The sequence below is a fragment of the Sphaeramia orbicularis genome, chromosome 4 (genome assembly GCF_902148855.1).
Source record: "Sphaeramia orbicularis chromosome 4, fSphaOr1.1, whole genome shotgun sequence".
Lineage (NCBI taxonomy): Eukaryota > Metazoa > Chordata > Actinopteri > Kurtiformes > Apogonidae > Sphaeramia > Sphaeramia orbicularis.
Window position 1 is genome coordinate 33989845 of NC_043960.1, and position 264926 is coordinate 34254770.

Consider the following 264926-nt stretch of genomic DNA (forward strand, 5'->3'; position numbering starts at 1 on the left):
TCCCTCTGGGAGTCGCTTCCTCCACACATCTGGACCACAGCTTTTTTCCTCCCCCGTCCCTACAGCTCTCGTATTATTAGCATTAATCTGCAATGCAACATCTGTAGATCTCTCTTTATTCATCCATATTTTTACCCTCCCTCGCTTCTCAGAGTCTGGGTCTGTGCTCACTGGGCTTACACCACGCAGCCAAATCTCTCCAGGGTACAGATGGTTTTCCTGCTCTGGAAGGAAGAACAGGTGGCTGCAGGGCCGGACAGGAGGCGGACTGTGGTGTCCAGAAGCAGAGGAGTCTGGGAAAATGCCATGTACTGTTTGAATGCTGTGAGATATTACAGGTATAAAGATGTAAACTTATGCCCGGACATACTTTCAGCAGGTGTTTTTATATTGGAAATACTGTTTGGACTCTCCCAGGTAAGAAAAGAATTCAATGAAAAAGGATAATTATTCCATTTTGTGTACCCCATGGCTGTTTAAATAATTTGTTACAGTCTTGCGCGGTTTCCTGTTTACTGGTCTGAATGCGAGGATACATGTGACAGTAGCCTGTCTGAGTAACTAAATACAGCTGATGTCATTTCCTTAACTTAACACCCTTGAAGTCACATGTCCTTAAAACGGAGTCGGCCTCAACCTGGAAACATCTGGCTCAGATAAGATGGCCTGCACAATTAAACCAGAGCATGCAAAGAAACTCAACAAAAACTGCACAATTTACAGCGTGCAAGTGTTCATTCCCTGCATAGATCTGCACTGAATCAACATAATAACAGATATTAACCCATAAAGACCCAGTGCTGCTTCTGTGGTTGTTCCCAGATGAATTTTCTCTAAAATTAATCTTTCTTAAAGGAGTGATATTTTGCTGTTTTAAATGGAATTATGCATTTTAAAACATGTCCCTGTGCTCTACATAAACTGTAAATGCTCTGCTTGGGTCTGAATTCTTCATTAATTCAACTCCACAGGTCCATCTTCAACCCTATTTCTGAGTAATGACAACAGAAAGGTCATTTTGAGCGCTGGCCCTTTAAATGCACATGAGCCACTTCACACCCCACCCCCTCCAGGTTATTGGCTGTGCTGCTCTGTCCCGTTCAAGCAACGACTGAACATTTTAGGTAATCGGCTCAAAATTTGGACATATTTTCAGTATGGACTACAGCATAAACAATTATGTCGTACTCGGAGAAATGTTCATCGAAAGTCTTGACCTTATATGTGCAAATGTCGTGACGTAACTAATTATAGACACAACAAATTAAGCAGGAATTAAAATAGGTTGTAGAAATCCACTCGATTTTTGCCAAAATGAATATAAAGATAGCTGTGCAGCACCTGGGGGGTTCAAATTCAAATTTTTTGAACTATTAGGGTCCAAAGACTAATAAAAGTGGGCTTAGCAAAATATGATCCTTTTAATGGATTTATCATCATTTATTATAATATTGTCCTCTGTATTTTGTTATTTTTCAGTGAAAATCATCCATTTTCCCATACTGAATTCACTGATTATGTAGATTTTCATAAAAAGCTCAGATTAACGTTGAGGGTTATTATATCAAAAACAGAGAAAACTGAGGAAAAAGTGATTTTTACAGCAAGGATTCATTAATTAGATGTAAAACCAAGTGTGTCCATCCACTGTCATTTATCAAACTCCATGGGTTTTACTGGTGAATCAATGTTTTAGAAAATGATGTTTCCACGTTCACTACGGAGCCTCTGAACGTCCAAATGGGTCATATGTAATGATCATGAAAGGATGACAAACTGCATTTACACCAATTATTTACATGTATTGATAGGATTAGTGGAGCAGGTACATATTAAACATTTTAGATCAGTAGATGCTTTTGGTTGCCAGTGGAGGTTTGGATCTTTGTGGCTTAAGGCGACCCAATCATCATGCTGTGCTAAGACTGTGTGTAAAAACTTGAACCACGCTCAGGAAACTGTTTATGGGAACGGCAGCCAACAGCCTAATTGTCAGTTGTGGCTAATGTAATGGTCTAAAAATGCTTTATATTAGAGCTGGGGGAGCTTTATGTGTGCACGCCACAGTTTTGATCACAACAGAGCCTGAATCTTAATGATTACCCACGTGATGACATTTACCGCTGGGAATGGGGATTTGGTGTGGACCTGCTACCACACAAGCGACGCTGGCATCATTAAGCATGCAGTTTATAGCAAAGACGGTCCCTATCCACTTTGAGCCCGCCATAAGCATGCAGCCTGCATTTTTATACAAGATTCATTTCCCTGGCACCGCAGCGTATAACATGCTGTAATCAGGTCCCAGTCTGTGATGCAGATCTGGACTAAACTGGCATAATGTGAGGGCTTCACGCTAAATCCTGTTAACAGTCATGAATATATTTTATCAGCATCACAGCCGCTTAAACACATAAACTAAAAGCCTATTTATTTCAGAATCTGACTGCCATATTCAGATGTAATCTTTCCACTCTTTTCTTTTCCTAGATTAGTCCCCTGCAGGCATGCAAGTAACACAGAGTGTGCACAAAAACGATTGTCATTAAAAGAAAAATATTTAGTTAGTTGTTTTTTATTTCCTTCAGGCACTCTTGGATTCAGGAGAAACGTCAGTCAAATGAAAAAGTCCAAAAATGTTATTTTTCCAGTGAAAATCATCTATTTTCCCATATTTAATTTACTGATCATGTAGATTTTCATAAAAGCTCAGATTAAAGTTGAGGGTTATTATATCGGAGACAGAGAAAACTGAAGAAAAGTTAATTTTACAACAAAGATTCAGTAACTGAGTGTAAAACCAAGTGTGTCCATCCACTGTCATTGATCCAACTCCATGGGTTTTACTGGTGAATCAATGTTGTAGAAGATGACGGTGTTTCCACGTTCACTACGGAGCCTCTGAACGTCCAGATGGGTCATATCTGATGACCATGAAAAGACGACAAACTGTATTTTACACCAATTATTTACATGTATTGATAGGATTAGTGGATCAGCAGGTATGTAGCATTTTACATCAGTAGGTTCTTTTGGTTGACACTTTGCTTTTTCTAGGATTCAGGAGAAACATCAGTCAAATGAAAAACTCCAAAAATCTACTGTTTGGGTATTTAAACCCATAAAGACCCAGTGTGACTTTTATGGCAGTTCCCAAATGAAGTTTTCTCTGTATGTAACCTTTCTTATGTGATTTGTCACCGTTTACTGTAATATTATCCTCTGTATTTTGCAAATTTACAGTTAAAATCAAGTATTTTCTCATATTTAATTTACTGTTCATGTGGATGTTCATAAAAGTACAGACTGAAGTTGTGGGTTGTTGTATCTGAAACAGAGAAAAAGTGAAGAAAAACTGACTTTTTCAGTGAAGATATCATTAATTGAACATAAACCAAGTGTGTCCATCCACTATCATTGATCCAAGTCCATGGGTTTTACTGGTGAATCAATGCTGTAGAAGATGACGGTGTTTCTACGTTCACTACAGAGCCTCTGAACGTCCAAATGGGTCATATCTGATGCAAGGTTATTATCGTTAACGAAAACTAATGAAATGACAAAAACTAGAATTGAAAAAACATTTTCGTTAACTGAAATAAATAAAAACTAAAATTAAAAGAAAAAACGTTGGATTGATACGAAAGCGATTTATTTCCCTCAAGCAATTTTAGCTGCTGGCACCATATGATATTTAATGGTCCGTCACTTGTCGACACTTGTCATTTAGAGTCGTCTTCTGGTCCCCACTCTACCTGGAAACATGGAGACTAAAGTTGGGAGAAAGCAGCAGAGTCCTGTCTGGGATTTATTTGAATACAACGGCGAAGAAGATAAAAGATACGACAAACCTGAAATGAATGCTAAAACTAAACTGAAACTAAGCATTTAGAAAAAAATGAAAACTAATAAAAACTAGCAAACCTGCTCTAAAAACGAATTAAAACTAACTGAATTAGAGAAAAAAAAAGTCAAAACTAAATAAAAGTAAACTATAATGAAAAATCCAAAACTATTATAACCTTGATCTGATGACCATGAAAAGATGACAAACTGTATTTTATACCAATTACAATTACAATTTACATGGGTTGGTAGGATTAGTAGATCAACAGGTATTAAACGTTTGATACCAGTAGAGGGCTTTGGTCAATATTAGATATTTGGGTCTTTATGAGTTAAGCTACACAGTTAACCCTTTAAACCCTAAGCCTAAAATGGTCCGTCTGGACTTTTTGTCTTATTTTGACTATAAAAAGGTTAGAAAATATGCTGTGAGTGAGTCCTTTTGCCCATTTTTCCAGAGCACTTAGAACTTTCAAAATCTAGCAGTCATTTACAATTTACTGCATGTTATAATACTGCTAAAATGGCTTCTTCTCCAGTTCCTAGTACAGGCGTGAGTGAAATGACCCTAATGATCCAACAAAGCCTATAAAGTGCAATGTCTCAGATTTCAGAACCAATGGAATTTTTCCAGTTGTACGATCTGTGCAAGAGTTACAGCCATCCCAACTGTATATGTGCAGGGTGTCAGTGATGACATGTCAGGTTTTAAAGAGTTAATAGAAATTCGGGTATTGATGCAAATTTGCAACAACAGGCGTAATAGTCAATAGTAATGAAATCGTAATAAAACAGATTTACCTTCTCAGGAGATGGAGATGGTTCTACTGATGCCACCAAATTATTTTTAGTGTCTTGACTAGGTACGTATTGAACATGCCCGAACCAACACTAGGGGTTATCTCAACTGACTGTGTAATGGAAACAGTGTGACGCAAATTGGCGACAGTCGACATTAAAGAGTTGGAAGTGCATACGATTTGACTTGGCTCTTGACTGACTCGAGCAATGACTTGGTTTGTCTCGCTTCATTTTCACAGTAGAAACCTTGGACTTCCTTGAGGTTCAGACTTGAGACTTACGTGTTACTTGTTTATGTGTGAAGTATTTCCAGAGCACTCTTGATTGAGTGAACATCTGGAGATAATTACATTTTAGCAAATCTAGCCCACAAATGAATGAAATTAATTGAACACAGGTTTACAAGAACAAAAGATCATCAGTGCACATTGTGTATCTGCAATGAAGTTGAGATAATGTTACAAAAGTGGTATTTATATGATCAATAAATTGTCTTAAGTTGAGGGGGAAGAGAAAACTGTGACTATGGGTGATGTAGGACTACTACTTTTTTTTTTTTTTTTTTTAATAAAATATCTGAGCTTGTTTATATACTGGAAAAATATCAAAGAAGAAATTGAAAGAATTGTAAAAAGAGAAGTCCCTTCAAATGTTTTGTTCTATTTACTTGGAGTCATACGGGTCAATGATTTTAATGCAGAGCAGAGATATATTTTACATATTTTACTATTGATTGCTAAAAAAAATAGTAACAGTAAATTGGAAGAGTGTCAGATCACCAACGGTAATAGAATGGAAACAAAGACTGAAACAAGTGTACACTATGGAAAGAATGACCGCATCATTACAAATGAAAATGGATCTTTTTAAGCGGAGATGGCACATGGTCGAAGACTATTTGTATAATTAAACTTTTTGGGTTGTTGATGAGAATTGCTCTTATAAGCCCTGACATGAGGTGTTTTGTATTTATATAGATGTGTGCATATGTATACAAATATATGAATATTTCGATATTTGGCAATGTATCTATAGATGTAGTATAATATTTGTAACAATAATAATACTATGTGGTATAATTTTTTTTTTAATTTATGTCTTGTCTCAGATGTTTTGTTCTGTTTTATATTGTGCAAAAATCTAAATAAAAAGTAAAAAAAAAATAAAAAAATTAAATATTAAAAGATATCCCCATGTTTTGTCATATGTGGTCTGGAATGGCCCACGGTGTACTGTATACTTGGTCTTTTCTCCACACTCTGATGTGTGTTTTTTCTTTTGATTGTATGTAGTGGTCACTTCTGCATTATTTAAAGGATTTGAAGTCATGTTGCCACAAGTTCATATGTGTTAGATGTACTGATGAGTGTTTGATATTGTCCATGAAAGATAGTGTGCTTTGCATCTGTGAGTAACTGGCCACTGAAGGCCAGCAGCCCAGCGAGCGTTGAGGAGCAGGGGTGATGCACGCAGCTCCTGGAGGGCACTGGAGGAGCTTTTGAAGGGCTACAGACATTCCAGTCCTTCAAATCAAAGTGGACAGTGCGTGTCCCCGATGACACGGACCACGGAGCGCTCTGCTCTAAAGTTACCAATTTGCAGCTCTGTGTGCTGCCTCAAAGGGCTGCTTTGAATTCTCAAGTACACATCATACATACAGTAGATCAAACTGCTAACAAGAAAGACCCCCACCATGTGATACGATACTTCATATAGGTACTACAAAAAAAAAAAACACACACATGGAGGTAGACATAAAAGACAGCCTGCCAGTTTTCAGTGGTGGAAGAAGTATTTCAGAAGTAAAAGTAAATACCAGAGAGTGAGAATATTCATTAGAAGTAAAAAAAAATCTTCTTACTTAAGTAAATGTACATATGCATTATCAGTCAACAACAAAAATAGACACTGTGTGGTAAAACGGTCCTTGTGAAAATTTTATTATTTTGTACATAATGTTTTTGGAGTTGTGATCTTGTTGCATTAACACATAAAGACCCAAACAGCCACCGACGACCAAAACCATCCACTGATCTAAAATGTTTAATAACTTCTGAACTGCTAATCCTATCAATACATGTAAATAATTGGTATAAAATGCAGTTTGTCATCTTTTCATGGTCATCAGATATGTTTATGTTTATGTTTACGCATTTGGCAGACGCTTTTTTCCAAAGCGACTTACAGGGGAAAACCAATTAAATCACTAAATCAATCAAATTTTATTTATATAGCGCCAGATCACAAAAAAGTTATCTCTTGACATTTTATATATAGAGTTGGTCAAAACCAGACTCTAAGCCAATTTACTGAAACCCAACAGAATCCTAGATATGACCCATCTGGATGTTCAGAGGCTCCGTAGTGAATGTAGAGACTCCGTCATCTTTTACAACATTGATTCACCAGCAAAACCCATGAAATTGGATCAATGACAGTGGATGGAGACGCTTGGTTTATGTTCAATTAATGATATATTTTACGGAAAAAGTCCCTTTTTCTGCAGTTTTCTGTTTTTGATATAATAACCCTCAACTTTAATTTGAGCTTTTATGAACATCTACATAGTCAGTACATTAACCCTTTCATGCACAGTGGTCACTACAGTGGACAGCTATTCTACAGCTGTTCTCTTGTACATTCATGGGTTTAGTTGTTTTAGTTCCACATCAGCCAACACAGTGGACACTTATGCATCATCTCATAAACTGCACTTCATACCATTACTGCAACTTTGCTGTTCTTGATTGGTTCTTGAGTGGAAATCAGTTGTTAATTGTTATTTTTTGCATATTATCTCCATGAAGTGAGTAATAACTAGTATTAGAATATGTTAAAATGTGACAAAACATCAGATTAGCTGCATTAAACATGGTTTCACTTCACAGTTTTCATATCACTTCATGATATTGGGTTTTAAATACATGTTTCTTTGCTTCAAGAATAAAATTCATGGTGTAGCTGAGTGAACATTTTTGTAAATCTAGGAAAAAAAAAACCCCTCAGTCTCATTGTTTTTTCATGCCTGAGGAGGAATAAAAACACTCAAAAAAAAAAAAAAAAAAAACCTCAACTAAGGTTCTCACAATTCATGCATGAAAGGGTTAAACACAGGGAAATACCTGATTTATACTGATAAAATGCAAATATCAAAAGATAATATTGTAATAAATGGTGATAAATCACCTAAGAAAGGTTAAATATAGAAGAGATTTCATTTGGGAACTGACACAAAAGTAGCACTGGGTCTTTCTGGGTTAATGTGTGTGTTATGTTTTACTGCTGCAGAAATAGTAATGGATCAATCACGTGGAGCCTCATCTGCATCTGTATCTGATCCATCACAGTCTGGGTCCATGTCCAGGTAAAAAGTCTCACACAGTACAAACTATATTTGATTCTCATGACATTCACATTACAGAAATTCCTACCCCAATTGTTTAGTTTGTCGATGCTGCGCCACATGTTGCCCATCACTTCATTGTCTTTATCATTTTTGTCTTTCGCATTAAACTATGTGAGACTAGAAATCAACAGTTCCATCATTGTTGTCGTCACATGTCGGGTTGATGTTTTTATTTGCACTGCCAAAGCTTGGAAAAAACTCAATCTTGCTGTGAAAAAATAAATATCTCTTCTTTGTTGTAAAATATTCACAACTTGTGTGAGAGTGTACAGGATATAAAGTTGTGGGCAAAAATTTGGGGAAGTTTTGTTGGAAGTAAAATACGGTCAAATTTGCTGCTCTTTTTTCGTTATGTGTTTCTGAGGTACATTTAACAATTAGAAGCATTATAGAGGTTTCAAAGACTTTTATTCACAAGTAAATCACATTTAAGGATTACGTGCATTCCATGTCATTCACAAAACTTTTGGCAGATAAAAAACACACTGGTGTAAGAGTTCATTTTAACATTTAACAACAGCTAACTTTAGCAAATGCTGCTGCTGTAGAGGAGCAGAAGAGAAACACTGAAGATTTTAACAGAATAAAACAACCTATTTACAGACTGTTTTCATGTATAAAACTGACACAGTTATTTAGTTAGAAATGAAATTATGTAAAGTCCACAAAAAAAAAACAGCTCATACAACACAAACTTCCATACACACATTAGCACACACACTGACATACTGAACCTAAAAGTCATAGTGCTGCTAAACCCACCACTGCCCGTTAAGATAAAAATACTTAGCTTTTTAGCCAACAGGAAGTCAAAGATGGCATCATTCATTTGGGTGATAGCGGTACAAAGGGACAGCTGGAGGAGACGCTGACAGAGTCAAGAGATTTAACCTTGATGAGTTCAGTCCTACAATAGCAACAGGACACAAATGGAGCTCCAGAGACCCCAGTCAGTCATCACTCACATACTAAGGACAGTAGGGATACGTAGAAATAAAGGTTTGCAGCCAGTCTTCATACGGGACGGCTGCTCCGTCAAGGTTGTAGAGTAAATACATTGTTGGGAGGAAGGGCCCAAGTATGTCAAGGCTATTTCTCTGACAAATACAGGGTAAGTGCATGAAGACGTAGAATGAATGAAACCTGGCTGGAAGCAGCTCTGAGTTATGGTATACCCAGTCCTTTTTCATTAAAGATGTAATCAGTCAACTGCTATTCTATCCTCCATATCCCAAAAACTAATAAGGTGAACTCTGCTTGTGACATATTGTACACTCAAGGCATTTGACTTTAAGGAAGAAAGAAGAAGCCGCTGGAGGATAAAGACAGGCAGGAGGAGGAGGATCTGGGATGTTTCTCTATGATCAACATTGCGTATATATATCATTTCTGTTACTTCTGTTTGCACTCTTCCATGTATCACAGTGTTTCCATAATATGCCTGTTTGTGTTCATTTGTTCAGGCATGTGCCTCAAATCCCCTTCACCACAGAGTTTTATCACCAACATTTTTATCATGATTTACATCCACAAAAATACCCACTGGCTTGTTTCTCACTCAAGCCCCATGTGCATAGGACTAGTGTTACCTGGTGAACTCTGGTAATTTGTAATAATTGCAGAAATTATCTCTGATCTTAATCCTTTTGGGTCCCTCTAAATTACTACCCTCCAGGGACCCTTAAGCCAAAAATGTACATGTAAAAAAAACAGCTAAAAAAAATTCATCATATATCAGTGTATATTTCAACTTTTTCCTTCGTAAATGTCTTAAATTACTTCAGCTCTGCTTAAAACGACCACATATTTGATCATTTTCAGGATATTAACCCATTAAATTCCCGGTTTGAATACATGACACGACTGATTTAATGCATTAACATTTTTTATGAGATTAAAAAATGAGACCTGCACTGAAAAAAACACTACGAATGCAATGAAATCAGTGTCATTGCTGGTATTTGACATATCCAAGACTCTGAACAAAACAACATCACATACCTGCATCAGGTTTTATATGGAAAATACCTCGTATTTTGTGTTTTTTTAATGAAACATGTGACATCACATAATCAAACTGACATTTAAGGGATTAAAATAATGACAGTTATTGAACTTTTGGTAGTTCTGAGCAGAGCTGAAGTGGTTCAAGAGATTTTTCAAAAAAGAAAAACTGAAAAAACAGAGAAGATATTGGTATATGATGATTTTAAAGCAGGTTTTTTGCATGTACATTTTTGGTATAAGAGTCCATAGTGCACAATACACCAGTAAGTAACTGACATTAAATTCAATAAAGATGTTAAAGGAAAAAAAAAGACAAAGAAAAATGACAAAAACATAATAAATAAATAAATAAATAAATAAATAAATCAAGTAACAATTCTACTGCAAATTCCTTACTAGCCTGTATTTCAGCAAATACAGTGTTATACCATTAGTTTGATGCAAATCTATGTTTGTGTGATTTGGTGGCATTTGCAGCATCTATTGTTTCCCTTGTACATTTATACAGCTGTTTTTACTGGTCAAGGACTATGTAAGATTTTGACTGGTGGAAATCCAGGAAGTTCTTGCAGTAATATAGCATTAGAAAAAACTGAAATCCTTCAGAAAAGTGAAATCTCAGAAGATGAGATGGATGACATACATGACAGCTACAGTCCGGAAACCCTTTTCTGGTTTTCAACAGTTATCTGCAAGTGATGGGGCTTGACATCAGAACTGGGAATAATGTCAGTAAATTGAATTAAAAATTGCATATCCTGTCTGAATGCATGAAACACAGATGTGGACGGTTTGTCTCTGAGTCACTGGAGGTCCTCAGGCTCTACTAGTCCTGTATGTGAACTAACTTCAGTTCATTTCTAATGAAAATAAGTACAAATGGGCACACTTAGTTTTACTTGCTTACATATGCTCCCTGCTTCCAGAGAACTGTCATTGCTATTAATATTTTAGCTGTAACATTTAAAGAACACAATATCCTTGGCTGCCATTTTCATATGTTTGGTGGTCCTGCACCTTCTACTTCATACAGGACTGTGGAAAAGTCTTAGATCACCTCTACTGTTGTTGTTTTTACTGGGTTGAAATGAGCAGACATATTTATTTCTTAGTCTCTTTTCTTCAGATACAACAAGAAAATACAGGAAATATGTGCACAGCCTTAAAAGACACAAAAAATGGAACTAAATGTGTTCTAAAGGATAATGGTACTATTTATTCTGAGCATGACAAGAAACAGTACCAACAGTTTGAAATATCTGAATGTGTTGAATGAAACTTGGTGTAAAACATCAGAAAATTGAATGAATGAATGAATGAATGAATGTTTTATTTCTGACATAAACAGCACAATACAACCACCAACAAAAGCAAAAGCCTGAAGCAAATTAGCAACACAAGACAATCAAAAAATAAGTTTATGCTATTACACAAAAGAACACTTAATGTTATTCTTAATCTATTACATGTATTTAACTTAATTTTAGTGTTATTTACACATCTGAAAAGGAGTGGGAAGAAGTTAATGTATCCAATCCCTTTATTACAATACAACATGTAACCCAGGTGACTAGGCCTTAAACAGGAAAGCAGTGAAATTAATTGTGATCAGATTAATATTTACATTATAGGAAATAAATTAGCAAATTAAAAAAAAGTGTTGAAAGAAATCTACAAAAAAAAACCAAACACAAACTATGTCAGTCTACATTAATACAACATGTCCACTGGCCTCCGTCCGTCTGAGTGGATGATAGGTTGGATCCACAGTGGACTTGGTGACTGAAGAACCCGGTTCTGGACTGGCAGACCCAGCTACAGTCAGTGCAACTGAATACAGGGTCAGTATCAGAGCCTGGCGATGTCTCCTTTCTCCTTTCTTATCATAAGATTCACAACCTGCCTCCAACCAGACTGATCTTCAGCCAGCGTTTCCCAGGTGTCAGTGGAAATCATGGCCGACTACAGATCTGTTTTGCACAAATCCTTAAATCTGAGGCAGGGGCGGCCCCTAGGACATGAACCTTGGTCCAGCTGGCCTTACAGGAGGTCTTTTGGAATTCTTCAGCTTCCATACAGTTAACTATAATTTATAAACATATACAATTTTCCTTATAATTTATAATATATGATTATCTCCATTTTGTATTTATATTACCCACAAATATATTAGTTTATGTAGATACAATATAGAAAGTGTATAATATCTGCAGTTGTATCATTTAATAGAATAAATTTCATATTGTCTGAACAAAAGGGTTAAAGACTTGTGAAGTGCAAAGGGAGGTCACATTAAATACTTCATCTTTAGTTTATCCCTTTAATGCGTCGTGGTCCCTACAGTCTCTTGTATATTCATGGGTTTTGTTGTTTTAGTTACGTAACAGCCAACACTGTGGACACTTATCCCATACAGTGCAATTCATACCGTTACTGTATCTTTGCTGTTCTTGATAAACCCGATCTCCAGTGACATGTTTTAGTGTAAATCAGTTGTTAATTGTTATTAGACTGTAATTAACAGGTTTTGTTTTGTTTTGTTTGTTTGTTTTTTTACAAAAGTTTTTTTTTTGCATATTATCTCCATAAACTGAATAATAATTAGTATCAGGGTATGTTAAAATGTGAGAAAACATCAGGTTAGCAGCATTAAAAATGCTTTTATTGCACAGTTTTCCATATTACTTCATGATATTTGGATTTAAATACATGCTTCTTTGCTTCAAAATTAAATGCATGGTGTCCGGCTGAGTGGAGATTTTTGTAAATCCTTTAAAAAAAAAAAAAAAAATCTTGATCGCATTGTTTTTTTTTCATGCCTAGAGAGGAATAAAAACACTCAGGAAAAATATCTTGACTAAGATTCTCATAATTTATGCATGACAGGGTTATACAATCTGTTTTTACCCTGAAATGTATGTTTTTACTGCTGAACATTAATACAAAGACTGAGAAATGCATATGTGTGGTCATTAGAGCTTTACTAAACCAACACAACTAATGTTAAACTAGGACTTTTTCATGGTAAAGAAGGTTTTATTCTATTTGACTAAAATAGAATAAAACCTTCTTTTTAGACACAAACAGAAGTTACATATTGAAGGCCAAATGCTACAGTAAAAAAGGAGCAATATTTCATTCTTTTCCATGGAACTGTAATGTTCAGTCGCTGTACTTTAGACACAAACAGAATCACACATCATGGATCAACATTTAAACAGGCAGTAAAAACGTCTGGGAGTCAGTAAGTGGCTCTGGCTAAGAGCAGAGGTGTCAGCACAGAGACCCAAATATGTAAATCTTATGACCAGGACAACAGTTTTATGGTTTGGCCTGGATGGGCAAACATGGAGTGTTCTCAGCTGTAAGTATCATTCAGTTACATAAGGAAACTTCACTTCTTGGACTGTTAACGTCACTAATATTTGCTTTATTTGGTGTTGAGATCCTGGTTATCCCTCTGTTCAGTGAAAAGCTGCAAGTTCAATGACATAATAAACCTCTGAATAATAAACAACAAATAGAGGATATGCATTTTAATATTCATAATTGTATAGACAGTGTGTTTCCAGTATAAACATTTCTTAATTCAGCTTATGCATGGACTGGATATAAGGAGTGGGCATGTCATTATTCATTGGTTTGATATCCTATTTAAAGCCAGATGTGACCATATTCATAAGAGGTGAATGGATGAAACTTGCCAAGCTAATATGCATGTCTCAGCTAACAGACACCAATAACATGTTACATATAAACACATACAGCGGTATTTAGTAGCAGTAACAAAAACTTTTTACTTTTACGAACTTAAATTAACAGGATAGGTGACAGACCATATGTTCCTGAGAAAGTCTTATGTATTGTTTTTAGATTAAATAATGATTGGAAACAGCATTTTTTTATGGAAAGTTTTTTGCAGTGGACAGGATTTTTTTTAAGTAAAGCTATGAAACCCTTTTCCCCTACAGAGGACAAAAATGCATTGCTGGGTCTCAAGAGAATAAAGAGAGCTGAAATCCTGGAGCCTAAATGTTATATCATTTTTGATCTCGTTGGAATTGTGATACCATTTACAAGCCAAGGAATTTGCAATTTGTGGCAAAGATTGTAAACAAACGTCTACTTTTGTGTTAAACAGTTCAATATAGTAAAGTTCTCTGGAGATCATTTTTAATCAGTTGTTTTTCCATAATAAGGATCCATTAAAGTGTGATAATTTACATTAATTGTAGAGAAATAAACCTCTTCATGGTGATTTCAACCTCTTTGTCTTGTATTCCCCTGTTGGAGTTTATTTCACCATAATGACCCGCTCAGTGCATATTATGCCTCACTGATGAACTAACACTCATGAATTAATTCCCACATAAAATTATCATGAACAAGGAGAAGAATTGTAAAAAAAAAAAAAAAAAAAAAAGGTACCAGACTGTAAACATACACATTTCTGCACATTTTAACATGGAAGTCAGTGGGGAAAGCCTCACTTGTGGAGGCAGCCTCTGGTGGCTGTTACAGGAACTGCAGGTGGAAGCACATGAGTGTTGGTTCAGGATGTTGATGCTTTGTGTCATGTACAGTATCATCAAAAATAATGTGGTACAAAGACCATACAGTTGTAAGAAGGATTGTCTCATTTTTTACTGAACATTTGTCATAACCAGGCCATCCATAAACTGTATATAAGTATAGATTTATTCAGCTCAGTGTCCTGTGCTTCTCTGGGACTGCCCTTCATTTACACATTTGCTATTTATTTACACACAAAATTACACACAAATTGCATTCAAACTGCATATACAGTTTTACTGCCCTGTAAATACTGTGTTTTTATTTTTCTTTTCTATATATGATATACATAGTCTTGATTTACATGTTCTTGAGTGTTTTTTTTTTTTTTTTTTATCGGCCGAGAACTAACTATAAGCAAAATTTTGTTATGTGCACCTAATGGCAATAAACATTCTTCATTCATTCATCATCTGAACCTGCTTTATCCTCACTAGGGTTGTGGGGGGTTGCTGGAGCCTATCCCAGATACTTATGGGCGAAGGTGGGTACACCCTGGATGAGCTGCCAGTTCATCACAGGGCTCACATACAGAAACAAACAAACAGTCGCTTTTCCATTGACCCTCAAATTGCGCAAATATAACTTGCGCATAAAAATTTACCTAATGGAAAAATGACAATTTCGCCAAAAGTCTCATTTTTCAATCAAAAGTTTTTGCACTGGCAAGAGGTTGTTTTTTCGGGCATAGCGAAAAATGGTATATCACACAAAACTGCAATGGAAAGACCTTTTTTTGCAACTAGAGTCAGGTGAATTAAAAAAACTGATGTTGACGGACGTTACAACTAGTGAAGAAGAAGAAGAAACACGTCGCGGTATGTGTGGACACACCAGGAAACCCGATCATTTTTTAATTTAGTACGAGACAAAGGGGTAATATATAATAATAATGAATATATCTGTAAATCAACACCATATTTACGTTTGTTGCCATGTTTATGGAATGACTTCTCGTGTCATCTTGCGATAATAAATAAACAAATGATCGCATTTGTGATTTAATGGAAAAACCGACATTACGACATTCTGTTTTTTTGACATTTAGTAAATATCGGTAAAGTTTTGCGCAGACGTCCAATGGAAAAGCGACTACTGTCACATTCACACATATGGGCAATTTAGATTAACCAATTAACCTATCTGTGCATGTTTTTGGATGGTGGGAGGAAGCCTGAGTACCCAGAGAGAACCCACGCAGACATGGGAAGAACATGCAAACTCCACAGAGAAAGGTCCCACCCCAGTAAACATTCTTGAATTTAAAAGAATATGTAGAGAAAGATGGTGATTGATGGTTTTCAATAAGAACAATTTACCCTAGAAGCTCCTTTGCAATGTGAGAGTGGAGGCTGGTGCAGCTGGGTAATACATTAGCAAATCAGCCCAAACGCTGTCTGCATGTGCACTAGCTCTCACTACTGCTCTGAAAGGTCATAACACTCTGCTCTGCATCACATCCACAGCTGATTTATACCAGCGCTGAGCTGTTAGCAGCCCAGTAAATTTCACTCATTACTGGAAAATGCTGAACAAATGATACACATGTGCACGCTTAATAAACTGAAGACTTGATGTCATCTGATGGTGGGCCACATCTGCCGGCACGAGGAGGTTTTGCAGGTGCTGAAGAGCGCGTGGCGTTTTCACGGATGTCGACTGTAATCCTGCTCGTGTGACGTAGCGATCATAAGGGATTCGTGACATTGTGATGAGTTGCTAAATCTGAACACATGCATCCTACGGAGGTTAATGTTTCACTTTCCTGCGTGGCTGGCGGGAGGAATTGTGTACAGCTGGGCTCAAGCAGAGGACGAGAGGCTTCGCAAAAATGTGAAACCTTAAGATAGTGACACTTGCATAAACAGAGGTCCCTATGAATCATTAGTTTTGGGTCCTAAGGCTGAGTGTTTTTACTACGCTGACCATATAGGGTGTGGACTGTGTCCTCTGTGTGCAGGGCAGTGGAGCATGGCTGCAGAGCCGGGACAGGACTGTTTACACCACAGCAATCAGACCAGCAGGACTTTTACAACAATCACTGGGCTTCTTTTAATAAATTAGCATGAACGCTGCCCCTCTCCTGGCAGCTTTCAGAGTAGAAGGAGCAGATTTCAGAATGTGAAAGGTGCTCTGTGTCCAAACCCTACTGAGGCATGATCTATCTATGGTCTATGTGGCCCTCAACCTTTTTTTTTTTTTTTTAAACTATTTATTTATCAAAGATTTTTAACAGATGCAAAAACAAAAAACAGAACATGCAGGTCGTGAGGTAAAGGGGTTACAAAGATTGCATTGTTTGGACAATCAAACAGCACAATTTTTACACAAGTTTGTCTCGCAGGTTATGTAAACGTGTCATTTTTCTGAACGTTCTTCACCCAAGTTTTTCTGCAGTCGTATTGTTTTAGTAAATGGAGATGTTTTATAATATTGGTAAAGACAGTCATTGGACATTCTCTCTTAGGCCAGTATTGTTTAATGGTCTTTTTACTCACTGACAGCAACGTGACCCTCATCCTTTTTCTTTTTTTTTTTTTGTTGTTGTTCAAAGTGTTTTTATTGCATATTGAGTCATTCAGAAAAGCATAATACAGTCATTGTTTTTTGTTGTTTTGTTTTTTTTTACACCCAAACCCATGAACTTTCCCACCCTGTTGCACCATAAAAAAGATAATTGACAATAAATAGATAAATAGATAAATAGATAAATAAATAAATAAATAAATAAATAAGGAACACATATATTAGTCACAGACTTGTCTTAATAATACTACTGTGGAATAAGTGAGGGATCTACCTCTTGTATGTGATTCAGAACAGGTTGCCAGGTACTGAAAAACTTCTTGGCACATTCTCTTATAAAATATCTGATTTTTTCCAATGTTAAATGATGTAAAAGATCCAGAAACCAAGATGTAAATGTTGGAGGTTGTTTATCTTTCCATTTAAGTAGTATTAGTCTACGAGCTAGAAGAGTGGTGAGGGCAATTCGATTTTTAGATTTTTGGTTAAAATGAAAAGAATATGATGTCTTTTTTTTTTTTAACTTTTCATTTATTAAAGTTTTTTTTTTAACAGATACAAAAACAAAAAACAGAACAAACAGGTCGTGAGGTAAAGGGGTTACAAAGATTGCATTGTTTGGACAATCAAACAGCACAATTTTTACACAAATTTGTCTCACAGGTTATGTAAACATGTCATTTTTCTGAACGTTCTTCACCCAATTCTTTCTGTAGCTGTATTGTTCTATTAAATGGAGATGTTTTATCATATTGGTAAAGACGGTCATTGGACATTCTCCCCTAAGCCAGTTTTTGTAATGGTCTTTTTACTCGCTGACAGCAGCGTGGCCCTCATCCTTATGTAATCCAACCACCACTGTTTGCAGGACACTACTGATCTTCAGGGGAAGCTGTTGGACTGGCTAAAACAGCAGATTCATAATAAATATTCCCTCTCACTTTCGTCAAAACACTATGAACCTTTGCACCAGTGATGGAAGACAAATTGCAGCAGGACGGGTAGAAAAGGAATCATACTGTTTTTGTCGTAGAGTGGGAGGGCTTATAATAGAACAGATGGATGAGGAGGAGGGAAGAAGACACAAACCATGGCCAGGTCTGACCTAACTCTGACTGGGCTGCATGGAAGAGTCTGTTATGAAGATTGAGAGATGAAATGAAAACTCCTCGGGGAGCCTTCAGGGTTACGTGTCTGTGGAATTCAGCTCAGACCAGCCAACACTCAGGGCCCCTTTAAGGGATACCTTGACTATTTTATTCTGATGTTTTCCTTTGCCAGTAACGTGACCTATCTTAGAAAAATATTCCACATTTATCCTTAAAAACAGTCATCCACCTCCCCTGTGAAATGATTGGTAACACTTGCTACAGATTTATCAGACTTATTGTATTCAGTATTTTTTCATTTTTGTATTTTTTTCTGTGTCATATTATCTTATTTCATTTTTTTTTTTTTTTTTTTTTACAGTCATCACTACTAACTGTCTTTTTACTTAATATGTGTCCAGTGATTTTGGATTAAATATCACTAGAATTTATGTGAATGTTCACCTGAATTATGTCAAATAACTCAGTTCTGTTATGTTGACCTGTGCTTTAGATCATTTGGTTTTTATTTCCTGTGTCTAAATAATCCATCTTGGCCCTCGATGAAGTTCAGTGCAGATGCAGGATCAGTGTAATTAATGAAAACTAAGACTAAAACTCAAGCTAATAGTGAAACATCAACCCCGTCTCAAGATCATGAACACAAAATAATATCAAGAACCACACTGAACAATTCAACGCACACTAAAGCAAATAAAGTTCCAAGTAAAATGTTTTTTTTTTTGTTTTTTTTTTTACTGTATTAGTGGTTCATGATGGACAAGAATAAAATGGTTTTGTGCAAAATGGGACTTCTTTTGTCCTGCCTCAGTGAGACTAATGGCAAAAACAAAATGTAAATAGTCTGTGCAATAACCCCTCATTACCTCACTTAACCTCTCGTGCAATATTATGAGCAATACTGGCAATTTCATATGTAGTATATAATGTTTTTCAGGTATGTATGTTACCAGTTCCCTGTTTATAAAATTCACACCTCAGTTGCAACATTCACAATTTATTTTATGAATTTTATGAGTTTTATTTTTATTTTACATATATTTTTCTCTTCTTTTTATTATTCTTGTACAGTGTTTTAAGGACTTTATTTATAAGGCAAGGTGTTTTTTTCTTTGGCTTTTAACATTTTTTACTGGACTCCAGTACAGCCCCGTGTGGCATTGACTGTTTATTTTTGCACAAATGGCAAATAAAAATCTTGAATCTAATAAACAATCGATGAGTGAATCATGAATTGATGCCATGCATTCTTAAATCCTGCATTTTTCAGCTGTTTTAAATCAAGACTTTCCTTAACTCAAATTAATCCATAAAAACCTAGTGCTACTTATGTGTCAATTCCAAAACATTTTTTTCTCTATATTTCACTTTTCTTAAGTCAGGGTGTTCCCAAAGTGGGGGTTGGGACTCCCTAGGGGGTTGTGAGATGCCAAGAGGGGGTCATGAAATGGTTTTCAGAGTCCTCTTGATGTGGTCTCTGAGGTGATTATGACAGATCAATGACAGTGTTATAGCACTGGAAAGTTGTATGGTGTAAGGAGCACAGGAGGTGCTTTAGCTTTACAAGTAAGGCTCCCAGTAAAAGGCATTAAGGCAACAACTTGTCAGTGACAAACAGGTAAGGTATTGTTCTGCCTACAGGTTTGACTAATGGTGTCACATTAATAAAAATGAACATAAAAAGTCCAATAAATGTTGTAAAACAGACACATTAACCTCAGTTAACACAAAACCCCCTTGAACCCCCACACATAAAACAGAACACAATGAGTAAAATGTCCAGTACCCACAATGCAATGCAGCAAATATGCCACAGAATCATTTAAACCATGTCATGGTTGTCAGGCTGTTCTGTTCTTTTGTGTTGTTATGCCCGTGTTTGGATAAGCTTTTTAGCCTTTGAGTTCTGTGCACACGTTATTTTTTTATGTTTCAGTCACTTCGGGGACAGTGGGGGTCACCAGGCTCTGGCACCGTTATTTTGGGGATTGTGACTTTAAAAGTTTGGTAACCCCTGTCTTAAGTGATTTATCATCATTTATTATAATATTATTCTCCGTATTTTGTGATTTTTCTGTGAAAATCAGATGTTTTCCTATATTTAATTCACTGATCATGTAGATGTTCATAAAATCTCAGATTAAATTTGAGGGTTATTATATCAGAAACAGACAAAACTCAAGAAAAAGTGACTTTTTTTTAAGCAAAGATATCAATAACTGAACATAAACCCAGTGTCTCCATCCAGTTATTAATCCAATGTCATGGGTTTTACTGGTGAATCAATATTGTAGAAGATGACTGTTTCCATGTTCACTACGGAGCCTCTGAACATCCAAATGAGTCATATCTGATGACCATGAAAAGATGACAAATTGCATTTTACACCAATTATTTACATGGATTGATAGGATTAATGGATCAACAGGTATTAAACAGTTTAGATCAGTAGATGGTTTTGGGTACCAGTGGCTGTTTAGGTCTTTATGGGTTAATACAAAGCAAAAACTAAATGAACTGATACATTTCTTACAATAAATACAACAAAAAAAAGGAATTGAACCCAAAAACCTATAAGGGATATCTTCAAAAGTTCAATAGAACCATCAAGCTCCCTGCATTACTATGGATCTGAACCAAACACTATTCACTGGAGTTATTTTCTACCATAAATAAACGTTTTCAGGGGAGAATAAGTATATTGCACACTATAAAGTTCTGGCACAGCGCGGTGCAGTCAGACAGGTATAAATACTGATGGAGCAGGGGAGGTAATAAAGAGCAGGTGTGGATGCAGGTGTGGCGGATGATGGAGGACGTTAAGGTCGGAAAATATATGAATTTAGAACTACTGTAGAATCCGTCCTGGTCCTTACCGTTCAGCGTTAGATGCAGATACTGTGGTCGTCCCTGTTCGTCCTGGTAGGACTCTGTAAATGATCATAAGTTAACACCTGTTAACATCATAACAACACGCTGAAAGACACACACTGTGTCAGAGAGCCCTGGGGCCGCCTCGGGCTTTATGGGCCACTTTGTGAAATTTGCTTTAAATTTTTATTTGATTGCTACCATCTGCTCTGTCTCATCAGCCTGAATATCACACAGACAGTTTATTCACTCAGACATATCCATTAGGATGTGACACTGGTTATACAGACTTGTCCATGAAGTTGGAATCATTTTGTTTTCAGGCACATTCCTTTTCTAATCCTATTTATACACATCACCAAGTGCAAAGTTTTACCCGACTGTAAAAACCATGAAGGGTGATACTGAAGGGCTGATTTTTGATGGAATAATTAAAAGTTCTGCATTGGCATACAGTTAGATATGAAACTGGTCAGGGATTCTGTTTATGCTTTTATTTTCTCTTCAGGCAGAATAATTACAGGTGGAATGGCGCAGATGATGACATGGATAGGATGATTTTAGTTTAGATATGCATCTATCCAGTCAATGCATTTAAGTCTTTGTCTGTTCTTCAGGCTGAATGCTCCCAGTCAAACAAAGGAAAAAGGATGGGCTGGGGCTGGGCCTGATCCTTCGTCTTAAATGGTTGGGTGTGGCCTGATAGGTGAGGCGAGGTCCTGCCCCTCCCCAACCAGGAAGTGGAGTTTTTAACACCAATAATTAAATTAAAGCACACGATTTTTTGATTCTAAAGCTTGATTTGTGAAGTGTTAGACTAATAAGATGCATTCTCATAACCATTGTATTCTAAATAATGTGAAATATTCCACTAATTAACCAAATTTATATGAGGTTTCAATTAAATTTGACTTTTCTATCTCCTATTTTTCCGGAGAGAATGCTTCAAATACCCTTTGTATTCAGTGTAACAGCGCCTTCCTGAATGCTGTGAGTCTGTCTGCTCATCTGCAGATGTATGCACGAAGAAGGAGGAATGGCATTTTGGAAAAAACGTGAAGGTCTAACAGTATAAGCAGGATATGTGTTGTGAAATACAAGGTTTACATTCATTCATTCATTCATTATCTAAACCCGCTTTATCCTCACTAGGGTTGTTGGAGCCTATCCCAGCTCCTGATGGGTGAAGGTGGGGTACACCCTGGACGAGTCGCCAGTTCATCAGTTTTCCAAAAAAATGTAAAAATAAAAAAAAAAAAAAAAGAAAGTCTTAATATACATTATTGCCCATAAAGTTGGAATCATTTGTTTTCACTCATAGTCTTCTTTTTAATCCTACTTATGCACGTCAATAATCACCTTTGACCATGTTATACTTTATCGATTAAGAATAAATCACATTGTCACAAACATTTCATGAGAAGTGGTAAACAATTTTTATTATTATTTATGTATTATAGGAAAAACAAATGGTGTCATGAAAATTTGGAGACCCTTCATTAACTACGTCAAAGAGTTAGACCTAATAGGCAATTCAGTTGACTGTTAACATTATATGTATTGCAGTTGCTGGTTTTATATGGTCAAATACACTTGTATACCCTGGACTCGGAGGATTCCAATGGACTCTGATTTTTGTTTAGCTGAACTACCACTGTCAGAAGAGAAGCTCCGTTTGGTGTTTTGTATGCTGTTTTTGTTTTGAATTAAAATGGTACAGACACGTAAAGGAGGGTAAATTGTGATTGAAGTGAATGTTGTGCTTTCATGATTGTAAACCTCAATAAAAATATTCTGGCAAAAAAAAAAGTAGTGTAATGGGTTAAAATATTCCATCCTTTATATTATAGACAGAAAGTGGAAACCATCAGCCTTTGTGGTAGTTTTAACAGATGATTAAAATGTATAAATAAGGCCATTGAATGCAATCTGATGTGTTCTGCTACTAAACTTCTACATGTCCTGATCACTTACAAAGACATTTTGCTAGTGTTGTGTATTTTATAAATATGTTTTTCATTGTGTCAACCCCCAGAAGAGAAGCTGCTCCAAATAAAGAATACAATGAAGAATGAAGTCTATGTCAGAATTCCAGATCTGCAAACCATTTTGTGCTAGAAAAAGCTGAGACCCCCCCTGTCTGTGTCAGTATCTGCTGCAGATTTCCTCTTTTTTTTTTTTTTTGCTACACTTCTTGAACTACACCTCTGCTCCGTTCACCTACCAGTGGAACCCCGGGGGCTCCGAGCGTAAGTTCTACACACAGTCAGCACATCTGTTTTGGGGATGACAGCTTTCACTGATCAGCTGGGGCCTTCACCCGACCAATCGTAGCAAAGGTGTGTATTTTCTCTGGTTATTAGTTGAGGGCAGACATCTGGTTGCATTTAGGAGCGGGTACTTGGACCTGGCTTATTTGGTTTGGTTGCAGTGCAGATCTGAACTCTAGAGGCCTGGCGAGGAGGTTTCTCTCTGCGCAGGATCCTGGATGGAAAAACAAATCTTAATGAAGTCTGGCCGTCCCTCCTGCAACTTCTGCAGGAGTATCGCTTGTGGGCCCTGGCAGCGACGAGGGCTGTGTTTTCATCAAAACGGTCTGAGGCAAATTTACCAGAAATCAAACCTTATGCACAGCAAGTTTGTCCCATGTGTCAAGGCTTATTTCATAGGGTATATTTATGGCTACACTACCATTTTAAAGGCTCAGTATTTAAGATTTTAGAGCATTTAAGACGATACAATGGCAGAAACAAAATATTCATTATGATGTCATTGATGTTTGATCACCTGAAAATAACTCAGTGTGCTTTAATAACCTTAGAATGAACTGTATATATCCACAGGGACTCCACCATGGTCCTCTTCTTCTTCTCTTTCTTCTTCTTCTCCTTCTTCTTTTTTGTTTCATGGCAGGTCACATCCAGTGTTAAGATCTATTACCATCCCAGACTATGTTTGAGTGTGGACCAGAGTTAATGTCCTTTTAACTAAGCGCAGAACAAATAAACTGGCTTTAATGTGAAGCGTCTGTTTTTTTGCAGCCACTGTAGAGGTTTCCAATTTCTTATTATCTAAAATTTCACCATTAGATGTGACTGAACAGTATTCCAAGAGCCATTAGAAGTTCAGAGTGTGATGTTTCTGTGCTCTTGAGTGGTTACATGAAATTCAGATCGTGTAGCGTGAATGTTAAGTGTTTGAAGTAACTGAGAGAAGGTAATGTGTAAGAGATGGACTTAAGAGAGTGACGACACTTTGCGTCCAGTGGTAGTTAATGAGCTGGTGTGGGCTTTTCTGTGGAGTTTGCATGTTCTCCCCATGTCTGCGTAATAGCTTCGTAGTTTAACTGGTCAGTGTAAATCAGCTGTAGGTGTAAATGTGAGAGTGAATGGTTGTTTGTCTGTATATTCAGCCCTGTGATTTACCCCACCTTCACCCATTGATGGGATCTGCTCCATCACCCCCAACCATCTCTCAAAAAATGAATGAACAAGTGGTGCCAGGCACAATAAACCCCGCCCCTCACATGCATTTCACCCATTATGAATAAATGGGAATATTTTTAAAAATCATAACAAATTTGAACGTTGACCTATCTTTCCCAAAATGTAATAACATCCATTCTGGGTCACTGGCAATCTATAAACCCAATTTGGTGTAAATTAAACCAATAGTTTTGCTGCTAAAGTGTTAAGAAACAAAACAAACAAAACAAACTTGTGCAATAACTTTTTATTTGTGCAATAACTACTTATTTATTCTCTCGTTTTACACTTATTTATTTCATCCACTGCACATTCGTGTGTTTTTATTGCTCACCCTGCATCGTCATTTCATTCTGCATTGCATCTCTGATATAATTTGCCTGAATGACAATAAAAGTAATCTGAATCTGAATCAAAAACAATACCCCTTGCCACCTCTTTGGGGGCGGGGTAATAAATGACAGTCAGTGTAGAGATTTTTGTGCAAAAACTGATTCAAGTCCTCGACATAGAAATCAACTAGTACGTTCACATGCACAGCTTAGTTGAGCCACAACTCAACTAAGCCATTTAACTGGACTGCATGAGAGTGTAATCAATTTATTGTTGAAATCATGTTGCCTTCATTACTTCAGGTGGCACTATACACTCTTTCAGCGTGTTACCCTACCTGTCACAAACCACAACAATAGTTAATAGCAAGTTAGCAAGTCAGCAACCCAGACGTATTCTAGAATGACAATGGAAGTTATTGTCAGTTCGTACATACGTTCTTTCTACTATTTTGCTGTACTTTTTTTTTACAGATGAGATTCATGCTGCTTGACTTCCAGATCCGGATTCGCTGCACAGTTCTAGCCCATACACAGAACACCTGGTCCCGTTCCAGTCCAACTGGTCTGTTTACATGCAGGAGATCGACTTTCAATCATATTATCTAGGTGTGTTAGTCTGACTATTAGAACTCCAATTTCAGTTGAACTAACATGTATACAAGTCCAGTTTTAGTTGGACTAAGGCAATAATTCTTTTTTTTTTTCAGTGTAATGTAAACCCACTGAGTGATCATGCTTTTATCAACCAAGACCCTCATGGAGTTAGCAAATGTCAACACATGGCCGATTTCCAGCACAAACTTCAAGTACAGATACAGATAAAGTTTAATACTCCTCAGGGGGACATGCATGAATGTTACACATTTAACCTTTATTAGATTTATTCTGGGGACATTTTGTAAATGCATTAAAGAAAATATATTAAAGAAAGAAACAGGAAACAGAATGCAACATAGAGAGGAGAAAGACACCCCGACTAATCAGATGCTGTGATTCAAGGTCTGTATCTTTAGGCACTAGACTCCAGGCCACCCCGCATTGTCAAATATTTTTTTGCAAAACTAAGATTTGTTTGGTACAACAACTGTAAACACTAATTATGGAAAAAGAAGGTTGTTTTTAAAGTAAAAGTAGCATATTTTTTGTAAATTATGGATGGTAACTGGCAAACCAAGCAGCATGAAAAGTGTATTTTAAACCAATCAGCAGTCATACATTCAGACCATGTCTGCTGCATAAATGTCATCTGCTCCACAGATGATATGCTTGTTTGGGCATGAAGCCAAATGAGCACAGCTAAAGTGCCTTGGATTGAAAATAAACAGCACTCAACTGTTTCTTTGTGACAGTTAGATCATCAGTCATATTTTGCCTGTAGATCAGTACCATGAACATTCACAGAATCAGCCTATTTATGTTTGTCCATCTCTAGGCATAAATGCTCCCATGAACATTTGCATTCCAATCTGTTTATTTGTCACATATATATTAAAAACCACCTCCCAAAGTGGTTTTCAAACACTTTGGGGTTGAGGCCACAAGTTGGTCAAGTGTAAATGAATGATGTGTCTGCATAAGCCACGTGCGCTGCTATGCTCCTCCTAAAAAGTTATGACTTCTACCGCAGCAGAGGAAACATAAACTCCCCAGCACCTCAGATGAAAAAAGGTTATTTTTGCAGGAAACTGTCGGGTCGATGCAATCAGACCTCTGCTGTGAGAGGGAAGATGTGGCCAAGGGTAAATATGAGGTGGATACGAGACATCAGGGTTAAATATGTAGTAAATAAGGACTATGAGGTCTAATCATCAGTTTTTGACAGATTACAGAATAACAGACAACTGGAAAGGAGATGAATTTTATACAGCAGGAAAACTGTCATGTCCATTGCCTCACTGATTTTCTTAAAAACCAGTTTGTCTAAACAGAGACAAACTGGCAGAGGGAGCGCTGGATCATTTTTTCCAGTTTGTTTTGTTCTCCTTTTGTGGCTTGGACAGTAAATCAGTGGGTAAAGCTGAAAGCACGGAGGAAGGAGTGTGTGTGGACATGGACATGCTTATTGTACATGTGCACGAATGGGTCCAGCACTTACAGATGAAGAGGAAGTAGAGGGAGAAATGTTAACATTAATTGATCGGGAGATGTTTATGGTACAGTAGTTGTGATTGAGCGTTTTTCATTAGGGACAGTGTAATTTTAGGCTACAGATTTTTTTTCTTTCCCTCCAACTGGGAACACTCTGGTGTTTTCCAGCAATAAGCACAAGGGCCTCAAATCTCTAAAAAAAAATATACACATGCAGTACCCATGTGCCACAATCAAAACACAGTTTGCAATTCAGCAAAATGAAACTGTTTTATGGATTCTGGCAGCAGTATGAAAAGTAGAGTAGTTATATTTCGGTGCAGCATAAGATCCAGCTGTGAAGTGAGGCTAAAGTTAGCACGCCTGTCAGGGCTACAGTTTCAGAGTTCAGCTTTCCCTAACAGGAAAAGAATGCAAACCAGAGCAGATAAGAACTGTTCAGTATCAGGATCTTCATTTCTTTGAAACCTAACTTTGAGAACTCCCTCACTGCACACTGGCTGCACTGATTTTAATAATTTAGATAGCATATGTACACCAGCTTTAAATGTGTGTCTGGTGGAAACCCATTGTCAGATGTCATATAAAAACTTCATATGTTTTGTATTATTAAAAAAAAATCTAATTATGATGAAGGTTTTTGTGACAAACCCCAAAAGTGAATTTTCCTATTCTGCAGTTTCCATAAGGCCTGTTTAGCTATTTTAGATAAGTGGTTTTGAACATACTGTGAGATAAAGTTTGGCCACATACTCAGCCAAGACCATATAAAAGTCTCCTCCTTGGTTTCTTTAAGCCAAACTGATGCAGTGAGGAGCTTCTCAACAACTTAAACAACCACCAGTTTGATATAGAGCAGAAAGATCGGACTGTGTTTCAATGGAAAACCATCATGTGGTCTGATGAGTCCAGGCTGACCCTGTTCCAGAGTGATGGGTGCATCAGGATGAGGGGAGAGGTGGATGAAGTAATTACCCATAATGCATAGTGCCTGCAGTACAAGCCTGTAGAGGCTGTGTTATAATCTGAGGTTGGTTCAGTGGGTCAGGTCTATGTTCAGTAATGTAATGTGTCCATGAATGAGGTTACCATACTATACTGAATGTCCAGGTTCGCTGATGACACAGGCATATTATTATATTAGTAAAATAGTTTCATCCTCTTTAAGATGTAAAATCAAAAAGGCTAAAACTACAATAACTTGATCTTTATATAGCATTTAGTTATTGTGGTCAGTTAAAGGTTAACACTTTATCAAGCAAGTGACTATTTTTGGTCATTTCCACATATATTACAAGACAGCAACAGTTACAGTGAGGGCAGTGAGGCAACTATCTCAGGTCCAGTGTGGTCTACAGGGTCTGTAACGTCCACCTCTGCATAAACAGTGAGTGTACCTGCTTTGTTAGGTACCATGAAGTAATGGTACTAATGTAAGGAATGATGTTCAAAGGGATAATGTGGATGTGGACAGGTGTGTGGATCAGCACTTATGTTGGTCTAATGTTCTAAAAGTGATGTTCTAATGTTCTAAAATACATGTTTCTTATATCTTACATGCATTTTTTGGTATTTTTTGTATTTATTCTATGCAACTTATGGCTAAGGAACCAAATATGGTAACTTCATTGACCTTAATTTTCTACAGAACAATAAAAAAAATGTAAATTTCACAAAAGTAATAAAGTCTTGTTATGTCCTCTGATAACAAACTAAGGTTTACTTACTTTATATTTCAGATTATTTCTATGAGTGCCCTATAAAGGGTTAAAGGCTAACACACTTTATTATCTCCGTAGGGAAATTTGGTTGGTGCATTTTACTCATCCTAATATATGCACAACAACTTACATTAACATTAGCATTAGCGATTAGCATATTAGGAGCAGTGAGCTGTCATTAAAGGTGTTCATGGACCAACTCCAGATCTCCATCAGCATCATGGTCAAGGGCACCGACAGGAGGATTAATCTATATAAACTATTCTAATATATTAACCATAATTATTACTTCTGCCAGGAGGTATTGTGATCATTTTGCTTTGTGTGTTTGCGTGTTTGTTTGTTTGTTTGTTTGTTTGTTTTAGCAACATAACTCAAAAATTTATGGACGGATTTTCATGAAATTTTCAGGAAATGTTGATACTGGCACAAGGAAGAAATGATAAAATTTTGGTGGTGCTCGGGGGGGGGGGGGGGGGGGGGGCAGATTTGTCTTGGCGGAGGTCTGCGCTCTCCGAGTGCTTTTCTTGTTTAGAAGCTGTTTTTGATCATCAGTAGCATCACATTAAATGCATTTTCTGTACTGTTTGACCTTTTCCTGATTTGAATCTTTTTTTTCTTTTTTTTAACATCATTTTGACACTTTTCAGTCTTTCACACAACAGTCTAGAAAAACAATAACTAGAGAATTGTTGTCTGTTCGCGCTTGACTTCCTCAGCTGCCATCAGAACTAAGAAAAGACTAGTGCTGTATCCTTCAAACATAATATGGAGGATTTTCTATGTTGAAATTATAGAGCCAGACAGTAAAGTGAGGTCTTGTTCAGTGTGTTTGGTTCCTCCACTTCATTGCAGGATGTGCTGTTATTGTTCCAAACTCTGTACAGTTTTTTACCACGGGACAGGAAGAGGTGCTGTGTGGGAAGGTAGACTGTTAATCTGGTCTCATCCCCCTCTGATGTTGTAAATTAACCCAAAGTTCCAAAACATCTTACTTTAATTCGACTAATCATGTTTGGGAGTAAAGGTCTGGTCTATATTAGATGAGCCTCCCCAGCGCCAGTGTTTGGAGCCCTGTCAAGTAAAGAAAAAAAAAACAAAAAAACAGAAAGCCGCCCTTAACTCAAATCTGTACTTGTCATACACTATTGTCTGGGGCACATGCAATCAATGATTAAATGGATTAGCTGCAGAGTGTAACGGCACAACAACAGTTTTAAGCTCCAGGTACCCAAAGGGGAAAGTTGGAAATGAAAATAATTACATCACAATGGATGGATGAGCAGATTTTGAAGAGTCCAATACATTAGTCATCAGTTGGACAACAGCATGAGGATCTCTCAGCGACTGAAGGAAGACGTACAGATATGACATCACGGCGGCCTTAGATGGGTCAGGAGGTATTTGGGACGTGTGGATCAGTCAACAAAAACCTGAGCTGGCATGACTGGAGGCTGTTTTCTCATTTGCCCTTGGCCTCTTTCTCTTGTATATAATCACAGCACTTACAATCGACTCCAAGGCATGCTGCTTACTGCCGTCTCCAGGGAGCTCTAATCAAAAGCAAAGATGGAATGATGCCTGTGGGGAGGAGGGAGAGGTACGGAGCGAGTGTGCGGCACACATTTCAGAAAGCCAGAGGTCCACATGGTCTGTATCATGTTATGAGCTCACCAGAGACGAGTCATGACTTCACCGCAGCAGAGCCAAGCCTAACACATCATTATTGCAGCTCATTGTTCGGAGCCAATTCCACCCAGATATCCACATTGTGCCCTTATGTACAAGTGGCACCCCATCAAGCTGTAAACAATCCCCAGAAGGACCGGAAGATCATCAAAGTACAACGACATGCTTGTGAATTACTCTGTTAAGAAAATTTCAGTGGTATAATTGGTACACGCATACAGCATCAAAAAAGAAAAGTAGAACAAGTTTTGCTCATTTACAGCTCTTCATAAGTTCATAAGAGCTTGGCCTCATGGGAGATCTTCAAGGTTTGCATGAGAATAAAATTTAAAATAAGATTTGAATAAAACTGGACGGAGTATTTAAAGGGTCAATATGGAAGATTCACATGTGTTTATGTGACGTATGTGCTGAAGAGTTAGTTTTGCTTTGAGAGTTTGTTGACATTAGTTAACCCTATAAAACCATTTGTATCATATTTGCTACGCCAGGTTCTGAGACCTCTATCTTATCAACAGGATTAATATTTAACTTAAAAACCTGTTGCATGTGACCGAATACGTGTTTTCTGTTCCCTGGTGTATTATCATCCCACTGCAGCAGGTGGAAGGGCTTTTTATGCTGCTATCGTTAAATCATCTACGCATCCAGGAAAGTCTTTGGTAATTTTCAAAAAGTTACATTAAGAAGAACATTTATTACAGTTACAGTTATTCATTCATTTTAGTAATTGATTCTTTATAGTATACTTAAATTGAGTTGTAATGTATTACACTGTCTTGCTCTGTACTGCACTTATTCCACTGTATTGCTTTGCATTGCACAGATCACTTTATTTATTTATTAAGTGGGGACTGCGGATGAAAATTAGCACTGACGCGAACTCTGGCATATTTACATGTTCATACTGAAATGGAATGTATAAATATGTTCATTAATGTGCAGTGTCCTACCTAAATAAAGATATATAATTATAAAAACAAAACAAAACAAAAAACACATGCATCAAATTTGATACTGCATGTGTATAAGATGCTAAATAAAAACACCCAGTGTGTCAAATGTGATACAAAAACATTTCATCAACAAAATGATACCGCAAAATGTTTGGTTTGGATATTGTTAAAAGGTCTAATAAAGATCTCCGTCCAAAAAAAATGTTATTTTGTGGCTAGTTTTTGATGGGTCAGGTTTCACAGGGTTAAGTCCATTCATATGCTAACTGTTGTCTTGGTTACCGACAGGAGAAGTGGTAATAATATTCATTATTTCATTACAATGGTTCCTTTCACTGGGTTGGATATATTAGGCAGCAAGTGAACATTTACTCCATGAAGCTGATGTTTTGGAAGGAGCAAAATGAGCAACATAATGAACTGAGTGACTTTGACCAGGTCCATATTGTAACATTGATGACTGGGTCAGAACATCTCCACAACTGCAGGTCTTGTTGTTTGTTCCTGGTCTGCAGTGGTTAGTACCGACCACAAATGGACTAAGGAAGGACATCCCAGTCTCAGGACAGTTGATCATCTGTGGGAGGTGTTGGACAAATAAATCTGATCCATGGAGGTCCACCTCTACTTCCAGGACTTCATGGATCTGCTGCTGAGGTCTTGGTCCAGATACCACAGCACACCTTCAGAGGTCTGGTGGAGTCTAGGCCTCGGGTCAGAGCTGGTTTAGTGGAAAAAGGGGAACCTACTCCATATTAGATGTTCTGATCCTATAGATCACAGGTGTCAAACATGTGGCCTGGGGGCCAAAACCAGCCCGCCAAAGGGTCCAATCCGGCCCGTGGGGTGAATTTGTGAAATGCAAAAATTACACTGAAGATATTAACAATCAAGGATGTTAAAATCATTTTAGGTCAATTCAATCTAAAGGGGGTCAGACCAGTAAAAATACTATCATAATAACCTATAAATAATGAAAACTGTAAATTTGTCACTTTGTTTTAGTTTTAAAAAAAGTTAAATTACACAAAAATGTTAACATTTACAGACTAGCCTTTTGCAAAAAAAAAAATGTGAATCACCTGAAATTTCTGAAGAGAAGTATGTGGAATTTTAACAGTATTCTGCCTCTTACTAAATGTTTTGTGTATTTGTAGATCTACTGTGATTTGTAAGTTGTGATGCACATGTGTAAATGATAAACTGAGATGTAATATTGTTAAAATTGCACTTATTTTTCTTAAGAATTTTCAGGTTCATATTTGTTCATGTTATGTTCAAGTACAGTTTGTAGATGTAAACATTTTCATTACAGAATTTGACTTTTTTCACTCAAAAACAGAAAAAATCTTTGGAGTTGACATTATTTATAAGTTCTCATACTATTATTTATATTATTTTACTGGTCCGGCCCACTTTATATTATATTAGGCTGTATATGGCCCCTGAACAAAATTGAGTTTGACACCCCTGCTATAGATGCTGGTCTGGTTAAGATCTGGTTGTTGTTCTTTGGATACTTCTGGTTCTAACCCATTGTACACTAGGAATGAACAAGAAGATCTGGAGATGTTCTGACCCAGTGATCATAATTTGGCCTTAACAAAGTTGCTCAGATCCATACTTTTGCCCATTTTACTGTTTCTAACACATCAACTTCAAGGGCTAAGTGTTCCCTCACTGCCGAATATTTCCCAATAACAGGTCCCACTAAAATGATATCATGAAATTTGACACCTCTTTGTCGGTGATTATAATATTGTCACTGATATAGCGTTTAAAAATATTATGAATAACAGTCAGTGGTGAGAGGCTGGGAATTTTTTTAAAATCCCAATTTAATTATGCAGTATGAAATTGGCCTGTTCAAAATAGACATCAAAAAAGTTCCCAGTTTGTTTTAAAACTTCTGAACTATAACACTGAGAAAATAAATAATAAATGACTTTCTCTCTCCACAGTTTGTTCCGAGTCATTGAAGACATCTCTACAGGTTCAACATGAGCAGAGTTCTAATGATATCTGCTTTGTTTAACTCCCTCTTGAAGAACAAGGCAAAAAAAAAAAAAAATGCTGAAATAATGGCTGTTTTAGTCCACTGAGCCATTTCCCCCTAAAGGAGATGTTTCTGTAGTATCTTCACTATGAACTGTGACTTTCTTGGCTCATAAAATTGTGTTTTAAACCCACAAACATAATCTGTGTGAATGGTGACACAATTCAAACAGGATCACCATTTCTCTCTCTCCCCATTGATCATTGTATATATTTTTTCTAATGTTAGACCACATGTGGCACAGTGGAAGGGGTGGACCTTGGGTTTCTATATGAGGAGTGGATGGAGTTACCATGAAATAACCCATCTTTACTTCAGGAATTTGTGTGTGGGCCAGTGCCATGTTGGGTTCATGAAGTTTTATTTATTTTTTTATGGGCAAGGTCAAGGGCATCACTACTTTTTGATTCATAACTTTCGAACCAGACAAGTTTAAGACAAATATTACACATCACTGGAAAGGTCTAAATGCCATCTTAAACACACTCAAAGGGCAAAATTTAGTTACAAATATTTTGAAATGAAAAATATCAAAAACTACTGCGTCATAGATGGACAAAAAATTAACGTCTATTTTTTGCAAGAATTATAAAGTTCTCAAAAGTGAAGTTCCTATGACATTTTCATCCTAATATTTATTCAGTTTATACCTTAAACCCTGTTTTTTTACAACCTAATAATTGGTTAGAGGAAAAAAATATTTCATCATACCTAAATAGCAACAGTTTTGACAAATGGCAGTGTCACGGATGGACAAAGCCACAAACGTCACATGGACAACAAAAGTAAATATGAAATTAAACATTTTTTTTAAAAATTTCAATTATCAATATCATATGCTTTTAAAAAAAAATGATATTTACAACATACAAATAATATTAACATGACATTCAAATGTGTTTTGCATTGATATATGCATTTATTAATTTTAAACACTGTGTTTAGAATATGACATAAATAATATAATAATCAAATATCAATGTATTTGGAATAAATGTAGTTTATTTATGAGTTTATACAATGAACCCAGAATGACGGCAGAAAACTTTGTCACTTTCCAAACATTCACACTCATAAAATTCCTTACATTTTTTTTCACTAATTTTTTCTCATTTCAAAATAATTTCCTGAAAATATAAGCAATAATTACCTACCCAAAAATATAAGTTTGGTGTAGATTATTGTGATTACATTTTTTTTGACCAGATGTTAACCTTCCCTTGACTTTGTCCTTATTTTAACAGAAGCTCCAGTTGAGCAGTAATGTGCAGATGGATCACCAGATCACTTATTAGAGGGTCCAAATAAAATGAATGTAACTAGATCTTATAGAAATTATTATAGTTTTCATAGAGAGAAGTTCAGTGTAAATCAATGGGAACTAGAGTTTTTTTAGAGTCAGGATTTGGTGGCCATCTGCAGTATTACACTTCAACATTCTTCCATATTCTGGCTTCATTTTGGAGCAGTTACACATTGCACATCGCTCTTACAGCTCATTATTCATCCACATATCTACACTGTACCCTTACATACATTGAACTGCCAACAGTGCCCTGAAGAAGTGAAAAACCATCAAACTACCTTAATGATTTTGTGAATTATGGACTTTTATTGGGCATAATGGGTATACAAATACAGTATATTTATGTACAGCATTAAAAAAGAAAACAGAACAAAAACAAGACTTTACACATTTACAACACCCCCCTAAAGGGTCATCTTGGCATCATGGGAACTCTTCAAAGACAATAAAAGCAAAATCTGAATAAAACCATGTAGGGGCATAATGGTTATATGCATGTAAATGTGGACTTTTCTTTAGACACAAACAAAACTCACTCAGACACACAAAAAACACATTCGTAGAAAACATGAGGTAGTCAAATGGTTTTTAAAAAATGCTGTTAATAACTAGTTAGATGGATTTGTGCTCCAATACAGCTGTTTCAGTTCAGCATTAAGTATGAGTCATACTGTGACAGGCACACTAAGTGTAATAACGCTCCTTTAACATTACACAGCAACATTAGTTTATATGGAAAACATACTGGGAAATCATAGGGAAGTGGTCTTTCCCAGCATGCACTGGGAGGACACTGACAACTTGAAAAATGTGATCCCAAATCTTAAAGGAGGAATGTTGATATTTGAAGATGTATTGGGTATTGAGCGAAATAGTATCCTCCAATTATCGCAAATGAGAAGATTAGATCCAGAATATAAGTGGAGGTTGAACCGATTAACAGCGCAACACACGAGGGGGGCGGAGAGGATAATTACATAGCAGAGATGGATTTGCCACAGTTGATAAGAGAAATCGCAATACTACAGGAATGTTAGAAAACCATAATTCCACAGTGGCCCCTGATTATAGGCTGCAGCAGATCTTGACTGTGCAACACAAGTCTTTTCAGTATCGAGTGCTGTTGTTGTTCCCAGTAACGGTGCTTGATAACAGCAGCGCTACACTGTCTATCACTGCTGTATGAAGGGGTGCTTTACTAAACAAAGGGCTCCGATGGGTTTTGGCTGAAGCCATCTGGCAAGAGGCCTGATCAAACAAACAAGTTCTAATGTTGCTCTCAAACCAAGTGCTTCTAATGCAGCTCAATAAAAAATGTTTCCAATGAGTTTCCAGCAAGACAGTAAACACACAGCTGGATTTCCTCCATCTTCTTTTCATGCTAAATAGTAACAAACTTATCATATATTCCATTTGCAAATTTTGTGTAACCGCTGTCGACAACAGTCAAACATGACCGCTCATTACTTTATGGGGCAAATGTTGTCATGACGACAGACGGACAACATGATCAGGTTGATGGGAAGTGGCAGATAATTGAGCCAGAAGACTGAGCTCATGTGGAATTAAATCTAGCTGCAACAATCTAATCCAAGATATAGTTCATATTCACTGCTATAGCTTATCATCAGTACTATAAAATGTGTATTTTAGATGTGTATTCAAATATATTACTTCTACATGGTCATACGCCATCAAAAACAGTTTAGTAAAGACATTCTTTAAGCAAAATAGTGACTGATCTTCAATACTGAGGCAGAGGAATCATGAATTCCACCCAAATATTAGGTAGAGGTAATGCTTATGACACATTCTTAAGCCACTGACACATAAAACTACATTACATTACACACTACATTACATTTAAGATTAATACAAACCAGCGGAATCCTTAAAATTCTATTGTAAAAATTTTTGTAGAAACATTTTTGTGTGATTCAGTATAGCAGAAAAAATATGATATGATGCATATTTATCTTTCACTTGTGACTCAAATTTAGAAATCCCCAACAACCATGTGTTTTGTATATGAGCACATCCAGAATTCACAGTAATAACACACAACAAAAAGCAATAAAGTTCTCTGGGTAGATATATTCCAAAATATATTTTTTATACACAAATATATATAATTATACTCTGTTCCCTCTGTAAAAGCTTTATACATGTGTACATGAGGAAAGGAAGGCAAAAGCTTTGAGATAATGTACATTCTATTCTGTTTCTCTTGTTTCTTCTTACGAAACATGTGGTTACCATGGTAACAGGGAAACAAACCCAGTCGGATTAAGAACGCACAGGGCGCTACAGCAAACATTCATATTATTCTAAAATGGTGGGGTGCAGTTTGAAGTACACACTGGCAAACAGTTTCTATACTGTATGTCCCTGACAATGAGCTTCACGTTTCATCACTAGGAAAATCAGTAACCGGAAAAAAATATATATATATGTTGAATCTGTAATCCACAAGTACAAAAGCAGAATCTCAACACATATTGCCTCATAGCATATCTGGCTATTTACAATATTCACAAAAAATATACACGTCTGAAGGGACTGGTTCAACATTTTGGGAATTATGTTCACTTGTTGGTCTTTTTGCAAGTCAGATGAATGAGGTTGTTAGCCTAGCTTAGCATAAAGACTAGAAATTACATTATTACTAGATGCCTTTGTTTTTACCTGTACACATAAAGAAAAAAAAAAGATGGTTTGTGACTTTTCAGTTGACAAATGTTGAACTGTTCTTCTGAATGAACACCATTCCCAAAATGTTAAACAATTCCTTGTACAAAATCTGTCTATTTATTAAAAGGGGACCATAATGCCCCTTTAAAGTTGTATAACATTTAAGAAAATAGTCGTACTGAAATGCACTACTATATTATTATGGAAAATATGTTTGCCAACATGTGTATTAATTCATTATGAAGTTATGACTGAAATGATATTATAAAATGTGGCATTTTATCACCATATATTTCACATTTATCTTTCACATTTTTTGGCATATTTTCTTCTGTATACATTCAATACCTACACTGGTTTTCATCTTTAAAGTCTGTATGTCACAGACAATGACCTCCACTCCTCACACTTCTGTCCGATTGTTAGTGGTTGTTTTGCTCCTTTGCCACCATGAGGGTTGCATGTCTTAAAGTAACATGATACAGTCCATGTCGAAGCAGCGCATGGACACACATCAACACGTTGCTGATTTGTACTGACATCACTGTGGTAAAGAGCCGTACTGCCTCTCTTTGCTGGACCTACATGTTGTTGATTACAGCCTAAATCAAACCTTTTAAGGTCAAAACAAAAGACTGTGTTGTGATCAGTGAAAGCAGCATTTGGATTTGAGAAAAAAACTGTAATAAGCTCACATGTGTTTCTTGTAGTTGTGTCAGATACTAGAAATGAAGTGAGGCTGCCAGGCTGGAGCACACAAACACCGGTAACACCAGACACAATATATGTCTGTTGCACACAAGGACTAAAGGTGTTTTTCTTCTTCTTCTTTTTTTTTTTTTTAAATCTTTTCCTCTTTTTCGTATCCTGACAGTCCCCTTCACTGAAGGGAACTAGAGTCAACAAATGGCCCCTGTGAACCGGCGGGGCCCGTGAAGTGCCACTGCAGGGCTGTGGCGCCCTGGGCTACGCTGTGCTGCTGCTGGAACATGGCGTGCTTTGCGTGCTGCCGATGCTGTGTGCTGCGCTGCTGTTTTCAGAGGCAGGCTGGGACTTCTGGACCTGCTGTGTGCCAGCTGTCTCACCTAGACACAGAGCAGGAGGGGGTGGGGACCAGGGGAGACCAGATTGGACCAAAGGGAGACAAAAAAAAAGTCATTCAAGTTAGAAAATGCCAAAAAATAGGCAGCAACATGACAAATGGACTTAGTTAAAGCTACAAATTGCACCGGGCTTCGATTCTGCAGACTCCATTGCTCATTTTCAATCTCCTGCACTTTACTACGACTGTCGCAGCTTGACACGATCCATTTTTTTGCAAAGTCTTTGTTGCATTGTGCTGTGCATGACCTTGCACACATTAACTCTGTGTGTAACCCAAGGACAAAACAATGGCAGCTCATTTGAGCATAATACACTGCAGAAAAGAAATTACAAGTATCAAAGGCTTCTTCCTGGGAAATGACTCATCAATCAAATCTCAGCAATTGTCCAGTCTGAGTTTTCTACCATTAATGGGCCTGGCAAGTTTTAGTGCATTTAAAGTCTCCTCCACATAAGACAGACTTTTTCTTTTCTTTTTTCATTAGAAATGTTCTTAACATAATAAAATATATCTAACTGTTGTAGTAAGATAACAAACTGAAACAGTCATTTGCATAATATCCCAGCACTTACTTTAAGAGTGTCTTCTCAGATTGAGAATATTATGTCTACTGTATATTAATGACATTGCCTTTCGGTAGCTAGACTTTTATTCTCGTTATAAGAATCTGGCCAAGCAAAATCTTCTAACTCCCTTGGCAGGTTGTTGTATTTTTTTTTTTAAATGTTTGGCTCAATACAAGTCAATTTGCTATGATATAACAGCCATCACCTCACAAAGCCCAAAAACAACCATCCACATCCTTTCTGACAGACGATACGAGTAAACCCAAAGAGACGAGGTGGACACTTCTCGTTCATGGAGTTCATTTCTTTTGATATCTGGATTCAATCAGGCTGGCTTTAGTAGATAAAGCAGAACAAACACGAGACAGGACCTTCAGACTGCAGCTCAAACCACTGACTGGTTTATTGTTCTATGTCTAAATAAGCATTTCATTTTGGGGACTCACGGGACCCAAAGTTTAACATCAAGTGTCGAAGACACCGCTTATAAAAAACATCTGTCTGACAATGAACAGCTTCAGAAAAGCCAGGTCTGTGTTTTAATTACTGTTTGACACAATTAAAACTGTTGCTTAATGCACGTTGTTTCATAGTTATTCTTGGCTTCATTTCACCAACAAAAGTAGAGAGCATGACTAGAAACTATTTTCGCCTAAGTTTCGCGTGTGTTTATAAGTGGTTGCTTGCATACAATCTATGTCAAGCATATGTGCATGTGTCCTGCATCCCACTCCCTCTCTGAGGCCTCTCGGTTCTGCTAATGTTTACCAGAGCAAAGCTGCCAGCAGTCGTTCCCTCACAAGAGCTCAACAAAACAAAGGGGACGTGGATTCACCTCATCTGTCTGAGGGGATATACATTCCCAAGTCCAATATTATCTTTTCAGATCGAGATAAAGGCTGTTTTTATGTGACAGAAACACACTGTGAAAGAAAAGATTACACTATCTCTCGTACAGGCAGCACACTAAACTTAACATTTCCTTAACAAAAAGTGAAAACAATAACCCTGAAAGCCCCTTTTTGGCTGATTCCTTTTGTGAAGTTTTTCACAATCTCACTGAGCATATCTGAGTTTAGAGTAAGCTGATATCTAGTTTCCGGTGTTATTTTCCACAGTCCTTGCTTAAATCTGGAGCAGATAACCCATGAAATTTCTCCTCATGTGTTTGATTACGATTTCACAACTGGTTGGGATGTTTTAGCCATATTTTGGTTCAATAATTGAACTGAGTAAAGTGGAGATCTCTTGGCAAGTGACTGCATATTTGGCAGAATCCAGACCAGTTAAATGTGCCAAGACAATGAGCAAAATGCCAAATCATATATAGTGGAGGTGCCTATTAAATTATTTATTCTTCCAATTGCCTTATTGGGAATTAAACTGTAAAGATACCAAGCCCTAAGATACAATTCCAATGAGTATTATGTAATGAAAAAAATGTACTTTTCAAAAGGCCAGAAACACTGTCCTCAGACCATGCAGAGACACGGCTCTGTTTTCATATTTCATCTCCTATTTTAAAATATCATGTCATCAAATATGATATTTCTGGTGGGTGTTTTTGAGGATCTGTAATCATTGGGTTTAGGTGGACCCACCAGTGTTGTCATGTAAGGTCATTACATCTAAAGGAGATTTACAAGATGAGTTAAGATTTTTGGAAAGGCATGTTTTCGTAACATCATCGGATAACAATCAGTCACATCAGCCGCAAAGTGTCTCTCAGTTATCTAGTTTGATGATGTTGGGAACTAACCCAGGGTTGTGGGAATTGTTCCAGCACCATGGACACTTTCTAGATTAGTGATGTATTTTCCAGGGCTGTCAAAATTAACACATTAATGCAAATTAATCCATCATCATGATTAATCTGATTAAAAATTTGAACGCAATTAACCCATCTGCAGTGGAGAATGACTCTGAACGTCGCTGGCAACGCATTTCGGGCAATTTGTTCAAGTAGACTTAGCGTCGCACATGAACAAATGGGCAGTTGATCCAGCAGTGACAGGCAGCAGAACCAACCGATAAAGATGGAGGATGCTAACCAGCAAGTTGGCCCTCTGGATGGAAATATGAGTACATAAAAACCAAGAGGGAAGAGCTGTTTCAAGTTGTTTTAGTGAAACTGTTGAAGGTGTTAATAAAGACGTTAAGTGCCTATATATTCCCTTCTGTCTTGAGTCTGTTTGCTCATGCAAAATGAAACAATTAATATAGATTAAAAATTAATGATATTTAATCATGATTAATCAAAATTAATCCACCGCAACCCTGAGATTAATCAGATTAAACCTTGAGTATATTTTGTTATTGCTTGTTGGAGTTCTGTTGTGACTTCTTTAATGCAACTGTTTTTATGTTAGCTGTGAGTAAATTACAACACAGAAAGAATATATGATATACCAAGAACATATTCAGTGGTTTATGGTTGATTTACAGGAAACTACAGTTTTCTCAGGTGGAAATATCCGTTTCAATGAATGCGCACAAGTCAACAAAATGTGTGACACAAGCTGAGGTTTTTTGGGGTTTTTTTTCCAGGTATTTGGCTGTACATATATTACATATTGTACCTTAAAATTCTAAAAGTCTAGGCCAATAGCTGTATCCTCACACCTGTTTTTATTTATATTCATTACTAATGTCTTTGCAAAATCACTGTTGGTCACACTAGGGAGGCCATGAAGTGGGTTTGTAAAGTGGAGCCAATACCAATATTGTGTTAAAGATAAGGGTCTGACAGCCGATCCTGTTAAAGCTGCTCTGTAAATGATGATGATAAATGTCGTGATCGAGCCATCAAACCATGAGCGGGTTTTTAAACAAAATGTTAACTGTTACTTGTATTTAAAGCCTTGACATTTCCACTCAAACATCTTGACCCTTTTTATGACTTTAGCCGAGATCACATCGACCAGGGACTGACAGGTCAGCGCCGTGGCAGATCACCAGTCAACAGTGAGGGCAGGGAGAACAGGGTTGCTCTGTGTGATGGTGAACTCAGGGGGCTGCTGGGAACGTGCTTCCTCTCAGGGGTCGGCTGGGGTCGGCGGGCTGGGGACGACGGGGGAAGGTCTTTGGCATCTAATGGACAGATTGTGTGTCTTTTCCTGTGAGCACCCGCTAAACCCAACAAGGGGAATTTCCAATTCGTCTCGAGGCATTGTACTGAGAATATTCACTGACCACCCTGCAGGCCTCCGAAACATTCAAAGGCAGGAAAGAGAAGAGCTCTCGCTGCTGACCAACAGGATATATTTACAGTTGAGGAGTCATTATGTTATTGTGAACTGGCCTCTGTCAGCAGCAGGATGTTTGGCCATCCCAGCGGCACATTTCTGGCACTGAACCCCTCGGACATTCCTTCTCATCTTATCTTTTCATTAATACAGAATGGAGTAGGGTGAAGAGGGGTGGTGCAGCAGCAGGTACAGGACCTACCTGTGTGAGAGTAGATAAACCACAGGGCTCCGGTCAACAGGGCCCCAATCACAAAGGCTGCAAAGGCAATGCCCACCACGGTTGGAGTGTCTAGCACATACAGAGGGGCTGGAAAACAAAGCAGCACACAGTTCATACTGGAGGACTTGACAGCTTTGAAAAAGGAATAGACCCACTGAGATACCCACAGTAATACATAAAGATTATATATACAGTAGATAAGATACTGACACTATGGTAACACTTTGTTTAGCTGTTTAAAACACTAGATATTACTAGCATATTGGCTCTTTATTCATCTAAAGTAAGGCCTTTTTCTAGAAGTTTGACACTCATGAACTGATGGTGAATTAGGAGCAAAAGCTCAGTTGAGCATGGTGAGCATACTCTGAATAACAAAGATTTACAGAAGTATTTCACATATTAAAAGTTGTAGCTGTGTGTCTTGTGCAGCTGATGTGTTTTGTTACATAAGAGGCTACATACTGAGTGCTATTTATATAACAATGACTATTATTGAAGTGTTGGCAATTATTTTCAGTGGAAAGTAACTAAGGCCTGCTATAAAGGTGTTAGATGACCCTAGATTATATGGTAATCCATGGTCATTTACACATTTATCATCATTTATATATAGCAGATTTTGCAAACACATTTCTGTGGAAAGTGGCAGTAAATTAATCCAGGTCTCTAATGGTAGCTGGGGGTGAGGTCGACAGATAATAAAATAAAGACATTCTTGTAGTGTTTGTCATATTATGTGCTGCCAGTTAAACACGGCATTTACTGCAAGTTTAAGTGAATACAATCCAAGCACTTCAACAATTTATTGTTCTAGTTTACACATTTAAAGTGATATGATCTGATTTTGGTCACTGCAGGTGTGTGTCTTCAAGTTGTTAATTGAAGAAAATTACATAAGAGGAAGATGAAGTTTACACAGTACAAACTCTGTTAAGCAATGATTGGATTCTATCCAATGAAATGCTAGAGGGCTTTTATTTGGATATCTACTGTAGTTGTTGCAGTGTTATCAAGTTTCAGGAAGTGCTGACTTTGTATTTCCTTGCAGCACTTCAAACATCACAAATGGGAGTGGCTCAAAATGAGATTGCATTAATTAGAACCATTTCTACCTATTAAACAGAACAGACTGCCTCTAAAACAGACCTCAAATAAAGGTCTGGTTCCTTCTGTAACTTAGGTAAAGGTAAATGGCGGAGCTGTGTTTTTATAAATGAAAAGCACTTTTTATCTTCCTTTATATCTTCTTTATATTTCTGAAACAATTTCTGAGTCATTCATATTCAGAGGTTAATGATTACATGGGGTTATCTTTTTTTTCTATTCTTTCTTTGTTTTACGCCAGATAGATCATATATATTTGAATTTTGAAACAGCAACAGGTTAAAGTGACCCTAGATGTTGTCTATGCATAAATGTCTGTGGTTTGGTACATGACCTATACCAAACTTTTATTCAACAGGGTTGGTTGAATAAATGAGTGGCTGCTCTCCCCATGTCTGAGAGTCTACACAAAATATTCAGTGCAAAGAGCCAGAAATTCACTGAGAAATATTTGTTACCCTTTGAAATCTGCCCAAAAATGTTCTAGATTTGTTGCGAGGTAAATAAAGGGGGCTGAAAAGTTACCAAATCCAGTCAAAAAATTGGTAAGTTGGCAGCACTGTATTCTCAGGTCCATACCGAGCAAAGCATATTAAAGTAATAATTCATGCACATTAACTTCCTTATTATCAATAGGCAGAAATTAATAGGGAAAGAATATGATCATGAAGAAGACATTAATAAATCCTTTATAATGACTCATGAAAAGCCAATATGTAACTAATATGTGTGTTACGTCTGTTAAATAACTTACTGTCATTGGGTGAGTGCGGTGGGCTTGGAGGCAGTGTACGTTCAGGAGTAACTGCAAAATAGAAAAAAAAAACATTTTAATCTGTGCTGACTATCATTTATACTTTAGTACTGCATATATTATGAATTTCCTTACATTAAAAAATAGTACAATACATGCTCTGAGTCAGCCCGTCAGCCAGAGGCCAGAGGATCAGCAGATTGCTGATATTGCAGTGTGTTGATAAGCAATTCTCTGTGGAATGTGATACAGCAACCTGAATCAGGAAAACGCTGAAAGAGCAGCTATTCTGTAAGCTGACAGCGTCCTAAAGGATGAACCCGCTGCCTCGGACCACTTCTGCTTACCCGTTTATTTCAAGCCATCTGGAAGGCTTTCAAAAGTCAAATTAGCTGTAATGATGCCTTAACAAACAATACAAAGGAGCTTGTGTATGGGGTGTACTCAAGTGTGAGCCTGGTACACGTCCAAGACTTGGGCACAATGGGTGCTATTCTTGGAAAGAACACCTTAGAGTTTTTCATCTCGCATAAAGGACGATGACAGGCCATCAGAGAAGACTTTAATTTCAGAGGGGACGATGGCCAGAGGACGTCCTCTCTGCCACCCTTGGCTCCCCCCTGTCCACCCCACTGTTATCTGTCTCATGTGGTCTGCTCTGCTGAGAACACAGATAGTGGACATGAATGCTCCCAGGAGAAAAGGAACTTAACAATGGACAGTAAACGATAGTATGTAGCTTTGTAAACTTAATCCTTAAATGATCATTCATGTGAAGTCACCTCCTATAGAGCACGTACAAGTCATTATTATTATGAAGCTGAAATCGCACTGGGCTTTGTTTGATAAATACTTTGATGACTGTGGGGAACAATGCATCACTGGGCGTCTGTCAGCTCTTAACTTTTGTTCAGCATTTAATAGAGCTGGACACAAACTCCAGAGCTGGAACAATTCTGATATCTATGAACGTCATTTGTTTATTTAAGTTGCTTATAATGGAATGACAGAGCACTCCTACGTAATGACATGTTTTTGTTCAACTCTGACCTTTCCCCATAGTTTGTAGAAACCACTGATATAGCCTCTGCAGTGCCGCTGACACTCAGTACTTACAAAGCCAATTACACATGATATGCTCACTTTAATCGTCTACTCACACACTTTTCACACACAATCTTTCATTGATTTATACTTTTTTAATAGTCAGTCTGCTGAACCACGAGCAAGAAAGAACATCCCTATTTTTCAGACTATTTAATTCATTTGTTTATGTCATCCTTCTACTGTATTGATAAAGTGGGGTACTTGACTTGTGATTATTGCAGCACATGTTGAGAAAATCACTCTTATTCAGCAGGTTCTTCACCTAGATCTCAGCCAGTGATCACAAGATTCAGCAAAAGTAATGGTCATCACATTCACCTACAGAGAATACATTTTTAGACTGTCACAACATATCTGATAATAATGTAACTGCATTAACTTTTTTCATAGATTTTGTAGATTCTACCTGTTAATTGAAGTAGCACTATTTGTACTAGACTAAATTATATAATCTATACTGCCTAAAAAGATTTTTAACTTCCTTGACTGTTACCAGATGTATAAAAGGGATAAAATTTATTGATGTTGTGAAGCAGTAAATCTACTTTTGATGGCATGGCTTTGAGGCTGTTATGTTTTTCCATGTACCAAGTTGGCCACAAGTGGCTCTCTTTGATTTGTAGATCAAGCTCAGCTTGGGATGCTGTCCAGTGCTTAACTGTGGCCCTTGAAAGGCTGCTTGTTTTGTTTGCCATCCTAGCATAAGAGATGCCTTTGTGTTAGAAAACATGGCCTTTGAAATTGAGCTTTTTTTCACTGTGTTTATGGCATATCTGTGTTTACTTAATGTGCTCCATGGAAAATAAACCCGCTGCACTGGCACACTGGTGTGGGCCGCGCATGCTTTTGCCTGTTTCAGACTTGCTCAGCTCACATGCTCATTCATTACAGTACATAGTTTAGTGTCTCAATTCACCAGTATCTTCTAATTCTCTAACACCAGCACTAGCACTTCTGTCGCTGACTGTATTCATACTTCTGCCAGGGGTGAAGCCCCAAGGTTAGGAGTATCCAATTAAAAAGTAAAAAATCCACCCATTCTTTACACATGAGGCTGCTCTTACTAGAGCTTGACTCATACTACACTGTTGAGGCTGATACTAGAGCTAATACACATTCTGTAAGATCCTATGCACTGAAAAGTTGAAAAACAAATGTTTCATTGCCATATTTTCTGTTGACACCTTGTTTTTTCCATTTTCTTTGTATGAATGCACTGTATGAACACTTGTAGAAATTAAAAGATACAGAGATGTGTGGAGTCACTACTACTTTTGGCACAGCAAACATCTGTTAAAGATTCCTGTATTAGACTTTGTCATCATTGATACTAGGGATCAACTTATTGGTTTCTTTGAGAGCCAATACCGATTATAATTAGAGCCCGACCAATATGGGAATTTTGGGGCCCATGCCGATATTGGGGGCTAAAAAAAGCCGATATTTGACATATCGGCCGATATCCAATATATTGGCCGATAACCGATATAGTGGCAAAGATAATTTACACAAGTTTAAAAGGCTGTATAATAGTCTTACATTAGGCTAGTATGTAACCCGTGGGGAACCATGGGTTGTAGATGTGGTCGTTTTTATGCTTTATAAGTAGTGACATAAAAACTGTTTGGTAAATCATTCTTCAAAATGTATGTGACAATTAATATACAGTATTAATACCCAGATACACCTGTAGAATGAAACTGTGAGGTACACAGGCAGTGCACAGACAGGGGGTCCATGATTGTCAGAGTGGGGGGTGGAGATAGTGGTCTGTGATTGTGTGTGTGGAGTAGCTCTCCGGGCAGCACAGACACAGGAGAAGAGCGACAGAATCTCCGCACAGCAAAAAAGTTAATACATCAGTTACATATTGACCGATGTTGATTAATCTGTGATACGCTATACTCGTCCCTAATTATAATATAGTATAGTATTAATATAATTACAATATAGTATAGTAAATAAGGAGATGGTGTTGAAATGTCTTTAAAGATTTCACATGAAATATAATTGTGCACCTTGAACAGTAGGGATTATAAATAATAAGTACTACTAGTAAAGAAATGAAAATACTTTACTCATTTCAGTGTTCATGATATTTAACTAATCAGACTCAGACCAAAAACTAGTAATGACTGAGAAGGCCAGCCAGTGTACTGCACTTTTTAACGCATCTATTTGACCAGATATCAGATAAAGAATCTGCAACACCAGTACATGTATGAACACTGAACTGGCCGGGTCAGTTGTCTACTCCAGTCTATACTGTACTGTACACATGTACTACATACACTTATGCAGTACATGGGTTACATACTTTTCTGCAATGATCTTAAACTGGCCAATAATAATGTTGATGCTGATATATAGGTTGTGTTCTGGCTCACACGTTGAGGTGGTGTGATTTTATATTACACTTATGAGTCAATAAAGTTGACTCAAACTGACCACAGGTCTCTGTTGATGTCATTTCTCAGAGGGGATACTGTTGATTTGAAAAGTTCTGGGAGTCCACCAGAAATTGGGCACTCATGATATCATCCCATCTCAGTTTAGGTCATGATTAGTCAAATGCAACAGAAGTGACCTCAGGCCCCTAAGCCCCCCAACAGGCTGCTCAGTCCTGTTCTGACCACAGTCATAGCCACAGAGATACAGTCTGTGGATGAATGAACGGCCAAACAAGCGCAGATTGAGGGGCCTTTACGTTCTGGCTGAACTCCCAACGCCAACGAGAGGACCACCACTCCCCTCACACACACGCACACACACACGCACACACACACACACACACACACACACACACCTCCCTGCTCCCCCGCTCTAGTGGAAAGGGGAGGCCACAATAAGGTCCTAAGTGAAAACAACTGGAACTGGAGCTGTGTGACTCTTCTTTTTCCACCCTTCCCTCAGCGAGGACTGGTCCAGAACTGGGCCTCCGCGCGAGCAAACTCCCCTCTAATGCACTCAACCACATGCTAGTATGTACACACACCCATAAAAAACACGGTATTGTGTACAGACATTAATGTAAACAGACACATGCATATACACGCCAAACGTGCATATGCGCGCACCTGCGTACACAATCACAAAACCTCACACAGCACACACACACACACACACACACACACCACAGTTAATGTCCACCAGATGTGGAGAAGTGATGTGCAGTATTTTGTGGTTTGGTCTAATCGCTGCGTACCGGACCAAGCTTCCTCTGGCTCCTTCAATGTCGGAGTGGCCTCTCATTTTACTGCAGGTTACTAATCACATTCCATGTACTAACACAATGATATCAGAGCTTAATTTATAACTAACCTGTTATGCCTAGTTGATTGGTTCCATCCACCACAACCAGGGGTTTTGTAGATGTCTTGGTGTTCATCATCATTGCCAGGATTATATCCACAGATGGAGAATCACATTTCTCACTAGGTTTTAAGCACTGTGTGGACAAAAATTGAGAAAATAAGATCAAACTTATGAAAACACCATCATATAGAAGCCAGCTGTAAAATCCATTTACGACCTGTATTTTATAGGAAAAAAAGCTGAGTACCAGTAGAAGTAATCATGCAAAATGGACTGTGACACACCTGACCAAAAGTAAAAAAACATGGCAATCAAATCTATGACAAACTCATGAAACTCAATCAGAATTAAACAGTTACCCTCTTAACCCTGTACTTTGTTAATGCTTTGGCACATTTTTCACATATAAACACAGAAAGAGCAAAGTTCTTGGAAAAGACTGAGTGAGCTGGACAAATAACACAGAGTGAGAAAAACCAAATTGATGGATAACACTTATGCATGTTCTGTTCTGCAGCCAGGATTGTTATAGTTAATTGAGATTTAGACTCAAACAAGCAGTAAAAAAAGATAATGATAAATAAAAAACAGAAATGGTAAAGAAACAGGAACTACAATGAAAAATGCAACACAAGCTAAAAAAAAACCCAAAAACAACAGAACTACAAATAAAATAAGCTTTTTTTCACTTACTTGATTTGCAGTGTGGTTGCTAAACCACTGTGGTTCATGGTGTACAGAAGTAACATAGTTTTGCACAATATGGGACCTTTTGTAAACAATAGTTTTCTAAACATATTTGATACCATACATTGTTTTTTTTTATCCCACCCTTTTTTCAGCTTCTACAATTTGAGGTTTTCCTAAAAACCACGCTAAAACTCTTCAGTTAGTATTCATGCACTTATAAAACTAACAAATACTAAAAATTACATCAAAACAAAACTGAAAGATTAACTAAAAATAAAATTAACTATAATAACCTATGACTATAATAATAATAATAATAATAATAATAATAACAATAATAATAATAATAATGATGACTCTGCAGCTGGAGATGAACTGTGCATTGATTCATTTGTCCTGCTCTGATTTTGGTGCAAACTGATACTGAAAAGCTCAGGTCAGCCAGAGTAAAGATATTCTAATACAAAAAGTTTTGGAGAAAAGGCAGATAGTTTGTGCAGTAAATTAATAAATTACACAGAAGAATAAAAGTCGTTTGGAAAACACTAAACTCCATACCGCAGGGAGTCTGCTTGGAGATCTTTTGGAGCACAGAGATATCTCACAGTGCAGGAAAAGAAGGGACATGTTGTACTTTGAGTTGAAGGTGAAGCTGAAAGTCTTCTTGTCCAACTGCGTGTGAGGGATAGGGAGGTCCCTCTGAGGATAGTACTCGATGGAGTCGTCTGTGGGGCAGACCGTCTCAATGAGAGTGTAGTCGGAGGGAATGCTGGGGTTGGGGTCAGGAGAGATGAAGCATGACACCACTGTGAACCCCAGATCCGGATCCGATGTGGTTGATGTGACCTGAAGTACATAAGAGAGTGGAAAAGATGTTTATTCTATAAAGGCATGGAACAGTTATCTTTCTTTAGTGCCATCTTTTTGTTTAGCTAAAGGTAAAAGCAGGATTAAGTGAAATTGTTATTGATAATAGAGGAGGAACACAGTGTGACACTAACCATCTTTTATCACACCACAATCACTCAAACTGTTCTATACTTAACTCCTTCAGTTTTCTTGTGTATTAGCACTGGTTAGTGGTAAAAATGGAAGAGTTCAACATTTTGGAAAACTGCTTTGCTTTGATTCCATTTAATTTGATGTAAATTGTTTGATTTATTTCTGGATCACACGCAAAACTAAGTCTAAGGGATAACATATTAAAATACAAACACTTTCCAACATGACCCCAAAACAGATGCATAATGAAATACACATAAAAAACTAAATCACATAAAACTAAGAAAAAAGTGAACTCCAGAAATTAAAACCCTATCATCACAAATTTAATGACAGCATCTTTATAGCATCTAAAATACAACATAGACCATGCTGGTTTTTAACACTTTGGCTTTTGTGTGCAGATAAAACAAACTCAATGTGACGGGATAATTACAGAGGTGTAGTGGCTCTGGTTGTGCTTGAGTAGCTGTTTCCCACTGTGTGAAGTCTTCATACTAAGTTATGCTAGCTACAGGAATGACAGCGGGAAAGCAGCAGGCAAGAAAACAGGTGTATTATGTCCAACTACTTATTTAAAGTATAATTATGTCAGTCTATGACATGCTAAAATGCATTTTTCTAGATAAAACAGCTTCAAAGCTCATTGTTTGTCCTTATAGGTTTAGTGTTAAGCTGGATTGCAATGCCCTCATTGAAAACATTTCAAAGCTCAGCAGTTAAATCTAATGATTATCATCTCAACACAATGCAACAGGAATAACACAGTCAGTTTCTAGCTTTTCAACTCAATGCAACAACTTGTTCCTACCAAGGTACAGAGTCAAATGTTTAGCTTTGCAGTTGAATAGTGGAGTGAATACTCAACAGTCATCACACACTGAACAAACGCCAAATGGGCAAAGACTTTAACATTACATCGCTGTTGGAGGACAGTTATAGTACATATGTAACTAAGGGAAAAACTCTCGCACCTCCATGTGCCAGAATCTAGCAGCTAATGTCAAAAGGTGTAGAAACCACAGTGAGGACCACCACCTTGATACTGACACAAGACAGAAACTCCAACAAATTTCTTAAAGTAGCATTTCAGTTCCAGTTAGGATGGCAGTAATATCTTTCCACCCATAACCACAAGACAGTCCCCTGAGCTATCATTCCTCCTCTTTCCCCCTTTTGATTGTCAGTGTGCTTGTTTTCTAATGATGGTATTACCATTAAAAAGATATTGGCCAGACACACAGACACATAAAAAGGAATATGTAAAAGCCAGTTGAAAAGGTTAAATGACGCATGTTAAAACTTATACCAGAGACGTTGGGAAATGCATTCTTACAAACAACAATATATCATGTGTGCACAGCTGATGGTGGGGAAAGTTTTGAATGAACAAAAAGCCACTTTCTGTGCATCAAAGTGTACTCATGCACCTCTTGGCTCCAGCTTCAGGTCAGGTCTCAGCACAGTGTGAGTTCTGAGGAGTGGGTTGCGCCAAAGGCTCATACACAGAAAACCCTTTGTAACCTGCTGGCTCTGTGTCCACACTGTCAGAGAAGCATCTCCCACTGATATCATCATAAATCATCCCTTCAAAGGACATCAGAGTACGAGCCTGTGCAATCTTTTACCTGACCTCCATAATTACTGTTGCGAAACATGTGTTCAGAGCCAGTCAAATGGGCCACAAAGATACACAGAGGGGCGGGAGGGTGAGTGTGAGGGGTGTTAGCTTTTTAAGCCCTAACTAGACAAAACACAAATTGATCTTCTGGGTAACACGCCAAGAGATCAAAGTAGAAAGAATTGAAAACCCAGACAACAACAAACTAAGAGCTTCTCTGACCTTCATTGAGCGACAAAGACACACTAACTGAATTTTGTTTCATTAGACAAAAGTGTATTGGTCTGGAAAGAATGGATGATAAGGACTATTCTAAAATGAGAAAAAAATAGAAATGCAAAGGCTACCTGTACAAAGACTTGCTGATTTTGTGAAACAGTATAGAAAGCCTGCCGTGAAGGGTTGTCGAACGGCATTGTACTATACAGCTCCATGTTAAACGTCATATTGTCGCCTGGCTGCCTGGCTGGTCCCGGTACAATCCTGGGAACTGGTTCTGAGGTTTCCTCGTTCTTTTGGTAAGTGCAGTTGAACTAGGAGGGGAACAAAACAAAGCCAACATAAATATCAGCAGGGATCTGACATTGGATTCCACTGCTAAGCAATATCACCCTACATGACTGTGTGTCTGTGTCTGACCACATTAAGACAGACTAGCAAACAGGGAAAGAACCTAAGAGATACTGTATAAATAAGAACAATAAGCGGGTTACAAGGAATGGATGAGATAAAGGAAAGTCAGTCAGCAGAGAAATGAAAGTGGAGACACTTCAAAATGGAAAATGTCAGGTCAAGTTCATAAAACAGACATCATGGAAAGATGAAGAGATTGCAGGAGCCAGAGGAGGCTTTACTAGCAACAAGGGACTCTGGGAAATGAAGTTTCTTCCAGTTGCGCGTGATTTACATTCAGATGTAGCTGATCATAGTCTTGACTCGTCAACTTTGACCCTGCTCTCAGAGAAAAGAAGAGCTCGGTGTCTTACCATGATGACAGACTGGTGCTCTGTGGGCGGCCTCTCTAAATCCACTGGTTCCCTTGGGAACAGCACATCTCCAGATTCTAGGTCCTCATCATCCACAGGCCCACCACTCCCATCTTTGGTCTCAGCATGACTTACCAAGACCTGGGATCCACAGAGGAGAGCCACATCAATAAGCATGCAAAAGGAAAACTTGGATAAAAAACAGTCTTTTTTTTCTTCAAAAGATCTGTATTTGAGAAGTGTTGCTTAATTTGCAGCATTTGAGAAGCCAAATATGTAGAGATCTCAATCTGTGAGAGCCAAACATTCTATAACCAATGAGTTGGATTTAAAATATGGGAATGTCTTGTGGCTTCAGCAGTGGGACTCACCCTGCACAAAAACATGAAACATGGTTCTAATTTCTCAGCAGAGTAGAGGCATGTCAGAGGTCTGAGATGAGTACAGGGTGCTTTGAGAAAATTCTCATTTAATGAGGTGAAAGGAAAATGTCAGTGACAATTCATGTTTATTTAAGTCTTTGGTAAAAGTTAGCTGACCTGCTGTTAGTACTGCTGCTGAATTTTCAAAAAGCATATCACAAGGAACAAGCAAAACAGATGATCTCTGATGTGAAGAAAAGGAGAGAATGAAAATAAATCTCTTCTGGCCAAAGGTGAGAGGTTATCCCTGCTTCCGAGTGCTAACACAAAAGGCGACCTTGGACATGTGCCTAGCTTTCAATCTAGACGAGACCGGAAAATGTGTTGTTTTAAATTTTTCCCCGCATAAGTTTTCAATAGGTCAGTGAGGAAGTGATTCCTTTCTGCTTGTTAGAACAAACACACCAAATGCATTCCATAATAATGAAGTTAAGTGGGGATGTCAGATGTGAATGCTGAATCCATAAAAGCATTTGGGTGTAAACCAGTACAAGAAAAGTGTGATGCTTAGATAGTTTTTATGATTCCAGCTACACAGGATTTACGCAGGACATGTTTCTACTTAAGTGTAAGATAATGCATAATACTCACAGAGTTGAGGGCCACTGAGCTACCCTGCATGGGATATATGGTAGTCTGACAACCAGTCAGAGGAGTCTCCAGTGTGTAGTGGGTGGCATTGGCTGTTGCTTTGCATTCTGGGTCTTGGAGCGTAAGGCTGGCATTAGAAAACCCATTTGCCTGAGGAAACATGAAAAAAAATTGCAACATTGAATACAGATCAAAAAGTTTCTTTATTAACTCATTTTAAGAATTGTTAAAGGAAAGGAAAAAAGTCAAAGCGGTTTGTGAGACGTCAAGTTCCCAGGAATAAACAAATCCCACAAGGTGGTCTAGCTCCAGTCCAAACTTCTCCTAATTACAGCCTCTGCCAGTTTCCATTCTGTGATGTGGGCTAACTGCGCTGCCCCCACATTCACACGCCAAATGTTGGGAAGCATCCTACTTCCATCAGTGTCAGACTGTATAACAGGGACTCTTGTGTTTAAAAAAATAATGACCACATTTTGTATTTTATTTACTATACTTTTAATTTGACTTCGTTGTCCTTAAATCAGATTTGTGAGTTTGGACAGTTTCTCCATGTGTTGTCATAATACAACTGTGAACATTGGTTGTCTTTTTGATATCAAGAACTTGGAAACACAGAGGTTCAACTTTAGGTTACTAATCAGGAGAGAATCATTCAGTCTGTTAATTGGTCCAAACATTGGCATCCTCTTCCTGGGTGTACTTTTCTATTCTTACGCTTGTCACATCAAGCCTGTGTGGCATGAGCAGCATTGTAAGATTCATATTCAGTCATTTTCTGAACCTGCTTTATCCTCACTAAGGTCACGGGGGTCGCTGGAGCCTATCCCAGCTAACTATGGGCAAAGGCGGGGTACATATGTTGTGAGTTCATTGCAGGGCTGACATATAGAGACAAACAATCACTCTCACATTCACACCTATGGGCAATTTAGATGAACCCCATCGACTAGTGCTGGAATCGAACCCTGGACCTTCTTGCTGTGAGGCACAAGTGCTATCCACTGCCCCCACTGTAAGAAGGAAATACCCAAAAACATGTCTGACTTATCAGCACAGTTTTCAAATGTGTGAATCCAATTCTAAACTCTTGATGTCACAAAATTAAGTCTGACCTTGTTGTTGGTTTTATTACTAATATAATATATAACAAAACTTCCTTGCTCTTCCCATGCTCTTGTCATGTACAATAAACTTTTTTGCTTTTTCTGACTAAGCACCTGACTAGAACTGTCTACATTATCCCCACCCTAATTTGTGGCTCTGTTTTTCCTCACTCGAACTGAGGGTTTAGAGACAGAGTGTGCTGTAATTTGGACAGATTGTAAAGCCCATTGAGGAGAATCTCTCATTTGTGATATTGGGTTATATAAATACAACAGAATTGAATTGATTAAGTGAAGCCATGCATTCTTACTCACTTTCAGGCTCTCTTTGTCGATGCTGACCACCATCTTTGTGTCTTCACACTGCACATTGAGGCCGACACTGAGAACCCCCTGTACTTCCTCGGGCCCATCATTTTCCCAGGGTCGGTCATCGAGGGCAGAGGGCAGTGGCAGGTGGGGTAGGTCCTGAGGCCCAGATGGAAGAAAGGGGAAGGGCAGACTCGAGCGCCGTGAAGCTGTGCCAGGTCTTGGATGGGGACCAGACTCACGAAGGATAGACAGCTCAGGAGGTAACATACTCTCCAGAGGATCCACTACATCTGGAAATCACACAGTGTTAGACCCTCAGGAGATGAAATAAACTACCTGAAACTTGATTGCACACTAATTTCAATGCATAAAGAGTGAAAAACTTTCAGTACTGGTACAATAAAAACTGTAGCAGCTGTAGGAATGGTTTTTTTCATGCAACTATCCCTCTACACCTTCTTTTTAGACCATTATTTCTCATACAAATGTCTCGGGACCCCTGGGGGTCTGTAAAATAAATTGCAATAAATTACTATGTAAAATTGTGCTGTATCATTACAAGTGCATTTCTATAGACGGGGGCTATTTATACTATGCCTAGCATTTCCACAAATGTTAGCTTTGGGTTGAGAGAAACTCCAAAATGTTTGTGACACATCAATCTGTCATGAATCTCTCACTTGACTTATTAGCCAGCCAGCTAGAGAGCATGGAGAAATATTTTCTGAAATAAAGTTTAATGACTCTGATGTGTTCTGTAACTGTTATGATAATCTTCCGTTCTGATTTATTCAGAACATTCTGTCAGTGATTGAATAAGGAGTAATAGGTTCATTATTTTAAAGTTGCAGAACTTATTGAAAGTCAGTAGACTGCCCATTTTAAATGTCTGGGCTTATTAGGACTATGCCAGTTTTACTACTATTTGTTTTCTGATAGCTTTTAAGATAAATTGCATACTTAAAGTGTAAATGGTGCTAAGTTGAATCTAAATGTATTATGAGTAAAATAAAATTGTGTTTAAAGTATTTTTAAAGTAACATGATCCAAATTAAAATGGGTTTGTTTTACTTAACAAAGTTAGCAAAGGGATCGAATACAAATACTTCCAATTGTGTAAGTGTTCATGTGACAGCAAGTTTTGGTTTAATCAGTAAATGGGAGTTCCTGCCATGGCCCGAGACTTTGAGAACCCCTGATTTTAGATTACCTTGTTCCCTCAGTCGGAGGTTGAATAGGTTGGCCACAGCAGTACTGGTGTAAGAAGTGACTGGGCTATAGCCATGCTCTTCAGCCCACTTGATCAGAGCTTGTGACCCCAGCGGCAAGGGCTGCTTGGGTGACTTTGACACTTGCATCAGTCTCTCCGTATTTGCACTAACACTCACGGTATCAGAGGCCTGTGGGCGAAAAAGAACAAGTTCCATTTGTTTCATTATATAGGACTCAATGTTTTCATTCAGGATTTAATGTCTGAGTCAGCAACTTTATGATCATCAGCACCAAAAGACATGATTAATGTTCAGGTATTATCAGACATATTCAACTTCATGTACAGTCTTGCAGTCATTCTGTGTAAAGTGTGCATCACACAAATGTGCATGAGGTAATGAACATGTCATAGCTGGAGAAATGCTTTTAGTTTTTGCCGAAGATTCGTGTCCTACCCTGCTACATACCCTCCCAGTGTGAGAGGACTGATTCTTTCTCACAGCTATTTCCCACACATTCAACTCTCTTGAGCAAGTCGGAGGAGAACCCGCTCTCTGACAGAAGTGAGCCTTCACTTTTATGAGGCTATCATATCACAAAAATAGTTGACACTGTTCCAAATGCACATTGCACAAGTACAGCATCCTGCGCACCACTGATGTCAAATAAAAGTTGAAACTGTCAGCTGCTTCAGAAACTGTAATGGCCTTAAGACTGTCCTTCAGTGCTTTAACATAGATGACAATGTGGACTGACACCTGACAGTAGTTTTGTCTGTATCAGGCCATGGTTTGACAAGGGCAAAAGTGGCTATCAATTCAGCTAGTTAGCCTGTGAAACAGACCTTCCTCTTGGTTACTTAAAGTTGGTCATGTACAAGTCAACAGTACTGCACGACTAGTCCAGGCATGTTTAAAGGCATCATGATCTATGTAGTATCTAAACTGGGTATGGTAATCTAAAAGGCAAAAGAGATTTCTGAACTAAAATAATCAGAAAATGGATTGCTAGATTGAATGAAAATATTCCTCAGATTCATCAAGAACTGAAACTTACTTCCTAAACAGAATATATGACCCACACATATCTGCAGCTCAAGAAAACAATGTTAACGGTTGAACAATCTGTTGAATCACATTTTCACCACGGGCAACTCCATTTGTGCTACTGCACGTACCACAGACTTCAACCTGGCATTACACTCATACAACCTGACTGACTGTACAGCAGTGACCAGGCAGCTGTACAAACAAACGGCGCCGGGCAAAAATGCAGTGTCATGTATGCAGCAGCCCTGTAGGAGTATCAGCATTACACAGTGATGAAACCCAGAACCTCTACACACCTCCACTGAAAACAGCACCCGAGCTGAGAGGTGCATACATGACAAAAGCCCACTACCGGGATGATGAGAGTCAGGCTGAGAGTGATTTATAGATGTCATCAGCACAAATCAAACAGTTGCAGTGTTTCTTTCACTCTCATAGTTTAGAGAAGGACAGGGTTTAAAATTCCATCCCTGGAGCTAATATGTGGTTGGACAGCTGCCCATTCACTGTCTACATGTTTTACAGTTAAACTGTTCTTCCAAAGTTTACATAGGTGTCATATTCCTGAGGGTCCTCAGAGAATGAAGCAACACTAATGAAGATTTCATCAAAACTGTATATTGATTCTCAGTGACAGGAACCTCATACAGCAACATAACTGAATTTTCTGTTAGCAGAAAAGACAAGTTGACTGCAGATGCATTAGAGCTGCACAATTAGTTACAATCAACCCGTGCAATTATATAATTACAAAACACTGCAATTTAATTAAATAAAAATATGCATGTGTGGATGTGACAACCAATTTTCTGTGTGCAGTTTGCTTGTTATCTGCACCTAAAATAAAGAAATGACTCATTCACTTAAGTAGAGAAGCTTGAGCAGCATATAGTCACATGTTTTTTTAACATTTAAGAATTATGAGTAATGTGTGGTTTTGCCTTATTCTGCCACACACCCAAATAATGGAGAGGCCAACAAAAATTGTATTAAGAAGAATTTTAACAGTTGTGAAATAAACATCCATCCATTTATGTATACTGATATTGCAAAAAAAAAAAAAAAAAAAATCAACAGTGGAGACAGATTTGTGATGCTGTAAATGTGGTGTCAGCAGAGGGATGCACAGAGGTGAAATACAAAGAGCTGGACATGAAAATGGACTGGAGGGGGACCAGAGGAGGCAGCAGTCTCACTAGTGTAAAGCTCGAGACATTAATTGGAGAAGTTGCACTGACAAGTTGACAGTCAGAAAATCAACCTGACAGTAAAGTCTCTCCAGGGGTGTCAGTCTCAGGTAGTTTTAGATTCATTCAGGGGTTGGGGACTTAATAGTTTTAATTTGGATCAATGGACAAATAGTATTTCTACTGTCCATAAATTGGAACAACCTAATCATTAGTTTTACTGTAAACGTTAAATTAATTTGTTAAATGTTATTCATGATAACATAATCTAGGACCAAATCATGGCTTAAAAAAAAAAAAGAACAGGAAGAATTTTGTTCCTACACTGCTTCCTGCAATTGGCTCAACATGTGTTATATCACATTTCTATGTAAAGGCCTCTGATATATAGCAGTCATTATCCAGTGTTTGTCTTTTGTGTGTAGTAAGGCGGTCCTAACAACTCGCAGCTTTGAAAAAAAAGAGCCTGAAGCAAGTGCCACCCATAATTCACGTTGTGACTGATAAGAAGCAGCTCAGGCTCTATGTGCAGCAGTGGTAGCCCTGGCTTTGGAAATATGTGATACCCCCACTGCTCTCCTGCCACTGGCTCTTTGAATGCGATGACAATCCCTGGAGCTGCCACAATGAAATTTCACAGTCCCTTCTAACCTGCTATCCCCACCCTCTCTTACAGCAAAGGCCCAGGCGCCAGTTCCACACACATATCCTGATGTGACAAATTCTTCAGTCGATGGTGCAAAGTGATGACATTTCTGTCTGTGACATTGACTTGTAAGTCGCTGTGATGTGTGATAAGACTATAAAAAATTTGGAAGTGTTGAAATTCGTAGATGGAAAAAGACATCTTTGGATGGAGAGCTTTTGTCTGTTGTCATGCTGATAGCTTACCACTATATCCAGCTTGCCAATCACTTTGTGGGCCTTGATGACCCAGTTGACAGACTTAACACACTTGAGCAGCAAGACAACATCACGATGAAGGGGGGCATCGTCCTCCAGAGGCCGCAGATCCACTATGACATCCACCTGGAAAGCACTACAAAAAGAAGAGGGAAAAAAATTTTTGGATGGTTAGGAGTCTGGCCAACTAATTAAAAAGCTGGATGTGTTTCCAGGAAAAAAGCAGACATATGCACTACAGACCAGATAGTGCTGCAGTGAGATAAAGCATTGCTACCACCACATTCTGAGATTTGGCCTTTGGGTGGACAAAATAATCACTCCACAGGGGGAGTGAGGAGATTTTTTGGCATCCTGGACTTAGAGACCCAGTTTTGAAAAATGCTTCTCAGAAAAGCACCACTAACTGAACACTAAACTCTCCCCCCTGCCTTTACTGCTGTTTCAGTCCAAAACAAACTCCACAGAGATTAGTGAGAGCATCTTGACCTCAAAAATAAACTATGACAACATGTACTGTTGACTTTGGCTGCCTCACTAGCTCACCTGCTGGAGTTTGGAGCTTGAAGTTCAATGATGTGGACATCTCGATCTTTGTCAGGACCAGAGAGAACACAACCTTTTGATGACTGTGGCTCCACGTAGCCACCCAGGTAGTTCAGAGACAGAAACTTGGTGTCTATCTTGCAGGTGTCAGAAAACACTGGATCTGAAAGTGGAGAGATGTTTGTGTTAGTGGCAGAGGTGTTACTATTTGAGTTCTGGAAGTCAAACCGTCTTTTTTTTTTATTCCTCCACCACAGGAGGAGGTCAGAGTCTGAGGTTCGTGCAACTAGTGGCCCATTGCCTAAGTTCTCTAATAATGTATTGAAACAAGTTGTTTTAACACTAAAGCAATGCCAATATTATGCCATGCAGTCATAAGGCTAATCTTAACTATGCTACTGAACAGGCTAAACTAGAAATGCTACAGTAATTGTACTGTAAATGCCAAAATGTTGTCAGCGAAAAATATTTATCACAAAACACCAACTAAACAACTACAATATAAGGTAATACAACAGTACCCAACTGTTGGGAAAATAAAACTGTGACTATCAGCTTTGCATATAACATAATAACACTATGTTAGCATTAGTTTCTTCACAGATACGTGGAATGTTGTAATGTAATGAAATCCAATGTATGATAACCCATTTAATTCTCTCATGCTATATCTTTCAAAAATTTTGCACGAAATAGGTACCATAGGCCTTTGTCTAAATAAAGACCTAAGCATAAGATTGAAATTGTCACCATGGGTACCAGTGACCCATTTGAAGGTTAGGGTTACATTTCAGTCATGTCTGAACAGATTGTGGTTTAAGCTGTTTTAGTCACAAGTCTAAGCTTAACCCTATGTGAAAGTTTCATGAAGACAAACAATATTAGAAGAAAATATTAGTAACATGGAAACTTTATCATATGATAATATTTACATTCAGTCTATGCTGTGTTTGAAGTGAATCCGGTACAGCACATGATGCCTCTTGTAGGAATTCAGTGCTTACAGATATTTCAGCAACATGTGTAATCACTTTGCTCAGCTTTAAGAACAGTTTCCCAGGTCACTTCACTTCACCTCCTTGCATCTGTCTTGCATCCAACTCTGTATTAACAAAGCCCTGCCCTGTATGAAACAAGATTGAGCTTGGTCTGGTTGGCATAATTGGATTTCCCGTCAACAAGGAAAATTCTCTTTTCATTTTACGTGGGAGAAAAAGATAGATATTTTTCTCACAACAACAGAACAATAATATTCATAAACATACATTCACTCAAATGTACTTGTAGAGTTATTTCCTCTGCAATCACATCTCTCTGACTTCCTACATTATTTAATGAAATATTCGTTAACAGCAAAGAAAGTACTGTGTATTGGACACAACATGAAAACTAAAGCCCCTTCTCAGCACTCAGAGAAAACACAAGACAGATGCTTCCTTATTTGGCAAACAGAGCCCTGGACAAAGTGTAAACTGAAGGTTGGCACCTTCCTCTCCGGAACCCTTGTGGCACTTTAAAGAGCTGAGGAGAGACCTTGAGTATGGGAAGCAAAGTGAGAATCTGTCTACTTTCATGAAACACTACCAAAGATGTGAAGGAGAGGAAATCTACAGCTCTCTCCTTGAAGTAAACATCATGGCACTCTGGGCTTTTGCCAAACCACAGACCCTAATGACACAGGCCTGACGCTTAGAGGCAGAGCAACCACTCTGTTCTCCACAGCAAGAAACAACACAATGATCACTAGCAGCAGTGAAATAATCGGATTTTCCAGACACAACTTTGTTTTATTTCCATCTCGTGAAGGATGCTCATTAAAAACAAGATATCCTGTCTGGGAGCTGACGTATTGCAAAGCTGGACGTGTTGTCTGTTCACTGTACGGAGCGGCCAGTGCAGAAGAAAAAATTGAAAACAGTCAAAACGTGTGTGAGGATTAATCATAGTCGGATTCTCCTGAGAATCCCCAAGTGCTCCTTCACGTCAGACACACTCCTCCTCTTATCATACTCAAACTGGAAAAGAATAATCTATCTCCTTTCTGCTTACCACTCAGATTTTTTTCCCACTAAACCTACATATGCCCTCCACCTGACTTTTACATTTTTTTGGGTTTAATGCTGCCTTACAAGGGTATAAAGGCTTAGGAAGTAATGGCTCATAATTTGTGTGCAAACCAAGGGAGTAACACCACCTCTGGATCTTAGGATAACATGTTGTCTGTTAGCGCCTGTAACTTGTCTTGAAAATATACTCCCTTTTCCAAAACATCACATTACCCATTTTTCAGTTTTTCATGACACACACTAGAAATTTCAAAATCTGAAGCTCAATAATCATAGTATTGGTGTTACTGTTATGAAATGACATTAGTTACATTGCCAAAGCACAGACAGTGGATGTGCTTTAGATTCCACAACACATCAATCAACAGGATCAAATCTGGATGTGATCAGTATTCATCAAAGACTATAATCACTGGAAACAAACTTAAAAAATGAAAAATTCTCAACAGCCATTGAATCTGTATTCTGTTTAATGTGCAGATTTTAAACAAAGATGATTTAGATATGACCAGAATGTTTTACAGTATCAGTTCATAGTCATCCAATAATTTAGTAAAACATTCTTTTCCTAATAATGTACTGTCAAATGAGTAAAGTCTGTCATAAGTAGTTTGTTGTGTCTGTATACAAATATCACAGGTTATTTGACAATATGAAATATGAGGACACAATAGAAAATTCTATTTTACTCATACAATTGTAAGGTGTAATGTGTGTGTAATATTTCTGAATTAAAATATCTAAAAATATCCACGACCTGTATTTTGTAGTTTGTTCACTTGTGTACTTAATTTGCATGAAATGTTTCAATATTGTTCAAGTTCAGAGAAATCTGTGGCTTTACTCAGTGTAACAGCCCATTTCATTCAGTCACCAGAAAAGGGATATCAAATAAAACATACAACATTTTTGATTATTAGAAGGAAAAAATAACATGGATATATACCACTAAATATAATATAAACCAAACTTTAACACATTATCTCATCTCTATACAGGATATCTAATTAGGTCATGGCAGATACATTTTAGTCTCTAATAGTGATGAAAACAGAAATTACACAAAATGTGACAAGTAAAACTGGCCACATTTTTCTGATATTTGTTTGAGAATATCGGAAGATTCTGTGAATGGAAAATACATGGTACTTGTTACCTAAAAATGATATCCTAAGATCAGAATTTCTCCACTCTACATGTGAATGTGAAAAACAGGCTGACTGTGTCAAACTCTGCACATACAGCACATCCATGTGTCCAGGAAAGTTCAAGTATCCAAAGAAGCTACAAAATGCAAACAGTTTTTTGAGTAGGTGCTCAACTACTGCACTGATATGACTTTACTCCTCTATTTCTTGCTGCTGTAAACAACCACAATAAGGCAGCCTCTAACAGTGTGAAGAGGAGAATGGCTGATGGGGGAAGAAGGAGTACATGGAAACCTCTAGCTAATGCTCAAACACCAAAGCTAAGTTAAGTTCTGTGGGTTGAAGGGGAATGGGGAGATGTGGCTTGGGGCTTTGGAGCTATGTTTGGGAATTTTGAGAATCCAGTACTAACCTTCTCCTACTTTGATGTAGATGTCTTGAGTCATCCTGAGCACAGAGAAAGAGGTGACTGCCCCGTACTTCTTCTGGGCCCAGTTAAGGAGGTGCTCGTTGCCATGGGGAAGGGTCTCCGTTTGGATTTGACAGGAGAGGGGGAAGTGAACTTCTGATCCTTCGGATACCTTCAGGTGGAGAAAATGCAGGAGAGTTAGAGGGCTAAAGAGCTACTTCAGTGTTGGCTCAGTTCTATGCATTGTGATATAACTGCCTTCACATTATTTTAAAGGGAGAGATGCATCATTTTGTCTGGATTCTGAAGAAAATACGTTGGAAAAAAAGAGGAGAGAAGTAGTTATGGAAGACTGCATTTTGAAGATATCAAAGCTCTGAGTACACCCTCTTTTGAGAAAAATACACAGATGGAGGCCAAATAAACTTTACTCATCCTTACAGTATTTTACCAAAAAGTTTGTTAAAACACAGAAGCTGCAAGAAGACTGAAAAAAGATCTAGGCCTTTCCAAAATTAAACCCACTCTCTAAACATCGGTGAAACCCATCCTTCACACTCCATCCCAACCCTTATTTCAAAACTTGTACAAATATGCCCTGCGTATTTTTACACATGTTCCTCTACACAATAAGGGTGTCTGGTTTCCAATGTTTACACAGTGTACTGCGTTGTAGTGCGTCATCACAAATGTCTAGGTTGACTTTGAAACAGCCACAAGGGGTAAAAGAGAAGACAGACAGTTGGTAGACACTGGGTACAAATGCAACAGGTAAAAAATACAATCAAGCACATGATCAAAAAAACATGCTAGGACCCCTAAGGAATAAACTAGTATAAAAGCACTTCTACATCTACACGTTTGCACTCTTTAGATTAACAAAAGACTGCAGCAATACCAGTTGTAGCTGCTCTATAGAATCCAGATTTTAAAGGCAGTCAGTAATAAAAAAAAAAAAAGAGATGAAAAATGAACATGTAATAAATAATACAAAAGGCAAAGAAGTGTTGATGTGTGTTTGTCAGGGAAACTGGTCTTGCCATTTTTGGGAGAGACCACCCCTTTGGCACTTAATGGAGCTCAGCCCATATGCTTCATTTCAGAGAGATAAACATTCACATGTGCTGAAAAACCTACCCAGCAACCAAATCAGTCCAAGCAAACGGTCTAGACAGCCTACCTCATTTTATTTCCAGGCTTGTTTTTCGAACTCCCAAGGTATCTGTATGCTGGAGCATTCAGCTAAGATGCTGCTGGCAGTCTCACAATTAAAATATTAAACTGACAAATCCATGTGAATCCCAGAGGAATATGTAAGACCTATTCTTTGTGATGTCATAAAGCAGAAGAAGTAAATTGCAATCACATTTTAATGATAACAGAATAGTATCCCGTAGGGTGTTTAAGGTTTTTAGACATAACTATTTGAATCTCTTCATGCGCAACATCTGTCTGACCTCTGGACGCTCCACTCAGTGTTCCTGGCATTGTCACCAGAGGCAGTAAATACTGGAGCCTAGGATACAGACTCTGTCAAAGAATTCAAATGCATGTCCATTTTTATTTTTAGTGTGTTTACTATGACGAAAAGGAACTGACAGAAAGATGGTGGGTAGGGCTTAGTAGCTATAGCTATGACCGAAGAGAGTAGAGAGGTAGTGCCCTGAGTTGGTGAGGTGGTGGTGTGGGGGGTGGAGGGGTTCTGTGCTAACCTTGCCAAGCTCAGCACAGTTTATCAGTTTAATTGCGGGAATACGACTGTAATTAGTCGCAAAGAATTACAGGGGGAAAGCCTGAAAGCCAAATTAGCTCCAGGCCTTCCAGAGCTCTGAAAAACCTCAGGAATTTGAATCGGGGAAGTGAGGGACCCACTCTGGGCTTTAACAAACTCTCTCTCTTTCTGCCCTGTCGCATACCAAGTTGACAGACCGAGAAGACTCAAACTGCTGACAAACGAAGCGCTACGGTTATAGGGATATGATGCCTTTACAAGAAAGACAATCTCTAAGTACCCTTCTTCATTGTGAAAATTACATAAGCTGTCATGTAGTATTTGTTACAAGATGCTACTCTCTATTGGTTACAGACAACTAAGACTATTACAAGACTATTAATATTACATTTAATAGATTAATTTGAAATATAACTATGTAACCAACACAGGCATTCAGTGAATGTTAGACTGTAGAACAGATCTAACAATTCTCCCTGTTGATTTCATGCTGGCCTCCTGAAATGTCTATCTAATGTTGAACTGCAAGCAGCAGTTGATTGCCAAGCAAAGCATAACATCAATATATGAAAATAGAGTTGACCTCTTTTTTTTTAAGCAATCTGTTGCCATTACTGCCAAAACTGTCTTAAAGGTAAATTTTGTTTGGTGTAAAGACCTTGTAATGTGTTTGGAGTTTGAACTAGATGAAAAGTGAATATTACCTCAACTTAAGAGGAATTCTTCAGACTTGGCAGCTGAGAGCAAACAAAGAATGTAGAAGTTAGCTAAAGCATACCATGGGGATTGCAACCCATGCTTTCATGTTTGTAATGGTAGAAACTCCTGTACTTTCACTGACAATGATGTTCGCAAGCAGGCATTTTACAGACAGCACAATTTTAATCCACTGTCTTTTATATAGTTAGATGGTGGTTTTCTTTATTATCTTGTGTTTAAAGCACATCTGCCAGCGCTGCTGAAACATTTAAAAAAAGTTTATTTCCTGCCCTCTGCCTATAAGCATTAACATATCATGGCCATATGTGCAGTAAAAGGGAGAAGGCATGCCAAATGTTTGAGATCAATTATCATAGAGCTGTAATTCTCCACTGCATTCGCACTGAGCAATCCCCGAAGCCTGGGAAATAGCAAAAGGCTGTTTGGCAATCAGGAGGTGTTGCAAACAGAGGAGGGTGATGGAAGGTGCAGAAAAGCCTGATGGATAATATGAACATGCAATAACTCTCTGGTGTAATTAATGTGAGAAATGCTTTTGAGGCTGATTTGATCTTCCCTGTCTTAATGAGATATGGAGACCTAATGACGATACTTGCTACAGATGTGCCTGTGTTCATGTGAACTGGCAAGCTCTGTTGTGGAGAAAACAATACCATATGTCTCAGCGCCACTCTGGAGCGTTCCTCTGCCGTTTCTGTCTCCAAATAAAAACCAATAGTGGTTTCCATTAACAATTACAGTGAGGAGACCGCTCAAGTGTGTGAAGGGATGGATCTCATACTACATGCTTTCATGTAATGAAAGAAAAAAAGGAAAAAGGCACAGCTTGGCAAACAAACAACAGGGAGCACAAGCCAACAGCAAAACTTTACAGTGCTCTTCCATCAAGACTTATAAAACATTTGCTCTAGATCAGCCTTTTCAGAGATGCAACACAGCCATTTTCTCTTCCCTCAAAAATATATGTATTTGAACATAGAGTAAACACAGCACACTCTGAACAAAGGCCATATTTCAACCCCCTACTGTCCCTTGGTAAAATAAAATTTGGCCTGATTTCAGTGTTCATATTTCATGTCGTTTCAGACCCATGATGATTCTTGCCTGCTGCAGATTGACAAACTGTACAGCAGAGAGCATGTTTTACAACAAAAGTCTGGATTCTGGTATTTTAAAAGCCAGCAAGGTCCAGTGGCCAACAGCAACAGTGTGCTCAACATCTCTGAAGCTTTTCCAGGCAGCCCATCTGCGTCCACAGAGCCCAGAGCACTGGGACCAGGAAACAAGGACTGGCAGGCCTGATTCAGAGTCCAATTAGCCCCAGGAAACAGCTTCTCCAATGGAAAGGCAGAGTGAGGGAGGTCTGGCAGAGGGTTTCTGTTCTGAAGTGTTAGGTCCCAAAGCTCGTTCCTCTTGACTCTGTTACTCTACACCAGCGGTTCTCAACCTGTTTTGTACCAATGCCCCCTTAACCATAAAGCAGGTGCCTTAACACCACTCATAAAATAGCGTATAATTTAATTGATTATCATCATTGTTGTTATTGTTGTGTAAAAATCATATCCTTGAGTATCAGTGTTGAGTTTCCCCCAAAATGCATGCAACCCATATCTTAATATTGTTGGAGGTATTCCACTTGCTGTACTGCAGTTCAATAGTTGACTGTCTGGTTAGTAGAAGTTGGCTAGCAGCAACAACAACAGGCTAGCAGCTGGACTCATGCATGTAGACTACTCAGGAAACTGCTACACATATAGGTTCAAGCTCATGAGATTACAAAACTGTATCTGATTGTGGAACCATAAAACCCATTAAAAAAGCATCATTCCCTGCCCACATACGTCTGTAAGGTTAAAACATATGTTGAAAACAGCTCTATTTCCTATCATCTCACACCATCATGGCCGTCATCATATACTATAAAACGTAATATTGGTTAAAAGGTTTCACAAGTTTACACTCTCATTATCCTACAATTTCATCTAATTTTAAGTTAATAAATATCAGCAAAATTTTTTTTTAAATCATCAAATGAGGAACTCTCAGTCTTATAGCACTAGTATTAAATGCATGTGAATTGAATTAAGTATTACATAAAATAAGCAGTAAATACAAAATGGCTCATCAGAGATGACATTAGCCGAGTTTGTGTTATTTTATAGTTTCCAGCTAGAAATAAGAAAGGTGCTTTTCTCTATTTATATTAAAAGCTCTGTTTTATATATAATACTATATATAGTATGTGGTGTTCAAAAACAGAAAGCTATAAAAACTTGGTGCAGTGACACTGTGTTAAGTGAACAGTCAGCTGATTTGTTGGAATTCATAAAAATGGGTTTTTTTCTTAACACAGGGTGTTTTATGGCATGTTAAGCAGGTGTCACTGTGACGAGAACCTGAGAAGACAAGTGTCATCAGGGCAACTCCTCTGGATTACAGCCAAGTATAGTCAGGCTGGTGGATAAGATACCAACAGCTTACACTGCTAGAGGGCTCTGTGCTGTCACTCAAACACCACATACTTAACACCTAATTCAGTGGGGGCCCCTGCACTCAGTCAAAGCCATTACCTGGGCATTGTCTGACTCCAGGGACCTCATCTTTCACTGTTAAGATTCCCGACATCTTTCCTCGCCCCACTTGAAAAACTGCAATTATATGTCAGATAAGTATCAAACTGAAAGGTGAAGAGACAATACTGTTATCTCCACTTCTGTTATTGTAGAGTCAATCTGAATAATACACATGCCTTTAATACAGAGATTTATCTTATCATTTCATGTTGCATATGACATAATAAAGAGCTGAAAACCCCTTGTTCTGCAAAAGCACTGATATCCAACATCATTAGACACACAGCAACAGCTCTGCTAGTACTGCAGGCTTTAATGATGGTTGTCAGCTGCTTTCTGTCTGCCACCACTGACAAGGGGAGACATTTACTGTGATACTGACCTGCTGGTCTGCACAGAAAAACACTCATCTTGCCGGCCACACATTATCACAGCTTAAGAAAACACAGGCAAGCCAGATGCACATCCATCTGTATGAAATGCATTAGTTTAATTTGACATGAGAACATTCTCATTACTACAGGAAATAATAATAAAAAGATGCATTTGGCATTTTGCACTTGGATTTTACTTTGTCAAGTTCTTTGTATGAAATCTACAAGTGAGATTTTTTTAAGTGACCAATATACAGTAATCACACTTAATACAGATGATAATATGTCTTTTTAATGAAAGCCATATGTCAGAAATGTCTAAAAAAAGATGCCATTTAAAAAGACCTTGAAGTGGCATATTAATACTCTGGCTGCTCTAAATGTCAAAGGGGCTGGGCTGCAGAGAATATACCGTATGAGAAGAACACTGAGCTCTTTCTATAAAATGCACTCTATGTGTATGTGTGTGTGTGTGTGCGTGCGTGTGTGTGTGAGTGTGTGTGTGCGTGTGTGTGTGTGTGTGTGTGTGTGTGTGTGTGTGTATGAGCCTGTGCATAATGCAAGGATTTCGCAATTCAAATATGTTATTCTCCATGTCACACTGGCTTTCACAGCAGGATGTTTTGCGTATGAGAAGCAAGAAAATACTAGGCCACATATGGTAATAATATATATACCTGATAGGGCATTATTTCAGAATGTTGTGGTGTTAACATACAATTGAAAATGATTACCTCTGGGAAGCCAAAAATTCAGAAAAGCCTTCAGCGGAGAAAAGAAGAAAAAGCAAGAAAAAGGTTTTCCTAGCAATATAGCATGGTTAAGCCATGGGTAGGGTTTGTGGGTCTGAGTTTGCTATGATTTTCTCATGTGATTCACAGCCTTTGAACAAGAAAACCAAGGCAGTCCATTTTTACATTTTTTATTAAGTTTCCCAGCGAGGCCCCCTGGTACCCTCTACTAAATATGGCTGGCTCTCCAGGGGACCTGGCTCCCACTGCACTACAATACCCCTCACCAAAACATCTTCTCTTTCCCCTCTTTGTACCCTGGTCTTAAACTGAATCTCCGTCAGCTATTTTAATAGTGCAGCCAACTTTAAGCCAGTAATGAGTTATTCTTATCTGAAGATGTGTCTGTGTATCTCGAACACGCCCCTTCCCTGAAACATCTGTCGCCAAAAACAACAGTGAATATTTAAATTCCTTTGAAACTAATTAGCCATGTATTTTAGTACTTTAACAAATATCCACAGGTGTAAGGACAATCAACCCCTGCCTCTGCAGAGATTTAGTACTTGCTACGTCACACTCTGTCTTTGAGTTTGGTAATGTCTGATTTGAACATCTGCCAGTCTATCAACAGAACTGTTTATAACAGACAGGGAGTAGGGATACAGTCCTGTGGTTTTGAACAGCAACACAGAAAAGCATTTTTTTTTTTTGTCAGGTACTGGAGTGAATAAAGCTGAACAAGCACATTTTACACTTTTAATGAATATGTTTTTCAACATGCTGAATGAGAGTGATACGGGTCTATAATTGCCCAAAACACTATGAAACACTGCTTTTACTATTATTGTTTTGAAAGGAAAAATGGAAAGAATTCATCTGCAGTAGATTCATAACCATGCACAGATTTCCCATAATGCTTGAGTATACAGAGAATAATGCCTCACTTAACAATGGCTGCTGTAGATGTATTACACACTGTGTTTGCATGCAAAGCATCATCATGGGAAACCTCTGTTGGAGCTAAAAAGGCCTCCTGAGCAAATTAACATCACTTTAATATTTCACTCTGAGCATAAGGGAGCTGAAACAAGGATACAGTTTAGCCTGTAAGGAAATGAATACATGGTTTTAGGAAGCAGGATTTGAAGGCTTTTACTGATGCTGGACTCACATGAAAGGTACGTTTGATGCCTGGGGCCAGGTTCTCTGTCTTGATCTTCCAGATCAGTGGTTGGGGGGAGTTGAGCACGAAGACCAGGGGTTTATGGTGGCGCAGCAGAGACTGGATGGGTTTCAGATGCAGCTCAACCTGGTAAAGGCAAAAGAAATTATAGCATCATAAAACTAGAATACACTGGTACAACAGCATTAATGTGCGATGTAAGAGTCAATACAAGATCAGTCAGTGTACATGACATGAATCCATTTTACACAGCTACACTGTGTTAATGTCAACGCTTTGATTTTCTCATGTTCCCTTAACATTACAATAAAAACAGTGATATACAGTTACTATCCCTGTGTAATTGCAGCACTATAATGTTGTAGACTGTCTTTATCAGGCTTTGTGTTTGTTTATGTACTCGCTCCCTGATAAACTCACAAAGACGGCATGCTGTGTTCTCCCTAAAAGGCACTTGCTTTGCTCTGATATGTAGCCTCAGTGGGATCTGAACTTTCACACAGTGGAGTCTTTGTTAACAGTGAAAAAAATAGTAAGTGGCGGACCGCTGTTACCATCTCTACAGCATGCAACTATGCCTTTGGTTCTCAGACTGCCATTAAAATAGATTTTCACAGTCTGTTAGTAAGACAGGGAAAACAAACTCTATGTTTTGGGACTTAAACTGTTGTTTTCTTGTTTCGACTGCTCGGATCACTTGGACCAAATTTAGTCAGGTGGCAAAAATCTGAGCTATTAAATCCAACAAGGATCTTAAATAGTACTCTACAACTGGTAAACACTGCTATTACCAAAGCTTTCTGAAAAGCTGTTAAACATTCAATTCAATTGTTCTGTCACCTTTGAAGAGAGCTGCCAGTCTGTCTGACACTTATTCAGACTTCCACCCATCTGTATTCCCAGACTAATCACATTAGCCCCATTCTGCGTGTCAGCTGTAAAAGCCTGTAAATCACTAATTCAGCCCACAAGGATCCACATTAAATGATAATAGACCCCTACAGTAACATAACCACTCACAGCTTGCAAAATATTGGCTTTTCTTTATTACAATAAATATAGTCGTTGTGCTTTCATTTAAGATAATAATAAGACAAGCCCTCAATAATCACAACAATTGCAAGTGAAAAATGAGTTGACAGTTTCTAGTTGAATTAGTTGAATTAAAACACTGAAAAATTGTAAGGGATTTTGGAAACACTGATTTTCTTGGTATGGGATTACAGTGAGTATAAAATCATGACTGAAGTGATAAATGGAAGCTCTTACAGTTTATCGAGTGAATGGCATTTGCACTTGCTCTATAATTTAGTTTATTAACAAAGGACTCACTGATAGTTGTAGAACAGCTGAACCATCTTTTGGTTTCTAAATTGAACTAAATCCTGGCCAAATATGTTGTATGCACAAAGCAAAATCATAATGTAAGAGTCCAACTCAAATTAAAAGGAAAAAAAATTGTCAGAGATAAAGGCATCATTTTGCAGCTCATTATTCTTAAATCTGAGATGACAAATGAAAATCAAATTTGTGGCTTCTGGTACAGGGTTAATACTACCATACATCTGTATTGTAGTTGAATGCAAGAGTAAAATATAAACCAGTATTCACCATTATGATGCCTAGAAAAGTAGTTTTTTCTCCCCTTTGTGTTTCGAAATATAAAAAAACTTAATTTGTTTATCAGACAAAATTAAGTTGTACAGCAGTAAGTTTGCGTTAAAAACCAACCAGTCCTATTTAATGTCTTTAGGTTGGAAAATTAGCAGCAAATGCTTTCGTCACACTTTACCTCTATGTACTGTATGTCTTCTAGACACACAAACACTTCTTCACCAAACTCTCCAATATGTCCTGGCAGAGATTCAACACAGGGAAGTGAGATTTTTATCTTCTGACAGCTACTTTGGCTTCAAAGGCTTGTCACTGTGATGCTACATGAAGCCATTTAAAAAGAAAAAGATGCTGACAGCATCTACAGAGTGAAGATGAGGCATCAAAGTCTAATTATCAGTCCTCCACAGATGTAAGCCCTGAGGGAGAGTAACACAAATGGAGTGTTTAGTGATGGTGTCCATGAAAGTGCTGCTAAAATCATTAAAAAGTCCCTCTGAGAGAAGGAGATGGAAGAAATTACTGAACACTTATCTATGAAGTAAATTGGATGGTGATCCAAACAAACAGATCAGTGAGAGTAACTGCTTTCTTTTTTGATTCCAGACTCTGGAAAAAGCTGTGCATCGCTCCTATGAGAATAACAACAACCCAGATATAATCATACCTGGCCTGGCTTTGAGGTCTTGGCTCTGAGAGATGGAAGGAGAGATGGAAGAGAAAGGTGGACAACAAATGAAGGAGAGGGAGAGAGTTGTTAAAGACGAAGAATTTTTAAACCCAGACAGAAACATTTCCAGAAGACGTGAGTCACCTGAAAACACAGGCATAAACAGAGCACTAAGGAGACAAAATGCCAAGAGGCACGGAGAGGAAAAAAGGGAAAAGTGTGGTAACTATCTCCTGTTATTCAAGATTTAAAAGTAAACAGTGATAATGCCAGTCTCTATCAGGCTAGAGCTGTATTGCACAACGTAAGTGGTGCTGAGGACTCGTCAGCAGCTGCTGTGCATCTCTGCTCAGAGGTTTTTTAAGACTAGTGTGTGAATCAACAGACCTCCTCACACAGCCAGGGTGTGGAGAGAAGAGGTGCAGAAACACTATGCATCAAAGTACCTTTAATGTGTTTGCAAGGATCAGGTGGCGCTGAATTGTCCCTGGTGCAGCTACCTTCAGAGGTCCAAGCAGAGAAATGACTGCTGAGGGGCGGGAGGCCACGCCTGATTGATTATCAGAAGGTTGGCACAGGGATTTGGTGGTCCAGTGTCCATTACAGTTACAGGGCGCATTTACCAGCAGTCAAGGATGGAAGCTTGTCTAGACCTATCCAGTTACTGAAATAAAACTCTACACAAGGGACGACAGCTGTAGCAGGATAAGCTAGGCCTGTCACAGAGCATACCATTAGTGTTGGTAGCATGTGTAAACAATGGAAACGTATAAAGAAAAAACAATAGAGCTTCAACTTTAAGCTCTCAATCACCTCCAACAACAAACATAGCACCAACTGGAACGAATCCCTAAATGATAAATCATTCTCAAGCCTTTATTGTATAACAAGTCCACATGGTTAGATTTAGAGCCTACTGCTAGTTGTGACACTGTAATTGTTAGGGGTGATTTGTTTGCACTGTCTTGACCATGTGGTTGCAATTTCATGACTTTTCAGGCCAACCAAACTACACTTAGGCTCAAGTGTGCTTCATAAACACTTTAGATCAACACTGTAATGTGATACCTGCAGTAGAATATTATGTGTAACCAGTATTTGCCCTGCTGTCACAGCTCAGGATTTGTGAGGCTCAGTGTCCTTGCAGGAAAAGGGAGTTTCCTCTATTGACTGAGCTAATTAAGTGCTTGATGATTCGTAGTGATTCAGAGAAAACCCACAACATCCTTTAATTAGCCAAAAAGTAAGACTAATCTAGGAAAACACTCTACCTCTCAGGAAATAATAATCAGCTTGAGAAAGAAAGACAACACACTGTACTCCAAGACATGAAACAGAAAAATACAATACAGAGTCAGGGAAAAAAAAGAAAGTTGTTTTCCTGGTTTAAAAAGAAGGGTTAAAATATATCCCAGATACTAAAAAAAAAAAAACAACACTAAAGTGAATGGAGGAAAGCTGCATGTTTAACCCTGGAACATTTTTAAAACAAAAGTTGAAAACAGAGAGGACTGGTTACATAAGGAGAGAGGCACACTGCCTGGGACCAATCATACTGCGTTATCTGATGTGTGCATGTATGTGCGTGTGTCTTGTCTGTCTGGATCTTGGTTCTTTCTGGATCACTGAGGGTGTACAGAGGGAAACAGAGGCCAGGGCAAAAAAGTGGAAGAGGACCTTAACTTGTTGACCGCTCTTATCAGCCGCCACCCACATTTTTGAGTGCGATGGGGATGCTACCTGGAGCCTTTCCCCCTGAACTGTGATGCTAATCAGTCTGCACTCAGCTCAATGGCAAACAGCAAGAAAAAAGCCAGAACACACGTCAAAGGGAGACGGGACCGCTGGATAACAATCTTGGAGTGATACGGCAGAATGGCAGGACATGCTAAAATAAAATAAAATGAGGTAGGGAAAAGAAGTGGGGAGGGTAGTACAAGGTTAGCCTCTGTGAAGTAAGATAGTCCTCCCCAAAACTGAAAATGTTCTTACGTCCTACATTGTTCCAAGTTGTAAGTCAAACTACAGGTTATCATAAGGATTACTACAGTATAAAGCCGCTGCAGGGTTTTGATCACTTACATAGTACATTTGTGATAACTGTACCTGTTTAAGATTGCTCATGCTAAACTTTCTGTTCGCTGTCATATGGAATGAACAAATGGAAAGACAAAAAATTGGGAAAAAGTAAACAACAAAAATGTAATTCAACAGGTAGCATTATGAGATTTTAAAGTTCTGGTGTGTAGAATTTAGTAGCCTCTAGTGGTGAGGATGCAAAATGCAAATGATTAACCCTAAATAACCTCCTTCAGTGTCCATGAAAAGCATGGATAGCCTTTTCTAGAACTGACATTTGAGCATCAGAGGAACCACTCTCTCTGTATATATAATAGGACTCATTCTAGCATAATGAAAACACAATGATTTGAGTATTGAAGTACTGAAACTCTAATGAAAAGAAAATTGTAAATATTAGATCACATAGTTCTAATGACCCAAATCTGTGTAACATTTGGTAAAAGTGGCGGAACATAGAAAAGCACAAAGTTTAAATATAAAAGCTGCTGTCTCTATGTGAGCACTTGGTGTTGTAGTTTGCCTCATATCTGACAGTGTGCTTTCATCAGCTGTTTGTGCTTGGTGAGCACCTCTAGTGAATCACGCAGTTGGAGATATCTACGAATTCCAGCTGATAAAACAATCATCTGCTCTGCCTCACCCTCATTCAGAGCCAATGCGTGTGTTTGATGTTTGCTTTTGGTAAACTGATTAGAGAAAGCTGGCTGATTTGAGATATCACTGCCCCGTTTTGTTTATTTTTTACTCGACTATATGCCCAGACAGGCCCCTTTTTTGAGTTGCTTATTTTTGCACAGCAGTTCTTAGCGACAATGAAAGGACGACAACAACGGCAGGACTTTGCCATAATGCCAACGTGATGAACGTGTGGCTTGTTAGCAGGGTGCAAAGGCCACTTGGGCAGGTGACAGAGGCATATGGAAAAATGTTCAAACCTGATACCTACACCGCCGAAAAAGAGTAGGGGTAGCAGCAATAAGCACTTCAGGATGAGGTCATTGTTTTGGTAGAGCTTAAGTGGCAAAACACCAACACCTTCAGGTCAGTAGTCAACCCAAGAAAACACTTTTTTTTCAGATCCCAAGAGATTTAAACTTGGATGATATATGAGCCCAAGGCTGAAACACAACTCACTCTGACCGTAACTTTCATCTGTTCTACTATTTTGGAAAATTAGATCCTTCATATACTATGTAATAGCTGGTTAGAATATAAAAAATCATTCTGCCATTATCTGAGGAAATCATTAGTGTCTGACACACACAGTCTGGGACTTGCATATTGGCACAGAAAAGTAACTTTACTAGTCCTACTCAAGGCCGTTCCAGTCTTGCCTCATGTCTCTCCTCGGGAGGTTGACACGGGCAAAGAGGCTTCTGTTACTCTGATGTGAAAAACTGGAGCTGAAGAAATCATCACTCTTTACATCAGTCCAAGTGAATGATACTTTAAAAGACATAAGTGAGCGTCTAGACAAGCTAGTGTCAGAACTGCTCATTTTATGGACAGAAAGATATATTATTCCATAAAACCAACAGTCTACTTTGTAATAGAAACTTTGAGCAACAGTAGGGTACGATTTAACAAAAAAAAACGTGAAACTACGAACTGGCCGTTTATATGGTATAGTAAGTTGTCTTTTAAAAGTTGCAGTGTAACTTTGCAATGATTAAAGAAAGGAAATAAGTAACTTCTCTTTCTTAGTTTAAGTGACTTAAGTGACCCAAAATATCCATCACTCACTGATTCAGCTGTGATTTCTGACAAAACAAGTGAGTATTCTTAGTAAACCAAATGATTAATTAACTAAATTCACTATCATCATTGCATGAAACAATTAGAAAGCAAATCTTCCAAATCTACGAGGTTCATTTTAAGTTCCTTTTCAGCTTCAATCATGCTGCAAAAACTTTAAATCATGTATAAAACTGTTGGTTGGCTTAGAAATCTCTAGAAGGATTTCCAAAATATTATTGTGGTGTTTCTACATTAACACTTCTTTAATGAATGAGTGACATATTTCCTCCTCTTGATCCCTTATGGTATGGTTACTGTGTATGATTATATCCCTGACAAAGCACTATGCACAGTCACTACTGAGGTGTTCTGTTGCACTTAATAAGTCAGTTTTGGTGTAGAGACTGGCCAGAAGCCAAACTGTGTATTTTGAGTCAGGTCCAGCTGTGCATTTCTTTCTCTGAGTAACAGTTCATACCCTCCAGTTAATACCCATACGAAATGGGTTCACTGGTTCAGGCAGGAAACAATTCATTGCTCTCACGTCTTTACTGAAAATGTGGATAAACTTCGAGCTGCGACTTTCACACATGGATGTGAAAGAGATGTGAAGCAGGCCTCACACGCTGCAGCTGCAGGATGTGTGTGGCTGTTTGTGTATAAAAGTGACTCAAAACTGACCGTGTGACCTCCCAACGTCTGGTTTACAGACTTTGTGCAAAAGCAGATTTGTCTCTACCTGGTCAAAGCCCTGGTTTGCAGTCACTTAGTAAAGTGTTACTTGGGCACACTGTGTTCTCCAGCAGCCCCTCGACCCAGACAGTCAGCCCCGCAAGGCCAAATCTCAGCCACAGGCACCTCTTTTACTGCAGGCCATCATTCAAAACATCCAAATACTGTCTGTTCTGTGGCCCAGACACCACTTCCTCCCCCATCAGGAGAGGTGAAGAGCGAGAACTCCATGTGATTTACATAATCACAGACTGACCAGGCACCTTACCGCTGACTTAGAAAATAAGCAAAGGATACTCATGCCAAAGCAAACACAGGAAAAGACCAATTTCTCAGAGTGAATTTACACACATCCAAATGAGATGATTAAAAAGAACAAAACACCAATGTTGAGTTAAAATTAGGGCTGGGCAATATGGCCAAAAATGATAAAAATCAGTTGATATTGATATTTAACACAATGTGATGGCTGATTTTTGGTCCTAGTGAAACCTGAAGAAAACAGATGGTTGTTTGTGGTTTTAAATGGCTGTGTATGTACAGAACATGGCAAACATTTGCCAAGAATTAGAAAATGTCATGAATATAAAAGTGGAACATTCAAAAACCATGAAGATTGTTTGAAGTTTGATCATCAAAATATGCATTAGCAAAGTAACAAAATGCTAAAAAGTTTTGTGTTTTAGCAATGGCCCTTTATCTTTGGTGGTATTGTAGTTTTACTCTACCATTGTTGGTATGTAATTATTATAATGTAAGTTGATGGTTAACTGTTACCCCTGGTAACACCACCAGGAATTTATTTTGTTTCTATTTTTCACACACATTTTGGTTATATAATGTAAATACTGTCGAATGAGTTTATTAAATCTGGTATAGGCCTATTTTGTTCATTGTTCTGGCTCAAAGTCTAAGGACAGGAGTGAGTATTTAAAATGTTATTATGTTAAGTTATTTGATGATGAGATTGGGGGTGGGAGTAAATAAGTTTTTCTGCTTCCCACTCCTTTTCATCTGTAAATTAATGATTTTGGAATTTTGAACTTGCATATATCCTGTAAATGCTTTAAATAAACAATAAATTAATGAATGAATGTAAACAAAATAAAGACATAAGAAAAATGTATTGGTATAATGCTAAGTATAACATCATAAAATCATATTGTGACAAATGTCATTATTGTTACTGTATTGCATTACTGTTATTGTATAATCACTGGAGCTAATTTTACTGATTCAGACTTAAAATAACAGATGCATACTGAACTATTGAGTTTAATTAAAAGTAAAATGACATGTTTAGCCACCTTTCATATCACATGTGGATGTGTTGATGTATCCAGAGTTCACCAGTGGTTCAAGTTTTAATTTCAAACATAGTACATACAGTTTATCACACATGGATTATCACTGTCTGTGTTCCTAAAAGATCAGGGTCAGACTGCTTCAATGAGGCCACAATCTGATGCCCTTTTAGCCCTCCCACACAGTCCTCATGAAGGCCAAACCTTATGCAGAAAAAAGGGGAACAATTTGTGCCAATGTCACATGTTGTGAAGCCCATCAAGAACCAGAGTAAGCACTGTGTCCCTCTGTCCTTTACAGGATCTTATCTAATCATAAGCAGCAACCTCGAGTCATGCAAGGAGCTTCTGTAGGGATACCTAATCTTAATATGAGCTGGGCTGACCTTCTGCAGCCAAGGCTGTAGGCAGGGAGACAGACAGCTGGATGTCTGCCTCCTCCGCATAAATCCTCACTTGACCATGGAGGTGATGGGATACCAAAAGCAAGATAAATCGATGTGGGGAGATGGATTTTACAGATCCAACACTAGAGACTTCACGAGGCTATCCATAATAAAAATACCGTGAGAGGTCATCTGCACACCAAATTATTTTACACACAAAGAAAGAATTAAGAAAAAATATGTGCCATTTTGTGAAACAATAAAGGTATAGAAAGAGCACAAATGTTTGGACTGTAAAACATGCATAGGTCAGTAGAGCTTTACATTATTTAATTTCAGTCAACCTATTTAGTCATGATTATATGGATTTGTTTGCTTTAAATCACAACAAATAGTGTGGAAAACAAAGAAACTAATGCCTGATAAAAAAAAAGTGTCACTTGAATATATTAATGAACATTACTTTTCTCATCAGTACCAGCAGCAGAGACTCTAGAAAGTAAGTAAAGATTCTGACAGTGAATCTCAAAGGCTGTATGAAGCTTTAACAGGACCCCATATGGTTGATTGTTGTAGCATTCAATACTTCCTTCTGGGTTTGAGAAATTCCTGAAATTTGAACCTTATCCTATGAAACCAACTTGTGAAAATCTGTGTCTAATCACAATTCACTTTGACACAGGTACATTTGTATATAGACGAAACACTTCTACCGACAGTCCACTAAGAGGCAATCATGTTTTGAATTCTAACAACTTATGGTAACTACATCCCCCGAAGGTCCTACTGTATCTTTTAAACTAGATACTTTATTGAAAAACTTATCCAATAATTACACTGAATATTTTTGAGACCACTTGCCCTAATGCACCTGTATTCTTGCAAGTAAATGAAAACTACAGGGTTTATACTACTTAGCTACTCAACTTTTACAACAAATGAAGTCCAACTGAAGTTCCCCCTAAAATGGACAAAAACAGACACTATGGCAGACTACAACAAAAGATGAATCCTGTTGTTTGTTTTGACAACAGATGTCTTATTCATGTTATTGTAGTAAACCTTCAGCACAAAGCCAGCGGCTGATGCAGAGTAGTCATACTGACTGTGTGTCTGTATATTTGGCCTTAGCAACCTTTAAACCTGAGCAGCATCAGTGGCAAAATTGCGATGGCAAGTCCATACATGCAGCTTTTCACACTGCTGTGACTGAGGGGGATGGGAACGTGGGACACAGTGTAAAATCCAGACGCAGCGATTTTTGAAGGCTCTGGGCCCATGATTCATCTTAAAACTATGGCAAGTGGTGACGAGACTTACCATGTTATAGATGGGGAGTGGTTTTAACACTGACAATCCACAAAACACTATTAGAAGGTTTCAGAAAAGGTCCAAGTTTATTTAAAGGAGAGAGACAAAGAGATTTGCTGAAAACAAAAAGGAAGATGGAATATAGTACTACTTTAATGACTGCTACTACTTGCCTGAAGAGAGCTATGTGTCATTAGTCATGACATAGTTTTTTTAGGGTAGGTTATCTTTCACACTATTTTGATGGATTAATTGAAAATAACTGAATATGCGAGTTCATAACATTGAAATTCTTGTCTAATCTAGCATATATAGAGTTGAAAAATATGCTGTTTTTGAGTGTGACTCACCTCTGCTGGGGTGTTGTCTGGAGTCTCAGGGGCATGTCCTCTCAGGTTGATGATGTGGACCTCCTGGGGGAGGCTGGTGGTGCCCCTGCTTGAACAACCTGCCTGAACGGTGAAGCTCTTCAACATGGCCTGCACTGGGTGTCCCACTCCCACCGGCAGCAACTCACATGGGCTGCGGAACAAGGGCCCTGTGAAAAGTGAAAAAGAGCAATGATAAATGAAAAAAATAGACATAGAGTATGTAATAGCATTATTGCGAAAATCAGGTATGAATATTTACTTTTTATTCACAGTCTGAACATCTTGTAGACTGAGTATTTTGAGATATGTAACCATCATACATTGTTCTATTTTCATAATACTCTTACTTTTATTCAAAGTATACTGTCACTTGTTTTATCTTTTCTGCATGGTCAGAGTTGACCTTTTCTAAGTGCATAATGAGTTGTAAATTGTGTGAGTAGTCGTTTATACACGTTGTCTTGGCGATGGGGCAAGACCCTGGCTGTTTTTAACATAACAGTATAACAGTACTGTGTGCCACTGTGTGTCATGATCCAATTCATACTGTATACCGTCACTACTTAAAATTCATTTAAAATGTCTGAAACTGCAATGAGCAAATCACAAAGGTTTCTAAAAGGTCACATGCCACCAGTGGGTATTTTTACATTTCCTCTTTGCATTCTTTCCATTCAGATTTAATTTTATTGACTATCACAGTTGTCAGAGCTCTATGCCCTTTTTGTTTTTCCAGTGTTAGCTATTTCACAAGCATCCTACTGTTATTAGAGATATCAGCTCAAAATAAATTCTGTTAATTTTACATTTATTTCTTTTTATGCAATATCAGATAAAATAGATGAAATCTGATTCTTATGAAGCCACCTCAAGCTATCTGTAGTCTCTGCTTTGTGGTTTCAAGTGACGTCACATCAACAGCACCATCTGACTGGATATATGTCATAAGCAATAAGTGAGAATAGAAGATTTATTTACCTACAGCACTTATTATACATAAGCCTGTTATGAAAACTGATTATCAAATGTAATTTTAGTTTGATACTTCAGTCAGCATTCAAATTTGACACAAGGTTTTTTACATTTACATAAAAAAGTATAACAGTTCTAAATATCAGTTATCAGTCTCCTTCATTACTAACATTTGCTATTCCTGATTTCCTCCCCGTAATCCATAGCATTAATAAATATTTTAGTCAAGATTACCTTGAATAGTTTTTAATAACTGTGCACACTCATTTCTGGCATGGTGTTACTACAAATATACAGCATCTACAGTTTACGGATTTTAGCCAAAACACTGGTTCAGTTGATCAGTTTGGTTCTAATACAAACTACAAATAAAGGTCTGGAGTAAATTCATCCACATGTAATCTATGTGCTGATGAAAGTTCAACTAATGTAACTAAAAAAAAAAATTGGTTTTCATTAGCACGGCATCAAATCTACAAAGAGCCAAGAGCTAAAGTAGTAGTAGTCACTGGCTAAAGAATTTCAATTCAAGGGAAAATCAGAAAAACAAATTTGCTCTGACAGCTACCAATAACAAACAAATCAAAATGTTCTGTTGTCATAGCAGATGCTCTCCTTTAGTCTCAACACAGCAGTCACCACTGCACAGACTGTGAGTCTGGTCACTCACATAGAGCAGCACTCAGCAGGATTTAAGGACACTCTGTGGTATTTCCAACTTCATTTGTCTGCTGGCCTGTTGGACAGCGCAGTAAGCAGCAATAAACAGCTCAGCAATCTGTGCACATCTGGACTACTTGGCTAAAACACTTTTACTTATGTTCACAGGTCTGCCCTCACCATCTATACTTGCTGTTGTGTTATAGATGTGTGATGCTTCTTTTGTTAACCATGGACTCTCAGGTGGTTAAGAAGCATGACCACATCCTGACGCTTCTCATCCTGTAAACATTTTTTGTGTTTCACATCAGTATGACCCATTTAAACACATTCACGGAGGGACTTTACACCCAAATATCACTGAAAAACACAGGTCAAAGGTTTAATGAAGGCTCCAAACAGCTCCTTTCCTTTCCAAAGTAATGTATACTACATGAGTTAGATGTGGCCAGCGTTTTTGTTAGAGGTCAGACCTTGTATATTACCCCATAGGTCTGTGCCAGCCAAGGCCTGCTCACATTTCAAACACATCATGCCTAAACACGCAAAGGTTGCCAATAGCAATCAGATGGAACATTTGGAAATAATTAAAGGCTAAGTGAAAGACAGCTAGATAACAATGTTAAATTCTCCCCAAATGACTCCAAAAACACTGTGTCTCAGCAGCGGGGTACAGCAAAGGGGAAAGATTTCTTTTTTTTTTGCTCAGAACACATAGCTATTGTTTTCCCTTTCTGTACCGTGCAATAAGCTTATGTTAGATCAGCATAAACCCAGAGATCATGTATGGCAAACCTCCCTTCTCCTTGTTGTGAGAAAAACACAGATGCTTTATTGTTACCATATTTGTCTCTTGAGACAAACCCTGAACCCTCAACAGATGTCTCGACCTGGACTCTGTGCCGTCTTCTGCTGCTTATGAAGTCACTCCGAGACCACAGACATTATTCTTTGCAGCGCTTATTCGGAGCATACATATAAAACATGGTAAGCTCTGGCTATAGTGATAAAAGGACCAGGCTTAATGGCAAAAACCTGTGGTGCATCAGTATTTCAACCCCCGCCTACCCCACACCCCCTCCCTTTTCCTCCCAGAGGACAAGAGCCTATTCCCTCTCTAGCCATGTCATCACACCTCACTCCCACAAACACGTCTGAGGGCAACTCACTTTTTCCCCTCACACATGGAGAATAACAAACAACTGCCAGACAAACAAAGAAAAACGCAGTCATTTCTGGGAGACTGCCAAAAGATTACAATACGTATTGGGCAACAACCTGATATTTTTTCATTGCTTAAAATATAACAGCATAGAGGCACCAAAGGAAAAAAAAAACTACCACAAAAGCAAAGAGAGCCTTAGATGGTAAAATGGTCTATCTGAAATTTTGATCCGGAGCACGTAACTTGACAAATACTTGCTCGAGTTTGATGGAATTTGATACAGAAAATCAGTTCGCCCTGAAGATAATTGGACATTTCTTGTGAATTAATTGCCTTTCACCTTGCCCCACCATCAAATGATCAATGGTCAAATGAATCCCTGAGACCAGGGCCTAATTTGCGCTGGATTTTTCCACACAGGAGCTTCAAGGTTTGATCCAGCACCTCCTTTGTCTCTATCAAAATCAGAAGTTTGTGTACTATTTAATGTTCTCATTTATTACCAACTGTTACTCTTATATCACTTGACTATTGGTAGATAGACAGAAGACATCAAAACTTGGTCTTGGACTAATAGCTAATATTCTATTTATCTTCACACTTCACACTTACGTCACACTTTTCACAAGGAATCTTCAGGTTTCCTTTTGTTGCATTAAGTTAGCAATGACATCAACCACATAGTTGGGTCATTTCTGTATGTTAGGGCTTGCTATCATATAACATCCATAATCAACTGGTCTTTGGCATGGAAACAGCATCCAGTAAAGCACGGCTGACACTGTGCAACAATAGTAGATTTGTGGAATGCCTCCATAGATGTCTGTCTTCATTAGGGGGCCTCACCAGGAGATGTTTTGTCCTCTCATAAGAACTCTGGTCTAGATACCAATGAGTCACATCCAGGTTTCAGCTCTGTATAAAAGTGTATACTTTCTATGCTAGCTTTAAAGACAGACAATATGGTAGTATTGGATTTCTATTAAAGACAAAGATAATTTCTGGAACTGTCAGATATATGGCAAATCAGTGGGGCATTGTGGAATAGCCATACAGTTCCAAACAAACCAAACACTGAAGATAATGCTATGACTGGTGAAAAGGCATACTCATAGCATGTGAATGAATTATCACAACTTTACTTTGGTTCCCAGAGAACCCTTATTTTTTTGCCACTATCATTAAAAATAATAATAAAATAATGTAGTTATATTCAGGAAGTAAGGAAATATAACATACAAATAGAGCTAAGAAATACGCTGTGTACATAGATGGTCTTAAAATAAACCCTTCCCATTTTGGAAAACATGTGACATCTAGTACCTTCAGTAGGATAAAATGACTGTGACATTCATGTCCGTCATAGACAAACCAGTTTGTCTCACAGAAATCCTTAATTGTAAATATGTTAAGCATGTAAATAATTTATAGTGTGTCTTCAAATAATTTCTTAACAAAAGACAATAGACCTTCAGCAGTCATTTAGTTTTAATCCCATCACACATGCTATTATCATCAGCATAGAACCTCCAAGGACAGAAGTTATAGAGGCGGAAAAAAACCTCTGCATCTGTTGGCCTTGCCACAGCCAGCTTTGTGTCTTCTGTCACCTTGTCTGCCTGCCTTTCTCCCCCGCTTTCCTCCACTAAGCTTCTGTCTCCCCTCCTCTCCAGTCATCTTTTAGTTTCCCTGGTCATCGATGGAGCACAGAGTACGTCCTGTCCAGCTGCTACTAGTGCCTTTTCGCTGGCCAGGCTGAACGCCCACAGCCAAGTAATGAGAGAAGCTGTTGTTCACCCTGAAAAACGCCTGAAAAACAAGTCCAGCCTGAGCCCACCAGACACTATGCAGGCTATACCATGAATACCTCCTTAACACAACATGTACAGCTACATGTAATGGTAAATCATATACATCACCAGTAAATGTAATCTCTAAAATGTAGTAGTGGTTTGTCAGATTAATTTTGAAAACAGTGAAGAGATGCGTACAATTGATCTCTTTAAGTCATATGTGAAATAATGTTTATTACTGTTTATATTATCATTTCTACATAGGTAGATTTTATATTCTGTCTTTCAAAGAACACCTTGATAACAGTTGGTCATCACTACACTTCTTGCACAACAGATTCCCATGTACCGCTGTCATAATTTTCACTTCACTGCAGAATTTGTAACAGGCCTGATTAAATAATAAAATCTTACCATTTTAGCAAGAATATAGATGTTTATCCAGTGGTCTTTTACGCTGAACAGCAAATGTTATTGGTAGAAAGCCCTACCTACTAATGCCTATATCTTAACTGAATCCTAGGGGTGTGACGATACACTCAGCTCACGAGATGGGACGATACATGATATTGGGCTCATGAGAATGACACAATATTTTATATTACTTTCAAGAAAGCTAAAATTACAAATTATATGACTGGACAAACATAATTTTTTATTTAACAGAGTTACACAACAATGTAGGTGCATTTTGAAATGTTTTATAACTTGCATTCATGCATGACCTAAGCATGCCCTTTTAACCGTTGAACTTCTTTCCATCAGTAAAATTAAATATTTCTTTTTTTTTTAAGTGCAAACAATATGTGCAAAATTGTAAAATGGCCTCATATCAGCTGCAATAAAAATGCTGATGTCTCTCGTTATTGCTGTGGCTCTGGCGCTTGACTCTGGGAGTTTAGGTGCAAAGGCATCTTGTCTGGCCTTTAGCTGTTTTAATCACAGGTAGAAAGGATTTTAGAAGCGAGCTGTGAATATTCTGTATGTGTCTTTGCATAGTGCTCATGTTAGCCGCAGTGTACGGTACTATTTTCTTACAGTGCTTACATATTGTCTATTTATTATTTCCAGGCGCGCCTACAAAGTGAAATTGTGAGGTACACATGGACCGCACGGGAAGGGTACCTTACCTACGTACCTCACCTACCTCCTACCTAGAAGTTTGGATAGCTCACAGTCTGACAGGTGTCTGCCCTGCACCCACGAGACAGCTTTTCTCTAAACTGAGAAACATCGTCACGATTTAATCTCGAATCCCCACTAAATTCTAAGGAATAATTTTTCTTGGGAAGTGAGTCTGGTTTATACAGACCTCACTGTCTCACACCCTCACCTGATCTGGTCTAACAGACTCAACATCCACTCATCCTCTGAATCCCACCCAAGTTTATGAAGGAAGTCCTGCTGTGGGTTGAAGTATGTTCATAATTCATAAAATTAATATACAGGAAACCCTGCTCAGTCTCAGAAAAAAGCGTTAAGGAGAACACCCATACTATGTTTAGAGATTCACATTTGCTATTTGTTTTTCTGATTATCTAAAATACATCAAACTAAAATCAGACTGGTTGGTGACAGTGTTTGTTTGACAATGCAGCTGTTGTGCCTCCACAAACTAACTGTACACTATGTGTTTCACGTACACACAAACACATCTTAGGAGATATTTATAATAGGCCTCAGTATTTTTAACAACTGGTATATCTGAAGCAAACAAATGATCAGAAGTAGATCAGGCTTTATATAGCTAGTTACAGAAAAAGAAAAGGCATCATTAAGGTTTTCAGTACCAATACAATACTTAGATGCAGCATCTCAATGTTTTTTCCCTGCACCTTAGCTGAAGAAAACACAAAAGAGAAAGGCACCATATCAGCCCAGAGGTTTTCTGTATAGCAGGAAGCATGTTAGACTTGCAATTCTTTAGGCTATTTTCAAAATGCTGTAATGATATAGGTCCAAAATTGTGCAGTTTACTTGGTCAAACCACAACATCAAAAAGTCAAACAGCATCTAAGTCCTCCAAAAATCCTGATCATGCCCTTAACATTAGCTTTGCCCTTTACAAAAAGAAATATGTAAGACACAGGGCAAAGCGGCAGATATAAAAATGAAGAACTATGATGAATGCCACAGGTGTAAAAAACCACATGTACCAGTGGTTGAAGTGAGATGTGAGTGGGAGTTTATTAGGCAGGAGAAATGTCAGACATACTCATGTCAGAATGTTTCATCAGTACTTCTAACAACTCAGACTGTAGGTGGGCATGGTTTCAGGAAGGCAGTAAGACTGTGCCCATGTCAATTTTACTTGTTACACATAAACTAAATCAAATAAAAAGTAGGTTGTGGGTTAGTGGTTCGATTCCTGACACCTGTTCATGTGTCACAACGTCCCTGAGTAAGAAACTGAACTCTGTGTGACTGTTTCACCAGTGTGTGAATGTGTGAGTGTTTGTGTGTGCAAATGGGTAAATGTGGCACATTGTAAAAGGCTTTATGGACCCTCAAGGTCAAAAGGCCCTAAGTGCAAGATTATTTGCCATTTGGAATATTATGAATTATTAGAAATATACTGACAGTCAATAGAAACTTTGAGGTAGAAATGTATACATATTTCTACTTGTAGGGGGGTTGTAATTATTCATTGTGGATTTATTGATGACTTAGTGCTCGGGTAGTTGAGATAATGATGAGTTGTCATGTTGTCACGGTTCATTGCACATGGGTTGGTCTCTTTGCAAAAGTGGACCAAATACACATTGAGCAATACTCAGTGGGTATCTGCACAATTTGAGGATTGGTTTTGAAGGCCTTTATAAAGGCCCAAAAAAGGCCACCATTGTTAGTCCAGTGAACGGCATCATGCCACGTCTATCAAATGAACAACGTCTCCGGGCACGGGTTTGAGCTACAATGATACAGCCAGGCGTATGGGCTGTTCCCAACCCACAATCAGAAACCTGGTTGAACACCACAACACGACAGGCTCTGTTGACCATAGACCGTGTCCAGGGTGAGAGAGAGTGACAACCAGGACCACTACTGTTGTGACTGTGTTTGGCAGGTGCCATTTTCTTTTGTAAAGTTTTTTTGTTTTGAAATTATTCTTGAAACTTTAGATTTTTGTTTCTGTATGCCAATATCCTAAACAAATGATTCATATGAAAAAATTCCTGTTTAGGGTTTCAAAATAAAAATTATGTCGAAAAATATGGTCTCAAAGTTTTCATTGACTGTGAGTGTATATTCAGAATATTGCAAAGTTCACTTTTCAGCTCTTGCATGAAAAGACTAATCTTTTCTATTCAGTAGATTTAATTTCAAAGGTTTCATTTAGTGTTTAAACAGGGTCCCTGCACCATGCAGTTACCTTTATTTAACAGAAGTCTATTTGTACACATTTCATGACTGGGGTTTCCAACAGTGTGACTCATTCTACACATCCAGTAAAGGAACATGAAAGATTAACAAAGGTGAGTGATATACACCGTGACCCACTTCCATTTCTCCCCAGTTAAATGTTTATTTTTTCAGTTATGCCTTTTTTGGGGATTAGCACATAATATAGCCAGACTGATTATAAAAGTAACACTGGATGTGGCAGGACAGAAGTCCATGTGCAGGAGGAATTTGTTTTCTGTAAAAATATATTAATCATCCCATTTTATTATTATACATTACATTATATACATTATATGATGAAATTTCATTTAGGCTTAAATGTCATAGTGTATGAGGAAAGACAAAGAGTAAAAATAGTTCATCTGAAATTGAGGAGGACTCAACTGTATAAATAGTCAGTTTTGACATACTTAAACAGACCCACGCTACAGTGTCACCAGACACTTTTGATAGTTTTCAACAGGAGAAACTATATTTCTTTCAGATATGTTTTAAGAGTCCAGCAGATTGTCATTCTAAAAATTATTGATTATTATACTGCAGATTGTTACAGCTGCCACAGACTTAAAGCTACGCCATGTGCAGTGATGATATATGTGAAGGGAAGAACCCAATCTCATTATATTATGTAACTGCACAGACTATTGCTGTCTTGCACTTCTTAAAAAGGATCTAAATGAACTAGTTATTCAGTAACCTGTCATTTTCAGATATAATTGAAAAGATTAGTTTTAATGCCAGATCATACTTGGTGTCTTTGATTAATACAACCATGAGAAAACGTCAGAGGAGATGAAATGACCTAAACTTTTTACTGAACAAAATTTCATCTTGTACAAGAAAGCAATATGAAGATAGATTTAACAAACCTCTTTGGGTGCAAATCTTTCATCTGCCTAAAAATATTCACGCTGGAAATCACGACAGTTAAAACCGTATGTGTATGAACCAGTTCCTGAATATGAATATGCATCTGTTCCAGTCAAAAGGTTGGCAGTTGGCAGGTGGGCTGTGTGTATTCAACTTCCAATGAAGACAGACTTCATAAATAGAATCAGCTTGTTATCAGTGTGGTCCTTTCCTATCTCACTAGAGATAAATGCCTCTGTTTCCAAAGAATGCTTTTTGTTGCCTTCCAAACTTTGGTACCACGCCAAGGTTTGGGTACAGGAAGTGATGTCAGTCTGTGTGCCAGTTCGGGACAAATCTGATATTCCCACAAAGCCATTTCCGAAGATAAACAAACAGAACCTCCCCCTTGTGTGTGCTTGTACATACCCTCGCATGTCTCGTTCCCAGTATCCTCCAGTAAGACGCTTATTGTGTTTCTTAAGATGTATAGGAAAGGTGATGCAGGGGACATAAGTTTGTCAATGAACTGGTCCCATACACAAAAATACAAACACTGAAAAATATACTACCATTTCATCCATTTTTCAGAAGATTTGTTCAATAATGCCAAGATATATTAAGGCAAATTCTATTGTAATACATTGAAAGTAGCACAAAGAGGCCTCTTTGTTTCAATATCTGCACCTACCTAAGATATCTCCGTTCCCATATGAACCACAGGATTAAATGAATCCTCTGGTCTCCTTTCTATTCTACTGCAGGGCATGATTCCCATGAACAAGCGAGTTTAGGAAACGTAATATTCTGCCCGCTCTTGTTTTCCTAAGGGGCTTTGGTCTAAAGAATGACTAGCTCTGCACTGTTGACACTACTACAGCCCACTCACCCCCTGAACCTTGAGCCACTACTACAGGAAGTGAGGAAAGCCTTTCATAAGGGGAGTGTAAGTTCACTTCTCTGGCCTGCCTATGAAAAGGATTTATCTGTCGACTGTAAAATTGGAGGCATAAGAGGAGGAAGCTGGAATGGGATGAAGGGAGGAGGGAAGGGGCGAGCCGAACTCCATTAGGGAAGTCGTAAACTCCTCCATCAAAGTCTGAAATCTGAAGTCAGAAATCCTATCCATCTGCAATTCAATATCACACAAAAACACTCTTTATTGGTAGATTCATCTAGCATTGAGTTGTCAGATGGATAACTGAGGGAACAGTTGAAGGACTGTAGTTTCAGTGGATTACATTTTATCTACGTACTATTAATATGAAGGTCAAGCTTCTTTCACTTTTTAAGTGTGTTAACAGGTGTTCGCATAATAAATTATATTCAAATGGCTGTAGAGACATCAGCAACAATGAAAGCATTGAAGTCAAGAGACAGAGATAGTGCCAAGTCTTAGTGAAATTAATCTTATTTCCTTCATTTATGTAGACTCTATGTAGCCTCTGGAAACCTCCGAACACAGGACCTTCTAACTAACGTGGACAATTATAGAATATTAGACCATGATTGATCTTAATTTGGTATGTCATCTACTTTTCAGACAGATTGTACAGGTTCTTGTTCCAAAAGAATAAATAAAACAGCTCAGTAAAAACTGTTCTACTCTACTAACATTTGTTTTAAATGGTTAGGTTAAGTGTAATTATGATGTAGAAAAAACTAACCTATTGGTTTGAAGCATTAATGTCCATAGCACAGGTCACTAGACTAGTTAGTAAATTTCAATGTGTTTATTGAAATATTTTAACATCTGTCTGCACTGTTGGGTTTAGTCAACAATAACTTACAGTAAGTTACAGCGTCTATATAACCCCATGTTTTGTTACCATTTGGTTATAACTTAAGTACATTTTACAGGAAGTAAAAAAATTATGATTCAAACTACGGATTCTGATTCGACATCAAAAGATTGATGAAAAAGCGACCTTTTGGCCCCACTTGCAAAAATTTTGGGTCTTAGGCACATTATAATAAATCCAAAGAATATTACAAATTCATTCAAAATTCAGTGACTGTGAAATCAGAAATAAGTAGCTATTCACAGATATAATGTAGATAAGGTATGCCTTATATATACTATGACTATGTTTAAGTCTTTCTTAAGTTTAACATGTTAAGTGATGGTGCTGCTAAATGTTGCTAGCTTTCAAGATGTCAATCAAAACATGATCAGCTACGCAATTTTTACTTTCAACAGCAGAATTAGCTCTTTTTCATTTAGATACTGAACACTGATATCATAAATGGAGTTTTATTATTTCAAAACAAGTTAGTTATTTTCTTGTGATTATTAATCATATTATAGCATCTTCTTAGGAGAATATAACATAACACAGATGAAAACTTTATCCAGAAAAGAAAGGTATAACAGACATTAGAGTATGACTTGTGTCTGCAGCCTGAGAAGTAAAACACAGGGCAAAAACATCTGCATGACACTTGCTGCTGTTCATAAAACTTGACAGTCATGAGCACACTGTAGCAGCTAAAGGTTACCCAGATGAATGCATTAACTCCAGGCTTCTCTCAGTTTTCTTTTGATGGGACATATTTGAAGCATATTTTAGTTAGTAAATCAAAGTGACACATAAAAGCGCGGGATAACTAAACTGGAAAGAGCTGAAGTAAAAGCAGATAAAAAAGTTTTTTAAAATAAACATGTTAAATATATTGTATAAATGTGGGTTTAATCTATTAAGATCTGTTACTGACAGATGATGCTGACACCTGTTGGTAAACCATCACTGTTGGTTGAAAAAACAAGTTGTGCGATTATCAGCATCATAGTAAGTCACAGACCAGGAGAGATGATGGAAGTGGGCACATTTCTCTCTACCTCCAAATGCAGACATAAATCAGAGGGCTTTGCGGAGATGGACGACATGGCTAATTCCCAGAGGAACTCAGGAGCCACTGTGTAAAGTGAGACAGCTGGGAGTGACCGAGCATGTGTTCAAACGACTAAAGACTTCACTGGCTGTGTTACCACAGTATGTCTTTAGTGATGGGTGCTGACATGTGCTGTCTGGACCAATAATATCAAAGAACAAAAGAGTTGTCAACACAGTGATGACACAAGAACAGCCTTAAATCTTAATCTTAAAACTGACCAAGAACCATTTGCACAAACCGGTCTGGTTCAACAGCGCAGAAGCAACAACAATGTAGCAGCATTTTTATAAAGTGACAGTGTGAGATGTTTTTAAGCAGACAGCCACATGACTCTGGTGATAAGTGAAGTGCAGGAGCCAACAGTTCGCCCTGCACGATGTGGTACTTAACAGGGCTTACAGTATCCTAGCAGAAGTGTCCTTACTCGTTCTACAGGGTGACGGAGAGTAATGTCTGTCCTGCTGCTTCAAGGGCATCTCACTCATCAATCATAAATGCCTGCAAAAGCCATGTTCTTTCCCGGCAGCTCCAGGGGTTCTTTATCCACATTCACAGAGATTCAAACCCAGTAGGGGGAGCTGAGGTGGAGAGCAGGGAGATTGCCCTAGAGCCACTTGTCTTGTCCTACTTAATATAGGTTTCATTTTGTTTCTTCTGGATCCATCAGCATCACACAACAGCTGAAAGTTTAGATAACATCTGTTCATGTTCTGTCATTATGTATGGCTAACCCAATAGCTCATACAGATAGTGGCAGTTTTATTTCTTTTAATTCTGTTTCAGCCATGTAGGAACCAAGACCTCTACAGTGTGACATATTACTGTAAGATATAAACACATTATGCCAAATTTAGCTTTTTTTTACACTGGCTCCCTGTTTTAGGATTGATTTTAAGATTTCATTGATTACTTTTAAAGCTCTTCAAGCCCTGGCTCCTCACTACATCTTAAACATTTAAATCCCCATATCAGTGTGTAATCTGTAATCCTTTGGGAGTGGTCTATTATCTGTACCAGTGTCCAGGATGAAAACTAAAGGGGACCAAGTGTCAGACTTGAATCAGTGTCCACTTTTAAGTCTCTTCTTAAGACATACTATCATTGTTAGTATTATTATACATTGTTAATATGTCTGTTCATCATGTGTCGGCAGCTGTTGAGAAACAAATCTCACTGGTAACATGCTGAATGTATGTATGATAATGTTTCTGAGGATTAAGAGAAATGGAAATATCTGTCAAACATCTGCTTTAATGCCAAAACTGAAAAACACATCCTTATATACCCACACAAAAATCACCAAAAAAGTTTCAGGTTCTTTCTGGGTATGAGGAAGGTCTCAAGCTAAATCAATCACACAAATGCACTCAGAGCACTAACTTGAGTTCAAAAGTTGTCTTTGTTATTAAGATATTTTACAAAACCTCACTCAGATGTGATACCAGGGGTCTTTAAGAATCAGCAGGTTGCCGTCAACAGAAAGCAAAGGGTAAAACAATGGCAGGCCTTTGTGCCAGAGTAAGAGCCCAGTGTGAAGGAGCCACAGAGGTGAAAAAGGGCAGGGCACACAGCGTTTTCACATGAACTACAAGGAACCACATTCCGCTGGGGTTCTTCATCTTCACGAAAAGGGAGGGCGAAGAAGAATGACTTGTCAAATGCCATGCCGCCTTGTGTATTAACACATACAAAAGGATGCTGGGAAGGCCTCTTTACTAGACAGTTAACTAATGGAAGAAGTCTGAATAGCAACGAGACAATAAACAAGTCACGAGTGGATTTTAGTATTATAATATGAAGACGACAGTTAGAGTTTCGTTAGAAATATTTTAAAACCTCATCTGGATGTTTGTGATGGGATGGAAATAGTGTTTTGGGGCTCAATGAAGTCATACTGTCATTTTTCTGGATGAAAGCTTTTATTTTCCAAAGGACCGTTCCAAATTTGGGACATGATCTTTCAGTGGGACTCGTCTGGTGGAAATGGAGTGGAGAAGGTGAGGCCCCTGGAGGGGACGGTCTGACGAAAGACACCACCTGGAAATCTTCAGCCCGAATCCCATATTAGGACACATTTGCAGAAAAAGAGTCTGGCACCTACGTAAGGAGATTAAGCACCTAAAGTTCAGACAAACTCACACTGGTAACAGTCAAGAAATAAAAACTACAAATCTCTATTAAAACTTTATAGTGCATATTTTTTTCTCACTGCCTCCAAAGGCCATCTGAACAGAGGGAGTTCATTCTTTTACTATTACTCTCTCTTTCTTCAATGAAGTCACATTCCTCGTAACTCCCCTACTCTAACTCCAGTGGCATTTTCTTCATAGTGCTGTGAAACACAATGGAAAATGCACAATCACCACAGCTGTCTCTCATTACTGGCTCTGACCGAAATTATTTACACGCCTGCTTACTGGAACTATGGAGAAAGAGAGCAGAGAGAGAGTAAAGAGGGCGGGATTCATCTTACTCCTGTAGACTTACGCAAGTGTCCTCTTAACTCAGACTGACAGCCAACCTGGACCAAGACACTGCAGACTGCACTTCACTCAGTCATGCTTTTTACGTGTGTGTAAAAGTCTTCGTGTCATTGTGTGGACAAATGTTAGTATTTAGCTATATTTGAGAGGACTACGTAGCATTGTGAGGGCATTGCAGTTGGTTCTTAAAACATTGTGAGAATTAAGAGTAGGTTTAAGGTTTAGAATTAGACTAGGGTTAAGAATTAGCAATAGGCTTGTGATTAGAGGTAGTTTCATCAATGTGAAATTTAAAACGCATTTGTGAAAGCAGCAAAATTCAACAAAACTTCCTCAATTAAAAAAAGTTTTTATGTGTATTTGAGGTGGTTTTTATATTAATACAGTCAACATGACATTAAAACATCTCTTTAAAATACAGTGAACATATAATTCACATGAAGAATCAGCTGGTCGCCCACCATTTTCTAAAATATCCCCATAATGTATGAAGACGATCAGTAGTCACATATATGTAGGAAAAAAAAGTGTTAATTGACCATAAATGTGAGTCAAAATTAAGACCCATTTTGATTAAAAAGATCAACAGAATGCTGCACTTTTGTTTATTAGAGCCATGTGTACTGTAACGTAAACCACCATCCTCTAATGACTCTACATAGCCTTGTTCATTTGGTCTAAAAACAGTTCTTGGGAAACCATCAAATTCACAAGTTCACATGAAATTGGCTTGACAGTCATGGAAACAGTAATATTTAAGGTTAAGGTAAGAGTCCATATATGTTACCCCTTTTTCCACCAGGCTAGATCCAGTGCCTAATCTTGAACTGGTTCTCACTTTGCTGGGTCATAACCAAGAATTACTTATGTCGGTGGATCGCAGATGGATTATTGTGGCCAACAAGGTCAACTACAATTTTGTGACCTTCATTTTTGAGAGAAACAGAGCTGAGTAGTGTCTGGTCTGCCTAATCCCAATATGGACATGGAGTCAAGGAACCAGGGAACTATGGAGACCATAACCTGTCCCTTTAAATTGTAGTAGAACAAACTTCAAAAGGACTTACCAAGAAAAGGCTGTTAAAACAATACCACAAGGCCTCACCGCTAAGTCTTAAATGTTGATAGCTGATCAGGCATGTTAAATGTGCCGCTAGCTAGTCACTAATCAGAGCTTACAGCAAGACCACACATTTTCAAGTACCTTCTATCTCGATAAATTTACCACAGTTTTGATGTTTTCTTGACTTATAAATGTTGAAACTATACTATAATTAAATAGAATTATACAGCAACCAAAAAAAATTGTGATTCAAAAATTACAACTTACATCTCTGTAACTTGTTAACATTAGCTTGTTTCTCTCTCACACTATGGTTGGCTCACCTATACTGTGACATGACGATACAATGACATGACTCAATGGTGGCTCTCAGCCCATGGAAAAGCAAACCAGATGGTGTGCATATTAAAAAGAACCAAGTAAGATGTTCACACAGTGACAGAGATACAAAGAGTGTGTGCATCCATGTTTCTTAAATTATTCACTGCTGTTATTTAAACTGGGTAATGGTTGTGAGCTTTTTGCAATTAGTAGAAAATATGAGCAGACAGGGCCAGAGTGGCTGCCTCCTCTTTGACAGTTCAGTTAAGATAAAGGCCTCACCATGTGGGGAGAACAGACCTGTAATTAGAGACACACGGGACTCCCGTTGCTATGTAAACATCCCAACCACTCTGCCTAGCAGCACACTGCCTATGTGCTGTGCTGCTCTGACTCCTCGTATGAATCACAGGGCAACATCTGGTTTAGCGTGCTGGAAGGGACTTTGTCGGTTTGGCACGCTGTACGTGTGTGGAGTGTGTCGATTTGGACCAGACAACCCACGCCTGCGCCTGCGCCTGCCTCTCTCCTCCCCCTGGCTACCCCACCTCTCAGATTACAGCGGTTGCACAATGCATTTTGGCAGTCCCCCTCTTGCTGGTCCTGTGAAGGCATTGTGGATATAAAGACAAACCTTTTGCTCAACTGCGGGAGGAAAAAAACATTACAACCACTTTTGGCCTCACAATGACTACTGTCTGCCAAGAGTACACAAAAATGCAGACAGAGGGAAAGTTGTTTACTTTACCGTAAAACTTTACAGTTAGAAATCTTCAAGTTGAATGTATGGACTGTAACTATAAGCGCCACTCTTTTTCCAGTTATTGTTTTGTTTCACAATGCTTAAGACTATGTACTTCTACAATGAATGGCTGGAGACAGATTCACACTAATTGCCTCATCATTCATCAAGCTGCCCCATAAGTAGAATCAGGAAAAGCTATGAAAGGAGGAGAAAGTACTTGTACACTTAATAATGATGGTGTGTGTTTCAGTGAGCCACCATCCCGGCGGTGCGCCTCCAGTGTAACCAGCATCCTGCCCAAGTAATTTCTGGCGAGTGCCTCAAATTAATATCTGGCATGGCTTCTGCATGACTTAAATGTCACAGAAAAACCGAAAGTCTGCCCAAATGTCCACAATACATCCTTCACTAAATAACCCGTTTGGCAAAATGAGCAGAGGTGACCACAAAATGGTAGTAAAGATGTGGAAAAAAAGTTGTAAACAGAAAAAAGTCTAGTGCAGAGAGTTGAAATATGAATGTCAAGGTGCTTTCAGTCTGACTTTTAAGAGTAATGGGAGGCCCAGATCCTGGATTGCATTACGCTGAGAGAAGACTCATTGCAGACTAATCTAAACATTACGTAAGAGCTCTCCTGAAAAGTTTAGAGGGCAGATGTGACTGTTTACACAGATGCTGTGAGATGATGGACAGAAAAAGAGAGAGAGATGAAGTGGTGGTGATAAAAAGATAACGAAAAAATTGATAACGTTTCCTGTAACAGCTGTAATGAAAAATTATTTGAGAAAATGTAGATGGTGGGGATGTCTTTAGCCTTGATAACAGATCATAATGTGTTAAGTGGATTACATTTCACCTGTTCAACCGCTTGGATAAAAAAAGAGCATCTGAATTTTTCTGCTTGAATCATTTCTCGCTGCCAGTGCACTTTGGAGGAAAGGGCACTTGGCTGACCAACTGTAAATATCTGTCCCTTGTGACACAGCACAACAATGCATCTTGCCGTACAAGGAAGAATTTAGAGGAAAACTTCATACGTGACTGCATTGTGTCCAAGATCCTGGCATTGTGGGAGAAATGATGTTTGCTCTACCCACAGCACTTACTGACTACACTGCTATTGTGTTAGGAAAAGTCAGCTCTCTTGAGTGTGGTTCAAACCTCAAGAGAATGGAGAAGAACTTTTGAAATAATGACCCATGGCGGCAATCAGACTGAAAGCATGAAAAACACGAACCGCACTTTTCTGGATGCTAGCTAGCATGACTCCCACCGGGTAATTATTGCTGTGCTACCGCAGAAAAACAACATGGGATGTTGCAGATTAAAGCTGGAGTTAGTTCAATTCCAATGATGTACATGGTGAAACCAAGCTTTACAAACAGGACATCTCACAATCTGAAAAATTAAAAAAGGAATGTACACTAGATTCTTAGTCAGTGCCAGACTGTTGCCAACTTGACAGATTTTCCATGAGGCTGTGGCGTAGTATGTCAGGCTTCAGTCCACAATTTTAATATTTTGTCCAAGTTACCAAGCGACTCAAACCGCTGCTGGTTCTCAAAGCCAATGTGGATATCAATGTGCTGACACTTCCTCTAATTACATGTAATGGCCATCGCAAACTCCACCCACTTCTGGCCAACACACATATGACTACAATCTAACATCCAACACAAACAGAGGATCAACATTTACTTTTAAAAATGAGTAAGAGATGAAATCAAATCATGAATATGCATTTTTAAACAACTGTGTCACCCCTGTTTTAAATCACAGCATGGCTAGATGATGGCTATTGTGGCAAATGTCAACTTCAGCAACAAATTTAAGAGATTTATGGTCCTCAGAGGATGACTCTAAGTGACTGTTCATGTCATTATCAGGTTGACATTTCATTTACCAGATTTGATTTAGAACCAAACATCTAAAAGCACATGATAAATCCCGTCAGCCTTAGCTATAGTTTGTGTTTAGTGCTAATGTCACCAAGTTATCATAACTGCTCTATGCTAAACATCAGTGTGTGAACATTGTCATTATCAGTTAATATATACACAACGTTGTACACTTTTACAAACTATGCATATGTCTAACATCCTATAACAAGAAGGAACCGTGATTTTAAGTCACATACAGGTGTTTGACATACAGCAACAGGAATTAGGACTTCATGTTGCATTCAGGTGTATCTTGTATCTTCATAATTCTATACATAAATAACCAAGAAGGCTGATAAAAATGGGCAATTTTATAATGGTGGCTGTGGCTGAGGAGGTAAAATAAGGTTTGATCCAAGATGTGAAGGTCAGTGCATAGATGCCTGTGTGTCCTTGTGCAAGATACTGAACTAATACTGAAGTTGCTTCCAGAGGCTGGATATGTATATGAGATTTTGTGTGTGTGAATGGGTGAATTGGAAATATTGTAAAGTACTTTGAGTTTCAATTTAGTGGAAAAGTGCAACATAAATGCAAGACTGTTTAGTTGCTTTCTGAGATGAAATTCAAATATATTGGCCTACATCTGTTATTACACCTAAGAGTATGAAAATGAAGGCCCATGTTAATATTTTGAACCCTTTTTTCAGGCCCCCAGTGTAACTACGACAGTTCTCCAACTGGTATCATTATCAACGTATATGTCATAATACACAATCATCTGTATGAGACAAAATATGACCATACTTGTGCTATATTGTCCAGGGCAAACATGAAGTTATTTTACAAGCTTTATATAGTGATGAGAGCTGAATCTTTTATAAGTTAGCTTTAATTAACACTTAAAGGTGTAGTGTATAAGATTTAGTTAAATCTATATGTAGAAATGTGATATTTAATATTTCCAATTATGTTTTCATTTATGTATAATCACATGAAAATAAGAATTGTCGAGTTTTCATTACTTTAGAATGAGCATATGTATACAGTGGGTTGATTTCCACATATTGACCATGTTTCTACGGTAGCCCAGAAAGAACAAACCAAACACTAGCCCAAGAGAGGGCCTTTTGTGTTTTTAGCAGCCACTATAGGTCACAAATAAGTTGTAATAGATGCATGTAAAAGGAGTGGGTGAAAAAGCAAAAGCACCTTTAAAACTTGACAGCCAGTAATGAAAACGTTTAAGATTGACATCATTTTTGTCTGAGAACATCACTTACATGGTCAGTGTTTTTGATAGCTTCTGACAGTCACAGGTTAAGTAGGTAGGTTAAGTATTTAAGTAGCAGTAAGGTCCTATGTTATTCACACATGTTTTGCTGAACTATAAAAGCCATGAATTATTTGTCAGATTCATAAAAGTTAAAAAAAAAAGGGGAGGTTCAAGACTGTATTTCAGTGAGAATGGGCTGAAGTCGTAAACACGTCATCCTTGGCCTTACATAAATTAATTACTGGCTTGTGTATTCTTTTTGGTTAGTGTCCCTTCTGTTCTTTCTTTGTTGTCTGTTTAACTGTAAATTATTGAGTATTTGGCGAGTATTTATGTGAGTCTCATTCAAATCAATCAGACAGTGACATGAAGGCCTGCTGACTGTTTGTTTTGTAGACTGAACTTGTCAGCACTTTCTTAAATGTAAATCCCCCTTACTCAGTAGTCTTAAAAGTGGTGCATTAGAAAGGCATACTGGGAGAAACTGGAAAATCCCAAACCATGGGCCAATTCTTGACTGTCTGATAACAGCTACACAAAGCTTAGTGTATTGTTGTTGCATACATTTGTTGACGCAAAGGTCAGCTTTAACTTCCAAAAAGAATACTGAATTTTGGTGTTTTTTTGTACTGAAACAAACAAAGTTACTTTCAGTCTGTTAATTTTGAGATACACACAACAGAAAAAACTTACCTGCAGATACTAAGCAACATATTGCAAGAAGTAACACGACAATGATGGATCTTCTAGCCATCATGTTATTTTCATGCAGCCTCCAATAAGGTCGTTGAACAGGCCTCTGCGCTGCTTTTCACAAAGGTTCCCTCTCTATGGGGCAGTTTTCAGGAAGTCAGCTCCAAGCTCCAACTGTAAACTGAACAAATGTAGAGAAAGTCAACCAGAAGAAGCAGGTTGGATATTGGACATTGTATTGTAGGATGGACAAACAGCTGGGTACTGGGCTCTGCTTAATATACTCTGAAGGTGTGATGAGATGAGACAAGAGAAGCAGTAGTTTAGTGAGTAGGGGATTAATCTTGGAGGGTTAATTTGAGGTCATGCATGCTTCAAAGGCCTTTGCAGCACACACCTTCCTGTGCCCAGTCTGAGAGTGTAAAGAGTCTATGACGGCTGACTGGCTCACTGGGTGTGAAAACACTGTGGAACATGCCACAGGTTATTAACACACTTTAATTGAGAGCATCAGGGAACACTGGTGGGGTCCTCAGTAAGCTGCTTAGTACCACGACACTAACCAGCATGACTTCATCTCAAGACTTAACTTTAGTAACCTAACCCTAAACACTAACATGACTATGACACTGTGACAAATCCATGTATGTAAATCCCGGTGCATCAACTTTTCTCATAACTCACCACAAGAAAAAGTAAAAGTCACAAAAGAATTGGTTTTAATTGGTACTAGTAATAGTTGACAGTTAATTAATTTAATCTCATGTAATTAAATATTAATTGAGATTAATCAAATCAAATAGTAACACATAGTAACACATAGCTAAACAATACACTCTTCTAAGTGTTTAATAAGGAAAAAATAATAGTTAACCATTTTGTAGAATGTCCATGCATCTCTATAACCCAATCTAATCACAGCCAGGTTGTCCATTTGATTATCTTCACAATCAGTTTTCACAAACGATAATGTCAAGATAATTGTAGTTCTAGTGATCTTGCAGCTCACAAGAAAATTTTTATATAGGTACTGTAAGATAGGTAATGTAAATAATGTCAAATAATACATGGACGCATCATTGAATTTAAACCAGTGATTAAACTTCTCTTTTATGAAAAAAGGCTAATTGTTCCTGGTTATGCCTTCTAACATGTTAAGAGTTGCTACTTTCTTGTCTCAGTCAAGAATGTAACTTAAAAATAAGAATTACAATTTCTGTTTTTAACTTTAATTGTAACATCATCCTGATTAAAGAATGAATGGTAGGAAATTGAGCACAAATAAATAAACAAGTCTTTTCAGGTATTTCAGTGATCTATGGTCAGAAATCACAAAACATAGATTGCATTTATATACATAAATAAAGACTTACTCCTCAGATTAAAGTGGTTTGATTATAAGATGACACCTAACAAGGAGTGCTTCCTGAATAAATAACGGAATAATCTACCATAAACTTTTACCTGGTGACAGATGAACCCTGACAAAGTACTGCCCTTGCTCTACTTTAACAACAGGCTTTTCATTAGAACAACCTGATTAGTTGACAAGCCTTGTTTTTGTTATAGGACCAGTTGAAGGGAATAATAATCATGAGAGATCATATAATGTTTTAATCTCATCACATGCACTTATACATCCTAAATTAAACCTGCTCTTCAGTTAATTTTCTTAGCAACTACACCTCAGAAAGCTTAGCAACAAGTAGTAAGATATCAGATATCAAGATATCGACGCACCGAAGCAGTGAGATGTAGAGATCAGAATACAAACGAGTACATCTTTTATATTTCAGAGAAGAAAACCAGATGAGACTTTTGATATTCTGAATGGAGCTTATCTGGTTTATTGTACAACAACATAGGAACAGCACAGATGTTTTAAGACTAAATCAAGCCTCAAAATCTGATTATACAACATTCAACATGGTAACAGTTAATACCAGAGAACTACAGCTGAGTTTTGCAGCTACAGCCAGAGAACTGTTATAAAAAAAAAAAAAAAGATCTGGTCCACAGACCAAGTTATGTAAACTGCTTCTTTAAGTGATATGTAAAACTGTAACTGTAACTTTCATTGAATGTCATGTAGTGTGACAGGAATTGCATTTGTTGAAGGAGTAGATGCAGCCCGGTAGCAAGTACAGTAGAGTGTGGAAGAAGCAGATGTGCCCCTATTTCACTTGAGGTGAACCACAGACTGTATGGGAAGTGATGCACACATTGCTAAGGTGCATCGCTCTGCAGTGCAAACAGCTGCACAGGACAAAAGAGGCTTTCACTATTTGGCAGCTGCCCGGGTTGGGAAGTCTTTTTGGATGATTGTGACAAATATTACACTTTCAACTAGTGAAAGAGAAGCAGTACCTTCTGTTTGATTTATGCTCCTCCTTGACCTTCCCATTCTCACTGACTAAGGTAAACTGTGTTGCAATACCTTCAATGAGGCAAATCAAAGGGAAGTGACTTCCCAGAGCAAAAAAACCCATCTTACTCCTGTGTAGAATTTCAGCCTGGAACAAGGTTTAGAGTGTGATGGATGACTCAAAGAACGTCTGACGCGGTATTTTTAATGAGTTTGACATAAAACCCTTATCAAGGTAACTTGTTTTGGGTTCAGAGTATAGGTCTTACTCCAAATACTTTATGCCACGGTGCTGGTTTTGTTGCAGCAACACTCAAATCACCTCATGTGACTTCTCTTCAACCCTGACCGTCTAAGCCGAGCAGCTATTTCACCCCAAAGAAGATCTGCAAAATACATCAAAACATGAAGACCCCAGACTGAACGTACTGCGCATTACTGAAACCAAGCTACATACTTGTGGTCAATTCAATGTTAAAAGGCCCGGGTTATATCTGTTTCATCACATATGCCTTACGTGCAGAACACAAAAGGCTGCGGTGTTGTCTGTCTGTCTTGTGTGGTACATGATTAAGTTGTTAACACTTACTACTTTGAGAATCCGCTTCATATGATCATATGCATGTGGTTCTATGTCATGGCGAATTAGTTTAGACAAGCTCTTGCTTCAGTAACAAGGTGTGAAGGCTCACAACTGTCAAACCACCAAACTTCCTACTCCTTCCAAAAATGCAGATCTCATTCACTGATTAAATCCATTGTGTGCATTTGTTACAGAGCTAGAAGCCCTCAGTATGCAGCAACACCTTGAGGTGCTGCAAATATCCTGACTGTGACACCTGAATGTGATGCACTTTGCAAACAGTCCATGGAGAAGGTTTTTTTTTTTTTTTTTGTATTTGCAGTATATCTGAGATAAACATTTAACAGGTTATCCATATATTTGTACTATGTGACTTTGAGATCCTGGTGTGTGTAACAAAAAGTAAGTTTCAGAATTAAATTATTACAAAAGCAAATAGCTATAGATAAAGCATTGAAATCTTTTACAACAATCCATGTCTTGGACTGGATAGAATTTCATGCAATGTTATCAAGTTAGTAATAAGAAAATGCTGCTATCCAAAATATTAGTTAAACTACACCTAACAGACAGATATTTGGTGGAGTTCCAATGACCTACAGACTCAATTCTATCTATCTATCTATCTATCTATCTATCTATCTATCTATCTATCTATCTATCTATCTATCTATCATTGTTGTAATAATCAATTTACATGGTGACAATACAGAACATACCACCCTCACAATCCATTTTTTAAAAACACATGCACATTGTTACCAATAAAGTTGCAATAAAATAGTTTTACCCCTTCTCATGAAATTATTGTGACAGTGTGATTTATTCTTGTTAGATAAAGTATAACTGGGTCTCAGTATGTAATCACTGTACCTGGTCAAAGATGATTTCTAATTAAAAAAACAAAAAAAGGAACGTGTCTGATAAAACTATTCCAACTTAAAGGGCAACAGTGTACATTATTTGGTTATGTCTGTGACCACTAACAGAAAGAGTCATTCCTTATCCTTACACTTCAAGTATTCATTAGTAATAATTTTCTTAGTAACAATTTATGTGACTTATTGGTTAAACATCTATGTGTAGGATATGTATAACACCTCATCTCCTCATCAGATCAAGTGATGTGTTGACAAAAAAAAGTAACATATACTAGCATGTGCAACCAGCAGGCAATATTAAACCTTGATCAACAACAGTTTGTGTCTGAGTTTAGTGGAAAGGCATAAAACTGTTGCTGTTTATAACAAGAGAGAATCTAAACTCTGATAGTTCAATCTGTCGCAAAACAATAACAATCAAATAAAGATTTAAAAGTGCAAAAAGATGCACTTCTGACAGAACATCCAGTTCGATAACTGCATAAAAACAACATTAGGATTGTTTTCTTGAAGTTGCCTTTAGTTTTACTGTCAGTCACGTTTCATCCCACAGTTGCAACTACTGAGGCTGTTCTCTGTGAAGGAACCACCTCTGTGTATACTATTAGTCAAAGTGTGTTTACCTGTCATTTTTTTGCTTCCTGTTTTCGTATTAACCCGTATTAAAAGCGATGGGAATGTGGACTTAAACGTGTGTAGCTAAAGTGTCAGTTAGCTAGCTTAACCAACTGTTGCTTCAGGAGAGAAAAGACGGAGCTGCATGTCAACGCATTCAACAGACAGATGTTCAGCTGTGGATTTATGGGCGGTTAAGTTAACACAGCATGCCCAAGGAAAGATTATCGTTACAGTTTTCAAGGACATTGAAGTGCAATGACATGCCCTTTGACAAAAAACCCTAACGGCTAAAAACAAGCTGAGCGCGAGGTGTAGTTCTTTAGTCCGTTAGCTGCTGAAAATGAGCGGACGTACCATGAAGAGTCTCCAGAAAATGCCCAAGTCAACTTAGTAGAAGTTGCCGATGCGGATATCAAATTCCTTTCTGTCTTCTTCTGGGTATTCACTCTATTTCCCTGTTTGGAAAGAGCAGTTGGGGTGTTGTTTTACCAAAAAGTGTACAGACAGTCCCTCTTGCTGAAAGTTGTAAGTGTTTGATATCTGCCGTTTGACTAAGTGGTTCATCTGTGGGCGGGGCTTGTGGAAGGAGGCTGAGCTGAGCGTGTGATGGGCTGACGGAGAGACACCATCAATCACCCCTCTAAGACATTCTGTGCAGATGGGTGTCCAGCCTTCACAACCCTAAACCTGAAAATCAAAAGTAGGGCAGCACACCAGTCTATCTATATTATACACAAATATCTGGAGAAGTCGCTGGTAACAATGATGAGCTCCATAACAAAGTAGTGCTTAGTAAATTACAACAATTTAACCCCTTTCTGCTCATATTTCTTTACTAGTGATGGGACTTTTGGTTCTTTTATATTATTATTATCATTATTATTATTATTATTATTATTATTATTATTATTATTATTATTATTATCATTCCACCATGTCTCAAATCTATTTCTATATTTCTCTTTTGTAATGTTCATCCCATTCTTGTTCTGTAAATTTGCTTTGTGCCAATAAAAAAATAAAAAAAAAAAAAGGAACTTTTGGCTCTTTGAAGGGAGCCACTCACTAAAAAGAACCATTCAAAAGACTGGCTCTTTTATGTTTTTTGCATTATTTTGAAACACCAATGTTTTAATGACTAAATAGGCTGCATGTGATGATTGACATTACATTTTAAAGGTGTTTAATTGGTGCGGCAGTAAATATTATCTTACCCTAAAAAAGAATATTAGTTCAAATGTGTGGGCTAAATACATGACATGAGAGGTGACATTAGGCAAATGCTGGAATTTGACCAAAAACATCAAGGTACATTATGTGGACTAGTCTGCAGCCTAAAAATGAAGAAGAAAATAACATATTTTCTTATGAAATAACATTTTATTCTCCTCAAAACAAGAACAATAATTGTGTGTAAACATACGGAAAAAATTGCACAAAACACAACAGTGATTAATCACTGCAGTTACTTAAATACCTGAACTGTAGTGCAATTCTCAGAACGAGAACAGTATGTTGGTAAATTGACAGGCAATCGGACACTCCCTCCTAACAAAAAAATAAATAAATAAAAATGAACGGCTCTTTACAAAGACTTGGTTCCCATCGTTCATTTCAAAGAGCCGTTCAAAAGATTCGATTTGTTCGTGAACGTCACGTCACTATTATTTACAAAATATATTTAAAAATGTTGTGTTGATGCTATCAAGCAGAAGCAGCTTTTTAACAAATTAAGTGGAGATTGTTAAGTTGAACAGAGAACATACAATAACTATAATGTTAATGAGTGACATTAGGCATAATTGGCAGTAAGTATGGTACAAATGCCGCCTACTGGTGTATGAGTGTGTGTGTGTGTGAATGGGTGAATGTGAGGCCTTGTAAAGCGCTTTAGGCACCATGAAGGTGTATAAAATGTGCTATATAAGTGCAGTCCATTTATCATTTACCATTTATAAATATTGTACAGTCCAAGTCAATATAACACAGTATAGCTGAGATCTACTCAGCATATTGCATGTATGTATTTATTTGATAATTATGTGATTATATGTGTCCGAATGTGAATGAAGCAACATGTAGCACAGTTGTCCAAAACAAATTTCCCATATGGGACAATAAAGTTTATCCTGATCCTGATCCTGATTTAATTCTAATATTATATGTGTGTTTGATTTCTGATGTTTTTTCAGTCCTGTCCTGGAACCTCACTGTTTGATCAGTTCCTCCAGTCAACAATCCAACCAAAATAAAAATGATCCAAAAACAGTAGAATGTCCTGAAATGAATAAAACCATCATCAAAACAGGCTGTTGAAATGGATCCATGAACATCAGGGATCATAGAGAACCAGGTAACATACCTGAACAGATAACCTGAACAAATATGAACAACCTGTAATATCTTAAGAAAAATAAGAGCAATTTTAACAATATCATGCCTGTTGCTAAATGTTTTGTGCATTTGTGTCACCTTCCTAAAATAATTGCCTAAGTCAATATTTTACAAAAGTTATGTTTTTAATACTTTAATACTCAATTCCTAGTTAAGTTGTTTTGAGTTTCTTTAAAAACCTAGAGGAAAAAAAGTAATTAGGAAATTATTTTAGGAAAGTGACAATATACATTCACAAATAGTGTTGAGCAGCACCTCATTACAAAAACAATGTAACACTGAGGCAAACTTACATCAATAGTCTACAAGTGGTTAACACTGTCGCTGGATTCAAATATTTCCCAGGCCTTGAATGTGCTGAGGTGAATCAGTTCCCAACCTCAATAAAAACAATTCAAACTTTAGAATGCATTTTGGTGTGCACATGTTTAAGTACCTACTCCTGACATAAAGACTGACAAAGGTGGAAGCATATATTCAGTACTTCAGCCATCATTGTTAGATTGCTGCAGATCACTTAAAATCAGGAAGTCATCCCTATTCATACAGGTGTCAATATCAATATTTAGAACATGTGATTACCTCCCCCTTCCAACAAAAATACAAACTTCGCAGTGGTCCCATTCATTAATCTATTAGATTTCATTGTGTGTAAAATGCAGTGTTGATGTTCGGTCCAGTATTCCTAAAATCATCCCTTAACATGGGTATGTGTGAAAACAAGTTCTGAATATGAACAAAAATTGTTTCTGTGCACATAGAATAGAATAGAATAGAATAGAATAGAATAGAATAGAATAGAATAGAATAGAATAGAATAGAATAGAATAGATATTAGGTCTAAGTTGATCTACAAAGGAATAAATGATTGAAAATTAAATAGATTGCCTGAGAATTTGTCATATTTTACCAAATGTTTGCTTTCATTCACATAGATAAAGACTTTCCCACTATACTAAGATGGGATAGATTAATGCATGAAATTTTGCCAGAATGTGGGCTATAAGGTGTCTATGTTCAACCAAAATCCATGGCCATATCCCTATCTGTGTCTGGTCCTTGATGATGAGGATGTCAGGCCAAATAATCAGTCTAACCCAAACCCTAACCCTAACCCACAAAGGCATCATATTATTATTATTATCATTATTATCATTATTATTAGTAGTAGTAGTAGTACCACCAGTAGTAGTAGAAGTAGTATTAACAGTATTATTATTATTACTACTATTAACATCCCTCTGCTTACACATTATATGAATGTTTGAACCTTTACATATACATTTTCAGTCTCTCCCCAAAAAGTCATCAGGTGTAAGACAGTTGTATATTCTTGATGATGCTTCTCATTGGTCATACTATTTGTGATGTTTCAAGAAACTATTCAGTAAAAATTAACTACATTTAACAATATGCACATTTTAAAACTGATAGTTAGGGATAATTAAGCCTTGTACTGAGAAAAAACAATTCTGATTTTTAGAGCATGAAAGGCATACTTAATTTGGGCATGAACTGCTGATCAAACGGAGGCTGAAAAATGGGTAAAAGATGTGGAAGCTTTCAAACAAACTCAGATCAGAACAAACACCAAAATGGTGCAAGTTTAAAGGGCATCAGATATGTTCAGAATCTGGGTCTTTATTTATGATTTGTGCATGTGAAATATTGCCTTATAATTGAAATGTGTCAGTATGACCTGATCAAGTGGACCTGTAAAATTATATCTTTTATAGTATGTTAACATTTTAAGCATCAAAGTCACAATATACAACAAGCAATGTAACTAAATGAAAAAAACAACAACAACAACAACAACTGCTTGAAGGGTGTCTAAAGGGTCAACAGAGTCCACCATCCCAAATATTTTGATCCTACAGCAATGGCATATTTGCAAATGGAAATTTTAGAAAGCAGTTACGCCTGTTGTTGTGCCAGTTCTTTTACTGCATATCCTGTAAATCATCACATCCCTTGCGGCGCTTTGATCCTCCTGCATCCCACTGAGTAACATTTTTTGAATTAAGAAATAGCAAAGTCTTTTGTCACTTATTCTTTAAACCAACTGGATCAAGTTACCACTTGATCTCAGGGGCTAAAACAGACAGCTAATTATGCAGAGTGCAAATTTTTAAATGTCATCTATAAATGTCTTTGGAGCTGTTAGAGAAACAAATCTGAGCATGTAGACATGCAAACACAATGCATCAACCTTTGAGACTTACTGTACAGTAGCGCTGAAGTAACAGAACCATATAACATGTATTTACAACTTCGAGGTTTAAATGTCTGCATGCTTCTTTACATTCACATTTTTCATTACAGAGAGAAGACATGTTTTTAATTCACAGTCATTCACACAGATAAAATTAAGTTTGCATTTTAATATCAGGGTGTAAAATTATTTCCCAGTTTTTTCAGTTCCAGAAACCCCAAAGTTTTAAACTATATGAGACAGATTTTTGTGTGTATAATCTCCCATGCATCTCTAAATACTACACTGCTTTGCTATGATATCCAACTTCCAGTGAAAGAGAGATGCTCTGTGACTGGGTACAACACAAATGTCAGCTTAGTGATTTAGTGCTAATGAGATGGCACCTGTGACAAGAGGGAAGGAAACTTTTGTTGTGGAAAACACACAAAAATACTGATGTGCTGCTTTTGAGAGTCGACAAGGAAGTGCTCAAAGGGATCAAATTATTTTACATCTCATACATATGCATGTCTCTGTTAAAGTGTTCCACTTTGTTTATTTACACTGTGTTAGGGTTGTGAATACAGCTGAGATGAAGGGGAGAAGAAAGCGTAACAGTGCATCAAAGATACGTGCAATCAGTAGCATCTTCACATTCCATTAATGTAACTCAGCTGTCGGAGCTGGTGTTGACCTAGCTGATTGTCAGGGCTGTCAGGGCCAACAATGCTGTGACAGATATAACATGCTATACTCAATGCAAATGCAGCAGTGTGTTACTGCATTTAATAACAAATTAACTCAGTAGCTGGTTGATTTCTATTACAACACACATTTGCGTTTGCATTTCAACTAACATACACATTATAATCCAATAACCTGGATCACATTTATCAATTTTATATTGTTTTAGCCCATAAAGACCCAGAGCTACATTTATGTCAGTTCCCAAATGAATTTTTCTCTCTATTTAACCATTCTTAAGTAATTTATCACCATTTATGATAATATTACCCCCTGTGTCTTGCATTTTATCAGTGAAAATCCCATATTTTCCTATATTCAATTTACTGATCATGCAGATGTTCATAAAAACTCAGATTACAATTGAGGATTCTTAAATCAAAAACAGAGAAAACTAAAGACAAAGTGACTTTTTCAGTGAAATATATCATTAACTGAACATAAACCAAATGTGTCCATCCACTGTCATTGAGCCAACTCCATGGGTTTTACTGGTGAATCAATGTTATAGAAGATGACAGTGTTTCCACGTTCATTACAGAGTCTCTGAACATCCAAATGGGTCACATCTGATGACCATGAAAAAATGATAAATTGCATTTTACACCAATTGTTTACATGGATTGATAGGATTAGTGGATCAAAAGTCATGAAACATTTTAGATCAGTGGCTGTTTGGGTCTGTATTAGTTAAAGGGACAGCTGTTTTTTCTAATTCTATGCAGTTTGTATGATGTTGATTGAGGCACATATATCTGTCATATTGCTACATTAAATAATTCTGCAATTGTATGGTCCATTCAGTGAAGTAAGTCAGAAATAAATGATGCGGGGCAACAAGTTAGATGAACTGAATAGTATTTCCACAAACACAGAATACACAGAAACAAGTCAGGTATTAAGCATAGAAATACATTTTAAGTCCAGACTCTACAAGGAAAGAAGAGAGCTCATATATAATTAAAGTAGTGAAATTAGATAAAAATGAAATTTAAAAAAAAGTTGCACTGATTTATTATGGAAATTATATAAAGGTGTCAGAGTATAGTTTAGTGGTAGAAGTTGTATCTAGCTTTATTGTACAGTTACAGCTGTAGTTCTTTGGTAAAACTCTTTACTAAAAAATACAGACAACAAAGTGTTCATCATACTTAACATGATCAATACAGAATATTTCAATAGAGTCTATAATACTACGGTTTCAGGCAGAAAGATAAATAAAGCTTAAAGCTGAATTAATTCAAGCACCCATGTTTTACATTGTGCTCAGAAAGTGGGCACAGTGTGTTAGTTCTTAGAGACAGTTTCAGTTTTTCTAAAACTGTTCAGGACCATTTCATTAAATCCAAACCAGAAAGAACTGACAGCTCTGTAGATTTGTAAATCAAGGAGAGGTGGGTGCAGTCACTGTAATGAATGACTGATTACTTGTGGGAGACATAAATCTCAGTGAATTCCTACTTTCTCCTCAGGCACTACCGCTGTAAATTCCAAATATGATATTTAAGGTATGAAAAGACAAAATCACTGGAAAAAACAATAACAAATGTGATTAAATGCAGTGATTTATAAAAGGTGATCAGTCATTTGTAGGAATAAACGTGCTCTCTGTCCACATGATTTGTAGATTCTTGTTGGAACTAACAACTACTACAGTCAGGTGGCAATGATTTGTCTTCATGGATGGAAAAACTCCTTATCACTGTGAGTGTCCCTTTTCCTTTGTACCTTTTCCAGGACAGTCTTGAAGACACTGAAAATGATTGAATTGGACTGAATTGTTCTTTGATCATTTTTTTGGCCACTTCATACTTTCTCAAACACAGAAGAATCACCAAAACAGTAAAACTCGCAGTATAACAATGTCTTCGTCCTTTACAGAGGCTGGCTGCTGGCTCTACATCCTGATTTAGGACAGTTTCTCACATGTTCTGACTATATATTCAAATACCTATATCAGTAGCAGGAAAGATGAGATAATTTTTTATTGATGTATAGCTCTTTTTTTTTTGTAATTTTGGGCTTTACGGTCAAAAAAAACATCTGAATTGTATAAAAATGTCGATTTGACTTTTGACTCATTTAAAACCAAACCACATGTCACTGAACCACTCCAAACATCTTGAGCCATTTCAGACTCCCCATATTTTACTCATAAAAAATCCTCAGAGCTGAAGAGTTGATAACAGATTTCTGTACATCTCCACCACAGCCTATGTCTATTTATGTTTTCCACTAAAAAACACTAGATTTTGCAAAACACATTTTAGTTACTCGTAAAATCATGTATGTAATCTTTATCGCCTCTCTGGGCTGACCCATCAGATATGCGATTTGAAACTCTGAAGAAAATAAATCAAGTAATAAAAATGTGATATACTCACTCTACACTACCACAGCGTTGTGATTTGGTAAACAAAAATATTTGGATTCTGTTGCCCCCTAATGGATGATATAAGATAAGACAAGTCCAACAAAAACAAGATGCTGTGTTCTGTATTTTTAGTACTAAAAGAGTAAGACACATTTGAAAAAAAAATTATTAATGCATATTTATTTATGTAAGACGGAGTAGCACAGTACTGAGATACCTTACACTGTATTGCTCACAATATACAAAACAACCATGTGACAGTAAACACCATCAAATCATTTAAAGAACTAAATGTTAGCCTTGCTGCTTCACTCACTGTTTTCATGAGTATATATTTATTCATTGAAAAACAAATATTCCTTGTTACTCCTCACATTTGAGCCATCAGGGGGCGGAGCCTTTTCCTTTATGACCTCCTCCCTTCTGAATAAGCTTCCTGTTATTGTCAGGGGAACAGACACTACCTTAGTATTTATGTTCACATTCAAAACTCATTTAGGACATCTGAGGGTCTGACTGACTGACTCCTTTCCCTTTCTAAAGTTCCCTGCATTCACTGAACTCAAAATGTACTTAACCTGTAGTGAATAGGTTAAACAATTTACAAAGGAAAATGTATAAGTATTGGAATTGTTAGAGGTTTTGATATACAATCCAAACCAAATTATTCACACAATCCTCAAGAAAAATGTGATGAAATTAAAATAATTGTGCAAAACTGCAAACATTTTAATCACTTTGAGGAAGCTTATCAAGGACATCAACCACAACAGCATTCTTCCAGCTTCCAACAAATCTCTGTTTCTTTTTAAGGATTTCAATAACTACACATTTTTGCCTATAGCTCCACCTTGAGGACATAATGTGTTTATGTTTATGATTCTTATTTATGTCTTAACATACTGCTATGATATTAGACCTGTAAAAAAAAAAAAAAAAAAAAAAAAGTTAATTTATGTTTTTATTAAATAATTTTCCAGTTTTTTTCCTAAAATCTTTTTGTTTTTGTTGTGATACAGACAAGGCCTAACAAACCAAACAAATCATTTCCTAGGGTTGAATCGAAAAATAAATAAATAAATAAATCAGACACTATTTAATGATCTTACCAGAAAATTTTGATTGTAAAATAGTAGCAAGATTAGTAAAGCGAAGAATTATTGATTAGGGCACATGTTGTTATTGCATCCATTATAATATTTCAGTGCTCATTATAATTATGCAAACAGATACATGTTTTGCCCAAATATTTACTTAAAACGCCAATACTGTTTTTTTTTTTTTTTTTTTTTTTTTTCACTATAAAAATAATCAACATTAAAATTGAGCATTTTTTTTAGCCTGTCTTCAGGAAGTGGACTTAAATTGAGTTTAGGTACCATGAGTAAAATACGACAGTCCAAATTGTCTTGTTGTAACTATCGCTGTTGCTGCCAATATCCCTAATAATGGGGTAGCGCCTTGCAGAGACATAAACATAACCGCAGTGACGTATTTAGCTGGCGTAGAATTACTAATATTATTATTTTTAGTTGGCGAGTGGTACCTTATCTGATCGTTGATACCCAAATTTCCGTTTCTGGATCAGTACATGAACTCGTCGCTCCGCCCAGTCACCGGTTCTGCGTTCCAGAGCCATTCACGGACACACAGCCCGTTCCCAGTCAGTTAGCTGTCAGCCTTCTGCACAGGCCAACTACAGACTGGTGTTATTTACAAGGTTTGGGAAATATTGCTACAGACACAGCATCGACTGATAATGTGTCAGGATTCTCCCGTCACCTCGACTTCTCACACTTTTGGGAACATGTTAACAAAAAGTCACTTTAAAGTTTAAATACTATCTAGTTAGCTAAACATTTGCAGGAGATAGGATACACTGGGTTTTACCGAATGCATTTTAGCATTACTACCGGCTTTAACACGTGTATGTAGTGTTTTGACCAATCAATTGTACAGTCTTGGGCAGACGGGGTATAAATTTGAGGCGGTTGTCGTAAAGACTTCTGCCGCCGAAGAGCTGAACAAGGAGTCGGTGAAATCTAAGGTAATACGAGCAGAATAATGGTTCGCTTAGTGAACTCTAGGTTTGCTAAACATAGCTTTTACCCACGGTTGGTGCTAAAGATAAAGTAACCAAGACTCAAACTTTGGCGAAAGCTAGATTTTGTTGGTACAGTGATTTGTAGCATTGACGCAGCAGATGCTAGCAAGACGTTAGCTCGGTAACGACAGGTACATATCGGCATGAAACGGTTCCCCAGAAGAACTGCACAAGACTAAACTTACAGGTCACATTTTATTAGGTTAGTAACGAATGTCATTGTGTACAAATGGGAAAGGGTTTAAAATAACGAACTACTGTTTTACCAAGTGTCCGCTGGAAAGCATGCTAAAATTCTTGCGGCCGAAAATGACTGTTTAAAGCTAGCGTTAAAATAACTGTTTATGAAGGTAACAGGGTTAATATATATTTAACTAACTGTGTAGGGTTCCGCTGCCCCAACTCGTCAAACGTAATTCATAAGTCAAACTTTTTCTTTTACTTATTACACCTTCTTCCCCCAGTGACGTGATTGTTAGCTAGTCCAGTCGCTAAGCTAACTGGTGGGCGTGACGGTGGCTTCACGTGTTGGTTCCAGTGTTGTCAACAGAGACTAGCATGCTGCCATGTTTGTGTCCAGCAGAGGCCACTGTTCCCTTTTGACAATGTCTGTGTAATCTAAGCAACAAATATAAGATCTAATGATCTGCAGAGGTGAGTAATCCCAGGTTCATCAAGTCAAAGTCCTGTCATGTACTGGTTCCAATCTGTTCACTTAACACTGGTGATTCCACCAGTTATCCCATCTACCTGGATGAGGAGTTGTGCTCATCAAAATGGGCTGGTTCAGTGAACAGGTTGGAACCAATACATGGCAGGACTTTGACTTGATGAACCTGGGATTACCCACCTCTGATGATCTGTAATATATATTCATAAAGTATGAAATGAATGTCTTTGTCACTATTGTTAAAAAATAAAGTTAAAAACAAAAAAGGACTGGCAACATTATTTGGGGTGGGTTATAAGTAGAACTAATCAAATGCTAGTAGTGTTACCTACTTTATTGAATATGACAGTGTGCATCATATAGAACCACATCAAGACAAAGGTGTTTGTAAACTTTAGATAGATATTGGAGATTCCCTACTCTAAGTTTTCAAGTGAAATTGTGAAGTATTTTTCATAAAGAGGCTGTAGGTGGCAGCCTTAACTATATTAAGCATGTAACATTTGTACAACATCTGTGACTTGCAGCTACAGCAGAATTTATGGCTGACGTTTTGCTGTGTCTGCTGTGATCTCTTTAATGTGTTATTTGCATTTAGGTGTAAATGATCCACTCATTAAATAAGATGCATTAAGTCTGAATGTTTTAGAATTACAGTTTGAAATGGTTGATATATTTTGATTCAATATGTGAGTTTTAGAAATTACATAAACTTTTGCAAATGAAGTTGTAATCAAAGTGAAATTTCTAGTTTTTGAATAGTTTTAAAGTTCAATCTACAACTCATTGTACTTTTGGATAGTTGAGGTTGTAACATGAATGATGAAAAGTTATAGAAAATTGTATTATTGATTATAAATCAGGAATATAATGTTTCTAACATTAACCGTTAACGTTAGTTTTTTTGGTATATTTTTAGGATTGCCAGGTGTAAACAGAGACAGATGCACTGACTACTTGTTCTACATGCCATTCCACAGTCATGTATATACTTCAGTTTTAGAATCTACTCTTCACTCATCCCCCTTTCTATTTTTCTTTAGGAGACGTGTGATGAACATTAAATTGCAGCCAAGTATATTTCAGATTATTTCCTTATTTAACCTCCTTTGGAAAACACAATGGCTGCTGTGAAAGTGTGTCCCACTGTGAGTAAGAACCCTCCTCCACCAGAGGTCATAAATCCCAAGAAGCCTGGACGTATGACCAATCAGCTCCAGTATCTGGAGAGGGTGGTAGTCAGAACTTTATGGAGGCATCACTTCTCTTGGCCCTTTCGTCAGCCTGTTGATGCAGTAGCTCTTTGTATCCCAGTAAGTAGAAAATTGTCACTGGTTGACCAGCTGTGACATCACTTACTCCGAATGTTGAGATGTAGAATATTTCTTGTTTCAGTCCAGATTGCCACTAAGCTGTGAAGAAAAGACTTGAATACATGTATTTGTGTGCTTCATTTATGTTGTAGGATTATTACACAATTATTGCAAATCCTATGGATTTGGGCACTATTAAGAAGCGTCTCCAGAACAAATACTACTGGAAAGCACTTGAATGTATTCAAGACTTCAACACCATGTTTGCCAACTGCTACATGTATAATCGGGTAAGGGAAAACTTGCAGAAGTTTTGTTAAGCGAAAGAGGAGGTACAACTTCATTCAGTATTGTTTAGCTTTGTCTAAAGTTTTATTTTTTACAGTGCAGAATGTTTTATTTTTTATAATATTTTTTTTTCTGTATATAGCCTGGAGATGATATTGTTATCATGGCACAGACCTTGGAGAAGGTGTTTTTGCAAAAAGTTTCCCAAATGCCAAAAGAGGAGTGTGAGGTTACGGAATATACCGCTAAAGATCAAGTCAAAGGGAAGAATGCCAGTACAGGTATCTGAATATGTTAATCTGTCATATAACTGTGTGAACATAATAATTAAAAAATACATCATTGACTTTGTTATATGGGTTGTTCTGTGCAGACACAACCAGAAGTCAGAACTTCATCTAAGTCCCTGCATTGATTTTCTTGCAAAAAAGGGGGGAAAACAATTGAGAATATTAATTTTAGAAAATGTAAAAATTTTCAGTTTGCATCAAGCTTATATTTATTTCCATGAACACACACTGCAATTTATTCTTTGGACTTCTAGGGTGACTAAAAGGTTATGTGAGATCCCCTGAAGTTCATAAAAAAATTCCTTTTGAATATGTTTCAAGACATAAATTTGGATGTTATGGGTGAGTTAGAGAATGACCCATTTGTAACTGTGCTGTTTCTATTTATCTAAGGTTGTGTCCTGAATTTTGTGCATGTCATACAGGTGCAGTGACCCAGAGATCCCTTGTGTCAGAAGTTGTTCTCAGACAGACAGTGACAGTCATCCCCCCTGATGTGCATCACAATCACCCCTCCGTCCCACTCACCAAACAAGCTGATTCATCAGTAAGCACATTCCTTGTTGGCTAACAGCTGCTGCTTCTTAATGCTTATACTATAATGAAATGTCAATGACTAAAAATGATCAGGTTCACAGATTTGGTTTTGGTTGGTTAGAGATGGAATTTTGTTAGGCTTTTTTTTTTTTTGTCTTGGTTTTTTGAATTGTTTATTGTAACATTTCTCATGTTCATTCAGATTAAAAAAGGTTTAAAGAGAAAATCAGATCCTGCACCGTCCACTATCTCAGTGATGCCAAGTAATGAGGTCGTCAGAGCTGGAGAAGATTCAGCACCCTGTACATTCTTCCTCAGGAGAGGTAGTGGAAGACCCATCAAACCTCCTAAGAAGGATTTGCCATCCTTGGAAGTGAAGAAGGTCAGACTGTCTGAGCAGCTCAGGTGCTCCAACGACATCTTAAAGGAGATGCTGTCCAAGAGGCACTGTGCATATGCATGGCCCTTTTACACCCCCGTCGATGCCATTGCTTTGGGTTTGCATGACTATCATGACATTATCAAGCAGCCCATGGATCTGGGTACTATCAAGGTGAGTCTATAGCAGGGGTGGCCGACTCTGGTCCTGGAGAGCCACAATCCAGCATGTTTTAGATGTTTCCCTCTTCCAGCATGCCTGATGGTCGTTATCAGGCTTCTGCAGAGCTTGATGATAGGCTTATCATTTGAATCAGGTGTGTTGGAAGAGGGATACATCTAAAACATGCAGGATTGTGGCTCTCCAGGACCAGGGTTGGCCACCCCTGGTCTATAGTATCTTTTTTTTTTTTCTTTTTTTTTTTTGGTGAATGTTTACAGCTGCACTATAAGAAGATAATCTGGCCTCACATGCTGTACTGTTTCCTCAGAAAAAAATGGATGCACGAGAGTATGCAAATGCAAAAGAGTTTGCCGCAGATGTCAGACTGATGTTCTCAAACTGTTACAAGTACAATCCACCTTCACATGAAGTAGTCTACATGGCAAGAAAACTGCAGGTATGTGTATGCTCTGTTACAGTCTTGCGCATCTAGATCAGCATTGTCAGACTGATTTCTCAAATGCACATTTGTCTAGAACCTAGCATTTTTGATTTACAGATGCAGACCAAAATGCTTTGAGACACAATTGGATAAACTCATAGCTAGACCCAGCTCCAGTCTTTGTTAGAGCTATTATTCTGGAATACGGGTAAAAGTTGTCTGGATTGTTAGGGTAGTTCTTTAAACCAATCATACTTGTACAATGCTGAGCAGTGTCTTTGCAAAATAATGTCTGGACAGAAGTTGTTTTGGTGTGCGCATGAGGATGTGCATTGTGGTATTAAAATGATTAAATTCCTACAAAATAAACTGCTGCATAAAAATATGTGTGTCTGTCAATATTTGCCGTAGTTAGGTTTGTGGTTGCAGCTGGTAGGGTGATGTTATTTCCCATAACAAGGGGTGACTTTCCAATTGGTAGCACAGACTGGAAGGAAGGAGAATACCATACTTATATCTGGCTGCATTGTGACTGAAATAATCATGCAAGGATAAACCTGGAACCATCTAATGTGAAGGTTTTGTAAAGCTTTACACTTGTCTGAATGATACGAAAAACGGGAGGAGCAGATGCAATCTGAAGTTGTATTAGGTATTTGAAATGCATAAATAAAACATGTATGACATCCGTACATCACTTACTGACACATTATGTGACATTGAGTCAAATTGAAACTTAATTATTATCTTACATGAAAAGTCATCTAAAAGATCATCAGATACAGCAATACACTGAAGCTAAATGACAGCTTTTACACACATTATATTTGACTTGATGGTAGAGATGTGTCATGTTAAATGCTTCCTGCCTCAGCTCTTCTCACCTCAGGTTCTCACCTTGATTTTCTTCACTTGCATCTCTGGTGGGAGGGCTGAGGAGTCAAGATGAGGACCCAAGAAGCTATAACTTAAGAACTGAGAAAGGGGGGGGGGGGTTCCCAGGCTACTGCACATGCAAATAGTAGTATAGCAGAACTAAGGGTGTAATATCTACTGTACTGTACACTACATAGGATTATAAGTACAGTTAATGCTGTGCAAATGTTTATGTTATTAACAGGAAGTTTTTGAGGCCCGATATTTGAAAGTTCCCCTGGAACCAGAAAAATGTTGCCCTCCGTTGCAGCAAGATGACCAAGGACATGGAGACAAAGATACAAGTCCATCAGCATCAGAAAGTTCTGGCAGTGAAAGCTCCTCTGAGCTGGAAAGCGCCAAAGAAGATGTGGCGGTGCAGCTGGCCAATCTGGAGGAGTGGGTTGGTATACACACCGGTACTAATGATAATGGTACCATAAGACAGTATTCACTTCAGTGTTTCTTACTGAAATATCTTATTGATGGCTGGGTTTTCAGCTGAAAGCAATGAGTGATCATTTGAAGAAAATGAAACCAAAGAAGGACAAGTTGAAAAAGGACAGAACATGTAAAGAAAAGAATAATGCCAAACTAAAACTCAAATCCTCAAAGCACAAACCTGTTGTAGAAAACGTGGCCAAAAACAAGAGCACTACTATGTACGTAATACTTTAATCAAATTACTTTACTTCGTACATGGTTAGCACTGTATATTGTGCAACTCATGCTAATGTCAGATGTTTGTATGCATGGCAGCAAACGCAGTATTCCTGGAGTGCCTTTGAAAAGTAAGGATAAGCCTTCATCATTACCCATGACATACCAGGAGAAGAAGCAGTTGAAACTGGACATCGACAAGCTGCCTGGTGACAAACTAGGCAAGTTGGTGAACATCATTCACTCCTGTGAGTCTTATCTACGAGACTCTACTCTAGAAGAGATTGAGGTTGACTTTGAAATACTCAAGCCTTCCACTCTGAGAAACCTGCAGAGGTTTGTGGCAAAATGTCTGAGGAAAAGCAACAAGAAATTTAGTAAGTTTAGCTCTCTCCTGAGCCCCTAAAGATTTACTGTGTGACTAAGACTTTTTATTAGATGGAAGTTTTCATCTCTTCTCTCCTGCAGAAAAGAAGTCTGTAATGCCCACAGCAACTCAGATTTGGAATTTAAAGGATGGTGGGAAATCTCAGGTTGTCAGTAAAGAGCTCTTAAGTAAGAAAAATAATCCAGCTGGTAAGAACTGAATTTAACAGTGAAGTGATCAAAACTAATCTTTCACATATGAGGAATTTGGTGGAGCAAAACAATACTTGTTTTTGTTAACAGCTAAAGTCACAACAGCCCCAGATGCCCCATACATGTCACGCCTCAGTGACAGCAGCAGCAGCAGCAGCTCCAGCTCCTCATCCAGCTCCCGCAGCAGCCGAAGTAGTTGTCATTCTAACACATCTGATAGCAGTGACTGTGAATCAGGTTAGCTGCTTTCCTCTGTGCTCTGCTCTCTTCTTTGTAAAATCTATGGATAAACCCACCAGGGGTTTGTAGTACTTTTCACACTCTATTGTTTCTAGTTGCACGGCAAATATTACAGTGTTTTATATTTCTACACATTCATACAGTGTTTGCTCTTTGTATTTATTTCACCCACATTTTAAGTGTTGAGCACAAACAGGCTCCTCACATCTGTTAAACTGATTTATTCAAAGTGTTTCTTTGATATTTTTATTGGAAGCATCCTTTTTAATGTCATTTCAAATTTTTGAATGTTGAAATTAGTTCTCACTTAATAGGAAACTAAAAAGCACTTTCTACAGTTCTTTGTGGTTTTTATGCACCTCTGACCACAGCAGATGTATCACCTTGGTGGAAACAGTGATACCGCGGGCACCAAGAAAAAGTATCACTATATCTGAAAAAAATTTTTTAATCTGTGAAGTCATTGTTTAAAAAAAAAATCTAAATGTTACATGGCTTGCTCTTCAAATGAACATTTTAAGAAAATATTTAACACCGAACTGAGTACATTTGGGTTTAGAACTGGTAGAATACTTGAAGATGCAAATAATAATAATAATAATAATAATAATAATAATAATAATAATAATAATTTTATGTTCATCTACACATCTATATGTTTATTCCATTGCTTGCAATAGATTCTCTACTTCTAAATGAAAAATTATAGGACACGCAATTTGTACTTTGTGTATTTCTACCTTCTGCGTCAGAGGTTTGCTCTTGGACCCTGTAACTTCACCCTGAACTGATGTAATGATTTACTGACTCACCTTAAATACCCTTTTTGCGTCACAGTGGCAAGTTGAGATAATAAATCAGTTGAGTCCATTTTCCATGAGTAACACTAGGTTTTCAGTTGCCTCTTGTACACCCGTTCAATGTGTGGAACTGTAAACCCAAGAAAAAACCCAGTTTGCCCAGTTGTGCATAGATACTGTGGTGTCATGACTTGTATTCAGTCAAAAAATGGGAGGGTAATTTTCTGTGAAAACAGCTACTACACATGTATTGTAATATAATATAGTTTTGGCTGGGTTTTTTTTTTATGTCAATGGAGATATCCAAGTACATTTACTGAAGTATATTGCTAGTGGCTTTTTCATGCTGATTTATATGGGATCTCCACTCTAGTGAAATACCTTTTATATTTTTCTCTACTCATCTTTGTTGCTTAAGCATTGTTTTGCTGTTTCAGGTTTAACATAAAACAGCCAATATACAAATGGTACACTGTTGTAGAATTAATCATCCTGACAACATTGACTCAACCGCCTTCATCATTTAAATGCTACTTGCACAAATCATATCATTTTTTTTTTACATTTGCACTGTCATATCAGTCACATTATTGTCTATGTGGTAAAAAAAAAGACAAAACTTCCCAGTACAAAAATATATATTGTCAATATAGTGCTAGTATTAATAAATGCCATAGTCCATCACTTGTCATTATTCTGTTATTCTTGTGCATGTATTTCAGTGCCAAAAACAAAGAAGCAGAAAAGTCAAGACAAAGATAAGAAAATGGTAAATGCAGCCTCTACTTCTTTGATATAATCACAAGCACTTCCATTTAAGACAGCTGTGTTGGGTAGAATAAAATATAAGAATGTAATTTTTTTTTGAAGTTGAAGGTGTCACAGACTGCCAGTAGTAAGCAGATACTGGAGACAAAAGATTCGAGCCAATCCTCGGTCCAGACTTGTTGCTCTCCTGCTGTGCAGTCCTCAGGAGCAGAAACTAGAGGCAAGCCCTGTGACCAGCTGACTCTAGTACCTCCAGGTAACACACCTCTGTATTTCTGTGTTAATGCCTTTCTCATCGCCAGTGGCACCACTTTTTAAATAGTACAATCATGTCCAGTGAACCCTCCCCTATCACCCCAGGCTGTCTGTCCCCCTTTAACTGCCCCCATACTGTCAGTGTCCTTCAGAAACACATGTTCAGGACATGGAAACTGGTTCACTTTCAGCTCTAACAGGGGTGAATGGGAGGGTTAGAACCAGTTAAAGTAATTGCCTCCCGTTGCTTCTGTCATTTTAACTGTTCTCTGTATGTGTAACACATACCGCTTTGCAAATCTAGTCATTTGTCTCATTTACTTTTTGACAGATTTGTCTGCACTTTTATCCCCCATGGTGTCTCCAGGGATTTTACTGGACTGGACTACCACCAAATTTGAGGTACTTTACCTCAAACACTAACACAGACCATTTTAATAGTGTTTACAGTACATTTAGCTTCTAAGTGCCTCTAAATAGATCGGATAGATATCCTCCGTTTTTCACAGCAGAAATTTCCAGGTGTTGCACAGTTACCATATATTGATTTGTAGTACCACAGCTTGGTAATAACATGCTAATAAAGAGGTAATAATGAAATAATACCATTGTAAACTCATGCAGTTTAGAAGCGATTACAAGACAATAGGTTGGTATTAAAATGAATTAGACAGGACAGCTGGCTTTAATTCAGAACCTTTAAAGCTGCATATGACTTTCGTCACCATTTTTTCTTCAAATCTGTAAAACCCGAGTCATAGCCTAAGTATCACGAATCCTTAAGTCTCTCTGTGAACACGCTCCTGAATCTCTTCCCTCATGGTGAAAAATTTCAATGTGTACTAATATACTGTACTGTATTCATAATACTTAGGCTACAACTCGGGTTTTACAGATTTGATGAAACATTGGTGACAAAAGTCATACGCAGCTTTAAAGAATGATACATACATAGAATACAAATACAGTTACACACATACTGTTCAATGATAATGTGGTAAGAGTTGATGGTAAAAAGGAAATAATTAAAACCATTCTGTTAAATATGCAATTACCAAAGTAATGATATTGATGATAGAGTTACAGCAGGTAATGGTAAACTATGAGCAACTATTTTGGTTATTAGTTTGTCTTAAGCAGATAATAGATAACTATGCAACCACGCTTAATGATTACCTCTTTAAAGTCACACTACTACCTCACTATTCCTTTATTATAACCAAGCTGTAATGTAATTTGGCATCTATTTATGGTCCAAGTACAGGTAAAGGCCACTGCACATGTAAACTGTAAAGGCACTGAATTAAAGGTAATTATGTTGCAGATAAGATGTTATGTGTTTTGTCAGACTTAAATGGTCTGTGCACTTAGTTTTAAGGGAGGTTTTCGTGCACTAAAGTTTTTAGCATTGAGGACATAATGGTGTCCAACATCTTGTCTTTCAGCATGGCCCAGTGCTGTCCCCTCTGAGAGACAGCCCACTGCAGCCGGGGGATGAGACCAGGTCCAGTAAGTCCTCGGCCTATCATCTGCATCATTTCATTGAAAATTTAGCACAATGTGGATTTCAGGAATTGTCCTCTTAGATTTCAGATATCCCGAAGATTTTCCTGAGAGTCATGTGTCAACAATGCCTCAGACCGACGCAGCAAATAAATCAGCTGAAGAAGAGAAACGCCAAATTCCAAAAAAGGTCAGCATTGTTTCAATTGACAATTCCCAAAAAAGATGCTTAGAGTTAATTGCACCAATATGGATTAAACAAAGGACCAGAGTCAAGTCATTTTAATTTGATAAGCTGTGTTTTTGTTAAATAGATACTCAATGCTTATAATAGTTTTCTGTATATGAAAGTAACTGCTTGATTTACACCTAAATATATCTTTTCAGGCATCTTTCATTTTCAATAATTAATATCTCTGATTGTTTTCACTTAAAAAAAAAGCTAATTTTGATTCTGTGTAGTATTCATATAGTGATCCACACATTATTAGGTCATGGATAAAACATTTAAATTAGAATTAAAATGACTAAATACTGTATGTCCAGTTGAAAAACCTACATTTTGACTGTTTTTTTTTCCCAAGAGGAATTATTTTATCTGTTGTGATTACTCCTCCTGTGCCATCCAGGCAGACACTCAGCTTTAAAATCCATTATATTTGGTGCAGACCTCTGGTGTTCTGTATGTAAAATAGACTGTAAATTATCATGTCAGTTTGTCTCATTTAGGACTTTGTTCTGAAAAATGCTGAGTCTTGGGCTCGACTAGTGAGACAGTCAGTCACTTCAGCCGCAATCAAGTCATCAAAAGAAAGTTTCCAACAGTTCCGTAAGGCTGCAATAGAGAAGGAAGAACGTGAAAAAGAACTAAAGAAGAAACAAGTGGAAGGAAACAAGGAGAAGGAAACTCTGGAAAAGAGCAGGTACAGAGAAATCAGGTGCAATAGATGCACTGCATATTAGAAAATGTTTTATTTCTGTGATAAAATGGCCACTTCTTGCCAAAAGTGGACACACCTTTTCATTCAATGTTTTTTTTTTTATTTTATTGTTTTTTATATTGTAAATTAATACTGAAGACACCGATACTATCTTGAGGTTGTCCTCAAGGCCAAATCAGACAGGATGGCATGTTGCAGAGGCCTGTAGTAGTCCTACTGGTTAAGTGTGCATGGAATTTTGCATAAATCACCAAGTGTCATCAGCAAAGCTGCCCCACACATCACACCTCAGCCTTAATGCTTCACAGTGGGAACTACACATATAGAAACCACTCGCTCACCTTTTCTGTATCTAAAGTCCATTTCTTTTGTCTCTTGGCCCAAGTAATTCTCTTGTAGTTGTTTTTTGCAGCAGTTCAACCATAACAGCCTGATCATGCAGTCTTTTCTGAGTAGTTGATGTTGAGATGTGTCTGCTCCTTGAACTTATGAAGCATTTATGTGGGCTTTAATCTAATATGTGGTTAATTTTGGGGGTTCTGATGCTGGTAACTCTAAGGAATTTACCTTCTGCAGCAGAGGTAATGCTTGGTCTACCTTTCCTGGTGAGAGCCAGTTTCAACATTGATGGTTTTTGCAAAGATATTGTAAGATACTGTACATTCAAAGTTCTTGAAATTTTTCAGATTCGCTGTCTTAAATAATGATGGACAGTCATTCATCTCAGTCGTTTATCTTTCTTTAGTTGAGTGGTTTTTGCCATAATATGGATTAGAACAACAGTCAAATAGGACTGTACACTGTGTGTACCAGGTCAGAGAATATTAAGAGTGTGCAAATGTGGTTTTGAAGAATCTAAAACATTAATCATTTTGGTTTAACACATTCTTGTATACTAAATAATTCCATATGTTTAATGAAAACAAAGAAAAAACACTGACAAAAGCTGTGTCCAGACTTTTGACTGGTACTGTTTTCATAAAGTGATTCTTACTAGAAACGTATTGTATGCATCTCTGCGGGCATATAAAAATGTCAGTTACCATCCTCAAAAATTATAGTTATCATTTTAGAACCTGTATGGTTTCTGGTCACGTTTACAGCATCCAGCCCTCGCTGATGCTTTGGACATGTTGACGTGTTACTGCTGTCTGTGACCCACTCAGAAGAACTGTGTAGTGCTTCACATGGCATCATCAATGAATCCTCATGTCTCCTTTACTTATCCAAGTAATGTGTACAGTGAGCTTCAGTCTGAATCATGATGGCCTATTGTAAACCAAAATAGATTTTAGGCATTAAATGTCCTAAAAACTGTTTTCCCATGTTGATTGAAATCAGTGGCACATGGCAAAATGTGTTTGCCACTGCATATTAGTGAATATGGGAACATTAGTGAATATGGGAAGAGTCACACTGTAGAAAACATAATGTGCCCGCACTTGAAAAACCCTTGGCCTTCAGTCCATGCCAGGGTTTCCTTATCATTGACTATCTGCTGCCCCTCCTGGATGACAACTACTGGTGCATGCCAAAGTTTTTGCACATCGGGACAGACAGACAGAGGGACAACGAACTGATGACAATTGAGGACTTGCAGCTGACGTCACTGGTCATGTGATTGTTGTTTACACCGCCATATTGGTAGGCACGCTATCTGGATCCAGAAAGTCAGAACTGTTGCTTTATATCGTGTTTTTCTTTGGACTCGTGTTTGCGTGTTTTGTTATTTGCAAGTATGTCTGCTTGTGATAAAGGCACCATAGATGAGTTTCAATGTTTACGAACAACAGTGATGCGCAGGCAACTCGGAGGTAAAAACACGAGTACCAGCTCCAGCCGGCTCACATCAGCCGCGTACACTTCCAGGCTCTCCCCCGGAACTCGTGAACGAGCTGATATGTTAGCTCTAAAACGGTCCATTACTTGTCTCTGTCCAAAAGCCGATCCCATCTTCTCTTTCACGACCGCATAATTTGACTTGACCGTATCGGGAAGGCTGTCCCATAGTAGAAAAGCAGACTTGCACAGACAGGTGGGGGGTATTGTCACCAGCTCCCCACTGAACTCACTGATGTCATCCGCCGTAGCTCCGACTGCCACTTCCAGCTGAGGAAACTCTCGCTGCCATCGCCGGCAAAGGGAGCAGGTAGATCCACAATCACTCTGTCTCTATAGGGTGATAGGCCAGGGGAAGCCCTCCTAGTAGGTTTAAAGGGGTCTTCATTACCGTACCACATGATGACAATTCTTTTTTTCCACGCCGCAAAGCACAACACACACGCAGGCTAACTATACTGAGAAGCTAGGCTAACCACGGTAATAACTATAAACAGCAGTCGGCAGAACAGAACCACCACTGCCACCAATGGAACCGAGCGGTCTTTCTGCCTAACTTATACTCGGTGAAAGCTAAGTAATAAACGACACACAGGAGTTTAGCAGGTCCATCGTTTAACACGCTACAAACTCGGCCTGACTTTCTCCTCCACGACTTAATGTATGCATACGTCACATGAAACTCATCTATTGCAAACAACCACAATACATGTGATTACCATGATCACACTGCTTAAAGCTTTATGTTATTGTAGATCTACACAGGAGAAAGATAAATATCACCAACAATGGGCAATTGTACGATCCAAGGAAAGCTTGCCTACCAATATGGCGCCGTAAACAGAAAACCACATGATCATGTGACGTGTGTGCAAAACCTCAATACCCTGTGGCAAGGGCTAAGGGTATAAACCTAAAGCCCCTGTATAATCTGCCAAAAGTTGTCTATATTCACATGAAGACATCACTTGCTTCTAGCAGTCTTAAATTGTACTCACATCTGGAGAAATTCTTCAGCTCCTCTCTGTGATTTGTTCAAACCTGCAGTGCTAAATGATATTGATATTTCTTTGCATTAATATAAAAGACAGACTTCCAAGTAATATAATATACAAGTGTATTCTCATTCTAGCCTGCCAGGCCCAGGCAAAATGGAAAGAGATCCTCCAGCATCAATTAAAGAAGAACCTGAATCACCAGGGAATGTTTGCACAGAGCCTGCTTTAGATGCTCCCAAAGAAGCTGAAGTGGAAAAGCCAAACTCTCCCAAGGAAACTCCAGGCGTAGGTACACCGTCATCTGTGGACAGGGACAGAGAGATGGCCCGCAAGAAGGAGCAGGAGCGTCGCCGAAGAGAGGCTGTGAGTACCTCTGCTGGGTTTCCTCCGTTCTATTCTTGACCATACGGGTATCCTTATATGGTCTGTTTTTGTGGTTTTATTTTTCTCCACAGATGTCTGGTATTGACATGACTATGCAGCAGGATATCATGACTAATTTTGAGCTCAACCTGGACTGAAGAAAGGAGGGGAAACAATCAGGAACTTAAATAAGTCTCCTGTCCAATACTTTGGTGTGTTGTCTCTGTGAATAACTTTAACTCTCTTCCTAGACACTATATGCATCAAAAGACATCTTGAAAACAGCCTAATGCATATTCTTGGAACTAGAAAATAAATAGTGATAAAGGAAATGTAGTAAAACTGAACATGGATCTTGGCTTTGTCTTGTAACTGTTATTAAATGGGTTAATATTTGCACTGGTTGCACTGTGGAATTTGGGATGATAGGGTGAAAATGACAATGTAATCTTTTCTGCATGTTTGGTGTTCTTTGCACATTTGGATGAAACTTCCTACAGTTGTTTGTGACAAGCTAGTTAATGCGCACACACAAGTCCAATCCAATACTTGATTGTCATATAAAGTGATTTTTTTTGTTTGTTTTTTTTCACTGTTTAGTTCTCATGTTTGTTGTTTTCCTGCTCAGTGAACCATTCTAATAACTGTCACCATGTTCTGGTTAATCCTGACCTGAATGCACACAGCACTTGTTTGAATGTGTTTGTTACTGCCTCATCCTCTGACTTTTTCTTTTTGAGATATTCTTGAACGAAAAAAATGATTCTTTGAATTGAGGCTGAGGTTGTTTTTTGCCAGTATTTCACATGTTTTTCTGTCTTTTTTTTTTTTTTGGTCGGTACTTGAAAATGCCATACTTTACATTGCGTTGGTTTTGTTACGGATTGCACTTTATTTTCATACAGCTCTGGCTGCTCCAAAGTTTTTTTTTTTGGATATTATCAGCGTATCCTGTATGTTAGTTTGTATAGGCTATGTAACTTTTTTTTTTTTTTTTGTAGGTAAAATATTAAAACTATTTTCACTAAGCTATCTGCGTCAGTGTGTGGTGTGATCCATAGCAACCAATCCATAGCAACAGTAGACCAGATGTGTCAAAGTCATTACACACTTGAAGATGTTAGAAATAACACAGAAATTCATATGAAACAGATTCACTTCATTTTCATCTCAACACCGGTACTGTTTTGTATAGAAATGTAGAATTTTACACATGATAACTGTACAGTGTATCAATTCAGTAATGTCTTGTTGAGGACAATGCGTACTTTACTATTCTATATTCATTGCATATTTCACATTTTCCTTTGCTTGTTCTTGGTTTGGGGGATCATGCTTCTCCCTCATTCAGCTTCAAAAGGAAAAGGGGGAGAAAACAGATTACATACTTTCCAGCCAGTGTGTGATACACACTGTCCCACTGACCATGATATGATATCTCCTGTCCATCTCTGTCCTCTCTACTGACTCTCAGTGGCAGCTGAAGCTCAAAGCTTCATATTCACGCTTGGCTTTTTCTGCCCACCTTTTGACCTTTCTTTACTACTTTGAAATAAATCAGATTCAAGGCTTCACTCGGCACATTTTCCTGTAGCCCTCTGTCCTTTCATGAATTATAGCTGCCTTTTAAAACCATGTGTGGTCATATTTCTTTGTGAAAGCTGAATGGCCTTGACAAATGTTATGACAGTTTCCTCTAAAGTAATGTACTATAAAACTTGTGCTAAGTTTTAAATGAATTTCAATGCAACATGCTCTTATCACAAGGAAAGAGCTTTGGAAATAATGTCTGCATAATGCGCTACCACCTCAGCTAATAAAAAAATATAAAAAACTATTTACATTCAATCATAAGTACAACATATTTGGCAACTGTGTGATGAGAGGTGCTCGGACCTAAATATTTCGGATTAATTTCTAATGTTTTATCTGATAACAAATCCAAATACAATGCAGTACCTACTAATGCTAAGATTTCACATGTAGTCAGATACAGGCCATTCATGAGTTTTATTCAATAAATAATTTTATAATGTTTACAACTGGTAAATGTTTTTAGTCTAAAGAATGACTTGAAATGTGTTTTCTTACCCACAGTCTGCATAAATCAAGTAAATTAAAGGTAAGACCAGGGAACTTGTGTTCCAAAATTGGAGTCACTGGTCACCACATCATTAAAACGCCAAATGAGAAAATATCCTTTAAGAGAATGATATTCCTCAAGTTTAGTTAACAGATTTGGGAAATCAATATGATCCATTCAACAAAATAACATTTGGCCATTGTATGTTTCTGTAAAACCCAAAGAAGTTTAATAATGTAATTTGTCATTGATGGATCCCGTTTTTGTGGATTTTCTTTCCTCCTATTAAGGAAAGTCAGCTACTTCTGTATCTGTGAGTCTTGTGAATCTTATTGTATCTTACAGCACATGTAAAAATGATGTGACACTTATTTTTGGCTATGATATGCTGAGAGATGTGTGTCATGAACTGACTCAGAGGACGGACAAACTGTAAAGATCATGAGACTCTTTAAATTAAAAATACATTTATTTAAGAAAATTAAATATGTAATTAAGTTCATTATTAATGTATGAACCTGTACATATGTAGGGGAACAAAAGAAAAATCAAAGTCTAACTGGCAGTGATCCAGGTCTCAGCCATTCTTGTCTGGTAGACCGCTCCCCAGACCCTGACAAACCACTAAACCCACATATGTGCCAGGACTTTCCAACGGCCACATGTCATCCTGATGACTGGGTCGATCAGTGTCAAGATGCTCTGAAGCTGTGCAGGCGGCATGTGGTAGCCAAACACCTCCTTAGTAAAACCTGTTTTAATAACACGTCCTCATGTGCCCCGCCCCCCCCATGGCTCCGCCCATGCTCCATGAGGGTGTGTCATTCTTCTGACAGGATGGCCAGTCTCCTGTGGGGTATCAAATGTATTAACTTACATTACAGATCTTAATAATATAAATAAATAATAACTTCTAAGTTCTGCTGTAATGTGTTGTTTTTTTTTTGATGACGAGTAGCCTATTTATGGACATAATCTGTTAATGAATGTGAGGGATTAGTCTCCTGTGCACTTATTGTGAGCATTATCTTGTGTAAGCTTTGTAACGTTCAAGTACCTGATACTGACACACCTGAGACTGCATTACAGCTCAGTAATACTGCCTACCTGTGTCTATTTGTAGTAATAGCTCCATAATGTGTTAGTTATTGTACAATAATAATAATAATAATAATAATAATAATAATAATAATAATAAAAACAGTGAGATTATTCCAAACTGCACCTGCTGTTTGTTTGTTTGTTTGTTTGTTTGTTGTTGTTTTTTTCTAAATACATGTTGCCATAACACCGGCTGAAAGCCCCGGTGCTTTGCAGTGATTTGAGGTTTTCACTGTGTCTAACAGCGCCTCTTAGCTGCGCTCAAATCCCTGTAAAGCACTGCAATGAGTGGCTTATTGCTCGATTTCGGACTTGCCTTGTATAGTCAACAACACCGTCTCCTGCTAAACAACCACTGCTGTCACACGCAAGCGTGAAATCTGACGTGATGCTTTTGCCACCGTCCCATTCAGCCGCTTGTTGGGATCCTCCCTTCAGACAGTCGTGCGTATGCGCTGGTAACGAAACAACGGCATTGTCAGAGCAGTATTTAAACAGAAACGACCAGTTAACAGAAACAAATCAATAGGTAACCTGATCTGGATTGATTTCTTGCGGCAATGTAAAGATGGCGAGAGTGCTCCACAACTTGCTGATATTTATAATCAGACTTGCGCTGAAAATCAGAGTTTTGGGGTATTGGTCATTGATCTACGGTTATTGTGCTCTCTGCACCATCGTAGCCCTGCTGAAACTTTGGTGGAACATCATCTTGAGGCCGACAACAATCTTCCAATGGGCAATTCGTGAAACTCCCCCGGCTTGTCTGAATGACACGTCCTTGGGAACCCACTGTTATGTTCGGATCAAGGTAAGACGCACACACACACACACATGCACTTGGACATAAGGGATGTCTGTGAGGAGGAGAAAAACCCATTGTGTGTGAGGAGCAGAGGCTGTGTGTCGAGCTCGGATGGCAGAGCTGTGAAACGCTACAACACCTTGCTTGCGGTGTCGCGTCGTGAGAAGCCAAACAGGCCTGATCTTTGAGCAAATCATGAGGCGTGTGTTTATTTTTTGAGACGTTTATGGCGGAGTCACGGTCCCCACGCCGCGCGCTCAGGTGGTGCTGAAAGAACAGCTCCTCTCCTCCGCCCTCAGGTCCTCCGGTGTCTGCAGGCGGACCGAGGACCGGGGCAACGGCGGCGGGGCTGCAGGTCCAACTGTATGCACAACATTATATAAGAAACACAGGCAGGAGTCCGAGCTCAACCAATCGGACACCTGCACCTCTCTGCATCCTGACGTTCACTTGCTTATTTTCTTCAAAGTTTGTGTAAGAGCAATACGCTGGATGCGTTTGCATCATCAGGGAAATAACAGAAAGATAAAGCCGAGGCACAAAGTTGACTTAAGGATTTATATTTGTTTGAAGGTACTGGAGGAGAGATCAAAAATACATCTACAGCACATGAGAATTAGTGGCAGAACAACTTAAGTGCTTTTATTTCTAACATTGTCATATTTTTCTGATTATGTCTCAAAATGTGAGACTATTTTTATATGTAACCAAGAAAGAAGAAGAAATCTTTATTTGTCAGTACGTATGGTACATGCAACACACACTGAAACTGATCCTTGGTCTTTAACCCATCACTAGCTGAATATGAACACACTGCACACTGCAGACTAGGGGGAAAGGATAAAAAATGGATGAAGTAACAAACACCAACATCAATAAAGGGCAAAAAGTAGAAAAGGTCAAAGGAAAAGATTACAAGAATACCAATAATAATAAAAATAACACTGAAATTGCTCATATTTATGTTTCTTCTCATCCCAATAACCCCTCATTCACCCTACAAATAGCTTTACCGACACACTGTAAATACAACAGTCATAGCTCAAGTGAATTGCTCTAACCTTGCTCTACTTAACAGAAAGCTTTTCAACAGATGCTGCATTATAGCATTATCATTTAATCTGCTGTCATATTCATGTGTACCGGTATGATTTTAGAAGAGCCATCATTACTCACATCGCTGTGTATCACCTGCAGTTTCTCTCTAAATGTAGATGTCAACCAGCTGTAAAAAAGTAGAGCAGGAGTAATAAAAATAGCAGCGTATTGTTGTAGTTTTCGTGGTCAACATGTCTCTGTGCATTGTCAGCTGTCCAGGTTATCATAATCCTGTATATGGTCATGATAATCCTTTACACTAGTGTTTAAGTAGTAGTTACAAAAGATTAATGATCAGTCAAATTCATCAAGTATTTTTTCTCCATTAAAAAAAACTCCTGTTCTGTTTCCTTGCTAACTATATTATTTCCAACAGTCATGTAAGAGTGGTAGACCTGTTGTGTTGTATCTACAACTGTTAGCCTGATGTTTATGATTAAATGCTTGTGTGTCTTCCTTCCATGCAGGAGTCTGGCCTTAGGTTTCACTATGTTGCTGCTGGAGAGAGAGGAAAGCCACTCATGCTGTTTTTGCATGGCTTCCCTGAGTTCTGGTAGGTCAAACAGGGAGTGAGGGTGGGGTGTGGTGGAGTGGGGTGGGGGTCGGGGAGGGTGGGGTGTGGGGGTTACACTGCACAATAATAGCTCTACTACACCCTGCAGCAAATGGTCAGATGTTTATTGTGTGTAGTTCAAATGCCTGTCTGCACTTCTCTAGACATTCCCCCTGAAAATGAAGATTTCTTTGCTGCAAAATTTCATTGCCTTGCAAAAACAAGCCAGTGAGTAGATCTCATACACGGACGTAAATCGCCATCGGGGGGGAAATGGTCCAAAGCAATGCCAGTCTTTTCCTCCTGATATAAAATGAAAAATGGTGGTGAGCATTGCTCCTGGATTGTGGCCAAAGAACTTGTCAAGAGCTGTAAGGATGTCCATATCTCTAACACGCTATCTCAGCTGCAGACAGGACAGGGAGTAATTAATGGGAGAGAAGAGCCGTTTCTGCTTCACTTGCCATATTCTTCACAGGAATGATGAACTCGACTGGACTGAGAGCGAGAGCAGTGAGAACTCTTAACACTCAAGTCATTCTTAAAATGTGCTAATTCCTGCTTAGAAATAAGGAGGAATAGAGTAAGTGTGTGTGTCAGAGGTAGGGTGGTGTAGTCAGAGGGGCTTACTTTGTGTTAAAACCTCATCTATATTCTAAGATCTGAGGGTTCAGTGCTGGGATCTTATCCTGACTCATCAGAATCACAGTCAGGGCTCTGCATCTTGCTTCAGCGGAGGAGGAGGAGGAGGGGGATTTGGGTCCTGATGAGGAGCCTCTACAGCAGACAAGATCTTCAATTAGGAAGCCATCCTAGACCACAAGACCGGTGGGCGGATTAGAATCTAAAACAGCTTTTTTATTATACTGAGGTGACCTTCACTGAGCTGGAAAGAAAGCTGAGTCCTGGCTTTAAAAATAAAAGTTTGTGGAGTTACTTTGAAATTGCCTCAAATGCACGCAGGCATTGGAGTCATACACTGCAGTAGAAATGAAACATCACGTTAAGTGGTAAGAAACTGTCTGCAGAGTTTCAGCTTAGATTTGATGACAGGCTGCAAATCAGAGTGTTTTGAATTACAAGTAAACACAACACTCGTTGGGGCAAAAATATGTGAGTTGTGCTTGTTTTCCTCAGGTTCTCCTGGCGTTACCAGCTTCGAGAATTTAAGAGCGAATTCCGTGTGGTGGCCATCGACATGCGAGGCTACGGGGAGTCCGACTTACCGCTCTCCACCGAAAGTTACTGCTTCGATAACCTGGTTACTGACGTCAAGGATATCGTGGAGTACTTAGGTAAGGGAAGCACAACAGAGCTGTGTGTCTGTAACTGTGAAATGACTTAAAGAAGTGGACAGTGTTTTGACAACGTCTTGAGTCAAAAATAAACTTGTTTATCGGTCTTAAGCTGTGGACAGCCCTCAGGCCTGCAGCGTGGCATGACAAACTTCCTGTGACTCATTCTCACAGAACATGGGGCGTTGTGCAGAAACAGGGCCTGCAGCCTGCTGACTGCATGCTCAAACACTAGGGGGGAGCTTCCATGGTGACCCGGGGCTGTCTGCACACCAGCGCTGATTTTCTGTCCAGAAAGACATTTTTTGCTCTTTCACTGCAAGCACATAAGGGTTTATTCCATCTGAATTATTCTAGCTGTGGTTTCTACGACAACCTGCCTCAGCACTTGAAAGATTGGTTAAAATGCTCTAATTAACCATGCAGTAGGTAATAATGTCTGTGAGCATTTTCTTTGTCTTCTCTTTCACACCTGTCATCTCATATTTAAAGGTCTTGGAGCTACTACTTTGGTACTACTTACATCCAAAGCAAATTAATTCAACTGGTCATATCTTCAATTTCTCCACAATCTCTTAAATGCAGGATACATAAACCACACTATCTTCACTTGCTCAGTGTTATTTGTTTAAAGATAATGCCAGTATATTTATATCCATTTACAACCTATGTAACTAATAGCTCTTACCATGTTGAGCCTTTTTGTGTTGGTATTGTCTGTTTCCCAAGACTCAGAAATTACTTCAGCAAGTTTCATCTTACCATAACTAATAGAAATAATAGCCAAAGTAAAAAAAAAAAAAAAAAAAATGGAATTACAGTGTCTTGTACAAGTATGTTTTCAGAGCAGCAATGATGCTACAGAAATCAAACTGCTTTGTGATTGCAATACAAGGTTAAAGTAAAGAAAACCTATGAAAAAGCAGTTCTATGGACTGAAACATTGCCAGTGAAAGTGGTAAGAACTAAAACAGTAAAACTAGCACAATGAGCTAAAAGGAATTGTACTTGGATGATAAGAACGGGTTCATCACTATCATGTATGCATTTCACATGAAAGACCCTGTTATTTGTTACAGATACAGAACTGTGCAGAAGTCTTAGGCCACTGTCAGCTTTGTTGTTTTTACACAGTTGCAATGAGCATTATATCTATTTCTCAGTCTCTTTATTAAAATACAACAAAAATGTAGATGGGAATACTGTGAATGGCATCAAAAACTCACAACAAATTTAAAAGAACAGGCTTCTACAGGAAACAGTCAGTATTACAAAAAGGACTCAACAAATGTCATAATGTCTATGTATTCAAGACATTTTCAGCATGTTAAGTACAAAGGAGGGTCACACTAAATATTCTATTCTGTTGTTTGTTTTTCTCTGAATTTCTTGCTTTTAATGCTGTTCTATATTTCAGTTGCATCTTGTTACAGAGACTGAGAAATGTGTTCCTACATTATAATATACCATTATATTGTTGCTAAAACAACAACATATTAAAAATATTTTTAAAAAAATGACTAGTGCAACATTAAACTTAAGTCCATAACTGGTCTGTATTCAACAGTTTGAAAGTAATGAACATCAAGCCCAAAAGTACCATAATGGCCAGAAGTATTCTCAACACTCCTCATAAAAGATTTACAGTGTCCAAGACAAAAAACAGGCTTTAGCAGATGCCTTGAAGCTTTTTATGCTGCGCTGTTGTCGTTAATGTCTTAACAGGCTTTCAGGAGCTAAGTGTATCGTGTGCAAGTAAATCACTTGTGAACACGTAATTCTGTAAATGATCCACCTAATGGTCATTTCAGTGGAAGTGGGATAGATGCTCACATTGATCAAATGATACCTGCTGGTCTTTAATCTGTAATTGAACTACTGAACCCTCCTCATGCCATCAGCCCACAGGCTCCACTTTACAGTCCTTCAAATGTAAACCACAGGCACCCAGTTACAGATACTGTATACCTATTACAGCTCATTATCAGTACTTACAGCAGACACTGGAAGTCTTAGCTGCAATATAATCCCTGTTTAAGCACAAATAAGTCAGTACTGAAATGGTGAATATATGGTGTGGCCAGAGGTAAGGGGATTAGTTTGTGGGCCTGGGTCCCTTGACCTTGATCAGCCTCGACTGTAGGTCATGAAATACATCCCTCTGATGGGGAACTCAGCAATAAAAGCACTGACATGTATTGATTTTTAAGGCAGTGACATTGTTTCATTAGCAGTGGAACATCAGCCTGAACATTCAGAGTTGTCCGTATCTGTGTTCTGTGGTAATAATGGTCTTGTGTGCATTTGATTTTCTTCCAAGGATACAACAGATGTTGCCTAGTTGGCCATGACTGGGGCGGAACCATCGCATGGCTGTTTGCCATTCACTACCCAGAGATGGTGACAAAACTCATCGTTCTGAACTGTCCCCACCCGTCTGTATTCACAGGTACTTTCTATTTGTCTTTGAATAAATCCATGGATCCTCACACTGTTCTTAATGTTGTGCAAGAAAACCAATTTTCTGCTGCATACTAATTACAGAGGCTCTGGTTTGGCTGTTACCATAATAATTATCATTAATTAGGAAGTATTATTACTTCAATTCCATGTTTGTATCCATCTGGCAAATCCTCTTTTGCCTTAAGGGGAAAATGATGAGAAGCTAATTACAGGAGGCTAATGTGAAGCATGAACAGCTGGTTCGACTGGCAAAGACAGAGAAGCCAAGTTATTGAGAGTTAACGCCATCGCGACCCCACAGTGTGTGCAAATGTGCCCTTTAATTAGTATCGAACAACTAAACTTCTCTCTCCTCTGTTCTCCTCTAGATTACGCCCTGCGTCATCCGAGCCAGCTGCTGAAATCCAGTCATTTCTTTTTCTTCCAGCTGCCCCGCTTCCCAGAGCTCATGCTCTCCATCAATGATTTCAAGGTGCTCTAGTATGTGTGGGCTTAAGCGCTTTCAAGGTCAAGGTCGTGTGTGTTGTTGTCTGCATTTCTGTGTGTGTTGTGTGCAGGCAGCCCAGTTCATATGCATGTGCACTGGTGTATGTTGCATCTTATTATAACGTTGGTCTATTTTTAGAGTTTTCATCACTGACACTATAAATAGCCCACTGTGAAAGAGGTTAAAAATGGCTGTAGTAAACAAAATGATCAACTAATCCTCTGAGAAATACAGTATGTAGACTAAATATTAGTATTACACAGAGCTAATTGAGGATATTAGTGTTTTTTAGTAATGCAAAATGCTCGATTTTGGCAATAAGATGTGCAAATTCAGTAAAATAAGTTAATATTCATTGCAAATACCCAGTTGATTTAAAAATGCATATTGAATAACAGCAATAATAGCAATTCCATTCATATAGAACATTTAATGCTTCCAAATAAAATAGTTTACAAGTTAAATGAATTCAGTGAATGTAATTTAAAATTAAGGACAAAAAATAATTGCTTTTAGTCCATATAAATGAGTTAAGTCCTCTAACATGTAAATGAAATAGCCGTATGTCTAAATATATGCAAATATAAAAGACGATTTGCATTACATTAAAATGATCTCTGATAGAGCATAAAAATATATACATTTTCAGATAAAATACAGTATTGTGCAAATGCCTTAGGCTGCCTTTAGATTTGTTGTTGTTGCAAGGTTGAAATTAATATACATATTTAATTCTCATTCTCTTTTCTTCACATACAACAAGAAAATACAGGAAGCATGTGCACAGCTTTAAAAGACACACAAAAATTGAACTGACAAGGTTCTACAGGTTAAAGTCACTATTTAATGTGACCCCTGACCCCATGACAAGAAGCAGCACAAACAGAAACATCTGACATGTCTTAAAAGAAACCTGGTGTAAAACATCAGAAAATTAATGCAGTAAATCTCATATTGTCTGAAGAAAAAGGTTAAAGACATGTTGCAAAGGGAGGTCACATTAAATACTACCTCTTTGATTTATAGACGCTGTTTTATCCCTGAATGTTGTGTTTTTACAACTGTGCATAGTTCACATATATCCAGATTTTATCTTAATACAGAGGTTGAGAAATGCAAATGTGTTGTTATTAGAGCTTTACTAAACCAACAATCCTAATGTTGGTCTACTTTTGCACTATAATGTTCATAACTGATTATTCTAAAACAATCAATGCACTTTAAGAAACACAGAAATCAATTTAACACTAAAAACTAATATAAAAATGGTGTGGTGATTAAATACAGACCATTTTATAGAAGTCCACAGATCTTACACTAAAGGCTGTTTCAAAGCCTCAGTCGGGCTCATACATAATTAATAATATATTAAAATTAGTGCTGTCAATCAATTAAAATTTTTAATCTGATTAATCACAGGGTTGCTCTGGATTAATTTTGATTAATCACAATAAAATATCATTCATCTTTAATGTATATTAATTGTGTTTCATTTTGCATGAGCAAACAGACTCAAGAAACAAGGGAATATATATGCACTTAACATGTTTATTAAACACCCTCAACATTTTCAACAAAACAACTTGAAACGCTTGTTCCATCTTGTTTTTTTTTTTTTTTTTGTCCTCATATTTCTATCCAGAGGGCCAACGTGCCATTTAGCGTCCTCCATCTTTATGGGCTGGTTCTGCTGCCTGTCACTACTGGATCAACTGCCCATTTGCAGATGCACGACAGTAATTTTACTTGGACAGACTGCCCCAAATGCGTTAAAAGAGATGTTCAGAGTCATTCTGTGCAGTAGATGGGTTAATTGCATTAAAATTTGTTATCAGATTAATCATGGTGATGGATTAATCTGCGTTAATGTGTTAATTTTGACAGCGCTAATTAAAATATATTTTAAACTTGGTGGACAACCAGTGCAAATGAGCCCCAGTGAAATGAAAGCAGTAAATGTTTCCAAGTCAGTTAATTTTCTAAAATATATATCACCTTTTGCTCTATATTTTTACAATTCATGTAATGTTATGAGTGTTAAAGTGTATTTACTAAATGTAGTGTTATATAATGTTCCCATAGGCCTGTGTTGGGGTTTTCAGGGGCAGAGGGGCAGGATATAATGTTGTTGAGCCAGCGGTATGGTGCGATGCCAGAGCTGAGACTGAAGGTTATAAGCGCTGATCTAAGGACCTTTTCCTCCTCGTATTACACTAACAGTACCGTGACTGACCTTCAGAGATGTGGATGTTAGAGATCAAGCTGTACCAGTCGCACACTCTGACTAAAGTGTTTTGCTGCTGTGTTTGCTTTAGGCTCTCAAGGCCTTGTTCACCAGCCGCAGCACAGGGATCGGAAGGAAAGGCCGATGGCTCACTACAGAGGATCTGGAGGCCTATCTGTACGCACTCTCACAGCCGGGAGCTCTGACCGGAGCCCTCAACTATTACAGGAATGTCTTCAGGTGAGGAAACATTTGAGGTTTGTTACAGCACAAACACAGACAAGTCACACTTTGAGGGGATGTTGAATGGTCCCCACAGAGTTTATCTGTGGTAGTAGCAGTTCAAACTATCAACAGCAGGGGGACGTTGTACACAAGAATACACCTAGTGCTACTAAATGTGCCAACAAGTTAATGTTACTTCTCCATAGACTGTATCACTCACTGAACAAAGAGTGAAAATTTTGTTTACACATATCTGCATTATGATATCAGTACATTTTCTCTTTCAAACTGAAACTCAACTGGTTAAAATAACGCTTTGTCGTCTAATTTCCATGTTTTGCATCAGCTCATAGTTGACATTATAGCTCTGTTAGGTTAAAGGTGGGGTGCGAGATGTTTTCACGGAGCATTTTTTAATATATTGCTTAAAATCCCCTTCACACCCAGATTACAACCAATTAATTAAATGCTCTAACGCAAAAATAAAAAAATAAATAAATGTTGTCACCTGTGGAAAGGACAGGACTAAAAATACACCATCCAAATATTTTAAGCACCTAATCGAAATGATTGAACAGTGATATGTCTATCAAACTCAGTTGCCATTTGTCCCTCCCCACCCCTCCCTCTGTGCGAACCCCTCTTCTTGCATGAATCATGCATTCTCAAAGGCTTGGAGCACTTGTACAGGAAATGAAGCCAGAGCCAGAGCTTTGCTATAGTAGCTATGTTAGGATGGAAACTTCACCTGCTTACTGTTTTGTCACTAACATAAATCACTTGGGAATGTAATGTTAGTCAGATAGGTATGAACTGGGGCTGTTCTGTAAGAGGGGTCTGAGCCGGAGGTGGGTGAATTGTTGCTGTGCAGTGTTCATGAACTCTTGGGAACAAGCATTGCGTGTGCCAGTACTCCGGAGGTGTGGCTTTGGGTGGATGTCTGAAGAAAGGAGTTTGGACTTTTGAATGGAGTATTTTCAAAATGTAGCTTGCTTGAACCGTTTTTCTAAGACCTTCTACCCCACCTTTAACTCTGTTTTTTAACAGAAAATAGCCAAAGTAAAACCACAAATCATATCTGGTGTGTGTATGGTTTGTGTTGTCATTAACTGCAATAAAGATCTGTTTTGAATCATCCAAACAAAGTCAGAACTGTCACACTGATTTGTGGTTTTACTGTGGTTGTTTTCTGTCTCAAACAGAGCTAAGCTAACAGAGCTATAATGTAAACTATCAGCTGATGCTGCATGTGAAGATTATAAGACACTATTAATTTAAGTGACTTTCAAAATAACCAGCTCTGAGTTTTTGTTGGGAGAAGAAATATTAATACCATAATATAAATGTGTGTAAAAAAAAAAAAAAAAAAAAAAAAGGGAAAAAAAAGCTGTATACTTATATTCAGTGCATGATACAGTCTGTGGATACAGAGCTTTGATTCACTGGTTGTTTTGGTAGCCATAAGTGTGTTCTGGTACCAGACTTACCCCTGCTGTTGAGTGTTTGAAATATCAATACTACACAGAACCCCTTCACAGCAGAAATACTACATGTAGCTCATTTGACAAACAACATAAAATCAGTCTGTTTCTGACTGGGAATATTTATTCAGATACATTTCCCAATTCCACTGTATGAGATATGTTGAGGTATACAAACCTGATACAGTTATTTTCATTTGCAGTTTAAAGAATGTTTATAACAGTGAAACAACAGGTTATAAACTAAAACAAAACAAAAAAACTGCACCAATACCTTCAGTTTACTTTAATCCAGTTTTTTTCCTCATCTCAACTCAGTGATTCTCACTGATTGATACAGAGTTGTCAAGTATAGGAATAGTCCTAAAAACAGGTATATTGACCATTTTTAACATGTTTTGCTTAAATATTCCATCTCAGTGGGGCTTGCAGCACTCTTCAAGTCATACACTCAGCATTCACTGTGTTATATCTTATCTGAATGAAAATACTCAGCTTTGTACACGCATCATCACTGTTTTTTCAGTCTCAGCAGACACCTTCTTTAATGTTAATCTTTTCATTGTGAACAAATTCCTCTCCAAACCTGCAGCCTAGGAACAATCTTGACATTTTGAGTTGAGGAAAAAATGGAAATACTTTCGTGTCAGTATAAGGATCTGCATACAGCACATTTACTGTACATTATTTTTGTCACCGTGGTCCCAAAATTTAATAGTGCCATCTATTGTCAAAGCACTGAAAGGACAAAAAACCCCAAAAGCACCTTGTCCTATAACACTGTGACACATTTAGTTGGATATGTGTGGGTGTATTTCTCACCATTTTACTGACATATGTACTGTGTGACTGACTTGCTGAAAGTAAACAACGCAAATCCGATCAAACAAAATCTCACTGCATGCATTTTAGACATGTGAACTCGACATGCATGGCTGACTGTGCCATCTGCTCCCTTCTCAAGCAATGGGTTATCTCAGAATAGCTTTTATAGGCTTATGTAAAAGAAAATTTCACTGACCCATAGCCAATTAGTGTCTCCAACAAGCGCATACTGTACCTAAGCAGCAGACACACACACATACATAAACACATAACAGCCAATCCATCCATTTTTATGTCTTCTGTATCAACTTATCTGGCCTGCCCCCGCATGCACTGGAAGAGAAATACAGCAACATAAAATTCATGATGGGAAGTATCCATCCTGAAGATCGATTCACGTACTGTACTGCATGTAAATCAATGATACTGCAGTTCAGTTTTGTGAATTCAGCTGCGGCTCAACTGCAGATGAACGTACCGTATCTGGGGCATCAGTGTGGATACTGTGGAGTGTTAAAAACATCTGAAACTTTGAAGGGGAAAAAAAATCCATAAATTGTCAAGCTTCGGTGAGGCTGAAGAATCCACATCTTAAACACAGAGTGATCTAAATAAAACACCTTTGTTGTTACAGAACCTGCTTTACGCTATCAGAAGCTTTAAAAAGGCTAAATACGTCAGCGGTGACAGGAGAAAATCTGCAATAAAACCTGATCCAGACAGTTATTGCTGCTTGATTAATTATTGTGATGAATTACTGTCAGGTCACATGTTTTGAACATTATTCACAGCGAAATAGTTGATAAAAACACACCCTGGTTCAGGTCGTAATGCACCAACATTTAGATTTGATTTTATATGCTTAACCCATAAAGACCCAAACATCCACCATCTACCAAAATCATCTACCAGTTTAAACTGTTTAATCCCTGCTGATCCACTAATCCATGTAAATAATTGGCGTAAAATACAGTTCTTCATCTTTTCATGGTCATCAGATATGACCCATTTGGACATTCAGAGGCTCCGTAGTTACCATGGAAACACCGTCATTTTCTACAACATTGATTCACCACTAAAACCCATTGAGCTGTGGATCAATGACAGTGGATAGACACATTTTGTTTATCTTCAGTTAATGAGAGATTTTGCTGAAAAAGTCACTTTTTCTTCAGTTTTCTCTATTTCTGATGTAACAATCCTCAACTTTACTCTAAGCTTTTATGAAGATCTATATGATCAGTGAATTAAATGTTGGAAAATACCTGAGTTTCAATGAAAAAAAAAAAACACAAAATACAGAAGATAATATTAGAATAAATGGTGATAAACAACTTAAACATAAAGAAAAATTCATTTGGGAACTGCCACAAAAGTCACACTGGGTCCTTATGGGTTAAAATTTGCAAAATAATTGAATGGAAAATATGTATTGGTATGAGTAATTAATTAAAATCACATGCATAGTGACTGAGTACAACATCTAAATGGAAAAAGGTGATGCTACATTGTGTCACAACAAATACTACATGTGCATTGTGGTGCTACAGAGACGTTCGGGTGTAAAGGAACATGTTTGTTTGGTTCCAATCGTGGAAAAAGAATCACATCATCACCAACTGATATGATTAGAAGTGATCAGTCGGCAAAGGTCATCACTCATATTCTACAGTAAATACATCCCAGATATGAACATTCATCTGCATCATCATTATACCCACACAACCATCATCATCATCATCATCATCATTATCATCATCATACACACACACAGCACAGCAGGCCCTGTCTTGCATTTGCATTTGCATGTGCATATTTTATTGTTTTCCAAGAAATGAAAATGAAATGTAAAAATCACCATCTTACTAAAATCATGATCGTAATCACATTGACTCAAAAAATTGTAGTGTGATTTTTTTTTGTTATGCTTAAATTCTTTAAGTTACTCATGCAGAGTTTGCAGGAATCTGTAGTTTACTCATTTTTTCATTTTTCTTGCACTTTATTACTTTTGTCCACCAAATTTTCCAACATTGTTTACTTTGTACTCTGACTTTGCATCTTTGTCAGCCTTCCCAACATCAAAACTATTTAGAACTGAAATAGGATTTACAGTAAACCATTCACATACAACAACTGTAACAAGAAAATGATTAAAAAAAAAAAAAAAAAAGTAACATGAGAAAATGACAAGAAAATGAAACTCACACAAAAGGCATCATTATAATTTGAGTTCTGCTGTTGATGCTTAAAACAATTATGCCCATTGTTTGTTAGTTAAGGCTCTATTTTCAGTGAAATAGTCTGAATTTATTTAACCCATAAAGACCCAAATGTCCACCACAGACCCAAACCATCTACTAATGTAAACTGTTTAATACCTTTCTGGTGTCATCACTCAGAAATAGGGTTGAAAATGGACCTGTGGAGTTTAATTAATGAAGAATTCAGACCCAAGCATAGCATTTACAGTTAATTTAGACCACAGAGAAATGTTTTAAAATGCATAATTCCATTTAAAAAAGCAAAATATCAGGAAGTCTTTTTTTCTTTTCCTCTGTTCTCTGGTACAGTTTTCCCAGATGTTCATGTACATATGTTGTTCATGTTCCTTCCTTATCTACAGCTCCCTCCCCCTCAGCCAGAACCACGTCAGATCTCCGGTGTTGCTGTTGTGGGGCGAACGCGACGCCTTCTTGGAGCAGGAAATGGCCGAGGCCTGCCGTCTCTACATCAGGAACCATTTCCGCCTCAACATCATTTCGGGAGCGAGCCACTGGCTGCAGCAGGACCAGCCCGACATCGTCAACACCCTCATATGGACCTTCCTGAAGGAGGGAGAGGGACGCAAAAGCTACAGGAACTAAACCTCCGCCACACATGGAAGCCTGGAATATGCCTGTGAAACCAAGCGACATAGTGATAATGCAATCATTCTTCAGACCTTACACATTTCAGATATTTTTCAAAGACGCCAGTTAAAGGAAAGAAACAAAGCACACTTGACTGGAGAGGACACTGAGCAGTATATTTGACACATATTCAAGATGTTTTTTGCACATGACATCCGCCTTAAAGTTTGTTGGTTACAGCATTACAAATGTGTGGCAAAATCTCTTTGTGACTTGTATTGTGTGGTGCCTTTTAACTTTCCAGTCGTCGCAGTGTAAAGAGCGATGGGGGTGTGGCGTCATCAGCTATACTTGTATGTTTCACTGAGTCGCTCCACTCTACTTTGGGCACAGTCCTTTGGGAGCCATAACTCTCCCACTCCCTTTATCAGGTAGTGTTGTCTAAAGGAGTTTTCTTTTTTGTATTTTTTCCCTCAAAGATACTTGCTCAAATGTAGAGAATGTTGTTATCTTGATCTTCCTGTATAGAAATGTCAGTAATGAGTGACTATTGTACTATTTTGTATCTCTTCCTACACACTGCATTTTGAGAATTCACTGAGCCAGGTCTACACCATTTGATTTTATAAATAAACTGATTAAGTGTCGATGTGTAGGACTACGCTGCTCCTTCACGTTAATAAGGATTGAAGCTGTTCAGAGACCCCCGTTTCCCCCATGTGTTTGGCACTGTCTCTCCACTGTCGTTCCAAGCTTTTATGCACAAGAGATGAAAAACACCAGAAATAGTCATGGGTGTGCTGTTAAATATAGTACAGGACTGAGTGACACTGCAGTTATTTTGAGCTTTTTCTTCAGAGCAAACATCTGTTGTGTTTATATTTATAGAGGCACGATGTGGATTGATGTGGAACTACAGTGAGGTGTTTGTTTCTAAGTCAGTCTTACATAAACAGATTTTAGTGCAATGCCAGCAGGCAAAACACACACACACACGCTTCTTACTGAGCCATTTGAGGAGAGAGAATGCTTAGGAAAGCATAATTAGGTTTGTTTCACACTACAAAAACAGATTTGTTTTACTTTATCATATGTGTCCATTTGTATATGTTTTACTAAAATATAATATTAGGTTGAACTGACAACAAAGGGCCATCATGTACCATTAACACACACACAATTGTTATTTTAATTCTTTAAGACCAAGAACTATACTTGTGGCAGCATCCAAATGATTTTTTTTTCTCTATATTTGACTCTCCCTAATATTAGCGTCTTCATTTTGCTTTTTTCCATGAAAATCAAGTATTTAACCCAATACTTAAACTTATAAATGTTTATAACAGCTCAGTGTAAATTCAAAGGTTATTATATCAAAACAGAGAAAACTAAAGAAAAGATGACTTTTTAAAGCAAAATATACCATTAACTGATTAAAAATAAGCATCTACAACCACTGACATTTATCAAAGTAAAACCTGAATTATATAAGCATATCACAGATCTCAACCCTTAAAAGCCCAGAACTATTCTTTCGTGATTTCTAAAAGATTTTTTTTCCCTCTACATTTTACCATTTATCTAATTCAGTATATTTTCCTCTGTGTTTTGCATTTTTCAGTGAAAATTAGGTGTTTTCTAATTTTTTTTCACTGATTGTGTACATATTCATAAAAGCTAAGAGCAAATTCAAAGGTTATTATATCAAAACAGAAAAAAACTGAAGAAAATTTGACTTTTTTTAAGCAAAATATATCATTGACTGAACATGAAAAAAACAAACAAACATCTACAACCACTGTCATTTATCAAATTACAGGGGTTTTATGGGTGAATAAATGCTGGAGAAGATGACTCTCTCCACGTTCACTACAGAGTCTCTGAATGTCCAAATGCATCATATCTCATGCCAGGGAAAAGAAAAATGCATTCTGCCTGAATTATTTTAACGTAGTGATAGGAATAATGGTTCAAAAGTTATTCCATGGATGTTTAGGTCTTTGAAGGTTAAAAACAACTATCCATTCAAAACGGTTTGATTACTTATTCAATTTCATTTATAATTTCTAATACATTATTAGTGGCTATTAGTTGCAGCTTAAACATGCTTCAGTGTGAAGTCGTTGTTGAACAAAGTGACGTGCAGCAGATCTCATCTCAGTATCTTTGACATCCTATGTGTCTTTCTCTAACACTGATTGAAACGCTTACAATTTTGCCCTGACATCGTAAGGAGCGTGTGGAGAGGGAGAAGACAGTGACGTCAACAGCAAGATGTGACCGGTTCCTATGTAGCCTTTACTGACATTTGGGAAAACTATTTATCAACAGGATAACCAAGAAATCTAACAATTTTTAAAGGTACAAGTTGAATATTAGTTATATTTGTCTCAGAGGAAGTTTTATGGACACTCACGTAAGGTTAAAATCGGATTTTTATATTTCAAATTTTAATGACCACTCTACACTTGATATATTTGACTAAATCGCTTTTTCTTCATTTCCTGTACATATGTATATATGCTCGAGTTTCACTATCACCATTGTTTTGTGGAACATGGTCTAAAACAATGATTATTGATGCCGAGAAAAATTAGTACGTATGATTTCGATCTTGAGCGTAGTTCGTGAAGGCATCATTTCAGCATTTGGGCGTCCGGACATACACTGCGCATGTGCAAAAGCTCCAGGCCATGACGACTTGTCCGCTCCCTGTGTTTACAGTCCGTGTCGTAGTGGGTGGCGAACAGCGTGCATCAGTGATGTCAACAACATCGGTCAGTGGGTCAGCCCGTTAGTAAAAAATATTTCTACTTCTTTACGTCTGTAACATTGGCAGACACATATAATCTGTAATTTGCTCCTTTCATCATCCATTTGGAGCCATGAGGTCCAGAAAGATAAGTAAAAGCAGGAGGTGTTAGCTAGCGTTAGCATGCTAGCAACGACAAGAAAATGAGAGAGATTGAAATATTTCTTCAACTGTATAGACGGAGCCCACTGGAGCAGGTTCAATTACATATGTTAACGTAGGTATGTATCTGACATTTCATTTTATTTTGCAGGAGATTTGCCGAAGAATGAATGAAACTTATTTCCGAGACACTGCTAAACCTGGAGATGTTATCTTAAGTGCGAAGCTAAAGGAAGCAAGCTTTGCCCTTTTGTTGAATGAGCTGAATATATTGCTGTCGTTTTAATGTGTAGGTTACATTTTTTCTACCCATATAGCAGTGAGTTTATCGTAATTTTGTGTCTATTTCATTGTCGCGGACATATCAATTTGTCATTGGTTCTGTCGTGTTGGTGAAACAGCGCCTCTCTGCAGTGCTAGGGCGGATAAACATGAATGAATGTGTGTGGCGAAAGAGGATATTACACCGCATACAGTAGAGGCAATCAGGTGAAGCTTGCATCATAATCAGAAATAGTACAGTATCCCAGCAGGGGTATTTGTCACACTTTTACAGAACTGGTCTCATTTAACCTCTTGAAAAGTGTTTTCATTCCATGCCATGGTTTTTTTCTTGAATTGCTCTCCTCTTTCCTGAGACATTAACTCCTATCTCATCTTTGTCTTAGAGAACAAGATAAACTATGATTACCACGGAGATCGCGAGAGACTTCCAGGCCAAAGAGCGCAAGTACAAGGAGCAGCTGAAAAGATGTCTATCATCTGCTTTGTCTGCAGATCTTAACAGGTAAGGCCCATGACAGGATGTGGTCTGCTGAGATTAGGGTTAGATGCTGATCGCTATCAAATGTCCATAACAAAAGCCAATGCAATCCAAGGTTTCTTGTCTCAAGTCTGATCAGAATAGCTTTGAGATGAGACTAGTCAGCTGATTTGTTATCTCTGCTCATGCTGCTTCTATCTTCTATAAAGAACCATGGCTGTAAATGAATAGAGTTATTCTTGTTATTATGAAACGAGGCACTGTTTTTTTAACCTGTCATTTAGCTGCTGGTTTTACAATTGTTGACATTTTATGTTTTTAGTTTTAGTTTCATTACATTTACTTTACTTGAATATTCTTGTTTTTATCTGGACTGGGGTAAGGCTTTCAGTGAGACTGGTTTTACAAGATTAAACAGTTGTGTAAGTTATGAAGTGAAGTGGTTCCCTACATGTGTAGAGTTCCACCTCAACAGTTGCAACTACTTCATCCTATGACCTTCATAGTCCCACATAATAAATGTTTAGATATTTCCTTAGATATGACTCCACTGCTCTGCACTCAACACAGAAGCTTGGAAAAGTGTCTTCTTTGTTCCATAGCTGTGTGAAACAGCATCAGGCTATCTGTATTTATATTTAGTCATTTGATTTGGACTGAAAGGAGAGACAAATAAAAGAAACGTGTGTATTAATAAAGTCTGGCATCTAAGGATTTAAGTTACTGCTTTAAATGTTGAGGCACCAAAAACATTGTAAAGACAGAACAGGACTTTGTTCCTCTTAAATGTGTGTAAATATGCCACAAATATGTACAGTCTATTGAGAGAAAGACAAAAACACACAATATTATAATTAAGCACAGTTCACATAAGCATTTTAAAAAAAACATTTAACTGTGTACAGTTTGTCATTTGTTTACATGCACCATGTTTCTGATGACTTTTCCTCATTAAGCATTTCACTGTGGTTCAAATATATTGTTAGAATTTCTTTGCCAGGGGATATAACTGTCTTCCGGGCTGTTCAACCTCCACAGCTCTTTTAGGTGACCTTTCTCCAATTATCATCCCCAAACACGTCCAGACCTTCATTCTGATACCATTAACCATAGCCAAGATAGTAGGATAAAACTATTAATACATCACAGGCATAACCTATTAACAGATCACACAAACCTAGAAAAACCACTGCCATCACAAGAGACAATGTCATCTCCTTACATAAAACCTGGACTCCTTTCCTGTAGTCCATCCAGAGCTGATTCCTTCTAACATCACCACCAAAATGAAATGTCCTGTTTTATTTCCTTTATTTAGCTCATCGGCCAATAGGCCATGTGCAATTGTGAAGGTGCTGTGTCCGGTGTTGTCTTCGTTAGCAATTTCTTCAAACAAATTCTCTGATGAAACTCCTGGCCAGATTCAATTCAAATTGTATATGTAGCTTCCATATTACAATGTCTAGAAAATTTGCCTTTACTTATAATGGAGCATATTTTGCTGGCTTAGAACACAGAAGTGGTCACAGATATCAATATAGTTTCTATTGAGGACTGATAGGAAGTCATATATGGACTTTCATTTAATTAGTTGAGTTCTCCTCCAGTGAATGTACCACCCACGTCATTTGGGAGATTGATCTCCTGCATCAAGACGACAGGACTCTAACATAGTGGCAGAACCTGACAACCTCACAAATCCAACTTGTTATTGATTCTTGATGGAACATACCCGTGAGCTACAGGGCCATTAGTCCGTTTTTTTAATTTGTTCTTGGTTATTTATCCCTTAATCTTGACCATATATGTTTATGTAAATATTTCTGTATTTGATGTCCTGTCCATATCACTGTGTTCCTCTTGCTTCACCAATAAATTGCAATAATTGGTTTGGACGATGGCAAACATCATTAGGCTCAGTGCACTCATCCATTTTATCCAGGTCAGAAGAAGTTTGGAAACTTACGACAAGTTGATGTAGTTTTCAAACTCCAGTTGGAAGGACAATATGACCTTTCGGAGTGGCATGTATGAAAGCAATAAGCAAAAACCTATCGTCTGCCACAGCAGACAGAAATAAATTACTGTATGCGGTCTCAAGAGGATAGAGTAAATTTACTGGACATTTTTATCTTAATAACTTCCTCCATCTGCTTCCAGCACAGCTCAGTTTAAGACAAACTTTTCAACCTTATGGACTTGAATTAATTGAACATATAAAGTAACAGTGTATCACAGTAGCCAAGGGTAAAGTTTCCCTTGAATAATGGGATCAATGCATCTTTAATATCAAACGTCACATCAATGATGACTTAAAACCCACAGGAATCTGGCTCACATGGTCTCAGAGCAGTTCAGCGAGTTCGAGTGGGCAGGAGCGTGAGTGGGTCTCGTCGTTGCACGAGTGCCTCATCAATTCACAGAGTCAGAGGTTTAGCGAACGGGACACAGCACCAGCATTTGGCCTTAAGCTGACTGATTCTGGGTCACCCAGATCAGTCACTGAGGCAGGAGCTAATGATTGGGAGGAAGAAACGGACTGCCCCAGGACTGAGCTTGTGTTACTCTGAAGTGGAAAAATAGGCCATCACATTCATCTTTGAATTTCACACTTCTCACTGCAGTTCAGAGGGTTTTTTTTTTTTTTTTTTTTTTATTATCTGTTTTGTATGGTGATTTTTTTCTGTTTAAGTTTCATTCAATATGAGCATTTTGCCAACTCGGTTCCTCCTAGAACTTGTTTTAGTTGGCACACAGAATTTCCCTGTGGTGGAACACAACAAAGTAGAACAAATCAGAAACATTTCCATTTTATGCAGCTAAAGTTTTCGGACACCCTTAAAATTTTACACAATGTCTAATATTATCATGAAATATTTTGCAGCAAATTCTTTTTTTGTCTTTCAATAGGTGTGGCTACATCAAACAGACACAAACAAATGCAAATTATTTGTAATATTTATTGTTAACAAGAAAAAATAACAAAACTAAATTCTTACAGTTTACATTACAGTTTCAACGTGTCATGCCCTGTATGTGTTTCATTATTTTGCTGAAACATCCAGTTTTGATCTCGGCGGAACAGAGCATGTGCAGAAGGGAACATGTGGGTTTGGAGAATGGAACAGTACTTGGCAGAATTCAATGACTAAAGGGTGATTCGTAATGCAATATATCACAAATTCATGGAGTGTCCAAAATGTTTTTCCATCACTGTGTATAATTTTACTTCACTACATTTATCTGACAGCTTTAGATACGTCTTCATTTTTCATCTCCTTCAGAAATAGGTTGATATTGAGTGTTTGAGAGTAACTGAAAGATGAAGTGTTCCTTTGTGGCTTAAAAAATATCCTTCTTAAACTTAATAAACTCATATACACCCTCTTGAATTAGCTTGAAGATGCACTGTTATGAAGGACAGTGACGCTACAAACATGATTTTATAGACCATGATGTATTATTATAGATTAAACTACTCAGCATCATATAAAGTAATTCAAATATACAGTATTAAAATGTTATTTTGTCATCAGGCTGCTGCAGGAGGAGCTGGAGGCTGATGTGTGTCTGTGTGCAGCCTCTGGATCACTGCAAGCACACAGAGCTGTACTTTTGGCCAGAGCCCCTCATCTCCTACAGGGACAGTCGCACAAAGACCCCACCACCGTCCATATACCCAGTTATGAACTCACTGGCCTGAAAGAATTCATCAGGTAGGCAGTAGTAACTAGTGATCTTTCTTCCCACATTTTTCCCTCCTTTTTATTCTAAGCTTTTTGAAATTTTTATTCCATCTCTGGAAATAAAAACCTAAGTGACAAGTTCCTTCTAGTTGAAACTTTCATGGAATTTAATTTTTTTTGAAGAAAATTCACCTTTTGGCAAAATCTGCTTTTGGGAATCGAAGTGGGTCAAGTTCATCTGTATCGTAATGCAAAAAATTGACCGTAAATCCACAGTATCTTCAGGGGGAACATGTTCCCAGACCTCCTGAAAGATTTAGCATCTTTGTTAAGGAGTGATTTTACTATCAAAAGTAGGAGGGCGCAACTTGCATAGAAACAAGTGTAAAAACTGAAACTGAAGAGGTAAAAATAATATTGCGGTGAGTAAAATTATTATTGTGGACACATAAAAAAGTGAGAGGGCGCACACAATTATAATGCTCGCTCACTTTTGTAAAATCACCTCTTGCTTTCTGATTTCCACACTCGCTTCTGCTCTCTTTGCTCTTTATTCTGTTTTCTGCTCAGTTTTATGTTCTCTTCACTCTTGATTCTTCACTGAGCTACACTTGCTTCCAATTTTACTGGGAATGACGTCACAGATTAAGACTCGACTGGACAATCAACGATCGCTACCTGGGACCTGGGTTCAACAGTGTGTCTGAGCCAAAATCTATATTTGGAGGATGAGAACTATGTGGAGCCGTGCCATCTGGAGAAAATGTGAGGCTTTTAGGCCGTCAACTAGCAAATATTGATGCTCATGTACAATGAATGTAACACAAAGACCTCCTTTAACTGATTATTATTTAAATTGGCTAACGTTACTATTTTAGTGAGGCATTAAGTGGTATGAGTCTAAATACTTAAAAGATTGGTAGCGTTAGCTAGCAACAATCAGCAGTCAAGTGACAGGTCATTGTACTGGTTGCTAAAAGTGTCTTCTTATAAAATGTAGATGGATGTAGATATTAAAGAGTCTGCTCTGCTGCCAGTATACTGTGTTTGTGATACTTTTACATTCACCATGTAAGATACTCAGAAGTGGAAAGTAACAAATTATATTTACTCATGTTACTGTAATTGTGTTGGTTTTTCTGTACTTGTACTTTTTAAAGTAATTTTAGGAATGTGTAATTTTACTTTTTGTTAAGTATGTTTTTGTAATTATTGGTACTAAACTACATTTTAAATCATATCTGTGACTGAGTTTTAGAAAAAATTTGGCCTGAATTAAAAAATAGTTCATAAACCACATACCGTACTTTCCGGGCTATAAGCCACACCTGAATATAAGGCGCACCTGACTATAAGCCGGATGTGTCCACCAAGTAACATGAGATATTTTCACAGAAAGATAATAAACAGAAAGGTTTTTTAAATATTTATTTCCATGCCTTCACTGCTTTTTTACATACAGTACAGCACCTGTAACATGGCAGTAAAATGGCAGTAACATGGCTGGTTAAAAAATCCAAAAAAGTCATTGATCACTGTCTTCATCTCCTTCTGCGCACTGAAACCACTGAAGTCGTCTTCTTCAGTGTAGGAGTTGAACAGCCTCAGAAAGGCTCCGTCACACACCTTCTCAGGCTGTCTTCTGTTGTCGCTCTCAATGGCTCTTACGTGCAGCAGCTCTGTTTCCTTCTTAGACAGGCACATCGATTGGTCTTAACTTAAAAGCTGCATCATATGCATTTCTTCGTGTGTTTTCCATGATGAGGGTTTGTGCATGACATGCAAAATGATTGTTAAAAGTTAAGCATAAAACTTCTCCTCTTCACATCACCTCTTCCACCTGGGTCATTCCATATGAAATCAACAGATTTTAAGAAAATTTCCCACCTGACCCTCTCAGATTTTTCTAAATTTTTACATACTTATAGAACATTATATACAAGGGGAAAATCCAAAATTTCAAGGCTTAATTGTGAATAGTTCCAAAGTTATGACCATTTGAAGTAGGTAGGGGGTACCCTAAAATTGTGACCAAAATGAAGACTTGAAATTTTCGGCTATTTTCAGGCTTTTATAACTTCTGAACAAGAGCTAGAGGTCTGAAATTTTCAGAATCATTTCACAGGAATCTATAGTCCTAAGCAATGTGAAAATATTCACTTAAAATTTATAATTGCATGTTACAGAGAATGACAAAGTTGAGATTTTATCCATCGCGAACTTCTAAAATGCTACATTTGGCCACTCATTACACAAAAACTAATCATCATATTCATTAGAAATTTTATGTGCTATATCTTGGCTACTTAGGGAATGGATCTGTGTAAAATGAAGGTCCTATGTTATGTTATGTATGATATATGAACAACTTAAAATCAAAAATATCTGTCTGGCCTTCGGGTTCAAAGGTCAATATCAGCATGTGGGATAGGTAGTATCACAAAATAAAAGACACCATGTGAAAGTACAGGAATTGCCCTAAATTTTGACACCAAGCACAACTTGCTTCTGTAAATCCCATATTTTAGCCAAAAACATCCATATTTAATTTGAACATTTAACATAGAAGGATTTATAGAAGCAAGTTGTGCTTTGTGTCAAAATTTAAAAGTAAAAGACACCATGTGAAAGTACAGGGATTGCCCTAAATTTTGACACCAGGCACAGCTTGCTTCTATAAATCCTTCTATGTTAAATGTTCAAATTAAATATGGACGTTTTCGCCCCCATAGTTTAGCCATTTATGGCTAAAATAGCTTTGGAACTATTTGCAATTAAGCCTTGAAATTTTGGATTTTTCCATCATATATAATGTACTAGAAGTATGTAAAAATTTAGAAAAATCTGAGAGGGTCAGGTGGGGACCACTTGATGAAATTTTATGGAATGACCCACCTGTCTGTCTCGCTTTTGCGCTTCCTGCTAGAGCGTCCCCTGGAGGCCGTTAGCCTGTAAAAATCTATACTCGAGCTGCATCGTTGTATAAGCCGCAGGGTTCAAAACGAGAAAAAAGTTGTGGCTTATATGGAAAGTAAGGTATTTTACAGACTGTACACAAAAGTGAACAAAATAAGCAACAAAATAGACAAAGATAAACAAAATAAGAAATAAAAAAGACAAAATTTAGCAAAATAAGGAAAAAAGTAGACAAACATAAACAAAATACAGAATAAAATAGACAAATAATGAACACATTGAACTGAAGTGACAGCCTCACCCTCTTAAAAAGTATGTCAGTAAGTTTTAAACAAGGTACTTTTTACTTTTCTTTGAGTACTTATTTAGACCAGTACTTTTACTTGTACCTACCTAAAATTTCACCAAAGTAGTAGTACTTTTACTTGAGTAGCATATTTCTGTACTCTTTCCACCTAGGCGGTTACTATAAATAATTGAAAGAAATGTCAAATGGGCTCAATCAAATCCACTAAATGTCTTTCAAAAATCTTTACAGCAAATAAGGGTTTGGTGCAGATCAGTGAGATGGCAACACTGACTTTGTTTTCATTTGTCCCAGGGCATGATGAGGGAAGTAGTGGCAACTGCACATGTGTGTTTTATAGGAAGACACTTTTAGCAGCCAGTACAATGACCTGTCACTTGACTGCTGATTGATGCTAGCTAACGCTACCAGTCTTTTAAGTATTTAGACACATACTACTGAATGTCTCACTAAAATAGTAACGTTAGCCAATTTAAATAATAATCAGTTAAAGGAGGTCTTTGTGTCACATTCATTGTACATGAGCATCAATATTTGCTAGTTGACGGACTAAAAGCCTCACATTTTCTCCAGATGCCACAGCTTCACATAGTGCTCATCCTCCAAATATAGATTTTGGCTCAGACACACTGTTGAACCCAGGTCCCAGGTAGCGATCATTGATCGTCTAGTCGAGTCTCAATTCATGACGTCATTCCCAGTAAAATTGGAAAGTGTAGCTTAGTGAAGAATCGAGAGTGAGGAGAACATAAAACTGAGCAGAAAACAGAATCGAGAGCAGAAGCGAGTGTGGAAATCAGAAAGTGCAAGGTGATTTTACAAAAGTGAGCGAGCATTATAATTGCGTGTGCCCTCTCATTTTTTTATGTGTCCACAATAATTATTTTACTCTCCACAATATTATTTTTACCTCTTCAGTTTCAGTTTTTTTACGCTCGTTTCTTTGTAAGTTGCGCCCTCGTACTTTTGATAGTGAAATTACTCCATACTTTGTCACCATTTTCATCTCTGCTGAGTTTGAATCCTTGAATTTTGTCTTTGATGAAATTTACAAGGCAAGAGACTTGTGGCCGACCAGTGGTAGGTTTGTAAAGGCCAATATATTAATGATAGTTTGGATTAGGAAAAGCTCCAAAAAGATGATCCTTAAAGACTGAGATGTATTTTTGTGGTGACTTCCAAACAAAGTCTTCTGTATATTTCACCTTTCATGAGTGATCTATCAGTATTAATTATTATATTATCTCTGCATTGTACTGTAGTGTGTTTTTTCAGTAGAAAATATGTATTTTCTGTTTAATTTACTCATCGTGTAGATGTTCATAAAAGTTCAGAGCAAATTCAGAGGTTATGTCCAAGCACAGAAGAAAAAGTAGCTTTTTCAGAAAAATATATCATTAACTGAACATAATGAGTGTCTACAACCACTGTCATTTGTCAAACTGCATGGGTTTTATTGGTGAATGAGTGTCATAGAAGATGATGACGGTGTTTCCATGTTCACTATGGAGCCTCTGAATGTCCAAATGGGTCATATTTGATAACGACGAAAAGCTGAGAAACAGAATTTTAGCTAAATATATTTAATTGTATTGATCTGAATAGTGTTTCAGAAGTTATTAAACATTTTTGACCAGTAGATGATTTTGGTTGACAGCGGCTGTTTAGGTTTTTGAGGGTTAAAGGGCTGATATCATCTCACCCCACCTCCAAAAAGTGTAGACACTGAAAACACATGTAGATCCAAAACTGACTGGTGGGAGTAATAACGTACTAAATAAATCTGAATTTGTGAATATCAAACTTAAAGCAATACATCAATAAATGAGGGACTGAACTAAAAAATTTAGGTGGGGGCATTTCTGTATTTTTGTCTTTGCATAATTTTGCCTCAATACCAGTGTTTTCCAATAAGAAACCTAATATTAACTATTTGCCCAAAGTTCAGCTGATACTGACCGGTACCAGCTGTTAAAATGTCCTCTCAGTATTTCCTCTGTACAAGAGACCAGACCGGTCATATTTAGATCAGGATACTGAAGATAAAAACAAAAAATAGAGTCAAGGTTTTCTGTTGTTTTGTAGAGGATTAGGTTCTGGAATGTCTTTTTGTTATTGTTTGACTAAGAACATTACGTTTCGCCTGATTTTGGATCTGTGTGATTACAATCCTTATTAGTTTCTTTGTTTTTTCAGCATTTTAAGTGTTTGTGGTCTGATTATGACAATCTGAGAATAAAAAAGTGACCATTTAGTTTTCATATAAGAATAAACCTTTGTTCATGCACTTGTGAAAGGTCATGGAGATTATTTAGTTCTTGCATAATGATGGCTAATGTAAACCCTGCTGGTGTGGTGTCTAGTGTGCAGTTTCAGTGTCTCTCTGGCAGAGGGCACCAGTCACACCATCTTTAACCTGCAAGATTTGTATGTTTGGTGTCAAAGAGCAGCAGCATCTCTGCAGCTGTTAAATAATATGTTGCACATCTTGTTTTAAGTGTTAATTTCCAAAGTGTTCATTATCTTCTGCTGTAGTTTTCACAGTAGCTCTCGTCCACTTGTAGTTGTCAACTGGTCCTGGTTTATGAAGGCTTTACAATGTGGTGTCTCTGATCCACTGACTCTTGTGTGTTGTTAGCAGATAATAAGTCCAAAGAGTCGTCCTTGTTTGATAACAATGGAGACAACAGTTGGTGTAAATTCTGACTCAGTTGTCTATGTGACAAGTTTTTAAAGCTCGAGTTGAAAATGCAGAGAATGATTAGAGATGATTATTTACTGTGGTGGCAACACTGTTAGAAGGGACTGTTTATAGGGTTATATTGTTATCCTTTTGTTTACTCAAAAGTAATAAGCTTTTGCATAAAAATGAAATCTTATTAAAGTCTGTTGTTCAGTCTGTTGTCAAGAAAAAGTGCAACCCAGGTGCAGCTAATATAAGATCTGCAGTGCGCTGTTCTTAATAAGGTGCTGAAACATTGTGACAGTTCTCCAGCTGATTAAAGATGCTAGATGCTGCGCCTTATTAAACAGCTTTTCCTGTAACTGTGTGCTTTAGATCTCATTACTCAAGATCCTGCTTCAGTTGTCATGTCTGCTTTGGCTAATTTTGCACAGGTTACTTCATCCTTATGCTCAATTTAAAAAACACAAATATATCCCACTGCTGCTGCAAGAAGTGAGATCTGAAGCAGAGGGGTGGTAATACTAGGTCGTCTTCTTGTCAGATCTTTTTAGCACTTGCCAGACATTTCTGTGGTGACCAAAAAGTTGATTTAAGAGGATGAACTGTCATTTAAAAATTAAAGAATTTGCTAAGGAGGGTTGGGTTCAACGACACTACAGGCTTCGATGCTAAGTTTGGATTTATTATTAATATCTAATGATTTGGCTGTATATATTTCTAAGTTGGGCCAACATTGGACAGTGTGAAGTGGTTCCAGTCCTGTACAGACCCACATATGAAAATAAACATGACGTTAACTGTGTCAGTGTTTAGGTTCAGTGATACACTTGTGTATAAATTATAAAGATGAGAAGGAAGTAAACCAAATGTTAGTCATGTCCATTTCTTTTTAAACACAGTGGTTCTTATACTATACATCCTGACCAAACACCTATGGCAGCTGTTTTCCATGTTTGTATTGACAAAGTGACTCCTGCCAGCATAGAAATACAACCGTTATGGGTCTAGACTGACATGAATTCACATGAATCCTCATATAAAGGGTCAGACTGAGAAACATCAGACCAGCATTGGATTTAGAACCACATACTGAAGTCGCCCAAATCTGAATTGAAAAAGTCAGATTCCATGTGATTTGTGCTGTTGATGCTGTCAGCTAAAAAACAGATCTGACTCCAGTATGAGCACAAAGATTTGGGCCACTTTTGCCAAAGTAATGAATATTGCCTCCTAAAGCTGGATTTCATTGAATGTTTGTCCTAAATCTGCCAAAATGATGTATATGGAATTCAGAATTTGGTTTACCCCAGTATCAGAATTAGCATCAGGTTTTTCTGTTCCTTTTCTGCAAAAACTACAAAATGTAGCTTATGTTGGCAAACATCAAACAAACTTTTACAAGCATTTACAGTCACAGCAAGTTTGCTTAAACAAAATCTCTATCAAATGTAAAGTTCTGAGTAGTAACTGTATCTGAGTTTTCTTTAGGTTTTCAGAAGTTTTAGAAACTGTCTGGGTTCCAACATTTTACCTTATATATACCTATTTAAATTTTTTTTTAATGTCATTTTGGACCATAAGTATGGCCATATGTGTGTACCAAAATTTGAAAGCTAGAGCAAATAAAAAGTACACACATCCAGACATTTAAAAGCAAAACTTATCCAAGTGCACTGGGCCCGAACAATGATTTTGCGTTATGCTGTGCCAGAAAATTATTTGGCTGCTGCATTTTAGACTTGTTCTGAGAACAACCATGATGCATCATGGTCTAAAACTAAATAGCTTTTTATACCCTGCCCACCCCAGAGGGCAGATATACCAGGAATTCTGGCTGTCCGAGATTTTTGTCCATTCCATTTCTCAGACACTATTCACCCAGTTCTTTTCAAATTTCACAGACATGTTCTTTTATCTTTTTTTCACAAATTCTTGAAAATTTCACACATGTTCTTTACATGTGCCATTCTCTCAATTTTTTGCAATTTTTTTGCAAATTTTTTTTTTACAAAGTTTTGAAAAGTTTTTAAAAAGATTGAATATTAAGACTCAAAATTAATCCCTGGGAAGGCAGGGTATCCGTGAGCAGGAAGGGCAAAGTGTTATGTAATCAGACAGGAGTATTAGTAGCCTCTGCATACTTTTTCACTTGTTGACTGTAGTTCTTCTTCTGCTGACATATTTTGTTCAGTGTCCAGAATTGTGTCCAGAGGTTTGATTCCCAGCCCTGCTTCAACACACTATATGACAAGATGGCATTTTATTTGGGATATTTAGATGTTGGGATGGTATGAGAAATACACATAACAATAGTAAATTCAGTTTAATTCAGCTTCATTTGATTATAAACAAATATCCATTCATGCCATTCACGCCTGCAGCATCAGGAGCAAAGATGGGCGGATGATCACTACTTTGCCTTCAAATAGTGAGAAAATCAATTAAAAGATTAAAAGTAATGTACCTCAAAGACAGATAAGAAGAAATATGGATATTTTGTGCTCTATGGTGTTGAACACATCTCAGTGTATTTCTGTGTTCAAGGATGCAAGCCCAAGGTAAACACCCTCCACTGCAGACATTAGTGCAGCATTAACCTATAAGTGACTGAACCACATTGACCAGGATTACTTTGGCAAACCCTTGTCAAATACGACAATATGTTTGCATCTACAAATGCCAGTTGACGCTACTGTGGAAGAAGTGTTATGTTAACAGAGTCTGGAAGTGTTGACAGCCTCTCAGTGCTCATAGGCATGGGACCATTGTGAAGCTGAAATGTGTATTTTGGTCCATGATTTTTTTTTTTTTTTCTTTTTCATTTTTACCTTGTTATTGGTACCCCATCCGAACATTTTTTTTGGAATGTGTTACAGATCTGAAATGCAGAAGTGGATGTACTGACAGACAAAAAATATTCAATACTTGCTGTCAAATGGTATGCAATGAAAAACAATGCAAAATGCAGTCAGAAACCCATCCTTTGTGTTTTTAGCTGCATTTTCCACTGTGTCGCAAGCTTTTTCTTATTTGGAGTTGTAACATTATGAAAAAAGAGTCTATGAGCAGAGAAACTCCTATGCAGCTCAGGTTGTGGTCGTCTACTTTGTCAGTGAAATCACAGTGCATTAAATATGTTTTTTTTAATTTAAATGGATGTAAATGGTACAGGCACAGTTTAAATTAACCTTTCAGAGTTTCTCCCCTACAGGCGAGTGTACACGGCTGAGCAGAGCATGCGCAGTGGTAAAATAATCCCAGACACGGAGGGTTCAGCACCCCAAAGCACAATGTCTGTTCCTGACCCTGCAGACCTTCATAACTCCACTGACTCAGGTGAACGGATCAACACGCTTTTTGGTCAACGGTTTATTCTAGGTTATGTGAACATTCATCTGCCCCCTGTCCTCATCCTCACATCGTGTTATCTCAGCCATAATCCACTTAAGAGCTAATCGCATTGGATCCCTGTCGCTGTTATTGCTAATTGTAGCGTGGTTATTATAGAAAATGGGAGATCAATTTGTTCTTCAGAAAAGCTGCGACCTTTTTCACATATACAAAACCACAAAAGGCTTATACACACCAAAACACACTCCATCAGTCTCTTCATCCTCTCCTTCCTCATTCATCTAAACCTCTGCCCAGGTGCTGTTGTTCTTGAGGCAGCATCAGGCCTCGGAGCTGACTTGCTGGATCTGTACCAGAGGGCCGAGCAGTGCGACATCACCATCCAAGTGTCAGAGCAGGTCTTCTCCTGCCACAGGTAGAGCTGTTTATGTTTAATCAGTACATCCAGAAAATAAAACACTACTGCACATATTCATTAACACACTACATCACCACTACATTTAACCCATGTGCAACACTCCAGCTGGAGGTCACGACTGAGATGCAGAAATCGGTGGTCAGTGCGTGATGCAGAGGCAGTAGTAGCTGCTGGTAACCATGGAGACAGGTTTCTCCCAGCTTACGCTCAGGGGAGCAGGCAGCTAGCGAAAGCTCGACAGAGACAAGATGCAGGGCTATTTTTTAGTTGTTCTGCAGCAGTGATCTGTATGACAGTCCTGTGTTACAGTAGCTGCTGCAGTTGTCACCCTGAGGCTCCTGGCCTCTAATGTATCAGTTTAATGTAATATTGCCCTCCGGCTTTTTCTCTAATATGTTACTTTTTATATTAAACCTGTGTCTAAACGGCAAAAGTCCTTGAGAGCAGGACCTGTATTATAAGAATTTCCTGGTAAAAAAAAACAACATAAAATACCATATGTATCCACCAAATATTTGTCACAAATCAATATGTTTTTTAATCTATGTGATTTCTATATAATCTATATGATTATGCAGATGAATCAGGTAAAACATACACTGGCAGATGTCATTTAGCATCAGTTTAAAAGCATCTGAAGCAGCTTCCTAGTGTTAAGGTTATTTTTCATTTCAAGCAAAGCAAAGAGACTTAAACACCATTTTTCTTGGGTCAATTTGGGCCTTGGGGACACATGGTATGAAAAAGTCATGGGACTCACGACAGCAACTCAGCACTCTTTTTAGATTTTTTGATAAGAATGAAGCAAACCAAAAATAGAGTTATAAATAAGAACTTGCTGATGTTTAATTTCTAATGAACTTCAGTGCTCCATGGTAGGCTCATGCATGAATATGACATGTCGTAGTCCAAGGCACTGGTGGTCACATTTCTAATTTTGGCTTTGAAGGAAAAACAACTTGGTACTGTATAACACAGGCCTGGCCATGTTCATATATTTTAAAATTGAAATGCTACATACTGTGGATTTAATTGATAGTTTTAATTGTTTTATGCCCGATCGTAAGACATTATGATGTAAAAAGAATTGTTCCAGACTACTCCTTTAATGTAGTAAATAGCCTCAACACCTCCATGGCAGTATATTTTCATATCAGTGACAGTACAATCTTGAGAGGTTGGGAGACACATAAACAGTCTCCAGAGACTATAGTACACACACTATAAATTTTGTCCTCCTCCTTGTCACTTCAAAGCCACTTAAGTACACACAGGGCTGCCAGATGACATGTGAAATATTAAAATGGTGGGTGGATCTGACATGCAACTGCCTGCTTTATTGGGTTTCTAGGGCAATCCTGTGTGCACGCTCTCAGTACTTCCGAGCCATGCTGAGTGGAAGCTGGATGGAGAGCTCCAGACAGTGCATCACTCTGCAAGGGTAAGACTGATACATCAGCATCCTCTATTTCACAGGGTGCAAGGATCAATAATACACCTCCATTCCTGCTCTAACAATCCTGCATTTCATTCCCCGAACAATACAGCAGAATCTCTGCATGTTCCACATTAATTATTCATGCCCTAAAACAGAAGTGACTCTGTACAGTCTGGGATTTCACTCACAATGGCGTGTTTTCACTCCACATACCCGTACACACACAGGCACCCACTGGCCGTGGAATCTCAGCACGTACAGTAAATGTCTTCTCATCCATTGCCTGCTGAAGTGCTCCCACCCACCCACCCCCTACACCCACACTACCACCCGCAGTCTCCTTTCAGAGCGGTAAGAGGCAAATGAAGCCTTTTTTTCCTAAGGGGAAAGATGTGTCACTTGCTTCAGTGTTACTGATCTAAGGGTAACGGGGGAAGACGCAGTTGTCAGGATGGAGAACAACTGCGCTGACGTTCAGGGGAAATCTGTGAAGCAGCCCCCCGGCAGCAGTCACATGGACCCCATGCTACGTGATATATGTAAAAATACATCTATAGCCAGAATTTGAGCTAATTCAGGGTTTAAGGATAGAGAATTATGTGTTAGGAGGTGTAGAAATATACTGGAGAGAGACAAATGAAAACTCTGGAGACACTAGAAGAATTACACAGGAGATGCGTATCAATAATACAAGCTTGGATAGCGTAATTGCCTGGTACAGGACATTGACAGATACAATTCAGAGTTTACCTCTCTGTCCTCTAGTGTGTACACACCACTAGCAGAATAATCTGACATTAGGTCTAAATTGGGAGATAGAACTAATCTTTAACAATTGTTCTTACGCAGCTTTTTCTCTGACATTATCAGCTCAGCTCACTTCCACTCGGCACAGCCTTTTCAGCGTTTCCACTGAGTGAGAGCAGTTATTTCTAGTCTCATCTTTACCGAGGTTCCAGATGGACCACAACCCTACTAAATGTGACATAAAACCATGCGGATCCAGAATCATCACTAAGGTTACATTCAGACAGCAGGTCTTAATGCACAATTTGGAGTTTTTGGTGAAATCTGATTTTTTTTGTGTGTGTGCTCGTTCATATTACACATTAAATGTGACTTTTATCAATTTTGAGTATGAACTGAATGCGACCCTGAAGTGGCTGGCATGCGTAAAAGAGGCCCTGAAGTAATACTTGACCACACAGCATGCACTGTCGCATTTCAGTGACGTAAAGGCTGGATAAATGTGACCTGGCTGTTCAGACTGAAGTCGCATAGCAAAATATTAGATACATATTAGATTTAGGACCACACATGAAAGTGACCTGGGTCGGATTTTTAAAAAATCGGGATTTGTGCTGTTCAAACTGTCTTTAACAGTTTGGATACAGGTCACATATGGGCAAGAAAATCAGATTTGGGGCACATTTGCCTGGTGTCTGAACGTAGCCAATGTCACTACACGTGTCATCAGATCCTGAATTTAGAGCAAAATTTTCAAGTGCGCTCAGTCTCATTAAAATCAACCACAGATTTGAAGTAAACAACTATTTTTTCACCTCAGTTAATTTTAATAAAACATTTTATTATGGAAATTATAGCTAATTTCATTCTCCTATTGATTTGCTTGTAGCTTCACACTAAAGACGGTCCTACAGTAGTTTACACTGCATTGCTATGACAACCAGCCATACTGAAGAAGTTATGTACCTGCCTTGGAAATGCAATGTATACTGTCAGTGGAAAAATGCCGTAATGTTAAATCTGGGTTACAGCAGCCTAAGCCTAAACTATCACTGTGTTTTTGCTACATCTGACACATTAGACACTAGTCATCCATCACAACCTGAAAATGAGTGAGGAACAGGAGCAAACCTGGCGACTAAAGTTTTAATTACAATACGAAAAGCAGCATCTGTTGTATGGAATTATATCTGATACAGAAAGGATGTTGTTTGAGGAAAAACAAGTACTTTGTTGGCAATGCATTCATCAGAAGTAAACCAGTGTATTAAACAATTTCCCATGCTGATTTCAGAAAAGTAGTCCCTGTGGTCACCAGCTGTGGTGTTCGATGCATTGAACTTTCATGAACATGCTGAATAAAAAAAGTGTCATTAGAAAATATGTAAGTTTTTGAGCTTACATACTCTCTCTGTGATAAGTGTCCTGTGTGCAGTTGACTGTATGCAGTTCCCTGTTTCAGATTAGGGCCAGAGGAGATGGAGATCCTGCTCCAGTTCATGTACGGGGCCATTGTGGATCTGCCCTCTGGAGCCAGTGCCAGGTACTGAATATGAACAGACTTTCCGAAATTAGCATCCAGGCCCAGAAAACAAGCTGACCTGTATTTGGTGGTATCCTTTTCCATAGTCAGGTGGTGTTGGCAGCGGACATGTTGGGTTTGGAGGGGCTCAAAGATGTGGTGGAGATGGTGCTGACCAGAGACTACTGCCGCTTCTTCCCTAAGGTCAGCCATAATGAAAGGAATGTTGGTGAAGAACCGAAAGGGTAGATTAGTACGAATGTCTAGGAGTTAAAACTAAGACAGTTTCAGATGTTGAGTATTTCTGAATTATCATCTTTCATTGTGTAATTTGTAAATGTTTTGAAAGTTCAAAATGAGAGTATCTGCTCATATTAGTGTAGCACTCACTCAGTATGTGGAATCTGAGACCACAGCTGAGAAGATTAAGAGTAAATCCTTGTGTTATTCCATTTACTTTGCACTGGAGATTGCATGTAGGGTTTCAATAACGCTGTTATTTTACTTCTCCAAGTAGCTCGCTTTTCATTTCCATCAGCTTACAACGTGCCTCTTACTTAGGCGTCTTATTGTCTATACATCACAGAGCCCACAGGGAATCGCTGAGTCATGTTCTTATCTTCTCGTGTCTCTTGCAGCCCATGGATGGGGTTCAGAGGACGATTCTCGAGTGCCTGTCGCTCACACACGCCTTAGGCCTTCAAAGCCTCCACATACTGTGTAAGAGGTAAGTGTAGATATACAGTTATAATCATTGGTAGAATGTTAACTAAAGTCTTGCAAGTAAGTACACATGTGAAATACTTGGACTTCCCTTCAGTATTTTCATTTGAAGCTGATTTATACTTCTTCTCCACTACATCTCCAATGCAAACACTGTACTTTTTACTCCATTACATCTGTCTGACAGTTCCTTTTTAAGTATCTACAATTTTTCAAACATTTCCTATATAAATAAAACTGACATATCGCCACAATACTGAAGGTTTAAGTACATTTGTGTGTTCCTATTGAAGAAGTTTCTGGTAAGAGAAGGGAGGGGAGAACTTTACAGGAACATCCTCTCACTTGTGTCTCCAGCACCAAGGAAGCCTCAAGCCCAACATGGGAGTTTTTCAGGGCCACTCAGAGTACCCACCCTCTGGTAGAGACTCATTTAGCCCCTATAAAAGTTCCAGGAGATTGTCCCTCAGGGGTGGTTCCTGCTGTGGAGACATGCACCAATGAACCCAGCCCCATAAATTTACCCTGAGGTTCCTGCAGTGGAAACACGGCTTGTAGCATATTTCCACTGAGTGGTATGGTTTGGATCGGAACGGTATGCTATTTAGTGTGTTTCCACTGTAAAAGGGGCCCAAACAACTGACCTGTACCTTACTGTTTCTTGGTACCCCTCCATTGGAGGTCCATAGGAAAATGGTACAGTACAGATAGGGTGGAGCTAGACCAGTGTCACCCAATACAGTCTGTTGATTGGGTGATGGAAAAACATCACTGCTTGCTGCTGGATGTCCTCCGTTGTTTTTATTAGTAATGTCACAATCGTTGTTGTTGCACTGTATGATGTCACATTATGCATTTGGCCTAAACCCAGCCTGAGGGTATGACTAGCAGTGGAAACACTCACCTAGCCAGGCCTCACCATTCCAAACTGTACCATACTGCACCCATCCGAACCATACCACACCAGCCAGTGGAAATGTGCTACTGTATAACTTAAGAAAATTCTCCCCCTTCTTAATCTGAATTTACTCTTATAAACTCCTACTGATCTGTTTTTATGATCCTCTGAGATGTTGAGAGATATTTGTTTCTTATAGGACAGTAACCCTACAAACATATGATGTAGACCTTGACAATAAGCGGATAATTAGCAAAATATAAAATATTTCTCCCTTATGAATATGACAATTGTTCGTCAAATGTTCAGTGTAATTTCATTTCTCATATTACACATGGAACCCTGATCTGCAAAACACAATACACATGTCACAAGGCAGTTTAGGTTCCACAAACACAATGACTAACATGTGTTGTACGTCTAATTTTGTATTTATGTATTTTATTTTTTTTAGACTTATTTGATATTTCAGTTTAACAGCTCCTACAAGGTAGATATGTGTGTACACATTTCAACATGCACATTCTGCACGTGTAGTCAGTATTTTACAATGTCCCATCAGACGTCTTTGGCAGATCCATTAAAAATGTTGAGCAGAGAAGCACAGTAGGAGCAATTTTGGGCTCAGTCAATACAGTCCCAGTCAGGAAAGCAGAGGATTTTACACAATCGATATACAGAAAGGTAGAGTGTTCTTCTGTGAAGTAAAAAGTACAGTGTTTGCTTCAGTTCGTGTGTGTAAGAAAGTGCATGGCGTATTTGAAGGATTCACTGCATTAATGAGAGTGTCATGGGGAAAAATTCAGCTGTCATTCGGACAGTGACTTGATGGTTTCTTTCACTCAGGGGCACAATCAGCCTTTAAACATAAAATAATTATTGACCTAACTTGTATTGTGAGAAATACGAACATTTTTATTGTGATGATGTACTGTACACTGGCCAGCACTAATATGATGATCATGGATAATGTCATATGCTTTAGGTTCAACAACTCAACAGTATATAAAGTAGATCAAATAAGCTGAAGTATCTTACCCTTAGACATTAACTATATTAAAAAAGGCAACACAAATAATACAAATCCAGAAGTATGATATCATATTTAATATAAAACAAGAAGAGAGACCATTGCAAAATGACCACTTTTACTCTCCATTTTATTCTGTATATACACTCAACCATCCTGTGCAATACATGTTTACATTTTTATATTCTCAATTTTATCCTTGTATCTTCATATCTGGTAAATGGACTGAACTTATATAGCACATTTTCTACACCTTAACGGTGCCCAAAGTGCTTTACAATTCCTCACATTCACCCATTCACACACACATTCATACACCAGTAGGCAGCTGCTGCCATGCAAGGCGCTGCCAGACTCTACTGGAAGCAATTTAGGGTTAAGTGTCTCGCAAGAACACTTCAACATGTGGAACCAGGATTCAAACCGCTGACTCTTTGGTCATTGGACAACCTGCTCTACCAACTGAGCCACATATTTGTATATAAAGCTAACTGCACTGTCTTGTATGACTTTATCTTGGACATATTTTGCACCTTATATTTTATATATAGTCACCTGTTTGCACTGAAAAAGGAGAAGCTCTCCAATCTCATTGTACATTCAGTATAATGACAATAAAGGGAATTCTATTCTATTTTGCTGATAATACTTATATGTCTAGCATACACACTGATGCCCATGAAGTTGGAATAAAATATTTTTACCTTTTCTCATGAAATGATAGTGACAATTTGATTCATTCTGGATAGATAAAGTGTAACTGGGACTCAGTATGTAATCATTGTACCTGATGAAAGGTGATTACTGATTTGTATAAATAGAAATAAACAAGAATACGTCTGAAAAATTAATTATTCCAACTTTATGGGAAACAGTGTAGTATATAATGCATCAGAAGTTGTTAGTTAACACATTTATTTGTTGCTGTGCGATTGGGCCTGTATTTCTAAGATTGGAATCCTGTAGAGACACGAAAAAAATCCCCTTAGCTTTATTATAAAGGCCTTTCAGTGTTTTCAGTCAAATTCTCATTATTTTAATCTGGAGATTGGTCTTGAAGGTGTGATCATTTGTTTTTTTCTGCATATTTAATGTTCAGGAAAAGTGGACCCCTCTCACAGGATATTTAGTAATGATTTTTTAAAATTCTAAATTCTTGGTGTATATTTTTGAGTTGAAAATGAAAATGAAAAGTCATTTCTGAAAAACGCTGCTTAGTGGAAGAGACTTTGTAGATCGAGATGCTTGCTTTTGCCCTCGGATCAGATTTACCAGGAAATCAATGCTCTATAAACATGTCATCTTATACTCGGCGTACTCCACTGTCCATTTGTACACTTGGACGATATTACTGGAAGCTAACTGTACTTGTCTCATGCTGCAGTGAGCAGGGGAGGAGTGTGTGAATACAGGTCAGGGGAGTAGGATGTGTTGAGCGTGACTGTTAGCTGCATTTGATTTGTGTGTGTGTGGGGACGTGGCCTTGCCATAATGTCTCTGCTCAGTCTGATGAGTCACGCGAGTATGACGGTGAAGCGAGCTGCGCTGTTCTCTGCAGCAGCGTGTTACCCACTTTCTCATCCTCACTTATTCTGCCGTTCCCTCAGGCGAATCCTGAGACTTTTCAGGATTACTCGGCAGAGACGTAGAAATGGCATCCATTAATCTGTCTCTGTCTCACTGGTGAAAAGGGTCCCTCCAGGTCTGGGAACTGAGCTATTCTGTAACTACTTGTCTTTTAACATCCACCGTTTCAATCTTACGTACTTACTTATTCATTTATGACGTGTGTATTCTCAGGTGGATTGCAGAACATTTTGTGAAGACATGGTCTGAGAGAAACTTCTCCCTGTTGTCCACTGAGCTCCACAGAGCCTGTTTCACTGCCGTAGCTGAAACCATGGTGAGTTTCCGCCCTTAATATCACCAGACGCACTGCATTCATGTAACTGCAGAAATATCCTCAACCCATTCTCCAGTGATTTTCCACAGGAAGAGAATTTGAATATGATCTAATTATATTTCACCTTTATTCAATTCTGAGTTATTAAAGACAGGCTAATTTCAGAGAATGATGGAGCAGACAGATGGGGAGGGATCCAGACTTATAATTGATAATTGAGTCTGGCTTTCATCACTGCCAAAGAGGAGCATTCTGCCTGGAAAGGAAGACAAATACACTGGTGTTCACACTTGGCAAATGTTGAGGTTTAGATTGCCAAAAACCATTACACAATTCAGGGGAATCCCTCTGCTGTTCAATAAGGTCCAGGGGCAGTAAAAGTGTTTTAAGAAAGGGTGGTAGCATTTGACCTAATTTTGTTTTTTTTTCCACTTAGAGAGTTTTTTAGCTGATAGATGTTTCCCTACAGACTGTGCAGAATGCAGTGACCATGCTCTGTGGCACTGAGCAGCTGATCAGCAGTTTACCAGAAGTGAAGTGGGCTCAGCAGGTGCGGACCCTGGCCACCGAGCTGCAGGAGGAGAGCCTGCATGTCATTGTCCAACATCTACCAAAAGTCATCCACACTCAGGGCTTTCAGGACCTACGTAGGGTAAGGTATCCCAAACACTTTCTCCCCCACTGATATTCATAAATATTCAGTGTAGATTTTTGAGAATTGTTCACACATATTTCAATTTTTGCCATTATTAGAAGTAAAATCCTATATTCCAAATTAGCTGTTCAATGAAAATTAATATTCCTGCTTACACGCACCCAATGCATATGATCAGGGTGTCCTCAGATCCTTAAAACTCTTAAAAAGTCTTAAATTTGATTGTCCTAAATGAGGCTTTGTCTTCGACTATGTTTTTACTCAGAATCATTTTAATGTAACACACAACAATGGATTAGCCGATAGCAGAAGCTTCAGACATTTAAAACCAAATTATGATCAGAAAACAGCAAAGGAAAGACACAATTTATAGTCATTACATCATAACGCAACCTTTATTTTTGCTCTTCTTCAACTCGTTCAGTGAGTTTAAGGGGCAAAACAATAATACCTGTACTGTTGGATCTACTTAATGTTAGCTTAGCGCTGCAAAGTTTGTCGCATTAGTCTGTTGTTTTAGGAAATTATTCATGACATATGGTGGTCTCAGACTGTTGTTTTCGATATTTGATATCTATTTGTTGTTTGGATTGTGTTTGCCTTACCACGGCAACCCAGATGGAACAATATTGGGGGCAGCCAAAGGTAAAAGGCTTCAACTGATAATTAATCCTTAAATCTGGCACTGAAAGGTCCTAAAAGACGCAATATTTAATAAATAATAATTTCCGTATTTGTTTGAGAAATCTTTGTAGGGAGCCACCAACGATCATTCATGGGTGTAGGGGTTCAGATATGAGCTTCAGCAGCTTGAACATCAGTAGCAGAAACTTTAGTCATGGAGAAATGTAAATGTGGATGGATGGATTTAACAATGGCACGGCAGTAACTATGAGGCCTGCCGTACAGTTATCAGGGTTCATACGGGTGCTTGAAATCCTTGAAAATGCTTGAATTTCAATGTTGTATTTTCAAGGTCTGAAAAGTGCTTGAATTACAGTTTAAGTGCTTGAAACTTCTTGTAATTCTAACCCGGTGATGTGATTTATTTATTTATTTTTAATATTTACTCCAAAGCAACTTACAGAGAGGTGATATATTTGGAAAAATAAACTATGCTATAAATAAAATTACCAGGTGTTGTCAGGTCGACTCCAGGTACATTTTTATCTTAATTGTTGTCTCTGTGCCAGTGTATCTGAAGAATGCTAAGTGGCTTCCCTTTTTTTTTTTTTGATAAAACTTTGTGTTCTCCTTTAACTTCTAAAATTTTTGCTATTATGAAACATAATTTTAGATGTTTATAGCGTAATGCAACGCACATCATTGTGATAGAAAAGTGAAAAGAATAATCATGAGTATATGTGTTCCTGTAGGTAGGTGTTTGACCCCAGTGATAAGGGGCTGTGCTGGAAAAATTTGAAAACGACCCTTGAAAGTGCTTGAAAAGTGCTTGAATTTGACCTTGAAAAATGTGTACGAACCCTGAGTTATTTTTGGTAAATTTAAGGTCTTAAATGTGATCAAAGATTCATTAAAAACATCTCAAAAAGTCATATAGTTGGCTTCCTCAAACCTGAAGTTACCCTGATCTCAAATGAGGCCTTAATGTATTGTTTATTGCATCAAAATACAGGAAAGAGGTGAGAGTTGCTTTTGCCTTTTTGCGTCTTTGCATCAAAATAGAATGTTTCAGAGTTTTCCACCGGTGGGGGACTCAGTTGACCGTCCAAACACAGCCTCTCTACCCCCTTTCATTCTTTCATCCACCTTCTTGAAAAGGTCGACATTTGCACATAACCAAGGACTTGTTGACATCCAAACCTTTCATAATGTGTAAAAGTGGGTTACACAGGTAGGTGTTTCTTCTTCTGACCAAAAATGTGGGCTTTTCTTTTGTCTGAGCATCTCTTCTCCGACCTGAACTGTATGTTCTCTGGTTTGTTTACAACACACAGAGCTGATGGTAAACAGACCAGAGGACATGAGCTGCAAACACCAGTGAAAAACACTAAGAGGGTTATCCAGATGCATTTAAACATGTCCAGAGAATGATCTTGCAGATCATGCAAATAATATCACCATATCCCTCATATTAATTAAAGAAATGTTATTTTTCTTAAAATGCTTTAATCAGAGTATCCAAACACATATGATGACCCTCAAATATGGAACAATACTTGGATATTAGCATAAATATAAAGGTAGTGAGTGTCCGCTGTACTGTTGCAGAGAGAAGAGTTTACACGAGAGCCCACCTTGTTGAGGAAGCTGTGCTCTGCCATCAGAGAAGGTGTGACTGTGGACAACAGTTGTGAGCTTTTCACTGCTGTGGACCAGCTGTGTGGGGACGGCGTAGAGGACGAGTCTATCCTGGGACAAAAACAAGAGGAGGTGAAATGAAGCAGATTCCTTACACCGAACCCTTTTGTCTAAGGGTGACACATCAACGTGCAACCATTAGTCTGTGTTCACAACCCATCAGTGAATTGGGTTTAATTTTGACTAGTGGGAGCAAAGCTGAACTACAGATGTGAACACATCTTACATATTTACTGTCTGTATTTTTTGCTTGTAAATCTATACTAACATCTATTATGTGCTTTATCATTCATTGCGGATGCAGGGTCCCGTACAGCTTTGGAAAAGGAACCCACACATTTACTTCGGCCTTTCAGATTACAGCATGGACCTCATCAGTATACAACAGATTTATGGCTTGTTTAGGATGTTTTGGAATGTGCTATCCTGCATGGCTTTGAAGCATGTCCTCCTAAAACGGGTTAATCTGGTTGTGACGCAGCTTGACTCAAACGGGTGAACTAAAGTTTCTGAATCTACTCTTTAAGTTACTGTAGCTTATAGTTTTTAGTGGTGGCCTCCATCTAATCCTCTCAGCCACACTCAGCCTTAAAAAGTCTAAAAATCCAATAATCTGAATTTAGGCATTAAATCCCAAAATATTTTATTATAAGATTTTGACAGGTCTTAAAGTGTGTTTGGATTAACTTCAGTCTCGCTTTTAATGTGTTTTTGGCACTAATGCAAACTGTACAGCCAGGTCAGTATCCAACTTGAAATAATATGTTAACATTGTTTCTATCAATGTTACTTTTATCTAATATGGGTTTGTGGAAGTTCAGTGACATCTGTCTGGAGAACAGTGCATTTACAGAAAATTACAGATTTCAACCCTGCTTCACCTGGTGCAAGAAATCACTCAAATAAAGAGCTTTGGGTTCTGTATAAAGATGCTAAATTTACATGGGAAGTCAGAACAATCAATAGGAAAACCCCTAAAATCACCTAATATTGTTAGATATTCACATTAGACTCCTTCGGTTTCTTTTTATAACCTTTGTACTAATTAATAATCTCAGTCTTAGAATGAGTTGTAACTAACTTTTCAGAAAATATACAGTACTGTGCCAAGCTCTTAGACTACCACTAGGTTTGTTGTTTTACAGGGTTGAAATGAGCATATTTAGAATATTTACCTTGATTTAACCAGGAAAACCTCATTGAGATAAATTCATAGAACTCTGTGCACAGCCTTAAAACACACACAAAAAATGAACTAAATCAGTTAAAGCGACTGTTTAGTGTAACCGCTGACCCCATGATAAGAAATGGCACGAACAGTTAGAAACATCTGACGTGTTGAATGAAAACTAGTATAAAACATTACAAAATTAATAAAGCTCATATTGTCTGAGCAAAAGGGTGAAAGACTTGTTAAATGCAAAAGGAGGTCAGATTACATACTATCACTTTGGTTTATCGAAGCTGTTTTTTTTCCCCACGAATCTTGTTTTTACTGATGTTCATACTTCCCATATATCCATGCTGTATCTTAATATGGAAACTGAGAAATGCTTATGTTTGGTCATTAGAACTTTTCTAAACAAACAAACCTTATATTGGCCTCAGAGTTTTACACAGTACTGTATATTGTCAACATACAGATGTAAAATTTGAGTCGACTAGAGTGCATCCTTCATGGCACAGAACAGATACTCATTACATTACATTGCCCTCCTACACATTTCTAAATTTAACAAGAAATTGCATATGATGCCAAGGGGACATTATCCTGCCAGTTTTCATAAAATTTAGCCCTGCAACATTTGAGGTTGTTCAGTCCCAGAAAATCCTGACCTTTCATTTAGTATTTCTCAAATGCCATTCCTTAAATCTCATTGACCAAGTGAACTGTGATTCGGACTCGATGCATCCATGTATTATTAATCAAGATGAGGTGAAAATGTAAAATGTAACTTATGCGACTGAGGTGAAGTCTACTGTATGAGGCAGATTAAGCTTGTGAGATGACTTCCAAGGGAAAGTGACCGGGCTGCACGAGTTAAAGCGCGTAACCCTTATAAGTACGGTACAGTATGGTAGAATGGATTAGTCTATGGGAAACAGTGACGCGTGCCAACGGCCTTCTCTAATCTGGCTGTGTATCTGCTGGTCAAAGTATGTGCGGTCAGTGCGGTGGAGGAGGTGGAGATAGCTCCTCCCTGCCTTCCAGTCCTGTTTTTATAATCAGGCAAGGAAATAGGAGTATGGGCATCAGCTGGTGACATCACTGATTTCGCTGGAGGGAGCTCAAGTGGATTCTGCAACGGAGACAGAGGGGGAGGGAGGGAAAGAGAAGGGAGGGGAAGAAAAAGGGAGGGAGGGACAGAGGGGTATTTGTTGCCATGGTGAAAGGTTCTTCAAGCAGCTGCTGATTCGCTTGTGCAGTAGCGCACCCCTTTCCATTCTTCTCCTCTGCCCCTCTCTCTCCTCTGTTACCGCTAGTCATTCAGGCAAGAGATTTACAGCCTACGCGGTCGGCTGTGGACCTTCCTGCTTCAGACCTTTTACGCCGTCCGCCACACGCAGGGATGGGAGACTTTGTCATCCAAACACAGAGACAGGATACTGGCAGGTAAGGAAGGACTTAAATCTGGCTCCTTTTCACTCACACACAGGATATTCATGCTGCGTTGTGTGTTTTTTTTTTTTTTTTTTTCTCCTTCCCACCCCAGCCTTGTGCTGAAGCTCTGCATCATTAGAGATGAGCATATGTTGTTGGCTTATTTAACACTCACTGGCTTCTCCTTTCACAGCTGCCTGACCCGTAGTAGTCCATTTATTGTATTGCCAGTCCTGCTGTTGTGCATTTTATTTTATTTTTTGCTTTATTTCTGAGCTTCTTTTTAACTGCCTTGTGCAGATGAGTGTACGCTAACATGGTAAAATGCAGCAGACACGCCATGCTTGTTTTTAATGGGTGGGAGTGAATTCCTGTCTTTGTGAGTGTGCACATGATTAGAAGCATCCACAAATACAAATAATCTGCTGTTTTCTCACTGTTGAGCTAGTAATGTGGTGAAATGCACTGCATGAATAATTTATCTGGCTGGTATCAGTGTAGCTGTGTGCCTGTTACTAGTACATTTCTTGCCAGGGTAATCGGATTCCAGATCTCACATGCAAACATTACAAATGCATAATTGCTGAATGGAGTCAATTTCAAAGCCTTTTTAATTTAATTATGATGATCTGTTGTTTTTTTTCCTCCCCTGTTGAAAAGGCTCTACTGAAATAGTCATTGCAAGGCTGGCTGATCAATTCATTGATTGGATGTTTGTTTTCTTTGGTCAAAGGGTAAACACAGGGTGTGCGAATAGGAATTTGTGAATGAAAAGACTCTCTTCGAGGTCACATAAGCAGCAAGAAAAAACTGGTGCAGTCCTTTTTTCCAGTGTTATGCTCAGATGTAAATATTCTGTTTTGTGCAACTGGTTAATTTCATCTTTTCTTTATCCTGATTTGACAGATGCTATTGATAAAGGGGACAACAGAAGACTCGGTAAAAAGCCGGTTTTCTCCAGCTCCCAGGTAATATTATAATTTAACAATCCTTTGATATTTAATGTTGATTTGAAGTTTATGTTTGTTTACAAAACAAATAAACTATTGAGGTCTTATTTGTTATTGTAACTCTGACTTCATTTAGTTGATGATATGAGCTCAGAGAAATCCATGGAAGTTTGAGTAATCCCTGATAGTGATTACAGTGTGTGTGGCCATCACAAGCCATATGTCATAAAAGCTCCACCCCCACAGCAGAGATATACATTATGAAATGAACAGCAGGGCCACTCTAAACAGATGCATAGCCAAGATAAGCCTGGCTGAGGTGATCAAGAGGAGGCTTGCCAAGATGTTAGGCCTGAGTGGTTGAGGGCAGCCAAGCTCTCACCAGACAAGCTGTGATGCAGTTTAAAGATTTAGACTTAACCTCTTCATGGCTTTTACTTGGGATACACTAGTTGCAAAATCCTGGGCCGGTGTTTAAAATGATTGTGATATAATTGACTGATTGCAACTACCACTACCTGTATCGTTTTTTGTTTTGTTTCTTCCAGTATTTAGCCACAGTTTTATACCAGGGAAACACCAGAAGAATAGGAGTGTTTTAAAGTTGTTTTTTTACCTCTGCATTATGCTCTTTTAATTCAGGCACGCATATCATATTTTCAGTATTGATTCTTTTGATTAAACTTATTACATAAAATGACATAAACTGTAGAATCATATAAAGGAGTTGGGGCTTTGTTCTCTTAACATTTGCTTAAGAAGACACAAACAATTCAGTGTACAGTGACGTAAAAGACATTGTTTTGATTGAGTGATGAACCAAAACTCTTCTTGACTAACTTTGCAGACATTTTGGGTGATGTTGAACTCTGTAAATAAGCTCCAGTGGACAGATATACTCTATAAACAGTGTGTTTGGCTGCCCTCTGGTTATTTGCTGATTAATTCAGTGTTACAAATACATGACTAATGTGAGTACTTATTATTCTTGCAGCCAAGGGCTGTAAAATGCCCTTCAACCAATCCTGAAAGTTCTCCTGTGCACAGGACCCAGAGGGTGTCCAACAACATAAATTATTCCTCCCGTAGTGCTGCATCAGCCATGAAGTCTGATGGACTGGGGACAGCTAACAAGCCAAGTGATGGTCACGCATCCAAAGCAAAGAATGTAAAGAAGCCAGGAGACAGGAGTGTTACACCAAAAACAAAGACAGCATCCAGTGCTACACCGGTTGTCAACGGCACAGGAGCTACAGGGGCCAGGCGAGATGTAGCCAGCGCAAATGGTCCCAGAAGCTCCTCTGGGGTTAAAGAGCAAGACAAGAAGCCAAACCCAGGTGCAAGGCCGAAAACATCACCTCCAAGCTGCACATCTACCAGCCAGACATCAGTAACAAAGGCTCAGAAGAGCTCAGTGCTAAAGTCTGACAGTGCCACGGGAACTGTACCAGCTCAGGCCACTGCTTCATCCACATCAGGCAGTGCCTCGCCAGAAAATGCCGGCAGCCCTCGTAACGATGCCCACTCCATCCCAGGTTGACTTTCCTTTATTTAATTCTTTCCACTTAATCAGTAGTTTAGTCAAAGTGTCCACAAATCAGCTCCCATCATTAAAGCACAGGATATGAAAGAAGCGACAGACTAATTAGTATGATGAATGTTATGCTTTGGCCAGGAGGGATTTTTATAAGACAAGGCCAGAGTCATGTATGAATGTTGATTTGTCAGAAAACAAGGCACATGAGACTGTCCTTGGCAGCCTGCTGGCATCAGTGTACAAACTAACAGCAGAGCAGCAGAGGTCGAAGCCCTATACAGCTGTCACACAGAGGGGTGTGACTGATCACTTTGAGCTCTTGTGGTATGGATGATTGTGGGAAGAAATGGTAATCCGACCTGATACCAGTGGGCCTCAGCTGTCTGTCCTGCTGGCACAAAGACAGCTATAGAACAGACACGCAGCATGAGTCCTGGCTATTACTGAAAGATGAAAGTGTATAGTGAGCTGATAGAGCATAGTATATTATCCACCCTGTGCCATGTGAAGTTCTCTTGACAGATAGAGTTTATGTTCATTGTTTCAGGTGCAAAGCCAAGACAGCAGGCCAAGACCGTCAACAAATCCCCACTGACAAAAGCTTCTCAGAAAGCAGATTCAGCAAAGACCAGCAGGTGAGCTTCAACTTATCAGTATTCATAGCACTCTGTTCTGTTATCAAATAGTAGGTGAACATATTTAACACAATTTTGTCAGCTTTCTCTTGGTACTGAACTCTGACGCTGTGATTTCATCTTAACACTTTACAAACTAATGTTAGTGTTGTTTATAAAGATATTTAGAGCATTTTTCTTATTCAGAGTGTAATTTCCAGTTTCAACATAAAGCTCACTTACATTCCACAAATGCCTATTTGTTAAATAAGACATATGAAGGTACAGTCAAAGACAATGAAGATCTTGTGTATTAAAATGATGCACATAAAGCACCCTAATGGACACAACAGAACAAAGGGTGCAGAATTTAACATGCAAAATAAAATAACAAAGCATTACGATAACATACAATACTGAAACAAGCAAATCAGTAAAACACCACTAAACTAAATAGACTACTTCTGCTACTTTTTTCTATACAGCCATCATATCTACATTTTAAACATGTATGTAGATCGGCTCTACATTAATCTGAGATAGATGCCAAAATACAAGACACCATTAGAGAGCCTCAAGCATTTAGGACATAGAAAACAAACCAAGGCAGCCTGTTCAGTAATGTAAATGTGGGGCAAATAAGATGGATGTGGGAGTATAGTATCACCTGCTTGGTTTTTAGGCCACATGTGTCTGTCACGGGGATAAAAGCAGCTGTGGAACATTTCCTGACAGGCTTTTCATTTGTCCTTCAAAGATGTTAAAAATATCCAATTGTACAACCAGCATCATCCACACTCCATACTCCACATTAATATTTAACAGACTCCCTGGAAAGAAACAATTCAGGTTAGCTGATTATAAATATCCATGTTGAGCCAGTCTTAACCTTTTAGATTCTTTGTAAAGAAGCAGATGGTTAGGTAATAGTTAATTTATATAGCATTCTAATTAGGTTTTATGAAACTGTGTGCTCCATGCTTGAAAATTTCAATGGATAATCCACTAAAAAGCCACTCTTATCTTAAAATACATCAATGTAGATGTAGGGCCATCAATAATCATTTGTGTGTTATTTTAACCCCACTCTGTTACATAATGTGACATTAGAAATACTATACTAAGAAAGCTGTTTCAACATTACATTATAAATCCACTCAAAGCAGACAGGTAATCAAGAGATTGTACCATTAAGCACAGAGTCTATCTCAAACTTAAGGCTGTACTTTATGTTCTTGCGTTCATAAAGTTATATTTGGAAGAACATCCTTCACAAGGGCACAAGTATCAACGTTAAACTCTTCTCATTGATAATCAGCTCATGTCTCAGAGCCTTGCCCTTGCCAAAACGGAAGAAAAAACTTTGCTGCCCCCCACTGGCATTAAGTTTTAATTCAGGTTTTACTGCATTTCATCACCTGAATAATTTTCTGATGATGATGATGAGCAGGAAGTGGTCAAGTAACACAAAAAACTAAAAGTGGTGATATTTTTTGTCTGTCTTTGATAACAGTCCTACGAACAAGCCAAGTGTGAGAGAAAGTAGCAAAGTCAAGCCTGGTGGAGCAGAGAAAGCATCAGCTGGAGGGACGGCAACAAGAGCAGACACCAAAGGAAGAGCCACACCAGACAACCATGGTTAGACATCCAAACTCTGTTGAATTTAATGGTCAGCCACTGTGGCCAATTACTTCTGTTTTCTTCTCACTGTCTCTCTATGGTTTAGTCCCTAGGCATGGATCCTCTGGGAAAAAGCCTGCCTCACCCAGGAAAGAAGATGGCAAGGAGGGACTGAAATCCTCAGCAGCAGACAAAACAGCCAGTGAAGCTCCAAAGAAGAAGATTACAAAACCAATTCCAGTATCTGGATCCTCAACTAAACCTAGTACTAAACCAGCAAAAACATCCTCAGTCCCCTCCAAGCAACCATCAGTAGCAGCTGTCAAGACAGGACCAAAGCCGAAAAGTACCACTGAATTACCGACAGAAAAAGTATCACCAAAATCTGAAGGAACCTCCAAAACCTCACCGGCTGTTGCCTCCAAGAAATCAGGAACTAAAAGCAAAGAGGCAGTGAATGGTAAAAGCCAAGACTCTAAATCTGAACCTACTCATACGGGAAGGACAGGTGATACTGTAGAGCAAAAACAAAGTACAGAGTTAACACCTTCTGAGCAACACAGCACAACACAACCATCAAGCCAAGGCGAAGGAGATTCACTAAGTCTCCCACTAGAACCAGCGCCTAAGCAGAATCTTGAGGTCTCAGAGACTCCATCAGGAAACAAGACCAGTGTGACACCAGCAGTGAAAACCGCCCCACAAGTCAAATCGGCCATTGTCGACACTTGCAAACAGTCTGTTGGCAGTAAATGCCAGTCCCAGAGCGGCATGATCTCTGGTCACATCAGTGGAGGACAAGTTCAGGAGGTCAGCACCCTGAATTCTCCAAAAGAAACTGAGCATCCCATTGACACACCCTGCAGCATGGGAAGCACCGGCACCCCATTAGAAGATTCCTGGAGCATCCACCATCAGGTCACCCCAGAGTCCGAGACCGGCAGCACCCACACCACCTCCTCAGACGACATCAAACCACGCTCTGAGGACTACGATGCAGGAGGTTCACAAGACGACGACTGCTCCAACGACCGAGGGGTGTCCAAGTGTGGCACCATGCGCTGTCATGACTTCTTAGGTCGTAGCAGCAGCGACACAAGTACCCCAGAAGAGCTGAAGATGTACGAAGGCGGTGCTGGGCTAAGAGTAGAGGTACGACTGCGTGGGCGAGAACCAGAGACTACTAGTGAGGAGGAAGGAGTACGACAACGTCCTCGGTCCTGGCTGCATCGAGATGAAGTCCCTGTAGAAGAAGAGCACTCAGAAGTGGAAGCCACCGTTACAGTAAAGAGTGTCCCTGACCACCAGCTTTTCTCATCTGAGGAGGAAGAAGATGATGACGATGAAGAGGAAACAGAGGACGAAAGGTCAGAAGTTGAAGTGATTCCGGCGCAGGGGACACTGCCACCAACTGATCCCTCACCACACTTTCAGGGGATCGTCAACCTGGCTTTTGATGATGACGTTGTAGACCAGGAAAACGATCAGCCTGACTACCAGTCGACGTCGAACTTCCGTCGGTCTGTGTTACTTTCTGTCGACGAATGTGAGGAACTGGGATCAGAGGAGGGCGGCATCCAAACTCCACCTCAACAAGCTGATGGTGCAGCAACTCCCTGTGATGTTTTTGAGCCTGACTGTACAACTCCTCAGTTGAACTGCACCCCTTCCAGTGAGCAACAGAACCACGTGGCAGATCCTCTTGAAAATTCAGGTGCAGGACATAAAAATGAGGATCAAGACAAAAAATCGTCCATATTTCTTACCGAGATCCAGGAGCCCGTACAAGAGGAGCAGAGCAATCAAATCCAGGTAGACCGAGCAAAGTCCCACTGCCCTCCCCAGGAAGCTGAAACCAGAGACCTCCCTCCACAGGAGCGTCCGTGCCATCTCGATCTCTGGCAAACTGAACAGTACAGCAACGGAGCTCCACGCAAAAACCCCTCTGAAAGCAAGAAAGCTGATTTGCATCTAGACTTAAATGAACCTCAGCTGACAAGGGAATCTCCCTTACAAGCTGCACAATCTCCAGCAGGTAATGTATGATCTATGGACCCTCTTAGACCCCAAATCCAAACCCATCTTCTCTTCCCAGACTCCATCAGTGAACGTATAGCTTATCCCTGCAAGATTCATCCCCTTTGTTCTGACTCCTAGACCTTACCTCTGTCCAACATATAACTACCCCTCCTTCAGAAAAAGGATATTACCAGACTAGTTTAAAAACTAGTTAAGAGTACAAGCTCAAATTCAATCAGTCGCCTTCATTTTTTCATAGTTTACAGCCTGCTTTCATCTCAACACATTCATCAAATAACTGTTGTAAATCTGAATTTGCAACCTCAATATCCTTTTTAAAGATGGAGATTGGACTCATCCAAAAAAATGTACATTTAACCAACTGAACTACCTTTACTCAGAGGCATTACAGCCTTGGTAACTCAGTTTACATAAAAAAGGGGGAAAGCAGTGTACATTTCACTAAGGCTGATCATAGAATTGTATTTGTCAAAAGAATCTGCCTTGTGACAAGGCCTGTGGGATAGTTATACTAATGCACTTTTATGTACATAAAAATAAGATTTTGGATTATTTTTGTCATTTCTTTTATGCAGTGCAGTCTCTGGCCTTTTTAAGCCATAGCCAATCTGACATAGTTGAAGATGCTGTATGAAGCAATTTAACATCAGTATGTCATTGTTAAGTGATACTGGTATAATTACTGTTAATATTAGACCATTTCTGAGAATTCTCTAATGCTGGTGATATTTTTAGCTTGTGTTTCTACAGACTTGTTTTCCTACAACCCCTCTTTCATGTGTTTTTCCTCTGATTTATTTAAAAGCAGATATATTTTGCTTTTTACTAATCAAATGTCAAGCTCTCTGTGCTCTGGAGGCACAGAAAGCAGTATTTATCAGTCTGTGTATCAGTCAGGTTTTACACAACTCAAAGTGTCACCACTGAATGTCTCAGCAATGGTCTGTTTGCAGTATGTGTACTAATATCACTAAATTGATTTATTGATGTCAAACTACTTCACTTAGCACCTTTTAAATCTGTGAGCATGTAAATGAAAAGCAAGTAAAATTTTCTTACAATTTGTTATCGTGACATGACTTGAGATCAATAATTAAAACTGTCTGTGCAAAATAGACGACACTAAACTGCCACTGCTTCTCAAAAAAGTGTATTTTACCTGAGAACTTTTCCCTTGCATTTCTTATTTGTTTGACTTTGTTTCTCTTGGCGAATGTACCTGTCCCTGAGCTTTTCATTTTATGTTCAGTTTCGTTTGTTTTATGTTTGGGTTTTTCTTTTGCACTGCATATATGCATGCTATTAAAATTCTTTGTCATTTATTTACGCCATCTGTTTTTATTTTAATTTTGTGTTTCTCATTGTCATCTGTCATACCCAGTAGACTGTTGTTGCTAGGTAGTTGTCCACCTTTAAGAAAACTGTGTTCTGTTGTCTAAAGTTTTTGTTCAGTAGGTTTTGTGTAACGTCTGTAGCCTCCTCTGTAAAGTATGTGATGTGTCTCTAGAGCAGCTGTCATGGTTCTGCCATGTCTCTCTTTTTTCACTAACATTTTCAGAAAAAGAAATCTGCTGCACCATAACTACGGGTTTATCCTGATGTAAACTGTAAATGATTTTGTTTCAGACAGTGAGCAGTTACTTCATCATTTCCCATTTGAAAGTGTGAAAAAATAGAAAACAAAGTGTAAAAGAAACTTGGTGGTGTGCCATCATTTGTGCTACTAGGTGAAGCACGGTTGCTTGCATTTCTGTTTTTGTGACAGTATTTTAGTCTGTTCATCAGGTCCACCCATTAAAATACCTGCACGTAAAGAATAAAAAAAAGCATATCACTGGTATTTACTGACAAATGCAAACTTCACTGGTGCTGGCAAAGCATGGCATACTTTGTTTGGACACGTGGATAAAGAGATGCATTCAGAAAAGTGTTCCTCTGTGCATTACCTTTAAGGCAACTGTCTACCTTTGGCATCCGTCCTCCAGGTGATACATGTCTTTGGTTTTAATGAATTTACAATCAATTTACTGAGCATCAGGGTCACGCCTTCCTCTATGGGCTGTCTTCACCTGACCTCACAGTGCAAAAGGATACAGTTGCATTATGGGTAAAATTTCAGTTAAGTGTTACTGTTATTGTAGTAGGCAGTGAATAATCTCTGAAATTAAAAAATATGTGTGGAGGAGTGAATCATTTTGTCATTTTGCAGTATTGTCAATTGTTTTTAGGGGACATTGGTTGTGACAGATTGGATCAAAGCTGCAAACATGACCGCCGACCATCCAAAGCCCTCTCTCCTATTTACGAGATGGATGTGGGAGAAACCTTTGAGCACTGCTCGGACAAGGACAAGAATATAGAACAGCAGGCCGAGGAGGAAAGACAGAAAGAGGAAAATGACAAAAGCAGTGAGTTTGCAGAGCGGGACTGGAGCCTGCTCAGGCAGCTCCTTTCAGATCAAGAGTCCAATCTGGGTGTTATAAACCCTGTGCCTGAAGAGCTCAATCTGGCCCAGTACCTTATTAAGCAAACACTGTCCTTGTCGCGTGACTGCTTGGATTCACAGGCCTTCCTGTCCCCAGAGAAAGAGTCCTTCAAACGCTGGGCAGAGCTCATCTCACCCATGGAGGACTCCTCCACCAGCATCACTGTGACCAGTTTCTCCCCTGAAGATGCTGCATCACCACAGGGAGAGTGGACCATCGTGGAACTGGAAACACATCACTAATAGCAGAGAGGAGACCTGCCGGACAGTTGACACCTTCTCTACAAACTTTAACCATCTTCAACATCTACTCTGTCTTAATTTATTATAATTTATATGATTATCACAGCTCTCTGTCAAATGTTGTTTTTCTGGACTCTGCAGTAGCTTATTTGCATCACTCATTTTGCCCTCAGTGGACTGTTTCTTGACACAAATGGGCTGTTATGCATGCAAATATTTTTGTATGTTTGACTGTTTAATTGATGTTGCTTCAAAGCTGTAGAAAAAATAAGGGAAAATTCTTTCTCATGGCAGTCTTCTGATAATACGGTTGACTGGAATTTATAAAAAGGAAAAATAATATTGGCCTACTGGCTTGCATTTAGTGTAATATTGGAAATAAAGGTTTGTGTTTCAGAAGAAACTAAAGCTGGTTGTGACTGTCCTGTCAGATGGATGTGTGTTTGGGCCACATGGATTGATTAAAAAAAAAAAAAAATCTTGCTGGCACATTAGAGTACTAAAAGCACAAGTGTAAACACTACTAAATGTGACTCTTAGTCTGGCTTATAGATCTTTTCTCAGCAGAGATTTTCACTTGTTAACACAGGTGTAATTGGTGTCATGAAAAACTGCTACATCCATTTAGGAGGCCACTGAAATGGTCTCCTGGGACATCTTAATGGAAGAGACACAGTTAATGTGATCAGAACCACCTGAGCTTTGGCTGTTTAAAACGACAGTGTCTACAGAGAAAAACATCCACCACTGAAATAAAGTATAATCTTGGAAAAGGACATTTTCTTTATATTTTTTGACAAACTAACCCCTCCCTTAATAAAAATAAATTAATTAATTAATAATAATAATAATAATAATAATAATAATTTAAGAAGAAGAAAAAATTTACCAAACGATCAACCTGCTCCACGAGACCACAGCGACCTCTAGTGGCTGCGCGAGGACAAGAAAATTAACCGTTTTAAATCCTTAATTCTCGGTAAAAAAAAAAAAAAAAAAAAGTATCAACGCTTCCATAAATCAACCAGGAGGTAATGGCATACAATGAAGAAACTTCTCCTCAGTGGAAAACTACCATTATAATCAGCACATCACTTCAGGTAATGTATAATAAGATATACTTTGCTAACATTAGCTAATACAGCGTAGCTAATAGACAAACTATAGTCTGTAGTATTCCAAGCTAGCTCAGTGTTAAATATTACTAACTGTAATTTATAGCCGTAAAAGTGTTAATTTTTCCCCCCCAGAACCATGACGCAGTAAAGACTCTCAGAGGGCAGCAGCACAGAATCAGGTTTTCAGACAGTGTTGAATCTGGAGCCTTTATTTTTCCTCTTTCAGGTAAAATGTGCGCTATTTCTGTTTCCTTTAACACCATAACCACTAACACTAATTCTTTGCACTATAAGTTGTACAGTGAACTTCCATTATTATTCCAAATCCATAATACTACTCTTACTGTGCTTGAAAACTCATCATAATGTATTTTTATATCGATGGCCAAAAAACAAAACCTCCTATCTGCAAATTTTTAGATTTTGAGTTTTCACATTAAATGGTGAGAACAAGGATGACTCCACATTTTCAGTCTATCGGCAAGATAATCCCGCCCTTTCTTATGACATGAAGGTCACCTGACAACAACAAAGCCCATACTATAATAAAACTAAACCATCAATCAATCAAATTTTATTTATATAGCGCCAAATCATAACAAAAGTTATCTCATGACACTATACGTATAGAGTTGGTCAAAACCAGACTCTAAGCCAATTTACAGAAACCCAACAGAATCCTCCAGGATCCACGTTTTTTTTTTTTTTTTTGTTTGTTTCCTGAAAAAAGTGATTTTTTCAGATAGGAGGTTTTGTATTTTGGCCATCGATATCTGTTTATGTCCCTTTGTCCAGGTACTGCATTTCTATTGGCTGATCCAGATCCCTCTGAAGAATCAGGACTCATTGAGAAGCTGAAGAAGTTTGTTCAAGTTCATCGTAACAGCTTTCTGCTCCTACATGCCCCCTTCACTGGTACAAAGGAACTGGAAACCATGTCTCTGATCCAGCACAGGTATACAGGCTGGTCTACAATGCTGACCAATAAGCCAAATGTGGGACAAAAAGTGTGATTTTGTGGGATGTAGTTGGACATGTTACTAGTAAATGCTGATGTAATGTTTAGTAATATAATGTACACAGGTACATTTTGGCTTGTCAGATCTAAGCCACACTAGTTGGCTTTTTCTCTTCCTGTTACTGATAATAAAGTTGAATAAGAACTCAGATTGCATTTGTTGACAACTCAGTCAACAAAATGAACCAAAATATAATTAGATAAACAAGATCATCCACAAAATTAACAAGACAAACATTAAATCAGCAATATTCACTTGTGAAATTAGAAAAGCCCCCTAACATTAATCCAGTTTAATTCAGTTTTATTTATATAGAGCCAATCACAATATATGAGTGTCTCAAGGCTTTTCCCAAATTCAAATCAAGGCTTTAAAAATACTAAACATTGAGGAAACCCAACGAATCATCCAGGTGCAGGACCAAGGTAACAGCTTAGAGGAAAATCATCTTTTATGGAAGGAATAATCAGACAGAAGTGAGCTTCATTACTGTTCTGTGTTGGTTTAAAATAATGTTTTTAGGATTTTTTCAGCTTTATTGTCCTCTTGAAGAAAATTAATCAAAAAGTCATCAAATCTAATAAGGTTACGTTGTTGAAGTAATTCAAACAGTTCCACTGCTTATTTCATGTTTCCAGTAATCAACTCGCTTTTCCATTCTGACAACAGTCGTGGATGGAAACATACAAATTTGTATTTCAATCTGCTCAAAATTCACCTCAAGACATTTGGATGTAAACTTCACTTTCATCTGCTTGAACACATATATTTCCGTCAAAATCAAAATGTGGGATACTGTCTCAGTGTGTGGGATGTGGGTTAACCCTCCAGGGTCTATGATCATGGCGGTGTTATCAGACCATGAGAAATTTTCAAAGTGCTGTAAGAAAAAACTCTCTCCCAGTTTTTGGTTTGGTGTTGATAGATAAAAGCACAAATATAATAGTTTTAATTTGATAGCAGAAAACTATTCAGTTCTACCTTTACGTGTTCATTTTTGTCACCAAGTTCCAAAACAGTTCATTTAGCACATTTGTGATTATTATTTTAATTAACAGTACATTTTTTCAATTTGGATTTGATAATATTTGTGTATTTTTTGATTCTATGTGTTAATAAAATAGATAAAGGTGTAATAATAATTATCAGATTACATAGGTGAAGTTGTGCTGAAAAAAAGATGCTAAACTTGAGTATGGTGAATGTTTTTTTTTTATGTAGTTCATAAAGGGGTCCGATGAAGCGAAAGTGAACATCAACATGAAAAAGTAAATTAGCACACATCATTTATCAAGTGGGCTCATTTTTAGCTAAAGATCTCTATTTTATGGAACTGTTATCCTTTTTAAAATACCACAAAATGTTACAACTGATTTTATCGTTTGTACTTTATACACCATAGCCATAGCTCGAATTTGACGCTAAAAATTCTGTCTAAAGAATTCGAAAATGTATTAAATCTGTTGATTATATAGATGATTGTTAAGTTTCATGTATTAGATTTTCATTATTTTGTGAATATTAGTGATATTTATGAGTTTGAACATTTGTGAGTTGCTTAAAAGGCTCTGTCCACGTGTTACCACAAAAATACCAATTATTAATTTTCAAGTTACTTATAATTCAGATATTTGAGTGAAACTCTCAGAAACTAATGATCTTTTGATACATTTTGGGTGATGCATACAATGGTAAAGAGTCGTCCATGTGTTACTACGGCACCCTGTCCATGTGTTACCACATTCTCATGTCAATAAAACCGCAGCTTTTCAATATTTTACTCCCAAATGTATTTTCAGTATAGTTGAACATAATATCTAAAAGGTTTTGTCCTACTTGATGTCAATTTCTGTCGAGAACCGCATGTTTTGAATGTCTGCGTAAAGCTTAAAAAATTGATGTCCATTTCAAGTCCATGTGTTACCGAACAGTGATTTGACATTTTTCACCCAAAAATTTTATCTCCCCAAATTTTGTGACACATAATGTTAAAGTGCTTATAAATACCTACTCAATAATACATGCATATAAGTTGCTCTGCTTACATGACAGAGACTGTTGAACACGAAATGTGTCCACATGTTACCTCTTGATCGGACACAAAGGCAAAATCATAATTATTCAAAGATGGCCAAATAGGCTTAGACCTCTAAGGGTTAAAGAAAATACTTTGTAGTTGCTCATAATATGGGTCATCTGGTCACACTGTAGTGTACACATTTAGTTATTGATGCATTATAATGATAAATGCATCATAAACTGCATTTATTGTGGTTGTGTTTATGTAGTTTTTCCAGTCAGTTGTGTAACTGAGGGAGGTTCTATTTTGTCATTGTCAGATTCTTTGGAACCAATCTCCGGATCCTCCCCGTCCAAAACAATGCTGACATTATCAAAGGAATGTTAACAATTGCCAAGGTAAGACACATTGCACAAACAGCATTTGGTTGCTAAGGAAACAGATGATGTTTTATCACTGTGGTATACTGAACTGAGAGAAGGCTGATGTTTCTTCAGGCCACTAGTAAGCCCCATGTAGACCGTATTCGGGACCGGATGTCACTGGCCCAGGCCCATATCATCGAAAGCAGCCCTGTGTGGGAGATGCTAAGAGATATTCTGTAAAGCTCAGCAGTTGTTTCCGCATAACTTACGATCCTTTGTGTAAGTCTGTCCGAGATCCAAACCGATATAACACAATGCAAGATTAAACAGCTTAAAAGTATGTCCGTCATTTGTTTGTTTTTTTAATGTTGACTTAGAAAATGACTCAGAAATGTACATGTTATGTTTTTTTATTGGTCAAGTACATCAAATGAATTAAAGCAGTGTTAAGAAACAATTAACAAACTTTTCTAAATAAAATTTCTAGTAGTGTCAGTGGCCTAGTTTAGGATCTTCAGGTTTTCCTCTGTGATCTCTTCAATGCGAACAATAAGACTCTCCATCAGGTCAAATGTCACCAAAGCACTCTGCAACACCTGAGACACATGAAAAAGGTCAGACAACAAACCCGTCTGAGGCTGGAGTCAAAACATAGCTGCCAAATCTGTCAGGAATGAGTGTTTGTATACCTGCTGCTGGGCCTCTGGAGACATGTCAGATGCGTTCTCATGTTTCACTGTTATTTTCTGGACCAACCTCGCGGCTCTAGCAGCAGCTCTGGCCTCTACAGCAAAAATAACAAAAGACATTTGTTAATCTCACACTGTTAAATCTCAGTTTCATTTTGTTCTAAAGAATATCAGCTGATTCCTACCTTTAGCTTTTATCTTTTGATCCTCTCTTAGTGCCTTCAGTTCAGCTGAGTAATATCCTCTTGATATGCTGATACACACCCGCAGCATTTTCAGGTATTCATCTTTGATCCTGCAGAGCTCTTCCCACACATCAGCCTTAAATGTAGGAGAGAAGATCATACTGTTATGCTTTCTGTATTAACCTGGCAGACTAGAAGAAAAGGTAAAAATATTGAAAGAAACCCACTTACAATGCTCCTGAGTTCCTTCTCTTTAAGAAGAAGATAGCGTAGAAGATTCAGAGACTCCATGATCCTGGATAAACAGACAGAAAGAGACCTTTTATGTTCAGTACATGAGGAGAATCAGTGCACTTGTGCTCATGAACATGTTTTTTGTTTGGGTTCAGTAATCTGTCTGTCTTATGCGGCAGTGGTTCTCAAACTTTTTTTACACCAAGGACTTTATCATAAAAAAAAAAAAAAAATCACAGATCGTCGTTTCTCTAGCTTTTCACTTCAGTCACTAATCCATTGCCGTATTTTAGAACTGTTCAAGTCACTCTTCATTTCTGATTAGTTAGCTATTCTACTTAATTTCCACCACAATTCACAAGTCTCAAGAGGTCTTTGATGTGACAATAGGCAGCCTAGGTAACCTAATCGTATTGAGACGGTGACGCAAAACGTGGGTTTGCATAGACAAATTCAATAAAAGTCTACTCTTAGGCTTATTTAGGCTACATGTGATTCGCTTTTAATTTATAAAGCAATTACCTGTACTCGTAACTTTGCTTTGGAAGTCAGATGAGGGTTATTTGAGAAACACTGATATAAATTTGACTTTTTTATGACATCCTCTCGGTCCGCGGACCACACTTGGAGTATTACTGTTATACAGGCGTAACTGACCAGTTTGGCCAATAATCAGTGCCACTTGGACATCTCCCCAGTGATCTGTATTGGTTGAAGTTGAGGCCAACAGTGGTCTTTAGGTAATATTAGCTTTCTCTATTGGAAGTACGGACTTTGAGGAAAAAAAATAGGTTGCTCAAAATATAAACATCATTCTCACTTAGGATTTTTACAATCAATTTGAATCCTGAATTAGAATGATTGTGTCAGAAATTAAATCTATGCAAGATAAGCACAAAGCTATAAATGATGTCTATAAACCTACAAGCCTACATGGGGTGATTGTTAAATTTAGTTGGTGAATTAAACATCATCTGCTTACATTTATAATGACATTGGAACCACTGATCCACCTCTTCCAGCCTGATTCAGCTGCATTTGTTTTCCTGTTAAAGATTCGTTTCACTGTTTACAGCTTACAGTGTAGTTTTATTGACAACTGTGACTCAAGGAGCAGAAAATCAAAGACTGATATAACTCCAGGCTGTGATGATCTAACTTATACAAGCTAAGGTCAGGTTCTGCTGCATAAAATGTAAAACATATCATTATATTAGACAGTTGTGGCATAAGGTGAAAACACACATCCTGTCTGTTATGTTTGTTGTTTATTTTCGGAAACAGTTGAGTCCACCGCTGCAGTGAATTATGGGACGGCATTTTATCCTCTCGTTTTGTAAACAATGGCCCAGTGTATTCTAAAGGAGACTCTATAAGAGGCATAGAAGCTCCTTTCCTTTGCATCTGGACAGCTTTTATCATGACTGACACTCTTCTGGGTCATTTCACTCAGTTAGGAACCTTCATAAGCAACAAGGACTATTCAGACGCACCCAGTTTCTGTGCTGGAACAGAAAGTAGAGCAGGAGAATCGCTTCCAGATTGCAAATGAAGGAATCTGACTAGCAATTGATATACACCTGATACAGCTGTCAGTACCATTTCTAACCCTCCTACCTTTACAGCCTGAAAATGCAAGCATAGAGTAGATGCAGGAGTCTCATTTCGATTCAGATCAATTAAATTACAATATGCTGGAAGTCAATTTTGGAATTTTTGCTCAGTGTTACTACAGACCTATCTGTCTACATTTTGAGTGACAAATGAACTGTCTGTCATGAGTAAAGTTCATGTTCGTGTTACTTACTTGTCCATATTGTGAACCAGGTCTGTCTCTGGACCTTGTGGCAAACACAATGCCAGCCCCAACAGTGAGACAAACTCTGCACCCAGGAACCATTTATTGCCATTGTCCGGCTAGAAAACAGTTACCATGCATTAAAATCACAGGATCACTCACTATTTAAGCCTCTGAAACAAACATTAAAGGAATGATATTTTGCTTTTTAAATGGAATTATGCATTGTAAAACTTTTCCCTGTGGTCTACATGAACTGTAAATGCTGTACTTGAGTCTGAATTCTTCATTAATTAAACTCCACAGGTCCATCTTCAACCCTATTTCTGAGTAATGACAGGAGAATGATCGTTTTGAGCGCGGTCCCTTTAAATGCACATGAGCCACTTCACACCCCATCCCCTCCAGGTTGTTGTCCGTACTGCTCTGTCCCGTTCAGCCACTTGTGTTCGTTAATACAACCAACAACTGAACATTTTAGGTAATTGGCTCCAAGTTTGGACATATTTTCAGTATGGACTACAACCGCTGCTTCTGACAAACAGTTGTGGCGTACTCAGAGAAACGTTCATCGGAAGTCTTGATCTTAGATGTGCAAATGTCGTGACGTAACTACTTACAGATGTAACAAATTAAGCAAGAATTAAAGGGGCTGTAGAAATCCATTCGATTTTTGCCAAAATGAATATAAAGATAGCTTTGCAGCACCTGGAGGGTTCAAATTTAAACTTTTGTAACTATTAGGGTCCAAATACATAAATAAATGTACCAAAGACTAATAAAAGTGGGTTTAGCAAAATATGACCCCTTTAAAGCAACATCTTCATTGTGTCTTATAATAATAACATTTTTACCATACCTTCATGGATGATTCCACTTCATTCCTGATGTTCTTTACTATGTAACCTTCTATCCCTGGATGGTTACTGGTTTTTAACATACATCTGAAATCAAATAAGATGAGGTTCAACAGCAGCAAATAGAAAAAAAATGCAGGGAGGAAATTACCTTAGAATTTACATGATTTGGCTCTATACACCAACTTATCCAAGGAAAGTTTACAAAGCTATGCAAGCTTTGCTAACGTTTTCTTCTTCTGTTGAAGGATTCTTTTACCTGAAGAACTTGTGCTTTGCTTCAGCATCTAATTTATTGATGAAGAGCTGGAAAACCTGTAGTCCTTTTTCTCTCTGGGGAATCAGAGACACAAGTAAATCAATAAATAATGCACCTCATAGAAAAACTCACAATATATGCAGCATTTTGTTATCAGTGTCATTTTAGACTTACCAGATGTTTCATTGGACAGTCACTGAGAATGTGTCGTAGGTTCTGTGAATTGGAGAATGTCAGAATTAACTCTCACTGTGTGGTGAATTTGTATGTATACAGTTTGTGACCTTGCAGACAGTGACATTGTGGTGGTTTATGATATAAGGCAGCAAATTTGCATATTGAGCATTTAACATGTACAGTATAATGACCTCTGGTGTCGTTTTACCTGTGGAACACTGTAGAAGCTCCTCAGTTCCAGTAGACTCACTGGAAGGCTGTTGTCCTGAACACCCTCCAAGCTTTTTTCATAAAGTGCCTGAAGGAAAATACAACCAAGACAAATTAATTTTTAGTTTACTTATCCTCAGTTCTAAAAATACAGTTGCCCATAATATTGGAATAGAGTATTTTTTAACTCTTCTCATTAAATTATTGTAAGTATGTGATTTATTCTTGATAAATAAAGTGTATTTGGGACTGAGTATGTGATCATTGTACCAGGTCAAAGGTGATTACAGATGTGTATAAATAAGAATAAAAAGAGGAATGTGTCTGAAAACAAAATGTTTCCATTTTTATGGGCAACAGTGTAGATGACACTTACCAGTCCTTTGCGCAAGTGGGACTCTTTTTTGCTGAAACAAAATAGAATATTAGTGTAAAAAAAAGTCCATTATTTTTAATTAAGTGTAATAATGAATTCATGTCATATTCACAGCGTACCTACTGAGCATTTCATTAATATATTCCATGTTGCACTGAAGAACAAACACAGGGCTGGAAAAGAAGCAAAAGTTATAACATGAATGGTATGTTCTAGACCAGCTCATCACTAGATTCTATAGTTTTTAATTATACCTGAAAACTGCAGGAAAGCTCTCTATGTTGATGAGCTGAACAAAGAGCAGATAAGCCAGGCATGCTCTCGACTCCTTGGACTGACTAATGTCCATCAAGGGACTTTTCTTCAGAGAGTTAAAAAACAGGAGTTCCGAAAAAGGCTCTTGAATTGTAGGTAGTGTGACCTGTCAGGAAAGCAATGCAAACATGACTTTATGTGGACAGTTTGGCAGTGCACGTGGGCAAAAAAACTCACCCACTGTGTGAAAAATTATGAAAAAAAGCCTTTCCCCTACCATTATCTCAGTTGCAAAAAGCCAGAGTGGTGATTTTCTGTCTCCTCTCAGTTCGGCGTCGAGCAAAGGCTCTCTTAAGCTCCTCATACAGCTGCAGACAGATAAGAAACCTTTACCATTTTAACCTCATACTGAAATGGACAACTGGATAAACTAAACTCTTTAAAAGATATTAAATTTGATATGAGAGGTCTTAAGTTATGTTGCCATAAACTTGTTGGCTGCATTGTGTTTAAACCTGTCTGGGAAATGTCCAAACTGCAAAGAAAGTAACATTAATCGACTCAGTTCCTGTTCCAACCTGGCAATTTATGTTGAAATTAGGAACCGATTATCGCTAACTTTGCAGCCCCCGGTGAGAAATCACTTGGAACAGTGGGAATCAAGGCGTTGGAGTTAAAAAGTAAATTTTCCTAAATTCTAGGAGTCACAAATTTTTACCAGTATGGCCATGAAATGGGCATTAAATTCTGTACTAAATAGCCTTAAAAAGGTCTTAAAAAGTCTTGAATTTAACTTGTAGAAACCTGTAGGAACCCTGCTGTTTAAAAATCCTCTCATACAAAAAAAAATGCACTGTTGCAAAACAAAAAAATAAGCCTAATTTTCTGAGCTTATGAAAGTTTGTAGAGATATGTGGTTATTACAAGAGAGCAACACTACATAATGATGATCATATAGAACTTGATGCATTGATTAAATCACGTAAGAGAATAAAAACTAGTTGAAACGAGCTCAACATTAATTATCAGCAGCATTAAAATGTAAGTTACGCATTAATGCAGCTGTAATATTAATCCCACCACATCAAACATAGAATCTCTGACGTGGACTGTTTTATAACACAACTTTGACATCACATCCTTTTTTTTAAGTCATATTGCTGATAAAATTTCTAGGTTTCAAATGCAGCTTTTTCTTATGACATAAGAAAAAAAAAGCATATTTCTTTCATCACTGAGTTAATTTGTTAAACACACAAGCACAGAAACATACAACTTCAGAAGCTCTGCTCTTAGCTCTTCATCTTCAGCGGTGTTGACACAGTTTCCATTTTCCCTCTTCAGACTCTCTGTGAAGGGATTTGTAAACGCAGCCAAAGCAGCACAGCAGCGGCACAGACCGTACTCATCAGCCTCCTCCTGCTGCCTGGTGTAAGGCACAGGCAGACGGGACAGCTGCCTTTGAAGGGCAGACAGAACCAAGCCCACAGAGGCTGCCTTCCCCTCGTCCAGCCGCAGCACAACTAGTCAAAACACAAGTTTGTTGTTTAATACCAGGTATATACAGCAGAGGGCGCCATATACCATCTTCAAGCAGCAGCATTTACTTTATCGCCAGTTCAATATCGACACGTAAGGCCCCCCCCAAAAAAAATTAGCCATATTTTCTACCTTTAAAATGTATTTATCTGGGACAATTAGTGATAATATCCCCTAAACATTCTGCATAAATATGAAAATGACTGTTCTAAATGCAAAAACAATCAGAGGCATAAAATAAGATAAGATATGACTTTATTGAATCCATTGTGGGGAAATTGCAGTGTTTACAGCAGCAAAATACAGAAAACAAAGTGCAGAAGACAGGCAGAGCATTTCAGAGTGACACCAGAAATATATAAGTATCTACTATTTAAATTGGTATTTCTGTACATACATATTATTTACATATTTGTAATATAGTAGCACATGATATTGGTATCGATGTGATCTGGGGGGACTTAACTGTGACCTGTATTGTATACATGCTAAACTACTCTGTTGATCGATGAGAGATTGACAGTGTTGTAATTAGAGTTGTATTACCTGTTTGCAGATGTGGAGTAAGAGTTAGTATGGTTTCAGAAATGGCACCTGGATCAGTGTCATCAACCAGTTCAAGTAAACTGTGCAGAAGCTCCTTTGGATTGCAGATCTAGACAACAAAACCATTATTTAACGTCATGTATCCAATATGTGTCACTATATATTAAGGACTTGTCTGTACCTACCCTGGTCAGATGTGTGACAGCGGTCTGGCAGTGATCACAATTTTTGTTTTTAATTATTTCACATACCAATGGTGACAAGAGAACACATCCCATAGATTTCACAATCCCCTAAGTGTAGAGGAAAACACTCAGTTAAAGCGATAGATGACAAATAAGGACACATGTCTGCTATGTGCTGCTTGGGTCCTTCGTTTTCTATTTGCATGCATGGCTTTATAAACAGATGCAGGCAGTAGCACATGCACTTTCACACTTGCTTTTTTTTAAAAAAAATTTTCACATAGTAAAAAACATACACATAAATACATGTTGGTTAAAATTGTAATGGATAATTACCAAAAACCCTTAAGGGGCTTAACAAGTAGCAACCTCCATTTGCATCCGAGTAGACTAACACTGGGCAATGTGTGATCTAACATCATCAACCAACAAATATGAGGCTTCAGAAACCTTACTCAAGCTGATAATCTCAAGGGTCACATCAACATATACACCAGAATGCATTATCAGATGTTTTTTCTATCACATTGGGGTGACTCTGATAATAACAGTGATTGTCTTACAGTTATCCTTACAGTACACATGGGGTGTAAAACATGTTTTAAAACTACAGAACTCAGTTGTTTTATTCAAATATGGAGATGACTACTTCAACACTAACATCAGAGCACACCTCTGTATAAAGCACCATCACAGCTGTGATAAAATTTTCATTTCCATATCTCTTCTCCAAGCTCCTGCTGAAGCCAGGGATTTTTCATGTGATAATCAATCATTGGAACCCCTTGAGGTTGTTTTAGCCTCCAGTAAGAGATGGCACATGCTTCTAAAAGTGCGCTACACATAAACACATAACTGTGTGAAGCGTGGCGAGATGGGACAACCAAGGGCACTTAGAGGAGTACCGCAATGAAAAAGGTTATCAGTGGAGCGAGAAATCTGACTGAATGTCTGCCTGTTTCCATCCCACACCTCCAGGTCAAGAGGCCAGCAGGCACAGAGCAGTGACTACATGTTAACGTTAAATACATTTGCGCAGCAGCAAAGTGGCTGCTGCTGTTTGTCTCACTCGATGAGACTGTTGCTGCTGAGGACTGAGTGTTGACCAGTGTGTTTTCTAGTCATGTATGGCAGATTAACACTGTCAGTCAGCTGTCACTTCATACCTATGAGATGTGACTGTTTGTAGGCAGTGTTTTACGTCTGCGCTCAGAGAATATCTGTGTGAGACATGTCAGTGAGTGTGCAGACATACCTGGTTTCTCTCATCCTTAAGGAATTTTAGCAGTTGTGCACTGTTGCCCTGAGTGAGGCAGGCACATCCTATATTCTTAAACTGGTGGTAGTCCTCTTCTTTCAGGTCTTCCTCTGGAGTTTTTCTCTAAATGCAGATATCAAACAGGGCTTGTTGTTTACACAGTCCTTGTCGGAGGCTAAATGCTGTTAACTGACCAAAGACTAATACTCATATGGAGCTCCACAACTAGTGTTGGAATCACAATATCAGCATGTATGATTGTATGGACACAAAAAGCTGCAGTTTAATTCCATAAATATGAATGTGAACGCCCATTCTTTGTTTGTGTACAGCCTGCTTAATACGCCTAAGATAAAGAAATAAGCTGTTGTTTGTTTAGCCAATGATGTTTGTGTTTTGTGTATGGTATGGTCACATTTATTGTCATAAGAACAATTTTCCTCAAAAACCAATTAAGTCAACTCATGATACTATTTGTTTATTGTAAATTGCAGTACTGTCCACAGTATTAGCAATATCAAATTGCACAGCTCCAAAGACATAATGATTTATATACCTGAGTGTTAACAGTAATCGACCCACCTCGTTAATTTTGAGGAATATTTACCCTATTTATTGGTAGATTTATTTATACTTTATCTACATTACATTAAAAATTGTCTTGATTTCTTGTACTTAGAGGGTAGATAAATTATTTAAAAGTATTGCATTCCTATATTCAAATTCTGTATATTTAATTATTACTATTATTGTTGTATTGTCATTTTGTGTACTTCACTCACTATATTACTATACTACACTTGTAACATGCCAACATGTAAGACAGAAGCTGGTATTTTTTTTTATTTATTAATTTTAGATCTAATTCAGGAAACACTAACATCAGGAGTAGGACCACACAGTTTTTGACTTATTATTCTCCTTTACTTAAAACATATATGTCTAAATTATCTTGAAAATAGAATACCAATTTCCATAAAATACTTGTTCAAGTAACAGCTGAAGTGAATCAAGTGTTTGTGTGGATGATAATGTGGATTTATATTGATTCATCAATACAAGAGTAAATTCATTATAATATTGCATCTTATGATATTTACTTAAATACGTAATCTTAACCTCTTTAGGCCTGTCTTTACATATTGTCAGTTCAAAGGGTGGTTTACAAGAAATAAAATATCACAGTATAACAGAACAGTTACACATAAATACACAAAATACAGCATGTGATAGTCTGCACTTTAAAAAATACAATGTGATAACCACATATTTGCTTCTTTAAATCCAAAATATTAGAGAAATTCAAACCTTAAAGAAGTAGTCATGTATTTTTATCACTTTTCTTCAGCATGTCTTTTTATTCTGTTCATAGTTTAGAGATATAATATCAGATATACTGAAGACAGTGCCACCGAAGTCCAACTTCTTGTTCACTTCGTTTAATTAATTGCCGGCATCAAAGTAAGCATCCTGTTTCAGAAAGGACAGAGCTGTCCCATCACATGATCATATGTCTCACTTAAAGTGTATTACAGCGATGAAGAATACAGTTGACTTACCCATCTCTTGATTATGTCATTCACCTGATCCTCATTCATCATCAGTCTTTCCTTTGCCCTGACAGACAATCCTATTATATGGCTGTATTTTGAACATGTAACAAAAAAGATATGAACAATGGGCACTGAAGCAACTGCAAATAACCTGTCGTGGAGCCAGTATTTGACCAAATGAGAAGATCTCCTGAACTCTCCAGGGAGAGGGACAAGACTCAGTGTGTGAGGAAAACATAAACCTCTTATCTTCCTTTGTGCTGCGCATGTAATAGGATTAAACCAAAGCACTTCTATGTGGTCACAGAAAATGTGGAACTGTCTAGAAGGATCGAGTCTGTAACACTCTCAGTCTTAAATAGTGAATAGTGCAGACATGGTTATATTTTGTTAAGACACACGTCTACACACTGATATATTTGCAGTATTTCCTACTCTGTAGGTGGGGATATGCCACTTGTGTGATCAAAACAACAGCTCTAATTTTGAATTATCATGCGGTATTGGGACTAAATATATAATTTTGTTTTCCACTTTAACACCTTGAGCTTCTCGATGAGCCCATGTTGAATACAGTAGCGTAAGCCCTTACAATGTTTTTGTTTTATTTTTCTGTTGTTTTTTAACTACAGAATAAGTATACTTATAGTTAGTTTTCCAAACTCTTTATACAAATTTTAGATGAAATTCTTTTTTGAGGGGTATGAAAGTGACACTTTAAAGAACTTTTTGTCAGTTCTTAACAAGGTGTAGGGATCTCATCTTCAAAATGAAGCAAATGCAGAAGTACAGGGTGTCCCAAAAAATTTGACATCATTTCATCGCCTAATAATTTGTTTAAAATTTGTTTGCTCTCTTTGCTCAAAACAGTGTAATAATTTTTATTGTTCTGCTTTCAGGAACAGACATGGTGTTTGCTGCAACAGAAAAGGCGTTCTGTGTATTGAAGTATGCCCAAACTCAGTCAAATGCGAATGCACAATATGAATTTGTTAAAAACTTTCATGAACAAGCGTCAACAGGAAAGCAGATTTGGACGTGGCATAATAAGTTTCAAGAGGAGGGCTGTTTGTGTCAGAAAATAGAATCTGGACGCACACATTGAACATTTGTAATAACTTTGGAACATTATAAAATCACCATCCCCCAGAATTTTTCATTTGAAATTTGTAGAATAAAACATTTTATGTCCAAAATAAATCCTATTAAGTGTCATTTCTCCTGACCATGTAGTCACTCCGATATGGACATCTCAAATGATGTCAATTTTTTGGGACACCCTGTATATTAAAGTTTTAATACCGCTGACGGCCACTAGGGTTGGCTCTAAAAAAAAAAAACCTGGCTCCCATTGATGTACATGAACTTTTCTCCAAATATATTAAGTCTAATAAATGATTAATATTTTTTTCTAGTTCTCATTCCAGTTTTGTTCATTTTATTTGGCCACTCTAATAAATGATCTGCAAGTCTTTCATTAAATTTTCCCTCCAATCGGGTTCATACTGTCAGCTGAAAATATAAAGATTTCCTTTTCTTTTTTGGTAGACAGATTAAAGAAAAGTTGATTTTTACCTTTACATGTTTCGGCTACAACCTGTACAGCCTGTCTTGAGGAAGGCTACAGGTTGTAGCCGAAACATGTAAAGGTGAAAATCAACTTTTTTTTTTTTTTATCTGTCTGACAAAAAAGAAAAGGAAATCTTTAATTTTTCCTCCATTAATCAGATTTCAGGTCAAATAGAAGCTTTAATGTCTGCTGTGTCAGGCTTTTATTGATAGATCTGTCCAACAGCTCACTCAGACTACCAGAGTTTTGGTTTATTTCTTACAACACATTTTTTCCTGACTGACTCTAGTTGTGATTAATAGGTTCCATTAGCAATGCTGTAAATGGATATTGTTACAAAGTGGTTAATGAAATTTACTAGACTTAGACAGCACTTAGCATTAGCTCATATCTGGCCTGTCAGGCTCCTGTGGTTCTGTCTCTTTTGTCCAAATATGGTCTCTTCTGGGTCCAAAAAGTCAACATGACAACAATCAAATCACAAACTACTGGGTTCCAAATGGCTGTTCAGAAATCAATGGGTGATGTCATGGTTTTTCTGTCCAATTCCATACAGTCTATGTTTCTTGTGAATGTAAACACTATCACTGTTGGATTATTATGATGGTAACCTGGATCTAGTGCAGACAAATCACATTTTCATCATAAATATAAACAAGTGGTGCCAGGCACAACAAACCCAGCCCCTTGCACATATTGTAGCTTAATTTGGCATTGATCTAGCTGATGTCATCATGTCTATGCATGTGTCAGTATATCAGATGCCTCTATATATGTACCAAGTTTGAAGTAAACTGAAACAAAACTGATGTTTTTATTGACAAATTTCGCCCATTATAAAGAAATGGGAGGAAAAACAGATTTTAAAAAATTCATAAAAATTTTAACTTTGACCTACTTTTCCCAAAATGTAATCACATCTACTCTGGGTCACTAGCAATCTATAAACCCAATTTGGTTTGAATTCAACTAATCGTTTTGCTGCTAGAGTGTTAACAAATAAAAAAAACAAACTAGAAAAGCACACAGAGAGCGCAGACCTCCGCCAAGGCAGATCAGTGGGCCCCCGTACCCCTCCCCCGCCCCCGATCACCACTAAAATTTAATCATTTGTTCCTTGTGCCAGTATCAACATTTCCTGAAATTTTCATCCAAACCTGTCCATAACTTTTTGAGTTATCTTGCACACAGACAGACAGACAAACAAACAGACAGACAAACCAACGCCGACAAAAATATTACCTCCTTGGCAGTGGTAACAAACCGAGCCAAACACAATACCCCTTGCCTCGCATTCGGGGGGCAGGGTAATAAGTGCAGTCAACACATTGTAAAACAGTCGGTGATGACTAAGAAGCGTGATTTTGTTTCCACACGCTATGCAATCACATTCTACATGAACAATTGTCCATTCAGATGCAGTCACTGGCATTGGCCAATCAGGAGTTAGCTAGCAAGGTTGCTACCTTCAGGTTAAATGGTGTCAATGTGGTGGTGGCTTCCAGGTTAATTTGTTTATTTATAGCAGCTCATATCACCACTGCAACATTTAACATCGTTATTACAGGTATTTCAGACTCTCCTTCATGGATAATGTGATTAAAAACACATTCACCACTGAGAGACTAGTACAATTCTATCGGAGGCTATAGTTTGTGTAGGTGATGGAGTTTATCAGTCAATAGTTTCATTTCAGCGTCATAAGAGTATGTTAGACTGCTCTGTTGTGTTAGCTTTTAGTCTAATGCAAAATCGCCATAAAAATAAAGTCAATTTTCAACGTTGTATAGGTCTGCCGGTACATACTAATGTTACTGTGGAGCAAACAAGTAGGACTTACCTCTTAATAGAAGTTATAAAAGAGATTATGAGGATGAAACCGATGTGTTTTTGAGAACCATTTTCACTCTAAAATAGCTGAAAAAATGGCAGAAGGTCTGGGATGGAAGTTCTCCTCATAATGAGTTCTTGACCTCTGCATGGTAACAGTCAGTTGCACTAACTGGTGGCACCAACTGACAAAAAATGTGGGAAAACTTCATGTCATAAATTGTTTATCATTATAAATTGTACTGTAGATACTTAAATTGTGTTATAAGATGACATCTCATCAACAATTATCAAAAACAAACAAGCATGCTGACTGTTTTAGGGTGCGGTGGCGTGTTGTTAAGTACATATTATGAGCAATATACTAAAACATGGCCGCTGACTAATTAAAAAATGAATCCACCCAGTGGAGTTCAATGTGTCCCAGTCTATTCTGTGTAATTACACCAAATGAGCCTGTTGCACATGGAGGCACAAGGATTAAGAGTGCTTTTCCACGATTGCTTAATAACAACATATTGCTCCTCTGTTTAAACACAAAGGCTTCAAAGGCTTGGATCATCTTTTCCCCTCCAGCGTTTGCGTGCATGTGTAATATAATAGAGGTACAATCAGTGACTTCCTGCTACATCCACACAGCCTCACTAAAGGTGCAGCTCAAGTCCTGATTTTAAATGAATAGGACAACAAGCGTGTTTGAACGGTCGGATTTAGACAACATCTGCTGCTCAGGTTTGCTCTCACTATTGCTGTGTGATGAAAGCCTCAAACAAAAAGCCACAAAACAAATACAGTACACTGACTGCGGCTTTCTCCCTGTTTGTCTCGGATTTTGTCATTCTTAATTGTGGACTGATGAAGGTTTGTTTACACAGTGGTCCTCCGGTTGCATGAAACACACCAAAGATCACTTTTATATCATTGCTTATGTCTTCTTTCACTGCACTGGCTTCAGTTCAGCAGTGCACTATACACACTGAATTAAAAATAAACTATTTTAATTTTACTATGCATAGAATCCTGCCAGTCTGTATGCACTACTGCCACATCAGTGTAATCCTGAGTGCAGGTAGTGAATATAAGGTCAGTTATCATATAATTTCATCACAAAATGTAAGTAAAACTACTAGCTTCTTGACTTTGCTGTATTGATTCAGTACTTAGGATTCAGCTGTCCATGAATCAGCAAATGCAGTAATGGGTTTTCAACTCAGGAGGGCACTGTTTGTCTTACAGGCCATGAAACAAATCCTCAGAATTAACACTTTATAGAACTAACAGTCGGAAACATTTGCTTTGTGGAAATCTATAATGTACTTGTAGGCTCAAAGAAACAATATAACTTTTCTTATATATTATTACATCTGTGTTAGAGAATAAGTAGCTGTTTTTACATATACAGTTGCAGAAAAAATTTTTATTAGACCACCCTTGTTTTGTTCAATTTCTTGTTAATTTTAATGCCTGGTACAACTAAAGTTACATTTGTTTGGACAAATATAATGATAACAACAAAAATAGCTCATAAGAGTTTAATTTCAGAGGCAAGGCAAGGCAGATTTATTTGTAAGGCACAATTCATACACAGGGCAATTCACAGTGCTTTTCAAAAATGGAAAAGAGACAGGTTAAAAACACACAAATGCAATTAAAACATAATCAATAAAACATAAATAATAATCTATTAAAACAAAGTAAAAGAGAAGAGTGCAGATAGAACCCTTTCAGTTGTTATATGCACAGTTGAACAGAGCTGTTTTCAGCCTGGACTTAAACATTGTCACAGTAGAGGCCTGTCTCACGTCATCAGGAAGACTGTTCTGAGACTGAAGACTGAGTTTAGCTGCATAGAACTGAAACGCAGCTTCACCCTGTCTAGTCGTGACTCTGGGCACCAGCAGAAGACCAGTCCCTGAGGTTCTCAGGGTCTGAGATGGTTCATATGGGACCAACATGTCAGAGATGTACTTTGGTGCTAGACCGTGGAGAGACTTATAGACCAGCAGAGCTGTTTTAAAGTCTATTCTCTGAGCCACAGGAAGCCAGTGCAGAGATCTGAGCACAGGACGAATATGGTTGTACTTCCTGGTTCTAGTCAGGACTCTAGCAGTAGCGTTCTGGATGTACTGCAGCTGTCTTACAGCTTGTTTAGAGAGTCCAGTGAGAAGGCCGTTACAGTAATCTAACCTGCTAGAGATACATGCATGGATAAGACTCTCTAAGTCTGGTTTAGACAGTAAATCTTTGATTCTGGCAATGTTTTTGAGATGGTAAAAGGCTGATGATGTAATTGATTTAATGTGGCTGTTATCTAGCCATTTTCCATGGTTTTCTTGATAATAACTAAAATCACTTCAGTTCTCACATCAATAGCTATAGCATTGTACTGCCAAAAACAGTGCTTTTAGGCATTCCATGTTTTCTTCTCTGTCTGTTTTAGTCACATGATACACACAGGAGTTTGTACTTGATTGTATAACCATTGTTTCTGATGACTTTTTGTGGTCTAATAATTTTTTCCACAACTGCATACACAAACACATGCAATAAGATATTAATTAAATGCATTTTTAAAGTTTAAGATAATGGAGGGTTCTAGTAACGTTTACTCATTTAAGTGGCAAATCCAACTATATTTTATTCATTGAAGAATAGAGGCATAGAGAAGCACATCAGTAATAATCATACATTCACTGTACGTAGGTAAATTTATTTCACAGTCCTGCATAAATACTATGTGATATTCATGACTCTGCATCATTATTGCATACTTTTGCATATTGTCTGTGCAGCTAAAATCAAATGCCCTAGTATGAATCCTGAAGCACAGTCCAGATCCAAGTCCACATTATATCCAAAGCTAATAATATTTATTTTGGGGAATATACTTAACTATGCATCTCTTTGAATCCTCACTTCAGGTGATAAACCTTTATGATAGTAATATGTGGGGTGTAAGCATGTGCAGAGTGGTCGGTGATGTTCACAGGAATATCTTAGGTCACAGATATCATATATCCATTTATATTTAATTGCCGGTACCTAAGAACACAATTGTGTGACAAGATGTGTAGAGTACAGACCTCTATAAGATTAAATTTTGTGAAGCCAAAATGTAGTGGGCGATATTATAGTTTATACTGTATTTGTTATTTAATGTTTTTTCTTGATGATATAGCTTAAACACATGTCACTTCCTCAAATACAGCAGAAAGTGGAGTTTAAATGATCATTTTTGTGATCGAAAGAGACAAAGCAAGGCAAGATTGATGCAAAATGACTGTATCTGGTTTCAGCTGTGCAGCAGATAGTGCAGTATTTATGGAGCAGTCTCGTACACAAACAGGCAGCAATCCTATGAGAGTGAGATAAAGCCTCTCCATTTTCCTTTTCCATCCTATATTTCCTTGGTGACCTCTTAGAGAGCAAGAGGTTCTAAGTGAACTATTTATCCAGTCAGCTTTCCCCTGAGGCCACTGCAGACCGCTGCAAGCTTTCCTGTCTGCCCAAAACCTCCCCAGGCCCTGCTGTGTTTGTCAGGAGAAACTGCCATGTTAAGGGCCTCTCCCGGGGGCCGCACTTCAGCTGTACACTGCTGTTCTCTGAGCCAGCCAGATGAATTTGATTTCAAGATATTTTTTTATACGGGCCAGATTTGCTTTGTGATTGATGCTTTGCTATTTAATCTCTGAAACATTTAATCTTGAAAGATATTTCATCTTAATCTATAATGTATGGTATGTAGAAACTGTTGGAAGAAGCATTTAAAGTTTTTATGTTTAAAAATATCCCAAAACAAGTAATTCACCAATAGATGTGTATTCTTATTATAGGCATGTAAACATATTCATTATTATTTTATTGCATCTTATTTAGGTCAAATTTTTACATATGGAATATGTTTGATAATTTACTATACAACTGCTAATTATAGCAGTGAATTATACAAAGTAGTGTGAAGGTGGAAAAATGTGCTTCTTTACTGTAGTGTAGCGTAAAAAGTAAATACCTATGAACTGAGGAGCTGGCAATGATACAGTCTTGGATGTTATTTATTCAGTACAAATATGAGTAGAAAACTGCACAGTTTGGAGGTATATTACAGTGATTGCAAGTAAATTTAGCATCTATTGATGTAATATCAATTGGTAATATATTGACTTAATTTGATTAATGAACTTTTTGCTTTATGAAAATCATGAAAATGTTCAAGTTGTAAAAATAAAAATGCCATCTCTTTGTCTAGTGTAATATATTGATTTATTTTTTCACAAATAATGCATACTGACACCCTGGCCAGTGCTGTTTTTATATTATTTCTGTTCATTGGTATTAAACATTCATGCCTTACAGCAAACAGAACCATTATTGAATCATGCTTTATCTTTAGATGATATAGATGATCCCAAAAGAGATGTTGTATTCAATTTATTGGCCATATCCTCCAGTCCAAGTATCCCTTTGTATTTTACTAATCCCGTGTTAAATTAGTACATGAATAATGGTGATGTTGTCTGTACAAGTAACTTACTTCTCCTGTATTCTTCTGGTTGCTTAGGCTGACAAATTTATGGGGCGTATACACCTATTGAATGGAATTATTAATTTAGGAGTTTAATTAGGAGTGTACTGCAATGGTAAGATCATTTCATTCATCATTATAAACATGGGAAAGCCGCTAAAGCATAGATGGAATGATGGTATTGTGACAAATGTCATGATAATTTTTGTGTTTCTTTTACTATTTCAGAAAGTCCTACCCTCTTTAGTTTTGCAATGACCAGCTCTCAGGAGGTTGTCCTTTTCACTGATGTGTTACTGTGTCCAGACCACCTGCCATAGCGCTCATTTTTGTTGATGTATTTGTTGATGAAATAAACACCTGGGTGGTATCTCCAGCTGCTAATGGGCATTCCCTACAGAACTCTAGAAGTCAAATATGTTTAGGGGTATAGCGATACCCAAGTGAACTGAGAGCTAATGGAGACAGTGGTCTCACAAGGGAAAATCTTGACCCCAGCCCCTTTTGTAAAAGCTTTGCCCCTGTAACAAACAATTGCAGGGAGGGGCTGTGTGAGTCCAGCCTCACATTGTGGGCGTGTTTAGTGAACATTTGTTTGTGCTCTTGCAGACACTGCTGGGGGAGAATGTAGTCCAGTCTTTCACATCTTTCAACATGCCATAAAGCTGTTTTATCTGCCAGTGTACTATGAGGTGAAAGCTCCCAAGGTGAGACAAAGGCCCAGGCCAAACGCTTCGGTCCGTCCTGAGTGGGAACCTCTGTCTGGTATTGAACACCGCTGGTGGAGCTACATCAACAAATCCATACTTCCTGGGCCATGCAGACTGTACTTTCGCCTGCTCAAGCCTTTGTAAATCGGCATTTTGATGACAATTCCCCGTGTCAGGTTTGTTCCCAATCAATACACACAGAGCGGACGCATTAATAGACACAGATAACTGCTGCTTGGCTGCTGTATCTCTGGGATGTGGAGACTGACACCCTGTCTGACTCTGATCAATAAGTGGCGCGTGGCGTGGCGCACAAGCTCGGCCCTGCCCACTCTGCTATCACACACGGGGCTTGGTTTCCCCCAGCAGCGGCAGTAAAACTGCCCAGCAACTCCCCAAGGTTGATGAATCGGCGATGTTACATGTGAACTGGCTGTCAAAACGATTTTGTCATCTCCCCTTCTCTCCGGTGTTTAAAGATGCTGACACACTGTGTTTAGGGTACCAGTGTCTTGTTGGAAGTGATGGAGGCTTTTAGCCTTTTTTTAAACTCCCTTTATCCGTTTAAGTGTTCACTCGAGTGTTAGAATTTCTATTTCACCTGCCACAGATGTCTCCTGGCACTTCCTGCCCACTAACAGTTTCCTTTCAGGTCATCTGATCCAAACACTCCTGAATTTAAAACTTGAAACTTTATTTGGAATCTATTCTTTCACTACTTTGACATACTCTATTATTACTAAACTATATTAATGTTTTCTGCGTAGTCTTTTTTTTAGCTGAACTGTTTGTATCTCAATAGATAAATTCCTCTCGACTATAGCTAATGATTATTTTCTTCATCTGCCGTCTCAGAAGATGCTTGATGGTGTTAAGTGAATATTTTTTGTCTGTAGACAGTTTAGAGGACAGATAAAAGGCTGAGTAAAGAAGGCCAGATCAGATTCTGCTTGGGGTCATTAATGTTTCAGATGATGCCAGAGGGAGAATAGGGGAGTCACTGTACTGCCGGGATCCATTTCCTTTGACTGTGGCTTTGTCATTTTGGATCAGTCCCACCCTGCACAGGCCTATTTTGATGTCTGTATTAGAGTGATTAGCAAGACATGACATTATACAAGTATGAGACGGAGGGTTTTTGGAGATCAGTGAAACTTATTTCTGGTTGTTTAAGATGCTTCCTATAGAACATACTCCAAAAAAAAAAGTAAAACAGTGGATTTTTTCATTATCGTTTTCCCCTTTTCTCAGTGTGCTGTGGCCCAGCAGAGACCTCTGGGCCCAGGGAAGTACTTACCATGCAACTGCTCTACAATGGCATTACTCTGCTTTGATCCTGCTGCAGTCTGACACATGACCACACAGACCCCTGAATGGGCATTAGTGCAGGCTTCAGCAAACCCAACATCTGTGCCTCCCAGCACTGCCACCGCTCAAATCATTCATTAAATCAGAACACAAAAAGTAACTTTACTTGAATGCCTCAGCATAAATATTTGATCATGGCTGAGAATAAATCTTTGTCATTTCGAACTCCTTCCCGTGGCTGCGGGCTCCTCTTATAGATCCTCCTCGCCTCGCTCTCTCTCTCTGCTATTTGGATACAGGCACATGCTTGGTTTGGTCATTTGTGAAATGGATCTTATGAATTTTTAAGAAAGTTTCATTGCTGCAATCAGTCACTGCAAAGGGTTTGACTGTATCACAGATGTGCTGCCATGTACGCATCTAAATCATATTCTGTTTACATGGATAATACAGGAGCTGGGGTTTTTTATGTGTTATAACAAGACTTACTACTTAATTACTGTGTAAGCTACACAACAATTCCTTCTGTTCTGTGTATGTTGTATTGTCTGTTTCCTTACATTCATTTAATTATCATTTGATCCAGATTTTTACCCTTCTACCATTTTTCAGCACATTCTTAACCCTCAAACAGCTAAACAGTTGCCAGGGACCAAAAGCATCTACTGATCTAAAATGTGTAATAACTCATGAACCACTAATCCTGTCAATACATGTAAATAATTCAGGTAAAATGCAGTTTCTCAGCTTTTTGCCATCATCAGATGTGACCCATTTGGACGTTCAGCAGCTCCGTAGTAAGCGTAGAAAAGCCATCATCTTCTACAACATTGACTCACCAATTTAAACCCTCATGGTTTGACAAATGTCAGTAGATGAAGACGCTTGTTTTTATGTTCAGTTTATGTTATATTTTGCTGAAAAAGTCACTTTTTTCTGTTTTGATATAATTACCTTTGAATTTACTCTGAGCTTTTATGAACATCTACATGATCAGTGAATTAAATATAGGAAAACGCATGATTTTCACTGAAAAAATGTAGAGGATAACGTTAAAATAAATGGTGAGAAATCCCTTTCAATTGGTTAGATGTAGACAAAAATTCATTTTGAAGTTGTGCCAAAAATAGTTCTAGATCTTCAAGGGTTTATCTCATTTTAGTATTTTAAGATTACATAATACAAGGGTTTGTGCGTGAATCTTACAGCTTTACATTCTGCATACCATCGCCTGACAAATTCTCACTGACATAAAACATTTTCCAAGTGAACAAGAATATCAGGTACGCACTAAAAGGTTAAGGAATTCACTTTCTTGTCACTTGTGTTAAGAAGATTTCCTTTTCATGTGTTTTCTTTCCCCTGAAGAGAGAAGAATCCTCCATCATCAAGCCTTTTAACTGGAGTGGATCCTTTTAATGTCACTCTCCGGATTCATATGTTATTAGACATGACTTCAGATAAAAGATAAAACCAGGCCAACAAGGAAGGAGTGTGATGTAGCTTCAGACGGAGTAAACGGATTGAACACAGGTTCTCATTGTGCAGGTACAGAATATGAAATCATAAGAGTAAGAGTGAGCGCCGACAGCAGAGGAGCAGCACAACGGCCTTTTTGTTCCTCAGTGACAGCTCACATCCAAATCATATAGTGATATGTAATGCTAAATGAACCAGATAAACATGTCTTTCATCAAACCTGTGGGTCCCCATCCCAACCAGCCTCCACCCGAATACCCTCCCCCTACACCCTACACCCCCCACCCCTCTCCAAAAGACCCTCATGGACTCACGCTGTTCAGGGCCCCAGACCCTCAGAGCAGAGGTCGGCTAATGGAAAGCTTTCAAGGCAGCCAGAGAAAAATGTCGGCTCTCATCCGGCCTCCACCACACAATTTTCTGATGCCACTGTGTGTGTGAGACCATGTATTACTTACATTTAAGGGACACCGTAAATCTGTTTATATATTTGAACAAATTGGTGCAACTCTTAAGTTAGTTTTCAGTTCTTTAACCCATAAAGACCCAGAGCTACTTTTGTGTCCATTCCCAAATGAATTTTTCTATTTATTTAACCTTTCTTATGTGATTTGTCACCATTTATTATAATATTATCCTCTGTATTTTGCCATTTTTCTGTGAAAATCATCTGTTTTCCTGTACTCAATTCTGATCATGGAGATTTTTATAAAAAAAGATCAGATTAAGATTGGAGGTTATTATGTCAGAAACAGAGAAATCTGAGGAAAAAGAGACATTTTCAGCAAATATTTCATTAACTGAACCTAACCTAAGTGTGTCTATCCACTCTCATTTCTAAAACTCCATGGGTTTTACTGGTGAATCAATGTTGTAGAAGATGACGGTGTTTCAACGCGAACTACAAAGCCTCTGAACGTCCAAATGGGTCCTATATGATGATCATGAAAAGATCACAAACTGCATTTTACACAAAATATTTACATGCATTGATAGGATTAGTGGATAAACAGATATTAAACATTTTAGATCAGTGGATGCTTTTGGTCGACAGTGGCTGTTTGGGTCTTTATGGGTTAATTTAACGCAGAAATAAGGGTGTCCTCTACAACATTTAATACATAATACATTTAATACAGCAGCGCTGTTGGGGTTCTCCTCAGGCATCACTGTCGATTAGGGCTGGGTATCATGGCCAATTTCCATAATCAATTTGATTTCGATTCATACGGTTCTGAATTGATTAGTCACGATTCGATTCGATCCAATATCGATTGATTCAGTATTAATTGATTGATTCAGATTAATTTAGTGATACCAAAGTACAATTTTGAGCTGTAACCTGATTATTTGACTACTGCAGTCATGCAACACATCAATACTGGTATCAATATTGATATTAGAAAGCAAATAAATCTGACATTTCAGCAGGAAGTAGCTGAATGTGCTCTGAAATAATGAACGGGACAGAAACATTGCCATGTTTCTACAGTGGCTCAGAACGGACTTGTCCGTCATCTTAATTGTGTTTTATCGCTGGTGGCTTCTACTCATTGGGGGGGTGCTCCGTGATTGTTGGTCGGGGAGCGGGGTGGTAGTATAGCGGTCGGACATTGTCGCTTTACTCTTCCTCTAACTCCATACTCTGCCATAGGTGATAGTATGGATCCAAGTTAGCATTCCAAGAACGACCGCCTTCCACGACTCGCCTCGGAGAATCTCCGGGCGGCCAGTTCCTTCACACTGGAGGTTCGAGGTTGAGGCTGGGGGACCTCCAGCGGAGGGGTTTTCCCCACCCTTCCTCCGCGTATTTTCCGCACCAGAGCCGTCGCCAGCCAGACCAAGACACCGTCTTCCCCAGGGGTTCGCAAGACGGAGCCGGTCACGCCTCCGCTTCCCTCTAAGTGTATACGTTGTGTGTTCGATGCTTCACTCATTACCTGAGCTAAAGCTAAGCTAATCAAGCGTCATCTTCCAACTTCCTATTGTTACATATAGTTGCAATTTTTTATAAAGTAAATCCTCATTTACTCCTAAAAGCTGGAGCAAAATTACACACTGGCAGCTATTTTACATGTTGTAAAAGATTTTAGTGAAATTGTAACATAACTAGTGGTTTTATCCATTTCGTTGGTTTGCACACTTTGCCTTATACTCTGTCCTCCATCCAGGTCTGCAGACAAGATGTCAACAGCCTAAGGTTCATAGACATATTTTGCCTAAACTATCTGCTTTTGTCTCCTTTACAAATATGTATATGTGCATCAGTTACAATGTTGACTCAAGGTTGAATGACTCAGTTTTGTGCAAGTCTTAGGCCATCTTTATAGCTTTGTTTGAATGTACATATTTAATCATATTTCTCTTTTCTCCACATACAACAGGAAAATACAGGAAAAATGTGCACAGTCTTAAAAGGCAAAAAACAGATTGAATGGGTTGTAAAGGTTAATGTCACTGTTTAGTGTGACCCCTGACCCCATGACAAGAAGCAGAACAAACAGTTAGAAACATCAGACGTGTTGAATGAAACCTGGTATAAAACATCAGAAAAATGATAAAAATGAATCTCATATTGTCTGAACAAAAGAGTTAAAGACATAAGTGCAAAGGAGGTCACACTAAATACTACCTCTTTAGTTTGGAAGCTGTTTTTTCCCTTAAATATTTGTTTTACTGCTGTACATACTTCACATATATCAGTTTGTATCTTAATACCGAGACTGAGAAACGCACGTGTGGACATTTGAACTTTACTAAACCAACAAACCTAATGTTGGACTAGGACTTCTGCACAGTATTGGATATAAATTTGAGCAATGGAAAGTGCACCCAGTGAGTCTTGTGAATGTTTCCTCCGTATTCAGTATCTTTTTACACCTGCTCATAAAAAATAAAAAAAATCAACAGTTACTTACCAGGTAGTGTAAACAATGCATAAGAAAAATATGTGTTGCAAACTGCTGAAGAGTTATCAAAGTATTTTGGGCTGAAAATCTGGATCTTTCACTAAAACGATTTCATCATTCATCATTTAAAAGACCAAATGCACGTCTGCTTGAATTTGTAACAAAACAAACTATCTGGATATTCAGTGACATGTTTATTTAAATTGCTGCCCTGTTTGGATATGTGCTAACTCCATACAATAATTGTATTGTTATGTTTGCATTGATACATTTAGGGGAATAACTGTTAAAGGAATAATAAGTGGGGGGTTTAGTGTTGGAGTGAGGGTCAAAGTTAGGATAAATCTGAATGTAAGCCACTGTGTTTTCCGGTGTTGGATTGGAATCACACATATCAGTTTTACACTCATACACATGCCACCAAACAGACAAGAGATGGCTGGTTCACTGGATAAGTTGAGTTTACTTTAAAAAATTGAGAAACGTGGTTGCCTCAAATTTTGCTAAACCCACTTTTATTAGTCTTTGGTACATTTATTTATGTATTTGGACCCTAATAGTTCATAAAGTTTGAATCTGAACCCTCCAAAGCAATCTTTATATTCATTTAAGCAAAAATCAAGTGGATTTCTACAACCCATTTTAATTCCTGCTTAATTTGTTATATTTAAAACTAGTTACATCACAACATTTGCACATATAAGGTCAAAACTTCAGATGAACATTTCTCTGAGTACGTCATAATTGTTTGTCAGCAGCAGCGGTTGTAGTCCATACTGAAAATATGTCCAAACTTGGAGCCGATTACCTGAAATGTTCATTTGTTGGTTGTATTAACAAACACAAGTGGCTGAATGGGACAGAGCAGCACAGTCAACAACCTGGAGGAGGTGGGGTGTGAAGTGGCTAATTTGCATTTAAAGGGCCAGTGCTCAAAACGACCTTTCTGATGTCATTACTCAGAAATAGAGTTGAAGATGGACCTGTGGAGTTGAATTAATGAAGAATTCAGACCCAAGCATAGCATTTACAGTTTATGTAGACCACAGGAAAATGTTTTAAAATGCATAATTCCATTTAAAAAGCAAAATATCACTCCTTTAAATTTATTCACACATATCTACAAATGAGTTGACTATACATAATATTTTCTAGTAATGTAATCAAATTTATATTTTTAAGTGCATTCTAATTAATTTTTGAAGTATATTTGACATCTGGGCTTACAGTGTTTTTATAACCTAAAGGCAAACATCAATTTTCACCACTTTTTAATCAAATTAACAAAGAAATCAATTTTTACAAAAGCAAATTAAGCACTACCATATAACATTATAATATATAATGTTACCTATAAAGATGTATGGGAATTTGTTGTGTAAGTGTTATTGCTTTATGAACAATTTGTTTAATATCAGTAAAAGTAATGTTTGATAGATTACTTGAAGTAAATTAAACTTTAATGTGTTGATATAAATATAACTTCTTATGAATGTAGAAGCATTAATTTGAATTTCTGATTATGCATTTGGCAGATGTTTTTACAAAGGTCGACCTCAGGAAGAGTCCAACAAAAAGGGATTCTAGAGAACAATAAACAGTAAACACTAGCCATTATAAACAAACTGAAAATAACAACATCATCCACCCCCACCTGACCTCTGACTCACACTCATACACTCACCTGTACATAGCCTGTTTTAGTGGGTTTTATTAGTTTAGACTCAAATTCTCTAAGACCTATACAACTCCTATCGACCAAAAGCATTTACTGATCTAAAATGTTTAATAACTATTGAACCATTAATCCTATCAACAGATTTAAATAATTCAGGTAAAATGCCGTTTTTGAGCTTTTTAATGACATCAGATATGACCCATTTGGATGTTCAGAGACTTCATAGTGAACATGGAAACACCGTCATGTTCTGAATCTCTGATTCACCAGTAAAACCCTCATAGTTTAACAAATGACAGTTCAGCTGATAATAGATGTTAAGAAATTCACTTTCACATTCACAACAAAATTAAAGATTAGAAAATACCTTTGTTTCACTGAATAATGCAGATAAAGATGAAATAATACATAGTGAAAAATCCCTTAGGAGAGGTGAGATGTAGAGAAAATGCATGTGTAAGTCACAACAAATAATTCTAACCTTTGTGGGTTAAATACACACTGAATATTTGTTTTGGAAATACTGAGTAATAATAAAGATGACGACGCTGACAGGAAGGATTCCCTCCTCATCCATCCATTCATTTACCCTTTTAACTGTTTACTTTGACACAAGTTTTTCCTCCTAGACCAATGACATTATGAGGTATTAAACTGAGACTTAATATCAGACAAAACCCAACCTCAGTTCACTTTGAAACATGTTCATGAAAAGCATCAAATGATCACATGTGAGAAGCAATGGTCAAAGGTTTCGTGTTACTGCTTCATTAACTGTTGCAGCCCTACAGTCCCAGAAAAAAATATTAAACCACCATTGTTTTCTTCAATTTGTTGTTCATTTTAATGCCTGGTACAACTAAAAGTACATTTATTTGGACGAATATAATGATAACAAAAATAGCTCATAAGAGGATAATTTCAGAGCTGAAATCTATCCATTTTCCATGTTTTCTTGATAATAACCAAAATCACTTCAGTTCTTACATCAATAGCTATGGCATTGGACAGACAAAAACAGTGCTTTTAGGGATTCCATGTTTTATTTTCTGTCTGTTTTATTCACATGATACACACAGGACTTAGTGCTTGATTGCATAACTGTTGTTTTTGATGACTTTTGATGGTCTTCATTTGTTTTTTTGAAGTCAAAGTCAGCTTTGGTTTTTTTTATAATTCAAAATCTTTATTTGCATTTTTAAGATTTTTAACAATAATACAGCAATGTCCATCCAACTGGTAGACAAAACAGAACAAGACAAGACAAAATAAAGCAAAATAAGACAAAAAATAAGGACAGGCTATTCGGCAGATACTAATCGACCTTTACATGAGAAAAGGAGGCATCTATGTATATTATAGTACCATCCTTAGTCTTTACAGGGTTGGGTCACATTTCCCAGATACTCGTATATATTTGCTGAAACCATCCCAGTGTTCGTTAACTGTGTCACTTATTCTGCTCAGTGTCCCCAGCATCTTCTCATATGCAGCTGTTTCTGTCATTTCAATCTTCCACATATTCAGTGTGCGAGTGTGAGATTCCTTCCAACACCTCAAAATCATTCTGACACAGGTCATCATGCCAGTTTTAATAATTCTAAGTAAAAATGTATCCAAATGTGGCAGTTCTGTTCTGTCCCTCAGTAGACATAGTCTTGGAGACCTGGGTAGTTCAGATTTCAACCATCTACTCATACAGTTGAGGACATCTCTCCATAGGGGGGCCAAGTCAGCTTTATTGTCAGTTTTTCCATATGTACATCGCATACAGAAAACTGAAATTATAAAACTCTAAGCCCCCACGGTGCAAAATGAACATAGTAGAAAAAATTAGAATATCATTATAAACCATAAACACAGAATCGGGGGTTGAGGAGACAATAAATAGACAATAAAGGTGCAACAGTAAAGTTAAACAGATGAGGTATTGGTAATAGAAGTTATTGAACTAAAGTGACAAAGTGAAATGGACGTCCTTTTTTTTTTTCATGCCCTGCTGTAAAAGTGTGTGTAATTTATTAAAGCCATCCAGAGGAAGTGTGTTGTAGCTGCTGCCCCAGGAGGAGGCTTGTCGGCTTAAAGAGCAGCTATCCCACACGTGTTCAGCCTGTCAGCTGCCTCGCTGATGTCTCTTGTTATTATTTTCCTCTCATTCTGCTGCCTTTTCTTTCCAGAGTCATGAATAATTTGTGTCTACGCCTTGTTGCTTGATGACAGCTGTGCAGTTGGTTTGCAGTCTGTTTTTCAGATCAGGTGAATAATGAATAAGGCTTTGCAACAAAAGAGCTGTGTCCTATATGAGCTGTGCCTCTCTTGGAGTTGGCGTGCCAACCGCTGGGGAGGGGACAGGTGAGGCGCGAGTCTCTGAAGCACAAACTTTGTTCAATTTGATGCATCTACAGACCGTTGTTTTATATCTCTGCATCTTTTAACGCCCTCCCTGGGTCAGAGCAGGTTAATCAGTGCTTTTTCTACACAGCTTGCAGATCAAAATCCTGTCACCCTCTCACTTTATCTCACTTTGCAACTTGTCAAACCTGTGTGAAATCTGCTGATCAGAGCATGAAAGCAATAGCACATTATTATTACAATATACACAACGGGTAAGCTCACCCTCCGGGAAATAATCACATTTACTCGGTCTTCTTTGTTCAACTCTGCCATGAGAAGCACAACATATTAATCAGACCATTCACCAGATGTTGATGACTGAGAGCAGTGTGTACTTGATGTTTTCTCTCTTTCGTTTTTTTTTTTTTTTTTTTTTATCTGTAAGGTACTTTTTTTCTGTGGTGCATGAGCTCACATATCACATTGTAACTCTGGAGGTAAGGTTTGATTGCTAGAGCTTACCGCTGATGTGTTTTCCTCTATCGTTTTCACATCTCACTTTCAAGTGTTTTTAATGTCACTAAGAAAAAAAACACAGTTCTGCTTATACACGTCAGTTCCAGGGATTGGACCAGTAATCATGACATTGTCCTGGAGGTACTTACACTTACTGCTTCTTCTTTATCTTTTTTTTTTTTCTCTGACAGCTGACCCTTTAACAGATTAATTCCGATTGGGAAACTGTAGGAGATACATGTAAAAAAAAAAAAAAAAAAAAAAAAAAATCAGAACAGAAATAACAAAGTATGCCTCTAAAACCCTCTTTTGTAATTTATATTTAATTTGACCTAAATAATGAATCATCTAAAACCACAAAACCCCGAATACTGAACTTTCTAATTGCACTATGCATCCATGTCTGTCAAGAAAGATGAGTTCAGTCCTTCCTCTACGTGTGTGGATGTGCATGTGTTTGTGCATATGTATGATCGTATAGATAAGGATGCAGGCTTGGATTTAAACCGTAGACTGCACCGCTCTGATTACCGGCCCGCTCAAATCGATCGAGCCGTATTCTATTCATATTTGATATGCCTCGGGGCAGTGGGGTAATGCTTTAAAAAAATCCACCGATGCCCTTGGAGGAAATCTGGTCAGCCTAATAGCCCGTTTGCAGACTCCTGCCTGAAAAGCCTCTCTGAGATTGAGCTTGAAGGGAGTCAAGCATCATGAATTTCTAAATGATGGCATTAAAATGGGACAATTACTATATGCTTAAAAGTCCAGTTTAACCCATAAAGACTCAGTGCTGCTTTTGTGGTAGCTTGCAAATGAATTTGTCTCTATTTTTAACCTTTCTTACATGATTTATTACCATTTATTCTAATGTTATGCTCTGTAGTTTCCTTTTTTAAGTGAAAATCAGGTGTTTTCCTGTATTTAATGTACTGATTATGTAGATGTTCATTAAAGCTCAGATTAAAGTTTAGGGTTATTATATCTAAAACAGACAAAACTGAAGAAAAAGATTATTTTTTTCTGCACAATATATCATTAACTGAACATAAAGTGTCTCTATCCACTGTCATTTCTCAAACTCCATGGGTTTTACTGGTGAATCAATGTTGTAGAAGATGACGGTGTTTCCACGGTAAGAACAGAGCCGATGAATGTCCAAATGGGTCATATCTGATGACCATGAAAAGATGACACCAATTATTTACATGTATTGATAGGATTAATTTATTAACAGTTATTAATCATTTTATATCAGTAGATGATTTTGGTCGCTGGTAGATGTTTGGGTTTTTATGGGTGAATGTCTCCAAACACACTTTGCATTCTGGTCTGAGGACTGCGGCCTGGCCAGTGGCTGGAGGCAGCCTCGGAGTGTTAAAGGCACTTAATGGCAAACTCAGCCTCATTCCACCAGGACCAGGATCCCCTGAGCCTGAGGTCTGCAGGAACACAGGCCGATTGTGCCACTTTCAGATGCCATTGTCTTTTTGAGCATTTCCTATTCAATGTTTGATGCTACTTTTATAACTGATTTCTTTAGACTAATCTCATACAACCTTCCAGATTTATTTATTTTTATTGAAAGACAGTAAACGTCAGGGTTTTTAGGTTGTTTTTTTTTTCAAGCTGTGCAGGTCCAGTACATCTTATTTTAAATGAGCTCTTCTTTTCCTGTTCTGCTTTAGTCTGTTAATCCCTGGTTTTAAAATATTCAGTATTTTCTCGGGCCTGGCCTGGATGTTGTATGATTTCAAAGGGAAGTGAGGCAGAGAAAATCCTAGTGAGTCAGTGATTTCAATCAATGTTCAGAGGAGGAAACTGTGTGATTGTGTGTCTTTTTTTCTTATTTTGTGTTGAGATTGTAGTTTATAGGTGAGTTCTACTTCTATTTACAGCAACACACAAAACATAAATAGAGCTTTTAAGAATCCTCAAGAGCATGTTATACATTTTGTAGGTGATTTCATGATTATATAACAATGTCATTCTTATTCTTCCTTTCAATTTACCAGTGTATCCCACTGTTTTCTGCATTAATAACTGTTTTTTTTTTTTTTTTTTTTTTTTTTTATCTTTCTTGACAACGCCACCAATTTCTTTTTCTTTCCTCTTCTTTCAAAGTATAGCATAATATTTACACTCCATCCTGTCCCTCCCAGTGCCTCCCAGTTGCTGCATATATTGTCTTCTCTGCCAAAAGTCGTTTTTCTTTCTTTCTTTCCTTTTTTTTTTTTTTTTTTTTTTTTAAATAACAGCCATGGGGGTAAAAAAGCATTTGGTTAACAGTAAAATCTGCTCAGTTTGTTTAAGGTTGAAACACTTGGCTGCAGTGGGCAAAACAAACAGCAGCCTCTGGGCATTCCCAATCACGGCAGCAAGACAGAAAACGTCTCCACCTTTTGGTTTAATTACATTCATAAACGAAAAACCATCAACACAACTGATCTAGTTTTCTCTGTATTTTAGAAAAATAGTAAATAGGTCAGACTGGGCCACAGGATTTTTTCTCTGTGAGAGTTTAGACATTAAATCACCAATAATAATAATAATAATAATAATAATAATAATAATAATAATAATAATAATAATAATAATAATTCGATGCCATTTCCCCTCTTTTCATTCATCTTTACATAATTTAATTTTTCCAGACAATAAAAAATACTCCGAAGGGGGAAAAAATCTTATATTTATTTTGTAAACGACAAAAAGTTCATTCTGGCAAGAAAATGTGCAAAATGGAAGAAAACAGCACACCAGCAGTGTCCCCTGTTTGTTAAATCACACAGTGTGTGGAGGCTGTTTTGCCAGCATTAGAACAGAACTCTGAACTGCAAACAAAAAGCCTCTGTTCTTTGGAGAAGCGCAGATTTTCATCTCCGGGTGTCTGTGTTGTCGATCCGGTTAGTTTCGTTGTCTCAGTACAAATATTTGGGATTTAACGCCCCCTTTAAGCCCATTCACATCAGAGATATAACTGTGATAAAGGATCCTACTGTCTGTGCTTTTTCACAGCTTATGTCTGGTTTTAGGGACTTTTCTGCAGGATTTGGTTGAATTAGTGTTTAGGATGTCTGCTCTGCAAAAACAAATTTCGTTAGACTTCCATTTTAAAAATCTACCGTTTGGCAGAGGTTATTATTATTAAATTATATTTCCTATATTTCCAATGGATTTATAAATATCGAAACAAGTGTTGATCCATGTCAGGTTTTCAAGCAGGGCGAGTTCAGAAAGAGGCGACAATGCCTCATGACGGACATTTTCTCTCTCTCTCTCATCTCACGATTAATAGAATTCAGAGTCCTTTTATTTGGGTGTAGTCTGTGTGCAGTGAGCGCCTTTTATTTCCAGCTTCATTTCAGTCCATGCTGCGTCTCTTTGTGTCTCCTCAGGTCCACCTTCCTCTGGAAACCTTTGCCGCACAGGTCGCAGCCGAAAGGTTTGTATCCGGTGTGTTTCCTGCTGTGTGTGATAAGGTTGGAGCTCTGGCTGAAGGCTTTTCCACACACCTGGCATTTATGCGGCTTCTCACCTAAAAACACAAAAGCAACTGGTTAGATTTGATTGGTTCTTAATTATATTCCAATCAGGATTTGGCGCTCTTTACGCACGGTCTTTTACGCACAGTTGAATTACAAATAGGCCTCTAGATTCCATAATAATTTCTTCTGCACCTGTTTTGTGTGTGTGTGTGTGTGTGTGTGTGTGTGTGTGTGTGTGTGTGTGTGTGTGTGTGTGTGTGTGTGTGTGTGTGTGTGTGTTTGCACTTTTTCTCTTCTTACCTGTGTGGATAAATGTGTGTTTCTTCATGTCTGACTTCTGGTGGAACCTCTTCCCGCAGTACTGACACGGATAAGGCCGAGTGTCCGAGTGGATGAGGAGGTGCGTGGACAGAGTGGAGGACCTCTTAAAACTTTTACCGCATATTTTGCAGTCGAAGCTTCTCTCCTGGGATGTGAAAGCGAATGAAAAGTTGTCAGTCAGCACACAAAGTCTTACAGGAAGGCGCGTTGACACCGGGGTGCGGAAAAGGTGCAACATGCAGGCTGCGGTTAAGGTGTTAAATTTACCTGCGAGTGTACGGCTTTGTGCTGTTCCAAGCTGACTGCGTGTCCGAACGTTTTACCGCAAATCTCACATGCAAATGGTCTGGTGCCGCTATGCGATCTGCGCACGTGCACCTCTAACCCGTGCGGAGTGGAAAACACCTGGAGGACAGAGGATGGGCATGATGGAAGTATGCTTTTATTTATTTCAGCTTAAGAGTTTGGAGCTGACCTTTCAGCCAATGAAAGCTGAGGTCAGAGGTCAGCCTGCTGCTATTACTGCCATGATGTGAACCTGTGCAGAGGATCAGGGCCGTCCTCACCTTACTGCACTTGACGCACTTGAAAGCCCCATTGAGGATGAGGCTGGAGCAGAGCAGGTCGGACTGGGTCTTGACGTCGTGGTTTTTGACTCGCAGACCTGGATCTGGAAACAGCAGAGCGGCGGCGGGGTGTCTCCTGAAGTCCCCGTAGTTCTCCTCCGCCAGAGCCCGTTCCGACGCATACAGCACCGAGTGTGCGCTCCGGTCCCCGTAGAAGGCCATGGCCGCCGGGCCCCTGTCCACCACCTCCATAGGATGCAGGCTCTGCTGCATCAGGGCCCTCAGACCCGGGCCGGGCCCCGGAGGAGAGCCACCGACCCCCCCAACACCCCCGCTACTGCTGCTGCTCCACGCGTAAGGCCGGAAGGGGACGGTGAAAGGCTGGGTCTCATCCACCAGGGGGGACAAGGATTTCTCCGAATCAGCTGGAAGAAGGGAGTGCAGAGGCCGGATGAAAAATTAATGATACCAAAAGTGAGAGAGGTGGGGGTGTTTGCAGGGGTCCCGTAGGACTGATATAAGGAGTCATGCAATGTTCACTCAGAGAAATAGTCCTTATGATCCAGCTGTGGAAACCAGCACCAGACCAGCATGAAGAGGCCGGTCTGATACAAAATGTAGTATAGGTGTTAAAATACACACCAAAAAAATAGAGAGTAAATAAGCAGAATTATACCAAACAATGATGAATAAGAGGCAAATCAAAAGCACGTGACTCCATATATTTTTATCCAATAAACATGAATCGTGTCTAAAATGCGCAGAAAAATAAAAGCGTGTTTTTAAAGTGAGAATCATGTTTATCTGTGGTGTTTCTCGTGTCTTACAGATTGGCTGTGACTTCCTGCCTGCTCTTTGGGTGTGTTGATAAACTGATCTGTGGCATCACGGTGTGGATGTGCGTACCCGGTGATGCAGAGGGTGACGGAGGCCTCCAGAAGTCCTCATAGTCCGGGGAGCGGCCGCACAGACTGTCGGAACAGCTCAGGGGGGATTTGGGGGAGAAGTCAGCCGCGTCAACCAGGTGGGAGTCCGGTGAGAGGCCGTACCTGTCCACAGTCACGTCCACGTCCTCTGGGAGCTTATCTGCCTCTGAGAGCATCCACACACAGTCCAGGAAATACCAAAGCATTTTAGGTTTACAGTTTATAAACTCCTGTAGGAATATTACACTGAAACCAAACAAGCTTATAAAGACAAATGTATTTACTTCATTTATTTCAACGGAATAAATATATTAGGGACGTGCTCATTATATCTGAAAGGATAAACACGACAGGGCAGATATTACGGAAATTTTAGCAAGATAATAAAATGTTACAGATAAATAAAGCAGCTATTTAGAATTAGAAAACAATGTGTCCAAATGCTTCTAAAATGTGGCCTATTTCCACCAACACAATCACAACAAATAACACCAGCAGTTTCAGTGAAAATGTACTGTTATTTTGGTGAAAATAAAAGCTAAAAATAAATCAAAATATAATAAGAAAACAGTTTAAGGCCATTTAATTTGCAAAATCAGTTAAGTTTTTACGCACGATGAAATATTTCCTTTTGTTTTTTTATATTCCATTCATTTAAGAATATAATTCCTCTGTATTTTAAGATTATTGCATTAAAATTTACACCAAGGCGCCTATTATTAGGCAGATTTTAGCGTGTAAAGGTCAAACTGACGCAGTGGGGTTTATGAAGGATTATTACCCTTTTGCGCATACCTGAGCATATGTGCGCCAAAATAGTGTCCAGTCTGCTGTAGTCATCCTCCAGATTCCTTGGCTGATGGTAACTATGCGCCTTTTTGCTCTTCACCAAAAAGGAGCGCGGCATCTTTGCGCTGTGAGGACACACACACACGCACACACACACACACACACACGCACAATAAATCAGTGATAATCCAGCAGCAGCTCAGATCAGGACTCCACGGGTGGACGCTGCTGCACGCTCGTAACCCAACAAAGATTTGATCTCCACCGGTGTCTCCGAATGTTTTAAGAGACGTCAACCTGACAACAGAGCATGCGCAGACTGTCCGTCCCGCCTGCCAGGTGTTGCAGTGACAGGTGTCATTGTAGCGGCTCCGGGACTCAGTGCGCTGCAAAAAAATATCTGCTTTAAAAAAAAAAAAAAAAAAAAAAAAAACTCGGCAGACAGGTTACAGGTGACGGATGGGAAAATGTCTGCAGCGGGGGCGACTTCTTGTCACCTCTAAAATAAAAGTCATTCATTCCACGACTTTGCTGTCTTTTCAGTGATGACATAGTACTTTACCTACAGACGCTTGAGTTTCAAGAAATCCTCTAATTTACTTTCAACCCATGTGATTGAATAAAAATGTGAGAATGACTCTGGTCTGACAGAAACTTCCCACTTCGGACTTTTTGCAGTGTTGAGCCCACTGCCTGCAGTATTCCACGGATCAGACTGCGGCTCGTGTCTCCAGAAGAGCCCGTGGCAATCAGGAGAAGTGATACACGGTTTATCAGTCACAGTCACTGAAAAGGGGGGTGGGGGTGGGGGGTTAGGAAACACGGAGGCGCCGGAAGACCACATCTTGACACGCTCAGTAAAATGTGTGAATATTAAAAATGAGTATAGTATTAACAGTTTTATAAATATAATCCCGTGTGCCTTTATGTGAGTTTGTCAGCTGTATAAGAATTTGATGAAATAATAGAATTACCCATGTCACGTGATTATAGCTAATAGAAGGTTTTTTCTTCATGGTTTCAGTTGTGGTCCCTGGTCTGGTGGTCAGTAAACGGTCATTATGGGACAGACAGTGTCCGTCCTGCCTGCGGTGACAGTTTCATGTTACCCCTGGACACTGAACAGAAACCACACACACACACACACACACACACACACACACACACACAATTCTATATTCACTCAGGACGCGTCATTACTCACTTAATAGTAAGACTGATTATTTTTAATCTATTACATCCTCAGTTTGATACTATTTTTTGCTCAAAATTAGTTCTAGTGGCTCTGATTTTTTTTTTTTTTTTTACAAAGGGTGTCAACTCTTTCTCACTGCAGAACTGCTTCACATGCACTCACTCATTTTTAAAAGACTTAAAATCACATGCTTACGATTGGTCGGATTTTCATAAAAAAAACAAAAAAACAAAAACACCCAGTTTTCACTCCCCCTGGACCAAAGGCTTGGACCAGCTTTACCAAAATAAAGACATTAAAACGACAGCTCTGTAATGAACTGTGCGTAATGCGTTTTTCTCTATCAGGACGCATGGGTTCGGGTACAGACAGACTCTCTGTAAACAAAAGGCAGGAAATCAAAGCAGCACATGCCCCGGCTCGATTAGGCAGAGCACGGCCGTGGCATCCGGACACGGTGTGGCTCTAGATATGAAGACCACACCGATAAGAGCCGGAGCCGAGCGGAGGGAACCGACGGGCCCCGAGGAACACCGACCCCGGCCCCACGACACGCAGGTGAGTGGCGAGTGTCCTGTCAATGATAATAACAATAATACAAAACTTTCAGCCCTAAAAACTTTTTTTTTCTTTTGTCCGTTTGCTTCAACACTGCATAGGTCATAAACTGAATATTTCTGCATAATTTATCCAGACATATTTCTGTCAGAAGTTCAGCTTTAACCGCCTCTGCACCTGAAAACCCCAAATGATTCATGTTTCTCCCCACAAAGCGCCACAGACACAGATCTGAACACTTTTTTTTTTTTTTTTGTGGTGAACAATTTGCTTAAATTTAAGTTTTTTTTCCACTTAAGTGATCAACTTTAAACTGTATATCTTTTAACAAAACTCGGATCCGGTTAATTGTAAAAATAGGCTGCATTTAAGGAAAATTGATCAGAATTAATTTCAGTTTTTTAGTCGATACAAAACTGACATAGCAGGTTTTACGCAGTTTCATTTGTAATAATGTAACCGTTTTCCAATGCGTTATGAATAATCTGGTGCCGGATCCAAATCACTGCGTTAAACGTGAACTCACCACAGACCAGACTTTCCTCTCACTCAGTGCATAATAAAATACGTTCTTCGTTAGCATTAGACAATAACACCAACCTGGTTCATCTAGCAGTGCTGGAAGTGAAACGCACCTAAAATGTGGTTTTCTGCATGAAATGATTAGGAGTCAAGAGTCAGCTCTAAAAACCGCGAGAAATCACTTCCTGAAAGCTTTCAATCTTAATCTTCAGAGGCAGAAGGCAGAGTTCAAACAACATCCCACGTGTGATAAGTCTTTTGAAAGCATTAAAAAAAAAACATCAACCAAAGAGTTTATCAAACATTTTATTGTGAACTCATCTCTCTCATACACACAATCTCATTTCGTCTCCAGCTGATGCTCCATAGTGTTGCCATGTGTGTCCTTAACTGCACTGCAGACTTGAAGAAAAGTGCCATAACGCGTTCCTCTCCCATCCAATACCACAGGACTTCTGTTCATCAAATGGACTTTATCATCACTTAACCAAACGTCACAATCCTTTCTGCTTGGACATGACAAGCAACACTGCTGCATTCACAGCCACTTATTCACTGAATACAGGGGTTAGTGTTCGATACACATTCAGGTTAGGGCTGCAACTAACAATTCTTTTCATTTTCACCCTGTGGATTATTTTCTCTGTTAATCAGTTGGTCGGTCTAGAAATGTCTGAAAATTAGCACTTACTGTTATTGAGGAGGAGAGAAACTGAGAATTAAACACGTTTTAAAAGCTGGGATCAGATAATTTTGACTGAAATTACTCAAACCAATTAACTGATTATCAAAATATTTGGAAATTAAAAGAAAACTAGTCAGTGAATAGTTGCAGCTCTAATTCAGACACAGTTTCATACGTCTGAGTGCCTGAAATGGAGTGGGATTGGACTGTAGATGAGCACGATGCAGAGTATAGTGCGTACTTTTGTAACACTTAGAAAATTGTGTACTGTGTTATCTCAGCGTTATGTCACAGTTAAAGTTTCCCACAACTGTCATCCACTTCTGTGCAAAACTGTGATACACACAGCGTATGAAAGCCATTACTCATGTTTGACGTATTAATACGGAGTACTTCGTATGTGCAGCATTGACTTTTCTGCCAGGCTCATTGTGAAAGTACAGTCAGGATGCTTTCAATGACCTCTGAACACAGTGACAGTAGTTAGAGTAAAGCCGTCTCCTCACACACTTGAATTGACCGGTTCTTTTGTTTGTTTGTCGAACAGGAACTCATCTCATGTGTCAAAAGCAGGATTTGTCATTTGTATTACCCTTCTGAACTTACGTATGTCCCTTTTTTCTGATTTGTACAATAAATTCTAAATATCCAATATGCAATAGATACATAGTTTCAAGTTCAAAAGGAATTGAAAAAACATAATACACATGTACATATCTACAGGTACACACATGTCCCACTCACATGTGACATGTGCTAAGGCCAATAAGTCATAATAATATTAATAATAGTAAGAAGTGCCGGCTGATACAAGCATGTTTGATACCAGGCTCTGACAAAGCTCATCAAGACAACAGATATATATTTATATACACACACACACACACACACAAACACACACCACTCATACAATCCTGCCTCTGTGTGATGGACACTTTGTAGTAACGGCATCAAGATCTTCAGTTATAAAATGGTTTAAAAGTATAAAAACATGTTGGATGAAGTGTGTAATATAGCGTCAAATGTTTTATTGCACAGTCTCTTTGTCTGTGTTGTACCTAGCTGGAGGGGGGGTGCAGAGGAGTGACGCCCCCTCCCCTCCTCGTCTGGTCTCTGTGGCCCAGTAGAGTTTGATTCGCTCCTCATGATTTCAGACAGATTCTCTGCTGAGGTCCAGACGGATGCTCACACAGACAGCCCTCAGAGAAGACACGAAAACTACAAACTGAAGGTAAACAAAATGAAAAACTACATCCGTAAGTGTGATTCTCATGATATGAAATGATGATGCATTTCCATTCTGAAATTCCAAACTCCAGATCCAGACTTGTCCTCTGAAACGGCTGCTCCAAACACTTTCCTCTTCCTCAGTGTGTGCTCACAGCCTCTGTCCGGTCCCGACTCAGGCCGTCACACGGTGGTGGACTTATGGCTGCTGGGGGGTACAGAGAGCCGCAGGGCCTCCCCGTCCTCCTCCTCGTCGCTGTCGGTGTCTGCGAGGTTAGGCCGTAATCTGATCCGGCCGCCACCGCTCCTCGGCTGGGTCTGGTCCTTGACTCCATCTTCATCTGAAGAGTGGTAAGACTCATCATCCCCCACATAGTGATTGATGACATGGATCCCATCAAAAGTGGGCTGATTGGCCATGCCCCTCTGCCCTTTTAAGCAGCAAATCTAAGAGTAAACACATGTACAATATTAGGAGCAGCAAAAATGCAGATTTACCCTGAATGCAACACAGACATGAAACACAGACAATGGGACATCTGTCACAGACCTGACATGCAGGCAGCAATTCTACTAGAAAACATCAGGCTAGTAGAGCACCATGGTGAGCAGCTGTGACTCAGTTCCATACCGCACGTGCACACTTCTACATACATTTCACTGTGTGTTAGTAAAGCAGACATGTTGTACAAACAGGAAATGGCAGAAAATGTGCATCAGCTTCATAGATTATAGTATAATACCACTGTTGACTTTGTTTTGTGCTCTAAGTAGCGCTTCCATTTCCTTTGTAAATAATATGGTGGTACAACACGCACTGCACAAAGAGTTCAAACAGGTCCTTAAATGTCTCAAAACCTCAGAACTCAAGCTCTTCAAATGTCTAATGACTTTGACAAGTATAAAAAAAATCTGCATCTGCTTTTATTTTCAGTTTTGTTATCAGGCTCTTACCCTCAATTGTGTGTTTATTCAAATCTTTTATTTTCGATTGTGTCAACAGGTATGTGTGAGTGTGTTACTTCTTAATTATTTTTTTATTTACAATAATTATTCACTGCACATATTAGGCTCCTAATGAAACAGTAACTCAGATGTTTCATGCAAATGGATTTGTTCAAGTCTGTTAAAAATAAGAAAGTTGAAATATGCTCCAAAAAAAAAACAAAACATTAGGAATTTAGGATATGAAGGCATCAGAATAGCATGGGAAGTCTAAAAATGAAAAATTAAACTGAAGCCACTTTTACACAGAGATCCCGGAAAAAAGGTGAGATGGTGATCCCACCTTTTTGAGACCACTGACCTATTTCCACAGCCAAGCCAAAGGAGTAACAGAGGTGAGACAGGCTGGACTTTTATACAGCGGACCTGCGTTCTGGAATCAAAGGGGCAGTGACACAGCACAGCGTATAGTGTGACGTATAACTTGCGCATCGGAAATACCCCGAGCATAGCAGTGTGGCTAACCTCTCCAGAGTTGGCCTGTCATTCACCATTCCACAAATGTTAGCATGGATTGAGTCCCCTGGCCCAAGTGACAACAGCTTGCGGATCTCAGTGTCTCCATAGTTCAACATCTTTCTGGTCGCGTTGATATGTTTGTTTACTATACACAGCCCGCGCTCATTTTTAAATCCCCCCAGCGCGGGGGGGTCGCACGCGCATACATCATCAAAACGACACTTTGGTTGCAGAACTAGAGGTGTTCCTTTTACATAGCGTTCCGGCATCATGATTCCACCTTTATCATGGTTCTGTTACAACCTCCAGAGGTGTTACAGAGCAGTGATAAAAGTGGGACCGAATGATCCCACCATTTTGTTTACACAGACATCGTTCCGGAATAGAGGCAAAATATTCCTGTAACAGAAGTGTTGTGTAAAAGGGGCTTGAGTGAAAAAGCCATCACCACAGTCTAGTCCCAGCATGAGGAGAGGTGAAATAGGTCTGAAACTGCACTGATAACTGTATAAACTAAACTACGCAGCATGGACTGGGACACAGTTTTCTACATGGAGTAAAATTAGACTTTGAACTGCACAGGAGACCATCATGGAAACTTTCTATTAAAGTCTGAGATGTGGGAGAAGGTCAACTGAGTTCAATTCTCCTTGTTTTAGTCTTTTCATCCAAAAACACTTTGGTAATACGTATAACACAGGACAACAGTGAGACCATGCAGCTATGTGTCAAAATGTACATCAGTATTTTTTAGTTTTACAAGAGAAAAGACTAAAAGGATGATGGATGGTTTGATAAACATCTCTTTTATGACACTCTTCTACATTTTTCTAAAGGCTGTCTCCCATGCCTGGGATGAAACACAACCAAACACAGACATGGAGAGGACAGAGTCAACACATGGGGTTTGACTGAATGGACGTTTGACAGTTCATGTAGGACTGGGCGATACAGAAAGTTACCATGATTGAAACTTTCATCTGATATTATTGCTAATTATCTCCCATCAGTTGAATGACTGATTTATGTCCCTGAGTCAAAGCTGATAAACTAAATGGTTATTTATGCTCTTAAACATATTTTGGAATAAATCTAGAGGATAAATGTTTAGTACCAATGTTGAGCCAAATACATCAACAGTACCATTTTATACAGCAGTACATCTCATTGTTTTTTCGCCCAGCCCTACACTCATGTGTGTAACATACCTGGGTCAGCCTGCCACAAAACAGACAGACATGTAGGAGGAGAAACCAATTGAAACACAGTCGGCTACTTTAAGTGGTTACACAGAACATCAAAATCCACCTACGTTTACCTGCAGTCAGCTAATGTTGCCAGTTGTAGCCAAGCAATAGGAAAGTGATGTAGCAAACATCTGACTGGCTGGGGTCACAATTTCCAGCAAAAATGATGCAGGTTTATAATTAGTTGTGAGGGAGGAGGATGGTGGGCTTTGTTAATGAACAATTTCACTTTCAGGTTTGCTCAGTGTGGCTAAAGTTAGCCTGACCACCACTGGACAAAAACAAGTGAGACGTTATTGACGTTGGAGGATCACAGCTAACGCAGTTTAAAATATGACTCATCTTACGGAAAATTCATTAGAATGACTCTTTACGTGAGGGTCAGAACTCCAGTTTTATCTTCACAAGACAGTTTTCACATCCTCATCTGTTGAGACTCGGCACTAAACCAGTGATGAAACCCTGTTCTAGAGAGATGTGAGTTTATTTCTCTGATGGTGTTTGCAGCAGGTATACAAGGGCAGCTTCACACAGGAAGTCTCTGGGTGTAGTTAACACTTCTAATCGGTTAGCCTCAAAGTCAAATCATATCTTAGGGGAAATGTTGTGAAATCTTCTGAAAATGGTAAATCAAAAGGAATGGCAACAACAAAATCTGAACCTCAAGATTATAAAAAAAATAGAATGTGTAATAAAATTTGTGTGAGTGCAAAGACCTGCTGGGTTTTTTTTTTGTTGTTTTTTTTCTCAGTCTCACCTCATGTTTTAGCTCTGCGATTTGGTCTTTGAGGTCACGGATATATTGGCTGGAGTCGGTGTGGTTCAGCTGGCCTTGGACCTTTCCTTCTTCTTTCTGTTGGAAAAGATAAACATGAAGAAATGGGTCACACCTCATTAACAATACAAACAACCTGTAATAAGACAGAGGACACCAGGGGAGAAAGCAGCTGCATATTTTATTGAACACCTATTGATATTAATTATCGTCTATTTCAGAATAGCTACGATAACAGACATTAAAGCCACAAAAACATGATGACAGTGTATCCTCCACATGCAGCAGGAGACCACAGTAGCAGATGTCAGGGGAAACACAAAACAGTATAATTTGTGCTTGATTTCCTCCTGGGGCCCTGGGGATGAGGCCACTTGTTAGCTTTAACAGTTAAACAGCCCATGTGATGTTTACCTTCCTCAGTGAAGACATCTGCACTCATTAGAGACAAACATACTCCAACCTCAAATCACACCCCTGAACCTGCCAGATACGCACTGAGAGCAGGCTAACCAACACCCCAAAATACAGACGGGGACTTTTGATTCCTGTGGTGAGAAGGCCAGTAGTTTTATTTTTCACAGATAAAGGTCTAAACAAGTAAGATAATGCCAAGAATGTGTTGTTTTTGAGGTTTGGCCGCTTCAAAACACTGCAACAATAAGGGTAGGCAGTTAGAAAGACTTCCTTGTGCTCAACTGGGTGAATCAGCAGGTGTCAGGCTGCTGCCAGGGATGCCAAACATCTCAAATATCTTCTCCACACCTTTGTACACTCAGAGTTATTTAATTTAAGTTTAGTTAGTGATTTTCATCCTGAGCATCTGCTCTGGTAGAGTACACTCTGATCATCGCAAACGGCAAACATCCTCATCCTCATCAAAACCACTGCTCAGAGGTTCCTATATCCTCCTGAGACCCAGGAAAGTTACAGTTTTAGCTTTTTTACATTAAATAATTGTCTTGATTGGAAACTGCATGATGTAACAGCTTTTTCAGACACATTTTAAAATTATTTTTGTTTATTTTTTTAATGGAATGTTCTTTCCAATGGACAGCATTTTTAAGTAAAACTTTTGTCCCCTACAGAGGAGAAAAAAGCATTGCTGGGTCTCAGGAGGATATAATTAAACAAATTTAATATGACAGCATGGCTCATTTAGCTCAACACACTGTGTGCCATATGTGTACTTCCATTGTTGTGGTCATGTTGTCAAGTTTATTCCGAGTAGCTGTCTGTGAAAATTCACAGCTGTTAAGATTAGGTTACATTTGCACTATGAAGTGACATTCAGTTTACTCCAATCAGCCATAACATTCTGACCGGGAGAAGTGGTGATAATATTGATTATTTCATTACAATGATACCTGTGAACAGGATGGATATATTGCTGATGTGTTGGAAGCAGCAAAATGAGCAACGTAATGAACTGAGTGACCAGGTCCATATTGTAACGGTGATGACTGGGTCAGAACATCTCCACAACTGCAGGTCTTGTTGTTTGTTTCTGGTCTGCTGTGGTTAGAACCGACCACAAATGGACTAAGGAACGACACCCCAATATCATCTGATCCTATAGATGCTGGATTGATTGAGATACAGTTGTTGTTCTTTAGATACTTTTGGTAGGTTCTAAACACTTTACACTGGGAATGAACAACAAGATCTGGAGATGCTCTGACCCAGTGATTGGACCATCACAAGTTCTCTTTTGTCAAAGTCACTCAGATCTGTACTTTTACCCATTTTGCAGTTTCTAACACATCCACTTTAAGGGCTAAATGTTCACTTGCTGCCTAATATATCCACCCACTGACAGGTCCCATTGGAATGACATAATCACAATTCATACCAGAATGTCAGAATGTTATGGCTGAGCGATGTTTGTGACCAGTTTTCAAATTAAAACTAACTGAGCTCTCTAAAAACACCATGTTAATTTTACAGCACTGATAAATAGAGAAAATAATTTACTAAATATACTAGACATAGTTGGATATCATTCAAACTGTTTTACATACTTGTAGTGTTACTGATACTGTATCTGCACTGTTTGAATATTGATTTTCCATTTTAACAAAAACAGAATTAGATCACATTATTGTACAAGTTTTTACTTTTCAGCTCAGGAGAATTTTAACACTCAAAGCAGTTTAACACAAAACATGTTATTTTGTTAATTTAGTTCTGTTTTAAATTCTGTATTTTATGTTTCAGTTTCCTGATATTTTTCTACTCAGCAGTTTGACACCATAAAAAAAATTGTACCCATTTGTCACGACTGCGAGTCATCTGTCAACATAGTTTCATTAATTAGAATATAAATGCTTTACATGCTGCATGCGCTGACACTGGTGAGATTTATTCCATGGGTACAATAAGCAACAACACATTTGTTCCATAAAGCACCTCTGTCTGTGCCATGAAAGTATTGATGTTCAGTTCTGAGAGGACATGGCTAAATACTGGGGTTTCTTCTTCTCCATCTGAGTGTGTCATTAACAGATAAACACAAAGGGATTTCAAATAGTGCCCTTTACAGACCAAATAATTAAGCATAAATCTCTGAGCACCATAGTCATAGAAACCTCAAAATAAACCATGCATGTCACCTCTGTAGAGTCTGTAAGCCTGATAGGAAGTGGTTTCTCATCTTATTGCAGAGACGTTGGGGCTGTATTTAACACAGCCCATGGTTGCAAAGAGTCATACACATAAACCTCTCTACACATCTATGTTTCAGTACTTTCTGTAATTACAGAGTACCTGCTTTCATTTAAATCTATCTGATCATATTTTCATTTTACATCTCTTACACATCCACGTCAGCGTCATGTTCAACTCTTACACAGTGACCTCTTGTACAATTAAAAGAGCTGTAATTTGTCACCACCAACATGCGTCAGTATCTCGGAGGATGAAAGCATAAAAGTGATTTTTTTGACATTTTCTTGTAACTGAAGCAGAGCTTTCACCCACAACTCAAAAAGTAGGTAACCAAACCACAGACCAAGAAGCCAATACTAGCACAGTGATTTCAGCTCACACACATGCACAGACACACAGTCCTGGTTTTGAGAAGTTCAACTAAGCACTAAAATACATGTTCTAAATTCTCTTCAGGTATTAAGTGAAAACAAACTCACAGGTTCTTGACAACATTACCCCAGTCAGAGTTCATTATGCATATTCTGAACAGTATGAGGCGGTAGTGGTGCTTTAAGGTTTTGGTGTTGCATGCTTTTGCTCTATCACTTAGTAACCAAACCTCAGACCACACTGAGTGATTGTGTGTGCCTGTGAAAAGGAAGAGGGGGAGGTTTTTCTAGGTGTCATACTTATAAATAGTCTGAACCTCCAGCCAAGATCTGAAACACCTTCCACTCCAAAAGTGCAGCATTTACGACAGCCCCTGCTACTCCGGCCCATGACTCCATCAAAGTAAAGACAACACTGATCAATGCATTAAAGCAACAACTCCCAGATGTAACTCTTAGAAGAAATGACTGGTTTGATCACTGCTGCAGACTCAAAAAGGTTATTGATAAGATCAATGAAAAACAAACTCATACCACGTAAGTCAGATGCTGACAGTTAAGTCATGTTCGTTCATTTTCATTTGCTGAATCCTGTAGAGGTTTGATGGGGTTCTGGAGTCTATCTGATCTACCACTGGGAGAGGGTGGGGGGTACACCCAGTTCATTCACACCTACTCATGATTTAGTTTGACTAAACCTATTAAGATGCATGTTTTTGAAGGGTGGGAGGAATCCGGAGTCTGTGGTCAACAGAACCTACTCAGATGTTGACACGAGTTTTATGAAGATTTGTTTTTGTTTTATTGAGTCAGTTCTTACCTTTTCCTAAATAGTGTGGGATTGCTGTTTTTGTATTGTATTTGAGATTTATTTTTGATGTGTGTACTGCTGGCTGTACAATAATTTGCCCCTAGGGGTAATAAAGTCCCTTGAATCTTGATGGGGACAACATGCAAACTCCACAAAGACACCAACAAAGACAACCACATGACTGGGGGCACTGGACTCAAACCTACCCTTAACCACCTTGCCACCCATTTGCTCATGTTGTAAACAACAACAAAGTCTCTAGTATTACCACTGAAATAATTCCAAAAAACTATCAAAAAGGATCAAATTTCTCATGACATGATGATCTGAGTTACCATGCATCTGTTTCTATTTCTACACATCTTTAAACCTATATGATGACCCCTTGCGTTGGGGACAAACACAAGTGTGTTTAGACTTAACAGTTAGAGTTTAGGAGTAAAGTGGTTTACAAATTTCACAACATTTTTGTTGGGGTAAATCTATAAAAAATGCACAATAAGCAGCATTTCTATCTTATATTTGCACTAAAATGTAACATTACATCCTAGAATAACATAAATTGAAGAAAAATATACATATGTGGGTCTCTGAAATGAACACCTTTTTCTTAGCTTGATTTTTTTAAAACCACATATTTGTGACTACATAAGCAGGAAAAAATATGTCAGATAATCTAGTTCATCAGTAGTGCGTGGGTGTGGTTTGATCAGATTTTGGTGACATTCATGTTTCCCCGGCAACATAAGCAAACCAGGCAGGAGAAACTGCTGCAGCATCACCTTCAGCAGGGTTTTCCCTACGTTGTCTGGGCTCAGGCATTTTCTCTAAAAAGAAGATTATGTTGTACCATCATCATTATTATTATTATTATTATTATTATTATTATTATTATTATTATTATTACGATAGCTGTGAAAATTGGAAAAGCTAGAGCAATAAAAAAAAAAAAAAATCCATCAAGCTTTAAAGGGGTCATGATTTGCTAAACCCACTTTTATTAGTCTTTGGTACATTTATTTGTGTATTTGGACCCTAATAGTTCAAAAAGTCTGAATTTGAGCCCTCCGGGTGCTTCAAAGTTATCTTTATATTCATTCTGGCAAAAATCGAGTGGATTTCCACAATCTGTTTTAATTCCTGCTTAATTTGTAACGTTTTATAACTAGTTACGTCATGACATTTGCACATATAAGGTCAAGACTTCCGACGAACATTTCTCAGAGTCCGCCATAATTATTTATCCATACTGAAAATATGTCCAAACTTGGAGCCGATTACCTAAAATGTTCAGTTGTTGGTTGAACAGGACAGAGTGCAGTCAACAACTTGGAGGGGGTGGGGCCTGAAGTGGCTCATGTGCATTTAAAGGGCCAGCGCTCAAAACGACCTCTCATGTCATTACTCAAAAATAAGGTTGAAGAGGGACCTGTGGAGTTTAATTAATGAAGAATTCAGACCCAAACATAGCATTTGCAGTTTATGTAGACCACAGGAAAATGTTTTAAAATTCATAATTCTATTTAAAAAAGCAAATTATCACTCCTTTAAAAGAAAAGTTGCGAAAAAAGTCCACTGGGAAACAACTACAACTGGTAAGACCTGGGAAAACTCACTTAGTTCTGACAGTCTCCACAATGACTTTACATTAATATGGCTTAGGTGGAACCCAAAAATACTTATGATTACAGGAAAAACCTGACCTATTCATCCTTTTACTGTAACCTTTTGATGATAGACATCATATCCTTCCACTGAGAAAAAATACCACATAGAAAAATCTTCTGTGTCCATTTATGTCTTTTCACAGGCTCCAGTATGTTTCTGAATTTGCTTTATTTTCTTAGTAAAAATGGTGATGTAATAGGCAGTCATAGCAAGGAGTTTGTTGGAATTTTACCTGAATCTCAAGCTCTGAGATCTGTTGCTGGAGTTCAGCCATAGCAGCTATGTTGTCAGCTTCTCTCAACCTCACTGCCATTACTTCCTCCTTACTCTGTAAAAAAAAAAAAAAAGACAAGAAAACAACTGAGGCAACAACAAAACACACTATAAACAACCACAATTATGTAATAGTCAGTAGTTTTGTATGAAAACATGTCTCATGTTGCATTTTTGGTAACAGTAGTGCTGCAGAGCGGAACTTAAGAGCTGTGGAGTGCGACATCACTATTGATAGCAGATTAACAGAATCATCAACAGCTAAAGTCACTTCCTCCTCTGGGTCTGAACACTGATAGTTTACAAATTCCAACAACACAACAGTTCAGTGTTATTCATACAAAATGTGTTGCTGTTCATAAGTGTTGCAGATCAGCAGCAGAGTTGTACCTTGCATTCAATTTCAGCCTGTCTGCGTTTGATCTCTTGCAGTTGCACATTCAGATCTTTATTTTGCGTCGTCAGGGTCTGCACACGCTCATTCAGGCAGCGACTCTCCTGCTCTGCCCGCCGCAACTGGTTGCTGTGAATCTGATTCTGTGTAAATAAAAGCAACATAATTTACACTATCCACATGGTTGACAGAGCATCACTTTATAGTGTGGAATAGATGACTGCTGCCCTCCAAAGGCTAATGTGTGACAATACAGGTGGAGTTTTCACTTCTTTTATTTTTAGTGGTTACACGTTATTAGTCAGCCATTCATATTGATTCATCTTAAACTTACATACTATTAACCCCACAAATGTAGTAAGTCCCCATAAATGTAATAAAAATGTGCAGCTTTTAACGAAATAATCCCACAAATGAAATAACTCTCCCACAAACGTAATAACAGTCGCCTACCACAAATGTAATACCTCATTTCCAACAAACACAATAATTATTACTTTTGTGGGGATTTATTACATTTGTGGGATGGTATAAATCTTCAGTTTCCAAAATTGTAACTTCCCACAAATGCAATAAATGAGTACATCACATACATTTAAGTAATGCATGCATGAATAATCATTCATCTTTCTTTTTCTTCCCATTTTTCTTGCCTTTTTAGAATAATCAAATGTTGTAGTTACACCACATGGTACTTATGCCAGATTAATAGGTGTTTAATTACAAAAACAAATGGAAGAACAAAACAGAATGGGCAAAAATACTGTAAAGTTTTTATTATAAAAGCTTCAGTATGACCTAGATATTATTTATACTCATTAAGTTTAATAGAAGCCTATGTTTGAACCATGTAAATAAAATGTCTGGATAGGATTATGATAATAATGGACAGGGTAGGAGCACACTGTGGGAAAATGAGTTATTACGTTTGTGGTAGGCGACTGTTATTACTATTATTATTTGTGGGAAAGTTATTACATTTGTGGGATTATTACGTTAAAAGCTGCCAATTTTTATTATGTTTGTGGTTTGTTACGTTTGTGGGGTTAACACATACTATTTGCATGTTATCTACATATTAACTGCATTACAAGGTATCTGAAAATGCACAATAAACCAACTCAAATTAAAGTGTAGAAAAACCTGATGTGACCTCTGACCTGTGTCTCCAGCTCCAGCATTCTCTGCCGCGTCTCTCGCAGCTCTGCCTGAGCTTCAGCCTCTCGCAGCCTCACACTCATCAGCTCATCCTGCAGCTCACTCAGCGTATTCTTCTTCGGGCCGTCCTTCCAGCGACCAGTGGTCCGTGCCAGGTGACGCTGAGGACACATGTTACAGTCAGTCCATTTTCCCTTCACTCACTTAAGCATGTCATTCCCAACACGAGGAGATACTTGTATAAATTTGATTTTTTTTTTTTAAAACATCATTGAAATGTATTTGTTAAGGGAAAACAAAAAAGATTTACAAACTGAATTAATGCATATTTTAAACAAATATAATAATTAGCACCCATTTGATATGAGTCAGGTGAAACCATCAAAGACAACATGCTAGAGTTGAGTAAATGAGTACTATTGAGCTATAGCAAGAATAGTTTGACAATCATTTCAATGCAATGTGTGTCACAAAACAAACTTGGTCCTGAATAAATCTACAAAAGGTTTTAAATGACACACTTCATCAACAGGCCTTTAACTGTACATTGAGTTTCACATGCTCACCTGCCAGTGATCTTCCAGGTCTCTGACTTGTTGTCTTTGTTCTTTGAGGCCGGTCAGAGCCTCTGCCTCCCTCAGTTTTACCCCTATCAGCTCCTCCTGAAGACGTGCCACATTGGTGTCATCTGGCAGAGATGAGTTCCTCTAAGGGAGCGAAAGAAATGCAAAGTTGACTATTGCCTTGTATGTGTGAACACCGTTTATACCATTAGGTTTTAAAGGATTATATACTGTATGAGCAGATGTACAGCTTGTTCACATACTGAGGAGCACACTGTGTCTAAGGTACAGCACCTTCTCCATTTCCAAGATCTTGTCTTGCATCTCCTTGAGAGCACACTGGGACTCGGCCTCCTTCAGTCTGGCCTGCACGAGTTCTCGCTCCAGCTGCAGGACTGACTCCTCCGAGTACCGAGGGACTCCCTTCTACAAGCAACAGGACAGGAGAGTGAGCAGAAACCAGAAAACACTAAATATACATAATACCCATGACCCTTTCATCTACATTCAAGGACAACAAAATCTTCCTCTGGTGATACAAACACCATGCTCTGTTTCACTCTATCTAGACACTCTGTTCCTATGGCCTATATAACCGACTGAAACAAAACACACTCCAGAGAACTCCATCTTAATAGCAACTGACATTAACCATTTAGCATTTCACTTACAAATCAATGATTCATGATGGTTTTTGTGAAGCGACAGAGCAAATTATGTAAAACATGATAATGTCTGCACATCATCATCTGGAATCCATCAATAATTAACAATGTTGGGTCAGTAGATATTATGTGAACTGGGTGCCATGTGTGAAAAGTGCAGGAGACTGTAAACGGTGGTTCAGTTGTGTAGTGCTCCATGTCCCAATATGAATTCATGCATACCAAAACAGATCATTATGCAAAGCCATGTGCAAAGTGAGGCCTGCCCCTCCTGTGCTTGGATTTTGTTGCTAGGCAACACGTGCCACCTGAAAAAGGGAGGGACAGATAGCCACCCCCTCTGAAAGCAGGACATTTTAGTGGACAGCCTGAGGTTTCAGTGCTGCATATCACAAATAGATCATCTGTCAGAGACTGGGCACACTCTGTTTGGAGCGATGGTCTGTTCAACCACCTGGGGACCCCGGGGCCCTCCTTACCGCTTGTGGCTGCTGTTGCTGCTGCTGGAGCTGGCTGATGGTTTTCTTGGCCTGCTCCAGCTGAGCACTGGCATCCTCGCTCTGCTGTTTGACTGTGGCTAGCTCCCGCTTGACCAGGTAGTTCTCCTCGGCCTCTTGTGCTCGAGTCACTTGTCCCTTGGGACGTAAACAACCGAGGAGGGGTGGAGTGAGCCCGACGAGAAGTGAAACGAGAGGGTGGGGTGAGTGGGCAAATCAGAAGAGAAGCTGAGGGACTGGGTTTTCTAGGGACATGCTAAGTTTAGGACTAGCCATTTGTAATTGACATTCCATTTGTTTAATTTCTTGAGCTTGATTTATAATCCTCTATTTGTACTTGATATGGCACAATGTAATTTTCATGCACTTATCCAATTGTGTATAACCCAGTTTGTGCATTTATTTCAGAGAATCAGAGGTCAGTCTTAAAGGTTTTTCTTATTACTATGTCCTTCTTTATGCTGACCATTAGCATGCAATGCTAAAAAGAAATAAGAGAAGGAAAGAAGAAGGTGCAACATAATAAGTGTAAAGAGAAAAAGAGGAATATACCTGGATCAATCTATCTGCCAAGGAAGCACTTTCCTACAAAACAGAAATATCAACAAGAGACAGCAGACAGGGAGAGACAATCCAGAGGACAGTTTAAAGCACACGAACAAAGAACACTTGATTGTTTTAGAAAAGAACTGCAATGTTCATTTTCACTCCAGACATACTTGTATTGTTCACAGAATAATGGTCACATTCAGGGGTGGAAAAGGAACATTGCATGCAGATGTGCTGAAAGGGTGCAAATAAGCTGGTGACAAGTGAAAAGTTAGGTGGTGCTGACAACATAGTGAAAGGTAAAAGGAGAAAGCTCAGGACAGCTCAGTTTGAGGTTTGGTCCAACAGCAGTGCAGTATTAGCATGTGCGTTATTTTAAGTCAACAGAAGCTCTGGGGTTTGATGTGGTGCCTCCATGCTTTAGGACTATTTCCGTTAGTGAAGAGTTAAAAAAGGTCGTGAAATTGACATGACAGAGAGTGGTGTCATAGTCGAGAAAGCAGCAGCAGCCTTGAGCTGGTTTTAAATAACGGACTTGTTTACACCAGAGTGTTCGTCCCTGCAGGCAAACATAGCGTAGTGGACAGCTTTTGCTATCTGTGGCAGACCCCATGCACGGTGCCTTTACCTGCCCACAGCAGCGCCCATTCAAAGAGGTGCAAAATGATACAAACAATGCAACAGGGCATGCAGTGTTTTGTATCATCTAAAAGAACACCAAGCAGCCACTTTCACATCCAACAGACAGACAGGTTTGTTACAGTCTGCTTCAGTTGGAAGTGTCTGGTGAATTTTATAGTTCAATGTCACAGAGACAACATGAAGTCCAGTTTATCATCAGAAAATTCACCATTCCAGTCCATAAATAGTTTATTATCCGAATGACTGACTTTCAACTAACACAGGCTAGTTAGTGAAAGGCAAATCTCCATTGTTATGAGGGGATGCATGATGCATGAGCATACGCAGCTGGATGGGTTAATGTAAACATGATGAAGAGGGAACAATGTCTGACACCATGAAGAACGCTGAAGAGCACTCACTTTCTCTAATGTGTCTATCCTTTGCTTCAGGAGTCTGTTCTCTGTCCGTAGCCTCTGTCGAAAAAGGGAACAGAACATGATGTCAACAGGGGAAAGTTTTGTACTTTTCATTAGTTTTTATTTTTAATCATTTTCAGCAGTTTTTTTTTTTTTTTTTTTGGAATATGCACTGGTGAAGTTTAATTTTTGTTTCCATGTTTCTTTTGGGGCATGTGTAAAGGTTAAAAAAAAAAAAAAGCTCCAAAAAATGTATGGACAGCTGAAAAACTACATACAATAGATAATAACTATAAAAGATGCATGTCAGTATGGTATCATTATCCAGAAAAATGTATAGTTGGCTGAGATGGTAGAGCGGGTCGTCCTTTGATCGAAGGGTCGGCGGTTCGAATCCTGGCTCCGACTGTCCAAGTGTCAAAGTGTCCCTGAACCCTAAATTGCTGCCAGTAGATGCCTGGCAGCACCTTGCATGGCAGCAGCCGCCTACTGGTGTATGAATGTGTGTGTTATGAATGGGTGAATGTGAGGAATTGTAAAGCGCTTTGGGCACCATTAAGGTGTAGAAAATGCGCTATATAAGTTCAGTCCATTTACCACTTATGAAATAACCTCAAAGACTTTACTTTCTCTACACTTTTATTTTTGCATCAACACACAATGTAGTTTTACTTATTTATCATTTTATTTTATTATTTATTTTATTTAATGTCGGATCAACACATACCTTTATCTCCACTTGCTCCTCCATCTCTTTTGTTTTGATTGTAGTGTATTCCTTCTCCAACCTGAAGGCAGAAAAAAAACAAAACAATGAGATAAGAATGCATGCGCCACTCATCAAATAAAGAGAAGATAAATGAATCTGTTACAAGAAAAATGTAACATAAAATGAAGAAAGTCTATGAGCAAGTGTGTTTATATTACAGATTTATTATCTACATTAACATAGGCCAATGAGAATGCAATACATATTTCTGGTATTTAAGGTTAACACAAAAAGTGTGATTGTGTAAAACGTCTCACTTTTTCATCTTCTTGGCATTGTACTTGACTTGATAAGCAGCCTGGATGACCTTGTCTGGTCCACTGTCGAGCTGGTGTGGGATGACCTTCTGAAAGTGCTGGTGTAAAAGAAAGAAACAGAAGCAGACTATGTCACACACCCGTAAAGCAGCGTCTTTCAGATACACACGCAGCCTAAATGGTTCAGGTAGGTGGATCTCTGACCTTAAACCTCTACTTCAAACATCAGCATGTGAATACGTATAAGCTGGGAGTGCACATGTATCAATTAACTGGGTGTGGTGGAAGTTCCTCCCGCAAGGAAAATGCTGTACATTTGGCACCAGAAATCTGAGCTTCTTAAATGTCAAGTTATGTGGAGGTCACGGCTGATGTACCTGTAACATGCCCTCCATGTCAAGCTGGATGAGTTCAGTCTGGTTCATCTGGAGGATGGCCAGTCCCACTCGGAAAACTATTTCCAGACCCTGAACAAAGACACAAGTCAGCAGTCTGAATAAAATCGACAACCAGCAACATGTTGGTCACTTATGTCTGTCTGTGTGAAATGTACCTCAGCACAAAAGAAAACAAGAAACTGCTCTAACAGGCATCGAGAGCCACAAGTATTTACTATATTTTTACATGCAGGCCTGCTGTACTGGTTCTTTTTCATCCAACAGATGGCGCCAATGGATAACATTTACACAAGTTTAAACCTGATCCACTTGGGATTTTATCTGTTTTCATTTTGTTCTGGCACCAAACACAAGAAAGCTGAGACTTGTCATTCTAGTAATACACAGTGACAGCAACACCAAGTTTCATTCCAAACTTAATGGTATTGGAATTAAGCAAAATAGGACTGTGCAATATGATCAAAACATCACTCCTCATTTTAGGCTATTTCATATCCAGATACATATGATGTATTACATTTTCTGTAAAGTGACACAAATTACAACACAAAGTTTGCATTGATTTTCAATTAACTGTGTACCCATATAAAATATTAACTTTTCAAGTCAGACAGAAATCAAACAGGAACCCTGCCTGAAACACAAATGTGGTCAAAAATATCAAAACCAAACATATACCATTTAACAATACAAGTGAAAACATGCAGCATGCATATTGTTATATTCAAGACCTAATATGAACACTGAACAACTTGAAATTATGGCTAAAAATAAAACTCACACTTTAAATAAATAATATAACCAGCAGACATTGCTTCCATCTGTGCTGTGTGGAAGGTCAAGTGTTGCACAAATGATGAAAAATACAGCCATAAATAAACCACAAGCATAGTTTGACTTAATACATGTCAATAAATGTCATATCACATGCCTTTATAGAAAATGTAAAAACTGTAACAGCCAGAGACAACAAAAACTCAACTCCACACATTTTATATATTTGCTATAGATACACTTAACAAAAGGTGATAGCATCACTTCTTTTAACTGACCTCACACATGAAGATATCGAAGATCCTTGTAGCAACAGGCAGAGGGAAAGATGTGAGAAAGATGGTGAGGAACCAGGAGGAGGCGTACATGGAGGTGTGAAAGCTTTGAGCCTGAAAATGCATGTGCAGCTCTGGAAGATGCTCCTGTAAAATTGAATAAAAAAAAAAAAAAGAAAAAAAGGATTTCCACCATTAACATTGTCCATCTCTACAGCAGCCAAAATGTCAGAATGTTTCCCAGTGGTCTTCCAGTAGTGAGATGTCTACCTGGATCATACACTCAAACTGGTACATGCAGAGGCCCAGCTCAGCCATGCTGGGTTTGAAGAGTTCTCGTAATCTGTAGTCTTGCATTAACTTCACAAACACACAGAAAGCCTCCTCTTCTGGCATCTGGGGTAGTAACAGAATGGATGTCAATCCTCAGTTTGTCTCATATTTAGCCTCTTAAAGGAAAGTGTAGAACTATTTGCTGAAAACTGTTGAATCGGCATTTGTCTGCACATGTGGTGAAACATAATAATTACCTGCATGAGTAGCAGTCCTACGATGAATGCACTGCCTTGACAATATCCAACCTCACGATCCACCAGAGAATATGCCTGAAGCAGCAGATATTATCTCTGGATGAGTCTCTGGGACATGTTTTATTTATTTCAATTATTAAATGATAATCAGTGACTTACCTTCATGACATTGAAGAGCACTTCTTGCCCTAAACTGTCTTTCTCCTTGAAGAATTCATGTTCAGGGTAGGTACGGGCAATGTCTCTGCGAATCAGCTTCTCGCATGGAGACGTCATCTTTAGCAGCTCTGAGTACTGGTCCTTGATGGGCATATTCTGAGCATTGCATAACAGCTGCCACACGATTGCCCGAAAGTGGTGAGGAATCCCTTTTCTGACAAGATCCTGTGGAGAAAAAAAAAAAAAACTCTCCTGAATTGCTGTAACTTAAAAATACATAACATGCCTTCCACCTTGCAATTGTTTTGATTCTTTTGTAGAAGTGGATACTAGAAAGAAGAGGAAAAAAGAAGGGCCTCCTGATGACACAAAGAACACACGCATTTTTTGAAGAAACCTTTTCAGTGCAGTGTACAACTTGTCATAAAGCAATTTCCACTGCCAAATATAATCTTGTCACTGAAGCACTTTGTAATACAAGTTCTTTCCATATATTGCTGCTGATACAATTTGATTAAGCAATTTCCTGTGCTGACAGGGAATACTGGCGTTTCCAGCTGTGATGGGAGTGTGTGTGTGTGTGTGCGTGCATCTGGTCAGTGCAGGGTGCATCTGGAGCAGAGGTCCACCCACACAGGCTTTTCAGCAGGGGATCTCTCCCCGCTCTGAGCTTAGAGAAGACAAACTAAGCTTTGTACTCAACAATGCTATGTCTCATGCTGACTGTGTCTGAACGAAAGCTGCTTTCTAACCCACATCACTACTGTAACCACTTATGTAGTGCAGCGACAGGTCACACAGATGTCATTTTAATCATCTGTGAGGTTGCTGCAAATCAGAAATCTGTAGTTAACTCAAATGTGTTCCTTTGTAATGGTAGTGAGAACCGATGAGATATGAGGCATTGAAAACATGAACACATCAGCATTTTGCTGACGAGGACAGAAAGGTTCCTTCCTTCATGCAGCAGAGACAGTGGTTTTGTGTAAGCCAACGGGAAACATGCGTCAGTTTCGTGGAGGCCTCAGCAGTTATGATAAGTATCCCTGCAGGCTACGGTTACAACCATCTGGTCATCACTACTTCTGTTAAATTACATAATGCCACCCATGCATATTTGCAGGTTTGCAGAACTTCCCCTATTTATACATGCAACTGCAAGAAAAACAAACAGCCTGCCTCCTGTAAGATGTATATAGCATCTGTGTAGATATGATGTGAAAACAGTTGATGCAAAGGCTGCTTTATGTCCATACACATTTTTGCATGTGAGTGGAATGGATAGTGTAACTGACCTTGAGAAAACCATAAAACATGGGTGCTGAGTGCAGTTTTGAATGATAGTGTGTCTGCAGAGCTGCAGGACACCAGATCCACAGCTGAACAATACATGAAGCAGAGTGTTGTTTTCTGTTTGCTGATAGTAATCATGCTAAATACACTAACTGTGCCAACTGCATAGTTTGTAGCAATGTATTTTAGTACACCAAATACTCCTAAGGCACTGTAGGAATTTTTTATTTATGTTTCTGGTTATAATTAATGTAGCACTTGTGGTAATACAAGTAGAAGGTCGAACTTACGAATCTGTCTTTATTGGCTATGATTTAACTTAGTGATCAGACTTAAAACGCAAAACATGAGAATACTTAAAAAAAAAGCTCAATGTTACAATGTTGTATTGTATGTCCTAGAGGTGGTCTGAAACACATTCAGACATTGTAATAATCCCACTTAACAGACCTATAGTTTTCTGCTGATTCACTGCCATATCTTTAGACTGTTGATCTAACACAGAACTATTTTTACAGAAAGTGTGAGCCGTTTTAAACACACTCTCATCGACACTGATTGAGCATAAGGTTATCACAAGACCATAGAGAGTGACTGTAGAAACAAGTCGCCTAAAATTATCCTTAAATGTCTGGAACTAGAATAACAAGTTCAAGGACAACACTACAGGGTCACCCAGGGCAAAGATAGCTTTAGCTATATTTCTGCCAAGTAACATTCAAACAGATAGGACCATTGTAACAGTTAGGCTGCAGTTTGATACAGATGCTTGAACAGGAAAGACCATGTAGCCTAGATATTAACTTAATTAAAAAGTCTAAACTGTTTTCTTTAGAACAAATAATAACCATAGAAAGGATACTGCTACGGTGGTAAGTGTTTACAACACACAGCACCACAGATGAAGAACCAGAAATATTCTATTGGGATTTCTTTACCACTTTGGAGAGAAATGATATCATCAGGCAGATCAGTGTTTTTTTTTCCTTAAGTGAGCCTTTTAAATGTAATTATGGGCTATTATTTGATATATTACTGGTATTATTAATTGGATTAGCCCAAAATTAACAACAAAAAAGCAAACACACCACCTGCAATTTTCACAGGCTGAGGGGAAACCCTGACGGTCAAATCTAAAATGTTGAATTTTTTTATTATTTTATTTCTATAACCTTTATTTAACCAGGAAAAAAGCTCATTGAGGTTAAAAATCTCTTTTTCAAAAGTGTCCTGGCCAAGACAGCAGCAGCTGCCCCTTAAAATAGGGGAAAAAAAGACAACAGATCTAAAACCCGCCCTCTGCTACTGACCTCAGTGGACAGGTCATGTGTGTCCTAATAAGCCGTTAATGCAGGTGTCTCTCTAATCTGTTAAGCAGGTTGGCACGAGACTCATCTGCTATTCCACAGGTATTCATGTGTACTACACTCACCTTAAGCTGCTTCTCTTTCTTCTTGCGCACCTCCTCCCACTCATTTACGATGCGCCCCCAGAGGATCCACGTGTCCTCCTCCAGGTGCGAGAGGTTGGAGGAGGCAGATGAGCTGGATACCAGGGAGGAGCCACTGTTCCGCCTGGAGCCATTCATGGAGCGTAGTGACTTGCTGTCTGTCTCCAGCAACCTGAAGAGGAGGAAAGAAAGAGTTGGTTAACATTTCACAAACTGCACAAAGAAACATATTTTGTAACCAGGGTTCCTACAGGTTTCTACAAGTTAAATTTAAGACTGTTAAGACCTTTTCAAGACGGCGTACATCAGAATTTAATGCCCATTTCACAGCCTATTTCAAGGCCATACTGGCAAAAATTTGTGACTTCTAGAATTTAGAAAAATGTATTTATTCACTCTTGAGACCTTGATTCCCATCGTTCCGAGTTATTTCTCACTGGGGTATACAAAGTTAGCGATAATTGGTTCCTACTTTCAATACAAATTTTCAGGTCGGAACAGGTGGAACTAAGTAGACTAAGGCGACGTTCAAACACCAGGCAAATGTGGCCCAAATCCGATTTTTTTTTTTTTGTTGCCCATATGTGACCTGTATTTGATCTGTTAAAGACAGTTTAAACAGCACAAATCAGATTTTTTCAAATCCGACCCAGGCCACTTTCATATATGGTCCTAAATCCAATACATATCCGATATTTTGCAATGTGACTTCCATCTAAACAGCCAGGTAGCATTTATTCGACCTTTATGTTATTGAAATGCGACTAACGTCACAATTCCACATCCCAGGAGTGTTACTTCCATAAACACAGCGCATGCCTGCATGGTCATGTATTACATCAGGACCTCTTTTGTGCATGCGAGTCGCTTCAGGGTCACATTCAGTTCATACTCAAAACTGATAGAAGTCACATTGAATGTGTAATATGAACAAGCACACAAAAAAATCTGATTTAACCAAAAAAAATCTTAATTTGCTCATTAAGACCTTCTGTCTGAACGTAGCTTAAGTTACATTCTTTGTAGCTTGGACATTTTCCAGACACATTTAAACAATACAGCGAACAAGTTTATGGCAACATAACTTAAGGACTACCATATTAAATTTATTACTTTTTAAAGACTTTTTTAAGGTATTAAATGCAGATTTGTAAATTCAAGACCTTTAAGACTTTTTAAGACCCTTCGGGAACCCTGTCTAACACTAAGTGCTTTTTAACAATTTTTCTCATCACCTAGTTCAAGAAACAGAAAAAATATCTGCTGAACTTTCTTTACCACCCTGGAGTTTGGGAATTATGTGTCACTTTCAGCAATGAATAGATTTGTTTCATATTTCTTGCTGTTATAATGCGTGTTTTTTTGTCAAATAACCACAACAGAAAAAAGCATTACGCAGCCCAAGCCCTTCACAAGCTTAAGAAAAACCCTGCTTATTTTTCTGAAAAACAACAATGCCATGCATGAATGATATCTGAGAAAGAACAAGAAAGCTGACTTGCATGAATCTGCCATTGTGCACCTCGGTGCACTTCAAACATGTTACAACATCACCAGACACTGCACGAGTGCCAATATGAATCCTCAAATTCTGCACAATGGAGAGAAAACTGCAAACTGTGACTGAAGCAAACAGTGTTAAAATCACAGCCACTCACATTTCTAGGGCACTGCTAAAAATAGATTTAGAGCTTCTTTAATAAGCTGCTGTTATGCCATATATAATATCCAGTCTACTGTTCCAAAGTGGCTGTCAGTTCTGACAATCAGTTATAACTAATCAATTGATTCTTCTGCACAAATAAATAAATAAAAAATAATCACATTTGAAGCCAAATGCTGAGTCAGTAAATCATAATGTTCTGTTGGTTCTGTGTGTTTCCCCAGGTGTAACTGTACACTGTGATACAAAAAAAAGAAAGAAACAGGAAATAAACAGCTGGCACAGTTACTCTCCATTATTTCATCAATAGAAATCAGCAGCTACAATGTCACTATGGAAGGAGGAGTTTAGCCATTGTCATAATTAATGTAATCCTTAAAAATCTGATTACACAGATTTGTACATGTTTTCATTTCACAAATGGAAAGTTAATGCTAACATCAAAACTCTAACACATCTGACAGTTACTGTAGATTAGAGGCTACATTAAAGGAAAGTATCACAACTGTGCAGGACTGCCAAATTCTACCTGCAGGGGTTAAAAATCATTCCTGACTCATGATGATAATTTCATGTGGTGTTTTCTCTATGTTCAGTGTGTTGCTGGGGTAAAGAAAAGAACTTGGAGCAGGTTAATCTAGGATTGTATCACTCTTATCTGTTTGTCACTGACAGAGCGACCTCATCAAGGATCAACGTGCAGAGAAAAGAACCTGTAACTGCCAAACCTGCACGGCACCGAAGAGCTCATGACAGACACACAAAGGCTCAGACACCTGATCTCGGAAAAAGACTGAGGCCTCTCGACTGGAGCCTGCGACGTCACTGAGCCTGCTCCCAGAACGGCTAGGGTTACAGCCAAATTTGGGTCGTATAGGAGAGAGCGAAAACACACCAAGCCAGCAAGAGCACTTACTCACTTGTATTTAGTTCTGACTAAAAGTTAAACGGTGAATAAAAGCATTCTCTAACAGCTGGAGCTGAAGGTGACAGCCTTTTTTTCCAGTTTGTCAACAGATGATACACTGTGGTTTTCAGCCAGCAATACACATAAATCTGAACTTACTTGACCACGGCAGCCTTACTACAGCTCAGCTAATAATTCACCAGTGATCAAACACAAGTCAGAACACAAAAACACCAAAAAAAAGCTAAGAAATCTTCTCATTCACCCTATTTTATATTGCAACATTTTTTGACACAAGTGTAAAGAAACATTTTAAAGAAATTATGAGCTAGTGTAAGACAAGAAGCAAAGCAATTAGGCATAGAATTGTGTTACTCTTACATCATGACTTAAATACATAAATCACTGTAACGAGCAGAACAAATCTGAATAACTAATACTTTACCAAGATAAACTCATGATGCCCTCGTCATGTTTCAGGTCTCTAAGAATTCAGGAGCACCAGCATGTCTGATTTAGAGATTGTCAGCAGTCAGTGTGGGACTTCCTTGTATGTGTGACAGAACTAAACAAATGTTCAAGCCGTTTATCTGCTCTGTAGGGTACAAAGGCCTCGCGAACATGCAAATGGGAGGGCAGGATGCATCACAGGAACATACACATGAATACCAAAGTCCTCCCACCTCCTTGTGGCTGTACCAGCTGAACAAAAACTGTGATGAAAAGCAATCAGATTTGTGTGTTCCCTGTTTAACAGTGTTATCTTTTACAAAATGGAGACTGAATTATATGTCCCATCTGGAGTGGAAGCAGGGGTCAAAGGTCAGGTGAACTATGAGCCCCCTGACTATAAGACTTCTGTTACCCAGATGGGAGTCTGGCCACATGAAGGATATTAGGGAGAAAATGTAACATTTCCCTGGCCAATTCTGATCTACCGTCACTTGAGGAGGCATCAAAACAAGTGCTGCTCTGGAGCACCCGTTGTGGGCGTCCCGATGAGTCACAGACCTCTGCATTCAACAGAGCTTTGCGGTCTCCTTTACTGTGACACAATCCCGAACTGTGAACCACAGGCCTGGTTTCCATGCTAACACAGTGCACCAGCCATGGATGAGAGTCACAGCCAGGGAAGAATTCACAGAGCTGCCAACAGTGAGATGTTACGTCATCTTCTAACAGTACTTCAACTGAACAATGAGCACCACAGGGACAGTAAACAAAAGATTAACGTGTCTACAACTGTGCATACTGTGATGTGGACCTTCAGAGCTGATACAATTGACAATATTAAACTAGCAAGACTGTGGTAGAGCTGAGCAATCTAATGACCAACAGCAAGTCCGCAAAATCAGTTTTACTGGGATGTCACCGCTGATGAATAACTCGTTGCAGTTAGAACACTGCCCATTCAATAACACTTCAGCCATTTAACCACTCAGTGACCAACCACTCAAATACACAATCACGAAATTTACAGAGATGAGATTTTTAAACCAATCTGACTCAATCTGCAACCTGAGGCCAGGTCTGAAATAGTATCTACTGCTGGCATTCTCATCAGAAGTTCTAAGAAATATGTGCCAAATCTGAAAAATACCTGGAGGACATACAACACCAATCAAACTTCACAGTACACCGCTTGAGCTGTCCACATGATGATGCACCCCAACTATATTATCAAAGGGAAGTGGATTCTGTCTGTGTGTCTCGGGCATCACACAAAATCCGGAAAGAGTCGACTGCTGCAGTTTGGCATATCTATGTAATTTTGGTCAAGGAAGAGACTAGTGAAAACGACAAATTGATAGGATCAATATTTTGGTAGATATTAGTAAATTTGGAATACAATAGACTTACAATTACATGCCAGAATCAGAAAATCATCGCTGAAGTGGGTTACCTAGTAACAGATAAACAACAGGGCCACACTGCAGTGGTATCAAATTTCATGTGCAGAAACAGACATGCCAGCTAAGAGGTTATTCAACTGAAAATGCCAGTGGAATTTACCAAGAAAGTAAAGGAATGAACTGTATCAGAGGTAACTTTATTACACCAATATATATACCACATCTAGAACCTGTGGTTCTCCACGGGTCAGCGCACTAGTAATGCATTATTGTCAGATTCATTTTGTTCTCCTGCTTAATGGTGGGTGGCAACTACAATTACCACCATGTACTGTGTCTGAGTGTGGGCCACAGTTGGTATTTATACATTAAACAAAGACATACAGTTCTGCGAATTTAGGTAAAACCAGCAGTATGCTGCAGGGGAGTCATAACTATGAGTTGAAGTAAAGAAAGAAAGGTACAATTTACTATATACATTTCCAAATACCTGATAATTTGTAGCAAAAATGCTGAAATAAGCCTCTTAAACTAGCCAACACTGACATTGGTAATTGATATGATATATTTTAGATGTAGCAAGGCATTCTGGGTAGCTTTCTATGTAAAAATATGAACTTATGTAAACATCTGCCAGAAATTCTTTCCATTGTGATAATCCTGGTAGTTAAACGATTATGAAGTTCACTACATTAATATTCACATACACTACACTCTATAACACTATAAGAAGTTGTGTGTATACACCAATCAGCCATTATATTCTGACACCGACAGGCAAAGTGGTATAAATTTTGATTGTCTCATTACAATGGGACATGTCTGACCTTTGAAGTTGATGTGTTAGAAACAGCCAAATGGGCAAGATTAGGGATCTGAGCAACTTTGACTAGGGAGAAAATGGGGTGGTCCAATCACTGGGTCAGAGCATCTCCAGATCTTGTTCATTTCAAGTGTAAAGTGTTTAGTACCTATCAAAAGTATCTAAAGAACAACAACTGGATCTCAACCAATCCAGAATGTAAAAGAGCAGAACATTATTACCACCTGTCTAATATTGTGTAGGTTTCCCTTTTTCCACTAAACCAGCTCTGACCCGAGGCCTAGACTCCACCAGACCTCTTAAGGTGTGCTGTGGTATCTGGACCAAGACCTTAGCAGCAGATCCCTGAAGTCCTGGAAGTAGAGAGGTGGACCTCTGTGGGTCAGATTTATTTGTCCAACACCTCCCACAGATGATCAACTGTCCTAAGATTGGGATGTCCTTCCTTAGTCCATTTTTGGTCGGTGCTAACCACTACAGACCAGGAATAAACAACAAGACCTGCAGTTGTGGAGATGTTCTGACCCAGTCATCAATGTTACAATATGGATCTGGTCAAAGTCACTCAGTTCATTATGTTGCTCATTTTGCTGTTTCCAACACATCAGCTTCAAGGATTAAATGTTCACTTGCTCCCCAGTATATCCAACCCAGTGAAAGGAACCATTCTAATGAAATAATCACTATTATTATCACATCTCCTGCCAGGAGATGTAATGGCGGATCAATGTATATACGTGCAGAGTGTAGTGTTTGTTTTTTACAAATCCAAACAAACCTTCTGCATTTGCATCCAGTTTACAAAGTGTTATGTCAAATGGGAAAACCAATCTAAAATAACATCCAACGATTAACTGACTAATATTAGGCTACATCAAAACTGACCGACCGCTTGGCCTTTATGTGAGGGGGAAGTATGATGAGCAATAACCACAAAGATCAAACAAACCTTATCTGTGAACTCCTATGGACCAGAATCTAACAGGACATTACAAACTGGAGACCACTATATTTTTTTTCCACATGTCTGTGTGAAGTATAGAGCGTGGGCGGATAGATTCCACATCAGTCAGAAAGGGACTGGCGTCGAAGGTCAACACCTCTTCATGGGTCAAACCACAACCTTGATAAATTCCCACACACAACTCCAATGTTTTACACTGTTTTTGAAGGTGTAGCTTTATTAACTTGCGACTGAAACTCAGACTGAATGTACTATAATATTATTATTATTATTATTATCTTTAGGCTTAACAGAAAATGTCAAAATCAATATAGGCAAGTACAGCATACAAATGGCAGGAGCTGTAATTTAGGAAAAAGGTACAATGTTTCATGATATAGCAATATTAATGAAGCTCCTTGGTGCTACAAAAATCTGCAAATATCAGAAAACACAATAAAACATACAGCCTCAATGTACATGTGTTAAGTGGGCTATAGGTAGTACTTCTACTGTCAAACATTAAAAAAAAAGATCTAAAACTATCATCAGAGTGTTTAGAATAAAGAGCTCTGAAATTATCCCAAAAATGTCAATGTCTTGGATTGTAGACATGTGAACAGAATTTATTCACACTCGCTGATCTCCCATGGTGAGGAAAATGAACACCACAGGGGCTTTGACCAAAGCATTAGAAAATAACAAGATGCGATTAGAACTACTAAGAGACAACTTTTGGAGTTAAGTAAGTGACAAAAGCTAGAAGCACTGTTATTGTTTTCACCACTGGACACAGCTCTAAATGAAAAGAATGGAGTTTGATGATGAAATTGCAGCGTTTCCTCTATACAGGTAAGTTAGCTTATGAGGCTTATGAAGGTATAAAGTTACTATGTGATGTCATTATCTTTGCTAAGTTGGTTGTTTGTTGATCCATGGTTCAGACTAAACTGTGATCATTCTGACCTTGTATACATGATTCCATTTACTGCGGCTGTTTTCTGTCTAAAAAAGCTACGCTAACAGAGCCATAATGTAAACTATCAGAAGACGCAGGATGTTAAAATGAAAAAACAGTGTTATTTTGACCAAAATAACATTGTGCCTCAACCAACTGTTAAAATAACCGGCTGTCAGTTTTTGTTTGAGGAAGAAAACTATAGCTGTGTATAAACAATGAGCTTCACACGTTATTCAGTGAATGATACAGTTTTTTGGAGATGTAGAATTGATTCATTGGTGGGTTTTTGTAGTCCTAAGTGTGTTCTAGTATGCAACTTCCCCACCCTGTTGAGACTTTGGCATACCAATACTACATAGAACCCCTTTAATGCATGTCATCTCTCTCTAAAGAGAGAGGTGGATGGAGGGGGAGGGGACAGTGCATATGAACAGGGAAGTAAAACAAGACGCTGACATACATTTGTAGTTAAGTATAGTAAATTGGATAATGAGGAAGGTAAAAGTTTCCACATACACCATTAATGGGTTTAATGTGGGTCAAACAGGCACAAAACCAGGAGCCTAAGAGGGGCTTAAACCTGATACACTTAACACAATTTGTAAAGAAAATTTAAGAAATCTAGGGAAAGAAAGTGTAGGGAGAAGTGTTATTACACTGCAGTAAGTCTGAGAAGCAGCAGCTGCCTTACTTCTGTCTGAGCTTGTCTGTATTGTTCTGACCTTTAAAAACAGCCTATACTCCACCTCTCAGCCCTAAATCAAACATTAAGGACAGACTCCCCGCAGGCAGACTGTTTACCTGTTCTGCTCCTCCAGCTTGGCGAGCAGCTCCACATCATCAGGACTAAGCTGCACCGGCGAGGATGGCGACAGGCCAGGTGAGGACAGAGACGTAGAGGAGGAGGTAGCAGTGGTCTGCAGGGATGTGGGCGTGGCCACCTGGCTAGCCATCTGACTGACCGTGTGCGACACAGAGTTCTTCACCCATGAGAGAGTAGAACTCAGCTTACCAGCAACCTTGTCTGTCGCCACCTGCAGAAGAGGGAAGAGGAGTCTGTGTGAGCCTCAGGGCTAAAATACCTCTCAGTTCAGTTGAACGTCAGAGTTCACCTCATGGTGATAAAATCAAGGTTTTGTGTATGTTATGTAGGCTTGTTACAACAGTAGCACAATACATACTATAAGATTAACGCAACAACATATAGGGTAAACGTCCCTATTAAGCCCACGTACCATATAAGCCCACTTGTGACTTCTAAGTCAAATTTAAAATACATCACTATTTTGCTGGTTCACGTTTCTTCCAATGAAGCCGCTTGTTACATGAATCATACTTTTTACTGTATCCCAATCAGATTTGTCAGTATTGAGTTATCAAACCATATGTGTGACATGTGCCTGCTGCTTTCAGGAAAAGTTGGAAAAAAACTTCAGTGGTTTAGGTGCCCTCAGAAAAAGACTTTTTTTTTCCATTTTTTCATTTCTACTCTTGTTTTTGGTAAGTACTCATTTGTCATCAAAATTCAAGAGATTCGTGCTTTGAATAAAACATGTTAGAATACTAGTGAAATTACTAATACTTTTTCTACTGAAGTTAAAATATGCATTTTATCATGACAGCAAACAGCCCACATGAGGCATCAATACAGAGGTTCCATAACACTGCTAATTGCAATGACGTAAAGCATGATAACCATGTATAGTTTATATTTTTGTATGCAGAATATAATATTATACTGTTAAATATACACATTTATCATCTAGTTATCTCAATCAATTTATAAATAAACATTTTTATCAAGTGGGCTTAAAGGGGACCTAAGCAAAACACTCAGACCATTTATGATGGATGTAAATGACTATAACCAATTACTTCATTGTGTCATCAGCTAATACGTTTCATGTTATGTTAATGGAGCCTAAATAGATTAATTTCATGCAGTTGTTTTTTAATTTTATGTGTGCAGAATAAAATATTCTGACTTCTAACCAGAAATTCACTGATGCTCCCTTTAAGCCCACTTGAATGTGTTTCAATGGAGAGTTTCTCCCTTTTGACTTTTGAACCATTTTCCTCCCAAACTTTGACCTCACCTAATCAATCAGCTCCATAAATCTAATAATTAAATACCCATATTGAAATATCAGCGATGTTGCATAGGCCAGTTCATTCTGGACAGGCCTAAATTCTATCCTAACATTGGAAAAAACTGAAAATCTGTACAAAAAAGGATGAAAACCATCAAAGACTTGTTAGTGTAAGGTGTAATATTTGGTTTAACATTTCTTTAATGTTGCTCCACTATGATTTTGTTTGTTTTTAAACAGTTTTTTATTTATTCATTCATTTTCTGAACCTGCTTTATTGCGGGGGGGAACAAGAGCCTATCCCAGCTACTGTGTTCTTATAATGTTTTAAATATCGATTAGAGCAGTTTGGTTGATTGTAAATACTAAAACTGACTCTTATTATTCTTAAAATATTAATATTGAACCTGGAAACTGTTTTTCTTCCAGTCCTTAGGTCTTCAAAAATTTGTTTGAAAACATCTCCACTGTCAACCAGCCGGCTGGACCAGAAATTTGGGCCAATTGTAAAAGCCAACAGTACAATGTAGGATAGAGATACAGACAAAAGGACAACACATATTGAACAATGAAGTATTTAAGAGTCATTGCCATTATAATTTTGATTTAGTTCATGAATAGTTTTCTTTCTACACTCCAAACAAGACATGTTGTAAGTTTAGCTTTTTCTGTGTTGACACCGTAGTAAAAAGGCTGATCATACCTGTTTCAAATGCCATTTACGGGCCAGAGGAGAGGAGAGAAAATGGAAATACCTACTGAGAGCTAAGAGATTACAGATTTTAATAGAAAAAGTTTGGACTGTTAGGATTTTAAAATATATATATTTATTTATCAACAATTCATGAAGTGGGCTTATTTGGATCACCCATGGGCTTAATGGGTACTTAATGTACCCTTTAAACCCATGCCAGACTTTTGACATATTTTGATAAATTAAACAGAAACATTAAAAATTTGTATAAATGAATTATTGACACATCAAATGAGAGATTAGCCTATCATTTTAACTCAAATCTTCTCACTTAAATCGGGGTGGTATATATTAAAAATGTCTGAAAAGCAGATTTGGTGGGCTTAATAGGGACGTTTACCCTACCCTCTCTCTAAAGCTCCTGCAGTATGAGCAAAATAGAGGTCAATAAAGGTAGGTTTCACTTACCACAATACACAACATTTTCTGACAATTCAATCAATAAATACTTCACAGGAAATTATTCCATGAAAAGGTCTATTCTTACTATATATTGATTTATATACACTCTATAACAAACTACAACATGGTCAAACATTTCCAAACTACAACACAGTAACTGGTCAATTGTAGCAGCAAACCAAAATCTATGCAAGCCATAAATAAATACATAAGTAATAGTGCATAAAATGTCCAAAAAAAAAAAAAAAAAAAAAAAAAGAACAGAAACTTTTAGGTTTAAACTCTAGGCCTATCAGCAAAAAAGGCTTATAATATTTAAAAAACATAAAACACATGTGAATCACTACCTAAGACCTACATTACCGGTTTGTGAGAGAACAGAAAAGACAATCAAGATCATGAAAATTACTGGTGTAAAGAGTGTGAGCTGTGGCACAACAAAATAAACACAAGGCTGTTGATGGTTTTCAAAAACCACACTAGGACTGGGCTAAATGGCTAAACATGTTATTGCTATAAAATCAATCAATCTATCATATTCTTATTTCTAAAAAATTAATGTCATGACCACACAAACGTCCTGGCATATTACATATTTAACATATGTATAATAAGTCTAATGCGACGGTAATGATTTTTTTGTATGAAATGTATGGTGTGGAAATGCTGTATGTGTGTGTGTGTGTGTGTGTGTGTGTATATATATATATATATATATATATATATATATATATATATATATATATAAAAATGTCAAATGTTTTCTTTGTAGTGAAAAAACTGATTTATGACCAGAGTATAACAAACACCCACAATTACAATGGCAAAATATCCAAAAATATGATAAATTAAATGTTTTTTCAGCATTAAAATCTAAAGTAAAACAATGAATAATTTTTAAGTACTTAAGCTGACAATGGAAACAAAAAGATCATGTATGCATATTACCATAATTCAATATCATTTAAATGTTCAGGTCTTCACACAATTCATGTCTCCCTATCTCACAGCTCTACCTCTCTCCATGTCAGTCCAATGAATCTGAGATTCTTTAGAATAAATTTACATAATTCAGGCAGAAAACTGAGCACCACCATCCTTAATTCATTATTCAGTCATTCAGTGTCATTCAGCACTGGAACATCTACACAACAACTTGGCAAAATTCATCTGCTTCTAATCATATGTTTTATGTAGTCAGAGCTAAGTGACAAACTCTAATTGAATGATGATTTCTAACCTTTAACATTTACAATACATTACTGAAGTGCAGTGCTTTACTCTGCCATACCCATCAAGTTTTCAATACCAACAAGCAAGAACAGACCAGATAGCGGGCAGTAACCTGAGTGATTAATGAATTAATCAAGGTTACTTGAATTAGTACTTAGCAACAGCTGGTGTATCATCAAACGTAGAGTGTAGCTGCCTGTTCCCTAATTAACTCTTCCACTGTGTAATCCTTCTATTAAAGGTCTTAAACAACTGTACTTTCAAGACATTTCATACACTCCTACCTGCTATTCCAAATAACCGGCTTTCAGCTGCCAATATACTCCACAAGGAAATCCAGAATGTAATAAGTCATTTAAGAGGAGCTCAAAAATGAGAGGGCACTAAAGTGCCCCTCCTGTTCTGAACCTTAGACCAACTGTCCTGTAGTCATATGCTGATCATACTGTCAGGAAGGGTCAAAGTGCTCTACCAAAGATACTCCTCCTTAAAGACTGTACAACAGGAAGTTGACCTCTGGACTCAGCAAAAAACCCAATCTCAAAATCACCTCCAACCTCAAATAAACATAATTCCTTCTGCCATCAGTTTTACCTCAAAAGGAAGTCAGGATACTGCTGCCGAGGTGGAAACCAATCATTTTTATGCATCCTACTCTGCATAAAAGTGATGAGTCATTTCTCTGCGAGTAGATGGCCTACAGAGGGTCGAGAGCATGAAGGGGAAGGGGAGAAACTAACAAGGAGAAGGGGGGGAAAGATCATAGTAAATGTGGTGACAGGAAGGTGTTTTTAAGGCCAACTGTACACTCTGAGCTGGTCAATAATTCCATATTATTATTGTCTACACAGTTTTATGAAATACAATGTTATTAACACAAAGGAAATACTGGATGAAATCTATAATAAGTCTAATAAAACAGTGCTAATAGTACTTTTACTGTTACTGTTAACAGTTTAACAACTTTTACTTTACTATTATATCTCAGTTTAATATTGTGCAGTTTACATTACGGAGATGTCGAATAAAATGTGAGGTTTGTGTCATTATCTTCCTAACAAGTTTTCAAAACAGAGTAATTATCCCACACTGTGAACCATGTTGTTGTTATTACACTGCAGGGCTTTAAGCTCAGACTTGGCACAGCACAGCTACAAATCCTGCATGTCTGCAACCCTTCTCTGGCCAAGCAGCCAGGAAGTCAGCTTTAATAACAAGTGCTCACTGGAAATACTTCCATTTATTCTTCACTTAGTTGGTCTGTCTAGCATTGCAGTAGGAAAATAATGCGTTATCTTATCTAAAAAGAAATAAGTTACAGCTCTTAGTGGTCTAAATTTTCACAGGTTCAGTTCCAGCCAGTAGTTAGAAACATGCCATCCCCCGTCACTGTCCCATAATTCAGATCTATTCTGTTTAATACATGCAAAAATCTTACAAATCCCATTCAAGCCCATGTCATTCAGGACACATTTCATTATCCTACACTGTAAACTCTGCAACTGAAGGTGTTATGCCAAATCTGCACTCACTAATGGAGAGAAACAGGA

At 38.2% G+C, this 264926-nt stretch overlaps 8 protein-coding genes and 2 long non-coding RNA genes across 24 annotated transcripts in view; 5 read left to right on the plus strand and 5 right to left on the minus strand.

Moving 5' to 3' along the window:
• Positions 1-35295: 35295 nt before the first annotated feature.
• On the minus strand, positions 35296-106845 carry tgfbr3 (transforming growth factor, beta receptor III). The gene is made up of 17 exons (XM_030132958.1): positions 106662-106845; positions 101861-102041; positions 81640-81827; positions 71442-71579; positions 64141-64309; positions 60515-60677; positions 59957-60104; positions 56828-57017; positions 55621-55907; positions 54200-54349; positions 53187-53327; positions 52548-52733; positions 50136-50423; positions 48894-49020; positions 44466-44516; positions 42584-42691; positions 35296-38550 (listed from the first exon to the last, which is right to left on the minus strand). The coding sequence occupies exons 2-17, from the start codon at positions 101922-101924 to the stop codon at positions 38432-38434; spliced, it is 2517 nt and encodes an 838-aa protein (XP_029988818.1). The 5' UTR covers positions 101925-102041; positions 106662-106845; the 3' UTR covers positions 35296-38431.
• Positions 106846-115686: 8841 nt separating this feature from the next.
• Positions 115687-131636, plus strand: brdt (bromodomain, testis-specific). 8 transcript variants are annotated; one of them, XM_030132237.1, is made up of 20 exons: positions 115687-116063; positions 117834-118103; positions 118256-118393; positions 118534-118672; positions 119107-119228; positions 119421-119771; positions 120088-120216; positions 121322-121519; positions 121618-121778; positions 121876-122153; positions 122245-122352; positions 122446-122592; positions 124118-124164; positions 124266-124419; positions 124750-124820; positions 125864-125927; positions 126005-126111; positions 126651-126844; positions 129834-130062; positions 130155-131636. In XM_030132237.1, the coding sequence occupies exons 2-20, from the start codon at positions 117912-117914 to the stop codon at positions 130218-130220; spliced, it is 2895 nt and encodes a 964-aa protein (XP_029988097.1). In that variant the 5' UTR covers positions 115687-116063; positions 117834-117911; the 3' UTR covers positions 130221-131636. The 8 variants fall into 8 exon arrangements, 7 of the variants coding, with proteins under 7 accessions (XP_029988097.1, XP_029988103.1, XP_029988100.1 ...); XM_030132240.1 differs by lacking the exon at positions 115687-116063 and having other exon boundaries at positions 117639-118103; positions 121388-121519; XM_030132239.1 differs by lacking the exon at positions 115687-116063 and having other exon boundaries at positions 117640-118103; positions 124786-124820.
• Positions 131637-133414: 1778 nt separating this feature from the next.
• On the minus strand, positions 133415-133888 carry LOC115418473 (uncharacterized). Its single transcript, XR_003935295.1, has 2 exons — positions 133781-133888; positions 133415-133701 (listed from the first exon to the last, which is right to left on the minus strand). It is a non-coding gene; the product is annotated as an uncharacterized LOC115418473 (long non-coding RNA).
• Positions 133599-148201, plus strand: ephx4 (epoxide hydrolase 4). Of its 2 annotated transcripts, XM_030132951.1 has the most exons (7): positions 133607-134057; positions 135617-135702; positions 136840-136997; positions 139318-139446; positions 139829-139932; positions 142263-142411; positions 147329-148201. In XM_030132951.1, exons 1-7 carry the CDS (start codon positions 133815-133817, stop codon positions 147567-147569), a joined length of 1110 nt encoding a protein of 369 aa, XP_029988811.1. In that variant the 5' UTR covers positions 133607-133814; the 3' UTR covers positions 147570-148201. The 2 variants fall into 2 exon arrangements, with proteins under 2 accessions (XP_029988812.1, XP_029988811.1); XM_030132952.1 differs by lacking the exon at positions 139829-139932 and having other exon boundaries at positions 133599-134057.
• Positions 148202-150283: 2082 nt separating this feature from the next.
• On the plus strand, positions 150284-188354 carry btbd8 (BTB domain containing 8). Of its 3 annotated transcripts, none has more exons than XM_030131582.1 (19): positions 150284-150587; positions 151137-151255; positions 154768-154947; positions 164038-164162; positions 164475-164592; positions 165947-166036; positions 168243-168323; positions 168410-168506; positions 168941-169029; positions 172754-172856; positions 173326-173508; positions 175744-175905; positions 178318-178447; positions 179342-179403; positions 180380-180920; positions 181470-181557; positions 183047-183174; positions 183263-185191; positions 187425-188354. In XM_030131582.1, exons 2-19 carry the CDS (start codon positions 151152-151154, stop codon positions 187922-187924), a joined length of 4710 nt encoding a protein of 1569 aa, XP_029987442.1. In that variant the 5' UTR covers positions 150284-150587; positions 151137-151151; the 3' UTR covers positions 187925-188354. The 3 variants fall into 3 exon arrangements, with proteins under 3 accessions (XP_029987442.1, XP_029987444.1, XP_029987443.1); XM_030131584.1 differs by having other exon boundaries at positions 150285-150587; positions 183050-183174; XM_030131583.1 differs by having other exon boundaries at positions 150315-150331.
• Positions 188355-188958: 604 nt separating this feature from the next.
• On the plus strand, positions 188959-192790 carry c4h1orf146 (chromosome 4 C1orf146 homolog). The gene is made up of 5 exons (XM_030132762.1): positions 188959-189024; positions 189175-189268; positions 189838-189997; positions 192401-192479; positions 192579-192790. The coding sequence occupies exons 1-5, from the start codon at positions 188959-188961 to the stop codon at positions 192684-192686; spliced, it is 507 nt and encodes a 168-aa protein (XP_029988622.1). The 3' UTR covers positions 192687-192790.
• Positions 192791-192841: 51 nt separating this feature from the next.
• Positions 192842-202804, minus strand: LOC115417568 (glomulin-like). The gene is made up of 18 exons (XM_030131590.1): positions 202574-202804; positions 201012-201137; positions 199757-199864; positions 199572-199680; positions 198760-199009; positions 197764-197854; positions 197486-197652; positions 197351-197404; positions 197232-197262; positions 196854-196943; positions 196643-196684; positions 196469-196542; positions 196212-196296; positions 195362-195471; positions 193552-193615; positions 193321-193456; positions 193136-193230; positions 192842-193042 (listed from the first exon to the last, which is right to left on the minus strand). The coding sequence occupies exons 1-18, from the start codon at positions 202613-202615 to the stop codon at positions 192947-192949; spliced, it is 1770 nt and encodes a 589-aa protein (XP_029987450.1). The 5' UTR covers positions 202616-202804; the 3' UTR covers positions 192842-192946.
• A 20743-nt stretch (positions 202805-223547) lies between these two features.
• On the minus strand, positions 223548-227809 carry gfi1ab (growth factor independent 1A transcription repressor b). Its single transcript, XM_030131592.1, has 6 exons — positions 227520-227809; positions 226705-226890; positions 225799-226223; positions 225500-225637; positions 225212-225377; positions 223548-224961 (listed from the first exon to the last, which is right to left on the minus strand). The coding sequence occupies exons 1-6, from the start codon at positions 227629-227631 to the stop codon at positions 224783-224785; spliced, it is 1206 nt and encodes a 401-aa protein (XP_029987452.1). The 5' UTR covers positions 227632-227809; the 3' UTR covers positions 223548-224782.
• Positions 227810-230077: 2268 nt separating this feature from the next.
• Positions 230078-264926, minus strand: part of evi5b (ecotropic viral integration site 5b) — a 42915-nt gene continuing 8066 nt past the window's right edge. For 2 of the 5 annotated variants that reach the window (XM_030131586.1, XM_030131585.1), the window contains exons 2-20: positions 259699-259931; positions 251730-251919; positions 249005-249229; positions 248846-248920; positions 248586-248711; positions 248319-248462; positions 247246-247335; positions 246869-246966; positions 246570-246630; positions 245846-245899; positions 244806-244838; positions 244236-244391; positions 243386-243517; positions 243095-243235; positions 242531-242689; positions 241367-241513; positions 240936-241031; positions 235169-235264; positions 231884-232147 (exon numbers count right to left, since the gene is read on the minus strand). In XM_030131586.1, the coding sequence (XP_029987446.1) occupies positions 231884-232147; positions 235169-235264; positions 240936-241031; positions 241367-241513; positions 242531-242689; positions 243095-243235; positions 243386-243517; positions 244236-244391; positions 244806-244838; positions 245846-245899; positions 246570-246630; positions 246869-246966; positions 247246-247335; positions 248319-248462; positions 248586-248711; positions 248846-248920; positions 249005-249229; positions 251730-251919; positions 259699-259850 (2439 nt within the window). In that variant the 5' untranslated portion in view covers positions 259851-259931. Of the gene's footprint in view, positions 232148-234372; positions 234383-235168; positions 235265-240935; positions 241032-241366; positions 241514-242530; positions 242690-243094; positions 243236-243385; positions 243518-244235; positions 244392-244805; positions 244839-245845; positions 245900-246569; positions 246631-246868; positions 246967-247245; positions 247336-248318; positions 248463-248585; positions 248712-248845; positions 248921-249004; positions 249230-251729; positions 251920-259698; positions 259932-264926 lie in introns of those variants that run through there. The other 3 variants (XM_030131589.1, XM_030131587.1, XM_030131588.1) reach the window with 3 other exon arrangements.
• On the plus strand, positions 251830-254386 carry LOC115417572 (uncharacterized). The gene is made up of 2 exons (XR_003935181.1): positions 251830-251944; positions 254086-254386. It is a non-coding gene; the product is annotated as an uncharacterized LOC115417572 (long non-coding RNA).

Bases quoted from the DNA above. Each gene is read 5' to 3' on its own strand.
- c4h1orf146 (XM_030132762.1), top strand. From the start codon at position 188,959: ATGGCATACAATGAAGAAACTTCTCCTCAGTGGAAAACTACCATTATA. The intron at 189,269-189,837 runs GTAAAATGTGCG...CCCTTTGTCCAG, and splicing joins CTTTATTTTTCCTCTTTCAG to GTACTGCATTTCTATTGGCT. The intron at 192,480-192,578 runs GTAAGACACATT...ATGTTTCTTCAG, and splicing joins GAATGTTAACAATTGCCAAG to GCCACTAGTAAGCCCCATGT.
- tgfbr3 (XM_030132958.1), bottom strand. From the start codon at position 101,924: ATGATGGCTAGAAGATCCATCATTGTCGTGTTACTTCTTGCAATATGT. The intron at 50,424-52,547 runs GTAGCCTTTGCA...TATGTACTTCAG, and splicing joins ATCAGCAAGTCTTTGTACAG to GTCACATCAACCACATCGGA. The intron at 38,551-42,583 runs GTAGGTCCTGTA...CTCTGTGTCTAG, and splicing joins GTTTATCTACTCTCACACAG to GTGAGACAGCTGGCACACAG.
- LOC115417568 (XM_030131590.1), bottom strand. From the start codon at position 202,615: ATGATGAATGAGGATCAGGTGAATGACATAATCAAGAGATGG. The intron at 197,855-198,759 runs GTATGTTTCTGT...ATCTGTCTGCAG, and splicing joins AGAGCAGAGCTTCTGAAGTT to CTGTATGAGGAGCTTAAGAG. The intron at 197,405-197,485 runs GTATAATTAAAA...CTTCTTTTCCAG, and splicing joins AGCTTTCCTGCAGTTTTCAG to CCCTGTGTTTGTTCTTCAGT.
- gfi1ab (XM_030131592.1), bottom strand. From the start codon at position 227,631: ATGCCGCGCTCCTTTTTGGTGAAGAGCAAAAAGGCGCATAGTTACCAT. The intron at 226,891-227,519 runs GTATGCGCAAAA...GGATGCTCTCAG, and splicing joins TTTGGCGCACATATGCTCAG to AGGCAGATAAGCTCCCAGAG. The intron at 225,378-225,499 runs GTAAATTTAACA...TTCACATCCCAG, and splicing joins ACAAAGCCGTACACTCGCAG to GAGAGAAGCTTCGACTGCAA.
- btbd8 (XM_030131582.1), top strand. From the start codon at position 151,152: ATGATTACCACGGAGATCGCGAGAGACTTCCAGGCCAAAGAGCGCAAG. The intron at 172,857-173,325 runs GTGAGTTTCCGC...GTTTCCCTACAG, and splicing joins CTGCCGTAGCTGAAACCATG to ACTGTGCAGAATGCAGTGAC. The intron at 173,509-175,743 runs GTAAGGTATCCC...GTACTGTTGCAG, and splicing joins GCTTTCAGGACCTACGTAGG to AGAGAAGAGTTTACACGAGA.
- brdt (XM_030132237.1), top strand. From the start codon at position 117,912: ATGGCTGCTGTGAAAGTGTGTCCCACTGTGAGTAAGAACCCTCCTCCA. The intron at 121,779-121,875 runs GTACGTAATACT...TATGCATGGCAG, and splicing joins AAAAACAAGAGCACTACTAT to CAAACGCAGTATTCCTGGAG. The intron at 126,112-126,650 runs GTCAGCATTGTT...TGTCTCATTTAG, and splicing joins AACGCCAAATTCCAAAAAAG to GACTTTGTTCTGAAAAATGC.
- ephx4 (XM_030132951.1), top strand. From the start codon at position 133,815: ATGGCGAGAGTGCTCCACAACTTGCTGATATTTATAATCAGACTTGCG. The intron at 136,998-139,317 runs GTAAGGGAAGCA...TTTTCTTCCAAG, and splicing joins GGATATCGTGGAGTACTTAG to GATACAACAGATGTTGCCTA. The intron at 142,412-147,328 runs GTGAGGAAACAT...CCTTATCTACAG, and splicing joins TATTACAGGAATGTCTTCAG to CTCCCTCCCCCTCAGCCAGA.